This window comes from Eptesicus fuscus, chromosome 8 (assembly GCF_027574615.1).
Source record: "Eptesicus fuscus isolate TK198812 chromosome 8, DD_ASM_mEF_20220401, whole genome shotgun sequence".
Classification (NCBI taxonomy): domain Eukaryota; kingdom Metazoa; phylum Chordata; class Mammalia; order Chiroptera; family Vespertilionidae; genus Eptesicus; species Eptesicus fuscus.
The window spans coordinates 56,875,080-57,163,437 of NC_072480.1; the positions used below are offsets into that span (position 1 = coordinate 56,875,080).

Genomic DNA, 288,358 nt, shown 5'->3' on the forward strand with positions numbered 1-288,358 from the left:
TTCCTTAGACACGTGTTTCATTTTTGTTAATGAAGAATCCTATCTAATAAAGAGGGAATATGCTAATTGACCCTCACACTGTCACAAAGATGGCAGTGCCCACAACCAATAAGGAGGAATATGCTAATTGACTGGCATGCCCTCAAAGATAGCGGTGCCCACAGCCACAAGATGGTGGCGCCCAGTCCCCTTAGCCCCGCCGGGGCAGCAGGCGCATGGCAAGGCCAGAGTCCCCCAGTCCCCTCAGCCCCCCAGCCACCCAGGGCAAGCCCAAGGCACAGGCAAGCCTCAGATGGTGGCTGCCCTGCCGCCCAGGGCCATCCGAGGCTCAGGTAACCAGGGCTGGCCAATGCTTGCGCTGCTGGCAGTGGCAGCAGCAGAGGTGTGATGGGGCATCGCCTTCCCCTGATCGCCAGGTCGCCTCCTGACCCTGAGGGCTCCCGGACTATGAGAAGGGGCAGGCTGGGCTGAGGGACAGCCCTCCAGTGCATGAATTTTCATGCACCGGGCCTCTAGTTCAGACATAAAAGCACATCCATAATGTGAAATATGCTTAAGCGCCTATATAGTAATTTTATATATTTACTAGGGGCCCGGTGCACGAAATTCGTGCATGGGGGGTGGAGGGTCCCTCAGCCCAACCTGCCCCCTCTCACATACTGGGAGCCCTCAGGGAATGTCCTACTGATGGCTTAGGCCCGATCCCCATGTGAAGTGGGCCTAAGCTGCAGTCTGGCCTCCCTTTGTGGGAGACAACTGGGCTGGTCAGGGGAAGGCGCCAGCCCCATCACTCCACTGCTGCAGCCACTGCCAGTCACCACAGCCACCAAGGTGTTTTCATCAACACGACTCCAGTCCCTTCACCAAGAAAAAATGACAACGTTTTTTAGGCATTTTCAAGATGTGTCTTTCATAGGATATGCATTTATTTATTTATTTATTTATTTATTTATTTATTTATTTATTTTTTTTATCCTTGCCTGAGGATATGTTTCCATTGACTTTTAGAGAATGTGGAAGAGAAAGGGAAAGACAGAGAGAAACACTTTGATTGGTTGCCTCCTGCGTGAGCCCTGATCTGGGCCCCGGACAGGGAGGAGCCTGCAACCTAGGTACATGCCCTTGATCAGAATCAACCCAGACCCTGCTGTCTGCAGGCTGAGGCATTATCCACTGAGTCAAACCGGCTAGGGCAGGATATGACATTTCTTAGCCCTCCAGCAGCAGACCTTCGTTTTTTTCTCCAGAAGTGTGGTGGAAAACCCTAGATCACCTCTTTGGATTCTTATTACCCAAGTTACTAAGAATATTACCAGTGGCATACAGGAAGCTTATCCAATGTTCAGTCAGAAAAGGTGTTTCCTCTATAGTTCACACCAATGGAGGGCTGTGCCCTGCCCAGGCCTAAAGCCTCTGGCCAAAGCTTTAGGCCTGAGAAGGGGACCTCCAGCTCCCTGTGATCGCAGACATCGTCCATTGGGCAGGGGACCCCAGCTCCCTGCAATCCACCACAGGAGCAGACCTCCTCGCAGGAACGGACCCCCAGTTGCCTGTGATCCATCGCAGGCTCCCCGCTGGTGCCCAAGGCCGGACCCCAGCCTCCCTGCAACAGATCGCAGGAGCCAACCCCCAGTTGCCTGCGATCCATCGCAGGCTCCCTGCTGGTGCCCAAGGCCAGGAAAGCCTTTGGCGGATGGTTTCCTGGTGGGCGTGGCTGGTGGGCATGGCTGGTGTGCGTAGTGAAGGTATGGTCAATTTGCATATTATTCTTTTATTAGGTAGGATTATAATTATAATGTGGTTCATCCTTTCTTAAATATTGTCAGAGTCTTATCTGCATCTAGAAGGGTTAAGGAATCTGGAGAAAGGGCTGCGATGCAAATTAATAAAGAAGCTAGAGAAGAAATATGAATTTGGAAGGCATTTTGGGGGAGCCAGAGGAGGCTTAGTTCTATTAACTAAATTCTCTGAATCTCCGGGCCTAAGGCTTTTTATTCCCACATTTTTCCCTATAGCAAAGCAGATATACATATCAAAGGTAAGGTTTGGTAAACAGTAAAGTATTATCAGGTTGGGGGAACTGCCCTCAGCTGTCTGGCAGTAGGTAATAATATGTAGATCTTCAGCCATGCTGAAGCCCCAAGGTTCATCAACCTTTTGATGAACTTCTTGCATTTATGACCTGCTGGAATTAGCCTCCAGCAAAATATTTTTTATGTTCTCCTTATAAATTCAACATTTTAGTGTCCAAAGTTGAAAACTCAAGTGAAATTTATTTGTTGAATATTGGCTACCCCAAAATATCATTCAGAGACTTGTTAGCCAGACAAAGCTATGTGTGCCTGATCTTAACAAGGGAATGCACTACTATGCCAGGGCTTAGTAGCCTCTCAGAAAGAGAAAGGTGAAGTCAGAAAATTCATAAGGTTTTGAAATATGACTTAAAGCAGGTCTTTCAATATTTCTGTTAGGCAGAGGTTTAGGTAGGGAATGGGTTTGGAGTAAACTGTTGATGTTATCTTTTTAAGAGTTCAACAGTTTGATGTTCAACAAAAAGATTTTCTCCATAACAATAAGTTTACTTGCAACATTTAGCTCCCTGAAACATAGTTTCATAGAATAATAAAATCATATTGATGTAGTCAGTGAAATGAAGCCAGACTATTTCATCTAATTTGATTTAACAGAGACAGTAATCTATGTGGGTATGTTTGGTTTTGTTTTAAAGGTACTTATATACTCCCACCAACGCCCTTCTTCCCTGAGGTTTGAGGTTCTGATCGACGTTTCTCAGTCTCTGGATCTGTTCTTGTTCATCAGTCTATGCCATTCATTATATTCCACAAATGAGTGAGATCATGTGATATTTATCTTTCTCTTTATTGATAGTTCATCTCATGGTAAAATTGTGTATCATGTAATGAACCTAAAGCAGTCATATTTTAGTGCAAAAATTAAAATTTAAAAGCTATCAAGACTACATTATAAAATTTATAGCCTCCTAATATTTAAATCAAAAAAGGGGGGATAGTAGAAGAATATCATGTAAGGAAAAATATCCTGTAAGTAAATTACATCTAGAAAATTTTTACTTTAGAAAATTAACATATTTTCCAGTGTATAAGATGACTTTTTAACCCAGGAAAATCTTCTATATGCCCAGTCGTCTTATACGCCGGAAAATACGGTAACTTTCATTTGTAATGCTAACAGCAAGACACCCATGAAAAACACACATGGTGTCAAAACAAGCCAAAGGAAAATTGTTTGGGAAAAAATGAAAAAGGATCACAAGTCAAATTTATAGAAAAGATTCCTTTATTAACTTTGGTCGAGAATATGTTTGTATATTTTCAGAAAACAACTCCGAGACCATGTGGATTCCTGCAACAGAGAGGAATTGACAGGACTGCTCCAGCCATGAAGACAGAAGAGAAACAGTCCAGAGATGGAAGATGCTGATGATGCCTTGCCATACTAGCAGTCAGCAGCTGTGCATCGCTGCAGGTTGCCCAGGACCAAACCAGAGAGGGTCAGACCTGCATTACCACCATTTGTCCACCATCCAGAACTGAAATATCATTGCTGACATGTACACATAAGGAACTGTTGGACATTGAAATTGGGACTCAAAAGAACTGTTGGCCCAAAAAGAAACTCACTACAGACTGATTCATTTGCCTCTCAGCATAACCATTATTGCTTGTCTCATTTTCAGTTCTTATAAGTGTATTTCTAGTATCACATGATCTCACTCATCTAGGGAAAATAATGAACAACATAAACTGATGAACAAAAACAGACCCGGAGACAGGGAAGCATCGATCAGACTGTCAAATCTCAGAGGGAAGGTAGAGGAGGGTGGGGGTAAGGAGGAGAGATCAACCAAAGGACTTGTGTGCATGCATATAAGCCTAACCAGTGGTCACGGACAACAGGGGGGGTGGGGGCATGTGTGGGGAGGGGTTTGGGATGGGAATGGGGAGATGTGGACAAATATGTGATACCTTAATCAATAAAGAAATTAAAAAAAAAACGTACTTATATAGTTATTTTTTATTTATTTCATTCATTTTATTTTTATTCTTTATTGTTAAAAGTATTACATATGCCCCCTTGTTTCCCCCATCAACTCCCTTCAGCCCACTCCCACCCCAAGCCTTCATCACTCTATTGTCTGTGTCCATGGTTAATGCATATATGCATACAAGGTCTTTGGTTGATTACCTCCCACCCATCCACCCTCCTCTGCCTTCCCTCTGAGATTTCACACTCTGTTCCATGCTTCCATGTCTTTGATCCACTCCATTCATCAGTTAATTTGTTACTTAGACTCCACATATGAGTGAGATCATGTGATACTTGCTATTTTTAAAAAATCTTTTTTTATTGATTTCAGAGAGGGAGGGAGAGGGAGATACAGAAACATCAATGATGAAAGAGAATCATTGATCAGCTGTCTCCTGCATGCCCCCTACTGGGTATGGAGCCCACAACCTGGACATGTGCCCTGACCAGGAATTGAACTGTGATCTCCTGGTTCATAGGTCAATGCTCAACCACTGAGCTACATCGGCTGGGCTAAAGCTATTGTTTATAGTTCAGCTTCTGCTGGCCTATATTCAAGGTTCTAAATAAACCATTGTAATTAACCTAGTTATTAATAACAGGAAAGGAACAAATGAAAAGCCAAATATAATAGACATGTCATTTGGGCAGCTTTGCCAGGAAGCTGCAGCATTATACTCCCCCGGGAGCCACGGGTCTATTCCCTGCAGAACACTGGGGGAAGGGACTCAACAGGGAGGAGAGAGATGCATGCCCAGTATAGCTGGGGGCCTAGTGAAGCTACTTCTTGTCAGTCATGCTTGGGGATAGGCTGGGGTAGGCATGGCCACCGCAAGGGCTCGAAATTTGCGATATTTAATCCCCTAAGCAAAGGAGTGTGCTCTCTTGTGCACTTGGTGCTCTTGGCTGCCCCTGGGACTCTTGTTGCAGGGGGCAGGCTCTCTTGACTCCCCTGCATTTGCCCACATGGCTGTGTTTGCCCAAATCCCCATGGCCATGTGGACCCCACACACAATGGACTAATGGACTATAACCAGACTAATGCTGAACTGGACCCAGCTGCAACATGGAATGGAAACTCTGGACACTGGCTCAGATTTTAGCTCTATTGAATCCCCACCTGAACTTCTTCCAGGACTGGATTAATGGAAATGGGCCTTTGGGAAACCAGGGATGTAATTCCACACAAATAAAAATCACTCATCTTCCCATGCAAGTCTCAGAAAATTCTTTTTTCAAGATATCATAAGAATTGAACCTCCAGTATGAAAGTGGGGAAAGGGATACCCCAAATCCCCCAATAACACTGAGTTAGTTGCTCTCGGTTTCTCTCAGTCTTTCTCTGACTTATATCCAGGGATTCAAAGAGGACTGCAAAGAAGATGAAGCTCTTGAGAGGTTTTAACACTTATATTGCACATAAAACATGAAATGGAGTAAAGGGAATTCTGGACAAGGTAGCAGCACAAACAAAAGTGCAGACTTTAGGAATTTTAAGACAAGATAAGGGCACAGGAAAGTAGTCCACTGTCCTAAAGGATAGTAATTAAGGTTGGTAGAGCTCTTTTACTTTTCAAAGGAGCATAGCGTAGGCATTAGGAAAGAGCAAGTGTAATAACGAGCAAGGCTTAAATAAATGCTATTATCTACAGATTTTGGCTTAATATACTATTTCATCTACATAAGACAGCAGGTGAATGAGGTCTTGTGAAATTTCTACTTCTTCTTATTATATGGAATTTTGCCTTCCTTTGCCCTTCCTCTATAATTATAACCAACTGAGATGCAAGAAAACATTTTCTTGTTTGATATTTGATTCTCCTCATGAAAGTTAAAAAAATATCTTTTATCTAGCTCTCCATTAAATATCTAATTTCCCCTTAGAAATTTAAATTAACTTCTTTCATTGTATAATATTTCCCATTCTCTGAGTATCCAGCTTTGTGATTAACTGAGGGAATCACTGATAAATGGGAAAGTTAGAGTGTGTTAGGGAATGTCTATCACAGTATATAGTACATGGTAAGCATTCAAATTGTTTTTTTTTTTCCAAAGACTAGTTTCATAGCAGTAAGAGTAGAGCTCCAAAGACACATTGTTCCTGAAAAATAGTAACAATTCCTCCTACATCTTTATTTGTAAGATTCCATCATTTTTTGTTTCCTTCTCTGAACTCACACTGAGAATTTTGAGGAGAAAATTAAATTGCATTATGTAGTCCTCCCTTGTGTAGTTAGTTCAGAATGGAAGTGACAGATTAAAACACATGGCCATAAACAGATCTGGGGACAGGAGTAGATCCAAAGGGATATTAAATGCACTTGTGAGAAGTCATAGCACCGTTGTGAATTATGAATCAAATCTATTTCAAACTTGTTGCAGATAAGAGTGGAACATTACAATAGCGTATATGCTATCAAATCATGAAAATAAGCACCAAACTATCTGTTCTCTCTGACAATGCAGTGTGGTGCAAAGGATTCCAACAGGAACATCTGCAGTCAACTTACTCATTTCTCCACCTAAAATGTGTGAACTGTGAATCTACACTAATAAAAGAGAAAGATGCAAATTGACCGTAACTTTGCGATGTCCACCAGCCAATCAGGAGTGCGTATGCAAATTAACCCAATAAATATGGAGGGTTAATTTGCATACGCAGGCGCCAAGTGGACGGGGGCAGGACACTTGCGTCCTCACCATGGCGACGACGCAGGCGTTCTGCACCACCCCAGCTGCTCAGGGCCTCTGGGCAGCGTGGGAAGGTGGAAAGGTGGCTCCGGCCAGAGCGAAGGTGGTGTTGGCAGCCAGGGGAAGGAAGGCCCATTCTTGCACAATTCTTTGTGCATCGGGCCTCTAGTATTAAATAAGAAGAAAATCAAGAATAAAAATATTTGAATATCAAAAATTTTAAAGAAATTAGATCCACTTTTTCACATTAAAACAGTCATGCAATAAACAAATCAAAGTAGTAATTTAACACTTTGAAGGGAATTTGCTAACAGACAATCCATTGGCAGGAGATATGAGTTAACATAATAAAATTAAAAACAGGGAATGATAAAACAGTGAAAGCAAAGGAAATGGCTGTTATAAAGAGAAAGTAAAAAAACAGAAACTGAATTTAGTGTGCAACAGGATAAAACAAAACCAGGGAGATATTAGCAAAAAAGCAACATTATGCTACAAAAGTCAGAACAACCTAAGTCCAATAAAATAATGCTATGTTTCAAAAAGAAGCAAAACCTGTTAAAAGTAAAATTGTCAGTGGGTAGGATCAGATCATGACAGCAAACTGAGAACATACATCCTTTTTCATCTTTTGTGTAAATTCATTTGAGATGACAGTAATACATATGTTTTTTTTTTTTTAATAGATTTATTTATTTATTTAGTTAGTTAGTTAGTTAGTTAATCCTCACTATTGATTCTTAGAGAGAATTGAAGGAAGGGAGGGAGGTGGGGGAAGAGAGAGAGAGAAAGGAGGAAAGAGAGAGAGGAAGAAACATCCATGTGAGAGAGACACAGATTGGTTGTCTCCTGCACTCACCTGGACCAGACTGCAGAACAAACCTGCAACCCAGGTACGCGCCCTTGACCTGCAGTTGAACACTTGGGTGTGTAGGCCAACGCTCTGCCACTGAGCAACACCAGACACGGCAGTAAAATATTTTTTAAATGTATAAGTTCATAGTAATGCTGGGCAGCAAGAAATAGTGCCAAAAATGTAAGAAAAACATTTCTGAACAATTCTTAAAGAGAGAAAGCAGACAGGACTGGGCTGACAAATAGGCACGACTAGGAGAAATCCTCCAGACACAGTGCCAGGGAGGATTCCCATGGCAGCAGGAGTGTTTGGGAAGCTGCTCCACCATCATAATCAGAAGAGTCCTTTAGGGCCCAAGGAAAATTAATTGAGAAAAGGCCTTTAGGGAAGCTGAGAAAATGAGCATCTTTTCTTGTCCCATTAAAAAAAAAATCAATGCACCAACAAATCATTAAAATGAATGCTAGCTAGATATGTATCAGTAAATGAAATACATGTAATAACTTATAATTGATATTCAAAATATGCACAGTATAAAGGGGGAAGGGGAAGGGCATAGAAAAGGAAGTGAAATAGAAACATGCTGACTTGTTCATTGGGCAACCCATGGTGGGGGTGGGGCCAGCAAGTGGGTGGGAATGGCCGACCTCTTGTTCCCTTCCCCTGGCCATCAGGCTCCAATCACCCAATGGCGAATGGGGAACTGGGGTTGGGTGGTGGTGGGGGGGGGGGGGGAGCCGGTTGCAGGCAGCCAGGGAAAATGGCCCTGATCACAGGCCAGGCCTAGGGACCATACCCACATATGAATTTTGTGTACCGGGCCTCTAGTATTTAATTATCTTGGTGCTTTTAAGAGTATTCTCAAAAATATAAATTAACCTAACTAGTCAGAGTTAAGGGCCCATTAGAGGTTAGTGATTATGAATTTAAAGTGAGGTGACCAAATTGGTTGTGGGTTTTCTTGGGAACTACATTCAGTTACAAAGGGATAGCAATGGAATAGGCAGAGGATTGTACTTCAGTTGTGATTCCACCAAAGGAGATTGGCAATGAGAGTGGCACAATGGAATTGCAAGAAATGGTTGCTATTATGGACCATGAAATGAAAATTGGGTAGGGAAAGGAGGTGAGCATGACTCTGAATATACTTAAAAGCATTGAATTTTGTACTTTAATTGATTAATTGTATGCAATGTGAGTTATACCTCCATAAGTTGTTACCAAAATCATTGAGAGAGAAGGTGGAAAGGAAAGGAAGAGGATGGAAACTGAAGAAATGGAATCATGGTGAAGCAGAACAGGACAGTGAAAGAAGAAATATGCCACCAAGCCCAGCAATGGTTAAAATTAAATTTGAGTAGCATTTCCTCAAATGTGTCCTCATTTTTTTTCCTAATGTGCAAGGTTTGATGACTTCTAAATGTAAAAGGTTGTAAGGTTTTTATTAATTCAGACCCTATGTATAATGGCTATTTCTACACTTGGGGCCAGGGATCACTATTTTTATCATAAAACGACTTTACCAATAAAAATATTTAAGATGCTAAAAAGACTGACCAAAGATTCCAGAGGCTAGGTAAAATATCATTAAGAGCTTGGTAGTTTGCAAAGATGAGTTTAAGAAAAAGTAATTTGTGTATCCCTCATGTTTAATCTGTGTGGAAACCCTATCTCAGTTAGTTCCAGGTTTCCCTGTGCAGGGACATCTAGAATAATGCTGGAGATCTCTTGCCCCATCCCTACAGTTGTGCCTTTCTAAGGCAGAAGTGATTTACCTAACTGTAAAATTTAGAGAAGTAGGCTGGTAGGGTCAGCCCTGCCCTCCACTTCCTTCTATAGGGAAATCTACCTACCCCAGGAAGCAAAAGGCCTATCTTTCTCCATGCCATAATTGTATAGGGTAGGTCCCTGCAGAGTAAGAAGCCTGAAGTAGTTCAGTGGTCTCCATTTCCGGACAGCACAACTCTATTTTGCACAGGTCATAGATAAAAGAACTGGATATTGAACCTGCATTGTGGCTTTACAGCCTGCCATTCCAGGGATTAGACTGCACAGCATCTGTGAGGTTGTTTCAGGAAATTGGAATGAATGCTCCACATTGATAAAGTAAACAAGGAAGAAACCTCTTGTCTGACAATAAAGTAAACAAGGAAGAAAGTCTCCTTGTTTGACAATGTAAGGAGACTAAGAGTTAACTGGGGTGTAATTAGTTGCACTGGTTTTTGTTTCAGTTTTAATCTGGATGTCACCCTGCTTCAACACTTCTTACCACACCAGGAGAGATGCCTGTTTCAATGTATTTTATACTTCAGGTTGCAGGGAAATAGAAACTGAACACATGTAATAGGTCAGTTTCAGAGAGTGGATCAAGAGAGATCAAGGGTCAGAATATAACAGAAGATTCTGAGTCAGACAATCAATGAAACTTTATTGAGTAGTCTAAGGTATTTAATCTATATAGTATTAATAGTCAATATGAAACAAGAGGAAAAGGGGGCTTCATGGGAAAGGAGGCAAGCCATTTGAGACTAGAGCACGGAAGGTCAGTAAAAGAAGAGGAAGGAAGGAAAAGCTTGTATTCAGAATGAGACCTTGGATAACTGAGGGATATAGATTTTATCCTGAGACTCAAAGGAAGACAGCTTTAAAAATTAATCAGAAAACAGACAATCAATGCCCCTGTTTTAACCCACCACAGTTAAATAACATTCTGAAAGTGATTCAGTTATATTCGGAGAAGGAGAAAGCAAACAGAGCTGATCATTAAAAAATGTAGAAAAGTGAAATTATTTTATTAAATGAAAACTATGTCATTTTTTATCTTTTCTAATGAATTTGTCCATCAATATTTCAAACGAGATAAAATAATATTTTTCTGTGTTTTTTTTCTATAATATTTACAAGGTTGAACAAAACTTTAAAACTTTTTAAAATATATTTCTTTATTGATTTCAGAGAGGAAGGGAGAAGGAGAGAGAGATAGAAACATCAATGATGAGAGAGAATCATTGATCAGCTGCCTCTTGCACACCCCCTACTGGGGATCGAGCCCACAACCCAGGCATGTGCCCTGGCCTGGAATCGAACCTGGGACCCTTCAGTCCATAGGCTGACGCTCTATCCACTGAGCCAAGCCAGCTAGGACTGTTGAACAAAACTTTAAAAAGTGAATTAGGTTTATTTTCCTTATGAGAATCTAATATTTTAGAGGTTATATGTATTTGGTTATAAACTATTGAACGGAGTTTTTAGGGGTAAAATGGGCAGGTTTATGAAATTTTAGGAATTAAGGTGTCCGTGGAAAAAACACAGGGCTACAGAGCTGCAGAAGGTACACTTCCATAGAATATGGGAGCTGGGAGCTGCAGAAGGTACATTTCCATAGAATAAGGGAGCTGGGAGCTGCAGAAGGTACACTTCCATAGAATGAGGGAGCTGGGAGCTGCAGAAGGTACATTTCCAAACAATAAGGGAGCTGGGAGCTGCAGAAGGTACACTTCCATAGAATAAGGGAGCTGCAGAAGGTACATTTCCGTGGAATAAGGGAACTGGGAGCTGCAGAAGGCCAAAGAATAAGGGAGCTGGGAGCTGCAGAAGGTACATTTCCAAACAATAAGGGAGCTGGGAGCTGCAGAAGGTACCTTTCCATAGAATAAGGGAGCTGGGAGCTGCAGAAGGTACATTTCCAAACAATAAGGGAGCTGGGAGCTGCAGAAGGTACACTTCCATAGAATAAGGGAGCTGGGAGCCGCAGACGGTACATTTCCAAACAATAAGGGAGCTGGGAGCTGCAGAAGGTACATTTCCATAGAATAAGGAAGCTGGGAGCTGCAGAAGGTACATTTCCATAGAATAAGGGAGCTGGGAGCTGCAGAAGGTACATTTCCAAACAATAAGGGAGCTGGGAGCTGCAGAAGGTACATTTCCATAGAATAAGGGAGCTGGGAGCTGCAGAAGGTACATTTCCAAACAATAAGGGAGCTGGGAGCTGCAGAAGGTACACTTCCATAGAATGAGGGAGCTGGGAGCTGCAGAAGGTACACTTCCATAGAATAAGGGAGCTGGGAGCTGCAGAAGGTACACTTCCATAGAATAAGGGAGCTGGGAGCTGCAGAAGGTACATTTCCAAAGAATGAGGGAGCTGGGAGCTGCAGAAGGTACATTTCCAAACAATAAGGGAGCTGGGAGCTGCAGAAGGTACACTTCCATAGAATGAGGGAGCTGGGAGCTGCAGAAGGTACATTTCCATAGAATAAGGGAGCTGGGAGCTGCAGAAGGTATACATTTACAGAATAAAGGGAAGGAAGCCCCTCATTCAGAGAGGGAAGAGGAAGCCCAAAGGGAATAGGAAAATAATAAGGGAGAAGCAGAGGAGAACCTCACGTACCTCATGTGAGGTTTGAGCTCTGAAGTTGCTATAGTGACCAAATCAAAAGGGATAGTGACCAATCAGAGGGAATATCAAGGCACAAAGATATGCAGCCTTTATAAACCTTAGAGAAAAGGGACTTAGTGGGACTCTCTCCCCCTCCCCATGTGGGAGTCTGTGCTTGTTTCTCAATAAATTTCCATCTTTTACTAAATTTACACTTTCTGTTCATTGTTTCATTTTTCTACTGCACCTGGGCAAGAACCCAGGAACCATCCCGTCCAAAGGAACACCGTGCATTCCAGTCCTATTTTCCTGTTTCACTATGTTTCCCCACCATAGGGGGTGCAATTCAAACTAGCAAATAAACCCATTCACACAGGTCAAAAAAAGAAAAGAAAAGGAAAAGAAATATCTACACCAGCAATAAAAACAAACATCTCTCATTTTATATTTAAGGGGTTTAACACCAATAAAGTTTAGATCACACTCCCCTGAAATATATGAGCATGCTGCATAAGACATGTGGCAAGGAAATAACCAAACAATATGCCTAATTTGTTTCCTTGTACAACTAATCTGGTGGAATGTTCTAGAATTAAAAGAAAATCTCTGCCACTTGCCTTCCAGCAAACACAATATAGATTACTTTTTTTTTTGTGAACTTTCAATGAAAGAATGATTTTAATTATATTAAGTTCCTATGCAAATTGGACTTGAATCAGCCAATTCATTAATATCATATCTGGGGTAGCAAAAGAAATGCACCACCTAAATTTTATTTCTCATGCTTAGAGTTCTGCAATATTACAGAATGCAAATTTTCAATTATGATACAAATTAACAGATTGTCTTATTACTTGATATAATGCTTGTTGTTAGCTGATGTAAATACTTGCAAAAACTGTGCATACACAGAATTTCTTTCTCTTGTTGACATTAACAAGAAAAATCTCTTTATAAAGTTCCTTTCCATTTACAATTGTAAATTAGTCCTGAGAGTTTTTCCTCATTACGTGTGAATTTTTAATCATACAAAATGAATGCAGCATCACTTTTTGTTCTTGGGAGTGATGTGCTTTGTGATGAATACTTATTACCATAAATCTTTCTAAAAGAGCTCCTAATAGCATCCAATAACTCGTAACATCAGTGAGTAAAATTTAAAGTGTACTCTTTTCTACCCGCATTTATATCTGTAGCTAGCATCATCAATTTTCACAAGGACAATTTGAAACAAAAGCATGTAAAAACCAATATCCATACCATCAGGAATGCAAAAAACATTTTCTACTGTTTTTCTCCTGAACACAATTCCACAATGCCCTTTGTTTTGTTTGTTTGTTAGTCCCCACCCCTCCCTAATCTCTTTAGAGCCTGCTGCTCAATAATTATTTCCCTTTGCCTTGGTAAAATAAATGGCACAGGGTGAAATTAGAATGCTGATTTGTCTCTATTCAAACCCAGCTTTTTTCCATAACATGTCTTTTTATGGTTAAGCTTATTTCTCTTAAATGGATAGGAGTGGTTTTGGTTCCTTCTACAAATAGACATGAGAGTCTTTACTCAAATATATAGTACAGATGTCTACAGCTGACCAATTCAGAAGAACCACATCACAGAAGATTTATCATTTCTTTTATAAAAGTAATTTCTACCTTTAAATAGAAACCAAATTTGAGAGATTATCACTTCTGATGTCATCCCTTTTTAATATACTGGAAAATATATATTAATTAAAATTAATATAGATATATTGTCTTATGCTTAATCTGTATTTTCAGGATAATCTTTATTTACATTATTAAATAATTCAATTGCCCCTAAACATTTTATATAGAAAACTGAAATATGATTAAGTATTACTAATAGTATTTTATTATCTATGATAAAGTATAAAATAAGCGGAATATTTAAAAAACACAATATAAATAGAATATATAAAAACTATGCATGTTTATATATGCATATATATACTAATTCAAATTTTAGAAATTATATAACGTGTGGGTTTATTTTATTTTTTTAAATATATTTTTATTGATTTCATAGAGGAAAGGAGAGGGAGGGAGACACAGAAACATCAATGATGTGAGAGAATGTTTGATCGGCTGCCTCCTGCACACCCCACACTGGGAATCGAGCCTGCAACCCTGGCATGTGCCCTGATCGGGAATAGAACCGTGACCTCCTGGTTCATAGTTCGATGCTCAATCACTGAGCAACACCGGCTGGACTACATATGTACTTTTTTAAATAGTTTAATTTATTTATTGTTTTTTGATACATTAATAACAAGGCATAATACTGATTTAGTTCATTGAAGCTATTGTGATCTTATAAAATCACATTTCCCGTTGACATTTTCAGCAATATCAGCAGTGCTAATTATGTAGTGTGATAGGAAAAAAAAAAATAGAAACAGTAAAAAACATAAAAAATTTAGGTTTGAAATATTAGAAATAAGTTATAAAGTACTATACTGGTAATACACTACTGTGGTGATGATAAGTACCAATTTCTAAGCAGGTGATTGTCAATATTATGAAGTTCCTGCTCTTGGACATTTATATACCGAGGGTACATAAACACAGTAAGAATCTCTGTGGGTCAAACTGGAAACTGAGTTGCCATCAGTTCCCTTCATTTAAAATCGCCGAGCCGAGGAATAAGAATAGAGGAATTGTACTGGTACCACTGCTTCTTTATTCTCATGAATAACTGAGAAATGAATAGCCTTGGTTGGATTTGCAATGTACAATTCAACGTAAGCTGCCTGCTAACCCTTCTCAAATTTTTTCATGTAATTATGTATAATGGCAGAGGAGAGTAGGCACTTACCTCTAGGACTTGGGGAAATGGAGACCAAGGAGACCCAAGAAGCACAGTATTTCTGTGAAACCTTTAATTTCTCTAAAATTTCATATAATTCTGTATTTATAACATTTTCCATTTACCTAATGTAATAATGATTTAAAATTTTTAATTAAAGCCTTAATATCCCCAATGTCACTATTGATTCTTCATAAAGATAAACCTATGAAAGTTCCTATGTGAGAGATATGATCTAAATATTTACTTTCAAATATCCTAAAACCTTGAAGTTCAAGGTTCCCAATGCTTATTAATTCATTGTGGTTTCCTTAATATGACATAAAAATGACTTTGTGAAAATGTATATTTGCACAATAGGGAATATACCTGAAGATTTTCTGGGAAAATTTTATAGTTGTGTTGAATAAGTTGTTTAGATTATGTGGATTATTATTCTGAACTACTTGATTAAAATCATTTTTTTTAAATTATCTAAATGTAGGAGAAAATTATTAAAATACCTATATAAATACTAGAAGCCCAGTGCATGAAATCTGTGCATGAGGGGATGGGTGTCCCTCAGCCTGGCCTGCACCCTCTCCAATCCGGGACCCCTCAGGAAATGTTCAACAGCTGGCAGTCAGACATCCCTCTTGCAATCTGGGACCGCTGGCTCCTAACTGCTCACCTGCTTGCCTGCCTGATCACCCTTATACTCTGCCTCAGCCCCCCACACCCGGGACCCAGGCTTCTCTCCTCTAGCCGCTGGAGGCAACCAGGACCCGGGCTTCCCTCCCACTGGCCAGCCACAGGCACCCAGGACCCAGGCCTGCTTCCCCTGGGCCAGCTGCAGGCACCCGGGACCCCTGATTGCCCCTAACTGCTCCCCTGCCAACCTGATCACTCCTAACTGCTCCCCTGACTGCCTGATCGCCCCTAACCACCTCTGCCTCAGCCCCCCGCACCCGGGACCCAGGCTTCCCTCCTCCAGCTGGCCACAGCCAACTGGGACCCGGGCTTCCCTCCCTCTGGCCAGCCGCAGGCATCCAGAACCTGGGAAGGGAGGTCACTCAGCCCGGCCTGCCCCCTCTCAAAGTCTGGGAGCCCTCAGGGCATGTCCTACTGATGTCTTAGGCCCATGCAGTCTGGCCTCCCTCTGCGGGAGGCGACCGGACCAATCAGGTAAAGGCGCTGCCCCTATCACCCTGCCACCATTACTGCCTCTGGCCTCCTTCTACAGGAGGCCACCTGGCTGATCAGGGGAAGGCACCACCCCCATCACTCCATCACTGCTGCTGCCACTGCTGGTCGTGGCAGCCTTCCCTTGGCCCTCGCAGCCACTGAGGCTTTGTCCAGAAGGACATCCGAAAGACATCTGGTCTAATTACCATATTACCCTTTTATTAGTATAGATATTTACAGATGTTACCTATAGGCACATTTGCAATATACATAACTTAAAGTAAAACTAAGCCTTTTTTAATATTATCAGATTTGAGTTAATCTTTATTCTATCTAATAATAGACAAATATGCAAATTGACCATACCTCTGACATACCCACAAGCCATGCCCACCAGCCACGCCCACCATCCAATCAGAGCGAGCATGCAAATTAACCCAAACCAAGATGGCTACAGCCACAGAGAGCAAGGTTTCCTAGGTAACAGAGGAAGCCAAGCTTTCTGCCAGCCTGTTGCAGGCCTAAGCCTCCACTCAAGCTACAAAGTTTCAATTATAGAAGGTAAACAAATTCAAACAAATGGCAGTAGAATGGAGCTTGAGAGAGCAGGCCAGGGTTGCCGCCGGCAACAGGGGAAGCAAAGCTTTCCACACACCCTGGCCGGGCCCACCCGCTTAAGGCAACAAAGTTTCAATTATAACCTCAACACAAATGGCTACCGGCCTCGGAGGGAGCCCCAGGCTTAGCTCTGCTCCAGGCTACAAAGTTTCCATTGTAGAAGGAAAATAAATTCCAGATACCAGGGCCTCCGCTTTCGTTGCCAGGGGGCATGGCCGGCCTGCAAACCACCACAGGCCCCTGGCTCAGGCCGCCCCACGCCCCAAGGGTACCCCACCCTGATCAGGGACACCCTTCAGGGAAAACCAGCTGGCCCCCACCCCTGTTCCAGGCCTCTATCCTATCTAATAAAAGAGTACTATGCAGATTGATCATCACTGCAACACACAATATAGCTGCCCCCATGTGGTCAAAGATCCTGCCCCCATGTGGACACAAGATGGCCACCACAGCAGCAGGAGAGGGCAGTTGGGAGGCACCTGGCCTGCAAGGGAGGGCAGTTGAGAGGGACCAAGCCTGCAAGGGAGGGCAGTTGGAGGTGATCAACCCTGCAGGAGAGGGCAGTTAGGGGTGACCAGGCCGGCAGAGGAGGGAAGTTGGGGGCAAACAGGCTGGCAGCAGAGTAGTTAGGGGGTGATCAGGCTGGCAGGCAGAAGCGGTTAGGGGCCATCAGGAAGGCAGGCAGGCAAGCAGTTGAGAGCCAGCAGTCCTGGATTGTGAGAGGCAGGCAGAAGCGGTTAGGGGCAATCAGGAAGGCAGGCAGGCAACCAGTTGGGAGCCAGCAGTCCTGGATTGTGAGAGGCAGGCAGAAGCGGTTAGGGGCAATCAGGAAGGCAGGCAGGCAATCAGTTGGGAGCCAGCAGTCCTGGATTGTGAAAGGGATGTCCGACTGCCCGTTTAGGCCCGATCCCTGGGATCGGGCCTAAACGGGCAGTCGGACATCCCTTGAGGGGTCCCAGATTGGAGAGGGTACAGGCTGGGCTGAAGGACAATCCCCCTCCGTGCACAAATTTCGTGCACCGGGCCTCTAGTTCTATTATGAAAACACTTGAGGAGGAAGAGCACGTTATAAAATCTAAATTTTTTCTTTTTTGTTATATACTAGAGGCCCGGTGCATGGTGGGGTCCAGCTGGCTCGCCCTGATCGGTGCTGATAGGGCCGGGCTGGCAGGGAGGAGGGGATGCAGAAGGTTGGCTGGTTGGCCCCACCCCCATTGGGGTAGGGGGGCCGATCAGGGGTGGGGCCGGCTGAGGGGAGGGGCCATGGGTGGTTGGTCAGCAGGCCCTGCCCCCTAGTTGAACTCCCAGTTGAACTACTGGTTGAGAGGACAATTTGCAAATTAGCCTTTTGTTATATAGGATTAGTTGCCATTATATTTTCCTTTTTACAGGTCTAATATGTGCTAATAAAATATACTCTTATGTTGTTCTATTATAAGCACTAGTCTGTGGCAGATGATAACATCAAGCTATGCTAGTATTCACATATAAATATGTTTATTCCTTTAAAAACAATAAAATGTAGATTTCTTACATGGTTTTGTCAAATTCTGCATTAAAAATGTTAATAGGGTCCCTAAATTTATCCATAATTTTTAAAATGTTCTGATAATTATTCTGCCTAATAGATTTAAATGAATTATACTGTTTAATCTCCTCTGCATTTAAAATAATAGACTATTTCACCACAACATAATTTTAATTTTTACTATATCTTCTTTCATTGAAATAAATGTGCAATTAGACCACTCACAATGGGCTAAAAACAACCCTTTTTAAAAAGGATATGTCTTTTATCTTGTCAGTTTTACATTTCCTGGAAAATGGGAAAGCCGTACTCATTTATGCAGTCAGTGAATACCTCATGCCTCTTGGGTAGGTCCTGGAGAAAGATTAGGTAGGGGTGGGGTTGTGGGGGGGGGGGGGGGGGGAAGAGATCAAGCAAAGAATTTGTATGCATCTATGCATAAACCATGTACACAGACAATAGTGTGGTAAAGGCCTGGGGCGCAGAGGGGTCAATGGAAAAATAAGGGGACATATGTAATACTTTCAACAATAAAGATTTAAATATATATATATATATATATATATATATATATATATATATATATATAAACATAAATAAATAAATAAAAAGAAAAAAATGTCCTCACGAGAAATTCTGTTTATTAGAGAAAAGAAGCAAATGTCAGACATCAAAGTTACTAACTCATTCTTGTTACTCTAGGTAGGCATCTTACATGAGGTGGCACTAAACTGAGTCTCATGAAAGTAAGAAACAAAAATCAGAGAAAAGCTGTCCTCCTCCCCCGCTCCAGTGCTTGGTTCCTCACCATTGTTGTATACAACAGACAGTGGTCAGATAAGAAGAAGGGAATTTAGACAGAGGAAATACAACCTGTTCTCTGCAAAAGTTCAAGGAAATGCATTGGCATTTGGAGTGATGGGGCAAATGGCTTATTATTTTCATTTTAGAGAAGTTTCTCTAGCAACCCCGCTGGAAGTGGAGATCCATGCAAAGCCTGTTATATTCCAAACAGAAATTATAGGGACCTGAATAAAGTGAGTGGGAATGTAGAGGAGAGAATAATGAGAAGATGTTCTAGACAATGATTAAATGGCCCACTGATGTGGGGTTGGGAGAGAAGGAAGAATCTAGGATAAGCATGTGAATTTGGCTGGGATAATTGGCCAGATAGTGGTTCTCTTCACAGAGCTGGGACAAAAACAGATTGAGGGTCTTGTAAGAAGGTAAAGGATGAGTTTTATTTGGATCATGTTGAAGTTGAAATATTTGTGAAATATCCAAGGGAGAAGTCCAACAAGAGGCTGGATGTACTGTCAATTTGGAAAGAAAAAGGTGGCATGACAGTACACAGCTAGTAGTGATAACAGTGATAATTGTAGTCAGTGACAGACCTTAAATGATACAACAGACAGCAAATGAGAAAAAAAGAGAGCAAATGGCATAACCTTAGATGACACCATATTTAAGGACTTGGTGAGGAAAGAAGCAGCTGTGAAAGAGAATGATATATATAGAAGCTCTTTTTTTGCATCCACCAGACACTGTTTTCCCAAACAAATGAATAATGTCAGCTACACAGAATTTCCTTGGAAAGATGTCCATCTATTTCAGTGATGCTGTCATTGCCCAGAGCACTTTATTAGGTTCTCTTTCATCTTACCTCTGGATTGGCAGCATTTTATTTTCAATATTGTCAATGGTGGCAAAGTTTTATTCTTTTACAATAAATGCATTTCTTTAGAAAGAGCTCAGACATCAACAAGATGTAACTACCTAGTAATAATCCTCATTCTTCAAATGCATTGTGCAGGTGTTCCGGTTAATGATGTGGATTTCTTTTAATAGATAGAGTTACACATATGTTGATATATATGCGATTTGATATGTATGCTATTTTGTTGTATTGATAGCAAGCTTCAAAACTTCATATGTCAAATTTGCTGAATGTGTTAACATCATAGATATTTTTACGCTTAAAAATGTCGAATTTCGTGCCAAAAAAAAAAAAAAGAGTATTTGCGGGAAGTTTTAATTCATTACTTTATTTTGAAGAAAAGTGCTGCTGAAAGTTATCGTATACTTCGGGAAGCTTATGGTGAATATGCTCCATCTCAAGATACTTGTTAACACTGGTTTAAATGCTTTAAAAGTGATGATTTCGATGTGAAAGACAAAGAACGTCCAGGTCAACCGAAAAAGTTTGAAGACCTACAGTTACAAGCATTATTGGATGAAGATGCGTGTCAAACTCAAAAACAACCTGCAGAAAGATTAAATGTTGCTCAGCAAATAATTTCCGATTGTTTACAAGCAATGGGAAAGATTTTAAAGGAAGGAAAATGGGTGCCATATCAACTGAACGAAAGACAAATGGAAAACCGAAAAGTCATCAGTAAAATGTTGCTTCAACCGCATGAAAGAAAGTATTTTTTGCATCGAATTGTGACTGGCAATGAAAAGTGGATTCATTTTGAGAATCCCAAATGCACAAAATCATGGGTTGATCCAGGTCAACCATCAACATCGACTGCAAGGCCAAATCGCTTCAGAAAGAAGACAATGCTTTGCGTTTGATGGGATCGGGAAGGTGTGGTGTATTATGAGCTTCTAAAACCAGATGAAACTGTTAATTCTGATCCCTACTGACAAGAAATAATCAATTTGAACCATGCTTTGATAGTAAAAGAACCAAAATGGGTCAGAAGACACAGCAAAGTAGTTTTGCTTCATGATATCGCACCATCACACACTTCAAAACCAGTTAAAGACACGTTAAAAGATCTTGCCTTGGAAGTATTAACCCACCCGATGTATTCACCAGACCTTGCTCCTTCATATTATCACTTGTTTCAATCGAAGAAGTGGAAAATTGGGTCTCTGAATGGTTTGCCTCAAAACAAGAAAAGTTCTATTGGGACGGTATACACAAATTATCTGAAAGATGGGGGAAATGTGTAGCTAGCGATGGACATTACTTTGAATGAAGCACTTTTGATGTTTCTCTTGAAATTATCGTGTTTTCTTTCATTACAAAATATGCATTATTAAGCAGTGTACAGTTACAGTAAACTGACTGTAAAGGCAATTTCAATGTGATAAATTTAATATTAAAAGCCACATCTCAATCATCTTCAAAAAAGTATATGTTCTACTGAAGTGACTTATTTGAAAGGCAATTTAATATGTACGTTTATTATATTATTTATAGGATTATAGTAAACCCTTTTTCATAACTGTATTAAATAATTTTATCTCTAAATAATATTACTGAATCTACACAATGTAATGTGGCTCCTATCTCTTATACAAACCTGTCAACTGTCTTATTGAGATTAATGACTCAATGTAAATGCAGACCCCATTTTAAAATTTCATTAAAATTCTTACATGCTCTTACATTTTCAGACATCACTTTATTGCTTTTGCACTACTGGCTAATTTTAATTTGCATGAGTTGTCCATCTTATTATAAAGATGTTGAGTGAATATGTCACCTGCTTTAACAGTTAACAGCTCTTGGCAATCTTTTTCTTATTTCTCTCTTAAATTCTGTCCACTGCTGTAACTTAAAGGCATTTCCAATATAATTAGTCATCAATCTAAGACATATTTATTTATTTTAGAAACACTAAGTTGCAAAGATTACCTATTATGTACCAAGATACCAACCAATTGTGAGAGCAAAATAAAGTAGGTATGGTTTCTAACTTTGACCAGCTCATAAGATAATACTTTAGAGGCAGCATTGGACAGCAAATCTTTAAATCTTTGAATAAACTTGTCAGACAATGAAGACTTCATTTTAGCCTTTATCATGTTAAAGAACTTTATAGTTGATAACTAAGATTCCTGGACTTTGAAGTACAAGTTTAGACCAGGCTCACAACTCTGATGCTCTAACTTTATACTTATAGCATGAAGTCTATTACTATTAGGAAAGATCTTTATACCTTATAGTGGTTGTCTTAATTCTGAAAGTTAATTTCTAGGAAAAAATATTACAATTTTGATTTTAGCCCTTATGTTTATTTTTGGTATGCAAACATTAAACATTTATGTAACATTAACAAATATTTCTTTTTAGTATGACTTCAAATAGTATAATTATAATGTATCTAGAACCTTCTCCTTATCAGAAAAATAATTGCTAAATAGACTATTTAAAGTCAATAAACTGCCCAGTGAGCATACTTCAAAGCTTGGATATGATGTATTCCTCAAGTCAGCATTTGAAAATGTTAAAACAAAGGCTGTTTGACCTTGTACAAAAGAGTCTTGATTGGCTAAAATATTAGATGAAGTGATTGCTAAGATTCCTACTAACTCTATGATATTATGGTTTCCCTCCACATAATTTAAACTGGAACTGTTAATACTAAGTTCATCTTTCTTCCTAAAACCGTGTGCTAGGCTATTCTTATACATTAACTTAACTGTCATGCTTAAATTCTGTGAAGTCCTGGATTATGTTTAATTCATCTTTTTGCTCAGGTAGAGCATTCAGTAGACAGATACAGAAATGTTGGCCTTGTCAGAACCTTTCCTCACACACATGAAAGGTGAGGAAATGATGAGACTCTGGTGCCAGTTACTGGTGAATTGTGTTTTATCTTGATCACTGGATACTTGATGCTGACAAATTTTGAGGTCTCAACCCTTTCTACTGCGGGATTACATATGTTTCTGTACCTCTATGCCTTGTGATTCTTTTCTGCTTTTCCATCCCCAAGCACGTGATGTTATTCCACAATCTTTGATTCTGTAGTCTCCTAGATGTTTTCTAACATAACATTATAGATTACATAAAACTGCCACAACCACACATTTTAACTTAATGTACAGCCTCTTCCTTGCTGACTGTATAGTCATCAGAGCCAATTGTTACGGTATCTTAACCTTCTCCTTACCTTAACAAAGTATCTGCCCTCAGATAGTCACCAAATGAAATGCTTTAATTAAAAACATTCTGCAGGTATCCATATGAATGCAACAACAAAGGAATAAAGATTGTCATGTCATGCTTTATTCACTACGGAATAATGAATGGAGGCAAGAGAATAATTCTGGGCTCATTTGTGATTTCATGCGAAGTAATTAGAGAAACACTGAAATGCAGAAGTAAAATCATTATATAGGTAGCATTTTTAGGGCTATTCAGCCATTTGGTAAATAAATAGCAAATACAGGATCTTATAAAAGAAGAAAGAAAGAGACGATGAACAAGGCCAGTAACATTTTTTAAGCTTAAGTTATATGCCAGACACAATGCTGGTCCCATCTTGCATCTTAAAACAAGATTATTACAATCCGTGGCCCCCAGACACATGTATCAGTCGTACTGTGGGGAACACACAGACTGCTAGTGGTTGGCTCAGCTTTCTCCCAGTTTGCTGTTTTAGTGACTTTCTTTTGGAACCAAGACTCCTGGGTTTGAATTAGTCTCTTGAGTTTGGAGGTATTTGAATCTCAAGTTCCCATTCATCCTTCAGTGACCACTCACCCCACTCCATAAGACAGACTCCCTACTCCTACTCCAGTTCCATGAAACCCCATCAACAGCCGACACTCTGTTTGTTCTACATATTAGTTGGGATGGAATAGGTTATGCCTTAGTAACTACTTCCAAATTCTAAGTGGTTTATCTCAACAAGAATTGTTTTCTCTCGAATGATACAGGCCCAGCAAAAGTTGGTGGTTGGGCTGATAATCACTCAGGTCCCAGTAGGATACCAAAGTTCTACCTCATTAGAAATCTCTGTGAATATTACAGCAGAGGGACAGAGTGATGCAGAGTCTTATTCTGGTAGTTAAATGCAGAGTCTTATTCTGCAAGGTCAAACAGCATTTGTTTTAACATTTTCAAATGCTGACTTGAGAATACAAGTTTAAAACTGCACTCATTGCTTCTGCAAATATTTCAATAGGCAAATCTGTCAATGGCCATGTCCTAAGAGAGAGAAACTGTAACTGCCATAATCCATAGGAAGCATGAAAAAGCAAATGTTGTGGACAGCCCTACTAACTGCCAGTCCCCACTATCCCAACAACTACTAAAACCACCAACACTCTATACCCACATAAAGACAGACACACACCCTCTTTCTGCTTCTCCTTTTTTACTCAATTAGGAGAGAAGGAAGCAAACGAATGTTACATATGTTTGTCTCACTGATCACAACAGACAATGAGATAAGTTTAATAACCTGCACTTCTCAAATGAGAGAACTGAGGCTTATAGAGATCTAGGAACTTGCATATAATCACACATTGTAAGGGCTTGACATTCAAACCCAGATCATTTTGGCTTAAAATCCCTAGTGAGTCATTTCCACAAGAAAAAATTCAAACTCTTCAATATGTTAAACATAGTCTTCTAAGATTTGCTCCTTCGTAGCTCTCTAGAGTCACTTCTACTATAGAGCCATAAGAAAAAAAACAAAAACAAAAATAACTTGCTGTGATTTTTGGCTTCTCTTTTGCTATATCTTTACTCATGTGGCAACTCCATTTTAGACCACTCATTTCTCCTGTCCTCCTGACAAATGTTAATCTACTTTTAAGACACAGTTCACAAACATATGCCCTCTATGAAGGCTTTTCTTATTTTTACTCTCACATAAAAGTTAAACTGTTTCTTACATTTAATTGTACCTTGTGTATACTTTTATTGAACTAATTTTGTTGCATTTACTGTTGTTCATAAGTTTTATTATTATAGGCAAGGTGCCTTGTGGATATCTCTTATTATTATAATTGAGTGTGTTTCTGTATCGATGGCTAATACACATGTTGTTATTGAATGTTGAGTGAATACAGAATAAACGTGTAGTGAAGAAGACATGGACTCCGGAAGCCAGACTGTCTCCATTGGAAACCTGCCTCCATCATTACCATTTTCTGACATTGTCCAAATTAACTTTTCTGTGTTTCAGTTTCTTCATCTGTAAAATTAAGGTATAATATCATCTCTCTTTGTTCTGTTAAGGTTATTGTGAGGATTGAATAAAAATATATGTAAAGGTCCTAATAGAGTAATTATTAAAATGAAAAATGGCAGTGGTGATAGCTGCTGTAGTACTGCTACTAATAGAGGTAATCTGTGACATCTCACACCAATACTTTGAAGCTATTATAAATTTACTAGAGGCCCGGTGCACGAAATTCATGCACGGGGGGAAGGGGTCCCCTCAGCCCATCCTGCACCTTCTCCAATCCAGGACCCTTCGGGGGATGTCCGACTGCCGGTTTCAGCCCAATCCTTGGAATCGAGCTGAAACCGGCAGTCAGACATCCCTCTCACAATCCAGGACTGCTGACTCCTAACTGTTCACCTGCCTGCCTGCCTGATTGCCCCTAACTGCACCCCCCTGCCAGCCTGATTGCCCCTCACTGCCTCTGCCAGCCTGGTCACCCCACCGGCCTGGTTGCCCCCAACTTCCCCCCCTGCTGGTCTGGTCACCCCACGCAGCCTGCTGGTCAGTCATTTGGTTGTCCCTTGCTAACCCCCCTGCCGGCCTGGTTGCCCCATGCAGCCTGCTGTTCAGTTGTTACTGTGAGGATATCATGACCAATTTGCATATTACCCTTTTATTAGTATTGATGTCTGTACATAAGACCTATTCCAAATTATAATAGGTCAAAATTACACAGAACTAGATAAATAATTATAATCCTATCATTCAATCTATGCATTTGAAAGAAAATATATATATATATATATATATATATATATATATATATATATATATCATGTGACCAATTTATACTAAAAATATATTTTGGGCCAGAGGTTGGATCATTCAGATATTTTTTTTTTCCTGATTTGCTATCTGTTTATGTAAAATGACTTCCTCTTGTAATAGTACTAATGGGCATGAAAGAGTTAAACAACAGCCCTCAAAAGATAAGTTTAAAAACTTAGAATATTCTTCCCATCCATTATAACTGCAGAAAGGAAGGGAGTAGCCATAAAAGAAAGAAAAAGTGCTTGAGTAACAGAAGAGAGTTACTTAGCCTGGAACATATCACTTTTTCCTAACATTAGGGTGTCCTTAAAAAAAATCTTCAAGGAAATTGTAGAAGATTTCAGAGATATTTGCAGGCATTCTAGAGCATTTGCACAAAGTCATTCTTGAGTGTTTACTGCCTATAGTTTCTGCATGACATGAGTTGAGCTGTTTAATATCAGCAAGAACAAAAATAGAAATAAAAGAAAGGCTGCTCTATAAGGAGCGAATTTTGGATTTTAAAAAACCTTTCTGACAAAGACTCAAGGGTACAGATCATTGGAGGATTACAAAATCAAAGAAAAGGCTTCAAAAATAAGAGAAGAAGCAAATAGGATAAACACAGACATGCCACTCAAATTTCTAGCTAATATTTCTTTGGTCTATAGGCATGATGGCCTTGATCATTAATACTAGAATCACACTCTGGAAATGACTGCTTATTAGCTAGAGCTTACTAGTAAAGAATGTGAATATGAGGACTTAGATATGCCATTGCCAAGCTACCTATAGGGTATTTTATAGGTGGTGATAAGTTTTCATTTAATTTTTTAAAATATTGCACTACAGAACCTTTTCTCATATCACAAAGGGTAGGTTTTAAACTTGGAAAACCAGAGTTATGTATTTTCTTTACTTTTCTAATTTTTATTTATTTTAGAGAGAGAGGAAGAGAAAGGGAAAGAAAGAGAGGAGCATTAATGGGAAAGAGAAACATCAGTTGCCTCCTGTGGGCACCCCAACCAGAGATGGAATCCAAAACTTGGGTAGGTATCCTGACTGGGAATCAAACCCACAATCTTTCAGTATATAGGACAATGCTCCAACCAAGTGAGCCACACTGGCCAGGGTGAGTTATGTATTTTCCATAACTTAAGCTGTACAATTTTGGTTTATTAGTAGGGACCAAAATATATGCTCTACACACCTAATTTTAGACAAGCTGGAACATCATTTGGTACTACAATAACATTGCACAAAATAAATAAAGCTTTATTGAAAAAGTGAGTGAATGAATAAATTATTAAAACAACTTAGGAATAGTAATTAATTCACTTTAACTGTTTTACATTTATTTAATTATAATTGATATATAGTATTATATTAATTTCAGGTGTACAACATAGTGATTTAGCATTTATATACCTTATAAGTAATCACCACAATAAGACTAGTAAGCATCTGACTAAGATGGCCTAATGTATCCATCACTTTAAATATTAAACATGCCACTAATGTGAAATTAGGAAAAAATTGAAATAGTAATCATGACACAAATTGTTCAGTGCTAGAAAAATGACTGTGAGTATTATGAACATGACCATCGTCTACATAACACAATTTTTATTGTTAGCCAAGACCCAATGATAATAAAACAACAATCCATTTATATATGCATGCTTTGTAAGCATCCTGAATATATCTATACTAATAAAAGGGCAATATGCTAATTAGACTGAACGTCTTCCAGATGTCCTTCCAGACAAAGCCATGGCGGCAAGGGCTGAGGCGGAGGCGGGTAGAGCAGTTAGGAGTGATCAGGCTGGTAGGGGAGGGCAGTTAGGGGCAATCAGGCCAGCAGGGGAGGGCAGTTAGGGGCGATCAGGCCAGTAGGGGGGTACTTAGGGGGCAATCAGGTCGGTAGGGGAGCAGTTAGGGGGCCATCAGGCAGGCAGACAGGTGAGAGGTTAGGAGTCAGTGGTCTGGGATTGTGAGAGAGATGTCTGACTGCCTGATCGCCCCCTAACTGCTCCTGCAGGATTGGGCCTAAATCAGCAGTTGGACATCCCCCGAGAGGTCCTGGATTGGAGAGGGTGCAGGCCGGGCTGAGGGACCCCCCCACTCCACATGAATTTTGTGCACCAGGCTTCTAATATATGTGTGTGTGTGTGTGTGTGTGTGTGTGTGTATGTGTGTGTGTGTGTGTGTGTGTGTGTTTACAGATATATACATATATTTTATTTATTTAATTCATATATTGTAGATATAAGTGGATTTTGTAAAAGAAATTTTATTTTTCTGTTTAATGAGTCAGGAAAGCCAGAGTGCACCATTACAGCTAAATATAACAAATATGGTTTGATTCCTTCAAGAAACTTTCTTTGGAATTAAAACAAAATTTGGATTTTATAGCTATATGCTCTTAGATAATGAAAGGAACTATTTTAGAAAGACTTCATCTTCAAATGCATTAAAATGTTTATGGATGCTACTTATAAGAGAATGACTCAAATATTTTTTTAATCAAGAAGTACCTAGCACTTCCATACCATGAATTAAATCTTAAATTTATGAACAGTGTTGCATTGTAAACAAATGCCTACTTACTAATTTTCCTGGAAATTGACAACATTTAAAAATCCCATTTTCAATTGCATATTAAGCCTTTCTTGGTCCTTGAAGTCATAAATGATCTCATGATCTTCTAATTTCCAATAGGGCATTCTACTTCTTTTGCATATCTATCACTTAAGGTTGTACTCAGGTGTGTAACCATCACATCTGCTCTAGTATACTGCACCTCCTTAAAGATGAGCAGTAGCATTCATCTTTTTTTTTTTTTTTATCTTACAGTGTGTGTCAATGCCTTGCCTACAGTGAATGCTCAATACTATTTCTGGCATCAAAGACTGAAGGAGGAAAAAAATGATCAAAATTCAGACTGCTACCCTGGAGAAAACTGAATGTAACTCCCTGGTAATAATCCTCTACATCCAGAGTTGATTTTGAAGCAAAATAGCTTCTTTACTAGGAGGAATTCACACAGATAGAAAAGCACTGCCACTGACCTTCTAAAGAGCTGTTTCTTTGTTTATGTGGGTTTCAGAATCACTTAAAGAGTTTTTCTTTTTTAAAACACATATAATCAAACTGCTCTCTCCATACTAGAGTTGTTTATATGCTGAGAGGATGGGTAAGGCAAGTGGTGAAAAATCAGGATATGAATATTTAAAAAAAAATTCTCTGGTTGATACTAAAGTTGATTTCTTCTTTCCTCTGTGTAATGTTGTCCTAGATTTTGCTTAAATAAAAAAGTCATGCCAGAACCGGTTTGGCTCAGTGGATAGAGCGTCGGTCTGTGGACTGGAAGGTCCCGGGTTCGATTCCGGTCGAGGGCATGTACATTGGTTGCGGGCACATCCCTGGTGGGGGGCGTGCAGGAGGCAGCTGGTCGGTGTTTCTCTCTCATCGATGTTTCTAGCTCTCTATCCCTCTTCCTTCCTCTCTGTGAAAAACCAATAAAATATATTTAAAAAAAAAAAAAAAAAAAAAAAAGTCATATGGAGAATTGCATGCAGATTACCTAGAAGTAACCTATTTTCCCCAAGGATCTTTGTGACCCTGGTCAACAGTGTATATTTCAGTATATACTAGTAGAATTATATCACTGACACACCCATTGATATGTAAACCTACCTTAGTAGACATGTAGCATTAATATTCTATTACTGTCAATGTTACCCATAATTTATACCGGATAAGTCCATTGGAGCAGATATAGACTTCACAGGAGAAGCACCAAATTATTATAACACTAATTATATCCAATTCTAAAAATACATTTTTATTTAAAAATGAAAAGTTTAATAATACTGAGTGAATGCTGTAACTCCAAAGAACATTAAAATAATGATAATTCAAATTTGATTTTTAATACAAATAAGATTTTCACCATATTGTTCCATTAATTTATTTATCTGAAAACTTAACTTATTTGGTGTTTAATTTCAAAACATAATTTTTTCAATTTTTATGGCTGTAAAATTTATGTTCAAGATACTTTTACTAGACAAGTCAGTCAAATAAATAAGAAAACAGAGGGCTATAATATACAGCCTGATGATGATACTTATGATTTTGTATTGTATATTTAAAAGTTTCTAAGAGAGTAAATCTTTTTTTTTAATATATTTTATTGATTTTTTACAGAGAGGAAGAGAGAGGGATAGAGAGTTAGAAACATCGATGAGAGAGAATCATCGATCAGCTGCCTCTTGCACACCCCCTACTGGGGATGTGCCCGCAACCAAGGTACATGCCCTTGACCGGAATCGAACCTGGGACCCTTCAGTCCGCAGGCCGACGCTCCATCCACTGAGCCAAACCGGTTTCGGCTAAGAGAGTAAATCTTAAAAGTTTTCATCACAAGAAAAGAAATTTTCTGTAATTATGTAAGGTGACTGATGTTAGGTAGACTTATTGTGGTGATTATTTCACAATCTATACAAATACCAAATCATTATGTTGTATACCTCAAATAATATTAAAAAGAGGGAAAGGAAATAAAATAGAACAGGATTCAAATACATTGATTTTAGCTACTGCTCTCCATAGACTGATAGGTATATTGACATACCGTGCTTCATGTTATCTTACCAACAACCCTCTGAGATAAGTATTGCAACCCCATTTTATAGAGAAGAACGGTAAGGTTTTGGGGAGGTGGTGAACTGATCTATGAGTTCATTTACTTAATAGTGACAGAATAAAAATTGGAAGTCAAGTCTAATTTCCACTATTATTATAAATCAGGGGTTTGCAAACAATGACTCAGAGGCCAAATTTAGCCTGCCTTTTGTGTGTGTGGTTGTTGTTTTTTTGTATAGCCTGGGAACTAAGAATGAGTTTACATTTTAAATGATTTTTTTTAATACAAAAGAAGAATCTTTCCTGACACATAAAACTTATATGAAAATTAAATTTCACTGTCCACAAGTAAAATTGTATTGGAACAACGCCATCTCCATCTCCATCACTGTTGTCTGTGGCTGTGTTCACACTACAGCATCAGAGTTGAGTAGTTATCACAGAGACTATATGGCCTGCAAAGATGAAAGTATTTTCTATTTGAATCCTCACAGAAAAGGTTAGCAGAGCCCAGAGATAAGTTGTTTCTTTATTAATGCATGTTTGTGCGCATAGATGTGGCCTAAATATAAAGTGGATCCTTAGGAAAAATAAAGTGAAGAAAGCAATATTCCAAAGATACTGGTGAGTAATATTTTTAAAGAGCAATAATGCATCCGTTATTAGCACTCACTCTGCATTTCCTTTCCATGCATTTTAGAGCTCATTGGTTTGAAAGCTTCTTTGAAGGCTTGTGGCACTTAATTCATGCATGCATTAAACCTTTACTTGGCCTGAGTATTGTGAAAGAGCTCTTGGAGGCAATTTATCACATAAGAATCTGTCACTGATTAACTCTTTTTCAGATGTGTCTTGGAGCAGAAAAGTGAAGTAGAAAGTGACAATTCTGACAATATTCCTACCAAAGAGAAGAGAATGTGCCAACTGGTGCTAAAAGGATTTGTAGTCTCTGCTACAGCATGTTCTTTCCTGAGGCTCAACTCCAAACCACACCCCCCGCCCCCCGCCCCCTGCAACCAGGTTTTGTGGAGCCTGACACTTATAAACATGGAGGGGTCCTTTGAAGAAAAATACAAATTACACATACAATTAAACGTAAGGTCTGGGAAGGGACCCAGACAAGTAAGGCACCCTTAAAATTAATATTCTTTAGCTTTAAGAAAACCATCTTTTGCCTCAACAGAAAAGAGACCAGATGGAAGCACCCTAGAGGACAATACGTTTGTGATACAAAAATGTAAATGTAATAGATTCTATTTTAAAGCAAAGTTTCTATACTTTAATAGCATTCTGAATTAGGAAAGTACCTTTTATGTAATTTTTACTTCTTCAGCAAGTAAGGTCCTGCTAGATCTTCCCCATTTTCTCAGAAAAAATGTCCAGCTGAGAATCAAACAGCCACACTAGTACACAAAAGAGATGGCAGCGAAGTTAACTCTTCCAAGTTTCCCTTCAGTTCCCTCCTTCCAGTCCTTTTGAGGAACTCTTCCCAGTTTCACTTCAGCTCCGCTTCCTTCCAGTCCTTTTGAGGAACTCTTCCAAGTTTCACTTCAGCTCCGCTTCCTTCCAGTCCTTTTGAGGAACTAGAGCGGACACAAGCACTCGGAGGGGCCCACTGAGTGCCCAGAGCTTCAGAGAGTCAGCCAGCCCCCCTCGCTGGCAGTGCAGACTCCATTCGCCCACTTCAGAACAACTGCCAGACCTTCAGGTCTCTCGCCCTTTTCTTTGCCTACTTCAATGTTCCTTCACCCGCTCCCCGCTTTGATTCCAGATTTCTTCCAAACTCAAGATTTTTTTTTCTTTTTTGTCAGAAGTCCTTGACTAGAGTGTAAGAACTGGAGCCAGAATAAAACAAGCAAGAAGTGAACCAGATGGTAAAAAGTAAAAGTGAGGACTAGGCCTGGCTGAAGCCAGATCTGAAAAAGCCACGGTTAGAAAGTCTAAAGGCCCCAGTGATGATCCTGCTGACGGAAGTGGTCATGGCTACACCCAGGAAGAAAGATGAAGGGGTTGCTGCCTATTTTCCTTTGAGTGTGACAAACACTTTCAAATGTCAAAGCGATAAGGTCCCAGCTGAAGATAGTTCAGCCAGAATACCAGTTTCTTTGCTTACTAGCTATGAAAAATCTCAAAAACCAGGGCCTCTTGCTGGTTAACTTCTGTTGCTTTCACCACTAGCAGGTGGGGGCAGGATCAGGGAGGGGAGGAGAGAGAAGCAGGGCACTTACTCTCCCAGGTCTCCCTGCAAGGCCCTGTTCTCTGTAACTAAGGCACCCACTGGCTGGACCCGCCTTCCCATCACCATTCCTCCACCCCCACCCCCATCCCTCCACCCACACCCACACCCCCTTGCCCCTTCACACTGAGGGAAGTGATAGCTCACTAAAATTCTTCACCCCCAGGTGCCTCACTCAATGTTCATTTTTGTCCTTTTTGTTTTACAAAAAGCTATAAGTTTACTGACATAATATAGTCTAATATGTATTAAAGTTTCAAAGAGGGCATTTCAAATCTCAAATAAGAAATCACAATATTCACTATTAATTCAAAACTGGAAAAGGGTGGTGGTGGTGATGCACGGGTTTCAGTCCAAAATGAAAATGCAGAAAACATTTACTTTGGTGGATCTGTGTTGATGCCCTATTTCTCTTTGAGAAACTTCAACTGTTCTTCGTTCTTCTTTGTGTCCCTCTTCCAAAATGCCCTGTTGGCGTCAGTGTTCCATCAGAAGGTATCTGTTACAGACCTTGAGTCCTGACGGAATCACACCCTTTTTTTTTTTCATCAAAGACATCTTCTAACACCATAGAACCTGTTCTGGTTTCGGGTGTGTTCTCCACTCTTATTTGATGAATAGGTCTGCATTTCCCAACTATAGATTTCTTCTGCTGTGACTTTGTAGGGAAAATTGTTTATGTACAAAATCCGACTTACTTCAGGTGGAAGTCAAATGTTCACCCTTTTGGGTTCTTGCAATGCCCTCTTGGCAGGCTGATGAGGTACCGCAGCAAATACCGAATCCCTCCTTGCTCTTCCAGAACCCTCTCAGCTCCAAGTTTAACGGGGCATTAGATGCAGGACATAAACATCTGGGCTCCAACAGAAGCTGTTATAACACTCAGGTTCACATGGAGACGCGTTGACACAGTATCCCCTTTGGAAAGGACTTTGGGGCAAAGCCATTTTAGTTTTTTAAGTAGCCCCTTTAGTACTTTCCATGATTCTTTAAAATCCATAGTTCCTTCATTAAATTACCTTCATTTGAATCATCTGAATTAAATTAGAGCTGGGTTCCTGCCTGATATAGATTTTATGTCTAAAAGAACTGTGGTTTTTCTGTTGGTTGGTTGATAGTCTATACTCAACCAAATTGTATTTACAATTTAAAATCTCACTTTGTAAGGTCACTGTATATCAAGAAAAGTTCCCTACTTTCTCCAGACCAAGATTTTCAGAAAAACACATATAACCAGGAAAGAGTAATGAAGAAATGCGACTTTCTTCTAAGGGATCAAACCAGTGCTGCCCATTACTAGGGTCATAGATCTCCCAATCACACCCCAGTGTGTTTGGACATTTTTATGCTGCAGAAGTTAAGTTATGTTTTATACTCAGTGACATAATAACATGTCACCTGTTTAATTATACATGATGTATGAAAAAATAATCTAACCTCCACTGACTGCACTATACACATTACTACATTTTAGACTTGTCAGCAAATTTAATTTATTTACCTTTTAATTTAGTGAAGTTATTTCAAATTTCATAGGTGTGGAAATAATTGAAATATAGACATTAGAAATCTTATTTTAATGTCAAATCTCATTTGAAAACTCATTTACATTGCATGGAAATGAAGACTCTGATGACCATAATTCTTACTGTTTTCATGCATATTAGGAAATAAGAAATATTTAAAAATGAAAAACAAAAGGATGTGCTCATCAAATTATAGCAAAAGGATCAAATATTCAGTTAAGTTCTTTTATCATCTCTATCTCCTGTTATACTAATGCACGTCAGGTAATTTTAAATGAAAAAAGCTCTAATTAATGAGCAGTCTGCTTATAGCTGCTAGAAACATCAAACGCATTATTTCAAAGTCTAGATTTAGAAGAGGAGAGATTATTTTGAACTTGACATGGGTACTGAGTTAGTAGTCAGCTTTTCTATTCAAATTCTTCCTTTGTCAACCTCCTTTAAAGTCTAATGTAAGTACACATTGGCAGGCTTCCCACCTGCTTTTAGGTGCATTGCAGATGTTAGCAGGGAGGAAAGAGTCGATGTGCACACACAGCAACAAGTCTAATGTCAAGTAAAAGAAAAAGTACTTGGGACTTCCAGAGAAGGAGTCACGCTTCAGTTGAGGCCAATACAACTGAGAAGCAGAGCTGCCACCATACACATTGCAGCCTGGGATCTGAGAGCAGATTTATATAGCATTGCCTGGAATACATCCTTGTAGAGATGCAGGCTGTGCACAGCAGTGCTGGCCATTCTGCTGAGAAGATAACAATTACGTTATCAAAGATGTCAACAAATTTTCTTGTACTTAGGGGTATGTCTGATGAAATTAGAATTAGGGAAGATGAAAGAGGTTTTCTTCTTATGCATTAGGTAGAGCAAGCAGTAAAATAACATATAATAAAGCCTAGTCTTGCTTATGTACAAATCTTTTCCTAGTTTTAAGACTATGACTACATCTAATGCTCTCATATATAGAGTAGGCCCTCCAACCAAGAGTTGTCAATTAATTGAACATTTCTGGTTGTAAAACTTCAATAGATTTTCTCTTTTCAGTAGGTTCCTGTTTCTGGTTGTACAACATTTCAATGTCTATTAAATTAAGAATCATGGCCAAATCTTTTTGCTAATTTTCTAGATATCTGATTAAACCAAATAGCTATCACTATGGGTTATAAATCTTGGTATCAGACAACATAAATGGCATCATTTTCAACTCATTGGCAGAATCTGTACAATTTTGCCAGTTAAGTCTTGATGAAAATTGAGGGATTTCACAATCTAGATTTCTGGTTTTTTAAAAAAAATAAAATCAGATCTCACAACACAAGATCTCTATTCCTGTGTGACAATATTCGGCTTGAGAGGGGGCCCGGCCACCACTCCATTTTCTTGAAAGACTCTTTCTTTGCTTTCTGTGACAGTATACTTTCTTTTCTTCCTGATTCACTGAGTTTCTCTACCATAGGGCGATGCTCTACACTGACCCACGCCGGCCTGGCATCCCCCTCCAACTTTAAATATAGGATTTCCTCAACACTGATTTCTAAGTCCTGAAGAGGTTGTTTGTTCTCATTCTAAATGCACTTCCTAGGAAAGTTAGTTCACTCATTTATTATGTATATAACATATATATAACTTATGCATATATATCAGCAAGCCACAAAGCTGTATTCCCAAACCAGTCTGCTAACACCATCCCCCCTGCTCTCTCTCTCTCTCTTTTTTTTTGTACACTTATTTTCCTTGAGTGAATCACACTACTTCCAGTTACCTAGCTTTTGCAAAGCTGATTCCACTAGCTGGAAGATTCTTCCCCTGTTCCTTTGCCTGCTTTCTTTCTATCTTTCAAGTAGTTCTCTTAGCTTAGACTTTATTCTTCTAGAAAATCTGCTCTGAACTACAGATAAAAATATGTTTATTACTTTCTTTCACAATAGCTTACATGTCACCCTTTGTAGCACTTATCAGAACATAACAAATTATTTGTATAATTATTTGCTTAATATTGATCTGAATGTGGTCTATAAAGTACATTCAAATGGGTCCTATTTGTGCTCTTCACTCTGTCTTTGTATTTAGCACAGTGTTTGACATATAATGTGTTCATATTAAATGTTTATTGGCTTTGACATAGGTATTAGTGTAAAAGTTATATGAGATCTTTTAGCATCCCCTGAGAAATAAAAAAAAAAAGCCTCCCTTTCCTAATCAAATGTAAAGATAATCCAGGCAATTTTAAATAGATGAGCTGGTAAAGTTATTATGGACTTTGACTAGTAACTGCATTACACTATTTTAAATATTTTTTAATATTTTTTAATGATTTTACAGAGAGGAAGGGAGAGAGAGTTAGAAACATAAATGAGAGAGAAACATCGATCAGCTGTCTCCTCCATGTCACCTCCTGGGATGGAGCCCACAACCAAGGTACATGCTCTTGATCAGAATCGAACCCGGGACCCTTCAGTTTGCAGGCTAATGCTCTATCCACTGAGCCAAATCAGTTAGGGCTGTATTATACTACTTTATACATGCACATTAGTTTAGTCTGAAAAAAATAAAATTGCATTATCCTAAAGACTACGGTAGCATGGAATTAACAAACATTCCAGTTCTCTCAGCAATAATTGTAAAGCACTAGTCATTAATAGTTTCTATTAAATTAATAGTCATTTTAAATGTTACTGTTTAAAATAAAGAGATTAAGCATATTCTAAATGTACTTAATATTCATCTTTGTATGAAACAGTTTTAGGGTAATTCCCACAATATTGTATTGCTTTTACAACATAAAGTAAATTAAATATGCTAAGAGTTTTGTGACATTATCTTAACAGTGCACATTTTTCATCAAACATGCATGGTCAGGCTAATCAAATGCTCCAAAACATTTATTGCAAGCAATAAGATAAAAATAAATTTATGTTTACATATAGTTATTTGTTGATAATTGAGAACAATGGATCCAAAGGTTTCTTAGAGAAATAAGGAATAGAGCAAAAACAGCTTGGCAGCTTGAGATTATCTGTTGAGCTGAAAGCTGTCATCTCTTTTCTGCTTTTGCCCAAAGACCTGGAACATTAGCATGTTCACATGGCCAAAGACAGATGGCTACCCACACATTCTCCCTAGGCTTAACACTTGTTCTCTTAATACCAACCACCAAGGAATTTGGCCCACCATCTGTGGATCTGTGGTCCCTTCCTCACTGTATGAATTTTATTACAAGAGACTAAGTGACTTTAGACTGCACATTCTGATAGCTTCTTCTTTAGTATATAAGCACTACAAATCATCATCTTTATTAGTCAGGATGGGCTAGGTTAGGCTGCAATAACAGACACCATCTATTCTCAGTGGCTTAATACAACAAATGTTTATATCTCACTTGCCCTCAGTGTCCAAATGGAGCAGTATGAGATTCAGCTCATTGTTCACTCAAAGCCCTAGGCTCATGGAGGCTCCATCTAAGCCCTTGCTACTACAAGCACCACCTGGGTAAAAAAAATTTTAAAGCCAATTGCCTACAATTAAATCCTCCTACCAGAAACTGACACACTTCATATGTGTTCATATTTCATTGGCCACAGCAGGTCAATGGCCATGTCTAACTTAAGTGTGACAGGTAATCTTAAAAGTCTTAAAAAATACTTTTTAACAGTTCTTATAATACTGGTTTGGAGGTGATGAAATCCTCTAGCTTTTTTCTTGTCTGGGAAGCTCTTTATTTATCCCTTGATTCTAAATGACAGCTTTGCTGGGTAGAATGATCTTGGTTGTAGGTCCTTGCTTTTCATCACTGAATATTTTGTGTCAATCCCTTCTTGCCTGCAAAGTTTCTGTTGAGAAATGAGCTGACAGTCTTATGAGAGGTCTCTTGTAGATAACTAACTGCTTTTTTCTTGCTGCTTTTAAGATTCTCTCTTTGTCTTTAACCTTTGGCATTTAGTTATGATGTGTCTTGGTATATGGCTCTTTAGGTTCATCTTGTTTGAAACTCTCTGCATTTCCTGGACTTGTATGTTTATTTCCTTCACCAGGTTAGGGGTATTTTCTGTTATTTTTTTCACATAGGTTTCAATTTCTTGCTCTCTCTCTCTCTCTCTCTCTCTCTCTCCTTCTGGCACCCCCATTATGTCAATGTTGGTAGTCTTGAAGTTGTTCCAGAGGTTCCTTATACTACACTCATTTTTTTAAGATTCTTTTTGCTGTTCTGATTGTTTTCTGTTTTCTTATCTTTAAAATCTCTGATTTAATCTTCTGTTTCATCTATTCCACAGTTGACTCCTTGCAATGTATTCTTTGTTTCAGTTATATTGTGTCTTCATTTCTGATTGGTTCTTTTTTATCTTTTCTAATTCCACTTTTATGTTTTTATGTTTTGTTGATGTTCTCACTAAGTTCATCTCTCCTCCTCTAAATTCACTGAGCATCCTTATAACTAGTGTTTTGAACTTTGCATCTGGTAGATTGCTTGTCTCAATTTTATTAAGTTCTTTTTCCAGAGTTTTTTTTTTTTTCTATATTTTCTCTTGGAGCATGTTTTCTTGCTTCTCATTTTAGCAGACTTCCTATGTTAGTTTCTCTGTATTGGTAGAATGGCCTTATGTAGTAGGTATTCTATAGAGTCCAGTGGCACAATATTCCTGATCACCCAAGCTGGGTACTCCAGGTGCACCCCCTTCCTCCATGTAGGCTGTGTACATCCTTCTGTTGTAGTTGAGCCTTGATTGCTGTTGGCATGGCAGTGTGAGAGATTTGCCCCCAGGCCAATCTGCTACAAGGATTGGCTGGGACCATTGTGGAGGACCAGCTATTCAGGAGCCCACCTCATGGAATAGGAGTTATTTCAGTGGGGCTCTGATGCCCACTGAGTCCACCCCTTGAATGTGTTACTTGTGGAGATGCAACCAAGGTCACCTGCCACTTGTGTTCTGCCCAAGTCTACCCAGTATGAGCTACAACGTGATATTCAGATAGCTGCTACTTGTGCTGGACTTTGAGGTGCCCAGAAGAGGCCAAGCTGGAAAACAAGACTGGTTGTCACTAGTGCTGGGCATGGGGACACGTATTGAGAGGTACTGGGCATGGTGAGTCCAGATGCTGCTTGTTTGAGAGATTTTAGGAAAGTCTGAAGCATAAGCCAAGATAAGTCATTCATATGGAAAAGCCATTACAAAAACAGCTTCTATGAGCCAGCAACTTTGGTGGGGTTTGGTTTCAGGGAATCACCATGGTGGGGCAAATAGTGTTAATCAGGTTGAAGGAGACTCAGATATGACCCCTGCCTGCTGACTCTGTGAGGGAAGGGCCAAGAAAAGGAACAATGGTGGCTTCTAGCACTTCTGTTTAAGGAGAAAGCTGCCCTTCCAGCTCTCACCCAATTGTCTCAGACAATTTAGTTCTTCCCCATGTGTCCCTGGTGTCTTTCTAGCTGCTGCTTCAGTGCTTGAGTTTAGAGAAACTGAGTCTGAATAAGTTCATGTGAGGACATTTAAGAAGAATTCCTGGGACTCCAGCAGCCCTTCATCTCACTCAGCCACAATCCCCACTGATTTTTATAGCCAGAAGTTATGGGGACTTCTTTTACTCACACTGAAACCCTGGCCTGGGGGTGCTGGTGTGGAGCATGGACCTCTTGCTTCTCAGGGAAGAAACTCCACTTGAGATACCCCTCCTGATTTTTATCCTTTTATCCACCACATGTGGGTGTGGACCCAGCTCATTCTGTATCTCTACCCCTCCTACTCCTCATGTGGCTTCTTCTTTATATCCTTATTCGTAGTACTTTTGTTCAGCTAGATTTCAGGTTGTTCTGAATGATTTGTGTAATTTAGTTGTAATTCAAGTACTTCATTTACCTATGCCACCAACTTGACTGTAACTCAATTGACTATTTAACAAATACAACTGCAAATGGTCAGTGCCTATAATAAATCCCTTATTTTATATTACTCACTGTGGTTCTGTTTCTCTATTATTCTTTCTCAGAGACAAGAGCATGCCTGGTGTGTTAGGAATTAGGAGTGTGGAAAAACTGGAAGAGATAATAGGGTGAGTAGATGAAAACAGGGAAGAGAAAATGATGGGTGCTAGATTGTGTAGAGATTTTGACTATTTCTTTGAGTCAGATGGAAATCCATTGGGAGATTTTAGCAGAGAAGTAATATGATTTGAATTCAATTTTTTAGGTTCACTTTAGTTGTGGGGATGGGAATTAAGGAGGCAAAGTAAAGATAGGTAAAATAATACAAATTATGAAACTATTCTAATTATCAGTTTTTGAAAGATGGTAGCAGAGAGGTAAGAAATATTCTTGAAGGTAGATCCGACATTATTTGTTTATGGATAGGATGAAAGGTGTAAAAGAAAATCAGGAATGATTCTAAAGTCTTCAACTTGACCAACTAGAACTAAGTTGTTGACTTTTACTAAGATGGTGAACTTTGAAAGGATGGGAATAACAGGTTTTAGTTTAGGTTATATTTAATTGGAGATACTGGAAATGTTCCTTAGACAGCAATAAAGAGATATTGCCAAGGCCATCAGACTCACAAGTCTTAATTTCATACAAAAGTTTCTGGCTGCATGTAACTTTAGGAGTCATTAATGTAGGATTGGTATAAAAAGTCATAATATTGGGCGGGCTTACCAAAGGGATGAGTGTTAAAAGTGATATAAGAATTGAGCCTTGAAGCACTCCAAAATTAATATATTAGAGGGATAAGGAGGAGGCAGATAATGAAATTGAGAAGGAACTAATAAAGGGGATTATGATGCCCACAAGCCAAAGGAAGAAATTATCTTAAAAACATAGTGTCCAACCCTATAAAATGCCACTGAAAGTAGTTATAGAAGAAATAGAGTCAAGATAGCTGTATGCTATGTTGCTTTTTTAAGATGGGAAAATAACAGCATGTTTTTGCTTGCCAATGGAAATGGTCCAAAGAGAGGTCAAAATTGAATGTAGGAAATATTTCTAGAGCAATGACCTTGGATAGGCAAATGGGAAATAGAAAGATTAATCTTTGATAATAGACAATTCAGTTCATCCATAATAACTGGTATATGAGTTTATGAGCACAAATGCAATTCAATGGATAGATGTGTTCAAGCCAACTTTTAAGGTGACTTTAATGAAACAGAGGTGAGATGTCTTTTCTCTACTCAAAAAATCTTCAATAGTTGACAATTTCATATAGAATCATGTGAAATCACTTACATATTCAGTGATTTAAAAATATTTATTGAGTTCATAGTTTGCACCAAAGATTTTTCTGGACACTGGAGATAGACTAAAAACAAGGTCACTACTTATGTAAAAGTGAGAACAAACATAAAAACATAACAAGGCATAGAAAGAACAACTCAGCTTTAATAGGAAAAACGGGAGTCAAGTTCAGAGAGTACATGCACGCGGCCCATTATTCTTTCATTTTTCAGAGATGTGGGATGCAAAAAAGATTGAGGTCTTCAGGTTATTGATTTGAACCTGACATTCCAGATTCACTCTCACTGAGTCTTTCTCACAAATGCAACATTCATGACAAAAAGCCCAACCACCCCTAGTACAAAACTATACCAATGCTACCATATACAAATATAGGTCTTTTTACATATTCTATGCCCTATTCCCCTATAATAATTTACCAATATTTTAAGACCCTAAAGAAATACCACTTCTTCAATACCTTTGTTCTTCAAATAAAATGTATTAACTTAGGGTTTACAGTATATTGTTTATGGTTCCACTTATTATTATTTCTTACAAATTGAACTTATTGAATCAATCAATTTTTTAGTACCAAATATTGATCATATACTATGCTAGTTTTCTGAGGTTAAACAAAGAAAAGACATGTTATCTCTTTTCAAGAAGGTTTCCCATGTCCATCTTCCCCACATACTTTTTAGTGCCTGATTCATCTTCGTATTCTCTACAGAACATCCCAGGGCATCTACAACATGGGAGGTATTCAATGAAATGTGTTCAAGCAATGGAATCTTATTCAGTCACAAGTAAGAAGGAAATCCTGACATTTATAAAACATGGATGAACTTGAGGGTATTATGCTGAGATAAGTCAGACAGTGAAAGACAAATACTCTATGATTTCATTTATATCTAGAATTTTAAAAAATCCTAAAAACAGAGGTTAGGAGGTGGGAGGAATTGAGGAGATATAGTATAAGGGTACAAACTTACAACTAATAGATAAAAAAGTCCTGGAGTCAATAATATTGTATTATAAACATCAAGAAACTAGATTACTTGTTCCCACCACATAAAAAATTGATAATTATTTTGACATGTTAGAGACATTAGCTAATGCTACAATGGTAACCATATTGTAATATATAAATGTATCAAATAAAAATGTTGTACACCTTAAAATTACACAATATTATATGCCAATTATTTTATTAAAATACTAGAGTCCCGGTGCATGAAATTCGTGCATGGCGGTGTGTGTCCCTCAGCCCAGCCTGCACCCTCTCCAATCTAGGACCCCTCAAGGGATGTCCAACTGCCCATTTAGGCCCGATCCTCCCTTGCAGGCCTGGTCCCTCCCAACTGCCCTCTCATGCTGGCCTGATCACCCACAACTGCCCTCCCTTGCAGACCTTTTCCCTCCCAACTGCCCTCCCCTGCTGGCCATCTTGTGGTGCCCATCTTGTGTCCACATGGGGGCAGCCATCTTGTATGTTGGAGTGATGGTCAATTTGCATATTACTCTTTTATTAGATAGGATAGAGGCCTGGTGCATGGGCCCTGAAGGGTTTTCCTTGGGATTTGGGGTGGCCTGGGCAAGGGGCCTGTGGTGGTTTGCAGGCCAGCCACGCTGCCCAGCAACCCAAGTGGAGGCCCTGGTATCTGGGATTTATTTATCTTCTATAATTGAAACTTTGTAGCCTGGAGTGGAGGCCTGGGCTGGCCAGGGTGTGCAGGAAGCTTGGCTTCCTCTATTGCTGAGGAAACCCAAGCCTCCTGCTTGCTCCGTGGCCACAGCCATCTTGGTTGTGTTAATTTGCATATTCACTCCTGATTGGCTGGTGGGCATGGCTTTGTGGGTGTAGCGGAGGTACGGTCAATTTGCATATTACTCTTTTATTAGATAGAATTTTAAAAATTCAAAATTCTCAATATCTAGAAATGGGGAAAAGGAAATAAAGAGATAAGCTATGAGCTAGGTATTGTGGAGGTAAATGCTTTTATATAATCCTCTTCATTACACAGTGCTCAAATGAATTTCATTTGTACTTTTACTAGTCCACTGTTTGGAAGATGGTATTAAATGTTTAGAAGGAAGGTCAAAATACAAACACAAGTCATTCCTGATGATTGCACTTTAATAAGTAAACATGCTGCAGGCATTATAACCTAAATCATAATCCAATTGAATTAATTATAAAGAATCACTGATAAATGAGCTGTTTTAATAAGCAGTTACTTTTTGCTATCAGAGTTTCTTCCATTAAAGTAAAATAATTAAGATGCTGAATCAGAAGATGACAAAACAACATCTTTTCTTTTAGAAGAAAACACCGGAGTGTTTGGAAGAAAACAAGGCAATGTTTTTAATGAACACAAATTACCTTTCAATTTTTTTTCACTGTTCAAAGAAAGTCCGTTATTTAATTAAAAGGCTTAGCTATAAACATCAGTCACAGTTGCATTCCTTATATTCAAAAAGACTATAAACAGAAGCTATAGTTCTACTCTGGCATTTAGCACTTTTTTTCTGAGTAGAAGCCATAAAGTGGAGAGGGTCATTTTATTATAAGCAGCCAAGTGAAAACTATTATTTGATTACTATTTGTTAATGAGATACATTGGAAGCTGAGCCAGAGACTGGAAAGGGAAATCCATAAAACCACTCCAAGTCCTCAGATCTTTGAGGTCACCAGGACTCTGAGCCTGGAAGCTGTGCTGCAAATGTGCACAGGCATATTTCCCTGTCACGCCCAGGTGCCACGATGACAGACGCTGCAGAGATACACAGATGGCACTTCAATCTCACCATGATCTCTAGTTATCCTTCATCTATTTTCCTGTTTAGCCCATGATCCAGAACACAGGTCAGCATGCTTTCCATCTCATGGATGTTTCCACAACTAGGATAAAAATGTTAATGTTCGAACAGCTTTCTATTGGAAAATAATTATTTTTTTCAAATACTTTTGAATAAGTCAAAAAGTTACCCAGTTTTAAAATATCTATACAGTTAATATTTTATCTACTAAGTGTTCATGATAAAATTGAATCATACCTAAAAGGTTGACATGTCAGTCTCATTAATTCACTATAAAATTATGTATGACATATATAGTCAATATATATAATATATATAAATTCAAACAATATCAATTTAAACTCTCCCCACACTCTGCTTAAAGAAAGAAACGTATTTAAGTTTCAAAGATTTTACATGTAATTATGGCCAAAGGAGTCACAAATCTTTAAATTTCTCATCTCATGACTCATTTCATGTAGTCAACGTATGCTCTAAATTAAATTTCTCTTCTGCAGTAAAAGTGAAAAACCAAATTGCAACTAACAACAGAAAATATGCAGACTTAATCTATTTCATTGGTTTTATGTGAAGATTAAAATAAAAATATCTTTAATTCAGACATTATTTTATCTATAATTTCTACTTGTACCACAAGATCAACTTCTCACATGATGCCATTAAACATGTATGAATCTCAATGTGATTTACTGAATCTGCATTTTTCAAAGTGAACCATAACATTGAAATTGACATATTAAACTTTTTTTTAACATATTTTATTGATTTTTTACAGAGAGGGACAGAGAGTCAGAAACATCAATGAGAGGGAAACATCGATCAGCTGCCTCTTGCACACCCCCTACTGGGGATGTGCCCGCAACCAAGGTACATGCCCTCGACCAGAATCGAACCTGGGACCCCTGAGTCCGCAGGCCAACGCTCTATCCACTGAGCCAAACTGGTTTCAGCGACATATTAAACTTTTGTGATGAATAGGACTGTGTTTTAATAGCAAAATTGAGACTTTTCTAACAACTGGTACAACTAAAAAGTTACAGGAATTTGACTAAATTGTTGCAAAGAAATGGACCAATCAGTGGAAAAGGGAGATTCAACAAAGCACGGGTAGCAGATAGTTACTGAAAAAAAGTTTCCTCTTTATATCGCAATGAGTTGGAATTCCTTAATAAACTGGTTATAGCTATAAAAGCTATAGCTTTACATTGAGACTTTAGATTATCACCAGTTTGCTTAGCTCCATAGCCTATGGGAATCTTAGTTTAAATTATACTAATCAAATTAAGAGGAAGAGAAAGGCCACAAATCCTTAGAAAGAAATAAAAGAAACAAAAATATCTATCCATTTGTGTCACATTTCTAATAATTATCCTATTTTTATGTGTGAGTATGACAAATATGGTGTATAGTTCTTTTTGCTATATCTTGAAAGGTGAATGAGATTTCTTTGCTATGCAGCAAAAACTTTTCTCTTTCGTGTTGAGTCTTAGAATAGCAATCTCTTCAGAGACTGGTTGTCTGAAATCCTCTCTTGCATGACCATTCCGGCTTAACCATAATCCAGTTAAAGCTGAGTCATTGATTGACACCAGGCACTGGGGCAGACAGATGAATTTCTCTGGTTTAAAGTTTAATGGAACATATCTTTTGATCTTTCATTCTGTAAGGAATCTGCAGTTCATTTTCTCCCCCAGGTTTCCTTGGTGCTAGGACTTTGTCACATACAGATCTCATTTTCATGACTAGAACCTAAGGTAGTGAGGTCAATATTGCTAATCTAATATGGCAGTTTATATTCATGGTTGAGGGAGGGTAACTTAATCACTATTATTCCCAAGGGTACTTAATCTATCCTGTAAAAACGTGACATGTGTTCTTCTAAGATCTAAGGACATGATGTCTGATATGAAAACTAGAGGCCCGGTGCATGGAGTCCCTCGGTGTAGCCTGTGGGGATCGGGCTGAAACCAGCAGTCCAATGCCACCTATTGTTCCTGCCTGCCTCTCCTGCTCATCCCGGCCATGCTGCGCCTGCCACCGCCACGTGGTAGGCTCCCTGCCGCTCCACTGCAGTCTCCGGGCTATGGCAGCCAACCGTGAGCCCTGCGTCTGGCTCCAGTCTGTCAGCTGAGCTGTGCTCCTGCTGTGGGAGCACACTGACCACCAGGGGGCAGCTCCTGCATTGAGTGTCTGCCCCCTGGTGGTCAGTGCATATCATAGCGACCAGTTGTTCGGTCTTCATTCATTCAGTCACTTAGGCTTTTATATATACAGACTAGAAGCCTGGTACATGAATTTGTGCACAGGTGAGATCCCTCGGGGTGGCCTGCGGAGATCAGGCCCTAGCTTACGCCCCCAGCCTTCCAGCCCTTCAGCCCCATCTGGCACCCTGCCTTAGCCTAGTACCACCCCCTCACCTGCTCCACCATCCTACCTGCAGGGCAATGGATCGGGGCCTGGCCCCCCACCCGGCTCCCTCAGTGACTGGGAGCCGAGTGGCAGCCCCACCCCCCACCTCCGCCGCTGGTCGCTGTTTGTGGGGTGATTGGCAGGGTGATTGGGCCCCCACTCACACCCACCTTGGCCTGGCACTGCCCACTTAGCTGCTCCCCCATACCACCACGGTCCCCCTCTCATCGGGGCTCATTGGGGCTGGCAGCACCGTCACTGCCACCCACTGCCAGTGCTGCATTGCAACGCCTGCCATGTTCCACGCTGCCCCCTGGTGGTCAGCGCACATCATAGCGAGCAGTCGAACTCCTGGTCTCCTGGTCAAACTCCCGGTCGAACGGCCACACGAGGGGACAATTTGCATATTAGGCTTTTATTATGTAGGATAAGCTAGATAGTAATTCTGTTATTTAGCATTTACTCTCCCATTTCTGAAATGGCCACGATATCATTTTTTAAAATTTTTTAAATTAATTTTTTAGAGAGGGAGAGAGAGAAAGAAACATGGATATGAGAGCAAAGCATCAATCAGCTGGCTCCTGCCCTCTCCCTACCAGGGATGGAACCTGCAATCCCAGCCTGTGCTCTGACAGGAATCAAATGGGCAACCTTTCAGGCACTGAATGATGCCCAGCCACGGAACCACGTCAGCCAGGGCCACAACATCATTTTAATGTGAATATCAAAGTCTCAATTTTAAAAAAGAAATAAAACTATCCTTTATTTTGGTATAGTCCAGTCTTTTACCCTATATCAGCTTCTATATGCTCCAAGCAATATCTGAATCAGTAGAGGAAGGAAAAAATATAGCAACTCACATTTTTCACTAGCTCATTTTTTTTAGTTCTACTCTTGTCTTAAGGAAGCAACTGCAAGATTCATAAATTCCAGTTGAAGTTTCTCTGATTCTGCATTTATATTGAAGTCTTTTCTGGACTAGTCTAGAATTACGTGAGCATGTATATGCACACACACACACACACACACACACACACACACAGACATACACAACTTTTTAGGTTCTTCCTGAGGCAGGCTAGATTGCTTTGCTCTTTAGTTATTCAAGGTCCACTCCAGTTCAGAATAGCTTACTCAAAGAAGAAGTCTTACAGGTGAAAAAATATGAACAGCCAGTTTTCACTCCATTTCCCTCTATATAGGATATGTTTATAAAGATCTATTCTTCCAAGTCTTTGCCAGCAAATTGAGAAAAAAAGGTACATTTGGGTACTTTTCCAAAATTCCAATCATATTCAAATTATACAGTTTTTAATAGGAAAAAAAAGTTTAATAAAATTGGTATAAAATAGACTATAACATTTCAAAATGCCAGTTCCTCTCTAAGTATCATCTATTAGAATTCTTTTCCTAAAACATGTGGTAATTTTTGACCAAAATTGACCATGTATTTGTTCTAAAAGAGCTTCTGGAAGAGTGCAAACTGCTGATAAGGCCAATAAAGCTGAGCTTTTAAACTTTTTGCATTTCAATTGCATAATCAAAGCCTGATGATAGCACATCACACACTCTGAGAATGCCATGGGCATTGCACAGAAAATGAAAATTAGTTCTAAAAGCCTTTTCATTCTCTGCGGCATAGGATGCTCCTCTCCTGGCTGTATATGAAAGAGGATCAGACACAAAATGGAAAAAAACATTGTGACTGTCAGTGAAAGCAAAACCCAGAGAAAACTGAGAGCATTGAGGGTTGAAATAGAAGAGCGAGCAGCTGTAATTATCTCCAGTGCTCTATGAGAATAAAGAAACAAAACCACTTTAAAAAATATAAACAGGCAGAATGTCAGTTGAGATAGTGACTACTGCTATAACAAACCTTAGTAAATAGTGAGCAAAATGAAAGTAAATAAAGCTTGTGGATAAAAGTCTGACATCAATTGCATTGGCTACATATTTCATAAATTATCATCTGTAATAAAAGTCATCCTGGTGCATTAATTTTTAGTTAGGACAACATTTAATACCAAAGGTGGTTTTAAATAAAGGAAGAATGTCATTACATACCTTCCACTAAACAGTATATAAGGCAATTTTAATTACCTTCTGTGTTTACAGATATTTTCATTTTAAGAAAATAGTGCAGCCCTAGCTTGTTTGGCTTAGTGGATAGAGCGTCGGCCTGCGGACTGAAGGGTCCCAGGTTTGATTCCAGTGAAGGGCACATGCCTGGGTTGTGGGCTCAATCCCCAGTAGGGGGCGTGCAGGAGGCAGCCATTAGTGATTCTCATCATTGATGTTTCTATCTCTCTCTCTTCCTCTCCCTTCCTCTTTGAAACCAATCACATATATGAAAGAAAATAGTGCAAAGCTAATCAAGATAGTGAAAGGGCCTTCTCCCCAAAGCCTAGCTTTGACTGTGCTTGAACTGTGATACTTACTCAAATAAACAACCTGAACTTGTGAAAGTATTAAATTAAATCGAAGCCTGCTTAGGAATGTCTTATTTGTGCATGCTGAAGTCTATAGCTCTCCCAACATGGAACCATATATCGTTTCAGAAGGTTTCATAGTTGTTAATTTCATTGAATTTAGTTGAGAATATGCTCAAGCCATGTCAGTAGGAGGCAAGTGCACATTCTGTTAACTGGGCCCTTGATATATTTAAGGCTTCCAGTAATTTAAAATTAAATAACTCGGTCTTCTTCCAGATCTGTTTAAGACAGACACAGGCAGGAAGGTATTTGGGTACTGCCAATCTATTCTGCAATTTTGTTTTGCTATTCACTTCACAACATCTACAAAGCTGTTAAATTTTTGCAGAAAGGCTATTCTCACGTATAAACTAAAGAACAGAGTCCTGTACATCCTGAGGACTGTGCTCTGTAAGAAAGGGCAAGACTAAGGAGTGATCCTCTCCAATGCCATTTTGCAATGTTTTAATTGATGAAACAATCCTGTGGTCATGCTTGTTTCTGACTCCAGGGTGGAGCACTGAGAGATGGCTGAAGAAAAGCATCTCCTTTTAAGTTGGGGACTATAAATCCCATAGCTATCTCCATCCTTTCCTACGTTTATTTCTTATTCAGAACCACTTACTATGTATTTGTTTATTGACAGTGTCCCCACTAGCATGTAAGAAGCATGAGAGAAGGAATTCTTATTCACAATCATATCCCCAATACCTAAAACTCATTGGCAGTTCTTCACAAATATGTTGTGAATGACTGAATGGAGAAAAAGCAAAGTTGATACTTTGTCATGCCTGAATTCTTCAATTTCTGAAAACTGCACTCTTAAAATCCCACCGTTGCCTCACTGCTATACATTAGAATGCTTGACTACCAGTTCTTACTTTTTGTCCATCTCTCTGTTGCACCTCATATAACTACTAACATTTCTTTTAAAAATTGTATTGAATTCAGTTATACTCCTTCTCCCTTCATCTTTTTAATGATCTGAAAACTCATGCCCTGGCCCTATACTGGATTATTCATAGAATTAATTGGGAGAATGCACTAAGCATATAGCCTTTGCTATATGACTCTTTTCATCCTGTATAAACTCTGTAAGAAGCCTGCTCACACATAGCTATACTGATGACTACAACTATTTTCCTTCAGCAATCAGCCCCAAAATTGATTCCCCGATAAGAAACAATGTGGTGGGGATTTCCATTTGTATTGACCTTTCCAGTTGTCTCTCCAGATCTGTGTATTTTATTCATGGAGTTATTACTTTTCTTGGAATTATTTCTAAGATCTACAATAATCACTTTCCAAGTTTTATTCATTTTTTATACAAATAGATCTAAGAACCCCTTGTCCTCGTTTCCCTTATCTTAAGATGTGGTGATTAGGCTCTTACAGCATCTTTATGGTCTTCTTGCTTCACTGCTCCCCTCTGCAATGTTTCTAGAACGACCAGAGCACTGTTTCAATCATACAACTCCCCTGCAGGTTATAAAAGAAGACTCATTGATTGGCTAATAGACACAGTAAATTGTTTCCTGAAATGCTCTCCTGCTCTCGTCTTCTAAAATTGGTGTGTTTTTTGTTTCTATTCAGAGAAATGGAGAACTAGTGTTACTTCTGGATCCACATTGCTGGCTCAATGCCCATTATAAACAAGGTCCCAACTTCCCTTCACAGTTGTCTCACACCTGTCTTTCATGAATTGTCATCAGTAGCCTATGTTCTCCTGTTTGCATGTTTACTAATACACCTCTGTGGAAAAATTCCCAGTAATTTACATTTATTTATATCTTACTCATTCTTCAAGAGACAGTTCAAATACAATTGCCTTCATGACCCCAATTTAAAACAAAACAAAAACTTGACTAACAGAGCTGGAAATACTCTATTTTTTTAGTGTCTTAGCATGATTTTATTACTTAATGATGGTCATTAATTTACTACAGATGCTCTTTGATGTACGATGGGGTTACATCCTGATAAATCAATTGTAAATAGAAAATATAGTAAGTCAAAGATGCATTTAATACACCTAACCTACCGAACATCATAGCTTAGCCTCAGAACACATACATTAGCTTACAGTTGGGCAGTTATCTTGAATTTCATCTCAAGAGTAATTGCTTTCCTCTTCTCACCAGAAGCAGGAGACATAGATTGGCATTTTGTAGATATGATGAGATGCGAAAAGACAAAACACAATATCTAAAAAATGCTGGCAACACAATAACTATGGATTATTCATTGTTTACCCTAAAAATGGTGTGGCTGACTGGGAGCTGCAGCTCACTGCCACTGTCCAGCATCCTGACAGAATATGACCTCATATTGTTTGTCCAGGAAATGATGAAAATTCAAAATTTGAAATATGGCTTCAGCTGAATGCATATTGCTTTCACACCATTGTAAAGTTGAAAAATTGTAAGTTGAACCATTGTAAGAAAGGGGAACATCTGTACTGAGAACATGATCCTTTTTTTCCTGAGTGTCTGTTTTCTGTCTTCTACTAAACCAAAATTCCTTAAAAGCAGATCCTGTGCATTCCTTATCTGTTCATTTCCCTCAGTGCCTCACACATAGTGGGTATGTGCTCAATTCATATAGTAGACTATTATTATTAACTTGAAGGAAAAGGCCTATAATTATCATGTTTAATTCAATGGTGAAGCATAAATTGAGTCATTCATTTACTATTTAGGCATTAAACATGCGTTGTATACGTTTACATAGAAAATCAAGACTCTAACCTCTATGATATCCAATCCAGAGGTGGAAAATTGCATAACCTTATTCTTTTGACATATACAGCAATGTATGATTTCTACTTCAGTTCTCTGCTCTTCAACAATTTCTAAAAGTCAGATTTCTGAGCAGATGCTTAAGAAGTTATATTTAGGGCTTTTAGTTTGTAAGATTCCCAATGAAACTGAACTATTTACTAACTTCTAGGATTTCTAAAATTATTTATATACTTAATTTTTTCCTAAATTTATTTCTTTTTAAATTTCCTGGTATAATTTAGTGACATGTACATTATATACAAGAAATATCATTCCCTATAAATCATCTGTGCTGAGCCAATTTTCCTAGCATCCAGGAGCAATGCAGGTGATCTATGAAGGTGATGACTTCAAGGCTTACCTTAACCCCAAGCAGAAACTTAAATAATGACTCAAGTAGCAAAATTGGATTTCATTTATCTTTTAAAGCTGTTAAGGCTATATTTTCAACATATTTAGTGCAGCAAATTTTCTGCCATTAGCATTAGAAATCTAAAAGCTCTAGTTTCCTTCAGATAAACTTGCTGTACATTTTCATCAAAATCTATACTACTAAAAGGATAATATGCTAATTAGACCAGGTTGACCAGACATGCTCCGGACATCCCACTTCCTCCCTCACAAAGTCACAGTGGCAGGAGCTGAGGCAGAGGTGGTTAGGGGTCATCAGGGAAGCAAGCAGTTAGGGGTGTGATCAGGCTGGCAGGGAGAGCAAGCAGTTAGGGGTGCGATCAGGCAAGATAAGGCCAGCGCAAGGGAGCAAGCAGTTAGGGGGCAACCAGGCCAGCGCGGGGGAGCAGGCAGTTAGGGGTACAATCAGGCCGGCAGGGGAGTGGTTAAGGGGCAATCAAGCAGGCAAGCAGAGGCAGTTAGGGGTGATCAGGCAGGTAGGAAGGCAAGTGGTGAGGAGCCAGCAGTCCCAGATTGTGAGAACGATGTCTGACTGCTGGTTTAGGCCCGGTCCCAGGTTGGAGAGGGTGCAGGCCAGGCTGAGGGACACACCCCCATGCACAAATTTTGTGCACCGGATCTCTAGTATTACCTATAAAGAAGGACAGGTCATAGAATTTTATCTACATGTAAGTCTGAGCAAGTCTCTGCCACAAGATATGAGATTATTGATTTTTGGAAGATGGGTTCAGATACTTTACAAGGTTTTAGTGCATATAATATACTAAAAATTACAAAAATTCTCAATATGGTATTATGCAAACACATTATTCTCCAAAAGTAATATACAAAGTTGTACTAATAATCCAAATTGCATGTGAAAATTACACATTTGGCAAAACCTCAAGTATTTTTGATTCAATAAACATTAATTAGCATTTAATTAGTTCTGTGAATCAGTATAAACTTAGTCATACAAGCTGAAAAATAAATGAAGCAAACAAATGGACAGAAACAGTACTAACAGATACATCGACATACTGATTAGAAATTTTAACATATGTCTCTTAGGCTGATAGGACAAACACAAAAATACTCAGAAAGATATAGACTTGAACAACACAATTAGAAAGCAATAATAAAATGATAATTTTTTAAACTTGAAAATTAAATAGTCTCCTAAATAACCAAAATGGAAATTAGAAATGTGAACTTTAGTACTAATGAAAATACAACTCATTAAAACATTTGGAATATAGATAAGGTATTTTTTAGAACAAAATTTCAACGATACTCAAGCTGGAAATCAATGACATAAGCATTTCAAGAAACTAGAGAAAGAACAGTAAGTTAAAATAAGATAAAGTAAAAGGAATAAAATAATAATAGCAAATATCAATAGAATAGAAAAGAAAATTGCAAAAATTCAAAATTTGTTTTTTTAAATGACTAATACAGTTAATAAATTCCTACAAATATTAATCAAGAAAAATTACAGCATAACCACTATCAACAACAGAAATGAAAAGAGGATACACTACAAATTCTACAGACATTAAAAGGTAATGAAAGTATATTATAAACAAATTCATGCCAATAAATTTGAAAAAATTATATAAAATATGCAAATTTTTTGAAAACGCAAATTTAAATTTAAAAACTGACACTAGAATAAACATAAAAGAGGAGTAGTTAATATATTATAAATGCATTCAATTTCAAATCTTCCCATGAAAATTTCCTTCCAAAGAGAAATCAATTATTTTATAAAAACAACTCAACCCTAAGAACAAAACATGATATGGTTTTTATAAGAAAGGAAAATTACTTGCCAAACTTTCCCATGATTGTAGAAGCAAAAATCCTATCTAACAGTATACTAAACTGAATCCATCAGAATGGAGAGTATTGCTGCTGCAAGACCCAATAGAGTTTATTGGTGGTGGGCACACTGTGCAATACGCAGATCTTGTAACTTAGAAACCCACACCTGAAACCTATATATTAGGTTGACCAATAAATTTAATTTTTTTAAAAAAGAAATGATTTGGTTTAATATTTGAAAATCAATCAATGTCACTCACTATATTACTATGGGGAAAAATAACGCCATCACAAAACATTCAGAAAAATTATTTGCTAACATTCAAAATTGATTCATGAAAATGTTTTGTTTTACTTTGTTTCACAATAAAGTAATAGAATGGAACTTACAACGCTGATAGTGGGTAACCCCTGTTTCTCAAAAAAGCAAAAATAATTACCATAGCCATAGCAGTCATTGCAATCCTTTAACTACTTTGCTAAATAATTTATATTTAAATGCATAAAGCATCTACAAATAGAGCAAGGAGCAAAGGTAAATAACATTTTAAAAAGGAAATTTTCATAATAGTCCTTTTTCAAAACATTTGTATAAAAGTCCAAAAAATCTTTAAGATATTTACTTTAGAAAATGAGATTTTTAACACTTTAAATAACTCTTCAAATAATTTTACTCTTCAAGTAATCTGCTATTTCTCCACATTTCCAAACATTTAGTGATTAAAATTAAACATCGTACTTTTGGGATATTTCCCCCTTTTTTCATCTTATAGTGTTTCAATTATTGGCAAATATTTCTATTTCTTTGAAAGTTCACCTAAGTTAAACTAACAGATCACTTTAAGAATTTATTCATCACTGTAATGTTTAGTACAAAGTGTTTAGATACTTCTAATTTCCCATCCATTAATGTTTTGAGTTTTACTTAAATAAGATATATTGACACAATAAAATAATAGAAATTAAAAAACATATTACATAAGGAAAATAAATCAATATAATTTCAAATTTAATAATTTATAAAATAGGGAATTTGTTATTGTTACATGAGGTAAAACTTTATTTTTAATAAATTTTGAGAATGAAATACTTATTTAGATATAATTTTCTCAAACCCCATAAGGGATAGTAATCAACTAATGCATATCAAATAAAGTTCAATTCGTCTGTAATAAATATCATAAAAATCTCAGGTCAAAGAAGACATCATGGAATTTTATAGTTACAAATGTGAAATCAAGCAATATTTAAACATCAGAAATATATCTTGATTCAGGAGAATCTTTTGTGTTTCACAGGCAGAAAGAAATGGGGTGAATGTGTTAATTTTCATACTTATTGATTCCCAAGATGTAACTGTGAAGAATTGAAAATTCAATGAGGACAAAGAAACATAACAGTGGAACACTAATTAAATTAGACATCATGTAGTTGTAATCCTCCTCATGCCATAAAACTAATACTTTTTCATTTTTGTTTTTGTTTTTAAAAACTTGCATGCTTGGCCGAAACCAGTTTGGCTCAGTGGATAGAGTGTCGGCCTGCGGACTCAAGGGTCCCAGGTTCGATTCCGGTCAAGGGCATGTACCTTGGTTGCGGGCACATCCCCAGTAGGGGGTGTGCAAGAGGCAGCTGATCGATGTTTCTCTCTCATCGATGTTTCTAACTCTCTATCCCTCTCTCTTCCTCTCTGTAAAAAATCAATAAAAATATATTAAAAAAAAAAACTTGCATGCTAAAAGCTTACATGCTATCTTGGAAGATTTCCAAATAAAGTGAGGATTTGCTTTATACAATCTTATCTGTAGTCAAATGTGTTAGAACATAGTTCTAACAGTTCTGTAAAAACTTTAAAATGTTTTTCATCTATCAGGAACCTGTTTTATCCTACATTGTATCACTCAATGTCTTATGATTTTAAGGACCTCCTATAGAAAGTGTATGCATCTTGGCCTCAGTGACATTGGGTCTGGCTTATCCAAATTGTTCCAATATTATTTACTCATTGATTATTCCTTTCAACTGTTTGAAATCATTAAATTTATCTTATAGTCTTCCACTAAACTATTTAATAAGTTAATAATTAACTAATTCTATAATTAATTAAACATTTGTTGAGAAAATAAATGATTAAATGAGTGAATTATATATTAAACTAGAGGCCAGATGCATGAAGATTCATGCAAGAATAGGCCTTCCTTCCCCTAGCTGCTGGCACTGGTTTCTCTCAGGCACCCGGGATCCAGGCCTTCACTCTGGCAACCACCTTCCACCTTTGCTCCGGGGCTGGCTACCACCATCTTTGTCACGTTGATTTGCATATTCCCTCCTTATTGGCTGTGGGTGCTGCCATCTTTGTCATGAAGTGACAGTCAATTTGCATATTCCATCTTTATTAGATAGGCTTCTTGAATATGCTTGTGTTTGCTACTAGATTTTTTTTCCCTTCTATGATATATGTATAGTATATTTAGTATAAAGCTGGTGCATATTAGCATATTAGCCTTTTATTATATATATATATGTATGTATATGTATATACATATATATAATGTATATACATATATATATATATATATATATATATATATATATGTGTGTGTATCCTATATAATAAAAAGCTAATATGCAAATTGTCCCCTCGGGCGTTCAACTGACTGGGAGTTCAACCACTTGCTATGACATGCACTGACCATCAGGGAATAGCACAGAATGAAGGAAAGCCCTGGCCAGCAGCTGACAGCAAAGGGTAGGGTGGGGGGAGGAAGAAAGGCCCTGATCGGCCCTGATCACTGGCCAGGCCTAGGGACCCTACCCATGCACAGATTTTGTGCACCGGGCCTCTAGTATTTATATATATATATATATATATATATATATATATATATATATACTAAATATATACTATATATGAATCAAAAAATGAGTAAATACATCTTCCTGATTTCAAGGAGATAATAATTTAGTTACTCATTATAAATAATACTCAGATAATATTACAAAATTATAAACATTGTTTAGTTTAATCTATGGCCATTTACTTATGAATAAACAAATAAATATAGTTACTGGCTTGTTAATCTGTGTTTGCCTTCTTAGAAAACCTGTACACACCTTGGATATTTACCATTAGCTGTTCTTAAAATAAAACAACAATCCTCCTTTGAATATACTACAACACAAATGTCAATAAAAAGACATAGACTACCTGAGGTGAACGTATAAAGATACAATGTGTGTCTTCACTAAAGAACAAAGTGTGGGGTCAAGTACTGATCTCAGAGTGGAATCCTTACCAGGCAGTCAAGTAAAGTCTGAGCAGAAACTAGAGAGGAAATCAATATTTCACCACTGAGTATTTTTAGAGTTTAAAATTATAGGACACAGAGGCTCTGACAGAGAGCAAGTGAGTGGTGCACAGAGTGTATGTGTCTGAAATGTCTAAAAATGTTTCACTTGACAGAGCCCTAGAAGAGGTTATCCCATGTAGCCAGCCTTGATAACTGTTTTTAACTTGTCTTTCCTTAGATTTAAACACAGAGACAAAATGTTTTGTCCTGTGTAGGTAACGTCTACTAAAAAAATATGAGTTTGCATGGTTCCATTTCTTAAAAATATATTTTTAATCACATACAATGTCTGTTACTTATAAAATAATTAGAAAAATGCAAATTGGTTCAAAGACGAAGTCGTCCATTATTCAAACAACCAGAAATAATCACAGGTAATATAATGGGTTCCTCAATGCATTCAAGTGTGTTACTTCACAAAACAGACTGAGAGTTTCAACTGACTCTGTGATTAATGTAATTATGGTAATTTTTGAAATATATTTTGTCATATTCTTTGCTTCTGATCAAGATGGAATTCTGAGAGTAAAGGTCTCGATATTTAAGGTCAAGTCATCATAAGGGAATTTAAAATAATTTATTTTTCCACCTGCACTAGGAATTACCATTATGTTATTAATTTATATGTTTTTACTACGTTAGCTAAATATGTGTATGTTGCTGGTCATTCTTATTCATGATTTTGTGAACTGTCTTTAACTCTAGTGATAGATTATATTATTGCTCCCAAATATTTGCTCCCTTTCTCTGTATGTGAATTATACAGCTCTACCTAATGCTAAGTGATTTTTCAGGGCCTCCGGCAAAGAAGTATATACATCTCTGCCTCACTGGCATTAAGATTGGTTTATCTACTGTGTATCGTATATATGTTTGACGTTTTACATCTAATTATGTTGGACATCTTAAAAAACTTTTTGGCTAAAGAAAGGCTGCCCTTCTTGAGGCTAATTTTTGTGGGGAGCTGGGGCGGGCGGGAGAGGGTGGAAGGTTTAAAAAGTAAACATTAATTTCTCACAGTTTTAGAGGCTGAAAAGTTGAAGATCAAGGCATCAGCATATCTCATGTTTGGTGAGAGCCTGCTTCCTGGTTAGCAGACCACAGATGTTTTCTCTTTGTAGCCTCACATGGTGGAGAGCAGAAAGAGAGGAAGTTAAGGTCTCTCGTGTTTCTTCTCATACAGGCACTAACCCCATTACTGAGGGCTCCACACTCATGATTACCTCCTGAAGATCCCATCTCCAATTATCATCACACTGATGAATAGGGCATACCTATGAATTAGGGGAGAGGGTACAAACATTCAGTCCCAATGCACTCTCTCAGTTTCACTTTTTTCTTAGTAAATATGTACCGCATTTAACACCTTTTTCCAGCTAGAAACCGAAGACTACTCGATTCTCTCCTTTCACTAGACTCCATCAATAAGATGCAAGTACTGTCAGCTCTATCTTCAAAATACTAGCATCCTGGCCAATTCTGAGACATGACAAAGGGCCCAGCAGGGAGCATGCCTTTGATATACAAACTAACCAATCATACCTACTGGCCTTTGCACACTCTATGCACAAAGAATCTTAGAATTTCAAATATAAAAACTGAAAGGAAAATAATCCTGCTCTCCTCTTTTTTACCATAATACACATTAAATGTAATGAAAATGAGTCTTTTTATTTTAAAAAAGAGGATCATTTAAGAAATAAAAATGTCATAAGAAAAAAATTAAAATTGGAGTCTAAATTTCAATAAATGTCTTATCTGGTTAATTCAATGTCATCCATCGAACAATGTGAGAATATCAAACTCATCCCAATTGCCAAAAGTTTCAAATAATCTTGTCTTATGTCATAGGGTGAAAATGAAAGAACTTAGAAATATGTATTATGCATGAGACTCTAGGCACTACTCCAGGGTGTGACCTCAATACACATTAAAAGATTATGATATGAATATGATAAACATGAAGAAATAGAAACATCCCCAACTCATTCCCATAGGCTTCTCTGTGAATTGTAATAAATTTATTAACTACCATGAGCCACATGGCTACTCATAAAGCACCTTAGTTACGCAATTAAAGATCCAACTACTTAGTTTTACACTGGCTTATCTCTGCCTCCTTTAGAAATGAACATTGTGCTCTGTTGGTCTCATGCCTGACCTCCATAGCTCTGAGCAATAACTTGGCGTTCCAGGAAAATTCTACTCTAGACTTTGCTTGGAAGAAGCAGTGCCCCTGCATGGAGTTGTAAATAAAATAGTAATTGTTTGTCTTAGGTTTTACCGAGTGTGTAAGGAGAGACATGGTGAGAATAAATTTGAAATGGCAGATTCAAATTAATCACAAGAAGACCTCAGACCTCTTTGCATCCCATGTCTATGGATGATGCGAGAATAATGGGCAAGAAACCTGTACTCTCTGAACTTGACTCTTGCTTTCCATGTAAAAGCCCACCTGTGAGGCTTGCCGTGAGTTACCACTTGGTAAAACAAGTCACAATGTGTCTATGTGTATAGAGCTTGGATCCCTGAAAGCTTTGGGAAATGTGACTGTGACCACCCACAAGGCTATGGGAATGTTTAGGTCCATATTTCAAATCACACTCGTTCTGGGTTATGAGAAAGGATGATAAAGAAGTTTATCATCATTTTCTCTCTTTTTGATGCCTGACACCTAGATGTTTATCCCACATTCTAAGTTGATTGAAAATATGATCACTTTATTGCACAGTTATGAATATTATGTAGTGACTAATTCACATGTCTTGGAATTTTCCTGCAGTTCCCTGTTTTGTTTTGGTTTTGTTTGTTTGTTTGTTTTTTTCTGAAAAAAGCAAATAAAATTCATGTAGATCTATATTTTTCTTTCTTAGCTTTGTGAGAGCCAATTTTCCTTGAAATAAATTGAAGGATTACGATCTAGGAACAAAAAATAAATGAAAAGAGGGGAAGGTATATAGCAATTATCATTCCCTATTTTTTCCACTGCTATGGTCACAGATGTTAGCAAACTACTACAAAGGAAGGAAACGCTTGTCATAGGCAAGTATACTTTCTTCCTTTCTTTAGAGAGAAAATGGCAGTTGTATTGACCTCAGCTCACCTGCTAGTACATCTCAGGGTACTGAAGGTCTAAATATCCTGAATCAACACTAACTCTTCATTTCGCTGAATAGAAATAAAAACACACCAATTTTAGATGATGAGAGGAGGAAAGTATTACAGGAAACAATCTACTGTGTCTATTACCTTAAAAAAAAAAAAAAAGCCTGAATCTGTCTCAGAAATAAAGCTACTGAAGTAGATAGCTCTCTCTCTCTCTCTCTCTCTCTCTCTCTCTCTCTCTCTCTCTCTCCTCTCTCTCTCTCTCTCTCTCTCTCTCTCTCTCTCTCTCTCTCTCTCTCTTCATTTTTAAAAGACAGATGTAATGAGAATTTTCTCATTCTTTTATCTCTAGCATCATATTCCAATATAAGATTTGCTTTTCTGACTCATAGTAAGTTAGTGATTTCTTTCTTTTTATGTAGTCCATCTTATTTGCCACATTAATGTTCCTCATATTAATAAAAGGAAGTGAATATAATATATCCTTTCTTGTCAGTAATGAGTTATAACCTCATATATTGAAGTATGAAATACACAAGGTAAATTGTCTTATAATAGTAATTTGGCAGAATTGATTTTGTTATTCTTCCTTTCCTGAGTTAATGACTATAAAGTGCTCTTCTGCAATAATGACTATTTCTCATAAATCTTGGATATAAGAGGTATTCAATAATGTTTTTAAATGAATTCATAGATCTGTATGACAGTCATACCCCAACATGAATAATATTTCCATAAAAGTGTATTTTAGACAATATTATGGGATGACGATAATGAGCAGATATTGTTCGTAGTTCAGGGAATCTTTAATGGATATTGATGAAGAATATTGTGAGCACATTAAAATTTCTTCAGAATATGCAATTTGTAGTAATTCTACTAAAAACATTAATGATCAAAACTTTATGTGTTGGAGGCTGCTGGCTGATTAGAAAACATTTTCTCCTTTTTCTGAGCCAGAGTTGGTGTCATTATTTAGGTTCCATTGAAATGAGATGTGCCCATGTGACTGACTTCTATTCAATAGAATGAGAGTGGAAATGATGTGTGCTACCTCCCTGCCTGGCCATACACACTTCCCATGTGTGGTAATCCATGCTCTTTATCTATTGCTGGTAAGAAGAACAGAATCACAAGATAAAAGGAGCTGAGACATTGAATAATCACATGGATAGGCGTTTATTAAGAATCAATATTTAGGAGTTTATGTGAGCAATAAGTAATCTGCTGTTGTTTAAGAATAATAAAAGTTATAAATCTGATATAACTAAAAAATCCTCACAGATAAAAACTATAAACTTCTGACAAAATACAATAAACAATTATCTAAGCAGCCTGGAGAGTGAACAAAAACAGGCAGAATCTGTTGGGGAGTCAACTATCCAAGAAGCAAACTGAATGAGAAAACATGCACTGAGTTGGCAATGCATTGTGGTTAACACTGCATCGTGACTAAAACTCTCAGAGAAGCCTCATCTTTCTAATTTGAATAAACAGAGTACAGAATTCTGGAAAGTGACAGAGGAACCTTGGAAGAAAGAGAGACCGAGATGGGGTGTCACAAATTCTGCGTAAAAATCTCTGTTTGGCCCTTGAACTATGCATTCGATGGCAGATTAAAAGCAGTACAGTATGCCCAACTGTAGTGGTTCAATTGGTTGAGCATCATCCTGTGCACCAAAAAGTTGCAAGTTCGATTCCAGTCTAGGCACATAACTGGGTTGTGGGTTTGATTCTGGTCTGAGCACATAAGGAGGGCAGCCAATTGATGTTTCTCTCTCTCCCTTCCTCTCTCTCCCTTCTTCTCTCTAAGTGTGTCCTTGGGTGAGGATTTTAAAAATAATAAAAAATAATAATTTTTAAAGAGCAATCCAGGTGTGGATAAAATCACTGAGCTGATATTTGAAGTGCTGCACAAAAGATTGGTATGATTATCCAATTAATTGCCTGCTAAGAAAATTAACATTTTTGGATGATTATAACAGAATCAAGAACCTCCATGACATACATTTATAATGTTCAGGATATAATATAAGCTTATTCTACATAGAAAAATGTGATCCATCTCAAAAGAAAAGAACAATAGAAAAGTAATAATGTTAAAAAATAATAAATGAATGTAAATCATTAAGTTAATACTATCTACTGACCGATATAACCTCAGTAACTAATTCTAGCTTAATGAATACACATTTACCTATATTCATTAAAGTCTAAAAAATTATTTCTTTGTAAACAAATGAGATAGAATCATCAAAAATGATTTCCATAAACTAAAGTAAAAAACAAGAAGCAAAGTAAACAATCAATGAAGTGAAAAGGCAACCTATGGAATGGGAGGAAATATTTGCAAATCATAAGGGCTTGGTAGGGGATTCATCCCCCAAAATTATAAGAAACTCCTACAATTCAATAGCAAAACTAAATAAATAACCCTATTAAAAATAGGCAAATAAATTGAATATCATTTCTAAAACACACACAAATTATCAACAGGTATATAAAAAGATGCTCAACATTATTAATCATCAGGGAAATACACATCAAAACCACAATTAATATCACCTCACACCTGTTATGATGGTTATGAACAACAAAAAAGATCAAGGCTTTGGAGAAATTATACACTTGTACACTGTTAATGGAAATATAAAATGTTTCAGCCTCTATGGAAAACAGAATGAAACTTCCTCAAAATTATTAAAAATAGAATTGCCATATGATTGAGCAACATCACTTTTAAGTATATATCCAAAATAATTTAAAACAGGATCTCGAAGATATATCTGCACTCTCATGTTCATTGTAGCATTGTTCACAATAGCAAAAATACGGAAACAACCTAATGTCCAATGACACACAACTGGATAAATAAGATGTGATATATACATATAATAGCATATTACTCAGCCTTAAAATAAAAGAAAATCTTATCACTTGCAACAACATGAATGAACCTAGAAGATATGCTAAGTGAAATAAGTAAGTCGCGGAAGAATAACTATTGTATGATTTCACTTATATGAGATTCCTAAAATAGTCAACAGGGCTGCTATTAGATTTCAAGTCATGTTACAGCAGCTGCAGGAGATCATAAAATTGCTGCTGTTACCTGGAGGTGAGAAAGCCTCCTGACACAGCTGCCAATTTTACAACAGCCCACAACCCAAAATCTGGGAACCAGGCAGTGTGACACTGAGTTTAGCTACCATGAAATCCAAGTCTGCAGAAGTCTACTAATCAGCTGCCACCACTGAAGGAGGAAAAGTCACCTCTGCATCCTTTCACCTTCCAAATCTTGCATAAGTAAATTTCAATGGCAAAACCCAAACCACACTCAAAGCCTGGCAGTAAGAGTCAGAGTCTGGAGAACATATTTCTAAGACTTCTAGCCCCTGCAATAAAGATGAACATAGACAATGATTGAGAATGGGTTGAGAATTTAGCTAACAGACGAAATCTGGGACTCCAAGCTAATTCAGAGGTCCATTGTAAATATAAAATGAGATGAAATACATAAGAGGCCTTCAAAAATGTTAGCTCTCAGAAAGCCTGGGGTGGGGCAGGGTTGGAGTAGAGGGGCAAAAAGGGAGGAAATGGGAGACATCTGTAAAACTGTCAACAATACAGCTCTTTTTCCCCTTCTCATAACTACCAATATATAGGTTCCCAGATTAATTTTACAGTCCAGCCTGAAGAATCTGGTTTTATCTACCTAATTTAGGGAACAATGTTCCTACCTAATAGCAGAAAAAGTTCTTGTGAAGAACCTAGAAGAGCCAAGTTTTTCCGAAGAACACAGAAGTTAATGAAGTAAAAAGACAATATGATCTATTTTCAGGCAGAAAAATAGATTTGAATTATTTGGAGAGGAGCTAGGAACTGAAATAAAATTTTAAAAAAGCATATTTGAGAAGTGTGCAACATCCAAGGAGCAAGCATTTCACAAAGCTTTGGGGTTTTTGAACAGCTTCAGTCTCCTATTTGGGGGAAGAGATATCCCTACTGAGATTTGATCTGACAGTAAGAAATCAAGGAGTATATAGCTATTTGACAACTCAAAGGTTTTACATCTTGGGTAGCTCAAGAGGCAAGACCCTAGAAGAGAAGCACCAGCCTCATGGAGCATGTTTACAGCAAAAGCTACCACAAGATCCTGGTCTCAACTTACTACTTAGGATACATCAACAAGTTATTTCACAGTGGGAGGAACAGAAGATGCTGACCATCAATAAAACTCCCAATTTTAGGGAGTTTTAAGGAGGAGATGAATTGAGGCCCTATCTTTAATCGGGAGGGAGGAGATGATGAGCCAGCAATATAAAATCATCAATTTTAATGTGACTATTCTTGGTTAGTCACATAAACTCAAGACCTGTGGAGATCTGTGTTACACACATAGAAACTCAGCTCAATTTCTATCTTTCCTGTGATTCAACATTAGGCACACATCCTTCCACCACATATTTGGGACCAAGTTTTTATCCCTGGTGGCATGAGTTTGAGCTACACTACTTAACTTTCCTGAAATTCTTGCTGGATAATTAGACACATCCTTCAACAGACTGAATAGAAAATATCCTTTCCTAGTGGGCTTTGGGAAAGGGCTCACCAGAAGCTGCCATGGGATGATAATTTCTTCTTGAATATGTGAAAGAAGACATGAATGAACATGAAGTTCTGGAGGGGAGTCAAAGGCTACCATCACTAGTAATCAGAATTTCTTCTATATCCCTATTCTTCTAGAAGAGCTTTCTTGTTCTGATTTAAAAGTCAGGCCAATAGTTTCCTTTGACATGACATTTAATGTGAATAGTAATTCTCCCATTCAATTTTACTATCTTTGAGGTAGTTACTTTTATTATCTGCATTTTACAAGTGAAGAAATAGGCTGAGAAAGGTTAAGTAACTTGTCCAAGTACTCTATTTTTGTGGGTTTCAAATTATATTCTTCCCCAGAAGCACTGAACTGCATATATAAATTCTTCTGACTCCTAAATTATTTTTAAAAAAATACTTAATAGCAGATATTTTTCTATAAAGTTTATCTAGATATATTAGAGGATTTTCATCTGCTTTGCTTTTTATTATTACTATGACTAGATGATGATTATCAAGCTCTATCAAGCAGAAATATGTAGAAAGCAAAATTAGTTCATAACTCTAGTCCCAAAACAAAAGCCACTCAATCATTTGAAAATTTTCTTCTAGATATGTATATGTTTTAATTTATAAAATACTGTATGTATATAACTATGCCATTTTCCTCTTGACTAATCTCCTTATGAATTGAATTGTTTCTAATGTTTTGCTATTTGCCATTTCAAACAATGCTGCAATTGATTTTGAAATTTCATCCAAGGAATCAGTTAGTGTCTGAAATACTTATTGCATTTTCTGCTTAATCTTTAAGTATTGTGTATTTTTAAAAGGGCATACATCCCCCCAAATAAGAATAAAATAGTGGTTATTTAGTAACTAGAAGTTTACCTGCATATAACCAATAAGTAAACCCACAGATCACTATTTACCTTAATGACCGATATAAGGCAAAAATCCTATAGAGAAATAAAAAGATGGAGAGTAAAAGTTCTGAAGAAAACACTTGTGTGATTGAGTTCCATGTCTCTAAGTGGACCAAAATTCTTTAATTAAATTTCTTATAAATTGAATTAATTCTTGTCCCTACTGAAATTCAACTTATCTAGTTATGAAGATAATTTTATAATGGTACATATATAAATCTGTAGCCCCATTATGAACAATTATTTCTTATATGACACCTAAAATTAACACATTTCCATGAATTAAATTCCTGTAATAGGAGAACAGATGAAATCCAGTAAAATAGATCTACTAGTTGAAAGCATTTTCTAGAAGAGAGTAAAAATAATAAAATAATATTATATATGCCCAGAGAGTTTTTCTGTATCATTTCCCCATCACTCCTAACAAGTCATTAAAGTTTCTGTCTTCTTGAGAATAATTTTCAGAATCTATGCATACCCACAAGATATACAAATCTCAAAAATTGCATGACCAAAGGAACACTAGGGCTAATATAACTACTCTGTATTGTTAGAATAAAAGGGTCAGAATGACAGAGAGAACACATGGATAAGTAATGCATAGTTGGATGCATAAATGTGATAAATGGAGAGATACATAGAAAGACAGACAGATGGGTTGATAGGAAAGAAGGTAGTTATATTATAGATAGATGATAGATAGATGAAGATAGATAGGTAGATAGATAGATAGATAGATAGATAGATAGATGATAGATAGATATAGATAGATAGATAGATAGATAGATAGATAGATAGATAGATAGATGATAGATAGATATTTTAAATAAGATGATTACATATTCTATGTGTTATAATAAAGGCTTTCCATAAATCATCTTTTTTAAATTTTGCAGCAGCAATTTTCAATCAGTGTGCTGCAAGAATGTTTAAAACATGCAACACCTGACTATTTAGTCAGGGGCAATGATCTTTTTTCCCCTTGGATTGTCAAATTAAAAAATACCAACAGCCAACACAACAATAGCTGTTTGGTGTGAATTAATTACAATTATACTTATTTATTTGTCAGAGCAGCCAAAAATATATATTTTGGTGTGCTGCAGAATTTTAGTAATTAGTTTATGTGTGTCATGAGATGAAAAATGTTGAAAATCACTGCTCTGCAGGCATCTTATGAAATAGGCATCTTAAATGAGATGCGGAAATTGGGGCTTAAAGCTGAATTGCCCATGATCTTACACTTAAATGGCACTTTCAATAGTCAAATATGACATTTGAAAACATAGACACTCATTCATTTAATAAAACTATTATATGCCAGCACCATCCTAGGCATCACAGATCAAGCAGGAAACAAAAGAGACCATGTCTCTGCTTTCATACAGTTTGGAAAGAGACAATAAAAATATAAATGTGTAGTGTATCAAGAATGAATGAACATGCTTTTTTAAAAAGTAAAAACATGGTGAGGGAAGAGATAATGAAGATAGGCAGTCTGAGACTGTTCGTTACAGGAAAGGAAGACATTTGAGCAGAGACCTGAATGATGAGCAGCCCTGCCATCCAGCAATCTGGATGAAGGGCACTTGTGCAAAAAGGAAAAGAGAAAAGATCTCAGGTGGCTGTTTCCAGAATGTGTGAGGAAAAAATTGCAAGCTCAGCACTTGCTAGAGAAGAGTGAGCTGGGGGTGTTGCAGCAGGCAAGGTGGTAGGAGGTGAAGCAGAGAAGTAACCAGGAAAAAATCACCCAGCGCTGCATTTGGTGTTTTATTCTAAGTGACATGGCAAGCCCCTGGGAACTGTGTGAAGAGAGGTGACAGGGTCCTCTCCGGTGTTAATAGGGTAACTCTGGATGTTGTGGGAAGAGCTGATGGTAAGGAGGCAAAGAAGAAGAGATGTGTCAAGAGAGTGATTCTCAACCTTGTCAAACAATTTACTATTCCAAATACATCTAAACTATACATACAGCTGATTATCAAAATAACTCAACATTTAGAATAATTCATAATTTCAAAAGCCCTATTTATAATACCAAAGAGAAATAAAGGGGAAATAATTTACTTTAAAAACCATGTATTTTAATATGTGTCTTTTCCTATAAGAATACATTAGAAAACAATGACTAACGGTCAGGTTTTTAATACCTTATGTATGTCCACTATAAATGTGAAGTCTAAAAGGGCCGACCAATAGAGGTGTTTTATACTGGCAACTCAAAGACAAAGAACAACACAGCCAATGATGATGTCATTTTCTGAAATAATTTTTTTTTTTAATTCTAAAAAGTTTCAAACAACACCAAGCATAACCTTCCTTCAATGTACATGTGTCTAGAAAATTCCATTAGCATTAAAACAAAACAAACCACTTTGTGTTTATAAGTTATATGACATTATATTCTAGGCTCAGAAATGACCATGTGTTTGTAAGTTACATGGTGTTAGATTCTAGGCTCAGAAATGACCATACATGTGGGCATTTAAAAGTAAAACGGGATGCCCTGGCCAGTTGTTTAGTGGTTAGAGCATCAATCCATACACTGAAGTTTCACAGGTTCAATTCTTGGACACTACCTGGGTTGCAGTTTCAATTCCCAGACAGGTTGGGGTAAGTTCGAGAGGCAAACAATAGGCCGCTCTCTCTCTCTCTCTCTCTCTCTCTCTCTCACTCTCTCCCACTTTCTGTGAAAATAAAAAATAAAATCAATGGAAAAAATATCCTCCAGTGAGAATTAACAATCAAAAACAAGTAAAACAGCAAAAAGGATAATTTTTTTTTTTCCTTGCAGGACTACCCTGTGCATTGAAGGGCATTTAGCATCACTGGCCCCTGGCTATTAAAGACCTAATGTCTTCTTCAACACATCATATTAATGAATATGACTCCACAAGGTTTAAAAATGCTTTCAAGGGATGGTATTACCCACATTGGCAATTACAGATTCAGGAGACTAAAGCAAAAGGCCAAGTAAAATAAAAGTGGCACTAGAGATGACTTTAAGTGGCAGATTCAGGATATAAAGTTAGAAATGTCAGCATTTGCCAATAACAGGCTATCTATATATATATATATAAAAAGCTAAGCGACCGGCCAACTTGGCCGGTAAGTATGAAGCGCACTGACCACCAGGGGACAGACGCTCAACATAGGAGATGCTCAGCAATAGCAATTCTTGCACTCTGGGACCCCTTGGGATGTGTCGGAGAGCCAGTTTCAGCCCAATCCCCGCAAGCCAGGCTGAGGGACCTCACCTGCCAGAGGGACCCCGCTCATTCCCCAGACGCCCTTAGAGCCACAGCACTGCCCCAGGTGTGGCTGGCCAGGAAGGGACCACAGGAGGTTGGCTGCAGGGCATGCCCAGCCCGTTCTTGCCAGTCTCGCCAGTCCTGCCCCACCGGCCACCTCTAATTAATTTCCTTTCAATGTGCACAAATCTGTGCACTGGGCCACTAGTATATATATAAAAGGCTAAGTGACCAGCCAACCAGCCTGTAGGTATGATGTGCATTGATCACCAGGGGGCAGACGATCAACGCAGGAGCTGCCAAGCTACAGCAACTTTGCAGAGTGCCCTCTTGCAATCCGGAGATATCAATCTACCGGTTTTGGCCCGATCCCTGCAGGCCAGGCCAAGGGACCCCACCTGCCGAAGGGACCCTGCTCATTCCACAGATGCCCTTCGAGCCCTGGTGCTGCCCCAGGTGCAGCTGGCCGGGGAGGGACCAAGGGAGGTTGGCTCCAGGGTGTGCCTGGCCCATCTCGCCCAGTCCCGCCCCTCTGGCCACCTTCTAATTAATTTACTTTCAATGTGCATGAATCCGTGCACTGGGCCTTTAGTGAGATATAAAGAAAAGACAGGGGTCAAGGATGACTCCAAGTCTCAGTTTACCCCATCGGCCAAAGAAGAGATGAGGCTGCCATCCACCTCTTAGAGCAGCAGGATTAGTCACAAGCTGTTGTAAATCATGATGTAGTTGTCCATGAGTCCACAGTGAGTGTCTTTCCCTTTTAGGTCAAAGGGGTTTGCTAATTCTTTCTTTGACCTGCCCACCTTGCTGTCCCCTGACCAAGCCACATGCATATGAAAGGAGTGAAGACAAGCTCTGGAAAGTCCTTCTGGATTATTACATACTCCATCTTCGGAAGTCATATTTCTCAATGTAAATTTGAATAAGAGACAGAATAAGAGGTCAATGTTTTAATTTCAGTATGTTATCTCAATCCTTCCATATGCAGAATACTCTCAAATAATTCACAGTATTATTTCCCAGAGCAATTGAAAACAAAAATCTGCTTTCCTTTGACTTTCACTGGGTCAATTTGATTTACATAACAATTTTGGCTATAAAAGGGGACAGCAAGGGACTCCTGGTTGGTGAGACAGTTCCAGAGCTTGAAGCAGCTGCAATGAAAAACAGAAACAAAGTATGACATTACCCTCTGTCAAACACAGAAAATGTGTGATTTTGCAAGGGTTTATATCCCGCGCTACTGTTTGACAAGCGTGATGTTGAACTGCATTAAATATTAATTTGTATAATGTAGTAGTCATATAAAACTAGGCATAAAACACAGCAGGGGAAATTGCATTTTCTTACTGTTAAGACTATTGTTACAGTCTTCTGGTACCTCATGCTGTCATCCCGCTCAGTAGATTGATGTTTATTTTTCCAGCGCACATCAACTGCCTGCAATAGCATTACCAACTTGTCTACTGTTCTGTTGCCCTCGAAAGTGGTAAATCTTGTAGAATGTGAAAGGGTCTTTAGTTTCAAGAGAATACCTACTCATAATCTGTTGACATGAATTTAATCAAAATTCAGAAATGACATGCAAATGCTTGTTTCTAGCAAACACAGTTTATGTAAACCTACACACAGCTTTGGGTTTGATCTACAACTTATTTTATGATGCAGGGCCAGGGATAACTTAACTTCAAAGTGTTATTTTCCTTTGTTTCCACTTGTGCAGTCTGTATAAGTAAATGTCTCAGTTTTCTCCTAAGTCTCACATTTGAAGGATATTTGCCAAATGGGCTCATTTACCCTTTTCCCAAGTCTTCCCCTGTTTACTCTTTAATCTTCTTGTTCTTGTCATAAGTCATGAAACTATTACTTTGATTCCATTTTTCCAGAACATCCATAAAATTGTTTTACAAAAACTACAAGGATTGAAAACATATTATTTAAAGACAATGGCTTCCTTTTCTATTTGGTTCCATCCCCTATCTCCTTTGTTCTTGACTCTTAATATATGTTCACATTCATAAAACCAGCTCTGGCCACTCCCACACACTCTCCAAAGAATTGCCTCAGGCATTCTTCTATGGAAGCTTATCTGTTGAATTTCAGCTGATGAATAGCAAGAAAATGTCACTCAGAAGGAAATGGTTACAAAACTGACCATGTATTTATTGTGTGGGGATGTATTTCTCTACATTCCCCAGTCCATACACCTTCGCCAAATGTAGCCTTTCATAATCTTTGCTTCTATTTGGAAGGAATCTCTATGTCTGAGGCTCATTTTTTGCTCAAACCTAAGTAAAGAGGAAGAATAAAGAGCAGGACAGAGTTTCAGAAATTCAGACAAAACAGGTTCTTCTGATATCTTTGCTTAAGAACATATATTTGTGTTGCATGGATAGGAAAGCCAGCATCAGGAACTGAATTCAGAAAGTAGACATTGAAAGTGTTTACTGAATTCTAAACTCCTCATGAATTGCTTAATTCCACCTGGATTTTAAAGGACCAGAGGTATTCTCATATTCTCTCTCTCTCTCTCTCTCAAAACTAAACTTATAGTTTTTAAACAACTACAATTACTCCTATTTTTAATTTTTCTAGAGAGAATAAAAATCTACTTTATTCCACCTAGTTATTTATATTCTCACTTAGATATTTGCATTATTAAAGATGATGTATTTTGCTTCCTCATCCCATCTCTGAAAGTACTTTACTCTCTCACAGAAATGTAATGCAATGCAAAGCACTGGATTTCAATCATTGTGCATCCCAGAGCAACAGGTTCTTGAAAATCTTAAGGATAACATAGCTGTTCATTTCTAAAACCTCCCTAGAGTTATTGATATCCTTTATGTTTCTAGTTGCAAATTATTGACATGAACATTTCTGTGGCATGTAGGTTCAAAAATTTAAAGCTAGATTAAAATATCCCTGCATTTATTATCATTTTATTGTGCTATTTTCATATTTTAAAAAATCTCAAAATACCAAGTAAAGACTCTTCTTATTTATCTTAAATTGTCTTCTATTATTACTTGCTTAAACAAGTAGACCCATCAACATTGCTTATGTCAATATTATTTCAAACAAAATTCCTCCCAGATATAAAAATGGAGTTAGAAATTCAAAAACCATTTTGGAAGTTTTAATCATCTGATCAGAGGGATTTAGAATTGACTGGTAAATCTTCCTATGATAGCCTGTGAAATATACTAATCACAAGCCACTGGTTCAGTGGACACTCAATAAATAACAATAGATGAGGTTGAAAATATGTTGCTCTAAGTTGACTCTCTAGTTTTAAATAATTGCTTTCAAACTTGCACCTTTAAAATGTCATGAATATAAAAATTATTTATGAGTGACAGGTCTCTTCATGCCTTCCAAACAAGTGATTTAGTCCTGGCCAACAATACTGGGTCTCCAATATTCAGGCTTTCATGTCTGAATTCCAACATAAAAACAGGAAAACACCCTATGTATTACTACCATCAATCGGAAGACTAAGTTAAAATTTAAGTAATAAAGACTAATTATATCTATATTGTAAAAGATTAAAAAACAATTTTAAAAAATAAAATTGAGAAGCATGACCTGTTCAAATAATTTAAATAAAGGAATAAAGTTGGAAATACTGAAATTATAGACATAGACAAATGTAAAGTGTTTTGGTAGAGTGGCAAAAAAAGGCATGTAACAGGATGACATGTTCATTTTTGTAACTGAATTAGGGACTGTAACTCATAAACATTAATCAGAAAAGTGGGTTGTGGTTACAGTATAGGAAAAAATACCTAATTTTAGTGAGGAGGCTACCCCTATTTTGTAAAACTACTGTTTGAAATTCTCTGCTGTTTAGATAGTTCCTTATTCTGTAAAGTCAACTATGCTATTTTTTAAGCAGCCCCTTATTCTGAAAAAAATAACTTTGCTTTCTAGCCTGCTTGAATAATAAGGAAGATAAACTTAGCTGTCTGACCTTGTAGGCCAGAGACTAGATATGCCCATACTCTCATGCCATGCCAGATGTATTTTTCAATTGGATAGAACTGTGTTGTTTTCAAGGCCACAAGCTTCCAGCGAGATAACCACTAAGCACACATAGGGCTGGCTCTTTAATAAAAAAGGAAAGTTCTGCTTGTAGCTCTGCTTAGAATTTGAATTCATTTTTCTCTAAGCCCACCAGTGTATATTAAAAAGTGTAATTCAAAACTGTCTAAGCGTTGCTTGGTTTTCTTCTCCAGTCTTCTACAACATTAGCCTTCATAAAACACTTGGAGAGTTTTTAAAAATTAGTTATGGAATCTCTTTATTAAAAACACTTTAAGTTACATTTAAGAAGGATTACAGCCTGGCTGGCATAGCTCAGTGATTGAACATCAACCTATGAACCAGGAGGTCACGGTTTAATTCCAGTCAGGGCATATGCCTAGGTTTCAGGCTCCATCACCAGTGTGGAGTGTGCAGGAGGCAGCCTATTTATGATTCTCTCTCATCATTGATAATTCTATTTCTCTCTCCTTCTATCTTCCTTTCTGAAATCAATAAAATATATTTAAAAAAAAGAAGGGTTATAGTTAAATAGTTCAGCCAGTTTGCTGTAAATCTAAGGAGAGCCTCCTACTTTAAATATCTAATTCCTGGGTCTTCTGCATTGGAATAACTCATCAGCAGGGCTGCTCTAAAATCAAGTAAGGCCTCCATTTTTTTCTACTAATAAAATATATTTGTTTAAATACCAAATAATTTTTAAATGTTTTCCTGAGGAGAGAAACCAAGATGGTGGCATAAACTGCAGCCTCGCACAACTATTTCAAAAATACAACTAAAAGACAAAATGGACATCATCCAGAACCACAGGAAAGCTGGCTGACTAGAAATCCTACAACTAGAAGGAAAGAGAAAACCATAAGGAAAATCAGAGGAGCTGTAAAAGACTGAGGTACAGAGACATGGGTGTGCACGTTCAGAGAGGACAGAGCCAGAGAGGACGGGCGGCTGAGTGCCTGGCTGGCGTTCTCTAGCAGGAAGGACATAAAAGCTCCAGACTGCGCTGAACCCCAGTACCAGGCAAGACCCTGGGGACCCAGGCTCATACGGGGGGAATCTGGGCTGTAAGGTGGAAACTCAGGGGAGCAGCAAAAGGCAGAGCTCCGGAGGTGCGCACATGAATGCACGCAGAGGACGGACTGTTGAGTGTGCCGCAGGATTGCTCTAGCGGGAAGGAGACAAAAGCTCTGGACTGTGCTAAACCCCAGTTCTGACTGCACTGAACCCCAGTTCCGGGCAAGAATCTGGGAATCCAGATTCATTGAGGGAGAGACTAGACTGTTTGGCAGCGGGCGAAACTCGAGGGCACCTTTCTCTCAGAGGTGCTTGCAGCGAGTACTGAGGGACACTGAGACCCAGGAACCTCATAGGGCGGGGCTGACAGGAAGCCAAGGCTGTAGGCTCCACCCTGAAACTCCGCCCCATCCAAGCTGAGCACAGAGGCTTTTACAATTTTGCAAGTCTAGTCGAATAACAACGCTGTCTCCCGGTGTAGACACAGCTGATCCTCACAGCCAATTGGCCTGGAGGTCAACTCCTCCCACTGATACAAACAACAATCAAAACTTAACTACAACAAAGCTGTACACACAGACCACAAAGGGGTGCACCAAGAGTATCCACCTCAGGTAACTGGGGAGGCCGAGCCACTGGCCCATATAGGACACCTAGCACACAAAGCTACCCTACCAACTCAGGGAAGCAGCAAAAATGTGGAAACAAAGAAACAGATCAAAAACCAAAGAAATGGAGGAAAACAAACTACTGGAAATAGAGTTCAAAACCACGGTTATAAGGTTTTTCAAGAATTTCCTAGAAAAGGCCAATAAATTTAGCGAGACCCTCGAGGATATGAGAGAGACCCTCAAGGATATGGAAAAGGACCAATTAGAAATTAAACATACACTGACTGAAATAAAAAAATATTATACAGACACCCAACAGCAAACTAGAGGAATGCAAGAATCAAGTCAAAGATTTTAAATACAAAGAAGCAAAAATCACTCAACTGGAAAAGCTAAAAGAAAAAAGAATCCAAAAATTTGAAGATAGTGTAAGAAGCCTCTGGGACAACTTCAAACATACCAACATCAGAATTATGGGGGTGCCAGAAGAAGAGAGAGAGCAAGATACTGAAAACCTATTTGAAGAAATAATGACTGAAAACTTCCCCCACATGGTGAAAGAAATAGACTTACAAGTCCAGGAAGCGCACAGAACCCCAAACAAGAGGAATCCAAAGAGGACCACACCAAGACACATCATAATTAAAATGCCAAGAGCAAAAGACAGAGAGAGAATATTAAAAGCAGCAAGAGAAAAACAGTTAATTACCTACAAGGGAGCACCCATACACTTGTCAGCTGATTTCTCAACAGAAACTATGCAGGCCAGATGGGAGTGGCAAGAAATAGTCAAAGTGATGAATAGCAAGAACCTACAACCAAGGGTACTCTACCCAGCCAAGCTATCATTCAGAATTGAAGGTCAGATAAAGAGCTTCACAAATAAGAAAAAGCTAAAGGAATTCATCAACACAAAACCAGTATTATATGAAATGCTGAAAGGTATTCTCTAAGAAGAGGAAGAAGAAGAAAAAGGTAAAGATAAAAATTATGAGCAACCAATACATATCTATCAACAAATGAATCTAAAAATTAAGTGAATTAAAAATCTGATGTAAAGAATAAACTGGTGAATATAATAGAATCAGGGGCATAGAAAGGGAGTGGACTGACAATTCTCAGGTGGAAAGGGGTGTGGGAGGTGCGGGAAGAGACTGGACAAAAATCGTACACCTATGGATGAGGACAGTGGGGTGAAGGGAAGGGAAGAGGGTGGGATGGGAACCAGGTGGAGGGGAGCTACGGGGGGGGGGGGGGGAAGAGGAACAACTGTATAATCTGAGCAATAAAGACTTATTAAATTAAAAAAAAAATGTTTTCCTGAAATCTCTAAAAATGTTAAGTGATTTTCTGAGATGTGTTGTATCTATTCACAACTCAAGTCTACAATTATTATAATGATTGCATTAGAAAATAACCAGCTTACTATTATATAAGGGAAAAAAAGAAAACAAACATTAAATGTCTACCAATCAATAATAAAATATTTTAGTTTCTCTTCTACTATACAATGATTTCTAAATTTCTAAATGGTAATTTTGATAATCTCTAATATTCCATATAATGATCCATTTTTGGAGTAAATGTGTGTTTTTTCTCTCACCTAGATGAAATTCAGTACCTAGATTATGTCAATCATTCCCTTTTTGACATTGCAGTACAGACTATGGAAGGAATTGTTACCTTCACATTGACACTGATTATACAAAACAAGCAGTGGCCTTCACTTCAGGTATAAAAAAGAAGCACAAATATGGAAATCTAGCATAACAGTAGCAACAGTACTTAGGTTGAAAGATTTAAGCATCTGAAGGATTTAAGTAACCAGCCATTATTCAGAAGAGTCATGAAACACATATAAAATATTATTAGGAAATATTACAATTATTAATAAACAAACCTAAAACAATTATCAACACAGAGAATGGATGGAGTACATAGGAATTCATTTAAAAACTATAACTCTTCACCTTTAGCCAATAGCATTGCCTAAGGTTAAGAAATAAACTACTAACAAGAATCAAAATTAGAACCTTATAAAACCCTGTGGTCAATGTTATCTTTTGGGTTCAAGATATCAATTTTAATAACTCTTCTAATACAAAAGTTTTGTGCTGTATTCTAAGATTATAATAAAGTAATATAGTGTTATTATTATGACACTATATTGCCAACAATATTTTCTTATTTGAAAACAAAAGTTTGTCTAATTAAATGTCTTTCTAGGGAACTGATAGTTAAAACTTCAGAAAAAAATTCATATTGGTAAATTATACACTATGTTTATATTAAGATACACATACACACACACACACACACATACACACACACACTACAGAAACCATAGTCTGTATTTGTAACTCTGTAATGCCCTTTCTTTTTTTCCCCAATGCTGAGCTGTCTTGTTTGTAACTATGCAAATAACTGAAATAATCTTCTCCTCATTCCTTGTCCACCTGGTAGAGTTATAGGCATCCTCCCAAGTTCATCTGAAATGATTCCTCCTCTATGAAGTAAAACCTTCACCCCCAAGGACAGGAATGTGACTACCTTCAACAACCTTTTCAATTCCCTATACTCTTGTGGTGTTTCCCATAGGATACTGAAATATGTTATAGAAAAAGTCATGTAGAGACAATTGCAAAAATCACTATCAGTTGAAATTCAAGATAGACAATATGTGAATTTATCAGCTGTGTAAATTTAATTAAGTTGTTTAACACCCCTTAACTTCCATTTCTTCATCTTTATTTTTTTTATTATGTTTGTATTGATTTTTTAGAGAGAGAGAAAGGGAGATGGAGAAACATTGATGTGAGAGAGAACGTCAATCAGTTGCCTCCCATCCAGAACCAAATTCAAAACCTGGGCATGTGCCCTGAGCCACACTGGCAAGGGCATTTCTTCATCTTTAAAGTAGAGCTAAATATGTTTACCTTACAGGTTACACTAAATGTTAAGAGAGTTCATACATGGTAAAGCAGGTTGCACGGTATCTGTCCCATGTAAACAAGAAAGGATAGTTATCATCATGATGATGAGGATGAGGATGAGGACAGATGATGATATACCCTCACTAGACTGTGAGGGTTTTTTTAATCTTTAAAGATTTAAAATAAACTTTAGTAATACTAGATACTAGTATTACTAGTAACTTCAGATACTAGAACCTTCTACTTTAAAGATTATCAAGAAATCTATGTTGAATTAAAAAAACATCAACTATAAGTAGCTGCTCAGGAGATGATATGTAGCAATAAGAAAAAGAATAAGAAGAGGACAAATAAAGACTACATATGGAAGATAAACTTAGATTTTTATCTAGCATTCACTAGACAATGATTGACAATTTAAAGCACGGAAATGACATAATAAATTTTACCATTTTAGAATTATAGTCAGCAGCCTGGAAAACAGATTGAACATAATTTTATTCTATGTATATGAAAGAAAACATTTATTCGTTTTGCCATGAATTTTCATTTCTATTATTTAAGATTTTAAAAAAAGAAAAGTTTGAATTATTATTTTAAAGCACTTTTTATTTTGTTTTATTTATTAAATATTGTTCAATCTAGGATTTGCATCTTTGTTCCTTATATAGGTTATACTCTTTGACATATATACATTTTTATGAAAGTGAAAGATGAACAGAATGGATGTGAAGTTGAAAGTTCAGTAAAATGCTTGTAATCAAATATTAAAGACTAAGTAATTACAGCAAAATAATGTAAAATTATAATCACTTTCTAGTTATTTTCTGCAGGAAAAGAAAAATTTACAAGAAGGCAAAGGTCCCTTGGTAGATTAGTAGGGCATTAAACAACATTTCACTCACATTTCTGGATTAGGAGATAAGAGTTATTAACTTCCATGCTTTATTTTTCTTTATTGATTAATTATTACATATGTGTTCTTACCCCCCAAGTGATGCTCTTACCCCCCAAGTGATGCACATAATACTCTGTAGAACTATCTTTGGGCCTCGGGAACGATTTACTTTGTTTTGCAATGTACACAATTGTCAATTTTTAAAGACTTAAAAATTTGAAGAATAAATCCTCTAAACAAATAGCATAGTATCCTTAAGTTTATTAGTTTGCCAACATATATTTAATCTTTTTGTTACCATTATTTCTGCAATTAAAGCAAAACATCAACTGTGGTCTGGGCTTTAAATAATTTTTGAAAAGAGAAACACTAGTGAGTGTTTTATACAAATAAATTACCATTTTTATTTAAAATGATAAGCATGAAATATTGAATTAGTATCTATTACCATTGGATAATATAATTTTGCCCAATTAACAATATTTCAATCTATCATAACATCAAATAAATTTAACCTATAAGCAGGTCTTTTGGTAAAGTACATTTCAATGAATCTCAATTACATAGTGTTCTTCAGAAAATTATTGGCTAAGACCGAGAAAATATGTCCTTACTTAGCTATAATGTGGCCATAATAACTAAGCTCAACAATTTTATTTTAATTTCTTAGGATTTATGAGTTGACTTCACCAAGAATATAGAAATCAAAGAAATAGTTTACTCTCTAGGAGTCAATGGAAAGAGGAAGATGGATCAAGGAAGCAGGAACAGAATCCTACATATGAACCTATATAAACATTGTGTCAGTGACAGACTGCTTGTTAGCCAGGGAAGCAGAGGGAAATAGTCACCCAGGCAAATGTTGTGAATGCCTATGTCCCCTTTGTATACAGAAAGGAAGTTTGAAGTGTTCTAGATCCAGTGATAGAGATAAATGTAGGTAATTGTAGCCAATAGATGTTAATTACTCTGATCCAAAAAAATGAAAAAGAAAATAAAAGTTGTTGAATTGAGGTCATCCAAATTGATAACTTTTGCTCTTCAAAAGTTAATGTCAAGAAAATGAAGACAAGCCACAGACTAGAAGAAAATGTATGCAAAGCATATATCTATATCTGATAAAGGGTGTTATTTGAAATATATGAAGAATTCTTAACAACTCAATAATAAAAAGATAATTTGATTTAGCAAAGGTCAAAAGACCTAAATAAACATTCCACCAAAGAAGATATGTAAACGGGATTATGGACACAAAAAGAAATTTAACATTATTATTAGAAAAATGCAAAATAAAAAGACAAATAACACTACACTCCCATTAGAATGGCTAGAATAAAAAATACAATACCCAATATTGGCAAAGATGTGAAAAAATATTGTAACCTTCATGTGTTGCTCTTAAGAATATAAAATATTATAATCACTTTGTAAAACAGTTTAGTAGCCTCTTAAAAAGTTAAAACACACACATCATATGGTCTATAAGAAATAAAAATGAACGTTTACAAAAAGATAAACACAAATGTTTATAGCATCTTTATTCATAATAAACAAATATACTGGTATAAGCAACAATAATATACATCAACTGCTCAGTGAATAAACAAATGATGACATCCTTACATTGGAATAATTCCCAGAAATGAGAAGGAAAAAAGTCCTGAAACATGCAAAAGTATGGAAGAACCTCAAAAATCTGCTAAATTGAATACCTGAAACACACAAAAAAACTGTATGTGGTGTTATTTATAAGAAATTTCTGGAAAACATAAACCATAGGAACATAAAGCTAATCAGTGGTTGTCAGGGGGAAGGGTGAGAGCAAGGACTGACAATATCCTCCAACTGGTTCATTTTTTCAAACTATGAGACACCACTGAATTAGTTGAGATAATGTATGCTTAATTAAAATTAATCCTAAATTTGAAACCAAGAATTACATTCTGGTGATATTTAGAAAAAGATTTTAGGTGATATGACAAATTTATTTTGAAAATAGTTAAAACTGTGCAATACTATAAAATTAAGTCATTTTTACAAATAAGAGGACCTAGTAAATCTATACCTAATAATTTTTATTTGCTCCATTATTTTGGTATTATCTTAAAATAAAATTTTGCGTAGAAAATATAAGTTAATAAAAATTATACAATTAATATTGAGCATTAAAGATAAACACACAAAGAATATCATTGAGTTACACACTTTCTCCAAATTTCTTCTTACACTACTAGATTAATTTATTAATTGCATAATTTGAAAATCAAACACATCATTTTTCTAAAGATCAAGAAAACACTTTCCAGTCTAATATCTAAGAAAAAGCTAATATTCATCCTCATATTAGTACAAATTTAAAGATATACCAACAATGAGTATTAGGAAAATGTCATAAAATTACCAATTTATCTTTTGCCAATTTAAATAAGTATTATTTTGATAAGCTAAAAGTCTCAAAGAGTAGTCCTAAGACTCAATGCAAGTTGAGGGCTCAATGCAAGTTACAACTCATTTGAAGATTGCTGGTTCAGGGATTTTATTGAGACACATACTTAGAAAAAGTCATTATAAATCTGATTTCTGGGTTGATAAAATGCCTTCAAAAGAACATGTATCATTTTGTGCAATTTTGAAAGTGCTACTTTTAATAATGTAACAGTGTCCTTAACCTTTTTGAAAGAAAAAAAACAAATGCATTATTGTCCTTATAATGACAAGTATGGCAATTATTAAACTATTTCTAAGAGACCAAACCTATTTTTTTCCAGTGACACCTCAATATCAACACAATTACTTTGTTTGGGAGAAAATAAAGGTTGACTTTAGAATGTCAGAACCTAGAATAATCTTGAGAAGCAATGACTTTTTCCTTCAGGACTGAATTTCAAGGACTCTGGATCAGAATATTTTGAAGAATTCTCTCAGGAATATCACACACACACACACACAGATGGATGGGGAGGTACTCATTTATAAAACTAGGTTTACTAACTAAATATACTAATAATCAAAGACACAAATTTTATGGATAAACACAGCTGAAAGATATTAAGCTTCATATTAACAACTGTATGTATAACCAATACCTTTCTTTTTAAGTTCTTTAATAAACACACAGGTGCTATAGGATGGAACAAAAGATTGAATTCTGAAGTTCTGAAGTCTGTAATAATAATACCACATGTTTTCCTTAGTATAGCTATGTTTTGGATATAACTACATATTTCATGTTATATATTTTATTAGTATTTTATTTTTCATCCATGGATTTATATGATAAAATACAGTGATGCAGATATAAAATTTAATTTTTTAACAGTTTAAAATTTTGTAATTTTTTTTTTGACCTGGAAACATTTTTGACAACAGAAAGCATCCAAGGAAATTTAAATTCAGTCAATACATGACTATTTTATGTATAAATATATGAATATATGTGTATGCATGTACATAATTATGAGATTCGATATATAAAATCAACTAGGGAAAGAAAACTAGAAAATGTTAGTCTGAGCTTTATCACAGTAAATTCAAGACCAACATGCTAAAGACCCTCACATGACATTGGTCCTTTCCTTCCTATACTATTTTTGGCACTGAGCATATTTGATGTATATGCACACACCCTTGATCTGACTCCTTTGTAGTTTAGGAAACTTATTGGATTTTCTCTTTAGTTCATTTACCCAAATTCATTAAAAAACAAAATGCAGCTGAATTCAATACCGAGGTGATATAAAAGCAATTGATAAATCAACTATGAAAAACAAAGTTTTTCTCAATCTCAAGGTATTGAATTTGATAATTAGCTAGGCTGGATTTATTTAAGAATTGTAATTTTCTGTCTCCAACTAAGCACTTTCCAACCAGTTCTAGCTAAGAGAGAAAAAGCTAATAGGTTGATTAAATGTAAGCAAGACATTATTTTAAGCAGGCAATATGGTGTAATGATTACATATTTGGTATGGGCTTTGTTGTTAAAGAGACATAAGTGAATCTGAATCCCAGCTCTGGCACTCATTGTCTATGTGAGCTGGAAGTAACTTAACTTCTCTGAGCTTCAGAGGGAAAAAATAAAGTATTTAAAACCTCTACCGCCAATTGGCCCATCTGCCATTCAGATGCTGTCAGGCTGAGAGTGGGAAGGAACATTCATATTAGAGGGCAAATTCATTTCCAAACTGTTCTGTTCAACCCGGTGGCTGTGGCTGAAAGGGAATGGGATAAGAAAAGACTCTCCTTTCCAAATCTTGGTCTGTTCTTTAATGCTTCTGGGTGACAGACACTGAGAGTGGATGGCTGTGCTTTCTACAAGAGCTTAAGTGCATTTTTTAGTATGCAAGTGTTAGTCTGAGTTCTGGTTAGAGACAGAAAGGTAGATTGTTCTGGCTGATAATATCAAGACAATTCCATAAAAAAGCCCCAGTTGTAGGGGGGACTCGACAGAGCGTGGAGTTAAGGGATGAGGCAGCAGGTTGGGAAGAGCAATTTACATACAAAATAAGACACCCCATGAAAAATTCAGGATGGTCAAAAGCCTTTCAGAAATAGGTAATGTCTAATATTTAATTTTAAGTTGATATCCTAATTTTTCTGCAATGTAACTTCTTTCAAAACCAAGACAAGTCCTTTTAGTATAAGGACCCAACTGATACATGCCTGTTGCTTTTGCCATACTCCGTGAGCCCACCTCCAATTTCAAGCACATCTGTGGAGGACAGTTCTGAGCAAGCCTATACTTGCCAACCAGTGACCCCATGCATGCTTGCAGTCCCCGCTTGGAGCAGTCCCTGCTAACTCTAGACCTTCTCACTATGTGCCGCATGAGCCTGTTCATCTTAATACAGCCCTGCCCAGAATGCAGGAAGTGTTTATGTCCATGTCAACCTTCAGCCACTAGGGGCAGGCCATGGTGAATAGCTTCTCATACTCCCATCCTGGGGATGGACCAATTTGGAAGGCATCTGCTTGCCTCAGAAGGCTCCAGTGGGATGGGGCAACTTACTGTTCTCAACAAGAAAAACAGCACACCTCACATGGGCTTTTCTTCTTTCCCTGCCTTATGACTCCCAACACTTCATTCTTGCTGCCTGGGAACATCTTCCCTTCCGGAAGCCAATTCCAGCATGTCAGCAGGGCTGAATCATCTGGAGATGGCTGAGGGCATTTCCCCAAACCTGGAAAGGATGCATAAATGATTACTTGCTTCCAGACAGCTGAGGGCATTTCAATCTACATGTTATTGCCTCCTACTGGCCAAACACCTGAACAGCTGGAGGCAATTCCCCCAATCTGACAATGGATTCTGTGTACTAAACCCTGGCCTTTGGTATGTATATCTACCTTGCTTTAGGACAATTTGTGTTAATACAAAGCAAGGGGTCTGGAGATTCAAGAGAACTTAGTTCCTTTAGCTAAGTCTTCTCTGGCTCCCCATAATGCCTTCCAAAATTATGTTTCGTCTTTGGACTCTTGATTAATTTACACACAGTGCCTTCTCCAGATCCCTGAACCCTTCTAGATGCTGGATTAAGACCACCAGCACTTCCCAACACACTACCAAGACTTTGCCCATCCATGACTCTGCTTTCAACAGACTCCAAACCAAGATGCTTTGTGGAGTCTGTTTTTAAGTGGAAAATAGGGGGAAAGAGCTAAGTTTCCTACTTGTGCATGAGCAGAGCTGAGAGGGCAGCAGGCTGAGGGAGAGAAGGCCCAGCAGAAACAAGGATTGTAAGCCAGGATGTTGAGGAATACTGCCATTCCTGTGGGCAGTGTGATGAGAGGTGTGAGTCAATCTTATTTATATCTCAAATTATAACCAGAATCCAAGTTTGTCTGCCTGTTGCCACAAAAACCAAACTCATGAGACAGATGCTGGTGAAATAGGAAAGAGGTTTTATTCAAGTGCTGGTTGCCTGGGAAGATGGGGAACTCATGTCACAAAGCCCATCTCAACATCTCAGTGTTGGCAGAGGCTTTTACAAGGAGGCAGAGGCAAAGCTGAACAAAAAAAAAAAAAAATCAAGGGGAGAGGGTTGAAAAGTTCTCTACCTGCAGGCCAGCACATCCATTCTGATAAGGACTTTAAGACTGGTCAAGTGATGGTCTGGCATGTGTCATCCTGGTCTTCGTCATCCTGGTTCTACGTTTGAAGGTCAGCAAATTTCCCAGAACTAGGATGACTGGAGGTCAGAGTCTGTATATTCTGAATTTAGTTCCTTGGATTCTTATATAAATATACCGTTTATCTACAAGCTACCTATTAGTCACAGTCAGCATTTACAGAAACAATGTCAAAAGAATGGTGGGGTGGGTTACAATTTCCACTGTTACAAAATGACAATTAAAGGCAACCTTATCTAACTTATGGTTAAAACTAGGCTCAAGATAAATGGCAGAAAAGTCATTTAGTAAAGCTGATTATGAGGGTAAGAATTTGCATTCTGAACCAGATTATTACTGTCAACATCTTCGGTTTCAGATTCAGCTGACGAATCTCCAGCTTCCGTTTGCATTGTTATTAGATATAACTTGTGAGATAGTCACCAATGAGCAGGTGGCACAGTTTGAATCTCGGGGCCGTTCTATGAGTTGGTGACAATCTATATTTCAAAACTTATTTCCTGAAAGTCCCATGTATCATATGTTTGAGCCAAATTATTAACTATATGCATCTTGCATCATACCATCTATATTAGGACTGCCTTTCATTCTCCTATGCTTTTTCCCCCAAGACCTATTCATCTTTCCAAACCTGCCTGTCATAATATGTCATCCCTAAAAACTTCTCAAATCATATCAGAATGTATCTGTAAGTTTCATGGTAGTCATGTTTTCGTATAGTTATTCATATTTAATTACTTTCAAATCACAGGACAATATTTATGCTTCATTCATCTTTCACTTACATACTTAGTATTTCTGCATAGAGTTGGAGGTTAGACTTGCTCTTTTCTTAGTCTCCTTGAATATACTGGATACATTTTTATTGCAGAGGGTATTGCTACCAGCCTTTCTTATTGGCTTTCAAATTACCATGTGCCCCATTCCACAATCCACCATCAGACATCCTATTCTGAAGCCTCATTCTGATTCTTATGCCTTAAACAAATACCTACCTGTCACCAACATTTTGCTTTCGGCCGGATTCTCATATTCCCTCTTATTACAGGGTAAATATCCACACCAGTTTTCCCAGGACACTTCCAGTTTAAGCCTGTTGTAAAGTGTAATTAACAACATCACCTTTTACTCTCAAAAGTTTCCCGGTGTGAGGAGTACAGTCACCTTCTTTATGCAGCTGCATGTTTTCTTGCTTTTCCGTCTACTCTGTGCTTCACCTATTTCCACACTGCATTTTATATTATATATCTTTATTGCAGAATATACACAATTTTTAAAGTGAGGGAAATTGTCATGTAAAATGATGTAATGCAATCAGTTTGCTCCGGGCATGCAGAAAGACTTTCCTGTGACCAACATTATAAATGCCTGAGCACTATTAAGTCTGAAAAGCAGACACAAACCAAAATGGGTGGGAAGAGAAATTGCTTTTGGCACAACTTCAAAAACATCATTTCAGGAAGAAAAATCCAATTCAATTTTCAGAATGACCAGTTAAACCAATCCATGACAGGTCTATATAATCAATATCTACTGCCACTTAACTTGGCAGCATTCCTAGAGAGATCATTTTCCAAAATTGTCCTCTTCTCAGCCACTTTCCATTGTGTTTTATGTAAATTATTTTGGCTTTGTCTACTGTAATCCTCTTTTTTTTTTTTTTTTTGGCTTTGACTACAATAAAGAACTTAACCAACCTATTGCATTACATATGAAAGAATAGATATTTTCAATCCCAGTATGCATTTCATTACTTTGTGCAGTAAGCTATGAGATAGGTCAAAATATTCTCCCATTTTCAGAGTTCTTGTACATAATTCTAGCCCAACAGCAAGTGTTTCTATCTCTGTTGTCTTCTCCACTTACATGTAGCAGCTCTAGACCTTCTCCTTGAAAAAAATTAATGTGTTTCCTAGTCAGCAAAGTCTGTGGCACCAGACATAGCTATTGGTTAAGGAACTGTTTGTTTTTTCTATAATCACATCTGATAAGTGCCTTTTGTCAAAGGATAAGTACCTACTTTCCGGCGTATAAGATTTTCCTGGGTTAAAAAGTCATTTTATACGCCAGAAAATACGGTATATTGGACTATATTGATGGGATTAGATACAATGGATTAGATATTTTGGAGTACCGTATTTTCTGGCATGTAAAACGACTTTTTAACCCAGGAAAATCTTATACGCCGGAAAATACGGTACTCACTTTAATGTGGACCTGCTAAAGAGAAATGAGCTAGGAACTACTTTCACTTCCCCACTTAAATACTCCTCATAACCCTCAGCAGCCCCCCATTGCTATGAAGAACAAAATCTTAACCTGGAGTCCCTGCATGGTCTGGCTGCTGCCTTCCTCCCCAACCCCAGCCCCTCCACTCTTCCTGTCAGTCACCATGCTCTAACCATGCTGGTCTCCTTTCTCTTGCTGGAAAACAAAAAAAAAAAAAAAAAAAAAAAACCAACCACAAATTCCTTTCCCTTCCCTGCCAAGGAGGCACTTCTCTCAGCCCTTTAGGAAATAGACTCATTCTCAACTCCAGTTCTCAGTTCAAGCATCACTTCCTCAGAGAACCCTCCCTTGACTGCACCATATGTGGGTTCCTCCTTGGTTTCTTTAGCTTTCCATAGCTCTTATCACAGTTAATCTTCTTATAAGTTTGCTTATTTAATTTTCTGTCTACACATTAGGAACTGTGTCATTTTTACCCCACCATCCCCTCTGTCTAGCACATAATGGGTGATCAATAAATATCTGCTACATGAATGACAGCCTTAAGCAAGAAGGATACAGGCAATTTTTCTTACTGTATAATTTTATCTGCATCTTTTTTGCTAGTATTTAACATTGCTCCAGCAGGCTATCCATAGATTTCAACCATGGTTGCTGGGACCAAAGAATTAAAGCAGCCAATCTCTGTCTGATCCATGGGGAGGGGGGGGGGGGATCGAGGGATGAAGGAGAAAAGGGGCACCCTGGGGAAAATGAAAACAGGTGACATTCTTTAATCCTCATGTCAATTAGAACTCCAGATGAATAGACTAATGATTTTTAATAGGAGAAACAAAGATTTTTCTCTGAAATGCCCTTAGTAGGATATCCCTACCTACAAATTACCCATACTAAAAAGAAACTAGGACCTATAAACCATGGATAATGTTACAATTGTTCTATAACATATAAAATAGATCTGATTAATAATTTGATTCCTACAAACTCCACATAGAAGTTTTCTCTATTATTCTGGGTAAAAAGTGCATGGACATTGAAGGACGATAGGACCTTAGGATCCACCCTTAAGTCCCCATTCCTGGCTCTGTTCCATCTAAGACTTGTAATGGTCTGTATTATTGAAAGGATCTCTGATTTATGAGAACCTAGCTTGACTATCTCATCTTGTGTTAGCTCAGCTGTAAATTAGAATCTCATGAAAAGCTTAAAAAATAGCAATATCCAAGTATTTAACTGTAGGGGAGAAAGGGAAAGAGTCTGCTGAAGTTTGTTTTTTTATTATTTAATCCTGGTCTGGAAAAGTGAAAATGTAAACAAAGAGCTTCAGATGATACCAATTGCAGTGGATTGACTAGTGGTCCCCAAAATATGTGTCCACATCTTAACTCCCCACAACCTGCTATCTTCGTCAGCTAGGACAAACCATAAAAATTACCATTGCCAGACCAGCATAGCTCAGGGGTTGAGTGTCGACCTATGAACCAGGAGATCCCAGTTAGATTCCCGGTCAAGGCATATGCCCCAGTTGCAGGCCCAATCCCCAGTGTGGAGCATGCAGGAGGCAGCCAATCAATGGTTCTCTCTCATCATTGATGTTTCTATCTCTCTCTCCCTCTCCCTTCCTCTCCAAAATCAATAAAAAATATATATTTTTTAAAAATTACCATAGACAAGGTGGCTTAAACAACATAATTTCCCCCCCACAATCCTAGAGGCTAGAAGTTTTTAATGAAGGTGCAACCAGATTTAGTTCCTGGCAGGAACCTTATTCCTGGCTACCTTCTTGCTGTGTCCTCACATGATGGAGAAAGAGAGAAAGAGGAGCAAGCTCTCTGATGTCTCTACATATAAAAACACTAAACCCATTAGGTATCCCCTATTTCTCATTATCTCATCTTAGCCTAATTACCTCTCAAAGGCTCCATATCCAAATGCCATCACATTGGAGGTTAGAGTTTCAACAATGAATTTGGGGTGAGGAGGTATGATTCAGTCCAGAGTACCTATGAATGTGACCTTATATGGAAAAATAGGTCTTTTAGATATGAAGGATCTAGAGACAAGGTCTTCTTGGATTATTCAGATGGGCTCTAAATCCAATGACAGGTTCCTTTATGAGAGAAAGGCAGAGGGAGATTTAAACACATGGAGAAAAAGGTCATGCAAACACAAGCAGAGGTTGGAGCTATGTAACCACTAGCCAAGGAACACCTGCAGCCAACAGAAGCTAGAAGAGGCAAGGATCAATTCTCCCTTAGAGCCACCAGAGGCAGTACCACCTGCAGACACCTACCTTGACTTTGGACTTCTGGCATATACAACTGTGTGACAATAAATTTCTGTTTTAAGCCAATAAAGAAAATAAAAATACCAATGCTCAAATTCCACCCCTTCATATTCAATTAAATCAATATCCTCTGAAAGTGAAGTCTTGGCACTGAGGTGGTATCTCTGCCATGTGATCAAGGTTGAAAAGCTCACACCTCATCTGTTAACCTGTCCAGAGTTATTTCCATTTTAATGAGGGTTTCTTCATCCTGAAAAAATCAAAACATTCTTGACCTTCTAAAAAATTCTGCACAGTGGCAGATTATTTGTACTAGGGAATGTATTGGAAACAAAGGGTTGTGACAATATATGTTAAAGACTTCTGGATTCTTTAAAATTTGTTGTCACTCCTATTATGACTAGAAAAGAATATTTGAAAATAAATTTTGAAAAGTAGGCTGAGGGGCACTATGAAACAATGAAGCATTTTTATTTCTTTATATTGCACAAGAAATAATAATTCTATATGGGCCTGTAGAGTAACATTAAAAAGCTGGGTGTTTTCTTTCTTTTATGTTATAATTTCCAACTGTTTTCCTTCCCAGTATATCATCCTGATTAATAGTGAATAAATCTAGCTATACCAAGTGAAATAAAGAAGCAAAATAATCATAGTCTTACATAGAAATAGAGACAGTTCATCTAACCCCAATACTTCCATTTTAACCTGCCTTCAGAGAATAGTGCAGAAGGTCACCTCTTCATCTCTGTTTCTTAAGAAAAGAATGTCATACATATTGTTAAATTGACTTCATCTCCCAAAAACAAATGAGAGATGAACTACATTGAACAAAAGGACATTACTACACTCAGAAAGCCATTTGCTTACAATAGGAAATCAATGTAAAGCAGTCTTACAACATCGTATGACATTACATGTCTATAATAACTTTATTCTGCTTAAGTTGTACAGATGTATTCTGCCAGAATTCTTCCTCTATAATCTCTCCCTAGGAAAACTCTTCTCCTTTTAAAACCACAAGGATCACTTATAAACTAATAGCTCTCAAATTCCCATCTCAATCCCTGATACCTCTTCTAAGCCACAGAAGCTGTATGGTGCAGTGACTAAGGATATATACACAGACTTTAGAGCTAAAGGGACTATGTTCAACTCCCAGCCACTACTCATAGGCCAAATTATTGTCTTTAAGAAGGCTCACATTTTTCATGCTTAAATTGAGAAAAATGCATGCATCCTAGTGTCTGGTAACAAATAAGTATTTGATAAATGTTGTATTTATTATCATCAAGCTTATCCACATAGATGTCCCAGGAATATGTTAAGTACAAAATTGTCCAGAGATGAATTCATTATTTTCCCCCAAATAGTTGATTCATCTCTTTGAGTTTGACTATATTCAATAACATCATCATCCTACCAATACAGCCAACCCCACATTTTTTATTTCTCCATCTCCCTAATTTTCCACTGATATTTAGTTGCCATAATCTGTTTCTCTATCTCTGTGGTGACTCATTGCACCATCTTCATCCATCCCCAGTGTCATGACCTGAGTCAGGTCATCATCACTTCAACGTTACAAGCTCCCTATAACTGGTGTCCTAAGCTCCAATCTCTTGCACTCACATTGCTGCCTGATTTCTTCCAGCAACATGGATCTGAACTGGAAATGATTCTTCAGTATACTCAAGTGCTTTACTTAACATATCATTCAAAGAACTTTCAAAATCAGGACCCAACCAATCTATCTAGCTTCATCATCCTCACAATTTTCTCAGGAGGATCTCAATTATACTCTACTCATGATATACGATACTAATAATAGTCACCTGCTCCCAAGGGCATTCTCAGAGATAAATATGATTATCTTATCACTGACTGTAAATCTAATCCTTAAGAAAATAGTCTAAAATGCAAGTGAGAACCATGTTAATATATATATATATATTATATATATATCCTTCTTGTGATTCTAATTTATATCTCTTAAAGCAAATTGTGTGTAAATTTTGGTACTTTATAATTACCAATAGTTTTTAAAGGATTATCAGAAATTTTATCTCTTATTCAATCTTGATAAGCTTTAGATTATTATGTTATGGATAGATAATAATGGCCAACAGCATAAAATTTAAATTAAGTCTAAAAAGCCATTGTCATACCTCCTAGTACACTCTGTCTCTCAGCGCTCTCCTCAAGACACCTGATACCATAACCCACCAGCTCCTATCTCTTGAATAGCTAAGTTCATGGTGTTCCCTCAGCCTCTCATGCTAATTTTCCCTTCTTTATCCTTACTTATTTACACTTACCATCCTTCCACTCTCAACTTGATTAGTATTCGCTCCTTGAACGTTCTCTGATCTCCTATAAAAGTAGGTGAACCTTCCTCTGTATATCTGAACTCCAGACTGTGCTGAAGTTCTAAGTACAGGTCTCAGCTCAAGTTGGACTGACCCCTGAACTGCAAATTGCACAGTCAGGTTAATCCAAGAGAAAAAGTTTAGAAAAGAAACTGATTTTAAAGCCAGAATAATGTAGAACTGAAGTAAATGAAGGGAGACGGTCTAGGAATGAGATAACTGGATAGAAATCACAATTTCAAATCAAAGAAATATTGTGTAGACTATACCTAGGAAGATTGAGCTTGTCCAAATGATCTAAGATGCTGGATTGTAGTCATCAGCTCTTCTCACATGTCATATAGGCCCTTAGCCAAGAATGGAGAAGAAGCTCTTAGAGACCACTAACATGCTAGTGCAATTCATACATTCCCCTTTCATTGCAACCTACAATATTTTTTTTTTTCTGAGACAAACTGATGATGGAGAAAAAAGTATCTAGGTATAGAAATTAAATGTGAATGCCTGAACAGAAAAAATAAAAATAAAATTTTATGTTAATACAAACATATAGGGATATCCTTAATTACTAACATAATTTAGGCATGCTAATCTATACAAAATTGCAAAACAAAATCACAGACCACCTAGTTTTTCTAATTTGAGGCCAGAAAATATTTCTTTTAAAATTTTCTAGCTAGAAATTCTTTACCCTATTATAGAGGTTGTCCAAATTTTTTCTTGGTGATTCAATTAAAAATTTCTAAACCAGGTTATAATGAAACAGTTTTGAATTAAAACACTAAAAAGGTTGCTCTGATTCTCACTAGCAAAAATTTTCTGGCATTTAAAAGTGAACTTTTAAGAAAATTTTAATTGATTTTAAATGCAGTGATCTACATTGAAATTATTCTTTGTATTTTAAGTAAATAAAAAAGTTTACATAAAACATACTGCTGTCAAATAAATATTGTCAACCTCATCAGAACAGATGAAGAAAAAATCAGAATAGATGAAGGAAAAATTTCATATGCATATATTGATTAAATACTTAGGTAGACAATAGATAGATAGATGATGATAGATATTTACTCATCAATTTTTAGTTTTTTAAAACAAATATTTTAATTCATCATATTATTGATCCTCTCAATAAAAAGGAGTTTGCACTTATATCCAGTACAAAGGTGGTAGCCTGAAATCTATGCTCTGCTTCCCAACCAAGTCACGTGCCCTAGCTCAGGGCTGCATCCCAGAGAAAGCAGCATCTCTTTCTCATTCAGCAAGGCTAGCAGCAGGCTTTATAGTTCTATAAAAACTCAAGTGTCTGTGTCATCTTTAATACAAAACCAAAGATATCACATAACATCTGTCATGTGATACCTTCTTACATTGAAATACTCATGCAGGCAGGGAACAAATATTAAGTGCCTTCTCTGTACCAATGCTCTTTTAGGTGTAAAGAACACAGCCCAGAGAAAAACAGAAAGAAATCTCTGTTCTCATGGAGTTTATATTCTAGTAAGGGAGACAGACTCTAAACAGGAATAAGTAGTAAAACATAAAGCATCTAAAAAACACAAAGGAGCAAAAGAAATGTTAGTGAGAAATATAAGGAGATAAATAGAAAAATAAAGGAAAGAAAGGGGATGAAGAGTAAGTGGAGGTTAGGGAAGGCACTACGATTTTAGACAGTTTGGCCAACAAAGGCCTACACTAAAGATAGCATTTAACTATAAACCTAAAGGAAATGAGTAATAGGGCATGCACTCAACTGGGGGAAAGAGTGGTCCAGGTGAAAACTGCAGCACTGCAAAGGCCCTGAGATGAGATTATGCCTGAAGAGCAGGAGAATTCGTATTCTCAGACATAATAACACAATTTGCAAGGTACTGTTCTAATCATTTTACATAGAAAAAGTCACTTAGTCTTCACAAAGACCCTAGAATACAGGGGCTACTATTGTTACTATTATATAGGTGAGGCAAGTGAGGCATAGGTAGTTAGGCAACTTGCTCAAGATCACACAGCCATTCAGTGGAAAATTCAAACCCAAGCCATTTGAGCCGAGAGCAGGTGCTCATAACCACTGTACTGAAGTATGTAACAATTTAGTGATTTTAATCATGGGTTAATGCAGATTATGACTATACCTACATTAAAAAATAAAAAGAAAATAAATTTTAATAATCCAGTAAAGTCAATCAAACCAATGGACCAACTGAGTAAATCCATAGCAAAGCAGATAGATCTATGCACCAATTTCATTGCTTTTTGCATAGCATAAGGTTTTTTCATTGGTTTGTGCCTCATAAATGATATAAAATTTAAAAAGGAGCAACCTTAACAAATCACTAAATTTTGATTATGATTTTTCTAAATGAATTGCCTACTTTAAAAATTAGACAGATAAATACTGGAATAGGTAATAGCAGATTCTCCAATTAGATTTTCTGAGTATGAATCACAGCTCCATTATTTATTAGCTGTGATGGTTAAGCCACTTAACCTCTCTGGGTTTCAGAGACTTCCTCTGAGAAATATGGATAGTGATAATACTTATCCTATAGGGTTTTCATGAGGGCTAATTGTGTTAGCAGTGCCTACAATAGGGGAAGGAATGAGAGTTAGGTTTATTATTACTTTAGTGGCAGTGGAGTATACTATGCAAGTAAGGGACTATAGTGATATGCTGTATAAAATGGAATCCCAGATTAACCTTTGTGACTAAGGTTAAGTTAAGCTTTGTGACTTGGGTAGCTTAACCCCTCATTGCCTCAGTTTCTCATCTGTAAAATGGGGATAATTATACTAAGAACTTGACAGTGTTTTTGGAAGGATTAAATGAGTTAATATATGTAAAATGGTTAGACCAGTACCTGGTCCATAATAAGTATTATATTTTTCTGATATTAATGTTATTATGTGCCAATTAGATTTACCAAGAAAATTCATTCATTTTTCTCTTTCATTTTTTTGTTCAAGAAGACATGAACAAACTATCACTGCTTCTTAAATACCTTTGTTTTTATTGTGATCCAGCATAAAAAAATGTTTAAAATATGCTTCCTCGGTCATTTAATGAGAATTCAGCAAATTAAAAGGTATACCTGGTAGTCTGAGTGTAGGCATTTTACTTAAAATAGAGAAAATGTTGAGTGTTATGCTAAATTATTTAGCCACTTCCCTAAACATGATGTTCCTGCAAAATTTCTTCCCTCCAGTCATCACTAACATAAAAATGTAGGTAGATTTAATTTTACATCCCTATCTGTAATTACCATCATATTACTGAGTGTTTTCAGTATTCACTCATATTTGACAGTAAAAACCTGATAACATATAAAGATCTACGACTTGGGTAATTTTTTCCCTTATTATAGGATAGTTTAGGGCTTTGAGATGACATCTGAGAGAAAAGAAATTAAACCATAGCTGTAGTTAGCCACACTGATGATAATTACTATTTGCAGTGAACCTGTCCTTACCAAGATTTCATCTCCATGCTTCAACATCTAAACTGCCATGACATTGCCTTAATGCTCTTCGGATATATTAAACAGGGTTGTGTGTGTCTTTTTTACAGAGAACATTACCTTTACCCTTAACTCAAATGGCAGAAAAATCTGCCAAAAAACTAAATTGCTATGTAATCAGCTTGGTTGGCACACTCAGCTAAATTGGCATGACAGAAAAATGTTCTAACAAATACCCACTCCTGATGCCGCCCTATAAAGGAAAACACATTGGCTCTATCCCATGCTTACCACAAGCCTAGCGGGGAAAGGACCATGCAGAAAATACCTGATAATGTGCAAAGTACCTTGAAATGTCACCATCAGACTATTGTATCAAAGAACTCTAAATATGAAAATTACCTCTCAGACTTCATAACAGTTTTAGTTGCCATAATGATTTTATTATGAGTGATTTTACCAAATAAAGTAGTCTACTATATGAATCCAAAGCTAATGTGGTTACTACGCCTCATTTTAAAAGGTTCAATAAAGATTGCCATTTCCTATCCCTACAGATACATTTTAAAATCTGAAATTTAACTGTTCTAAGTTAAGCATTAAACAGGAATTACCGATTGATACTACCATTTAAAACAATTTGGAGAACACTTGATAAAAAGATTAAAGTACAAAATCCCTTTCTGGTATTTGAGAGAGAGGATAATTTTTTTTAAACCAAGAGAGCACAATCTTTAATGTTATCATAACTTATTTCTGAACTTTTTCAGACATTTAATAATTTGTGGTGTAGTCCTCTGGGGGACTCTACAAATTTTCTACACAAGTTATTTAGAGCAATGGTACCTAACATGAACCTAACAGTCATGGACTTTTAAATTTCAAGAAACTTAAAACTATATATCCTAGGTATGAAAAAAAAATAAAAATATATATATATATATAGTGGCCCTGGCCAGGTAGTTCAGTTGGTTAGATTAGAGCATTGTCCCAATATGCCAAGGTTGTGAGTTTGATCCCCCATCAGGACACTTACAACAATCAAACAATGAATGCATGAATAAGTGGAACAACAAATCCAACAAATCTCTCTCTCTCTCTCTCTCTCTCTTCTCTCTTTCTCCCCCCCCCCACCTTAGCCCCCTATAACTTGAACTACTCATCTCTCCAATTTGGTTATTCCTGCATTGTTTTCTTTATAACAAATGAGTAAATGTAAATAAAGTGTGTTCCTGAGTTTTGTGAGCCATTCTATCAAATTGTTGAAACTGTGGATAAAAAACAAAAAAAGGCATCCTATGGAAAGTAAACTCACAGGGTAATCTGATCATAAATTCCTAACTTGGTGTGTGATGGTGGGGTAATTACACGCCAGCCTTGTCCATTGTTCTTATGGTAAAATCACTAAATTGATACGTACCTTAGTACAGTGGTTATGAGCACCGCTCTCATCCCAAATGGCTTGGGTTTGAATTTTCCACTGAATGGCTGTGTGATCTTGAGCAAGTTGCCTAACTACCTAGGTTAACACACCTTTGAATACCAGAAGTAATATTCCTCAAAGAAAGCACATTATCTTGTTAACTAGCCTGTAATTCAGTCCCCACCTTTCATTCTCTCACCTCCATGGAATCTTTTTTACATTCTCTCCTTAATTTCAAATGCATAATAGAAACTGTAAAACTGTTATTCTGGGGAGAATTTGAGTTTTGTGCCCGGGCATATATCATCAGCTTGGCTCAAATAAAGTCTTAACAAAAATTCTCTCCAGGTTTGGACTTTTCTTAAGTAGACAAATCTAAAGAGGAGTGTTTAGGAACCCCTAATTTATAGCCATTGTCAGAAGGTGGCCCAGGATTTGTTACAGGCATCTGAAGTCTATGAAGTCTTGTGGAACTGAGCCTATATGGACAACAACAAAAATGTGTTCTACAGAAAATAACCTCATAGTTGATCTGATCTTAAACTCGCAGTTGGGCAGGAGTTTATGAGTCATGCCCCAAGTATATAATTTTTTAGTATAAGGTTTATCTTTGCCTTAAGCAAGCCCTGTCCATTGTTTTAGTGCATCTAGGTTAACATACCTTTGAAATGTGTAACCACCCTCAAGAAAGCATATAATCTTGCCGAAACCGGTTTGGCTCAGTGGATAGAGCGTCGGCCTGTGGACTGAAAGGTCCCAGGTTCGATTCCGGTCAAGGGCATGTACCTTGGTTGCGGGCACATCCCCAGTGGGGAGTGTGCCGGAGGCAGCTGTTCGATGTTTCTAACTCTCTCTCCCTCTCCCTTCCTCTCTGTGGAAAAATCAATAAAATATATATTAAAAAAAAAAGAAAGAAAGCATATAATCTTGTCAACTAGCATGTAATCCAATCCCAATTTTGCTTTCTCCCACCTTCATGTAACCTTCCTTACTTTCCTTCAATTTCAAATCTATAAAAGAAACTGAAAAACTGTCATTTTTCAGAGCTTTTGAGATCTTGCTTCCTGGCAATTGTCATCAGTTTTGGCTCAAATAAACTCAGAAAAATTCTTTACCGGTTTGGACATCCTCACAGGGACACTGTTAACCTGCTAGCTGTGCAGTATTAGAGAGAAAAAAAAAGAAACAACAGGCCAAAAAGGAGTTACTTTTGCTAAGCCACCTCACCCAACCAAAACTTAGTAACTAACCTAATTGCAGTTTCAGCCTCTCCCAGGAGTGGAATTTTAAACCAATCACTCAGGAATTTCCTGAACAACACTAATAAGACCCCCGATTTCCCCAAAGGGAAGGTGGCCTGCCTGACATAATCCACTCTTTTGACTTTTTAGTTCCCACCCTCTTTCTGCCTATAAAAATATTCCATTTGGTGCAACTTGTAGGAATACTCTTCTTGCTACATGGGATGCTGCCAGATTCATGAATCACTTAATAAAGTTAATCAGATCTTCACATTTACTTTGTGGGCAAAAAAGAGGCCACACACTAAAACTGACAAGCTCAGGAGACCTTCAGAGACTGAAAGTATGGTAACCACATAGGATGGGCTGCACATAAAAATGTCTAACTTAAAGCCAGTCATAGCGGGTAGTCGTGTCCTACACCTGTAGCTTCCTTGACAAAGGTCAATCTTTACCTGAAGTAAGCATCTAAGATAACACATAACGTATTGGAATGTCAGAGAAATCCCCTTTTTCCAGACCAGAGCACAAGACCACAGAGCCCCTCATTGTTATCTTATTCCCCACATGCCATTTGTCTAAGGTGACCAGATTTTAACATTGGTAAAGCGGGACACCATTGACCAGGGGGGGTTCTTAATTAAAAATTTGGTCTATATGGAGCAACAAAAATTTTCATAGAACGCAAAAATAGTATTGTAATATATATTTTTTTAAATTTCAACATAAGTACAATTTACAAATATAATAAATAAAAAATTATGTATAGTATTATTTTATTCTTTGGCATATTTCTCATTTGAGTGAATTCTTTTTAGTAGATTGCTGTCGTTGTTTAAAAGGTCATGAATTTGCCATAACGTAAGTCGTAAGTGTCACTTTCAAGGCCGGCGCTAGACTTTTTGCCGCCACTATAAAATATAAATAATATGAGTACTGTCTGCTAAATTCAAGAAAATTTATGTATTTATGAAATAAATAAATAAATTACTTACCTAAATTATCTGAATAGCTGATTTGTAATGACATCACTTGTTTAACTAGCTTACTAGCACACAGTACAATGTATATAGTCTGAGAGACAGTTACAAAATGTTTTCGTCGTTGCCAATCCCCAAAAATGCCATTGTTCATTAAGTCCAAACAATGGTGGTCGAATTCTAACAACTGATCAACAATGCGAACTTTGATATGCAGTTCTCGATAATCAGTTCTCAACAATTATTTGTTATTATTAAAGTTTAGCATTATAAAATTAACAAAAATAATATAAAACTCATATCCTGGCTAAATAGCCACATGGCCGCTGAAAACCGTATATTCCCTTCCCGTTCTCCCGCCGTTCCCTAGCTTGTCGTGCATTCTTTCAAAATATCGGGACTTTTTTAAAACGCCGCGGGACCCGGGACAAATTGTTGAAAACCGGGACTGTCACGCCAAAAGCGGGACATCTGGTCACCTTACATTTGTCTGACCTCTAAATCAGGGGTCCTCAAACTTTTTAAACAGGGGGCCAGTTCACTGTCCCTCAGACCGTTGGAGGGCCGAACTATAGTTAAAAAAAAATAACAAAAAACAAAAAAACGATGAACAAATTCCTATGCACACTGCACATATCTTATTTTGAAGTGAAAAAACAAAACGGCAAAAACACCCGCATGTGGCCTTCGGGCCATAGTTTGAGGACGCCTGCTCTAAATGTTAATTATCTTGTCTCTGTGTTTTACTTTTTATCTGATCCCAGAGATTTCCCCACTTAGCTTTCTCCTGCCCCCTTAATCTCCCACCAATGGATTTCATGTAACCCTCCTTATATCTCCTCCTTTGATTCTAATGTATAAAATGAGCTGCAAAACTGCTATTTTCTGGAGCCTTTTTCAATTCATTTAGATTTTGCTTCCTGCAATTGTCATCAGTTTAGTTCAAATAAGCTTATAAATTTTTTCTACAGGTTTGGATGTTTCTTATGCTGACAACTTGGTTAAATTTTATTCTTTAACAGTAGTTAGTGCCAGAATTGAATTGAACTGAATTGAATTGAATTGAATTGAATTGAATTGTTGGACACCAGTTGGTGTCTGGAGAATCACAGAACGAATTGTTGTTGCCAGAAAACACCTAAGAACATAGTGATTTTAAAAGGCTACCCTAAGCTAAACTAAGCACTGCCTTCATTACTCTTTGCTGTATTACCACTGCACCCCTTCCCATTCCTATCAGCACCCCTTCCCATTCCTATCACACGAATGCATGTTTCAGCATCAATGAATGGAGCACTGTAAAGCAATGAGTATTAGTTAAAGTGGAAAATAAATCTGAGTCGTGAACAGAATTGTATCCCTCTAAATTCCATGTGTTGAAACTCTAACCTTCAATGGGACTATATTTGGGGATGAGGATTTTGGGGTGGCAATTTATGTTAAATGAGGTGGCAAGATTGGGACCCTAATCCAGTAGGGCTGGTGTCCTTATAAGAAGAGGAAAAGCCATGAGAGATCGCTCTGCCTCTCTACACACCCAGAGAGGAAAGGCCATGTGAGTGCACAGTCATAAGGCTGCTATCCAAAAGCCAGGGAGGAGCTCTCACTGGAACCAAATTTGCTACCAACTTGATTTTGGACTTATAGTCTACAGACTGTGGGAAAGTAGATGTCTGTTGTTTAAGCCACCCAGGGCATGGTATTCTGTAATGGCTATCTTAGCTGACTAATACAATCTGATAAAATTTCAAAAATTTCACATTCTAGTCAACATTTAAATCTTTTTTTAGCCTAAAAGTTTTGTTTTTTTTTTCCTACATAAAGCACAATATTTTAATATCAGGGACTGGGGCAGGATATTTAATTATTTGGACTCAAGCACTTCTGTTAGTTGGCAGGTAAAATAACCCCAATTTTAGAAATATTGATATTTGTTTTTACTTTCAGTCATAACACTATAAATTAGAGTTTTCAATTCAAAATTTAATCATCTATTCCCATTTCAATATACATATGTATTACTGTGCAAACAGGAAAATAAACACAGTTTCTGCCTTTGAGTTTACAGATTTGTGAGAAGATAGATATTACCCAAATAACCCCACAACTCCCTGAGGTTCATGTAGGTTTGGTAATCCAAGTACATTATTCCACATTTACCATGTCAGGTTGATGTATGAAGATAAGTAGAAGAGTCCCATGAGAATTCCTTTTTTTTTTTTTTTTCATAAAATGCACAGAAATATAAACTTGTCAGAAACATATATGCTTGAGAAATTCATTGAGGTTATATTAGTACTAGAGGCCTAGTGCATGAAAATTCATGCACAGTCTGGGAGCCCTCAGGGGCGGGGGGTGAACTGGCGATCAGGGGAAGATGATGCCCCATCACACCTCTGCTGCTACCACTGCCAGCAGCACAAGCCTCGGCCAGCCCTGGTTACCTGAGCCTCTGGTGGCCCTGGGCAGCTGGGCAGCCGCCATCCAAGGTTTTCCTGAGCCTCGGGCTGGCTCTGGGCGACTGGGGGGCTGAGGGAACTGGGGGACTCCAGAGGCAGGTGCATGGAGTGGCCAGACCCACCTGGGGGTGGGCCTGGCCGTGCCATACCTCCCGCCCTGGCGGGGCTGAGGGGACTGGATGCCGCCATCTTGTGGCTGTGGGCGCCGCCATCTTTGAGGGCAGGGCAGTCAATTAGCATATTCCCTTCTTATTGGCTGTGGGCACCACCATCTTTGCGATGGCATGAAGATCAATTAGCATATTCCCTCTTTATTAGATAGGATAGTTTTGATTTTGGCATTTTATATGAGAAATCAAGAATGACTAATAAAATGGCCAATAGAACTAGAAAGTTTGATATATGAAAAAAGATTGAAAAGAGTAAATGCCTGTAGCTTGACCAAATAAAAACTGAAAGGGGTCTAGCTGGTTTGGCTCAGTGGATAGAGTGTCAGTCTGAGGACTGAAGGGTTCTGGGTTCGATTCATGTCAGTGGTACATGCCTGGGTTGTGGGCTCAATCCCCAGTGGGGGGCGTGCAGGAGGCAGCCAATTAATGATTCTCTCTCATCATTGATGCTTCTATGTCTCTCTCTCCCATCCCTTCCTCTCTGAAATCAATCAAAATATACAGTATTTTTTTAAAAAGCTGAAAGGAAATATGGTCATGGAATTAAACTCAAAGTATTTAGAAAAAAAAGGAAATTACAATATTGAAATAAAAGAAAAATTTTACATTGTAAAACATGAGCACCAACTTTATTCATTAAATTAGAGATGCAGTTAAAAGTTCTTTAAAATAATGCATGGGCTCAAAATTGAGGGGGGAAATCCTTAGGATAGCCTATGTGGTCACTAAAAGCAAGGTAGCCATGGGAAAATGTATCCATTCAGGATTATCACACTCAAAGCATTTATGGTGATAGGGACATTGGGATAGTTTTCTAACAACTTAGGAAATAATTTACTGGGAGAGAAATCAAGGAAAGTTAGACTGACAATTCTCTAAGCCTAAGAGTGTGTATTCCTGCCATACTTGTTTTTTTTTTTTTAGAAAATTCAGAGAAGAATAAAGCAATTTCTTTCTGCTGTGAGACTAAGCCTCAGGACCTTATTAATGATGATGCCAGAAATGGCACAGGACACCTTTGTGTTGTGTGTTGATAATCGAAAAAGTAAAGAACTATGTTTTTCCATAGAGCTCTAATAAACACTTTACCAAGGAGGCCCCAGGGTACTTACCATTCTCAATAAATAAAGTGGATTTACCTAGAATTAAGAACTGTTGAGATGAATTATAATATATATATATATATATATTTTTTAATTACATGATTTTAAACTGAGCCTGTAGGTCTACTGGATCAGTTAAGAAAACCAAAACCCTTTTAAAATTACACATAAGAAAAAATATAGTATAATAAACATTTTAAGTAGCACTCAAATATTAATAGTACAGTGTAATGTGTGCTTCTCCTTGAAATAAGCTCATTTTAAAAGATGCTTCTAAGAGAAGCGAATCTGGAGGAAGCCAGGCAAGCATACTGCTCTAGCCCAATGCTAACCCAGGGCTTAGTGCCTACAGCACTCTCTGCCTAAATAGCAAAAGTAAGATAGCTGACCTTTTTGCTAGACTTACAAAGGAAGTTCCTGAGAATATGAATTAATGCACTTAAGCAAACTACTATTAATGTCAAAGTTATTTCCTGACATCTTCAAATACCAAGATAAACTGCAAATGTGAGCTGCATTTGTCCAAATGGGATATCCCATAAATTTAAAATTACTCCTACCTCTACCTCTTAAGCAGAAAGACCACCCAAAAGAAGGCTTTGATCTAAAAGTAATGTTGTACTTTAAAAAATTGAAGAGTAGGTAACAGCAATGATCAATATGGAGCCTTTGATCCTTATGAATTAGTCCCTTTGGAATATCCAAAAATAGGGCATGGGGTTCAACTATTCAGTGAGAAAGAAACCTGGAGGAATTTAGATTCATAAGTTCCTCAAACTATAATTTCATGATGTCTTTTTTCCCACTGTGAATTTCTAAATTAATTTGGGAATTCTTTAGTTTAATAAACTATTATGAATTGTCATTCAACTACAGAATATCCTATATAATAAAAGGCTAATATGCAAATAGACAAAACGGCAGAATGACCAGTCACTATGACACGCACTGACCATCAGGGGGCAGACGCTCAATGCAGGAGCTGTCCCCTGGTGGTCAGTGTGCTCCCACAGGGGGAGCACTGCTCAGCCAGAAGCCAGGCTCACAGCAGACAAGGGAAGCGGCAGTGGCGGGCCTAAGCAGTCAGTCAGACATCCCCTGAGGGCTCCCAGACTGCAAGAGGGCACAGGCCGGGCTGAGGGACACCTCTGAGTGCACGAATTTCATGCACCGGGCCTCTAGTATATTATAATTTGGAGAGAAAAATTTCTTCCATCATTGTTAATCATTAACATTGAACTAAAAACAATTAATTTTAATAAAGGACTAGTCAAAATAAACAATACCTCAGAAAATGCTATAGATTATAATTAGAAATATATAACTATCCTATATAATAAAGAGGTAATATGCAAATTGACCCTCATGCCCTTGCACAAGATGGCCACCCCCAAGTGATCAAAGATGGCCCCCACAAGATGGCCAGCAAGGGAGGGCTGTTGGGAGGGATCAGGCCTGCAGGGGAGGGCAGTTAGGGATGACCAGGCCAGCAGGGGAGGGCAGTTAGGGAGTGACCAGGTCAGCAGGGGAGGGCAGTTGGAGACGATTGGGCTAGCAGAGGAGGGCCTTTGGGGGCAATTGGGCCAGTAGGGGAGCATTTAGGTGTCTATCAGGCTGGCAGGGGAGTGGTTAGGGGGTGATCGGACTGGCAGGCAGGCGAGCAGTTGGGAGCCAGCAGTCCCAGATTGTGAGAGGGATGTCCAACTGCCAGTTTAGACCCAATCCCTGTGGGACATCCCTCTCACAATCTGGGACTGCTGACAGTCAGACATCTCCCGAGGGGTCACAGATTGGAGAGCATGCAGGCTGGGGAAAGGGACCCCCCCCTCCTCAGTGCATGAATTTTGTGCACCGGGCCTCTAGTTATTATAGAAGTAAAGACAAAAGTTGTTGATTGATTTTTCTTTAACTGATTTCCTAGAAACACTAACATTGGTCTCGGTTATTGTTCATATATGATAGAGATAGTGGTCAAATTTTGGCCTATACAGTGGTTTTTAAACCATGTTCCATGTTTTTAAACCATTGGATAGAGTTCCACAGAGAATCAGGGATCTCACAAATTTGGAATCTGAATTAGAATTTTTTAAGTATCCATTGCACTATTTTTAAATGAAACACACACATACACACTCTTATTACAACAGAAATTGGATAGAGGCAGCTAGACCTTAGTATGTATTTACTAGCTATATGCAGTTGAGTACTGAAATCTCAGAGTCATTGGCAGGGTTCAAAGAGATGCTGGCAACAGAGCACAGCACCTCAAAGCACAGGTCCTAAATGTGACCTCCAGAACACAGCATCAGATTCAGCTGGGAACCTGTAAGAAAAGCAAATCCTTAGACCCCACTCCAGACTTACTAAGGGTGGGACTAACAATTTGTATTTAACAAGCCCTACAGGTTATTCTGATGTGCATTAGAGTTGAGTACTACCACCCTAGACTCAGTTTCTTTGGGTTTGAATCCCAGCTTGGCCATTTAACAGCTACACGGGCAAGTTACTAAATTTCTATGATCCATGTAAAGTGTTTTAAACATAGCAATAAATGTTAGCTATTATTAAAGTGCTTAATACAGTGCTGGACTATAAGCATCTCAGTAAACATTAGCCCCTAGTATGATAATTATTATTTTAATCATGACTACTTAGTATTATTATTAAACCATTGTGAAACAGAATCAAGCAGTAAATGCTTAAATACATTCAAGTTCAAGGTAAGGAAAAAAGAAATCTGAAAGTTTATGGCTACATATGGGAATTTCTGTGATTCTTCAAAGTAGGACCCAGGGAAAGGTGTTCAATATACTTATTTTAAGTTCTAAAGAACTCCTATAGCCTTTTCTTTATATGATCAAACTTGCACTAAAAATAAAATTGATTCACCATGATTATTCACAGAGGTTTTAAAATTAAAAGATTAGAAAGACCTAACATTCCTTTTAATCTGCTGATTTTATTCCTTTTGTAGTCCAAATGTCCACAACAGAGCCAGGCTTGAATGCTAAGTATGACACATCAGTATGTTTGGGGTTTTTTTTATCCTTGTATCTCATAAAGTTTCAAAGAAAGGCAAACGTGCCAATCTGTGTATGGCCTGACATGTAGTTCTTTAATGCTGTGACAAAGAACGATTGAGGATTAAGATGCAGAGAATGGAGATGTTCATGCTTGGGCGAGATGGTCATGAGAACGACAGTAAGCATCTGCTTCGTTTCAGCCCAAGGCCCTGGAACTTCACAGCAATCTGATCACACCATCTGTAAGTATGGAAAATGCCGTTTAAATGTCTTAATTTGCAGTTTATCAAATGTATTATGTTTTTCTATTATTATGTTGTTCTATGACAATAATAGCATATTAATGTCCGTCCTTAGAGCCTGGAATTTTCTGTGTGGGAAGATTTATGACTAATTCAGGCTCTTTCTTTGATTTGGTAAGCTATATCTTTCCTAAGACCTTGCCCATTTTATATAAGCTATCAAAAGAGTTAGCCTAAAGGTTGTTCATAAATTCTTCACATTATCTTATTAAATCTACATAACATTGGGAATTAGGCCTTCTTTTTCATTCTGGTATTACATATTTGTGCCTTATACTTCATTGATTAATACCATTAAAATTTGTCTATTTTATTGCCTTTTTAAAGAACAACTTTTTTGTTTTATTCAAACTTCTCAGTTTTTATTTCTGTAACATTAATCTCTGCTCTTACCTACATTATTATGTCGCTATTTTATTTGTATTTATTTAGATTTCTTATTATAATTTATGAGATTGAAAGTTAGCTCTTTAATTTTCAACCTTTTCTACATTAAGTATTATTTTAGCTCTTTTCTACCAATTTAAGATATAGTAGTATTTTCTTTATCATTTTCTTCATTTTTATCATTTTGTATACCCGAGATGATTTATTTCTTAACACATAAATTATTTTAGTTAATTTGTTAATTTCCAAAGATATGAAAATATTCTACTTAATATCATTATGATTGCTAATTGAATTCTAGGTTAATCATATAGTTATCATGATAGCAAACCTTTGAAATGTGTGAAAAATTACATTATGGTTAAATTTTGTATGGTCAACTTTTGTAAATGTTCTATGTATGTCTGAAAAGAAGGTGTATTCTATAGTTACGTGATGTGGTATGTACTTGTACCCTCTAAGTAATATTTGTTAATCACAGCCTATAAATATTCTATATTCTTTACTGATTTTGTTCGTTTTCTATCAATTACTGAGAGATACTTGTCAAATTCTACTGCTATGATTGTGGATTTGTCAGTATTCTTTTCATCTCTGTTTTCCTTGTGTATTTTGAGACGTTTTTAGATATCTGCAAATTTAAAATCATTTTATGTTTCTAGGAAATTGAAACTATTGGTACTATAAAATAACCATTTTTATCTCTAGTAATGCTATGAAACTTAAATTCTATTTCATCTGATATTCAAATAGATACATCAGCTTTGTTTCATATTTTATTTTGATGTTGCCCTTTTTCACCCTTTGCTTTTAACTTCTTATATAACCTTACAGTTTTGATGTCTTTCATAATTTTTCCCATTCAGATGATTTTACTTAATTATCTTTTTGGGTCTAAATTGGGTCAGCCAGACAATTTATATAAATGTAAATACTCATCTATTTGTATTTAAGTCCACCATTTTATCTTGAGTTAATTGCCCGACTTCTTAAATGTTTCTTTTTCAATCCTTTTTCTTCCTCTTTTGGATGATCAATAATAATGTCATAGTGAAGTAAAATAAGAATTAAAACATATGACAACTTTAACATACAAATTGGATGAGAATAAGTGTAAAGTCCGTGTATTATCCAAGAAGGGAAAAATTTTGTTGATTGATATTAGGAAAATTAAAGATGCATGTGGTAATTTATAAGTAAACTGGTAAAAGAAATAAAGTACATTACTTTTTAAACCAGTGATGGCGAACCTATGACACGCTTGTCAGCACTGACACACGTAGCCATTTCTGATGACACGCGGCCGCTGAGGCGGCTGCATGCCGAGGATGAAACATTTGCTGCTCCTGAGGAGTTAACTCCAAGACTCTAGTCGCAAATGTTTCATCCTCCCTTATTAGACGCTCTGTGCCGGAGGTCTGTAGGCCAAAACAACAGAAGTCCGGCACAGAGCGTCTAGTTCTGGGACTTCCGGTTAAGCCGGGATCTTTGCCCTCACTTCCGCTGGCAGAGCAGGGAGCAGCGGAACGCAGCGGGGGACGCATCTCTGGGGGCCCTGCCATTAGCAGTAACCAAATAACAGTTAACCACAGCAACCATTACCTACTGTTCTGGGGTGTCATGGATTTCTAATCCATCATTACTGAGATAAGTGAGGGGGAGGCTGGGAGAGGTGAGGGTTTGTGGCGTGCTATGGGTGCCATTTCCCGCCATTAGAAATAGTGGCAGCCATTTTAATTCACATAAGGAACACCATCTTGCTCCATAGTGCAGACTCCATTTCACCACTATTACTGTTGTGCATCCTTATTAACCCCTATTTCTGCTTATTAACCCTGCCCTTTCCTAAAAGACAGTTTTATGCACCATTTTGTGGTTAGTTAGGCTAGTTAACCCCTAATTGCCTGCAGGCCTAACAAGCTATCTATAATTCTATCTTCTGTCACTGCCCCCCTGATGGAGAACCCAAAAAATAAAAAACTAAGGTTAAGTAAAGGAAGTGGTAGTAGCAGTGGCCGAGCCTTTCAAGAGACATGGACCGAGATGTATGGCTTTATAGAAAAAAATGGCAGATCATTTTGCGTTCTATGTACTGAAACGGTAGTAAGCAGAACATGGAATATAAATAGACATTTTGAAACTAATCATTCCCAGCTCTTGGAAAAAAGTGAGGATGAAAGGAAGGAATACATTTTCAGGCAGCTACACCTTTATAAGAGCCAATCTAATTCCATCCTTAAATTTATGAAAGGCTCTACAAATTTAACATCTGCAAGTTTGAGCATTGCTCACTCTATAGCTCAGCATGGAAAAGCGCTCAGTGAGAGAGAATTTATTAAAGAAACTCTCCTAAGATGTGCACCAGTTCTATTTCACGATATGCAGAATAAAGATGCAATTATTAAGAGAATATCTGAGTTACCACTCAGTAGAAATATCATAAAAGACCGAATAATGAGACTGAAAACAAATGTACAACATCAATTAAAGAGAAACATAAGGAAATGTAAATATTTTTCGATCTCTCTTGATGAAACTACTGATGTCACATCACATGCTCAGTTGGCCATTATTGGTCTATATTCTGATGGTCTCACAATGAGAGAAGAGTTGATAAAGTTAGTATCAGTGTCAACAAGTAAATCAGGAAGCGAAATATGTAAGGTTGTTATACAAACATTCCGTGACCTAAGCATTGATATCTCTAAAGTTGTGTCAGTGACGACAGATGGGGCACGAAATAAGGTGGGGGAAAAAGTCAGATTTGTCAAATTGTTTACAGAAGCTATTGGACATCCGATTGTGCCTTCTCATTGTATTATCCATCAGGAGGCTTTATGTGCCAAGGCAGGATTCACCGACTTAAACGACTTAATGTCAGTTGTTACAAAATTAGTTAATTTAATAGCTGCTCGCCCCCTTCACAAGCGAGAATTTTCGGCACTTTTACTGGAGGTTGATTCCACCTACAGTGGACTGCTGATGTACAATAATGTAAGATGGCTGAGCCGAGGCAAAGTTCTTGAGCACTTTGTGGAGTGCTTTGAAGAAATTAATGTATTTCTTGATGATAAGGATCTGGGAAACTTTCCTCAGCTTAATGATGATAAGTAGGTCAACACCCTGATGTTTTTTACAGATCTCTCTGTTCATATTAATGAACTGAACTTAAAGTTACAAGGTTTTGGCAAAAGTATTGACGTTATGTTTGGATACATAAAAGCTTTTGAAAGTAAAGTTAAAATTTTCAAGCGAGATATAGAAACTAAAACTTATAAGTATTTCCCTCGAGTAACAAAGTATTTTCAGAAGGCCAGTACAGCGGTACAAAATGAAATGGAACTCTTGCATATGAAGTACCAACATGTTTTAGACTCATTACTTGACCAGTTTAGTGATAGATTTAGTCAATTTAGAAGTCTAGAACAGACCATGAAAATAATTAAGTATCCTGATGTAGTAGTCTACAGTAGTTTGGAATTAAATGGTTTCCAATGGATGCAAATTGATGATTTGGAGATGCAACTTGCAGAATTTCAAGACAGTATCTAGGCTCAGGTGTTTGTCGACTTGAGGTCAAAGCTTGAGAATCTGGAAAGGTGCCGCTTGGAGAATCAAGAGGAATGCCACTACAAACAGGAAATTTGGAGTGCCTGGAACCGACTACCAGACACTTTTAGCACCCTGTAAAATATAGCAATGGCTTTACTCACAATTTTTCCCTCTACATACTTTTGTGAGGCCTTATTCTCAGCGTTAAATAATATCAAAACCAACAAAAGAAACAGATTGACAGATGAAGTTAGTAGTGCTTGCTTGGGCCTGAAGTGTACAAAATACCAACCTTCAATTGAAGATTTAGCCAATGAAATTCAGCAACAAAAAAGTCACTAATAGGCAGGTTAGTTAAAGAATTCCCCCTCCCCCTCACTTATCTTAGTTCATGGCACCCCACACAAGCTAAATAATATCAAGACCAACAAAAGAAACCGACTGACGGATGAACAAAGAAGTCACTAAGCAGGTAAGTTAAATATTTAGTTTTTGATTTATTAAATACAATTATATATAACAATTATACATTTATATTATTTAAACTATAAATATCGCAAAATAATGTTTTTTCCTCAAAGTGACACACTACCCGAGTTATGCTCAGTTTTTTGGCGAAGTTTGACACACCAAGCTCAAAAGGTTGCCCATCACTGCTTTAAACCATTGGAGAGAAAACGTGGAAGGATCAAACATAGTCATCAGTCTACCTTTATTGTTTTTCATTTCTTTCTGGAACTTGTACCTTCATGATCCATCACAACCTCCCAAACCACCTGTCTCTCTATGAAGTGTGCTCTGGGTAATTTTTTCTCAGTTTTTTTCTACCTAAAAAATTTTTTCTCAGTTTTTTCTACCAGTTTTTTCTTTCAGCTGTGTATAATCAGTTGTTTAACCCAGTCATTGAGTTTTCAATATTTTTTATTATAATTTTTATTTCTAGAAGTTAGAAATAACTTTTTCAAATCTGCTCCATCAATTTTTATACTTTTATGTCCTCTTCAGCTATATACAAGTTTGTCTTCTATTTCTTTAAACATAAAGAAATATTTTTTTTTCTCATTTGTGACTTTTATTTCTAATATACAAAGTGTTTTGGGGGTCTCTTTCAGCTTTCTACTTTTTTTCTGCCAACTCTCTCCCTTTCTTTATGTGTGTATTTTTATTTTTGACTAGTTCTGCGACATGTGCTTTAAAAAAATTATTTGTAGAAAATCTTTGATACCCAGAACAAAAGTGACATTTTCATATAAGATTCCCATTTGCTTCGACAGAAGCTTAGGAAAATTACATGTCTGGGTCTTTTACAAAATAACTCCGTGGCTCCTCCCCTCCAGAGTTTTAGAACTAGCCAGCTAATATAAATTTGCTCTGCAGAACAGCATAAGGACCATCTAATTGTGTTAAAGTCTAAGGGATTTATTTTCACACCTGAACTGTTGAGCACCAAAGCAACATATTTTTTATAGGCTCATAGGTATTGAGTGTGACGTCTTACTGATGTTCAACTCTTCCTGGAAACCTATTAGTCAGGATGGTCAAAGATTAGAAAACACCTCTGACCACAAACCAATTGTCTTCAACAGTAATAATGATGACATTTTGATCTTTTATCCTTCTCACCTGAGGAGTTTCTCAATTTAGATAGAAAAGAAGGTATATACTTTATGTTTTGTTTCATTTTTTTTTTAAATGATCTGTCCTTATTTAAGATAATGACATTTTTAAAGAAAAACAACATAGGCACACATCTTCTTTGTTAGAACATGTTTTAGTCATTATTATTTGACACTAAAATAGGTATAACATGTCATTTCTGACTTATATTAACATCACTCATGTACTCCTCAAAGTAATGCTTATTGAGTGTCTGCTGGTTTCTTGTAGTATGAGTTGTATCACTTAGGAACTTCTTAGAAATACTGAGCAATTAGGTCAATTTCAAATGGATGTTCAGGTATAATTTTAGATCATGGTGAATATGATCTAAAACTCACTAATAAATGTATTACCAAATAATAATAAATACTATGATTCTAAATTTTGTAGGAATCTATATGAATTTCTTAGATTTTTTAAATATTCGAAACTCTTTTGTTTGGAAAAGAAAAAAACACATAAAGGAAGACATTCAAATAAAAGTTAAGCTCCAGCAAGTACATCTAAAAATGTTGTGTGATGACAAATGAAATCTTCACATTAGTATTTAAAAGTGTCACATTTTTGTGCGTTGTGATCTCAGTATTAATATGTCACATAGAAGTAATATTAAGATTACATAAAAAGATTTCCTCAAAACTATTTTTAAAGCATATGAAATCCTTTATAAACTTTTGGATAAATGGAAAACTTAATGAGAAAAAGGTTATCTAAGCATAAACTCTACTGAAAACAACTGTAGGACCTAATTTCAAAGCATTCTGTGACATAATTGAAGCAGTAATTACCTGACTTTAGAATGAACAGTAGGAGGCATTCTTTTTTTTTTTTTTTTTAGCATATCACATAATTTTACCTAAGAAAATATGCCCTTTACATTTCTAACAACAGTTTTGATGGATAGGAACAAGAAGCATTTGCACTATAATTTTTCAGTGCATTATAATGAAGTGAATGTTTTCTAAATGTCATAGTTTAAATTTCATGGGGCGTGAAATCTTTTTTGAAATGAAATTTAAAGCCTTTTTCAAATAAGAAGACTAATCTCACAGTCAAAAACACTTTATATTCCCAGACATTATTAACCTTGGAGTACTGCATGCAAGATGATAATACTTTCTGACATATTAAGATTAAATTTGTCGTTATATAATTATGTTAAAGAATACATTTAAAATATATAAGATTGCAAGAGAAGTGGTGTGTGCAATATAGTAGGATTTCCATTTAATAATAGTAAATTTAACTACTCATCATTTATATGGTAATGTTAACACATATTTGAGCAGATCACTTCTGGACAAATCATGGTGCTTAATGTCAAAAATAGTAACATTGAAGAATAGTCTAAAAGAGAGTTGGCATTAACTTCCTATAATACTTTTAAATATTAAAAAGCACATAATCATTTTTATTAATAAGGTACAAAATTCTTTTCATATAATCAAGTAACATGTTAGTGCATCCAAAAGTGTTTTGCAATGTGACTTAAAAATACATTAGTTATACTTTGAACAGCTTGCTTTCAGTTTGTTTTTAATTACAAGTAGCTGTACATGAAGTGTTTTGCACAAAGACTGTGTGGTAATTGGCCATTTTTTTCAGACACGAGCTGTCAATGCCAAAAACTATTTCAAATATGAAAGGTGATGATGCTATCACATTTTTATCTGCTTCAAGACTTTGAAATTTTAATGACAAGGGAAAGTATTATGTATCTTTTATTATCCTAAAATATAAAAACCTTGGGTCCTTCACATCCACAATGACCAGAGGCTCGACCAACTGAAAGTCAGTCCTGCAGTCAGCACTGGGTTGCTGTGGCAGTTGGGGGGTACCAGGCCTGCAGGGGAGGGCAGTTGGGGGCCATCAGGCCGTCAGGAGAGGGCAGTTGGGGGGGACCAGGCTTGCAGGGGAGGGCAGTTGGGAGCCATCAGGCCAGCAGGGGAGAGTAGCTGGGGGTGAGATCAGGCTGGCAGGGGAAGGCAGTTGGGGGTGAGATCAGGCTGTCAGGCAGGAGCGGTTAGGGGCAATCATGAAGGCAGGCAGGCAGGTGAGCAGTTAGGAGCCAGCAGTCCCGGATAGTGAGGGGGTTGTCCGACTGCCGGTTTAGGCCTGATCCCAAGGGGTCCCATATTGGAGAGGGTGCAGGCTGGACTGAGGTTCACCCCCCCCCTCTCAGTGCACAAATTTCATGCACTGAGCTTCTAGTTCCTTCATAATAGACTAATATCAATTTCCATTTTCATGATCCAAATGTTTTAAAACATGACCAAAGATAAGTTGAACAGATAAAAGGTAATAAAGGCTGGCCCATCAACTTTATCTGTGAGCAAGAAAACTCAACCTCTTTTAGAGTAATAAATATTCTATGCTAATTACTGACTTCTACTCCTCCTCTCAGTGCTTTTTTACCCTAAATGCTCTTCTCTGCATCCTGCCACTTACTAATTCTTCTGGGTCTTTGGTCCCATCTGCTGGTTGGTCATGGAAGGCTGGGGAGTGTTGGGGGAGTGGGGGGTAAGAGATCAATCAAAGGACTTGTATGCATGCATATAAGCATAACCAATGGACACAAGACACTGCGGGGGAGGGGGGGAGGGCATGGGCCAGGTGTGTAGGGGAGGCCGAGGGAAGGTCAATGGGGAAAAAAAGGAGACATATGTACTATTATGTGTAATACTTTAAACAATCAATCAATCAATCAATAAATACAAAAAACAACAAAAGAGAGAGAGAGAGAGAGAGAGAGAGAATTGATGACCAGATACTCCTAACTTCTCTCTCAGAAATTTATTCTCAGGCATAACTTCTTTCATTTTATTTACATGCTTATTTCTGCTCGTCAAATATATGCTGTCCATAATTTAGATAATTTCCACACAGTAAATGTTTGTGTCACTCAGAGATACAGCTCCTTGCAAATCCCCTTTGTTCTTCCTCTGGCGTGCTATGTGTTGCCCGCTGGCCTCATGAATCTCTCTTTTCTTCTTAACCATCAACCTCATCACCAATTTTTTTGTTATCAATCTCTCAATCTCTCCAATTTTTCCATGAGAATCAAGAACAACATGACTGATAAAATAATATTAACATTACTAATAACCCAAATCAAGAAAAAGATAAACCATAGAGAATATTATAAGCCCTTTAAGAAAGCAAATAATTCCCCTATTCCTCAAAAAACTGCTCTACTGTGTCTTCTTAAATAAATAAATAAATATCCTTCAGTATCAGGATGCAAGATGCACAGAAATATTTTCTTTCCTATCTTTGTTTCCCGTTGCATGTGTTCAATAAAACACGCTCCAAGTTGCAGTAAACCAACTTAAATAACCTATTTTTATATTGAATACTCTTTATATTAAAGCCTTTTATGTTTATTCTTAGTTTAATTTCTCCCCAGTAAGAGAGCATTCTGTTTAATACTCCAAGCATGAGGACACAGTAGCAATCGGCAATAAAAATGTTTATGCTAACTTCTCCCAAAGAGCCACTTGCACATTTTTAATGTTTTTATATGTATTAAAACTATTGATTCTTCCCAGAGGAATTAATACCACATCATGGATCACCTTTGTTCAGGTCAAATAAGACTCATGAACAGGAGACATTTGTATCCTTTAAAATAAGTTTATGCAATTGTACTAAAGGCTACTATTGCAATAGCATTCTCATTTTTAATCACTTGAATAAACTGTATGCCTGGAACCAAAGAAGAAATCTTGACCTTAATCATCTAAACTTAAGTGAGCATTTTTAATTTGTTGCTTAGAAATGCTTCATTGAGATTATTTGTGGTAGAATTCCATTAGGGTTCTCAAATGATAGTTAAAAAATTTAAATATTCTGGGCTAGAAGGGAGTCCAGCCAGATACTTGCTCTCCTATTTAAGCTTTCAGGATGCTGGGAAAAGGTTTGACTGGTTGTAAAGCAGAGCACAAAATGCTTTGCATTTCTTGCTCTGTTCCAACAGAAGGATCTCAGAACTATATAGAAGGGAGAAGATTTAACTGTTTATTGTTTAGGATTGTCTAGGGGGTTTGTTCTTACAGCACTCTACAGTTTATGAAGTGCTTTAATTTATTTTATTAAATACTAGAGGCCCGATGCACAAAATTTATGCAAGAGTAGGCCTTTGCAGTCCCAGCTGCCTCGACCCTCACAGTCCTGGCTTTGTCCGGAAGGTCGTCCAGACAGTCATTCTGCTGTTCGGCCATTCGGTCAATTTGCATGTTACACTTTTCTTATTATAGATATTGCTGAGTTCCAGCTCTCTAATGGACATGAATGCATCAATAAAACTTCTTTACTTCATTTTTAATTTCAGTCTTTAAATCTGGAAAATGAAAACATATTTTTTCTAAAAAAAAAATTTAAAGAATACAAGTTTGCAATACGTTGGGACTTATTATTATTATTATTATTATTATTATTATTATTGGTTAGCCATACTCAAATTTCAAATACATTGCTCCATAGTTGATGTAGAAAATATACTTTAATTACATAAAATTAAACTGTTACTATTTTTAAATTGTACATATTATGTGTTATGTAGCTTTAACAAATAATATATTTTATAAGAATAATTGTCACTATAATCAAATAATATATCTTCAAAATTGTTATAATAAGTTTTTGTTTCTTCATTAGCTATAGTTATATAAAACATTGATTAAAAATGCTAATGTAGCACTATTTGAGGACCATGGATTATTTAAATGCTATTTATAAATGTTGAAATATACAGTGCAAAGTTAATATTTGACAGCCATTTCAAAGCATGTCACAGAAACACTGACGTTTGTTTTAAATAAAGGTAAGCTGATTTTAATATTTGCAACATGTTATATGACTCAGATGGAATTATAGAAAAGTTAATATACTCACTTGAATGCTTCAGAAATGTACAAACCTCTATTACATTTACCAGCTCTTGAAAAATGCCATGGAGATATGACTTATAGTGACATGTTCCACCACGTATTTGTCACTCAGATGCTTTATGCTCAGCCAAATTTAAAAGTGAAATATGTCATTGGGGTATAAAGACTCTGAGTCAGACTTTGAAACTATGAACCATTAAAGGTGAACTGCTTTTACTTTTCAAAGCATCTTCCCCACAAAATCAAATAAAAACATTCTTCTTACTGCTATCTACTAAATTGCAATGAACTCTTCTCATAGAATTATCATAATACTCTTTTATTTCTCAGTGTTAGACACTGGAAGTCCAAGATCAAGGTGCTGTGCTAACTGATTCTGTTACTGATGAGGTCTCTTACAGTCATTAATGCATAATCTTAATTTTACTGAGGAAGAACATTTTAAGAAGAACATTTGGAGATGTGTTCTTGACATCCTGTTTAGTTTTTATACTATTCAGAGGCCAGAGAAGCTTAAGTATTAATGTAACTGTCTTCTCTATTCTGATAAGGGAATCAGCCCTTCCCCAATATGCCCAAAATGTGTATATTGTATGTTTAATACAACTGTTTTTTTATTTACATTAAAGCCATTGAAAAAAATAAAATATTAATAGGGCTCTCTTGTAAAGTTACTAAGTGCCTGTAACATGTTCTCTATCTTATCAGAATAGAGAAGACAGTTACATTAATACTTAAGCTTCTCTGGCCTGATGAGGTCTCTCTCTTCCTGGCTTCTTGTGTCATCACATGGTGGAGAAAGGAGAAAGAGACAGAGAAATGGCTTCACCCACATAACTTAGTTACTTCCCAATACCTCACCTTTGCTATTGACTGAATTTTAGGGGGACAAAATTCAGTCAATAGCAAAGCTTGTTCTTAGTTGTGACACATCAGCAAGAAAATTGATTGAATTCATTAATGGCTGTAGTAGTCACTCCACCCCTAATCAGCCCTTCCCCAATATGCCCAAAATGTGTACATTGTATGTTTAATACAACTGTTTTTTATTTACATTAAAGCCATTGAAAAAAATAAAATATTAATAGGGCTCTCTTGTAAAGTTACTAAATGCCTGTACCATGTTCTCTATCTTATCAGAATAGAGAAGACAGTTACATTAATACTTAAGCTTCTCTGGCCTCTGAATAGTATAAAAACTAAACAGGATGTCAAGAACACATCTCCAAATGTTCTTCTTAATATTATATCTATTTTAGGCTCCTGGAAATATGCATACTAATTAATGAAACCAAGTAACAGACCAAGGAGATGTTTAAAAGCCTATGACAGCCAAATGTGATTGGGACCTCATTAAAATTAAGATTATGCATTAATGACTGTAAGAAATGCTCTCATTGGCAATGGCATGCAATTTCAGTTCTACTGGAAGTAACATACACTTCTAAGGAATTACTTGAGTAACATCTCTTTCCACAAAGTAATTACTTTTTTTATGTTTTGACATGATGACACGTTAATGGCAAAGTCTCAAGGTGTTACAAATGCATAAATCACTGTCAAACACTCTCAATTGCATAATGTAGGGTATTTTTATACTAACATTGTCAATAAAAAGTACTTAAGTTACTCTGCTAAGAGGGTTCCATGTAAGGAGGGTTTCCATATTGAAAATAATAACACAATTGTGAATTTGTGAATAGACTGTGAAAGAAGGGACAAAATTAAGAGGATGTTGAAGAGGAAGTCAGAATTAAGTGTATTTTGAAACTGAGAGTGACACATATTTGATGATGAGTTGAAATTTCGGTAAAATTCAATGATATAGAAAAGCTAAAATAGGTAAGAAAAGCTATATCTAGTCTTATAGATATCTGAGGATGATATTTCATGTGATTGCTATTATGGTCAGCCTCGTGTTCATATGTTAACTTGGTCCAACAATGTGTATGACCAGAAAATAGGTTGGCTTATATACACTAATGACTAAAAACATGGTACAAGTACCAAAATGTGTATATTGAATTTAAAATGCACAATTATAATGAGAAGAGGATTACTTTTCTAATTATATTTTAATGAGTTAGCATTCCCAGAACACATACTGCTTATTGAAGAGAAAGATGCTTTATGCCATCCAAATGTGACAAACACAGTGGGATTCGGTCTGTCATTGCACACAGACACACACGACTGAAGAATTTAGATCTTGAATCCACTCCCCTGTCACAGAGGCTTCCTCTCACAGAATGCACCTACACCTACACCTTTCCTTTGACACTACTTGCTCTGAACTCTGTCTGTGGCCACCTGTCAATGTGATTTGTGGAAATAAATAATCAAGTTCAATACACAATGGCTTTTCATATAATCAACCACCATTTTCCTCTCTCATGCCAGAGAAATAAATTGTGGAATTTAAACTTTATTATTATCATTATTTTAATATATTGTTTATTGATTTCAGAGAGTAACGGAGCGGGAGAGAGAGAAACATCAATGATGAGAGAGAATCATTGACTGGCTGGCTCTTGCATGCCCCCAACTGGAGATCGAGCCCACAGCTCAGGCATAAGCCCGGATCAGGAATTGAACCATGACCTCCTGGTTCATAGATTGATGCTCAACCACTAAGCAACACTGGCCAGGTGAAACTTTATTATTATTCATAATCTGGTCACGATATTAGAAGCTTCAGGGGCCCCATATTCTCTCCCACAAGTTCTAAGGGCCATCACAGTCTCTGGATGGGCAAAGATTCAACCCTGGGAAGTCAGAGATGGAAGGTAGATGGAAAAAGAAGAAAGGATGGGAAGAAAAAGGAAACAGAAAGTAGGGACCTAAAGAGAAAAATGATAAGAGCAAAAGAAGTAGAAGACATGTGTAGTTTGCACATTTTCTTTTGTGCTACAAGGTAGAAAAAATAACTTTCACAGGCGGATTGTTCAGATGGAGTATGTATTGATGTAAGAAAATCCAGGAAAACTGCTTCTACTACAAAATTCTGCAGACACAACAAAGAACAATGAAGGCTTCCGTCATCTGAGTGCTTACTGTGTATTAGATACTGAAAACAATATATAGATGTTTTCTAGTTCCCAATTTTGAAATAAAATTGTAATTCAGCTGTTTGTGCTCACTTCACAGATAGAGACACAGAGGATCAGATCACTTAAATGATTTGCCAAAAGGCACAGAGCTCTTAGGTGGAAAAAGCCAAGACTCCCACCATACCATTTTGACAGATTTATTTACAATATTCTATATTTGCATTGTTTCTGATATATGAAGGTAGCATTTGGTAGTTGCTTTTGGAGCACAGATTCCTTTGAAAATGTCACTGATTGATATCCATTGCTTAATCCTCTCTAATAATAGACAAATATGCAAATTGACATACCTCTGATACACCCACAAGCCACACCTACAAGCCACGCCCACCATCCAATCAGAGCGAGTATGCAAATTAACCCAAACCAAGATGGCTATAGCCACAGAGAGCAAGGTTTCCTAGGTAACAGAGGCCCTAGCCAGGCCTAAGCCTCCACTCAAGCTACAAAGTTTCAATTATAGACGGTAAATAAATTCAAACAAATGGCGGCAGAATGGAGTTTGAGAGAGCAGGCCAGGGTTGCCGCCGGCAACAGGGGAAGCAAAGCTTTCTGCACACCCTGGCTGGGCCCACCCGCTTAAGGCAACAAAGTTTCAATTATAACCCCAACACAAATGGCTGCCGGCTTCGGAGGGAGCCCCAGGCTTGGCTCTGTTCCAGGCTACAAAGTTTCAATTGTAGAAGGAAAATAAATTCCAGATACCAGGGCCTCCACTTGGGTCGCCAGGGGGCGTGGCCTGCCTGCAAACCACCATAGGCCCCTCGCTCAGGCCGCCCCACACCCCAAGGGAAACCCCACCTGATCTGGGACGCCCTTCAGGGCAAACCAGCTGGCCCCCACCCCTGTACCAGGTCTCTATCCTATCTAATAAAAGAGTAATATGCAGATTGATCATCACTGCAACACACAATATAGCTGCCCCCATGTGGTCAAAGATCCTGCCCCCATGTGGAAACAAGATGGCCACCACAAGATGGCCAGCAGGAGAGGGAAGTTGGGAGGCACCCAGCCTGCAAGGGAGGGCAGTTGAGAGGGACCAAGCCTGCAAGGGAGGGCAGTTGAAGGTGATCAACCCTGCAGGAGAGGGCAGTTAGGGGTGACCAGGCCGGCAGAGTAGGGAAGTTGGGGGCAAACAGGCTGGCAGCAGAGTGGTTTAGGGGGTGATCAGGCTGGCAGGCAGAAGCGGTTAGGGACAATCAGGAAGGCAGGCAGGCAAGCAGTTGGGAGCCAGCAGTCCTGGATTGTGAGAGGGATGTCCGACTGCCCGTTTAGGCCCGATCCCTAAACGGGCAGTCGGACATCCCTCAAGGGGTCCCATATTGGAGAGGGTACAGGCTGGGCTGAGGGACAACCCCCCTCCGTGCACGAATTTCGTGCACTGGGCCTCTAGTTTACATATAATAGTAGGATCCACTTTGGGGAAACTGCTTTTCTTCCTCTCCAATCATGGAGGAATGGTAAGGGGAGACGAATGTGTTCAATCACAGACTCTATCTAAAGCACAAGGATTGATGCACAGATGGCCATGTGGCCCAGTGGGTTTAACCAATGTTGTTTTTTTCTATTATTTCTGTAATGGAAAGCAGTAGAAGGGGGCTGTTGATTATTAGACTTTGAATTCTAGATTATGAGGCTGTAAAGCCTGGAGTTGCTTGGTTGTCTGATTTAACCAAGGTGATGAAGACCTTCAGGCACTAGATAAGATATAGAAAGAGGCAGATTCCTGGCAGCATTTTAACATCTAATTCCAAGCATCTGTAAAACTAAGAATGCCCTTCTTCGAGTTTTGCCATGTCAGTCAATAATGTATCTAGTCCTACCTGGTCATTCAGTGGTTAGAACATAGGCCCATGGACTGAAGGGTCTCAGGTTCCATTCTGGTCAAGGGCATGCACCTCAGTTACAGGCTCTATCCCTGGCCCCCATCCGGGTGAATGCAGGAGGCAGCCAATTAATGTGTCTCTCTCACATCGATGTTTCTCTCTCTGTGTCTCTCCCTCTCCCTTCCACTCTCTCTAAAAATCAATGGGAAAAATATCCTCAAGTGAGGATTAACAATAATAAGAATAATTTATGTATTTTACCTGTTAGCAAAAGTGAATTTTAGTCAATTAAAATAAGAAGAATAATAACATACATAAATGTATTTATCTAGAAAAAATGCAGAAAAATTAAAAAGTGAAAAAAATAATTTCATTGCATAGGAAATGAATTCATTTGCCTAGAATATTTTTAAAATCTATATATTTATTTTTAAATTACTATCTTGCTTTTTATACAAATATAAATTATATCCATTTCTTATCAAAATAAACAGAGATAAAGTGAAGAGAAAAAGGAGGATGAAAGGAAGATTCAAATCTTGCAAAAAAATTAATTACATGTGAATTTGAGGGGGTTAATGCTATGAGAAAACATCAAATGTCAATTATAAATTTCTAATTGGTGGAAAAAAATTTTGATAGCTACAAGGTCACGTACTCAAATCTGCCATTCTTTTTTACTCCAGATGAAGGTGAGCTTGTTTAAAAGAATAACAGAGTTCTGAAGTGCTCTCAAGATTGAATTCTGCCCACATTCTTCTTTGGCACTTCCGTCAATGAGATCATCTTTGGCTGGGTGTGCAAATTGATATTGATATGTTATATTACCATGAAAAGACCAGAAATCCACATTTCATTTAAATTACTGGACATGGATTCCTGCCTGCTTTTATGTGACCTTCCCACCCTATTGTCTACCCTCTGTCCACATTTGGGGGCAAATCCAAGGACACCAAGGCAATGAGTTGAAAAATCACTGACCAGGAAGACAGATGGTGTGTCCAATGCAGCCCTTACACAGAGGGGTAAATTTCCAGTATTAATACCAAGGAATGATAAATATGGACCAAGTAATAGATCTGTTATATTCAAAGCATAAGTATGCTTCTTTAAAGACTATTTGTACATTAAAGAGATGAGGTCTCAGGGGTAGGTGTGGACTATTGAAATATTGTGCAATGTGATTCCTTCAGTACTATTAATTGTCCATTACTTAAATGTATGAAGATTTGGCACATTTATTTCAAGCATTAGAAGTAAAATTGGTAAGTGTTAAAAAATTTAAATACACCACATTCAAATTATGTTTTAGCACATTTATTTTTAAAAATCCACTTTATTCACCCTGGCCCCTGTTGTTCAGCCCAGGTTAGGTGCATGGGGAAGGCAGCCAACCAACCAATGTATCTCTTTCACCTCTCTCTCCCCTTTCCCCCAATCTCTCTCTTCCACTCTCTCTGAAAATCAATGAGAAAAAATGTCTTTGGGTGAAGATTTTGAAAAAAAATTCTGTGTTGTAATTATTTAGTGTAATATTTCTATTTATACTACTTCAATTTATGTAAAAATAATTATGTTGTCATATGAGAATAAATTACAGCCACGTAAAGTTAAATTCTACCCTAAAAGTTATAAAGACAATGATTTATTCAAGAAAAATACCAAAAATTATAAATTGTTTTAATAGAAGTTGATTCTTCAGAAGACATTTTGATTTCTTAATCAGTTGTAAAGAAATTGAATTGCCATGAGTAAAGATTGGTGGAGGGTGTTGCTGTACCAATTTTATTTGCATTAATTACTTTTGTCATAGTTATACTATTACATTATATTATAATTATATGACAGGTGTACTATTATGATTACTAGGATCTTTCCTTTGTGAGAAAAAGTAAGATCATTTTGAATAGGTTCTTCCCAGAAGAATAAATGCTAATTGTTAATAATCATTTTAAGCTCTATCCATCCTCAAAAATAGCAGAATCCAAATAAAAATGAGATGCTGATTTAAATTTTAATGAAGTTAATGAAATTTAACAAACCTAAGTGAAACAGCCAATAAATTATAAAACACTCACATAATCATTCAATAAATGTATACTGAATACATACATACATCAAACATTCTGTACCCTGGAGAAGTGGGTTAGAAATCATACAAGTCTCTACCTTTATAAAGCCTACATTCTAAAATGGAAAGTGAACAATGAACAAGTAAACAAACATATAAATGATAAAAAATTTTTAAAGTTTTCATGAACAAAATAAAGAATATGGGGGTAGCTCAAGGGCTAGATAGTCAGTGGGGTATTTATTTTAGATAAGAAGGAAGACAACATTGGAGTAAAAGCTTGAATGATGATAATGGCAGCAGCCATAAAAAGACCCACGACAGGTCATTCTAGACAGAGGGAGCAACACAGATGAAGACTTGGAAGAAAGTCTAAGACTGGCATAACCAAGGAGCAAAGATTTAGGCAAGAACCAGATTACTTACAGCCTCCTAGACCAAAGTAAGACTTGATAAAATAGGAGGTCACTGGATCCTTTTTATTGGGAGATTTACATAATCTGATGTACATTTAGGAAAAAAAAAACACTCCAGCATCTGTGTGGGGACTGGAATGTAAGGGGGCATGTGGAAGCTGGGAGCATCAGTGAGGAAGGAATTACTAAATCCTCATGATGAGTGAGGGTGGCTTAGATTGGGTGATAGAAGTAGAAGTTGTAAGATGTGGTCAGATTAGAGATAGAGTTTGAAGTTTGAATTTGTAGGAATTGCAATGGATTAAATGTGAGTGGTAATAAATATGTTATTGTAAGTAGGTGGAGGGCAGGGATTTAAGTAAGATGTAAAACATTGGAAGGAGAGAAGATGAGGGAGTCAAGAGTTCAATTTTTAATTGTTAGGTTGATACACTGGAGAGAAATGTTGGACATTCAGGTGGAAATTTTAAGGAGATAGTAGCATATACAGTCTGATATTCAACTAAGGGATTGCGGTTAGTGCTATAAATTTGGAAGAATACTTAATTATAAATGGTATTTAAAATGATTGGATTGGAAGGAATCAGAAAAAAGAAGTATACTTACAAAAAAAAGAGAGAAGAAGATCTAGGATTGACTCTGTAGGTACTTCAATATTTAAGAGGGCAGAAAAAGGAGATACCTGTAAAAGATGGGATGTGAATAAGTAGCAAAGGGAAAATAAAAACAATAAATATTTTTATAGTCCAGAGTAAGGAAATATTCCTGTGCAGTGTATCATGAGAGAAAACTTCTTTGCAGAAAGACTCCTGAACACTGGGTGAAATTTGGAATTCCTATCACTCTGGCCTCAGATATTCATAAGTGCAGATCTTAACCCACATACCTTTCAATCAACTTTGGTGGGAGCTTTATGATTTCTTGTGAAGAACTCCTTTTCATTTCTTCTTTGGACCTAAAGTGCATCTGAGAAATGACCAAGATATGATACATTTGTTGCGGTAGTCATTTTATAAGCTCAGATTCACTTGAAGTTTCTTTGAATTTTCTAACAAATTCTTCAAAGAAAGCTATCTTGTTTACTCCATGCCTTTCCATCTTATTTTTATCTCTTCGTATGCCAGATGTCCAAAGGAATCTTTTAAAACGTCTTGCAGGAATCAGGTTAAAAGAAGGCTTTTAATCTGATACTAGACTCTAAGCTCAGACTTCCATTTGAGCTCAGAGGGCAGTTGTTCTGAGCCTTGCAGCACCATAGCAAAAGCAAGTAGATTCATCCTCACAGATAGATGAATCAAGGAGGCCCAAACATTCTCTCTCTCTCTCTCTCTCACTCTCTCTCTCTCTCTCTCTCTCTCTCTCTCTCTCTCTCACACACACACACACACACACACACACACACACACACACCTGTTTCAAGATCTGCTCAGCAGCCACAAAAATGAGCTTTTAGAGTACACTCCAACAGTTAAAGCTTTATTTCTAAAACACCAATAGCACCAGAAGAAAATGTGAGAAGTGAAATGAACAGAGGCAAAGCCAAACAGGGAAGACAAAATCCATTAAAGGCAGGGATGCTAGCCCACCACCACCTGTTGCTGCAAATAAAATTTTATTAGCTGTTTATTTACATATCATCTATAACTGCTTCCAGGCAAAAATGACAGAATTGAGCAGTTGCAACAGAGAACATGTGGCCGCAAAGCCTAAAATATTTACCACTTGGCTCTTTAGAAAAATTGGCTGCCAACCCGTCCTAGAACCTCCCTCAGTGCCTATATCCTTCTATGTGACATACTGCTCTGATGAATGGTATTATGTATTATCTCAGACTGAGAAATTGAAAGGGAAATGAACAAACATCCCCACTTCCCTAACAGACACTAAGCATAATAATGACCATAGGATAAGAGTTTAATGGAATCCTAATTACTTCAGACTTTTATTTTTGAAAGGAAAGACGCAGCCATAAGGAGGTATGAAATCACTTTCTAATTCTCAGAAGGCTCAAAAGAGTCCCCAGGGCAATTAAGGAAGAACTAAACACCATCACTCGAGTGAGAAGGTGACTACTGACTGACTGATTCTATGGAAACACTAGTGTCTCGAAAAATTATGAAACAGTTTGAAAACCATTTATTTTTCTCCTCATTATAGATTTAGCCTACTGTCTGTGTTAATGAGTTTTATTCTTGGCACATAAGTGTGAATGTGTCCAACAATTCTGATCTTGACTCTTTGAAGGTGTGAGAACAGAAACAGACTAGCTGAAACTGATGAAGGTGGAGAAGGAGCCATGAAGACAGGCCCTGGGCTAGCCTGCGTGGCTCACGGTGGCAGAGCCCCTCCCCTGCTCAGTTTGGACATAAAAAAATAACATTACCATGGTGTCCTACATTAGTAGTATGTTTGTCATTGTGGTACCTGGTACTCATGATGTGGAACGGCTAGCCACCTTCCCCAGGGGTCTCAGTCAGGTCAGCCTCACCTATACCCGTGGGTACAGCACTTTCACAGCCATGCAGTGGCAGCGACTCTGCTTCTCCACTCCCTGTAGCTTCAACTGCCTGTGATAATCCCTCCTGCAAAGGCTTCCAAACCCCCAATAACTCCACGACAGCATCTGCTGCGGCGGCCACTGCCCTAGTGCTGTCCTCTTGCTTAAGCCTCACTGTGCAAGGGTAACGCTGCACTCAAGCTGTCCCACTGGGTGAAGACACCGCGCTGAGTGCAAAATCCAGCGCTGGTCCCGGCACGGGCATGGTGAGCGGTACTGAGGCCTTCAGAGCCTCTCACGTGGCAGCTGCTGCCGGCACTGCGGACGGCCACCGAAGAAGTGTCGATGGCCTCTGAACGTGCTCCTCCGAAGGAGGGAAAAGTCTTTCACTTGCCTTCAGATCCTAAGCCCGAAATGGCTCCCCTGAGTCTCTCACAGAGAGTTCGAATGGCAATGGTTCATCAGTGTGTCTGTCTAGATTCAGCTTGTCTGTTTTTCATACACAGTCACTTTCTATATAGTTAAAGTTGGGCACGATCCCATGGAAGCTGGGGAACAAAGGAGCTGCGTGGCAGAAATCCTGCCATCCCCAAAAGCACAATCCTCTTGAGTCGTGTGCTATGAAAGAAAATGCCCTTCTGTTGCTCACATCTCCTGAGAGTATAAATTACGGTTCATTGTATTAATATTGGTTCATTTTATCATTCAAAGGCATTAAAAAGGGTATAGTTCTGGCCAGTAGACTGTTTAAAATAATGAGGTAGTGTGTAATTTTTCAAACTTTAACTCAAAAGGTTTTAATAAACTAAAGTCTAGGTGCTTAAAACAATGAGCTTTTTGTTATTGGCAAATCAGTCACATGGAACACCTCTTTCACTGAAGATTCTGGATAATGAGGCATCATTAGAAAATAGGAACAGTAACGTATTTATTTTCATGCTGTTTACCACAACGGAGAAATCCAATACCCAATTGATTCCTGAATTTGGGGAAGGAATATGAGTTCAATCCAAATAATTGAGGGGAAAATAATTAAATATAAAGCAGTCAATACGTGGCTATAACAAATTATCTCTACGCACACAGCAGTGCAGTAGGAAGTATCCCAATGGGCAGACCCCAAATTCTGAGGGATATTGAAATGAAAGAAGCAAGCGCTTCCACAGGAAAAGCAAGTCCTACATCCGGAAGGAGTCGACTGGCACTCTTTTGTGAGGTGATTCACTGGCCATGATACCTCCATGTGAGAAACAAAGAAAAAGTTTAGTTTTTCCTAGGAATGCCTCCCTTTCAGAAGACCTAAAATTGATACTTTCGGCTTGAGAGGAAAGAAAAGAAAAAGACAAGGTTAGTAAAGAATGGCCAGTGAGCCAAATTCTACCTGTGGTCTGAGACTGTTTATGTAAAGAAATTTTAATTAGAACACAGCCACGCTGGGTCATTTCTATGTTTTCCATGGCTGTAATAAGGGTAGAGTTGATTAACTGCAGAAGAGACTATATGATTCTTTACAAAAAATGTGTGCCAACCCTTACCTTGGGATATCAAGTACAAGAGTGAAACCTGCATCATAAAAGACATCTGAAAAGCTCTGAACTAACAAGCCTTGGCAAGGCTTACTATGTACAGATCTTGACCTTAGAACCACATCATTAGACTCTGAGAAACTCAATTCTTGGATGACCTCACTGTGAATCCGAGCTTACCCTGCCAGATACCAGAAAGTCCCCTTGCTTTCTTTTCTACTGTAGATCAGGTATTTCTTGCTATTGCTGCTTTCTACTTAAATCCATTTGAATCAAGGGAAAGGCTATTGTTCTGGAAATTATTTTAGTTGAATATATTAATACCGCTAACTTGATTATTCCTTGCAAAAGAGAAGAGCTGCCAAAGTTAAAATGGATAATATCTTAATCAGCTCGGTCTGGCAGAACAAAATACGATCAACTTGGTGGTTTAAACAGCAGAGATTTATTTCCTGGAGTCCAGAAAGTTCAAGATCAAGGTGCTGGCTAACTCAGGACCAGGAGAAGGCTCTCTTTTTGGCTTGTACGTGGATGGTTGCCTTCTCACTGGATGTTCACATAACCTCTTATTTGTGCCAACACGTGGAAGGAGAGCCAGCAAGCTCTCTGGTGTCCCTTCTTAGGAAATGGCATTTGCAGAACTTTTTCACAAGTACAATCAAGTTGTAGTTCAAGCTTGCTTTGGAAACCAGCTACGACAAAGTTTACCTTCTCCGTTCTTTAAGTTTGTTGATAACCATTGGTTATCATTTTGGTTGACAGATATCCTACATTAACTTAGGTCTTTGTCTTGATTTTTTAAAAATATGCAGATTTCTTCTTAAGTTGAGCATTTGAATTTATTCTAGATGTAGAAATAGAGGTTGCAAATGTCAGAGCACTTTTTGCTCTATAATATTAAAATGTATATTACTTATTTATTTATTTTATCAAGGTTCTACTTTTGAAACAGTTTCCAAATAGCACTTACATACATAATTCTAATTTGTTTCTGAAAGTGGCTTCACCTAATCTAATTTTTTAAGGGGTGGCTCTGACAAAAAAAAAAAATATTACAAATGTGATGCAATCTTTTTAATCAGGTGCAAGTATGGTAGACTTTCTACTGCAGCCTCAACAGAAATGATAACAAATGGATCTGAAATTCCTACCTATTTCCCGAATTTAATCAAAGGGACACTGAGATAGGGAATCAATGAGCTGTGTGGAGCCAAGTGAAAGAGCAAAGCCAAGTTAAAATCAGGGGGAGTAAAACAGGCCAGATGATGAACAAAGGCCTTCAGGATACTATTTTGCCTAAAGGATGCTGAAAGAACAAGCCTGGTTCTTTCAGAAGCTTTGATTCTTGTGACAGTTCCCCTAAGACCTGACTCTATTTATTCAACCTTTAAATAAAACTCCCTTTTTGTTTAAGGAATCTTGAGCAGGTTTCAGTTCCTTGCAACAAATAATCCCTGTCTAGAATAGAAATTGGTGCAAAGGACATAAAAGAAAAATAGAAATTCTCAAAGGTATGAATTTGTCTATAATTTTGAGAAACAGGATATTTTTCAGATAGAAGAGGTGAGAGACTGGAAGGGCGAAGATATTATCCTTAGGGTACATTGGGGACTAATAATAATTAATTTATTAACTGTAACCTGGTGGGATCTAGATCAGGTGACTGAAGAAAAATGTGGGAGGCCTAGGTTTCAGAATATAAGGTAAATGCAGATATTCCTTATGGCAAAAATTGTAGTAAGGAAAAAATTGCTGTAGTCCTAGGTGACCTTGCCAAGTATCGTCAGTGAAAAGCAAAGTGCTCTCACTGGTGCAAAGGCATGTAAGGTTGTCATTAGGAGAAAGAAAAAGGGGCCGAGAGTAAGGGGACTCAATAGTGGGGGGAGTTTGACATTATGTCCTCTGAGAAAATATGTTAGAGATTCCCAGAAGAATCAGGACCATGGAATCAGGCAAAAGGCATTTAAAAAGCAAATCTGTTTCTTATTACCAACCCAGAGGTACAAAGAGGACACACTAAGGCTTCCCATGACTTGATAACATCCTGGTCATTTATGAATTTCCTTAACTCATATAGATGTCTTCTTGTAATTATTAAGAATAAGTTATTTAGAAATGAAAAGAAAGTTAAGTACATTTTTAGAAAGAAATTGACATTACGAATCCTATGTTCTATATGTACTAGAGAAGAAAACAAAATCACAGGGAACATTAAGTGACATACACTGGAAAAGTAGGTCAAAACTTGGGATACACAAGAGGAAAAGAAGAGAAAGATAACGGCTTAGATCTCATAAATTATCCTGAGATATTAACCCGAAAGAAACTCCTTTTTTCTCTACAAGAATTATGTACAGAAAGCAAGGGGGCACAAGAAAAGTATATTAAAGCAACTCAGAAGATAGAAATATTAGGCAAAAACAACATTCATTGGTTTCCAAAGTATGCTTTTAGAAAGCATTGTTCTCTGTTTGGGGACAGTTCTAAATACTTGACATCTGAGGGAAATACCTACATTGTTTGAAACTGCTCTTCTGTCTCTCACTAATGTGCAACTTGAAAGAATTAATGTTTTTCCCCTCTGAAAATTCAAGTAAAATGATACAGACTATTCACATATTTACTTTGTACTAACAAAAAAAAATCTATCTTCAAAAGTTTAGGGTTTTTCTATTCTTTTCATTGTATAAGATAATCTCTCTGTTGATAGTGCTTAAATTGGGGCAGAAGATAAAACTTGCCAAAAAATAAAAAAGAAAGAAAGGACTTTTATTTTGGCTCAGACATAATTCATTATATTTGCAACTATACATAAAAGGAAGAAAGATGAAACTCAAACATATAAATGTACTTTTATATGGTTGTCAAAAAACGCAAACACAGCCGCTATTTATCTGATAACATTGAAGAGAAAAGTAGTTCCCAAATGATGTGAGGTTAAATCTACAAAGATGAGATGAATTGTAAAGGGAAGCATTTAACTGGTGAAACCGATCAGCCCAGATGAGCAATCAAGGCAGCATTGTCACTTTTTCTTCCTCAATAAAAGGTTTATACTGTTGGCTTTGGGGATGAAGTGCCCTATTAATTACATCAAATGTTTACTTCACTTTGCCTGTCTATCGATCACTAAGTCATTATTTGACACTAGAGGCCCAGTGTACGAATTCGTGCACAGGTGGGGTCCACCTGGCCAGGGGGAGGGGCCACGGGAGGTTGGCCGGTCGGCTCCACCCCTGTCCCGGCTGGTTGGCCAGCTGCAGTGCGCATCATAGCGACTAGTTGTTCTGGTTGTTCCGGTCGTTCTGGTCACTTGGCTTTTATATATATAGATTATTGATTGTTGATTATAATAGCTCAAATCTTCACTTCTTTTTATATTTATTACACTGTGTCATCAATATCTATTTATTTACATGTCTCCCCCACCCGTCTATAAACTCATTGAGGACAAGGACATATCTAATCCAGTGGTTCTGGGACCAGAAGCATCAACATTAATATTATGTAGAAAATGGTTTAAAATGCAAATTCTTTGACTCCACCCCAGACCTGGAGCCTGGCACTCTGCTATAAGGAGTCCTCCTGGTCAGATACTCATGCTTTTGAGAACCAATGGTGATGAATCACATTCAGGCACTAAGCACAATACCTGACAGTGTAGAATCTATCAGGGAACATTTCTACCTGTGCTGAAACCTGTCTTGTGATGTTTTCAACACACTCTATGCACAGTGTCCTACTGCCCCAGATCCTACCCATCACATAAAAAAGTGAAGTATGTTCATACTAGGGAACAATATTACTCCTTTCTGGGATATTTTCAATATTAAAAGAAAAATGCTACAGATAGTAACACCTATTGTCTTGTGTGGGATCATTTCAAGTTGACTTCCTTTAGACAAGGGGCATCAGGGAAAGCTTCTGATTAGGTAATCGTTCTTTGTACTCTCATAACACCCTGAACTACAATAGGGCAGGTCCAGACTCTTTTCTTTCTTTCACTGATTGCCCCTTAATGTTAATTTCTGTGCTCCTTTTTCAGACCTCAAGAGCCTAGAACCATAGCAGGTAGTAGATATTCAATAAACAGATGAATGAGTAAACCCTATAGAAAATTAACTTTCCACTCACAATTTCCTAGTACTGAAATTTATAAGTAATTACTTCAGTGGTAAGTTACATCTTCAGGATTTCCCTTACACTGATGTAAATTGGAAAATATTAAATCTGTTCACATTAGATAGTACTTATTACCAAAGTGTTCAGTCACTTTTTGATAAGAAAATACAACATTCTGGGGTCCTGAGGATTAAAATTACTTTATTAATAGGGTCATTATTCATAATTATTCCCATTCTCTTCAAGATAATCAGCTATTTGAAAACAATATTTCAAGAGACAGGAAACAATACCTAGTAACAGAAGTATTTTTTAATATATTTTATTGATTTTTTACAGAGAGGAAGGGAGAGGAATAGAGAGTCAGAAACATCGATGAGAGAGAAACACTGATCAGCTGCCTCCTGCACACTCCCTACTGGGTATGTGCCTGCAACCAAGGTACATGCCCTTGACCGGAATCAAACCTGGGACCCTTGAGTCCGCAGGACGACGGTCTATCCACTGAGCCAAACCAGTCAGGGATAACAGAAGTATTTTATTGGTCATTAAGACATATAACAGGCTAGCTACAGACACCTAGGTAGCCATTCATTTTTCCAGATTTAAGTGAAGACACCTAGCTGGTTAAATGCGACCAAACATAGCAAGCCCCATAGCTGGAGGACACGCTGTTACAACTCTTCTTACTTCCCCACCTACTCACAGTCATAGGGATAGGGAAGGGCTTCAAAGGCCTGGACACACTCTTCTCAAAACCCACTCTGCTCTGTTGCAGAATATAGAAAATGTTTTCTCCCACAAAAAATTCATGGATCTCTAGAGTTTTACTGAGCATAATTTCAGAATTCAGTCTCACAAATTTGTGTAGCGAGTTCTCATTGTTCACCTTTACTCGGAATATAATTTTACGCTGAAACCGGTTTGGCTTAGTGGATAGAGCGTCGGCCTGCGGACTGAAAGGTCCCAGGTTCGATTCCAGTCAAGGGCATGTACCTTGGTTGCAGGCACATCCCCAGTAGGGGGTGTGCAGGAGGCAGCTGGTCGGTGTTTCTCTCTCATCGATGTTTCTAACTCTCTATCCCTCTCCCTTCCTCTCTGTAAAAAAATCAATAAAATATTTTTTAAATAAATAAATAAATAAATATAATTTTACTTTGTTACTATCTAGAGAGCATCTTTCTTATTTTATAATATATAAAACTAAACCTATGTAAAAACAAGGCCTTTCTTTCCAATTAAACACATTATTCTTAAAAAATAATTAATGAATTAATTAATCTTCACTGTTCATTAATTTAGTATTTTCCAGGCTCATATCCATGAATTTTCTCATGTTCTGTAGAAAATGGTCCCTGCAAAGAGATCCTGTACAGTCAAACTATTCTCAAAATTCTATCCATTTTACTTCTAATTATATCTCAGTCCATTCTGTAAAGACATGGCTCCTGCCCTGAAAAGTATAAAATGCAAGAAAAGTCAAATTCCTTTCCCCAAGCCACTCTTCTTTTCTTTTTTCCTGATGAAATATTGCTTTTTCTTTAAATAACCTAATTTGTGAAACTGTTTCCCATTTTGTCAATGCCCAGTCTGGTCTAATCCATGGCTATAAGTACCATCTATATGCTGAAGATTCACAAATTTCTAATTCATTCCTCCTTAGTTTCAGAACCACATAATCAATCTACTTACCCATGCACATCGCAGTATACCTTTCAAAAAACACTTAAAATTCAATATCTCTAAAACTTAACTCATGATCTTCTCCCCCCAAAACCTATTCCTGATACTCAAGTCTTGCAATATATACAGTTTCCAAAGCAAAACACCTGGAAAATATTCTCAAATATGACTGCCTTCTTACCCTTTACAGTCAAACCATTTCCCAAATCTCATCTATGCCAACTAATTATGTCTCAAATCTATCTATTTGACTCTATCTTCATGGCCACCATCCTAGTCCAAGCCACTTTGATGTCTTACCTGGATCACTGTGGTTGTTGTTTAACTGACCCCAATGCCTATACTTGTATCTTGCAGTTTGGCAGCCTGATACCTATAATCACAAATCTGATCATGTCATTCCCAAATTGTAACATGTCCATGGTCACCCATTGCCTTTACAGTGAGGTTTATGTATCTTCAACATGACCTATAAGGCCCTGCTTGTAGTCTGAACTCTTAGCAAGAACTGCAAGGCCTTACCTGACTAGTTTTATCTCCCCCTGTTACCTCTTCACTATCTATGACCCAAACTGACTCTCATTTTTCCAGTTAAGCCACTCAGACTGCTTCCTCTAACTATAATGCCTTTTCAAATTATTCCCTTTCAAACGGAGTCAACTTAAATATCACTCTCTCAAACACACTGTGTCAGGTTTTATTTTTCCAACCATGGCCACAGCATCGCAGTATTGATTGTCTCACGTTATTTCCCAGAACTTTGTCCCTTGTCCCTCAAGAGCTAGAGTGTATTTATCCTTGAACCTAGGCAGGCTTGTGACTTCAACCAATAAAGAATGACAGAAATGATGCTATATGACTTCTGAGACTAGGTTAAAAAAACGGGGGGTGGTGTGCAGCTTCTGCCTGGCTTTTTTGGGACTCTCACCTTTGGAAGTCATCATCCACAAAAATATGCAGAGGCCTTATGTAGGTGTTCTGGCCAGGAATTCTAGCTAAGATCTTAGCCAACAGCCAGCACCAAGCATCAGACATGTGAATGAATGTTCTTCAGATGATTCCAACCTCTATGCTCTGAGTCCTAACCAGTCATCCCCCTGTACCATTGCTTGCCTTACTGAATCTCTAAACATAATAGAGCTTGTTTGATGCACTAAGTTTGAAATTAATTTGTAAATGTTTTTCCCTGGTAATTGGAAGAGATGCCGCCCCTGGTCCTTCTCTGAGACTTGGTCCTGCTCTCACAGACATCCAGAGCTCTCCTGGGATTTTAACTGTCTTTAATGTCTATCTGCTCTTTTACCTTGAAGTTCAATGAGGATATGGATTGTATCAGCTTTGTTCACCGTTATATTCACCATGTATTTGGTAAATATTTGTAAAATATTTGAATAAAATTATGTTAGAGATAATTAACGAAGAAAGAGGAGCTTGACATTCAGAAATTGCCAAGCTAAAATGAGCAGCGGAAAAATAGCATGTGGCTTTTTAATAAATCCTTTAGAAACAAATGAAGGCACAAGACTATAATGCTATTCTTTGGAATTACATGGTAGCATTTGTATTTGTGAGATAGGAGGAAGCTAAGGCATAAGTAAGATGGGTTGACAGCATATATTTTGACATAGAGCAGAGCTAAGACCATAAAACCCTGAAAATGGGGAGGAGATGAAAAATATCCTAGTAAGTTGTTTTTTTTAAGTCACCCAAGGTTTTTTAAAAGTCAAATTTCCAAGTGATGGTGTCACTAGAGAAATGAGAAGAGTGATGAAAAGAAATGGAGGTAGGAATCAGTATCACAGCCCTGTTGTCAGCTTCTCTAAGTAGCAAAATCAAAAAAAGTATTTACAGTTAGATTGAGGCCAAAACACAAACAAGCATCAAAGAGTTTCTCTGCCCAAGTGCTGTCTTCAACAAAGAAAGCATAAATATTTCATTGAAACTGACATGGATAGAGACCCTAACACTTTCCTTCACATCAAATATGGTAAATCAAAATTAATACATCTGTCTTTTCTAATAATGTCAGATGTTAAAACCATATAGGTAAGTTCTCTGATGCCATTTTCTCTACAAGGTCTTACATTCTTTAAACCTGATTTTTCCTCTTGCTGAATTTTTCAAGATTCTAATTCTCAACATATCCTTATTTTAAGCTAATTTGTATTGTGATAACAATTATGCATTTGCAAAGTTGATTTAATACAGCTCCTAAAACGAAGACAAATATGCCTAATGTAAAAAATAAATGGATAGATATGCATACTATATGTTATCAAAGCCTTGAATGAAACTAGTTTCATAGCTACTTAAAAATCTCTATGGGGTTGAAAAATGGATAAACAAACATCATAGATATGTAAAAATCTACTCAGGGAAATCAACATTTCTTCTGGAGAAGGAAAGGGAAACAAACAATAAGGTACTCCAAGGATTAGTGCTAAAATAGATTCAAGTTTTTTAACTAACGAGGAAGCAAAGACACAATAAATTCTCTAAAACTGTACTGCAAAACCGAGCACTTTTAGATAATAAAATGCCCAGTCAAATGGTTGTCTTGAAAGATGCCCACAATGGATAGAAAATGCCAGTAAAGCTTTACCATAAGCATATGTATGATAATGTATTAAGCAAAAAGTAATCCAGATCCCGTTTACAATCTAATTGGGTCTGAGCTATCAGCAAAACTCAGGAAACGGTCAGTGAGGACTTTGTAGATTGATAGTCCCTGAAGGCATCGATGTAATGCACTCCTTTTAGCTAATTCCTTTATACAGAAAGGCTTCCAAAACACCACACTGAGAAGGTAGCCAGGCCTATAGCCTCTATTCAAATACTAATTCCTGAGCTGCCCACACCAATCTCACAGCTCACCCAAATTAGTCTTGCTCTAATTTCCCAGCTATGAATCTCAGTATGCATTTACCTATATGCTACTGCTGCAGCTCTCAGATTTGACAACCTAAGTCAGATCTAGCTAAAATCCTGCTGGTCTTCCCACTGCAAAGCATCACCAGCAAACTCTCAATAGCTATATGACTAGAGGTGGCCTGTCCCAGGAGGGGAGCCCCCAACCTGGTGGTAGGAGCTTCACAGGAAGGACTAGACTTAATGTTCTGCTGAAGCCAAAAAAAACAAGAAAGCAATGGGCATTGTTATCAATACATATTATGAGGATCTCCTTTTTTTTCCTTTCTTTCTTTCTTTGAGAGAACACATCTCATTTTATATAATGAAAACAAAAAGAAAACCAAGATTTACCTTGCTGAATTGTGGTTGGGTATATCCTTTCCATTATAGCATCAATGCCAGAAAAATTACCTGAATTTTTCCTAATTTATGTTTATTTTGCATGAATATAAATTTCACCACTCTTATTCATCAGTGGTTGTAGTTACATCACTGCATAATGTTCTTGGTTTAAATGACACTATTGTCAAATTAGCAAAAATACAAACAGACAAAAATAGCAATGGAATTATTAAACATATATGCTCTCTAAATTACAATATGTGCAATAATGTGTACATCCTTTGAAAAATGCTGGAATCACATAACTGAAAAATAGCAATCGAATATAAATATGTCTTTCTGTGTCTTTTCATTCTCATTGTCAAACACCACTATCTAGAAACTGATCTTCATGGTTTATAATTAAAAAGTGCTATATGCCTTTTTTTAATTAAAATTATTTCTATATTATACCCAGTTTGTTTTATTTTTAAAGGGAAAAGGTGACTGATTGAATTGACAAGATTAACACAAAGGCATGACTTAATTCTGCATGAGATCACTTATTCCTATGAGTTATTTTTTTTAATTCTGTAGAATATCAACAATACCTGTCTGAATCAGAGGTGTCTGTGATAGAATAATACAATTTCCTCTACATTCACAGTGTCCCAAACACAACAAAGGCAGATTTTTAAAACAGGTTGAGACCTTTGTTGATGCCTTCAATAGACAGGTTTTCTAGGTTACTCCAATTTGGTGTGTAGTGTGCTTCTGCCATCTACTGGAATAATGATATACTGCAGTTGCAATAATTTTTGTAGCAATAAGAGTGTAACCCATGGTGATTAAACTCAGTTAACCAGTCACTTTAAAGATAATTTCTCATAGCCCTAACATATATAAGTATATATTAAATAGTCACTTTATACATGGCTAGGGAAGAGATCTTCCAAAACTGGAGACCTCTGTGAGACCTGTAAACCTTTTCTTTGTTGTAAAATTACTTTCTCTTTTAAGATGCAAGTATGTCTGTTTTAAATATGCAACACCATAGGGAGATGAGAGAAAAGAAGTCTGAGTTTCCAAAAGCCAGAGGCTTAAATAATAAGGGGAGACATTCACACACAAACAATTTGACCAATGAATATATTTTTAGCAGACTTTAATTTTGGTTAAAGATCCATTTAGGCTTTCTCCATAAATATGATCAATCTGATAATCTCCTTTATTCGACAGAAAAGGGTTTCCCATGGTCTTTTATATGTTGAGGCCACCTTTAACATTCCATGGAATCTTGAATTTATAAAAGTATTTTCATCTTGCAATCCTCTGAATTTGGTAGCTTCAACATTATTACCATCATCTGAGGGGTTTGAAATGCAAGTAGAGAGAATTGGAACAAGTGGACTCTATAATGGCCCCCCATGATCCCACCTCCTTGTGCATTCTCTTCTTTTGATTGTGGGCTGGACCTGGAGATTTGCCCTTAACAAATAGAATACAGCAAAAGTAATGGAATGTGGCCTCTGAGATTAGGTTCTAAAACTCTCTCTCCTCTCTCTCTCTCTCTCTCTCTCTCTCTCTCTCTCTCTCTCTCTCTCTCTCTCCACACACACAAACACTCTCTCTCTCCCGCACGCTCTCTCTCGGCTCTTCTCACTTGCTCACTCTGATGAAGCAACTGCCATCTTATGAGCTCCCTATGGAGAAGCCACAAAGAATGGAAGAAGGCCTTTGACCAATAACCAATGAGAACACAGGCACTCAGTCCAACCCACAAGAAACTGAATCCTGCAAATCACATGAGTGAGGTTAGAAAGGCATCTTTCCCCAGATGAGCTTGTGAGTGACTACAGTCCTGGCATTATCTTCACTGCAGCACTGTGAGGGACCATGAGCCAAAGAATCTAGCAAAGCCCAACATAGACATCTCATGCACAGAACCCACTAAGTCATAAATTTCCTGTTTCTTACATTTTTATTGATGCCAGAGAGGAAGGCAGAGGGAGAGAGAAAGAAAGAGAAACATCAATGATGAGAGAATCATCGATTGGCTGCCTCCTGCACACCCCCTACTCGGGTTTGAGCCCGCAACCCAGGTGTGTGCCCTGACCAGGAATCTAACCACGACCTCCTGGTTCATGGGGTCCATGCTCAACCACTGAGCCACACCGGCCCAGCATTCTTAAATTTTATTTTAATGTTAAGCTAATAAATTTTGAGGCAATTGGGTATGCAGCAATAGATAACTAATACAAGAATATTAAGCAAATTCCCATAGATACCAGCCTGACTAATGATATAAAGGGAACAAGCACTTTGAAGTTATCTAAGTAAGTTAATAGCAAGCCTGATTCCAGCAAATTAAAAAGAAGAAATGTGATGCAACACAACAAATGCTTATTGAGCAGCTAATCTTCAAAAGGCCTAGATTATGTAAATAAGAACAAAATCTAATATCAAATGGGAAGTGCTATAGGCTGAATGTTTGTGTACTCCTAAAATTCCTATGTTGAAACTTAATCTCCAATGTAATGTTATTTGAAGGTGGGGCCTTTGGGAGGAGATTACGCCATGAGGGTACAGTCCTCATAATGGGACTAGTGTCCTTACAAAAGAGACCACATAAGGGGGTCTTGCCCCTTCCACCATGTGAGATTAAAGTGAAAAGATGGGCTTCTCTGAATCAGAAAACAGGTCCTCACCAGACACTGAATCAGCCCAACGTCTTGACCTTGGACTTCCCAGCCTCCACAACTGTAAGAAATAAATTGTTGTTTTTAAGCCACTCAGTCTATGGCATTTTTGTTATAGCAGCCCAAACAGACTAAGACAGGACGTAATATGTAGGTAAAGAGGAATCACTGGAGGGAAGATTAGTGTGAGGGATATAAATAATGATGCTAATGTTAGGAGGGCTCAAAGAATATCCTCCCTAGATAAAGATTGGAAGGACATCATTGGGCAGACAGCCCTTGAAACAGGCCTTGTAAGAAAGGCTAAGATTGCAAAAGGAGAAGAGAATGTCAAGTAATAGTGAAAATATGAAAATGCGCAGAAGTGAGAAAATGGGGCATACTTAAACAACGGGGCATACTTAAGTGAGTGGTTCATACATGGAGAGATACAAGGGAACAAACCTGCAGCAGTCAAATAACTGAACTGAGAGGCCTGAATGCCAGGTCTGAGTAGTCTGCATTTAATTAATTCTGCAAGGATCCATTGACATTGTTTGAGATGGAGAAGGCTTTGACCAAATTAACATCGTCAAAGAATTATTTTGCAACAAAACAAAAGATGGTCCAGATACTATTAGAAGATTTGTGAAAGACTACGGAATGAACCAAAAAAGTGATTGACACTTTGATCATAAACTACACATATTGAAAATAAGAGTCAGGTACACTAGGGCCCATAGACCAAACCAAGCCAGTGACCTACTTTTATACATTTGAATTTTGAAGGATGGTTATACTTTTAAAAGGTTTTAAGACAAAACAGTGGCTGATCTACGCCCCATTGGGGACCCAGAAACGAGGGCATCTGGTGGTCTGTGGGAAATGACACCAGACTTCAACCACGCACATAAGGGACACATCCAACAGGCAGATTCAGTGAGCGCCAAAGCCTTGCTGCACCAAGACCCGGCCCATAGGAGTGTCTCCTGCACTCTTCCTTTATAGACAAAGAGAGCCCTCCCGGTGACACCAGCAACAATCAAGACTTAACTATACAAGGGAGGACCAGGATGGAGGCATAGGGCGGAGGCCTGGATGTTGCCTGCCACAACAACTTTGAGGCTGCGACGGGAGAACGGAGCAGACACCACCCAAGACCACCATAGGGCTGGCTGAGTGGATGATCTGCAGCTAGAATAAAAGAGGGGTATGCGGGATGATGCTGATGCAGATGACCCAAGGACCACACTTTGGGAACTGCGGCTCGGGCGACGCAGTGGCGACCTGGAGCGTGCTCGGCGCGGTCCCCCCGGCGGTCTCCGGCTGAGGGGGCGGCTCCACTGGCTGCCGAGCATGGACAGACGGGCCCCTGTGAGACGTGGGGTGGGAGACTCCGCGCTTGCTGGCCTCCGAGTCCTTCAGGAATCTCGGTGCCCCGGGGGCGGACGGGTGCGCATGCTCGGCGACTGGCCGCCGCTGCGGACCCAGGGGGCGGCGCGGCGACGCCGGACCAGCCCGCCGCCACACACCGGGCGCACCGGAGCTTCGCCAAGCAGCCGCCCGACGAGTTCTGCGGCGGCCGTCCTGGAGCTCTGGCAGGATGGGCGGGGGGTGTTCCTGGGGGGGGTTGACCGGCGGGAATTGGGATCGGGAGGACGGGGCCCCGCTGGGACCCGGGTGCGGGCGGGGTTGCGCGCCTCTGGGCTCGGGAGTGGTCGCGCGCCTCCGGGTATGGGTGGGGCCTCGCGTCCCTGGGTCTGGGTGGGGCCCCGTGCCCCTGGGTCCAGGTGAGGCCGGATTCCGGGTCCGGGTGAGGCCAAGTGCCCCTGGACCCGGATGACGCTGGGTCCTGTGCCCGGGTGAGGCCAAGCGCCCCTGGGTCTGGGAGAGGCCAAGCGCCCCTGGGTCCGGGTGAGACCATGTGTCCCTAGATCCGGGTGGGGCCTCGTGCACCTAGGCCCGGGTGGGGCCGCGTACCCCTGGGTCTGAGGGAGGCCAGGCGTCCCTGGGTCCGGGCGAGACCGTGTGTCCCTGGATCCGAGTGAGGCCTCGTGCGCCTAGGCCCGGATGAGGCCACGTGCCCCTGGGTCTGGGAGAGGCCAAGCGTCCCTGGGTCCGGGTGAGACCGTGTGTCCCTGGATCCGGGTGAGGCCTCGTGCACCTAGGCCCGGGTGAGGCCACGTGCCCTTGGGGCTGGGAGAGGCCAAGCGTCCCTGGGTCCGGGTGAGACCATGTGTCCCTGGATCCGGGTGAAGCCTCGTGCACCTAGGCCCGGGTGGGGCCACGTGCCCCTGGGTCTGGGAGAGGCCAAGCGTCCCTGGGTCCGGGTGAGACCATGTGTCCCTGGATCCGGGTGAGGCCTCGTGCACCTAGGCCCGGGTGAGGCCACGTGCCCTTGGGGCTGGGAGAGGCCAAGCGTCCCTGGGTCCGGGTGAGACCATGTGTCCCTGGATCTGGGTGAGGCCTTGTGCACCTAGGCCCGGGTGAGGCCACGTGCCCCTGGGTCTGGGAGAGGCCAAGCGTCCCTGGGTCCGGGTGAGACCACGTGTCCCTGGATCCGGGTGAGGCCTCGTGCACCTAGGCCCGGGTGAGGCACGTGCCCCTGGGTCTGGGAGAGGCCAAGCGTCCCTGGGTCCGGGTGAGACCATGTGTCCCTAGATCCGAATGTGCCCCTTAGTCCGGGTGAAGCCGTGCCCCTGGGTCCGGCCGAGACAAACCAGAGGGAGTCGGACCTCCGTTACCACCATTTGTCCACCATCCAGAGCTGAGGGGTCAGTGCTGTCATGTACACATTTAAAACAAAATCAAGATGAATAAGTGACAGAGACCATTACTATCTGATTCTTTACAAAATATGCTAGCCATCCTTTGGTCTAAAGAACATCCTTCAGCTTCTGAATCTAAGGGATCTGCATGTTTCATGGTCTTTTGAGCTATTTTACAACTCTGTAAGTTGTAGATAATTGATAGCACTGAAAATAACTTGTCCATTAGCATGCAAATAAATTCTGTCTGATGGAAAGACATTTTTCTCTTTCCCATACCTATCCCTGTGGAAAAGAGTTGATTTTGCTTCTAACTGTAAAATCATTTCATGGCCTATATGTCTCTCCTTTTTGAATTATCTTTTGAAGTGGTTGTAACACTTAACTGGTTACCTCATAAGTTCATGAGTTAAATAAAATCCTTGACAAGTGTTCATTTTATATTTTTTATCGAGTCAGAATTTTGTCTTTTTACAAATGTATCCTTTAACAATGGGAAAAGAAAAAGATGATAAATCAGAGATGATCAAAGCTACCCATGTCCCAATGTATCATTAAACATCATGGATCTCTGGGTGTCTCTAGTTGATTAAGTTCAGCTACTCCCCAAGTATATAAGGAGGTTAGAGACTAGGCAGGTGACTCAGCCCTCTTCTGATTTTAAGGGTGTTCTGGGTGTTATGAGATGAAGACTAAATGAAATCCTGTGACATAGAGTAGTATCCTTCCTACTAGATAGTCACCCAGGGAGGGACTAGATGAAGCAAGGACACCATCCAGTAAAAATACAGTCATGAGTTGCTTAACAATGGAGATGTGTTCTGAACAATTAGTCATTAGGTGATTTTGTTGTTGTGTGAACATCATAGAGTGCACTTACACAAACCTAGATGGTATAGCCCCGTGGTCGGCAAACTGCGGCTCGTGAGCCACATGCAGCTCTTTGGCTCCTTGAGTGTGGCTCTTCCACAAAATACCACGGCCTGGGCGAGTCTATTTTGAAGAAGTGGCGTTAGAAGAAGTTTAAGTTTAAAAAATTTGGCTCTCAAAAGAAATTTCAATCGTTGTACTGTTGATATTTGGCTCTGTTGACTAATGAGTTTTCCGACTACTGGTATAGCCTAATACACACCTAGGCTATATGGTATAGCCTATTGCTCCTAGGCTACAAGCCTGTGCAGCATATATATATTTTTTAAATATATTTTATTGATTTTTTACAGAGAGGAAGGAAGAGGGACAGAGAGCTAGAAACATCGATGAGAGAGAAACATTGGCCAGCTGCCTCCTGCACACCCCCTACCAGGGATGTGCCCGCAACCAGGGTACATGCCCTTGACCGGAATCGAACCTGGGACCTTTCAGTCTGCAGACCAACGCTCTATCCACTGAGCCAAACCGGTTTTGGCATATGCAGCATATTTCTATACAAAATATCACAAAATTAAATCAAGCTCAAGAGAAAATAACACAATTGAGAAACATAAGATGCATGAAACTTCTGTCCACATTACACAGCAATCTTTCTTTTTTATAAATAAAAAGAGTACTCTCTAAAATAATGATAAAAGATACAGTAAACACATAAACCAGTAACATAGTCGTTTGTTGTCATTATCCAGTATTATGTACTGTACAGAATTGTCTGTGCTATACTTTTGTACAACTATAAGCATAGGTTTGCTTATGGCAGCATCACCTAAGCACATGAGGAATGTGCTGTGCTACAACATTATAATGGCTACAGTATCACTTGGCAATAGGAATTTTCAGCACCATGTTAATCTTATGGGATCACCATCATATACACTGAGTGGCCAGATTATTATGATCTCTGAACGCATAATAATCTGGCCACTCAGTGTATATCCTATATAATAAAAGGCTAATATGCAAATTTTCCCCTCAACCAGGAGTTTGAGCAGCAGGCAGGCCGGCCAACTGCCCATGTCCCCTCCCCCTGGCCAGGCTGGCCGGACCCCACCCATGCACAAATTCATGCACCGAGTGGCCAGATCATTATGCGTTCAGAGACCATAATAATCTGGCCACTCAGTGTATGTGTCTGTCATTGACCAAAACAACATTATGTGGTGTGCTAGTGCTAGCAAAATACTTGAGTGAGGAAAAGAGAGGCAAGGAAGTCAAGTTTTATAATGGGGCATGTCAGCAATGTTCCATATAGTGGTCCTTTGTCAGGTCTATCCATCAAATATTAGCCCCCTTTCCCTTCTTGAAAGGCCCATGTTTTTTTCTCTCTCCTCCTTCAATCTGTTTTTAGAAAAGGACAAGACTTACTTACCAAGACACTTTTTCTTCCTTCTTGCTTCTTCAAGCATTCTTTTTTTATTTTCTAACTGCTATGCAAAAATCCCCTCCACTAGTTATTTCTCAATTGACTCTGATGGTCCATTAGAACAACCAATTTATCAAATAACTACTTTGCTCTACATCACAAAACGTTTAATCTTTAAACTCTGAGTGAGTTGATATTTGGGTGTTTTGTAATGGTGGTGGTGAGGTATTTACATTTTGAAAAGAGGAAGAAGTTTATTTTTCTTATTAGAAAAGTCTGAGTTAACTTATTCTCCTCCACATGGTAATATGGTGATGAAATTAGAAAAAAAACCTTGGTGGATTAAAAAGTCATTATGAAGGTAGAATTTTCATAAATTGGCATCTTATGGAATATAAAGGATGAAACAGATGAACTAGTATAAAAGATATTCCAGTATATCAAGCCTGGTTCACTGGTAGTGATATTAGCAGATAAGAGGAATTCAGGTCAAGGAACTGTTTTGGGAAGTGGTTGAAGAGATTATGATGTGACTTTTCTTAATGTAAGAACCATTATAGCTGTAGTACTCATTATAGAAAAAAATTTAAGACAATGGAGAATAAATAATGTAGAAGTAATTCCCATTTATATAACAGATAAATCATATGGTTTAGGGTACTTATTTTAATATTTTCACATAATTCTAGAGAGAACTTTTTCACAATCTTACAGAAGTTTTCTACTATTTTATCCCTGAATTTGAAGAACAACAAAAATGATATATTCATAAACTTACTATGTTTGAAATACATATATGGGATATATTCTAATTTTAAAAAGCTTCCCAATATAGCAAATTATGATTATAATCTTCTGTTAATCTCTGAATATTATACTATCATTATTAATCTTATTAACTAAATCCATAGATAATACACCCCTGCAAGATCAGTCAGCAACCTATTTTTATTAGTGGAAACCACCATCTGGGGGTATTTGGAATAAGTCAGATTTAATTTACTTTATCAGATTAAGTTTATATTTACTGTTATAATTCAGATATTGAAAAAAGTCAAGATCTTATTATTTTTAACTTATTTTTCTCTGTATACGATGTTGTTTGTTTTCTCTGTGTCCAGAGAGGGGTATTCAGAATCTTAAATTTTCTTATACCATTAAACATAGTTAAAATTTTTAAAACACATTTAAAGCCTGATTCTATCTGCTTTACAAAAAAAAAAAATGTGTTTAAGAGTCAAATATTCCCCATATTCCTTTTGCCTCATTATTTTGTACAAAATCCAACTTCATTTGTAAAAGAGAGGTATTAAGTTTTTGTTTTTTTAATGGATTGAATTCTGACCCTTGGCAAACCTATGGATATCAGCACTCAGTTAAATGAACAATATGAATCCTAGTTTCAGTACTTGCTTTAGGCAAAATATGTCAAATAGACAATCTCTTCTTGCCTCCCTGGAGACCAGGGTGAGAATCTGACAGGGTGGAAACCAGAAAACACATTACCCTCAAGCTAAAATATTGCTTAGGTGTTAGCCATTTCCCTTTAAGAAAACTAAGACCTACACACCGAGTGACAGTTAATCAGATCCAGTAGTGAACAAAAGATTAATCATCAAGTAAAATACTAAGAAATAGCATAAACATTTTTCTACCTGTTCTTATAAATTAAACATTCTTTTCTTTAGGTAAAACAAAGGCTTAGCTGCTTTTGAATGGCCTAAAGCTAATATAGTGACATACATTCACATTTTTTTCATGGAACTGATTTATTATAGTCCTTCAGCATGACCAACAGCCTGCTCCAAACTAAATCATTTCACCACCATCAAAACTAAAATTTGCCAAGCAGTATTTAATATGCAAAATAATATTTCAAATGAATCCTTAATGAGTTATACTTTTCTTTTAGCAGAAGCTTTGTATGCTGAAGCAAAATACTAAGGTTTTCTTAGGGGTGTTGCATGTAATTAATCATAAAGATTTTTTAATGGGAAAATAAATCTATGTGAATTTTCAAATTATAGTATTAAGGAGTATTTCTCTCTCATGTGGTGGTAATTAAAATTTAAATTTGTAAGTAGAACACACAAATCTTTTGAATACTAAATCTACCTACTTCACGTGTAGTGACAGAGGTCAATGCCCTCTAAAATTTATGCTGGCAAATCTTCACTAACCATGCTGAGCTTCTTCTCCTGTGCAAAATAGTTTTTACACTCAAAAGGCAACTGCTGTAGTGTATCAGAGCATGCCTTACCTCCAAATCACACTTATATTAAACATGGGGTGTAAATTATCTGTAATTATGTAATATACTCTAACATTATAAAAAATGGGTCAATGATCATATTTTAACTCTACGTTTTTTCCCTTTTTTTCTTAAACTCTTCCATTTATTCAGACAAATAAAAATGTGGTCCAATTTACTTAAGAATTAATTATCTGTTTAAGATAAGATTTGCTCAAATACAAATATGTTAAGATAAAATTGTAGACATTTGTTTTTTAAAAGAGGGTCATTTGGGAGAGTAGAAAAAGCATAAACTTTGGTTTGAGAACATTTATTTTTGAGTTCTGTCATCTTTGGGAGTTGATCACTCTGAGCCTCAACTTTTTTGTCTATAAAATGGGGCAATAATATAGGTTTCAAAGATTTGACAGGTTTGAAAGATCTGATTTAATAAAGGAACAAGTACATACGGTTAGTTATTTAGTGAATGGCAATTCCTTTTTTGCCTACTGATATCTACACCATGACAGTTTGACAAGAAATGACTTGGATCCACATGCTTTTATTTGAGAGAAATTTTTCTTCTAGTTTTTAACTTAGATTCTTCAGAATAGAATAATTTATCAATGGGGTAGTGAACATTTAAACTTTATTTGCATCATTATTATTGTTTAGATCAGATTCTAAGTACAAAATTCCAATGCATCTTTCATTCCCTGACATCTAGCATGGCCCAGGACAAATCCATTCACTAGATAAATAATTTTAAGCAAATGAACCTGACTGTGAGTTAACTGGTATCAAGTACTATGTGATAACTAAAGCTAGAATTATAAGCTCATCCACAATTCACTACAATTGTTAGTAGAAAAAAAAATCAAATAACCCTATAATTTGACATGTCAGAATTCATATAAATAGCCATGTATCACCAACTTCTTGGACATAAACAGTCAGTTTATATTTATTAGTAGTTGAATTATAATTAAAGAGACATGGTGGTTTAGCAGAAAAATTGTAGAGCTAAGAGGCCCAAGATTGGGTTTCCAGCCCACCTTTCAGCTATTAGATTCTGGTTTAATTATTTAGAATTTTTGATTTTCAGTTTCTTTGTCTATACAATAGCAATGAAGTCATCTAACAATGTCTATTTTGCACAGTTATTAAAAAGATAAAACAGCCCTGCCAGCATGGCTCAGTGGTTGAGCATTGACCTATGAACTAGGAGGTCATAGTTTGATTCCCAGTCAGGGCACATTCCTTGGTTGTGGGCTCAATCTCTAGTAGGTGATGTGCAGGAAGCAGCTGATCAATGACTCTTTTTCAACATCGATGTTTCTATCTTTCTCCCTCTCCTTCCCCCTCTGAAATCAATTATATACATATAGAGGTAGAGGTAGAGGTAGAGGTAGAGGTAGAGGTAGAGGTAGAGGTAGAGGTAGAGGTAGAGGTAGAGGTAGAGGTAGAGGTAGAGGTAGAGGAAGAGGTAGAGATAGAGATAGATATATATATATATATATATATATATATATAGAGAGAGAGAGAGAGATAGAGATAGAGAGAGAGAGAGAGAGAGAGATAGAGATAGAGATAGAGATAGAGATACATAGATATTAAAAAAAACACATGGAAGCACTTTTTAATTCCAAGGTACTAAACAGAAATGTAAAGCAGTGAATTCAGTATGAGAATTCACTATAGAGAATATGGTAATCTGTTTCCATTCTAGAATTGAGAACAATAGAATTCTTGCCCTACATGGCCAAAATATCAGAACAAACTATATTTTGCCCAAAAGAAAAATTTGCATGAGAATAAAATATCTCCTTGTATGCACTGCTTAGTATATTTAGGCTTTAGAATAAATGTGTTTACCTCGCAATGTAAGTAAGAATAAAGCAAAATGAACCTGTTAGAGAGGGAAAGATATGCTGTCAAAAACATAATAATGTGCAAAATGAACCATGAAGAAACAGACACATTTTGCCTTTTTGCTGAGGACTGACTTTGGTTATCAGCACATCATGATCAGGAAGATTTGATTTTTGAAAAGTACTCACCACTGTTTGCCTTGCCAGCAGTGTCCAAATTTATGGTTTAACTACCCAGCTTTAGGTAGGATAATCCAGACCATTTTGCTAGTAGTAAAAACAGAGACTTGATGCTGACAAAAATAGAAAATAAAAACCTTAAATTCCACAATTTGAGAAACTTTATATCCAAGAGAGAATTCATAACAATTCATCCTATAAAATTTCATCCTCTGAAATTTGACAAGTACATTAATTTCTACCAAAATTTACATCCAGAAAATTATTTCTTAGTTCTCATATAGGACAAATATAATATTTTTCATAATTGAGACCTTATATAAAAGAGAACCTACTATGTAATATTAGATAGTAGTATTTAAATAGCTATAAATAAAACCCAGATTTCAGAGTAAATCTAAGTCACTAAGGAAAGAGATGAAGCTAACATCTCTTGAGCATTTGCTATGAACCTAGCTTAGTGCTTTAGATTTTATAAACAGTTCATTTCACCTCACACACACACAAAAAAAAAAAAGATAAAAGATTAAAAAAAAAGAGGAAGAAGGATCTATACAGTATTTAAAATAATTCCCTTCTAAAGATGAGAAAACTGAGGTTTGGAAAGCTTGTCAAATGTTACACAGGTAATTTATGGTGTCAGAATTTACATATTGAAAAGCCTGTCCTGATCTTCATTTACTGAATTATCTTGACTGAGTCTCCATCTCAATGCTTCATTACTAAAATAGGTATAACGGTTTTACATACTCTACTACAAATTCAAAGCTTCTTTTGGAGACTAATTATACTATTAACAAAAATAAGGCAATCCATAATGCAAAACATTTACACAAATATACAACAAATTAACAAAAATTAAATTAGCAAACAATTATTCTGACAGTTGTTAAACAGCCACATGACTAAAAAGGTTTGAAGTATTCAGTAACAGCACTGCCAGGTATCTCAATTGGTTAGAGCATTGTCCTGATATGCCAGGGTACAAGTTTGATCCCCAGTGAGGTCACAGACGGGAATCAACCAATAAATGTAAAGATGTTGTCTTTTCAGATGGCCAAGTCATGACAATGTTAGTGAAATAAGAATGACTTACAAGTTGCTCAAATGCACTTCCTTTTCTTTTTTAAAGTATATTATATTGATTTTTTACAGAGAGGAAGGGAGAGTGATAGAGAGCCAGAAACGTGGATGAGAGAGAAACATCGATCAGCTGCCTCCTGCACACCTCCCACTGGGGATGTGCCCACAACCAAGGTACATGCCCTCGACCGGAATCGAACCTGGGACCCTCCAGTCCGCAGGCCGACGCGCTATCCACTGAGCCAAACTGGTTTCGGCCGATATTTTTTTTTTTTTTAAATTGAAAAGCATTTCAAAATCAGTCTTAATTCCACTGAATCTTCTTTGATTACACATGACATTCAGCAGCAGTTCTCAGCAGTTCAAATGATTTACACCTCCAACTGCCATAGAAATAGCCTCCAGACAATACCAAGCAACACCAGGGATCCTCATTCTGGAACAATAGCTAGAAAAGATCTGATTTCCCTTTTATCTAAAACTAGAGGCCCAGTGCACGAAACTCGTGCACAGGTAGGTAGGGTTTCTAGGCCTGGCTGGCGATCAGGGCGGATCAGGGCCTACCAGCTGCCAGCTGGGGCCTTCCTTCCCTGGCTGCTGGCCGGTGCCTTCCTTCATTCTGCTTCTCCCCCTCGTGGTCAGTGCACATCATATGGAGCAATCAAACTCCCAGTCTCCTGGTTGAACTCCCAAGGGGACAATTTGCATATTAGGCTTTTATAATATATATATATCTCAAAATTGAAGAAGTGAAGGAAGTACCAAATTCCTAAAACCAAAGGATTATCCATTCTTATTCTTCCATTCATCATTTCTAACCCTGTCCTAGGACTTCATGTACTTAAGATACAGATTTCTGTTTATCTCTACATTGAAGCTTAGGTTATTTAAAACCAATATTGACCCCTCCCTTAGAAAACTAGAACTATTTTTCTAGTTTCTTATTTGACCAAATTAAGCCTAAACTATTGCTCTCTTTGGCTCCTCTACTTTCAGCAGAAATATATATCTGGGCTAGCTCGCTGGAGACTGAGGCATGTAAAACAGAGCCGGAGCTGCCCCAGCCATTCCCAGCTGGGACTACTCTAAGGACAGAAGGGACAAGAGATTGAAGTATTTACCAGAAATCAGAGGGGAGAGTCATGTAGAAAAGTCTTTTGAGGATAGAAGTGACTTTTTTTTGCAGGACACATTTAACCTGAAATAATGTTTCAGAGAGGGAAACAGGAACTAACTAAATATTCTAACCTCGGTCTCTTCTCCTTCTATGATCTCCTCCTGGGTGGCAGGTGTCTCCATTGGCTGAAACTGGCTAGACCTGAGGCTGAAACATTCCTCTGATGGAGTGTGCACAGGCCATCCTTCTGGGGCACACCACAGGGTAAAGAATGACCCAGAGGAGCAATTGAGTACGTCCAGCACCCCCTGAAGAATGGGTGTTGAGTTTAATATACTATCTCAACATCCTTGGACAATAATCTTTAGGTTCATATTTCATCTGTTAATGTGATAAAAGCTGCCTAAAATTGAACTACCCTTACATTTCTGGAAAGAAGCTCACTTAGTAATGGTGTAATATTTCTTCATGTGCTGCTAGATCCTACTGGTTAACTTTAAGGATATTTGCATCAATATGCATAGGAAAGATGTCTCTGAATTCTTCTTATTGTTCCTGATTTCTCCCATTTGCATAAAGAAGGATTTATGGAAGTATTCCCCAAACATAAATACCAAGAATACCAAAAAAAAGGTGAAAACCATAGTGTTCACCTTTAGTAATATAAAGAAAGAAATCTTGGGAGTTTTTTTTTAACTCAGGCTTTCCTTCCCCACCAAGCACAGCATTGAGAGATATGGTCATGGTAGAGATTCCACAGGGACCATGGCTATTTTTTTAACCTTCTTCTTACACTTGTATTATAGGAATGTTAGAGCAGGTAGTTCTTCGACTGGCTTATGTTAGGGTCCAGTAAACACTGCCCTTTCTGCGCCCTGGCCACTGTGGTTCAGTTGGTTGGGCAGCAGCGTCCAGTGCACCAAAAGGTTGCAGGTTCGATCCATCAGTTGTGGGCATGCAGGAAGCAGGCAATCCATGTTTCACTTTCACATCAATGTTTCTCTCTCACCCTCTCCCTTCCTGTCTTTCTAAAAATCAATAAAAATTCTTTAAAACACACACACACACACACACACACACACACACACACACACACACCACTGCCCTTTCTTCCACCCTATTGTTTTACAGAGCCTTAGTATTGTAACAATTGATTATGCTGGCATATAGGCAGCTAAACATCACAATTTAGTATTTACGCAGGATTAAATTAATTAATATGTAAAAAGCTACTGTCAATTGCTGGTGCAGTCTAAGAATAATTTCCACCTTTTTTTTTCTTTTTTTTTTTTTTTTTTACAGAACAATTTTCAATCTTTAATTCTAGAAAGAAAATTCATGTAGTTTATAATTTTAGTCATTCTGGTCATTGTGTGTATGTGTATATGATTGACCAGTTCTGATAACTACAAGATCTTAAAGAACAAAAGTGCTGTGAACAGGCACACAAGCCCATCTGCGGATACTATTAGACCATCTCACTTCTTTTTTTCCTCCTTTCTCTTCAAGATCAATGCTTAATAAAAATAAGTAGAAATAATTTTCGGCCTGTTCCTTTCTTTGTGGAAAAAGACTATCTTTAATTTTTAGCTCATTGCTAAAAATATGCAGGTGGCATCTGAGTACTTACTTTCCAAATAATGCTAAGAGGAATTCAAGAAGGGATTTCACTGGCAAGCAGGACTGATTTTATGTTCTGCTCCCTAATCCAAAATTTTAATTGCATGGATATCTTCAATATGAACAGTTTGACATTTTAAAAGTATATTCACACAAATCAGTGAAAAATATTTCTCAGTAGTTCTACTGAGATATTTCAACATAGCAATGCATATTTCAAAGTCTCTCTATACTATTTTTAGGGACATTAAGTCTTTCTGGAAAATAAATTTGGTCAGAAATATTCAAAATCATTCAATAAGTAAATGGACAATGATATGTGTTGATATAAAACCTGTTAAAATAGTGCAGCCTATTTGTCACTTATAACCACTGCTACTTCTTCATCCTCTTTACATGTTTTTGCATACCCTTTACTTTGGGTATTGGCAGGAATGTTAAAAAATACAACTAGCATATAGATCAACATTGACCCTCCTAAATGTTCTGAGAGTCTCTCCCAAAAGACACGCACACATTGCAAAACCCTATGTGCTTACAATTTACTACAGTTCAAATGCCAGGCTATATATTCTTGGCACTAGTCAAACACTCTGGAAATATTTTATGGTAAAGATAAACCAAGCATTTCTAGCCAGCCGATTCCAACCGAGATCAATACACTGTAATGATGATTTAGGATGCTTCTTAGTTTAACGTAAGTAATTTTCCCTTCTCTACTTTGAGCTTGTAAATCTGACTAATTGTTTCACATTTTCTAGAACTGCTTCTTCTTGCTAAGTATAATTGCTATATCTGAATTCTCTTACACCCCAAGTAATTTTATGGAGGGCTTACCTTCTGATCTCATTATGCTTCCAGCTCTGATGCATCAGGCCCCATGCTGCTGTTTACCTACTTCAGTATACTTGATAAATTAAATTCAGGTCTTGTTCAATTTACCCCTTTAAGGCACAGATGTCACAATTTACTGTAATGTGAGTTAAATTTAAATAATAGGCAGTTTCTTCTTCCATGTGTAATATGCATTAGTAAATTTCAATTTGACCATTGAAACACCAATACCAAAGGAAAAGTAATAAGATTATTTGTGAAGCAGATGTGTCTGGGGAGGTGTGGAGTATCCTAAAATAAGTTTTGAAGTGGAGAAGTGAAAATATTCTTGCATGGCTTTATCGACTCTTAATTATAAAAGAGGAATGTTGGAAGATAAGAACTTAAATAAGGATAAGAGTAGGGAAGTGAGGAATAATTGCTACACAAAGCTAGCAATCGATTGTAAAGTCAGTTATTTTGATAGCCACACAGAATTGCCCTTTAACATCAGCTCTAATAGTTTATTTCTTCACTAAGATTAGATTATTTTAGTCCCATTAAGAAAACCAATCCTATTTGATGAACTTTGATGTTGTTTTGCTCCTGGGTTCACAGCTGGAGGGAGGGGCAACCTACAGCTCTCTGTTGATGGCACCACACTTCTTTGAACTTCGTTAGGATGACAGTTCCCTGTGAAGGTTTTCTCTTTGGACAGTTTTCTCCGAGCCAAGCCTTTTGAGAAAATTCATTAGCAGCAGCACTGAGGCTTCACTCACCTGGAACAGTTCAGGAACAAGTGTTCTGTTCTCATCTTTCTTACTTTATCTTCGGAACATTTCTCAGCAGAAAATGTGCTGTTCCATCTGCATACAGTCTTCAGACTATGCAGTGGGAAAAGGTTTAAGGCAGCTCTGAGATTTGAATGTTAAATAAAGCACAGCCTTTTGTGGGCGAAATTATCCCTCTAACCACGCTTTAGGACATAGCACGGACATTTTGTTTTTCCTACAAAGAACTGTTAGATGCTAACAAATGTGGTCATTTCTATCTTGAGTTGGTGTCACTTTAAGGGGGGAAATAAAACAGAAAACCTTTAGAGGATTTTTTTTTTTTTAATATAAAATGCAATCTCTCAGAAACCAAGTTCCTGTAACCTACAGTAGGGAGGTGCCTTGATGGATGTGAAACCAGACAATACAGCACTTTGTGTCTATTTCAGTTATCTATTACGGAGTAACAAAATTCACTGATGTTACAGTTTTGGTGGGTCAGGAATTCGGGAGTGGCTTCGCTGAGTTGTCTAGCTCAGCTTCTCCCAGGAGGTGATATTGGTTGGGGCTGCAGAAATCTAATGGCTTGACTGGGGCCCAAGAACCTTGTTCTAAAATTGCTGACTCATGCGGCTGTTAGCAGAAGGTCAATACTCACACAGTTAGTTGTTGGCAGCAGCCCCTTGCTGGCTTTTGACAGGAGCCCTCGGTGTCTTGACACACATCCTGCTCAACGGGACGGCTTTCATGTCCTCATGACCTGGCAGCTGGTTTCCTCAGAGTGAGTAATCCAAGAAAGAGAAGGTCAGAACGCCAGTTTGTCACACACCATCACCTCACCATATTCTCTTTGTTAGAAATGAATCACTAAATCCAGTCCAGGATCAAGGGAGTGTGTTTGAAGGGAAGAATATAAACAATTTATAGGCATATTTTAAGACAACAACAGTGTCCTCTTTGCCTACTAACATTTTGGCAGTTGAAATAATATGGCACTTTGGTGGACAGCTTTTAGGATGGCCTCCATGATTCCACCTTCTGGTCTTCACGCCTCTGTGTAATCCTCTTCCCTGAGCGTGGACAGAAATTGCTTTGAATCAGTGGAATATGGGAAATGTGATGGGAGGTACACAATTACATAAAAGGGTAGCACCTGTCTTGTTTGGGTTTCTCTTTGTTGCTGGCTTTGAAGATACGTAATTGGTCAAATCAATCCATTAATCAGCAATCATCTGCTAAGATATTTAGAATTATTGACTCATTCAAGTAGCAATAGAGTCAATGGTCCTGTATTACAGTTTGGTTTTATACTGCATCATCAAAAAGCAGCAGATGCATTATTACATTTCCTTTAAATTGGTGAGAAGTCAGTATTCAAACCATTAAATAAGGTGTTAACGCTCTAATTCAAAATTCTTCCGCTTTAGGGCATTGAATTGAAACTTCTAACAGTATAAAAGGTTTTTTTCTAGGTAATTTTCTATTCCATTACTATATATGGTACACAGGAGTATAAGTACACATCAGGTTGGCTTTGGGGCTGATAGGTATTTTAACTGAGTATTTATAGAGCATATTATTCCATGTTGCAAGGCTCAGCACATCATACAGATATTTTCAAATTTATTATTATGACTTGCCTGCAAGAGGCACATCCATTTTAACAATGAGAAAACTTTGACCTTTTGACCCAGAAAATCAAAGTTCTTAACCAGGAAGTTCTATCTGCGATACATGTCCCCCATAAAGCTTAATCAGGTTGTCTTTTCGGCTCCAGTCTGAGAGAACAGTAAGTCTCCTGCAAACTTAGATTGCATGGGCAACTTGCATTAATATAATGTCTGGCAGGAAGAAATGGCAGCTTTGTGGTAACATATATAAGTTTTTATTGGTTTAAAAACAGTCTTACAATTTTCATGTGACATTTCACTATAGACATCATTCAAAGGTTCTTATCATGGTTAAATGTGTAGGCTACAGTCTGGAGTCAGACAACCTGGTTTAAAATCCTGCTTGGTCAATTATTAGGCACTTAAACTTAGGCCTCAGTTTATTCCTCTGTAAAATGAAGCTAGTTTAATACCAACCCTCATATATTTGAGAAATGACTAAATAAGATTATTCACATAAATAATTTAGCAGAATTTTTAGCATTTAGGGCACAAGTGTTAGAAATTATTATTGTTACTAGAGGCCCAGTGCACGAAATTCGTGCGCAGAGGGGGGTTGTCCCTCAGCCCAGCCTGTACCCTCTCCAATATGGGACCCCTTGAGGGCAGTCGCACATCCCTCTCACAATCCAGGACTGCTGGCTCCCAACTGCTTGCCTGCCTGCCTTCCTGATTGCCCCTAACCGCTTCTGCCTGCCAGCCTGATCACCTCCTAACCACTCTGCTGCCAGCCTGTTTGCCCCCAACTTCCCTCCTTTGCCGGCCTGGTCACCCCTAACTGCCCTCTCCTGCAGGGTTGATCACCTCCAACTGCCCTCCCTTGCAGGCTTAGTCCCTCTCAACTGCCCTCCCTTGCAGGCCAGGTGCCTCCCAACTGCCCTCTCCTGCTGGCCATCTTGTGGTGGCCATCTTGTGTTCACATGGGGGCAGGATCTTTGACCACATGGGGGTAGCTATATTGTGTGTTGCAGTGATGATCAATCTGCATATTACTCTTTTATTAGATAGGATAGTGGCCTGGTACAGGGGTGGGGGCCAGCTGGTTTGCCCTGAAGGGCGTCCCAGATCAGGTGGGGGTTCCCTTGGGGCATGGGGCCGCCTGAGCGAGGGGCCTGTGGTGGTTTGCAGGCTGGCTACGTCCCCTGGCAATGCAAGTGGAGGCCCTGGTATCTGGAATTTATTTTCCTTCTACAATTGAAACTTTGTAGCCTGGAGCGGAGCCAAGCCTGGGGCTCCCTCCGAGGCCGAGGCCGGCAGCCATTTGTGTTGGGGTTATAATTGAAACTTTGTTGCCTTAAATGGGTGGGCCCGGCCAGGGTGTGCGGAAAGCTTTGCTTCCCCTGTTGCCGGCAGCAACCCTGGCCTGCTCTCTCAAGCTCCATTCTGCCACCATTTGTTTGGATTTGTTTACCTTCTATAATTGAAACTTTGTAGCTTGAGTGGAGGCTTAGGCCTGGCAAGGGCAGGTGGAAAGCTTGGCTTCCTCTGTTACCTAGGAAACCTTGCTCTCTGTGGCTGTAGCCATCTTGGTTTGGGTTAATTTGCATACTTGCTCTGATTGGATGGTGGGCATGGCTTGTGGGCATGGCTTGTGGGTGTGTCAGAGGTATGGCCAATTTGCATATTTGTCTATTATTAGATAGGATTATCCTTATAAACTGATATACTGTCAGACTTGAATAATTGCACCAGAATATGTGGTCAAAGATTAACTGAGGAATAAGGAAAAGAGAATAATGGAAATTTAAAAATTCCAAATGCTAAAAGTCATGTGAGATCAATTGTTTTATGTGCTTGAGTGTTGGCATTATAAAAATATAATACTCAAAAGCCCACATAATCTATAAAGGAACACAGAATAGGTATTCCATCTTTATAAGTAGACAGGTAATTCTAGGAAGTGAACTTGTACAATAAACACTAAAGGAAGCTTTAGAAACAAACATTTAAATCTTCATTTTCAAGTCAACATTTTCCAAACACTCATCTTTTTATTTTAGTCTTAAAGATAAAGTGCACCTTACTAAATGTGCCTTATTTCTGTCTCTCTAGATTTCATTACATTTGCTTATGAGTCACTTTTTGGACTTAAGAAATAAAACATACACATTGCTTTCCAGAGTTCAAAATCATATTGCCTCTTTAAATTAATACCCATCTCTCCAGCAGAGGGAGCAAATAAATTTTTATGTTTTCATTTCTACCAAAAAGAGCATCTCTGAATTTCAATGTGCTATTGGATAAAACATCGTCACTAGGAGACTATATTAAAGAATAAATTTGTAATAAAAATGTATTCAGGTGAACACAATAGAATATATTAAGTGCTGATAAAATATTCATATATGTGTATGTCCTAAGCTTTTCATTTTAAATCCAAACAAAGAAAAACATACTTTTAAGTTATTGAAATGCTAAAGTATGTATAGTATATTTTCAACAGTAATCTGTTATAGAGGTTTTTGGTTTTGTGGGGTTTTGTATGTGTTTTTTAGAAAACTACTATTAGTAGAAGCACACCAAATTAACAGTGGAAAAAAGGGTTACACATCCTGAAATATGCTGTGTGTGTTAATTAATTGTGTAATATTAAAATCACATTGGATTATCATGAGTTAATTATTTAGGCTTCAAAATCACAATTTTTTGGTTGTGATTTTTCTTAAGTTTAATACCAAATCACTTCAATGATTTTTTAAATGGCTTTAAATTTTGAAATTAATAAAATAAAAATTCTTCAGTACGTTTTTTAAGCCTATTTTATCTAGTTTATCTTTCATAGTGCTAAGAATAATGAATTCATATTATTAAGAATTAATGACTATTTATTCTGAGAGATCCTAGAAAGAGTCATTTTTATGTGTGTGTAATACATTTACAAATTCTCAATATATATCCTGAAACTAGGACTGATAAGTTGAATTTCTTGAGTCAGCTTATCTATATTTTTACATATTTTTTAAATTTTCAAAATGACAAATATTTTTTAAGTACAACTCTCAAATTTAACTTTGATTCTGTCATTGCTACAGAAGCACTTGGAGACCCAAAGAAAGTTGCCTACTGTTGCTAAGATGTATTTAACCATAGCAACTCAGGTACCAGCAGCCTCCAACACAGGTAGTACATCTTACTGTTATTTTAATTACAAAGATGGGGGAGAAGAGCATATGACTCTAGTTAAATACTCCAGTCTGACCCCACTCTCGCATGATAGAGTATACTTACTACAAGAGGAAATTGTCACCTTCAGTGAAAATGTTCAGGGCTTATTCACTAGGACTCTAGTTTCTGATGTTTGTTCTTCAAAGATGATTTACCTTTGCTTGCTCCACTAAATGTGAAAAGTAATGCCTCCCTCCCCAATTACTAACATCTATAGGAATCTGGTGATGTTGTCATTGAGTTTATTGTTTAGCCCTTGCCTTTTAACTGGTGTCTCCTCTTTGCTAGGGGGGAAAAATAATAATAATTATATATATATATATGTATGTATGTATGTATACTCTCCATGGCAAAGAAATGATCCCTTTCTCAGTGAATGCCTCTGTGCCTCCTGTCAAAAGAAAACACTGTCAGCCCTGACCCTCTCTCTCCTTCACCAACATATCAAAACAATCACCAAATATCCTTCTTCTACCTCCAAAAGTCCCCTGAATCTCTCTGCTGCGTTCTCCTTTCCTACTGCATCACCCCAGCCAGGGACACTATCTCTCAACTTAGGGTAAATGGCCTCCAGACCAGCTCATTCCTGGTCACTCTGCACACTGCAGCCAACTTTATTTCATTAGAATTCAAACCCTATCATGCTAACTCCTTCAATCCCGATTTCTAACTGCCCTTGGTATGAAGTCTAAACTCCTTTACATGGCTTCAAAGAACCTTAAGGATTTCGACCTGCCTGATTGTCCAGTTTCCTTTTTGCCTCTGCTCTCTGCTCCGGGCCAACTGATCTTTTATTGCAATCTTTGGATCTCTTTTAAACTTCATCAACACTTTGCCTAAGTCAGAGTTTCTCAAACTTGGCACTGCTGACATTTTGGGTCAGGTGAGTCTTTGATGTGGAGGCTCTCCTGTGCATTGTATGATATTGTACAGTGTTTATCAGCATCATTTGCTTCTATTCACCTCATAACTGTAGCACCTAGCCCCCAGGCAACCAAACATGTCTTCAGATCTTTTCAAATGCCACATGGCAGGTGGGGGAGGGGGGCAGGAGGGGAGAGGGGCATCATCTCACATTGAGAATCATTGCCTTAAGTTAACTAACCCAATCCATGATTTTATATACCAAGTATGACCAGAGTTTTAAAAGATAGATCTCTTTTGTCCTTCCTTCACTCTCCCTCCTTTTCCCTCTCTTCTCCCCCGCTTTCCCTCTTTCCCTCCCCCCACCCCCTTCTTCTCTCATTGCATGCAGTCCAGGAGTAAAGTCATCCAGTGTTGCTATGATGACTCCAAGATTGTTGAGAACCCAATTTCCTTTCGGACTTCATCAAACTAAGAGTGTTTCCCTCAGCCACATGGCCCAAGATGTTTCACCAGCACTGTGTCCACATTCTAGCCGACAGGAAGATAAAAACCAGAAGCGAGGGAGTCCCTTCCTTTTAGAGGTATACTCTAATGCATGAGTCACTTCTAATAGCTTTAAAGGAAGCTAGGACATATAAAAATCAAGTTTCCATTGCAAAAGAGAAACAGAGAACCAAAAGGAAGGAAGGAAGGAAGGAAGGAAGGAAGGAAGGAAGGAAGGAAGGAAGGAAGGAAGGAAGGAAGGAAGGAAGAGGGAGGGAGGGAGGGAGGGAGGGAGGGAGGGAGGGAGGGAGGGAGGAAGGGGAAAATGTAAATCAGGGAACAAATAGAAGGTTTTGCCACAATCTGTCCCTTTGACCACCTAAATACCCAAAGTACACCTTTCTTTTCTTAAGAAAAATATATTTGCCATTTGTCTAAGAAAAATAACTGCAAAATTCCAGCCAGTTACTGCCCCCAGGTTAAAGTCCAGGATCTCTGAGAAATGCTTTTCTCCATAAGCTCCACATGTTGCTTCTCCTGACCAGGAAACCAGGAAGCGAAAGGAAAGTAATACATTCCCGTGGCTATACACACACACATGCTCCCAAATTCAACACCCAATGATGGCATAGGAGCAGGCTATTATTTTTTGAATAATAAATAGGAAGAACTTTCTTTCAAAAGAGGGAAGAATAGAAAATGCACAGTAATCTCTGATCCATGGGATTTATCAGTTCTTGCTGGGCAGATACAGGGCAGCACCCCACCCTAACAGGGGTGTAGTTCCTGCCCTAAAAAGCCCCTGGTTTCTGCACCCCTATTTTTACTACAAGGTGTTCTTTGTTCTTCTCTGTGGCCACATCAAAAGTAGGAAAGAAAGGGAAGTATGCCTTTCCTAGGCGCTATACGTCTGCAGCCTGTTTCCTGCTAGTGGAGATTTTGGACGCTGAGGGTTGATTTATAGCTAAAATAATTCCAGGTTTTGCTAGGTCAGGCTTATTGGTTTTTGCTTGTAGTAAATTAAAAAGATTTCAAAAAGTTTTGAGCCGAAGACTTTTACTTATTATTAAACACTTTTCCTTCCAATTTCCCTCTCCTTCAACTTAATTGTAACTTCCTTTAGAATTTGAAAGAATAGGTTTCAGAACCAGAGTCAATCTATATGATCTCACCCCTACATTGAAGAAAAAAAGTTGAAATTTTCTTTCTGATTGACAGAAATATATAACAGGAGAAAATCTGATGATCACAGCCTGACCTGTGGCCATAAGGTTTTCTAAAACTCTCTCCTCAGAGCCACATCTTTATAACCGTTTCAATTTGGGGTGAGATGTAGTCAGTGTTTTCAGCTCTGCAAAGCCCAAATTCTGGACTCTCATTCAACAGAGATCATTCGAGTCTTGAGAATGTGTTCTCTCTCTTCACCAGCATCTATTACCAAGTCTGACTCTTAGCAAATGTTTAGTAACTGCTTTTCAGTAAACTGAGTTCCAATACAAAGCACATTTGTGACTGACTACACAAAGCGCGTGAAAAAAAGCCAAATGGGAGGCGGGCTTGCTGCAGGATTTCTAAAGGAGTGATCACTATGGCTGTGATTGCTACAAATGTCCCGTGGAGGAGTAGGATGTATGCAGAACTCTCCACACCATGGACCTTTTTTTTAAAAAAAAAAACTTTAGTTATGTCATTTAACCTTCAGATAAATTCCATGAGATAAATGATTCATTGGCAGCTTACGAATGACAAAACTAAATGTCAAAGCTTCCTTCTGTTAAAAAATAAAATTTAACTCTGTAAATGTAAAGATCTCACTGGCCTTATTCACCAATTCATGAATTGGGCAGCATTCAATCTAGCAGATCGAAAAGAGCTCAGAAGAGATGTATATAATGAAAAATTCTTATACACAGGAGAGCAGGAACAATAAAGTTTATACTAGGCAAAAAAAACAGGTTGGTTATTTTCTTTTAGGGGATGGCAGGGACCTATCAGGCAGATTACCTAACTAGAGCTGATCAGTCTTTTCCGGGTGGACTGGTTTACTAGTAGATTCCACTTCTGAGAGAGCTGAAACTAATCAAGTTGTCTTCTTGTGGCGATATGGGGCTTAGCCTAAGTGACTCCATTTGGGGCCAATTGTCTTGTTTTTAATATTTCCCACTGGTGCACAGTTAGTAAGAGGCAGAACTTGGATCAAAACCCACTTCTTCCAAATTTCAGACTCTTTGCTCTTCTCATTCTCTAGAGGTTTTGCTTGTCATTTAGAGTGGCCAAGAAGAAGTGAGGGAGAGCATTCTAACTCAGGACAGGCAGGAGCAAATGGTGCAGAAGGAAGGAAGAAGCATGCCTGGAAGAGAATCATGGCCTGGGTAGGGAGGTTTTGTATCAAAAAGAAAAAATAATGAGAGATTAAATTGCAAAGATCTTGATGTCAAAAAGTATTTCCAGTAGTTTGATGACTCATGCTTCTTGAACGAGCCTCCATTTTGCTGAATTCCAATACAAAGCACATTGTGTTATAACAAGCTTTATTTTATGAAGAGATATTTTAAAGCTTGTTCTATGAGAGAATTATTGTTTGATTATATGGAATAATAATATTTATTATATTTATTACATTGAAGAAAAAAGTTGAAATTTTCTTTCTTTTACAAATATAATCCATATTGCTTAACATTTATTTCCTTCATTCATTTTATTGCTACTGTCACAAATAACAATGAAGTAAATAATGTGGGTGTTTGTTTTTGTTTTGTTTTTCCTGGAAAATTTACTTAAGTAAAACTTTTTTCAGTCTTGGAAGGTGGAATTATGTGGGTTGTTTTTTTTTTTTTCTCTGAATGTTTTTATCTAATATAAAATATGCACAAATAAGTTATCTCCATACTCATTTTAGTAAGCTGGCTTCATTATTAGTACATTCATTATCATAGAGGAGTTTCAAAAGAAAAATTAGGGTATTTGAGGGTCATTTAATGAGATAAATGGATCTTGGCAATTAGATTCTTTTGGAAAGATAACGTATTTGTCAGACATATTTAGGCAAGTTTATTTAATAAATATCCCAGGAGATGTTAGTTCCTCTTGTATTTAATTGTAATGGGTTTCTATACATATCCTGAGGATATTAGGGAATTTCCTGTTCTGTTAATGGGCTACTCCAAATTTTCTCCTGGTTTCAGAAATGACAGAGATCTCATCCCAGCCTTAATGACTATTTAAATAATACTGACTGGAGTAGGTGATTAGCAACAGGAAATAAGGTTTACATAATTGAAATTTATCTTGGGTCAAAGAGACAGAGAAGGAAGAGAGGAAAGGTTACAAGGTCTAACCTTTTCTTACTTGCTCTTGGATGTGAAAGACAAAAAAAGAGATGTTTTTGCTCTTAAATCAGTGCTATTATCTAACTCAGTTGAATCTCCCTTTTAGACTGTAGGTGTGTGTTTTTAATATTAGCTCTTGTAGGCAAAGTGATTTTAGCATGCATTCAAAGTGAACAAGTTACCATAAACCAGTAAAAGTTCTGTAATTTATAACACGGATGGAAGAATGTATTAGTGTTGTCATCAATTCAATTAATCAAGAACACATGATCACAAGTGCTTTTCAAAGGAACACCAATTGTTAACAAAATACTATCTTATATAATCCTTTATAATAAAGAGATAATATGCAAATTGACTATCATTCCAACACACAAGATGGCCACCCCCATGTGGACACAAGATGGCCACCACAAGATGGCTGGCAGGGGAGGGCAGTTGGGGGCGATCAGGCCTGCAGGGGAGGGCAGTTGGGAGGGGGACTCAGGCCTGCAGGGGAGGGCAGTTGGGGGCAACCAGGCCTGCAGGGGAGGGCAGTTGGGAGGGGGACTCAGGCCTGCAGGGGAGGGCAGTTGGGGGCAACCAGGCCTGCAGGGGAGGGCAGCTGGGGAGGGGGGAACCAGGCCTGCAGGGGAGGGCAGTTGGGGCGACCAGACCTGCAGGGGAAGGCAACTGAGGGGGCGACCAGGCCTGCAGGGGAGGGCAGTTGGGTGCTATTAGGCCTGCAGGGGAGAGCAGCTGGGGGAGGGGGACCAGGCCTGAAGGGGAGGGCAGTTGAGGGGGAGCAGGCCTGCAGGGGAGGGCAGTTGGGGGGGACCAGACTGTCAAGGGAGGGCAGTTAGAGGGTGATCAGGCTGGCAGGCAGGTGAGTGGTTGGGAGCCAGCAGTCCTAGATTGTGAGAGAGATGTCCGACTGCCCGTTTAGGCCCAATTGGAGAGGGTGCAAGCTGGGCTGAGGGACACACACACCCCCATGCACAAATTTCATGCACTGAGCCTCTAGTATAAAATAAAAAAATGTGTTTAGGTTTTTATATACACATATTTCATATTTACAAGTCAAATTGCACAGCTAAATTTTGACCAATGCATTGACAATAATTTATATGATCTAAAAATAGAAAAGAAATTTTAAGAAACTAATAAAGTACATTGTAAATGTAGACGATTACATTTTGAGAATAAGTTCAGACTAGAATTAAATTAAATTCAGAAAAGGACATGCATGTCAAATTATTTGATGCACTTTTAAGCCTTAAAAATGTGAATTAAATATTTTAAATCTTGTTGAGGTTCAAGCAGACACTTATAAATAGACAAAGTAATCTATGAGAAATCATCATAACTTTAATTCCTCAAATTTAATCATACTGATCCTTCAATGATCATTCTGGCAAGATGAGACGTAGCATACAAAATTTCTCTGGCAATTGAAGAATAAAAAGAGCAATTTGAAGGTTTTTCTTATGTGCTGCCACTGAGATCATTTTCAGGAAAAGTACAGGCTAAAAGGACTTGGTAAAATTCTCCCAGAAAAATGCAGAAATTGAGGTGACAAATTGCAAGCAGCCCAGAGTATGAAAAAAGTAAAAGCTCAGGTGTGTCAGAGTTTTCTTTTTTTTAACCTTGTTTTTATTGTTGACACTATTACAGATGTCCCTATAACCTCCCTTTGCCCACCTCCACCCAACTCCCACCCCTCCCCTTCCCTCTGGCCATCACCACACTGCTGTCAGTGTCTCAGCAGAGATAAGACAATGACATAAGCAAATGTGTACAAAAGTGCTTAACAGGTCCTGACATATAATAGATTTTTAAAAATAAAAATGATATTCCTTTTCTAACCAAATGAAACATGGGGATCATTTTCCTATAACATTGATGCCGCTATAATATTCTGGTTGTTATTTAACAGGCAAGGAGAAAAGGGAAAGCTAGATAATATAGGCATGCCATTTATACAGCTTTGCTAATTTAGCACTCTCCAAGTCTGTTCCCTGCAGATTGATGGGGGAAGGGGCAGAACAAAGGCTGTTTGGACACCAGCCTGATAAGGTCTGAGTGACCGGGGAAGGTGCTTACCTGTCTGTCAGTCACAGTGGCCACTGCAAGGGCCAAAACCTGAATATTTAAACTTCTGAACAAAGGAGCCACTCTCTTGTTTTATACTCCCTTGACCCTTGCCTCTCCTGCTCGCCTGTGCTCCTAGGAGACCTGTTGCAGCCAGCACACTCCCCTGCATTGGCCCATGTGGCTCCTGGCCATGTGGGACCCATACAATGGTCTAATTGACTAGCCCGATTGCTGATCTGGATCTGGCTGCAACATGGAAAGGAAACTCTGAACACTGGCCTTGCTTTTGGCTCTACTGGAGTTCCAGCTGCATCTTTTCCAGGACTGGGTTAAGGGGCAAGGGACTTTGCAACCAGAGGAATGTAACTCCATGTAAATAAAGCCTTTTACCACATCTCATTCTCCTGTGCGAATTTTAGAAAATTCATCTTCTAAAGATATCGTAATAACCCCACTCCCACGAGTGAGGGAGGAATTTGATTCTCCTGAAACTATACAATTGGACAACAACAAAACCAAAGTGACATTGTGGCAAGCAGAGAACACAAATTAATATTTACTCTCTCTTTTTAATAATGAGAATGAAAACATTTTTAAATTCAAGGTTTATTTCTGTATAATGAGGGCTCACCACTGGTTATAAAGTTAATATTACATATCATAAAATGTGATCAATAAAAATAGCCAAAATGCTTATCTAGTTCTGTCTCTTGTTTTGATTTAAAGGTCATAATATGAGTTGTGTTTTCAATAATGTGTCTCTTAATCCATCTTAACTCACCAGAAATGCAGTGACTAAAAATTCTGCTGTAAATGGCTTATACTTTTTCACCTTTTATTTTTCATATTATGGCATCTTTTTTCATGTTTCTGCAAGACCACATACCCTATCAAAAACTCTGGAGGTTGTATCAGGCACAGGTAATATGTTTCCTTATAGATCATAAATGTTTAATATAGGTATCTACAGCTATAAACTTCCCTCTAAACTTCCCTGCTTTAGCTACATGCCATAAATGCATGTGTGTCTTCATTTCTACTCATTTCCTTATTTTCAGTTTTCCCTTGTGATGTCTTCTTTGATCCACTGGTTATTCAGGAGTATATTACTTAATTCCCACATACAGTATTTGTTGAATCTCCCAAGTTACTTTCTTATTGATATATTTCTAATTTTATTTCATTATAGTCAGAGAATATATTTTGTATAATTCCAATCCTTTTGAATTTATTGAAGTTTGTTTGTGGCCTAGCATGTGGCAAATCATGGACAATGATCCATGTGTACTTGAGAATAATGTATATTCTATGGTTGGGTGGAGTGTTCTTCAGATATCTATTATGTGGAGTTGCTTCATAGTGATGTATAAGCCTTCGATTTCCTTGTTGATCTTCTACCTGGTTGTTCTATCCATTATTGAAGTCTCCAATTACAACTTTTGACTTTTGCCCTCACTGCCCATCCACCCTTGTCTCAGAACTAACTATCATATTCCAACAATTCACATAATTACAGTGATATGGGGTTTCTAGTGGCCATGTGTGTACAATGTTACTGGATCCTACTTACCATCCATGGGTTAAGATAGAATAGGAATGAGCATCCGAACTCAAACTGGCCCAAAGAATTAGCCCCTTTCCTAAGGAAATCAGGAATTGTACCAGGGAATTATCAACATGATTTTTCAATGACATAAATAATGGCTTTTACAAGCAAATAGGAAATTAAAAATTGGTCTTATCAGATTTATTAGATACAGAAAGAAAGGATAAGCAAACACACATAAAAGATTTTCATGGTTTCTTTTAGCCCTCTATTCTCCAACTCAGCCTGTTCTTACGGCCCTACTAGAACTCTGACCTTAGATCACCTCTGTAGCTTCATAATAAATGTCCCATTTTTAGTTATACCCACCTCAAGAAATTTCTCTTTATTTCTATCAGAGAAGATCAATAAACATACATTGGAAATGTTCTTGTTATAGTAATGAACAGTTCAGTAGGTAAAATAATATTCAGGCCAAATTGATAAATATCATCTAGACCTAACATTCCAAAAAGAATGTCAATTGTGGAAATAGAAGAAATTCTTTTAATAAAAAATTCCAGCAAAAAATTTAAAGTTAGCTTTAAAAAATCAAGGATAAAGACATGCAAATATGTATAAGTAAACTATATTCACATTGTTTACAATAGCACAGAACATCAAAAATCAGAAATTACATGTTCAATATTGTAGTATTCATTATATACTAAAAATTACCTGACACTCATATAATAAAATATCTATACTGTGAAAAAATTATTATGCAGATCTATCTACCTAAATATGAAAGAATTTCTGTGCATTATTAAAGGAAAGAATACAAGTAATTTTGTAAATGTCCTACTTTTACAAATAAGTCTATGTGTGTGTGTTTGCACATGTATGTGTGTGAGTATGTGTATAAATTGAAAAGTATTAGCTGGATATACAGTAATTTGTTAACAATTATTATTCCTTGGTTTGTGAGCTGAAGGTAAATTTTTGCTAATTTTTAAAATGGTATTGTTTACATTATTTATAAGCACATATAATAATATATAATTACAGAAAGTAAAGCTTTCAGAGAGAGGAAGGGAGAGGGAGTGTGAGATAGAAACATCAATGATGAGGGAGAATCATTGATGGGCTGCCTCCTGTATCATCTCCAAGGGGGGACCAAGCCCACAACCTGGGCACGTGTCCTGATAGGCAAAGCTATTTTAAATTTAAGGAAAAAGAAAGAAACATATGTGACCAGACAAGACTTTTATGCTAAAATAAAAAAGGGTACAGAAACTCAAGTGTTGAAAAATAAACATGAGATGGAGTTAAATGTGAAAGCTTGAGGTACTGAGAAAAGGCCTCATCTCCAGGTTCTGTAAAAGAAGGCCTGAGGATTAGGTTATTTCTCTTTCAGTAACTCTAGGAAGGTAAATAGGACAGCCAGGTAATGGGGCAAAAAAGGAAGTTCAAGTTGGATGAATAGATTTTTATCTCAAAGATCCTGAAGAAACTTTTTAGATTATCTTCCTGGAGTAAAAAATGATAGGATTGCCTTGCAATGTGGGCCTAGGCAATTGAACTTGCTTTGAATGAATTGAACAATCCATCTTTCACCCTGTGCGAATCTTCTGTTTGCCCCTTTGTGTCCTCTCTGCCCCTGTCTGGACCCTGCAAGGCTCTGTGAATTCCAATAGGAACCAAAGCGAGGGCCTCCGGAGTCCTCTGGCTTCTTCTTAAGCTGATGGAGCACTAGCCAGAAAGGAGGGTGGAGAGTGAGGCCAGAGTTCTGGTTCTGTGGGCAGACCTTCCAGCCACCTAAGGCGGGACACGGCTTCTCTTCCCACAGCATTGCTATGCTTCTCTTCCTCACTCCTTCAAGGGATGGACATACACCCCACCACCTGTATTGCAGTTCCACCCCTCCTCCCCCCCCGCACAGCCCCCTACTCTCTGCCCTCACTTTTGTGAATAGTCCCTTTATTAAACTCCTCTAATTACTCAGTGCAGTGTTTTCTGCGGGACCTTCACTAATACAAACATTTATCTGTAAAGCGGCTTAGCAGGATCTACCCCTCTGTACTTTATAGTAAAGAACTTCATGAAATAATATTTCATCAGTTTATGGTTGCTCCTGGAACAATTACATATGGTCCTGCAACAGACCTTGTCAGCATTCGGCCCCTATGTCCACATTTCTTTACTGGTTTCTTTCATTTTCATCGCCTAAGCCAGCACCTGCTCTCTGTTGGAGGACTACCTTTCAGTGGCTAGAACCCTTTGTCCATACACAGGGGGAAAAAATCAAGTGCCTAGAAATTTGTGTGCCCACCCCTAGCCAGCAGCAACTAACCAATGACTGGTGGTGTGAGTGTGTAACTACTTCAACTGTCATCCTTGATGGAGAGGAGGTGTGACATGCCCGGCTAGATTGAGCCACGGCTACTTTCCATAGGATTAACTTAATATAACAAGCTTGCTTTTTTCAAGAATATATTTTCATTTATTTCAGAGAGGAAGGGCGAGGGAGAGAAAGATAGAAATGTCAGTGGTGAGAGAGCATCATTGATTAGCTGCTTCCTGCATGCCCCACACTGGGGATTGAGCCTGCAACCCAGGCATGTGCCCTTGACCGGAAATCCAACTGTGACCTCCTGGTTCATAGGTCAATGCTCAACCACTGAGCAACCCTGGCCGGGCACAAACTTGCTTTCAATTCCTCCCTCCTTTTTCTCCCCTGTATTCTGTCCTCCCCACTATTCCCTTCCCTACTCATCTATGTCCTTTTTCTGAATACATTTTATAATTAATCACTTTCACCATTTCGTAAGGGTGTGGCACTGTGAAGGGTAAGGAGAAAGTATTCTGCTGGCTTTTCATAGCACACCAGGACTGGGAAGAATGTAGTAGGTGCTCAATGAACTAGTTACACATGGAGGGTCCCATTTTTCCATACTCCAGGGCCTCCAGGCCTGATGTCTCTTTAACCTCTTGAGGGGAGAACAGGCATCTTTGTAAAAGAGTTACGGATGGAGAAGTAACGAATGGAGACAAGACAAAAAAAGACACAATTCATCATTTTCTTATTTTAGTGTTTACTTTGAGTAATGAGGCACCCAAGTCCTAGTAATTTAAGTGGTCTATCAAAACCAGTCAGCTGGTTAGTGGCAGGGCAGGGACTTAGATCCAGGTCTCCAAGGTTCCAGTTGAATGCATTTCCACTGCTGATACCAGCTGTTCCATTTTTTAAATTACTAAATATTTCTCCAGATTTTCTGAGGTGCAAATTTAATCTTTCACCAGCTTTTGATTTTTTTTCAGTTGATGCAATTATCAGAAAGAAGTGATTTGCTTAATTTAATTATCAAAGATGACTGAGGTTAACTATTTATAAAGCCATTAAAAGTTTACCTTCCTCATCATGAACCTGGCTTCCAGGTGGAGTAGGGAGGGGTGTGGGCCACCCTTTCTTTCCTCCCAGAAGGCTGGCTGTGTCAACAGACCCCATCCAGGAAGGGAGCCGCGTGTCACCAACAAACCAATACTTGGAGGAGAATGTTTAACATTTTTAAAAAATCATGTTTTATAACCAAAATGTAAGATCTGAATGCAAGTCAACAAAAGAAACACAACATATTGAAATCGTTATTTTTTTCCCTAATCTTTTCTTTTTATTTATAGAGCCTAAAGATGATTTCCTCCTTTAATGTCTAAGCAATTTGTCAATTTAGAATGAATTAACTGAAAGAACAATTACATTATTTCTATACCTACAGAATATAGTACTGATGTAAATAACTTTTTCAAAAAGGTAGTCTGAGAAATCCATGTACCTAGTTTATTTCCATTGGTACATCATTGCTATATTTTTCAAAACCTAATAGGCAAACATACAATCTATAACTGAGTTCTCCCTGCACACTGGTGTCTATTAAAGTGATTATTGTGTGTGGCTCTGGTTTGGGTTTGGTTTAGACCCAGCTAGATTTGACATCTTTATAAAAGCCACTCTAAAGAGTTTACATGCATTATCAGTGGCTATAAGTTAAAAGTAAGAATATGTAATACCCGCCGAAACCGGTTTGGCTCAGTGGATAGAGCGTCGGCCTGCGGACTCCAGGGTCCCAGGTTCGATTCCGGTCAAGGGCATGTACCTTGGTTGCGGGCACATCCCCAGTGGAGGGTGTGCAAGAGGTAGCTGATCGATGTTTCTCTCTCATCGATGTTTCTAACTCTATCCCTCTCTCTTCCTCTCTGTAAAAAATCAATAAAATATATTTTAAAAAAAAAAGAATATGTAATACCTGATGGTCTCTTTACAAACAAATCTTAATGATAAGGTTAAAAATATTTTACAAATACATTTAAAATCTATAAATTTTGCTTGTGCTTTTTGATCGGTTTAAATAGCATACATATTCTAAATACAAGTTTTAATTATTTTTTAAAGCTCCCTTTTCAAAAGAAAAGAGGCCACTATTAATAGAGATTGTTAATCATTTACAAATTAAAATGCAGAGATGTTATACTGTCCTGTGATAAACCTACATATTCTATTTCTGTAAAATTTGTTTCTACCTACATGCAAAATTAACATTCATTTTCAGAAGACGTTACGGGAGGAATAATTAACTTTGGGGGGGAAATAACTATAAATATGAATGAAATAATACCACTTGAAAAATAATCATCTCATAATTAGATCCATTCTGCAGAAATTTAGTTCATATGTTTGCTGTTTTGCAGACATAAAATTATCTTTGAAATGGAATCTTTATTAGTCTCCCCTGCAGCAGAGACTTCAGCCTACCTAATGTGAGCGTTCCAACCCAATCGACCACTCACCAGCTGTACTACCTTGGGTAGATGACATCATCACTCTGAGCCTGTTTCAACATCTATAGGAAAGGAATGTTAATTATAGGAGTTACCTCATGGCATTGCTGTGAGGATTAAAATGAATCATTGCCCAGAAATACTTAGAATGCCTGGCAAAGAGTTATACTAGATAGGTTTTTATTATGATGATTATCATACCCAGTGCATCCTAGGTGCTAAATAAACATTTGTTGAATTAAATGCCCCTCCAAAATAAACAATGCATAGAGCCCTTCTCAGATAATGTAACACAGAATATACTCCCATTTGATATATATGCAAATTCTAAGAAAATAAGAAGTTCAGAACACTGTTTCCAGTGGCTGGAATTTACCAAGCAGTTGTTGGTGCAGTGTCATCTGAGGGGCTCTGAGAACCCCACATCATCCGCACAAACCCTGCTCTCTCTAGTGCCTGAAGCCCACCCACTATAATTTTGGCAAAACCATTGAAAATCCTTTTTAAAAAACAAATGTTAAAGAGTAGAAAGAGGTGATGCTACTTATTAAATGACAGTCAATCACTTGGAACATGGTGGGGAATTTAAATAATACTTACTGTTGCTTTAGCTATGTCATTTATTAGATTAGTCACCTAGTTACAAACATTCTGTGGGATTATATCAGAGAAAGGACAGGAATGCTAAGAACTCAGGAGAGTGCTAGAAAGGCCCTAAAATAAGATAGAAGGAATAAAATGCCTAGTTCTTCTTCTACCCACGCCCCCATGCCCAGAGGCTAGGACACCTCTGTCTTCTCAGAATGCCGTCAATACTATTTTAAAATGAGAATTTCCAACCTCAGGATGTATGTGGTAGTGTGCCTCGCTTTTGAAGTCACTGACAAAAAAGATCTGATAATGTTCTATGTTTTGACACTTCCATTATCCCACAAAATAAAGACTTTCTTGCTTTAAAAAAAAGTGGTTCCCTGCTTCAAAGAAAAAGCTTGTCTCCACCTAACAGTGGAGGTTTCATTGATACTGTGTGCAGAGTACAAATTGTGGTGCAGGAGTTAGTGTGGATCAGCCGGGGACACAATTAGAGAGCCTGACATTGGGTTACCGGGACAGAGACAGCCTGCTATGCAACGCTGACCTGTCACACTCAAAGGTGGAGGAAGACCTTAGAAACAACGGGTGTGCTGTGAGAAGCAAATGGCACTGGTTTTTAGTGCACACGCATTGAACTAATTACAGAAAGTTCATGGTGTCGTAGTAGTACTCTGAGTTCCAGCATCTGGGTTAATGTGCTCAGGATATGTGTTGTGACAGGAACTGATGGTTGGAAGATTGTGGTAACCCATTGATAATTCTATTAAGATTATACAAATGTGGGGCAGTGGGTGTATATATAACATTCCTCTCCTCCTTTCCAAGCTCTGATAAGACGGACACAGGGGTCAGACTGGTGGGGACTAACACGCTGGATCCCCTACTACTAGAAGCTAGCTTGGAGAACAGGAAGCAGGTGTGCTGGTGGCTTCTAATACTTATGTAAATTTACCTACCACACTTCCCTACCCCAAGGCATGACCAGAAGCAAAGATGAGTCCGCTACTCAGAGGACAGGAGCAGGCTAGAAAGTACTTTATCTATAGGTAAGAAGTCCTCCCCTTAACCTCCAGTTAAAGGGAAGAGTGAGTCAAACACACCAGTTCTTTCTCCTTCACTGATGAATCAGAGAATTCACTCCTCTGAATTTGGAGAGTCCAGGGAAAACATGTCCAGCATGTGGTTTTTAGCTGGGGTGCAGACACGTTCCCTAGGGGACGTTGGGAAATGTATATGGATGCCCCTGGCATTTAGCAGGTGAGTTCCAGAGTTGCCAAACCTCCTGCAAAGCACACTGAACAATGAACAGGGTGTGTGCTAGGATAGCACTCCAGTGAGAAGCACCGCCGGGAGCCCTTCCATAGGGAACAAGGAGGAACAAGGCACCCGAAGTTTTGTGAGTGGACGTGTGTGTGTGTGTGTGTGTGTGTGTGTGTGTGTGTGTGTGTGTGCTTATCTAAGCTAAGTTCGTGTGAACTATTACTTCCTTTTTTTTAAAAATTAAGGTATCATTTACATTCAACAATTGTCACCTTTTCAGTGGGTGGTTCTGACACTGCATCACCACCAAGGTAGGAACAATTCTATTATATCCAAAATTCCCTCGTGCCTTTCAAAGTCAACCTCTCCTCCCCCAAGCCCCTAGCAAGTACTGATGTGTTTTCTGTCCCCATAATTTCGCCTTTTCCAGACTATCATATAAATGGGAGCATAGTTTTGAATCTGGCTTCTTTCACCTAGCATAGCACATTTGAGACGTATCCATGCTGTTGCATGTGTAAGTAGTCTATTCCTTTTTATTGCTCAATAATATTGCATGAAGTGGATGGACTATAGTTTGCTTATCCATTCCCCCCAGCTGAGGGGCATGTCATGTGAAATTCTAACCTTTGATGATTTAGGTCGGAGGTATAATAAATATGTTTTAAAAAGCCAAACCTGAACTTGCTACAGCTCGTTCCATATTCTCTACCAACTCCTCCAGAAAACCATTCTGATCCAGGTGACCCACTAAGTGGACCCAGATTTAATACATGCTGTTGTCACATCATTTCCTACATTGTAATAATTTTTTTCTAATAGACTTCAAACTCATTGGGGTAGGTGTGGTGTCTCACTTAATATTTCTATCCAAGGCACAAGAATTATTGAAACATATGGAGTGTTAATTAACATTTATTGAATAAATGTTTGAATAAATGAATGACAAACAAAAAGGCCCTTATATGTAATATGTCATCAACAATGATTTTAATAATATATCATCTAACCACTCAAATATGTTGTCCTACAATTGCATTAAAAGCAGAAAATTTGAAACCACATGATCTGAAAAGGATTATTGGACAGAAATAAAAAATTAATTTGTGTGTCTAAGAAATATACCAGAAAAGATTTACCAAGAACTAACAAGTGACTATTAATTATGACTGTAGCTCTTTCACTTAGCGGGCACCTTTTTCCCCCTACATGCTGAGTCCTGTGAGTCTTCCTACTTAATCATCAAAACTAGGAGTTTCTTGGAGTCACCTGCTTACTCGGGAAGGTTTGGGAAAGAAAAAATATAGCTCATTTTGATACAATATTGTTGAGAACTTTTTAATCATATCAATTTTTAAAAATGTATATACTCTAAGTATATTTCCATCTAAATTTTTAACTAGCACATTTTGTTTAATCCATTTATGGAAAATGTTCACAATATAGCCTAGTTGGCAAAATCTGACTTGCCTTTTCCTATCTAATAAACAGGGAATATGCTAATTGACCATCACACCCTCACAAAGATGGCTGTGCCCATAGCCAATAAGGAGGGAATATGATAATTGACTGCCATGCCCTCAAAGATGGCAGCACCCACAGCCAAAATGGCAGTGCCCAGTCCCCTCAGCCTCACCAGGGCGGCAGGCGTGCAGGATGTCCAGACCCACCCGCAGACGGGCCCAGCCACTCCGCAAGCCTTCCTCCAGAGTCCCCCAGTCCCCTCAGCCCCCCAGCCGCCCAGGACTGGCCCGAGGGATGACCAAACGACTCAACTGCAGGCTGTGTGGGGCAACCAGGCCGGCAGGGGGGTTATGAGGGATGACCAAACGACTTAGCAGCAGGCTGCATGGGGCAACCAGGCCCACAGGGAGGCAGTTGGGGGCGACCAAGCTGGCGGGGGGGCAGTTGGGAGCAACCATGCTGGCAGGGGGGCGGTTGGTGTGACCAGGCCAGTGGGGGTTAGTTAGGGGGCGGTTGGTGTGACCAGGCCAGTGGGGGTTAGTTAGGAGGCGGTTGGTGTGACCAGGCCAGTGGGGGTTAGTTAGGGGTGATCAGGCAGGCAGGCAGGTGAGCGGTTAGGAGCCAGCGGTCCAGGATTGTGAGAGGGATGTCCGACTGCCAGTCTAGACCTGGTCCCCCTTGCAGACCTGGTCCCTCCCCTGCTTGCCATCTTGTGGTGGCCATCTTGTGTCCACATGGGGGAAGGATCTTTGACCACATAGGGGCAGCCATCTTGTATGTTGGAGTGATGGTAAATTTGCATATTACTCTTTTATTAGATAGGATAGAGGCCTGGTGCACGGGTGGGAGCCTGCTGGTTTGCCCTGAAGGGTGTCCCGGATCAGGGTGGGGGTTCCCTTGGGGCATGGGATGGCATGAGCGAGGGGCCTGTGGTGGTTTGCAGGCCAGCCACGCCCCCCAGTGACCCAAGCAGAGGCCCTGGTATCTGGGACTTATTTATCTTCTATAATTGAAAATTTGTAGCCTTGAGTGGAGGCTAGGGCAGTCCAGGGTGGGTGGAAAGCTTGGCTTCCTCCATCTCTGGGGAAACCCAAGCCTCCTCTCTCCAGCTCTGTGGCCACAGCGATTTTTGTTGGGATTTATTTATCTTCTATAATTGAAACTTTATAGCCTTGAGCAGAGGCCAGGCAGGCCAGAAGGTTTGGCTTCCTCCATTACCGGGGAAACCCAAGCCTTCTGCTCGCTCTGTGGCCACAGTCATCTTGGTTGGGTTTATTTGCATACTCACTCCTGATTGGCTGGTGGGCGTGTGTGTGTAGCGGAGGTACAGTCAATTTGAATATTACTCTTTTATTAGATAGGATATCTGGAAATAAAACCCAAGACAACTTTTAGTTCCATAATTTTTTATACCACCAAGGCACATCTTTGGTAGTTAGTAATTATGTATCCCCTCTCTTATATTGTTTATGATCTTTGAACCATCAGTCTTTCAAATGATTATTTGGAATATTTTAAAAAGTTGACCTTCTCTTTGTTCCTCAGATATGATATTTTCAGCAGGACCAACAATAAAAGAGGAGAAAGAAAGAAAGGAAGGAAGGAAAGAAGGAAGGAAGGAAGGAAGGAAGGAAGGAAGGAAGGAAGGAAGGAAGAAAGAAAGAAAGAAAGAAAGAAAGAAAGAAAAGGAAAGAAAGAAAGAAAGAAAGAAAAGGGAGAAAGGACAGGAGGAAGGAAGAAAGAAAAGGAAGAAAACAAACAAAGAAAGGAAGTAAGTTTTAAAGGTGAGAGGAAAATAAAAAAGGATTATTGTGAAAATCTGGATACAGGTGAATATCATGTTAAATAGATTATTACATATAGACATAACCTGTTCTACCTGATAAAGAAAAGTCGAATTGTTATTTATAACATTCTAATATTAAGTCATAATATTTCTGGTATAGAAGGTTCAATAAACTAATAAAAGTATCCACATAAAACAAAAAAGTTAATGCCAACTAACAGAATAAGAATAAATGAATCTAATTTTTTTCTAAAAAATTTAGAAAAACAACTTTCTGTTTAATTTATATCAGTAATTTGTTAGAGGATCAATTTCACCTATTCTAAACAAAAGAAATATGTCTCTAATTCATATCTATAATTACAATTATGAAGCAGAAGAAACTTCTATAAACTATGCATCCTATTGTCATTTTATTTAATTTATTTTGCTTTATTAAACACATCCTTATCTAGCTCTTTAGAAACCAATTTTTTATCCAGGATGGCAGTTTCAAGAATTAAATGTAAAGTTTCTGCATATTCAGTGCTTAAAATTTCAACTGTACTATTTTACAGTTTCTAAAGGGTAATTCAGACCAATGCTCATACACAATAATAGTGCACTTTTTTCAAAGAACTGGTATTTATGTGCTTTGCCAGTTTCTGAGAAACCACAGCTATCTGAAACTCTGTAAAATGAATAGTAAGAATTTATGAAACCATCGATATTCTATCTAAAAAGTCAAATGAAAATATTAGGGAAAACTTTGGATATAGGGGGAAACTGGGAAATATGTAAGAAGAAAATTTGGTTAATATACTTGAACTTTTCCTTGCAAATATCCAATAGAGTCACACATAATAGTTATGCAGACATTAAATAATCTGAGAAAACGTTCACATATTTGAATTCACATTTTTCCTTAGCCCCTAAGTTCCTCTGAGAATTGCATTTAACTCAGAAATGCTTGGGAACACAGCTCCTAATTCCCCTAAGAAAAGTTTCTTTCCATTTTGATTTTCTCAGCCACAAACTAATCAGTCTTAATTGCTCCCAGCTGTGATCTCTCCTCCCAGGGGTTGATTCCTGCTGGGACCCAAGTAGTACAAAATCATGCAGTTTTGTTAAACTCCAATAAATACATGGGAGCTTTGTAGAACCTAATTTACTATACAAGAGTTCAAGCACTGTAGCAATCAAGTAAACTTTCACTCAATGTTGAAAGCTGACCACACAATTAAAAGAACTCTTTTTTCGAAGAGGTGACAAGAGATTGGACAATTGAAAATTATATTGTCTACCTCCAGGGATTAAAGTAGAACACTACATTTTATTTGTGATGTGTATGTATAGCTGTATATGTATGTTTATATATACACATGTATTAGATTATTTGTGTTATATGCAAAACATTTTTCTTGTGTATTTGAAATTTTTACTTAAATTATTGTAATAATCAAAAGTGATTAAAATTAGCTCAAAATTATGTGATGCTGTCTTAAAGCAGAACACTTTATGATAACACCAAAAAGTGAATTAACATAGGAAATATTGGCACATTAAGGTCTTCATAAAATTAAATAATTGGCTCTCCTTTACATTTTTTACTGTTTAATCTTAAAAAAAAGAAAACAAATCATAATTTTTTTCAAATATTTAATCCTGGTTTTTAAAATATTACCTGAAAAGAATATCAGGATTTTAAGTTTCCTAGCTTAATCATAGTGCAAACTCAACCATTTGGTTATTTAATTTCTATTAATTATTTTTGTACAAAGAAAATGAAACAACAAAAAATTATTAGAAAAAAATTAACTACATCTGAAAGTGATATAAGATGTTACTGTGGGGTTTTTTATTAAAATCAATGAATCTGAAGTTTTAATTAATGAACCACAATTTACAGCTATTAGCTTAACTATAAACTTCGTTACTAGGTAGAAAACTGAGGGTAATGAAAAGTATCAAAGCTTGAGAACAGGCAGAAATTGAACAAGTTCAAAATGCCTAAATAAGAAAGTTTGCAAAACAACATTAAGGAAACTGCAAAAATAATTGTTTTCTCATCTTAATGACCTCACTCCATATTATAACATAACAAGATTTATTTGTGCTCAAAATAGTACAGACATGGCATCAACATGTCATAATACATACAGAGTACTGTATAAGGCACTAGAATTTTATCACAAATAATGAGAAAAGCAAAAAAAAATGTATTCATATATTTATACATTTTCAGGATCATATGGAGAGCTTATTAGTGTTATTTTTATTTCTAAAATTAATTGTATAAATAATAATTCACAGTCATGTGGCTAAACATGCTATAGTATTTATACTAATCTCCATGCTCTGAAAACCCACTGTTTAGACAGAAATCAAATCTAGAAAATCTAAACAAAAAAAAAAGGATTGAGTAATTCATGCCATATTAATGCTCCCACAAAGAAAAACACAGGATGGACAGAGAAGCATCGAACTGACTGTCACACTTCAGAGGAAAGGCCTGGCAGGGGCGGGTGGTAAGAGATCAACCAAAGGACTTTGTGTGCATGCATATAAGCATTACCAATGGACACAGACACTAGCGGGATGAGGACATGTGCTGGGGGTGGGAGTGGCCGGGGAGAGGTCAATGCAGGAAAAAGGAGACATGTAATATTTTAATCATTGAAGAAGTAAAATAATAACAATAATAATAATATTGTAATAGCTATGTACAGGCCAGGGGAGTACTTGAAATATCAGGGGACCACTCTGTAAAGCATATGATTGTCTAACCACTATGTTGTACACCTGAAACTAATACAGAATAATATTGAATATGAACTGTAATTTTAAAAAAAGATGGAAAGTTGTATGTTATGTTTTTCATCACAATAAAAATTAAAAAAGAAAAAAACAACAACCACAAAAGGCCGATAAAATACAGCAAATTTATTTAAAGAGTCAGATTGCTGCAGATGCAACAAAGACTAACAACTAATAAATTGGACATTGGAGGACCATGGAGAAGTGAAATGGTTTTCTCTGATGGAGTTTAGAGCTGTCCTAAAATGACAATTTAACATATTGATTATTTTGTATTAAAATTACTTAAACAGCCCATAAAAGAAGGACACACTGACCCTCTTTGCCCTCCTGAAAGCAGGAAATAAATTTCCCATGTGAAAGATACCCTCCCTGTACTAGGAGAAAGTGACAGCCTTAACACCAGTGATTGGGAATGCAGGGCAGAAAAAAACTGTATAAATAAACTTTGTCATTTCTTCCCTAATTTACTATCCCAAATCCAAACTGCTTTGTCTTGTCAGCTCTTCTCAAATGTATTGTTTCTTTGTCTAAAAGATATCAAAGCTGCCTGCCCTGGTCACTTCTTTGAGTCATATTTCTATGAGTTGCCATACATAGGAGATTAAAATTTTTTCTTCGGCTCTCTGTATTATGTCAATTTAATCATTAGGCCAGCCAAAGAACCTAGGAGGAAAAAACAAAAGGTGTTCCTCTCCTACATCTGCAACCATTCTTTTGGGGAGCATTTGTCAGTTTGGAGCCCCAGGAAGAGGGGAAGAATCTGGCTTAGCCTAGGCAAGGAGCCACTACGGGGAAAGCAACACCAGTGGGTTGTGCAGCGGTAGTTCAGCCCTGGAAGAACAAGATAGCAGAGCTGACTAGCCTCAAACATACAGCCGGTTGCCTCCAAAGACATGTGTTCAAGTCTAAGACTGCACAAGAAAGAGGCAAAATGTCTAAGCCGAAAACCTCTGAAAAGGAAAGCAGACTGCTCCACAGTATTGTGATGCTGAAGCAAAAAAACAAAAAACAAAAAACCGGCGGATGAAGTGGTTCCAGTGAACACAATATTTTCAGTTGAAAGTCTTGGAAGGAGTGGTGCATTGTTGATGCACAGCTGTATTTTCTTCTTTATTTTCTAATGAAGATAGGAAATGAGTATTTACCAGTATTCTTGTTCCCGGCAAAGGACTGAGATTCAGGAAAACCGGCAGAGATCTCTCTCTGATGGCCATGTAGGGTGGGTGAATGAGACAAAATTGAAGACTTGGGGTTTTCTCCTTTAGGACATGTGCTGAATTCTGAGGAGGCCTGAAGAAGGAAGCTAATAACTAATGTAACAGAATTTTCTTCACTTACTTATTGCAAAGGACAAAAAATATCCTCCAAAGACAGGTATCCCAGTTAACAATTAGAAAAATTATTCAATGGAAAAATTGGGAAATCTAAGGTCAAATATAAAGAACAAACCAGAGGTAGCCTGATTTTATCCAAAATCAACTCAGCTTAGAAATGGGAGATTGAGGTGCCAAGTCCCCTTTTTTATCTGCTAAACACAGGCAATTGTGATGCTTCTCTCATGGAAGATAATCTCATTGGTGCATCTGAAATTGTTTGGTTTTTTTTTTCACAATGGTTGTCATTCAAATAGTACCATTGGGCACCAATTAACTGGTTACCAAAGGATGCAACTTCAGAAGGTAATCCATCTGTTAGAGTTAGCAGACATGTACTTTAAAATAACAATGATTACTATGTTGATTAAAATAGAGGAGAGACGGAAGAAATAGGTAAAAAGCTATAACAGAATCACAGAATTGAGATGTCTATAAAATAAACAATCAAAAGTTAATTCTGTAACTGAATAGTAAAATATTGAAAATTAAGAAATCATTGGTTGATTTTACTGGCAGATTGAACACAGGAAAAGGCAGAACAGGTGGAAAGAAAATACACTAACTGAAGTACAGGGAGGAACCAAGACTGGAAGATTAAAGGGAGCATAAGCATGAAAGGTTTAGTGAAAAGGTCTTAAATATGTCAAATTGGAGAAGAAAAAGAATATAGTAGAAGAAACATCAGAAAAAAACAATTGTTTAGAATTGAAAAAAGTTAATAGAAAAGATTAATAAACATTTTGGGGGAGCGCTACAAACCTGAAATAAGATAATTACATAGTAAGTCATAGGTAGGCACATTGTGATAAAACTTTTAAAAAGCAAAGACAAAGGGAAATTTCTAAAAAAAAAAAAAAACTATAGGAAAAAGATTATACCTTCAAAGGAGCAACAAAGAACAGAAATTTGTACAAATGTTCATCAAAACACATATGTTAAAATGCTCACAGTAGCACTATTCCTAGTAGATACAAGCTGGGAAAAAATCCGTCATCAGTAGAATGAATAAAGTGTTCTGTATTTATGCTATGGATTACCATAGGGCAATAAGAAATTAACAAACCACAACAGGAATAAATATCACACATATAATGTTGAGTAAAAGACACCAGATATATATATATACATGAGTCTACTGTATGATTCCATTTATATAAAGCTCAAAATCAGGCAAAACTAAGTCATATCAATATTTTTTAAAATCTTTATTGTTGAGAGTATTACAGATGTCCCCCTTTTCTCCCTATTTTCCCCCTCCACTTAGTTCCTGTCCCACCCCAGGCTTTCACCACCCTACTGTCTGTGTCCATAGGTAATGCATATACGTATATAAGTTATTTGGTTTATCTCTTCCTGCCTCTGAGATTCATCGGTCTGTTCCATGTTTCCATGCCTTGGGTTCTATTTTATTCATCAGTTTATTTTGTTAATTAGATCCCTTGTTCATTTATTTTGATTTTTAGATTCGATTGTTGATAGATATGTATTTATTGCTGACATTTTTATCTTTTTGTCATATTAATCTTGAGGATATATTGACTAGAAGGAGGACTGAGGAGGCTTCTGGGATTCTGGTTATGTTATATATTTTTTTCCATCTGGATTCTGGTATCTCAAATGTTTTCATTTTATGGAAATTCTTTGAGTTTTACATTTATGATTAGTCCTCTTTTATGCTTGTATGTCTGTATATTTTACTAAAATGTTCACATAAAAGTAAAAACAAAAGAAGAAGAATTCTAGTTTGTGCTCAAGACACCTGGTTCTAAATATTTAAATTTCAATAAACCTAAAACTATCTCTGGAGGATGCTTTATTGATGGACTTTGGAAGAGTTCTCATGCTTATCACTCTTTCTGGCCAAGTGGGAGAAAATAAAACCAAGTGAGGAAAGGAGTGGCTTTGAAATGTCAGGCAAAGGGGCATCCTTAGCAAGTTTTCCTTTCTCCCACACCTGACTGAGCTGAGGTTTGATAGGGAGGTATTGCTTTGGAAATTGTCTTTGGAGAACTTGTCTATTCAGCTTTTGTGTTGCATCAGGTTAATCTTGGACTAAAATTTAAAATGTATATTTTACATAAAATGAAGATATACATTTTAAATTTAATTATCTTCCAGAGATAGTTTAATATATCCTACTTACCTAAACCTTACCATTGTTATGGCTTTTAGGTATAGTCTCTTTCCCTTTAGGAGTCCTGCCTGGAGGGATGTGCCTCACATATGATCAGAGTTTCCACCAGGAGCTTTGCAGCCACTTTGTTTTAGAGTTGTCAATTCTTGCTGCCCATAAATTGAGATAGTTCCTTGTTCCATACCTATGCTGTTGCTGAGCTCCATGTTTTTGGTGATTTTTTTTTTTCTATCTTGGGAAATAAGGAAGTGATTCTCACATGATACCTTTCGGTCTCTGGGGGACGGCAGTTCATGTCAGGAGAATTGTGCCCACAGTTAAATAGCCTTTTATTTTTATCTCATTCCTTTTCTTCTCAAAGCCCATGAGTATTGCTGACTTTCTGGGTTTGTGAGTACAAAAGCACAGCTTTGCCCTATACTCAGAACTTCTACCACCCCTGAATCCACCCCTATCTGTTCATTCTGGCCTAACCTGCCAGACTCTTTCCTCATTCAGGGTAACTCTTCATCAAGAACCTTTCAGGTCTATCTTCACCTCCAGGGCCATCAGGTTATCAATCTGTTTCTGTATATCTGGATCCTGATTATATGTAGTACTCAAGTTATTTCTCAAGGAGCTGGTGGGTCCCCTATGAATCAAGGAATGAATGTTCCTGAGCATTCTTAAGAATGTTCCTAAATCTTTTATGAATTAGAACATTTCTCTGCCAGTGCCAGAAAATCATTGTCTGTCATACCCACAAGTATATCAAAGTTACAACTTTATACTTCACAAGATACCAAAATAAGTGTCAAAAATCAATGTTGCGGGGCAGTCAAGGGATAAATCAATGCAGAGAGTTGTAAGAGCTGAATCTTAAATTTCTTTCCAAGATTAACCTGATGTAAAACAAAGGCTGAATAGACTTCTTCAAAGATACCTTCCCAATCAATTCTTCCATATTCAAAGCTCAGCTCAGTCAGGTGTGCATGTCAGCAGAAAGAGAAAATTTGCTAAGGATGCTCCTTTTCCTGACATTGAAAAGACACTTCTCACTTGCTTTGATTTTCTACTACTTGGCCAGGCAGGGTGACCAGCATGAAAGCTCTCCCAAAGGACGTCACTTTGAATTGCAATCAGTGATAAGAAAAAGAACTAAGAAATATTGAAAAACACTCATTTACCTACTGAAGTCTTTCTTTCTTATATCTAGAATACATCTATACTATTCTTGCTCATTTAAGATATTGAGCCGAAACCGGTTTGGCTCAATGGATAGAGTGTCGGTCTGCGGACTGAAAGGTCCCAGGTTCGATTCCGGTCAAGGGCATGTACATTGGCTGCGGGCATATCCCTGGTAGGGGGTGTGCAGGAGGCAGCTGGTCGATGATTCTCTCTCATCGATGTTTCTAGCTCTCTATCCCTCTCCCTTCCTCTCTGTAAAAATCAATAAAATATATATTTTTTAAAAAGATATTGAATTGGCTCTAGGAAATTGCATTCCCTCATACATTTCCTTACCAGTTTTGAGGAAACACAGGAGGTTTTTAGAGGGGAGTGGGGGTTAATCCTCACCTGAGGACATTTATTCCAATGATTTTCAGAGAGAGTGGAAGGGAGGGAGGGAGGGAACAAGAGAAAGAAAAAACATATATTGATGTGAGAGAGGCACATCCGTTGGTTGCTTCCTGCACAAGCCCCAACCAGGGCCGGGAATTGAACCTGCAATCCAAGGTGTCCTTGACCGGAATCAAACTTGAGACCCTTAGTGCTTGGCCGACGCTCTAACCCACTGATCCATATCGTCCAGGGCAAAAACACAGTTTTTCATGATAGGTTAAATTCTGAGGTAACAGAAAAATTCCCAAATCTCAGCAGCTAAAAATGTTTTCTTTCTGACGTAAGCAACTTGGGGTGGGTCTGAGGCTTGAGGGGGATCTGCCTTCTGCATAATGGCTCAGCATCACACCTCCATATCAGTATTTGCTTGCATGACCACATGGCTCAAGAGTCTCAAAATTAAAGGAGTCATCTTGGAAGAGACATGGGTCACTTCTGCTCATATTTTACTAGCAACATAAATCAGTGGACACACATAACATTAAGAAGGCAGGGAAATGTCATACTTCCCTGCAATCTTGTCCTAATAGGAGGCAAAAATGAACTATAAAATATATGTTGAGTAATTAATGTGTTATACTAGTCACCTAATCTAGACCAAGTTTTAATATTTAATTAATATAAAGGAGAAAGAAAGAATTAAACATAAAAAAAGTCAACACTAAACAAGGAAGGGGAAAGATTACTCAATTAGTGAATCAATTTGGCATAGCTTCATGAAACAATACATTGAGAAGAATTCCGAGGCCAAACTTAGCTCAGTAGGAAAGAGTGATTCACCAGATCAATGATATCAGCTATGAGCACAAGAATGAGGAGTACTGCTGTGTCATAAATTAACTTATTAACCTTAATTCCAGCCTTGCTTCTGCATCCATTCTTTTGCATGGCCTCCAATAGGTCAGAGTGGACTTCTCCATCCCTTGACTCAGGGTTGGTTCTGGAACTTTTTTGGCCAATGGCATGTATGTAGAAGTGTGCAATTTCTAAGCCAAGACCTTAATGTGTTTCCACTTGCTCTCTCATGTCTCTGCCATTCCCATGAGAAGAACATACCCCAGGTGGTGCTATTGTCCCAGGAGAAGGATGAGAGATCCATGAAAAGGAACCACCTAGTCCCCACAGCTTGAAGCAAAGCTGCCCCAGGCAGCCCATAAATCTGTGCAGAGCCTTAAAGTGAGCTCGGTCTGCATCAGCTGAACTTCCACCAACTTTCAGAGAGGTAAGAACAGTTACAAATGATTGTTGTCTTAAGTCATGACATTTCTGGGGAATTTGTTAAACAGCAAGAACTAATCAATACATGGACATGTGCCAGGCACTGGTCATTCATAAATTACAGTAGATGAGAAAGAAAGAAAGAAAAAAAAAAAAACAGAATCAAGAAAACAAAAAGAATGGGATGTTATTACACAAAGAAAAACATTCTTAAGGATTAGGAAAGAAATATGAGAATGAATATATTTAATGTGACTATTTTCTGAATAGTCAAAATACATAAACTAAGACCATATGTTTTGGTTTGTGACTATACATAAAAAAATTGCAAAGTTACAAAATTTGACATTTTAATATAAGAATTCATTTTATTTTAAAATCAGGGAAAAAAAGATGAAACTGGAATAGTGCCTAACAATATACATGAATGACCATCAATAATCATTCTATAAAATTATAAATTTGAACATAATATCTACTACAATATCCTGTTGGATTAGAATTTAAGGAATGTCTTAGTTTTGAAGGATGTGACTTTTAGAAAAAACAAAAGAAAGCATTATTTCAAACAGTAAAACCATAGAATTTAGAGACTTAATAAAATATATAACAAAATAGAATTTTCAAGGTAAATTTCAGAATGATAATTTTTCAAATGAGATATATAAGAAAGCCAATTTGAAATACCTTTTGAAATAGAGACTAACATCAAGAAATTATCTAGTCCCTAGCAAGTATGATTTGGCGGAATTATGAGTCCAACTCAAACTTTCTATCCTATATAATAAAAGGGTAATATGCAAATTGACCCTAACGGTGGAATGACCAGAACAACCACTTGACCAGTCACTATGAGGCGCCCTGACCACCGCTCGGTCCCTTTCCCCAGCTGGCAGGCTCCAATAGCCCGATGTTGAACGGGAACCGGGGGTGGGTTGTGGGGGATGCAGGTGGTGCCAGGCCAAGGCCTCTGCCCCACCAGTTGCTCCACACAGAGAGGGCAACCTGCGGCAGGGCCAGGGCCGGCGAGCAGGTGGGAACAGCCGACCTCTCGGTCCCTTCCCCTGGTGGTCAGGTTCCAATCACCCAATGGCAAATGGGGAACCGGGAGTGGGTGGTGGCAGGGGGCAGGGCCAGTTGTGGGCAGCTGGGGAAGATGGCCCTGATCGCAGGCCAGGCCTAGGGTCTGTACCCACGCACGAATTTTGTGCGCCGGGCCTCTAATTATAATCTATAATAATAAAAGAATAATATGCTAATTAGACCGGACAGCCAAACGACCTTCTGAACATCATTCTGGATGTTCTTATGGATGAAGCCACCCTGGAGGGGGCCGAGGCAGAAGTTTTTAGGGGCAATCAGGCAGGCAGGCAGGCAGTTAGGGGCATCAGGCAGGCAGGCAGGCAAGCAGGTGAAGTGGTAAGGAGCCAGCAGTCCCGGATTGCGAGAGGGTGCAGGCCAGGCTGAGGGTTCCCTCCTCCCCCTGTGCATGAATTTCATGCACTGGGCCTCTAGTTCTATATAATAAAAGACTAATATGCAAATCGAACAAACGGTGGAACTCCCAGTCACTATGATGCTCACTGACCACCAGGGGCTAGACGCTCAACGCAGAAGCTGCCCCCTGGTGGTCAGTGCGCTCCCACAAGGTGCACACCGCTCAGCCAGAAGCTGGGCTCACGGCTGGCGAGTGCAGTGGTGGTGGCAGGAGCCTCTCCTGCCACCGCGGCAGCACTAAGGATGTCCAACTGACAGCTTAGGCCTGCTCCCCAAGGGCTCCCGGACTGCTAGAGGGCACAGGCCAGGCTGAGGGACACCCCCGCCAAGTGCACGAATTTCATGCTCTGGGCCTCTAGTATTTTCATAAATAGGCAAGGTTAAAAGGAAATAAAAGAGGATTGAGCAAGTCAGGAGTACATGGGAATCAAGGGTTGATGACTTGGTCAAAGTGCCCCTAGATGTTTTTCTTTCATTGATGCTACTGACAGTATCAGGCCCAAGGATTCTTACCATCATTTGTATCAAAATCACTTAAAATGCTTTGAAAAATACAGGTGGCCAGGCCTCAGATTCCATTGGTGTGATATTGGTATTTTTAAAAGATCTGTATACCATTTTAAAATGTAACCAGTGTTAATAGTTATGACCTATTCCAAGTGTACATAAGTTAAGTAATGATTAATTCGTTACCAACTCTCCAATCCCAGGCAGTTCCTGATCTCATTGCATTCAACCTGATTGGGTCATATGCTCTAATAATTAAAACCTAGAAGAACTGTCACATTATCAAATATTTACAGAGTAGCACAGTGACATTTTTGTAAACTGTGTCTCACAGTACTCAAGGTGGATTACATAAATAATGGCAAAAGATTACCAGATAACCCAAAAAAGAATCTGCTATAGCTACAGAAATGATTAATTTATATGAAAAGTACTGGTTTCCAGTATATGAAGCAGAGTTCAAAAGTTTAATTTCAGCATTATGCTGTGGAAGGAACTGAACAATAGAAAAGAACTCTGATGTCATAGTTTCAGCTTTTGAAAATCAGAATGCATGTTAAATATAGATAGCAATTGGAGCTATATTTCCAGGCAAGTTATAAAACAGTTACAGGAAAAAAAAATTAATTGAATATCAACTAAAGACCAGGTTGATAAAGTCTAGGAGCTAAGTACATGGAATGCAAAAGAGCATAAGACTGGACCCTTTACTGAAAAAGGAAAGGAAAGGGAAGGGGAAGGAAGGGAAGGGGAGGGAAGGGAAGGAAAGGGAAGGGAAAGTGAGAGGTGAGGAGGGGAGGGGAGGAGAGGGGAGAAGGATGGAGGGAAGAGAAAGGGATGGAGGAAAAAAGGAAGAAAGGGAAAATCAATTTTCCTACCTAATCAATTATTTCCCACAGCAAATAATAACAATGAAATAATTTGAAACTTACTACTTGCCACCCTCACTACTTGATTACATTAGAAAACTCCTTTTGGAGTTACTTTCTGTAAATAAGTTGATGTGCTTAAAACTACAGAACATCTCTAATGCTTGTACAGTGAAGTCTACAAAACAAGTATAAAATAGGTAGTTAATTTTGTTCATCATTTTATTTTTACACTAGATCTATATATATAAAAGCCAAGCAACCAGAATGACCAGAATGACCAGAATGACCGGTTGCTATGACGTGCATTGTGGTGGCCAACCTGCCCAATGGGGGCTCTGATCAGCCCCCCCACTGCAATCAGGGGCAGGGCTGGCCGGCCAACTGCCCATGGCCCCTCCCTCCAGCTGGCCCCACCCCCAACCACCCCCCCACCCCAATCAGGGGCGGGGCCACCGGCCAACCTCCCGCACCCCTTCCCTGCTGCTGACCCCACCTGTGCATGAATTTGTGCACCGAGCCTCTAGTTCTACATATAAGTGAGATCATGTGATATTTGTCTTTCTTTGACTGGCTTATTTCACTCAGCATAATATTCTCCAGGTCCCGCCATGCTGTCCCAAATGGTAATAGATCCTTTCTTTTGTATAGCTGCATAGAATTCCATTGTGTAAACGTACAAATGTTGTTATTGTTTTATCCACTCCTCTACTGATGGGCACTTGGGCTGTTTCCAGATCTTAGCTATTGTAAATAGTGCTACTGTGAGCATAGGGGTGCATACATCCTTTCTGATTGTTTCAGGTTTCTTAGGATATATTCCTAGAAGTAGGACCACTGAGTCAAAAGGCAGTTCCATATTTAATTTTTTAAGGAAATTCCATACTGTTTTCCATAGTAGCTGAACCAGTCTGAATTCCCACCAGCAGTATACTAGGGTTCCCTATTCTCCACATCCTTGCCAGCACTTATCATTTGTTGATTTGTTGATGGTAGCCATTCTGGCAAGTGTGAGGTGATAACTCATTGTCATTTTAACTTGCATCTCTCTGATGATTAGTGACTTTGAGCATTTTTTCACATGTATAAACTGAGGAACAAAATAGATCCAGAGACATGGAAGCATGGAACAGACTGATGAATCTCAGAGTGAATGGGGGTGGGGGGAGGTGGGAAGGAATTAACCAAAAAACATGCATAACCCATGGACTCAGACAATAGTGTGGTAGGCTGGCGGGGATGGGGAATGCAGAGCGGAGGGGTTCAATGGGGGAAAAGAAGGAGACATCTATAATACTTCCAACAATATAGATACATTTTTTAAAAATAGGTAAAGATCCTGAACAGCTTTGGTTTAAAAAAAAAAAAAAAGTTTAACAGTAAGGACCTTGCTATCCATGTTTCTCTTCCAAAGAGCAATCTGATTATAACTCTCCTCCAGGTTTGGAAGTTACTCATCCTTAGGACTAAAGGGAGGACATTTGTCGGCCTCCTCCCCCACAGCTGGGCAGATGATGGAACAAAAGGCTGCAGGCCATAAGAGCAGAGGGAGGCAACAAGTTTCCTGCCCAGGCAAACAGAGCGGATAGGGGAGTAGAAGGGTGGGAGGAGAGGAAAGAAAGTAGTAAAAGAAGCTGTTTTCAATGCCAGAAGTGTAAGAATGCCTTTGTTATAAAACACAGGCATGGATCTCCTGTTCCCATCACCTGTGATTGGTGTTATTTTTACATTTATTAATGAGGTTACACCCTGCACTGAGATTTCATATAAGCCATTTTCCTGACTATGAAACAAACAAAATATCCTTCTCTCTGATTCTATTTCTTCACTGACCTTGGGAAAGCTGAACAAGAGAATGGTCTGGGTTGCACATTAACCTACGTGTCTAAGATTGTGTGGGGAGAAGGAGCAGTCAGGCTTTGTTAACTCCAAGGAATTATTTACCTGTGAGACGGGGTTCAGTGTTATTTACTGACTTTTATTTGTACCTTGAGAAGTTACAGAAGACCGGAAAGTGAGTTTTCCTAAGCTGTGGAGAAAAAGTTCTCAAAAAAGTATATAGATTTGGCCTTGAAGGATGCATCTCAAATCATTTCTGACAAAATAATCTTGTTTGGGTGAATAAAAATTAATGGAACATGATTCATTGTGGGCATCAAATATTCAAATTAATGAAGAGCAGAGCCAAGTAGACACAATTATTTTATTACCTGCATGCTGCAGTGGACAGAGGAATTTGGAATGTGTCCTTTATTGCTGCCATGCTGCTTCGGGCACTGGCTTGGGAATTAGGGATTCATGCCTCAACATAATGATATATGATTAGCACTGCGAAAGTAATTGAACTCTTTGTTCTAGACAATCCCTTGCAGTGTCAGCAAGAAGCTGGAGCAAACTGTGTCATTTAACAGAGTTATACTGTAAGTGAGAAAACCCTGTGATCCCTGCACAATTAACTTCCTAATAATTTTTAGGTTCTCAAGATTAAATGCAAGAATTACTATAATAGACCATGTAAGTGTGCATCAGAGAAATAAACTGATGCAAAGGCACTTAAAGGGATGGGACATTTAAGAAAATTAATAATTGTTCTCAAATATAATAAGAGACAGGTGTCAGGCTGTTAAAAGGATGATTGTTGTAACTGGAGCAGCTGAGAATGGTAAAAGCACAGCTGTTGCGAAGATTAGCTGTATAGTAACAGAGAATGTTTGTTTTGCTGTGCACTCTACCAAACTCAATTATATTGCAATGAGCTCATAAAGTATCCAGAGAGTGAGGTAATAATGATACTTATAGCTATTCTACATAATAAAATACTATAACTCAAATCATTTAGCATAACTTTATGCCTTTGAAATCTCAGAAAACTGGCTTTATTATTTTTGAACTTTCTCAAATTTCTTCATTAAATACATGAGATATCTCAATAATCATTGTAAGACAATAATGCAATTGCATTATATTGCATTCTAATTCAAAATGATCAAATTTTTTAAAGTAATGTGTTCTTTTTGAAGTTCACTAGTTCCAAACACTCTTTTATTCTGGGAGTTTAAAGGTTTTATCAAAATGTTGTGGGGGGTTTTAAGATTTTATTGATTTTTTAGAGAGAGGGGAAGAGAGAGAGAGAGAGAGAGAGAGAGAGAGAGAGAGAGAGAGAGAGAGAGAGAATCATTGCTGGATTGCCTCCTGAATGCACCCTGACTGGGGATCAAACTCGCAACCCAGGCACGTGCCCTGACCAAGAATCAAACCTGCCACTCCTTGGTTTATGGGACAACACTCCAACAAACTGAGCCACACCAGCCCAGGGCCAAAATGTTATTGTATTCAGTTGTATTTCAAGTAATTCTGTAAAATTTGATGAGCATTTCTCCTGGATAAAAACTGGACTATATTTGGTTCAGTCTTGGATTCACTGACCTTTAGGGGAAAAAGGAAAGAAGGAATGATTGCTTTGAAATTATCAAACAATTTTAAAATTATTTTAAAATTATCAATACCACCACGTATATCATCTAATTAGTTAATATCCTCATGTACAACATAGAACCTAGAGCAGAAAAAATGAGTATCAAAATAGAAACTGTAATGCCCAGTGTTCAGAATCCCCAAAAACCCCCCAGGAAGGAGCCAAGACCCGCTGTAACTGCAAGAGAACCTTTATTCGTGCTAGCACGAGCTCTCATCTCCAGCGCTCACCGGGGAAAAAGAGGACCTCTCTCGCCAGAACAAAGGCTTTAAAGGGGGTCTCAAGCAGTGGGCAGGGAGAGTGTTTATGACCCCCATGATTGGTCAGGGGTAGGGTGAGGGGTCCAGTTACACAAAGGCTTTAAAGGGGGTCTCAAGCAGTGGGCAGGGAGAGTGTTTATGACCCCCATGATTGGTCAGGGGTAGGGTGAGGGGTCCAGTTACACAGGGGCACACTGGGCAGCTTGCCTAAAGTGGACTGAGTCCATCTCTCTACATTCCTATTGGCAGGTACATGCAACTGATACATTCTTGCAGTCTACAGGGAGGGGCAGCACGGTAATTTGGCTCTATCAGAAACGTGACTTTATTTAAGGCTGCCTGTGGGATTTCTTTTATTAAAGAGTCTATGACTGAAAACGGATACCAGTCACTCATTCACAACTTGCTTTCTGAAAAAGAGTCTAAATTCCTTGGTGGCAGGGAACTGAGTTTATTCTGTAAAGCTTTTGTTCATAATATTTTGTTTTGATAAATTATAAAATTTCTCTTTTATGCCTCTGTAAGCCAATACCATCTCATGTGAGTTCCATTCACATTGGCAAGTGGATGTTGATTCTACCAAATATGTGAATTGAATAACAAAATTGCTTTGAGAGTTAATCTCAAACACCATTCTTATGCAACTTTGGATATTCTTCCATGTATTTAATATATGTCTGATGGCTGGCTAAATAAACATTCCTCTTCCTAACAGTTTTAAATCGACTGGACACAAGATACTAGCCATTAATGTGTTGTTAGTTATCAGAAAAGTCTTGTTTCTACCTGGAAAGGTTTAAATAAAGCATTCATCTTTTTATTATTAAACTAAATTGATACTGCAGAATTCAATTGCTTAGAATTTATTCTTTGTTTTTTTTCCTGCCTTGTTTTTGTTGGTATGTTCTTTTGTTTTTTGCTGGAATAGGGTTGCTATGCAATTAAACTTCCACTAGTCTTAGATAACCACTGACCCAAGGTTTCAATTTGGATCCAAGGTTTCTGGCTTGTTTTCTTGCAGATTCTATTTGAATAATCAAAGAGAATAATGTGAACTGATAATGAATTACAATAATACTGAGCTTTTCTTCTTTTAAAAAAGGAAAAAGAAAAGGTATTAACTGTGTTAAGGAAATAGTTTTGGTTTAACATTCCTACTAGTAACATTTTGGTTTAACTTTTTTTTTTTTTTTGTATTTTCAAGAGCAGTTACTTCACTGGTGGACTCCAAAACCTTAATTAAATTTTACTTGGAAGAGGGTGAGGTGGAATAATTTAATGAAAAATTATATTGTTGCTGCTGATATGGATGACTATCAAGTATATATCTTCAGATGACATCAGCATTGTTGTAGCATATTTAATAATATACAGTAATCAGTTGACTTTTCCATTATCTGTCATTGAAATTATAAAACAAACTTCTCTAGATCTTTTATTTTTCATCAAAGTAACTACCAGTTGAACAAATGAGCTAGAATTCTTAAGAAAGTTTGTGGATATATAAAGATGTATGCAAGTAACAACAACAACAAAAAGACTATTATATTCAGTTCTAGTTTTATGACAAATCCTAGAGCATAGAAAACCATGAAGCTGGGTCCTAGAATCCAGAAAATCTAGGATTTGGACAATATATTCTATGTCAGCAACAATGAATGTGGGGAGGCATTTCAAAATCCCTGTAGTTCTTTATATGCCCTGTGCCCTTATATTATTTGAATGTATTTGTTACTTGTTTGCTTCCCTTTCCTCCCTTGCTCTCTGCCTAATGCCTATTTCCAAAAATGTGCCAGTGGTATAAGAGTACTCTATTGTTTTCTCATAGTTTTGTGCCCTGCAGTGTCCAACAGACTGCCTTTCATTTAAAGGGTTCACAGTAAGTGTAAATGGACTGATCAGATGAACACCATGGATTCAAAACTGGAGAACGCAAGTCCAATGCATGGAAACCAAAAAGGAAGATGTTCAGAAAGCAACAGGGAAAGTAAATGAGAAATAGCAGAAGACCTAAAAAATAAAAAGAGGCCAGCAGACAGGCTTCAGGATAGTTGCAGCCACTGGAAAATCAAGATGATGTGTCATTCATTTTATTCAATACTCAAATATTCGTCAAGTGCCAGACAAGCACGATGAGCACTGTTTGATGGCGATGAATAAGACACAAGTCGGGTTGCATGTGGGAGGCAACAAATCAATGTGTCTCTCACATCGATGTTTCTCTCTCTGTGTCTCCCTCCCTTCCATTCTTTCTAAAAAAAATAAAATAAAATAAATGAAAAATTAATGAGAAAATATCCTCAGATGAGGAGTAAGAAAAAAAAAAAAACATGTCTTCTTTGAATTCCTGTGGTTTTTGCCTAGTGGAAAGCATAGTGAAGGAAATAAATATTATGTTTAGGTAGATGTAATAGGTGGACAAGGATGGGGTGGTCAGCCAGGACTTCTGTGTATAGATAACATATATTCTTGGATTTAAAAGGTGAGGGGAAAAAAGAACAACCATTCAAAAAGTGGGAAGAAATATTTCCCAAGCAAAGTGAGCATGCGCCAAGTTCCCAAAGTGAGAATATACTTAGAATGTCCAAGGAACTGAAAATAAAAGCCAGTGAAGTTGGAATAGTGAGTGAGAGGAGTTTGGCAGAAGATGAAGTTGGAGAAAGAGGCAGTGGCAAGATAATGCAGAGTCTTGAAACCAGATGAGGGTTTTATTCCAAGGGCAATACCTATTCCAGGAACAGCAGGGGTCATTATCTAATTTAGCTTAAAAGAAAAAAACACACAAAAGAGTAGAAGTGGGAAGGTCAGTTGCAAGCCCATAGAAACATCTCTGATGTGGGATTATGACAACCTCAATTTGGGCAATTGCAGTGAAGACAATGAAAAGTAAAGCTCTTTGATCCAACAGCATTTACTAAAAGATTAGATGGTAGAGATGGGACTCAGCTAAGTAATGAACCAGGGCTGACTTTTAGGTTCCTGGCTTGAGAAACTGGGTAAAAGTTAATGCATTTACTAAGATGGGAAACCCCAAAAGGGAAGGAATACCAACTTAGAGTAGAAGTATGAATCTGTGGTCTTCTTTTAGGTGTGTTCATGTGAAGATGCCTATTAGAAGGCCAAATAGACATGTCTGTCCAGTATATGAATTTGGAGATGAGAAGAGATGTCTTGGCTGAGATATTAGTTTGAAAATCATCAGCACAATATAGTGATTAAAGGAATGAAAATCATGATTTCAACCAGGAAGAAAAGAGACAAAGTTAGAAAAAAAAATCCAAGTACTGTAGTAGGTAGTTAGATAGGCATAAGCAGAATAGGAACTGTAGGCCAGGTGCAGAGGGTTACCAGAGTGGAGGGCTCCAGGTACCTAGTAATGGGCAAAACTACAAGACCTTGCATGACCATTCCCTTAAGTATTAACCCCTGGAATGTGACATCTAGACTTCAGTTGTGTTTCAGCTCCAGGCCCAGAGAAGCAGCAAAATCAGATGGAGTGACTTCAGGACCAGGTGCATTGACCTATGACCCCCCACCTCTGGTGCCAACCAATCAATGGAGACCAAAAGGGGGCACACCTATAAATCGGATTAATATTCTATTGAGATCCTCCCCTGAGATCTCAGAACTGAGGACCCAGAGCGTGCTCTCTTTCTTCTTCTGGAGCAGACCAGAGTCTCCCCTCTTTTGTCTCTCAAGGTGTGTATCTCTCCCCCTCTTTCTCCTAAGCTCCAAGGGCCTTTCTACTACCTTTGTAACTTTCTAAATAAACTTCCCCCTATAATTTGAGTTCCTTGGCTCTGAATTCTTTCAAGCCAAACTCAAGTACCAAGGTTGCTGAACCAAGGTTCAGTCTAACTCACTGCTAACAGTACCACAAGAATTAGAAATGCCATGACTAGGTAAGGGGGGTGGGAAGATAGTAAAGGGTAAGTGGGTCAAACATATGGTGACAGAAGATGATTTGACGTTAGGTGGTGGGAACACAATGCAATATACAGATCATGTATCATATAAATGTACTCCTGAAACCTGTATAATCATTAAACAATGTCACCCCAATAAATTTAATTTAAGAAAAGAAAACAACAAGTCAAGAGAGAGAGAGAGAGAGAGAGAGAGAGAGAGAGAGAGAGAGAGAGGTCATGACTAGTACTATAAATTGTTCTGATTCTGCCCTAGGCAGACCTTCTTAGATCTTTCCAATTAGGATCAGCTATATGGAACAGGTATAGTCTTTATAGGATCTTCCAATGGAAATGGAAGATTCATTGCTACCTGACTAGGAGACAAAAGTGACTGAAAAATCATACCAGGTATTAATAATTTGAAGTTTCTGTTTTAGTGCCAACAAGATAGCTTTTAATTAAGAAACATCATGCTACCTTACTCTAAATCTGAAGACTAGTCTGCAATCTGAGCAAGAGGAAACCTTTTTTTCATGTAAACATTCAAGCTATATGCCAATTATGTAGAAAGCCTTAAGATTCCTGGCTGCAATCAATTAAAATTACTAATGAAATAGTGATCTTCTGTATGCTAAGTCATATATCTGTCTTTCCCACTCTCCACTGGGCATGATTTTCCCTCCTTGCTTAGCATCAAATCTCAAGAATGGATCCAAAGTTATTTTTGATAGAAGTAAAAATGACTGATAACATTTAAAATATTACCTCTCCCTGAGGAATTTTCTTCTCAACAAAAATTTGAGGAAGTATGGTGGCATTGAAAACATTAAAGGCAGAATTAAAGTCTCCAATGATAGAATCTCAGGTGATTGCATTCAGGAGAGATTACTGAGAGTGGAGAGGGAAAAGGAGTTTTAGGCTACTATTGCTAGCATGAACACATTCAATGAAAACCAGTTTTGAAAGCAGAGAATACAGATTTACCTAACATGCATATCTTACAGATCATGTCCCCTTCATCAATTATAAAATCATGATGCCTTCACTCAGCTGAATTCTGTATAAAGGTAAAAATGAGGTGTCAAGCTTCCCCCCTCCCAAAAAAAAAAAAAAAAGATTATTTTTTTCTAACTGAAATGTATGTTTCTCGGAAGGTTAAATAATAATGATGATGCTTACGGTTAGTTTTATATTTATGTATTTATTTTTTCCCTCCAAAAAAAAAAAAAGGATATGAGATTACTTTAAAAATTGCTTTGGGCACTCTTTCTTGCAGGAGAAACAAAAGCAGCACATGCTAGATTTAAAAGTAGAGCAGAGGCCCTATTGTTTGAAACACAGTTCAAGGCAACACAGACAATAAAGCCATTGGCTGGGGTAAAATCTAACTGATCCTTTCAAGGTTGAAAGAGATCTTCAATCAAAATGTTTCTTTCTCACTAGAGGAAAAGCTCTGCATTGACCTGATTTAATAGTAAAACCTACTGAAATAGCTCTCACCGGGGAAACATAAGCTAAAACAAAATCAACAACAATAAAAACCCACTGCAATTGTGGTAAGTAGACTTGTTGAGCTGTATTTCTCTACTTCAAAGGATAACACAAATGAGAGGATTTTTTAAAAGTAAAACAAGTCAGATAGACAAAAACATTTATTTGAAATGCTGTTACTCCCATTAACTTGATTCAGTTGTTGTATACTCTTCTCAGCAGACTTCAGACATCTATAATAATAAAAGCGTAATATGCTAATTAGACCGGACAGCCGAATGACCTTCCAGGCATTATTCCAGACAAAGCCATGGTGGAGGGGGCTGAGACAGAGGTGGTTAGGGGTGATCAGACAGGCAGGCAGAGTTGTTAGGGGCAATCAGGCAGGCAGGTGAGTGGTTAGGGGTGATCAGGCAGGCAGGTGAGTGGTTAAGGATGATCAGGCAGGCAGGCAGAGTGGTTAGGGGTGATCAGGCAGGCAGGCAAGCAGTTAGGGGTGATCAGGCAGATAGGCAGAGGCGGTTAGGGGTGATAAGGCAGGCAAGCAGAGTGGTTAGGGGCAATCAGGCAGGCAGGCCAGCCATTAGGAGCCATCGGTCCTGGATTGCAAGAGGTATGTCTGACTGCCAGTTTAGGCCCAATCCCGCAGCAGTCGGACATCCCCTGAGGGGTCCCAGATTGCGAGAGGGTGCAGGCCAGGCTGAGAGACACCCTGCCTCTGGTGCACGAATTTCATGCACCAGGCTTCTAGTTTCTTACATAATATTCAAATAAAAAGGCTCTATTTTTGACACAAAAGGTTATTTATGGTTGCTCTAATGTACATATTTACTATCAATATCACTGACCTGCCTTCAGCGCTGAACCCACCAGTAAGTGTTCTAGTGCAGTTAATGAATCACAGAAAATTGGATGTTAGCTTGTACTTCATGGGAAATGGGGGAAAAAAAATGTCTTTCTTAGGAAGTTGGGGATATGATTTTCATCCTAGTCACTATCTTTTAGTGGCTCTATTTTGTTTCCCAACTGTAGACTTCTTTAGCCACCATCACATCTGATGCACAGGGCTATCAAGTTGGACCTGTTAAAGTCAGTGAGTGTTTTGAAATGATTTGATAGGTGAGATCAATGTGTCTTCTTAATTTCAAAATGAAGAACAACCAAAATTATTACTTCTACTGATCCAGGCTGTGAGCAAATTTGACTGGTGCACAAATCCATGACAAAGACATGTTAACAGAAGTCATAATTCTAACCCCTCCTTGAATTGTGGAAAGCAAATCAGAGGCCACACAGCATACCCAGCTCCATTATTAATCACACACCTGAGTAGAGCTGCACAGTTAAGTCTTCACTGCATAAATTTAAGCCACAACAGACAACTGGACTCAATGATAACCCAAAAGAAAAGTTAAGTTAAAAAAAAAAGTGAAAACAATAAAATATAAGGCTTCCTTTCACCAAAAGTCGCTTTTACTAAAATACAAATATATTGGATTTGATCATAATTTATATGAAAATAATGTAAACTATCAATGAAACCAAAGCCTAAACTAACAGAATGAATTAATTTATAAAAATAATTTTTCAGGTAATTCCACAAATGACTATTCCTTGACTATTCCTTTTGCCTGAAATCTGAATTATGGTAAAAATATTCTCCTCTCTTTCTTTTTCTATCCTTAATTGTCATAGTTATTTTTATATTTTGATCAATGTTTCAGTTTGATAATGCAGATCTCTCCTAATTATCAATTTTTCTCAAATAGTTTTGTGATACTTAAAAAGCCTATATAAAGTGTTGGATACATAGATGATCATTAAGACAGTGGCCTGCATTATGAATAACTATAAATATACCCATTGACTGAACTGTTAAATAAAGGGGCAATGTCAGTTTAGAGTGGTTTTGGCTTAGGACGGGAAGATGAGAAATTACTCAGAAAATATTTTGCTTGCCTATTAATGGAAAGCTGTTTTTTATGGGTAGTGTCGAAGTAATTTTAATGTATTAGTTTCACCTGACTTTTAGCTGTTTTCAACATAAAATATAACAATTTCTACACACATACACCACACACAATTGTGCTTTTATCTTTTGTTTGTGCTTTTTTCTTAAGTCCTGCATCTGTTTCAAGCTGATCAATGAGACCTTTTGGTGGTGTGAATTTTCTAGTCATCAGACATAAATAATGATCTCATGTTCACTTAGCATTTCACTCTCTTTGTACAAGGAAACTTATATTCAGTCTAGATGAACATCCTCTTTCCTAATCTAGTAACTACAGCTGTGACCCATCCATCAGATGAGTAGATGATGTTAACACAGATGTTAACAACAAAGACAACTATAAAGTGAAAAAATACTGGCCCAGCTGGCATTGCTCAGTGGTTGAGCGTCAACCTATGAAACAGGAGGTCACAGTTTGATTCCTGGTCAGGGCACATGCCTGGGGTTGCAGGCTTCCTCCCCTGTGGGGGGCATGCAGGAGGCAGCCAATCAATGATTCTCACTCCTTGATGTTTCTATCTCTCTCTCCCTCTCCCTTTCTCTCTGAAATAAATAAAAACATTTTTTAAGTGAAAATACTGGTTTAAAAAGTCATATGTTCCTCAAAGCTAATTGTTATTGATTTTCATATTTTTGAAGCTTGTTTCAAGCAAAACCATTTAGCAAAGTATAATTTGAATTATGATAACTCAAACCCTTTCCTGAAAGAAAATGTCAAAAGCTTTTGACTTAAATTGTTCAGTTTTGCCCTGACCAGGTGGCTCGGTTGGTTGAAGTATCATCCCATACACCAAAAAGGTTGCAGGTTGGATTTCCAGTCAGAGCATATACCCAGGTTGCAGGTTCCAACCCCTGTCGAGGCACATGTGGGAGGTTGGGGGGCAATCGATGTTTCTCTCTTATATCAATGCTTTTCTCTCTTTCTCTCCTTCTCTCTAAAATAACTTTTTTTAAAAAACACACATATCCTCAGGTGAGGATTTAAAAAATGCTGTTCCATCTTTCATGGTCAAAGGATATAAAAGTTCTCCTCATGACAAAAGCACATTTTAGTTGGAAAATACTTTCAAGAGGTTGAGCAATAAATAGGGCAATTTATGCAGCAGGTAAGAGAATTGTAACTGCTTGAGATCTAGATAAAGCAAAAAATTCAGTAGGCTGATAGAGTTTCTGAAATGACTTTTTTGAACAGATTTACTGGTGAGACCCACCACCACCTTGCCTCATATTATGGCTAGCCTACACCAAATCTCACCTCAGAAGAACGTTTTTAAGATTTATGAGTATATTTTGAGCTATTATGATTGCCATTTGATTTATGATTTGTGTAGTAAATTTTCTAGCAATATGCAGTAAAATGACATATAATTTGCAAATTATTTTCCATCAAAATGCAGAAAGGAGGGATTGAAATAATAATACATTATATAGCATTCCCTGACTTGTCTTTCCTCCCCTTCATTCCCCATGTCCCCTCTGCCCACAGTCTCATGTCATAGCCCATCCTGTAGGCATCTTATGCTTTTACCTCAGCTTGCGGCTGAAACATCTTTGATCTATGTGTTCACTGTGTTAATGTTCCATATATTTTCATAAGAAATCAGTGATGCTAATTTTTTCTAAAGAGATCCAGGGGGCTAGGGGTGAAAGGGAGGTTATTGTTCAATCTGGTGGTTACAGTTAGAGAAATTTAAAATTTAATAAGGCTTTCCATATTCACACTCCATAGGCATAGTATCTAAGTTCATAGAGAAGACATTTTGTTTGATAGAATCTATATATATAAAAGGCTAAGCGACCTTCGCATCTGAAACAACTGAATGGATGACCGAACAGGCTGTGTGGAACAACCAGGCTGGCAGAGGGGTTAGTGAGGAGCTACGAAATGACCAAGCAGCAGGCTGCGTGGGGCGACCAGGCCAGCAGGGGGTTAGTGAGGGGAGACCAAACGACTGAACAGCAGGCTGCGTGGGGTGACCAGGCCTGCGGGGGGGGGGGGGCAGTTGGGGGTGACCAGGCCCGCGGGGGGGGGGGCAGTGAGCAGCAACCAAACAACTGAGCAGCAGGCTGCGTGGGGCGACTAGGCCCACAGGGGGGGTCAGTTCGGGGCAACCAGGCTGGCGGCAGGGGTTGGGGGGGGAGGCAGTGAGGGATGACCAAATGACTGAGCAGCAGGCTGCGTGGGGCAACCAGGCCAGCAGGGGGCGGGCAGTTAGGGGCAATCAGGTAGACAGGCAGGTGAGCAGTTAGGAGCCAGTGGTCCTAGATTGTGGGAGGGATGTCCCAGATTGGAGAAGGTGCAGGCTGTGCTGAGGGAACCCCCCCGCCCCCCATGCACGAATTTCATGCACCGGGCTCTAGTATTTACATAATCAGAAAAAGAGGACTGAACAAATAGCACTGATGAATTCCCTTCAGCATGCATCTACTCTGTTCTTTTGGTGGTAAAATCATAAAATCACCACTCTGATCATGTTTAAACTAACAGAAAGCCTCAAATATTTTTCTGACCATAGAAAGATGTTTGAAGATTGGGCCAAATAGATAAAGCCATGAGATATATTCAATTTTTAATCAGATATCATTATTATATTTATAATAGTTATATGACCCCAAAGAGATAAAAATAATATGAAATGAATGTAGAATCCCCTAGATTTTGAAGATTTTTATAACTTACAAAAGAGGATATTTAAATATGAAGAGCTAAAAAACACAGAGTCCAATCAGATAATATAGCATCATGGGTGAGAATTTCAGATTTCCATGAGTAGCCTTGGAAAATAGACTTCTAGGGCTACTAGGGTTATGCCTTTAAATACAAGACATTATAAATTCAACCTAAGATTTCCCATCATTGACAAGAAAGATTGTATAATGAATATTCTGTCAAATGTCTCTGGTTATTATGCAGTCACAACTGGTTTAGACAATATCCCCCAAATTGCTTGAGATGATACAATTATTTATTTAACAAATAAGTTTCATTAAACCTAAGGAAGATATAAAATTAAGTACAGAAAGGCCTAAGAAAATGAAACATATGGGGTTAATATTTTTTTATTAAGATATCTGGGTTTTTAGTTTCTATGATATGTAATGTTCAAGAGAATTTGTCCTATTAAAACAACCTTGTAACTCCAATTTAATATGTGTCACTGAATAATTGATTTCAGCTCCTGATTTAAAGTTGAAAAGTGTAAATGAAATGCTAATGAAAAGTATTGGACATTTAATGGAACTTACAAATACCATTTTAATAAGTTTAATAAGTAAAAGTATTACTTGATTACTTGAGTACTTGAAAGTTGGTCAGTCATAAAATTAAATTACTTAAAAAGTACATTTGACTACATCAAATAAGAATTTAGTTAAAATATTTACTGTTAATATTTAATGAGCACTAATCATTAATTAAAGATCTCTTTAAAATATTACTAAATCCTAGTTTATAACTATATAAATTCATTTATTAGGCTAAAAAAGAAATATACTTTAAAATGAATAACTAATATATTTAATATTAATTTTAAATAAAAATATCTGCATAATCATTGTGTGTGTGTGTGTGTGTGTGTGTGTGTGTACACACACACAAACACAAAGAAAACTCGAAATCATCTGTAAAATCACATAGTACACACACACACACACAAAGAAAACTCAAAATCATCTGTAAAATCACATTCAAGACAATGACTTTTGGAAGAAAGAGAATTTTGATTTTTTTTTCCTTTGAAGTACATATTATGCCTGGACTACATAACAAAATGTGAACAAGAACTGTTAGAAATCAGCAATTAGCTTCTAAAATAAGTAAATTGTGTAATAATTTCAATAAAAGAGGTGAGCTAACTGTATTCATTGTTTTTTTCTCTTGAAGTCAGTCAAATTTAATTATATGGAGAGACACATCTAAAGCTATTAATGATCTGGTTTGACTTACAACATTCCTACTCCATTTCACTTAAAATTTAGTGAACATAATTTTTGGAAACAATGGAGTGGTAGTTATTTTAGTTAATGGGAAAAAAAGTTCAAACAAATAATCATTAGAAATAATTGAATTTTATTTTAACATTAATACACGCATATTGAGAGAAACCAAGATGGCGGCATAGGTAAACACCTAAACTGCTGCCTCGCACAACAAATTCAAAACCACAACTAAAAGACAAAATGAACATCATCCAGAACCACAGGAAAGCTGGCTGAGTGGAAATTCTACAACTAGAAGGAAAGAGGAAAGCACATGGAGAATCAGAGGAGCTGCAAAAGGCTGAGGTACGGAGACACGCACGAGAACGGCTGAGTGCCTGGCTGGCTTTCTCTAGTGGGAAGGAGACAAAAGCTCCCAACTGCACTGAACCCCAGTTCCAACTGCACTGAACCCCAGTTCCAGGCGAGACCCTGGGGACCCAGGCTTATACAGGGGGATTCTGGACTGTCAGGCGGAAACTCAGGGGAGCCGCGAAAAAGCAGAGGTCTGGAGGCGTGTGCGCAAGTGCACGAAGAGAGGACTGCCAGCACAGAAGTTCTCCTGGAATAGACACAGCTGATCCTCACAGCCAATTGGCCTGGAGGTCAATTCCTCCCAGTGATACCAACAACAATCAAGACGTAACTACAATAAGGCTGTACACACAGTCCTCAAAGGGGTGCACCAAGAGTATCCACCTCAGGTAACTGGGGAGGCTGAGCGACTGGGCCATACAGGACACCTAGCACACAAGCTACCCTACCAACTCAGGGAAGCAGCGAAAATGCAGAGACAAAGAAACAGATCATAAACTAAAGAAATGGAGGAAAACAAATGACTGGATATAGAGTTCAAAACCACAGTTATAAGGCTTTTCAAGAATTTCCTAGAAAAGGCCAAAAAATTTAGCGAGACCCTCAAGGACATGAAAAAGGACCAACTAGAAATTAAACATACACTGACTGAAATAAAAAATATTATACAGAGACCCAACAGCAGACTAGAAGAACGCAAGAATCAAGTCAAAGATTTGAAATACAAAGAAACAATAAACACTCAACTGGAAAAGCAAAAAGAAAAAAGAATCTGGAGGAGATCAAGATGGCAGCATAGGTAAACATCTAAACTACTGCCGTGCACAACAATTTCAAAACTACAACTAAAAGAAAAAACGTCTATCACCCAGAACCACGGGAAAGCTGGCTGAGTGGAAGTTCTACAACTAGACGGAAAGAAGGGGGAGCATTCAGGGCACAGGCGCTGAAAAACTGAGGTACGGGGGCACACACACGATTCGGGCTAGCGGCAGATCCCGGCTGGCAGTGGGCATTGCTTTCTTCAACCCAAAGAGAGACAAGCTCCCAATCTCTCTGAAATCCAGTTTCTGGGAAGAAGCTGGACTGTCTGCCATCAGGTAGGAAAGTGAGGGTGGCTTGCTTGCAGAGCTGTGCGCAAGAATAATTGTTTGCTGTGCTGGGGCGCAGGACACGGGACACGGTCAGAGAGGCAGAGACGGCTTACTGCCAGACCCTAGCCTAGTGACACCCTGAGACTCCGCCCCGCACAATCTACAAACACACCCAAGCTCCAAGCAGCAGCTTTTGCATATGAATGGCCTTCTCTATTGCAGTTTAACATAGTAAACTCGCAACCCATTGCAGACAGCTCCAAAGCCTCCAAGCTTCAAGCAGGAAAAAGAGGACTGTGGTTCTCACAGTAACTCCTGCAGGGTGGCCTCAGACAGTAGCTGAACTGCACCCCATTGGAGATCCAGAAGCCTGTGTACCTAGTGGTCAGTGTGAGACACAAGATTAACTCCTCACATCCATAAGTGACACATTCGGGAGGCAGACTCAGGAGCACCAAAGCCCCTCTGAAACAGACCTGCACCATAAGCGTGTCACCTGTGCAGCAGTTCTTCCATTATAGACACATCGGGTCCTCACAGCCAATTGGCCTAGAGGTCAATTCCTCCCAGTGTACCAACAGCAATTAAGGCTTAACTACTCCAAGACTTTGCACTCAGCCCAAAAAGGCGTGTACCAAGAGCGACCACCTCAGGTGATTGGGGAAGCTGAGCTACTGTCCCCTTTAGGTCACCTACCACACAAAGCCACTCCATCAACACAGGGAGGCAGCCAAAATGCGGAGACACAGAAACATGTCACGAATGGGAGAGATGGAGGAAAGTAAACTCCTGGACGACACAGTGTTCAGAACCACATTTATAAGGTTACTCAAGAATCTTCTAAAAACTGCTGAGAAACTTGAAGAGACCTTCAAGGACCTTAATGAGAATGCCAAAAAAATGGAAAAGGGCCAGTCAGAAATTAAGCATACACTGTCTGAAATAAAGACTATACAGAAACTCAACTGTAGATCAACATACCCCAAGAGTCAAACCAAAGATCTGAAATATGAGGAAACAAAATCACCCAACCAGAGAGGCGGAAAGAAAGAAGAATCCAAAAGTGTGAGGATAGTGTAAGGAGCCTCTGGGACGGCTTTAAGCGTACCAACATCTGGTTTTTTGGGGTGCCAGAAGAAGAGAGAGAGCAGGATATTGAAGGCCTATTGGAAGAAATAATGACAGAAAACATTCCCTACCTGGTGAAAGAAATAGACTTACAAGTTCAGGAAGCACACAGAACCCCAAACAAAAGGAATCCAAAGAGGACCACACCAAGACACATCATAATTAAAATGCCAAGGGCAAAAGACAAAGAGAGAATCTTGAAAGCAGCAAGAGAAAAACAGTTAGTTACCTACAAGGGAGTACCCATACGACTGTCAGCTGATTTCTCAACAGAAACTACGCAGGCCAGAAGGGAGTGGCAAGAAATATTCAAAGTGATGAACAGCAAGAACCTACAACCAAGATTACTCTACCCAGCAAAGCTATCATTCAGAATTGAAGGCCAGATAAAGAGCTTCACAGAGAAGAAAAAGCTAAAGGAGTTCATCACCACCAAATCAGGATTACATGAAATGCTGAAGGGTATTTTTTAAGAAGAGGAAGAAGAAGAAAAAGGTAAAGGTAAAAATTATGAACAACAAAAGGACATCAAATACATGCCTACCAACAAGTGAATCTAAAAATCAAGTGAATGAAAATCTGAAGAACAGAATGGACTGGTGAATATAATAGAATCAGGGACATAGAAAGGGAGTGGACTGACAATTCTCAGGGGGAAGGGGGTCTGAGGGGTGCGAGAAGAGATTGGACAAAAATTTTACACCTATGGATGAAGACAGTGGCGGGGGGTAAGGACATGGGGTGGGATGGGGAATCAGGTGGAAGGGAGCTATGGCGGGGGGGAGAGGAACACCTGTAATAATCTGAACAATAAAGATTTATTATTAAAAAAAAAAAAAGAAAAGAAAAGAAAAAATAATCCAAAAAGTTGAAGATAGTGTAAGAAGCCTCTGGGACAACTTCAAGCGTACCAACATCCAAATTATGGGGGTGCCAGAAGAAGAGAGAGAGCAAGATACTGAAAACCTATTTGAAGAAATTATGACTGAAAACTTCTCCCACCTGGTGAAAGAAATAGACTTACATTCCAGGAAGCGCACAGAACCCCAAACAAAAGGAATCCAAAGAGGACCACACCAAGACACATCATAATTAAAATGCCAAGAGCAAAAGACAAAGAGAGAATATTAAAAGCAGCAAGAGAAAAACAGTTAATTACCTACAAGGGAGCACCCATACGACTGTCAGCTGATTTTGCAACAGAAACTATGCAGGCCAGACGGGAGTGGCAAGAAATATTCAAAGTGATGAATAGCAAGAACCTACAACCAAGATTACTCTACCCAGCAAAGCTATCATTCAGAATTGAAGGTCAGATAAAGAGCTTCTCAGATAAGAAAAAGCTAAAGGAGTTCATCAACACCAAACCAGTTTTATATGAAATGCTGAGAGGTATTCTTTAAGAAGAGGAAGAAGAAGAAAAAGGTAAAGATAAAAATTATGAACAAAAATACATATCTATCAACAAGTGAATCTAAAAATCAAGTGAATTAAAAATCTGATGAACAGAATAAACTGGTGAATATAATAGAATCAGGGGCATAGAAAGGGAGTGGACTGAAAATTCTCAGGTGGAAAGGGGTGTGGGGGGTGCAGGAAGAGACTGGACAAAAATCGTACACCTATGGATGAGGACAGTGGGGGGGAGGTAAGGGCAGAGGGTGGGGTGGGAACCGGGTGGGGGGGAGCTATGGGGGGGAAAAATAGGAACAATTGTAATAATCTGAACAATAAAGATTTATTAAATTTTTAAAAAATACACACATATTTGTTCACCTTTCTTTATATATAGTTATTTGTTTTTATTATAAGTTAACAGGCTATTACTCTCCACATTCAGAAACTCACTATCTAAAATTTCCAGTTTTGTTTTTTTTAAAGGTGTCTGAGAACATAAATGTACTAGCAACAGAATCAGAAACAGAAAACCTCAGCTGGTATTCCTTATCTGAGTCTTTTCACAGTTATTGCTCAGACCTAGAAACCCTTTTTCAGTGACTCACCTTTAGAATCTTTCCAAAGCATTCAACCTGGTTTTCATAGAAACAAAAATAGATCTTCTACTGTATCTAGGTATATAGGTAGATATGTACATATGTCAAAAAATATAATGAAAGTGTTTATTATAAAAACCTTATTTCCATCCCCATGTCAACACCATAAATGAGTAACTTTATTATTTGTCCAAACTGACTTCTGCCCATTCAAGTCCTTGATGTGTGCAGCAAACCACCAAGAACAAAGAGAAGAAAGAGCAGTATGGGACAGAAGAAGGAAGGAAGGAAGGAAGGAAGGAAGGAAGGAAGGAAGGAAGGAAGGAAGGAAGGAAGGAAGGAAGGAAGGAAGGAAGGAAGAAGAAGGGAGGGAGGGACAGAGGGAGGGAGGTAGGGAGGGGGAAGGGAAAGGAAAGGAGAGAGGGAAGGCAGACATCATATGAGTTCAAGCTTCACTATTTTTTACCTATGTTATAACAAACAATATCAGATAGCATATATACAGAGTAACATTCTAGAGACAGCACATATAAGCTCATAAGAGTCCATTCTTAAATTTTAAGGAAGTTTAAAAGTCAGTCACTAAGCACAGCCATTATAAAAAAATGAATTATATAAACTTAAAATTAAATAAATTCCATTAAAATCAAAGGCAGCAAATACTCAAAACTCACCCCTTCCTAGTTATTTTAATGCCTTTTATGTCTTATTATCTATGTCCTTGAGGCTATTTATATTTTTATATGTTGGGTGTCCAAAAAATGTATATACACACTTTGAATAATTATAAAGGCAGTGTTTATTAAAATACACTTCATTTTCAAAATTGAGCTCTCAGCTGGTAAAGTGTGTATACACTTTTGGGGGACACCCTGTATTTATGGTGGAAATACCTATAATGATGTTCTACTAATATCTCTTCCTAACTCTTCTCAGCAGTATTACACTGGGACCTTGAAATTAGCCATGGTAGAAGCATTTATACCATGGAAACCAAAAAATGCAGCAAAACGGGGTTGATGCACTTTGGGGTGAGGAGGGCTGGGGACACAGCTGCTAAACATTTACCAGCATACCATTGTATTTGGACCTAATATGTTACTGAAATATATACTGTAAATATTTTTGTCATCTTCTTAAGGTACTAACATTTATTTCTGGACAATGAACCTTCAAAATATTCCTGTAGGTCATTTCTAAATGTGTTACCCAACTGTACTCAAAAAGAAGAATAGTACTTTGGCAGGCTCAATGAGAAATCAATAAAACACTCTGTCTTCCAGTCCGGACTTGACTCATTGAATTTCATTTCATTAATTGTTAAAAATATCTGTCAGCATATATTTTCAATCATTGGATGAGAGGCCAAATGACTTCATGTTCTATTTTATACCTTTATATAACACTTACAGATTGAATTGAAAACATTCCCACAATGAACATAATAACCTCCCAACCTCAGCTCCCTACCACTTTGTTTCTTAGAAAGATATTTTATTTACCTGCTCCAGACTTTTGCTGGACTCCAGACTTTCATTGGGCTAACTGGAATAATGGGTTTAGAATTCTGCCTGTAAAACCTAAGTTGGTTTATATAAGAAAGAACCGAGCTACACTTGGGAGAAAATTTAAAAATCAGGTGACCTGGAAAAAAAGTGTGGTAATGTAGTAGAGTTTTTAAAGAAACAAGGGAAAGACTTTTGAAAAATAGCTGCCACTGTTAGGAAGAACAGTATACAAGAGCTTTTAGAGCTTTATCACAATAAACATTTTGTTGATTATTAATTACATAACAGGTACTTTTTTAAGTGGCTTACATGTATGAACTCAACTTAATCTTCCTAAAACCCCTATAAGATACTAATTTAATCTTAGAAACATCTATTTTACACATGAGAAAACCCTGAAACATTGAAAATGAGTACATTGCAAAAATCAATTGAAAAGTGGCAGTTGGAATTCATACCCAGGAACTGTGCCTCTTAGCTCATTCACTTAACCTTTAGACTGGAGGTAGTTTATTTAAAAATATGCTTTCTGGCTATGTCAGAAACATTTACAGAAAACATCAAGAAAGACATTTTACTTTCCAATACTTTTGGAATTAAGATTTGTGTTTCTATTAATCATGTTAGCACATTTGAACTGGCCTCAGTGGAGTAGTTTTATTCAGATTATAGAAGCAAAATTAAAAGAATCTGAAAACCAATGTCTTCGTCACTGTGACATTCAAGGGAAATTAAATATAAAATGCAATTGTCCTACTTAATGTGCTGTGGCTAAAAACTAAAAATTTGACAAAATTTTCATTGTAATGTGGGTGGGGTTTTTTGGCAACTTATATCAATTTGCACATTAAAAATCTTTACGTATGGTCTCATACTCTTCTTTTAATAATGGGAATTACAACAAAAAAACCTTCTAGACTAAAAAAGACAAGAAATATAAATTCAAAGTTTATTTTGCATTAGGTAAGAACTCATAAAAACAAAGTATAACCTTTCTAGGCATATGCTATCCTAGGAAAAACATCCACTTAATTTACTTGTGGCCAGAAGTTCAGTCTTTGACCTGTCCTTAGAGGTTTATGTGCTAGAAAATGCTGGAAATTAATGAAGTGGATACTCCATTTAAACATTAGCAGTAGAGCACCAGGAAAAGGCCAGAGGGAAATTAAGAAGTAAACCAGGTTCAGAAAGGAAAAAAAAGTAGTCACACACAAAAAAGGTTTGCACAGTCACCCTCCCCACCCCTAACTCCTTTTAGCTTCTGTCTATGAAGGTGAATGGCATTTTGTCAAGCTTAAGACATTACCAATTGTAAGAGGCACCACTGGTTCCTGTACAGCTTTTTTTTTTTTTTTTAATCAGCCAATTAAACTGATAGTCCTTTCTTAGAACTTAGAATTTTTATTTTATACTTGTTGAAAAAAGTTAGGTTTACATATGCATACAATGCTATTTATATCTCACTCTCTTGTGCTCATAATAAAGAAAATAGAGTAAAATATAAATTGGTAAAGGTATTCCAAAACTTCAAAGGACCTTACTCTTTTGTTTTATTTTCTGTGTATTTTTTTAATATTTTTTTTCTTGATTTCAGAGAGGAAAAGAGAGGGAGAGAGAGATAGAAACATCAATGCTGAGAGAGAATCATTGATTGGCTGCTTCCTGCACATCCCCCACTGGGGATCGAGCCCACCACCTGGACATAGGTCCACGCTCAACCACTGAGTCATGCAGCTGGGTGAGGATCTTACTCATTTGGATCACTTCCAACAGTCATTGATAAGTCCGTCTTCCCATAAAATATCATTCTCTGTGCCATCTAGAGCATTGGTGATGCTGTTAAAAATATGCCCAAATATTGTCTTAGGGGTTTTCTTACAAGCCTCTTACATTCCACAGGTTTTGATGCTGGTGCTTTCTTAAACTTATGCTGACAATGGAGGGTTCCAGATAATAATTAAGACCTTCTGCTATAGACTGAATGGTTGTGCCCCCAAAACTTCATATATTGTAATCTAATTCCAAAAATATTGGTACTTCGAGGTGGGACCTTTGGGAGGTGACTGGGTCAGGAGGGTGGAGCCCCATACAGGTCCCTTCCCCCAGGTGTAGACACAGCAAGAAGAGGGCTGCCTGGGAACCAGAAATCGGGTCTTCACCGGACTTCAAATCTGCCTGTGCCTTGATGTTGGACTTCCCGGCCTCCAAACTGTGAGAAATAAGTTTCTATTGTTTATAAGCCACCCAGACTATGATCTTTTTATTATAGCAGCCCAAATGGACTAAGACCCTATCCTATTAAGGTCCCTATATAGTATAGGCTTGGGATTTTGAGGGTTTTAGTTTTCTTGCCGTGCAGCCAGAACCAACAGCCAGGTTGAGTATATACACACAATAGCACATCATCACTTTCATCTGATCAGTGTCCACTTTGAGATTCCATCAATTGGAAGATATATCACAATTTCAGAAAAGTTAACATGTGGGGGATATGCAGTTTAGAATTAATGACATTAAGTGTTTGAGCCCCTCCTTGTTAACTTGGGCAAATTGAATTGACATCTTGACACAGTTTTTTTAGTCATTAGAATTAAACAATTGCTGATGAATTGAACTTGTCTATGTGACTTTATCTTTCATAAGAATATCAACCTTCCTGCCCTCAAAGTCCATTATGTTGACATTCCCTTCATTGCCCTCTATGCTTGGATCTGAAATGATTATAATATCAGTAAAGTTGGCTTTTTCAACTTCTCCTCCCTTGGGCAGAGTGCACTTTGTAAACCCCTTCTTCTCTAAGAAAAGGATCCAACATTTTTTATACCAAGTAGTGAAACACACAATAAAGTACTGTTCAATTTAAAGTTTAGCTCTAGCCGAAACCGGTTTGGCTCAGTGGATAGAGCGTCGGCCTGCAGACTAAAAGGTCCCAGGTTCGATTCCGGTCAAGGGCATGTACCTTGGTTGCGGGCACATCCCCAGTAGGGGGTGTGCAAGAGGCAGCTGATCGATGTTTCTCTCTCAAGGATGTTTCTAACTCTCTATCCCTCTTCCTTCCTCTCTGTAAAAAATCAATAAAATATATTTAAAAAATAAATAAATAAAGTTTAGTTCTATAATCCTTTCTCTAAGACTTTAGGACAGAGGTGTTTCAAGATTCTTAATTTTATTTTTATTTTGTAAAGATTATATCTTTATACTATGTAATCCCAATAGGGTCTAGAACAGAACATTGTGACCAAACACATAAGTATTTCTGCATAAAAATGCATGAATTATAATACTAAGAGGGATGAAGGTTATAAATGCCCTTACTTAAATTCAAGCTGGACTTTGCCACCAAATGAGATCAGGTGAGATGAGTTTTGTCACCAAATTAGTTACTCAAGTTTTTAATTTTCCAAGCTCATGGAACTAAGAATTGCAGATATGGGTTTGTAGATATAAGTTAAGCATAGCAATTCCAGGTTTTGCATAAAGTATTAGGCATGAGCTAGAAGGTAAATGGTATTTTAGATGGATGAAAGAAGTGGCAGGTTTTCTCAGTTCTCAAGTAATCACATCATATTTAGAGAAATGGACAAAATCCACACTGGAGGTTGGCCATGTGGCTCTGAAAGTTTTCCTCAATGCATAATCTTCTTCTTCCTTAAAGTTCTTCATCTCAGAAATGGTATCACACCTGTCCAATTGCTTAAGCCAAAAACCTTATAGTTGTCCTTGATTCCTTTCTCATCTCTCCTCAAATTAATAAGTCTTATCAACTCTAGTACTTCCAAATATGCCCTTTTGGGGCATATACTAGTATGTTATAGGCCCTGTAACATCCACCCTACATTTCCGTAACTCAATCCAAGCCACATTGTATCTTCTCTGAATTAAAATAGCTTCCCAATGCATCTCCTGTTTCTATCCTTGACTCCCTTCATGGCTGTTCTCCACACTGTAGCCAGAATGATCTTCAAATTGCAAATCAGATGTCTCATTCACCTGCTAAAAACCCTCAAACTTTTACTATGACCAAGGCTTTCCATGACAGGGACCTCCCCTTCTCTCCCTCTCCCTCCTGTGCTTTATTTGCCCTCATCAGCTTTCTTTCTTTTCCAAATAAGCAAACTCCTTCCTTCTTTAGAGCCTTTAGAATTTTCTGCTTAGGGACACTGATTCTCCAGATCCTTTCCTCTTGCCCTTTGTATTCTCAGGTGTCAATTTCTCATCCAGGACCTCTCTGGCTCCCAATAATCCAAAGTAGACCTAACCCCCAATCACTTAAAGTACGACCCTGGTTGATTTTCTTCCAAGTACTTACCATTATTTGAAGTCATCTTGGTGAAGTGTTTCTCTACTTAGTTGGCTCTCTCTACCTTCTAGAATATAAGCTCCATACAGGCAAGAACTGTTTACCATTATATTCCACTGCAGAGACCAATGCCTGGCTTAGAGCAGAGGCTCATTAATATATTTCTAATGAATGAATGAAAGCCAACAATTAATTGTTAAACATGTGTATTCTATAATTGAAGTCATTCAAACTACTAGTGAATGACTACTAAGTCCTGGTTCACTTAGCCTGGGCTCATATAAATTGGAGTAAACTATGAGCATTTCAGAGAATGATGATATACATAGAATACCAGAGCATGGGGACATTTTTACTTAATTTAATACTTTGGCTATCTAAATCACTACTGTGAATCTGTAACTTGGGTTATATTCATGAATACTTTCTGTGAGCCAGGGTTGCTATAGGCCTCTATATATACTATATGACATCATTTTGTCCTTCCATAAACTCTGAGAAGATTAAGTGACTTTCCAACATCTCATATCTAAAATGCTGTGTCACTGGGGTTGAATTCAGATTCCTCGAAGGACAAACCTGAAGAAATGAATATAGTCATTCAATTTATTAACTGATTTTAACCTTCTTTTAATGATTCAAGTGCAATTCTGAAAACATTGCTATTCCATAATGAAACGTGGGGTTCGGGGAGTGGATCTCCCCTTTGCAGGTTTTTGCCTCATGAAGTTTGAAAAGTAAAATTCATGGACTAAAAGAACTTGTTAGTAAAATGGTGGAAATTTATTAGAAGCAAATACAAACTCCCCCGTAGGGAAGGATTCCCAAGGGGGTAACCAACTAAGGCCCTTTTTCTAAAGTTTTAAAGGCTGGAAATTCTTTGTCTCTTCATGCTCCCTTCTAATTGGACCCTTTCCCCATTTTATGACCCTGTGCTTTCCTAATTGGTCACTCTTTTGCAGAATATCAGTTTCAACGTCCAAAACCCATGTGGCGCCCTCTCCCTTTTTCCCCCCCTTATCTTGCAACATTCTTCTATCTCCCATGAAAATATGTTTCCCTCTTTCTGGCATTTATTGACATTTCTCTATCCTCTGTGAAAGTATGTTTCCTTCTTCCTGATATCTTGTGACTTGACTTTATCCTCTGTGAATGTAGGCCTTCCTCCCTCCTTATCCTGTGGCATTTTTCTATTCTCTGTGAATGGATGCCTTCTGGCAGCTCTAAGCCCTCACCTATGCATTCCTCCCCCATGGACTCTCTTTATTCCCTAAACCTGTCTATTTTGCCCCCTTTCCTTTCAATAACATAATTTAAAAAATAGTTATCTGAGTTCTATGGGTTGTAAAGAACATGAAAATAGGAGAGTTTACTGTTTCTATAGGTTATCTTCTCTGTGGAAAACCCCTAAAAGCTGGTGCCTCTAGGTTTATTTTCTGATATGCTTATAGAAGATGTAAAGAAAGAAAATCTTGTCATGAAAATAACCTGGTTTGCAAGGATATGATTTTAGTAAGGAGACCAAATCTGCCCCCTTCTATGTCCATGACCTGAAGGGGAATATACTTTCAATAAGAATTTAAAATTTTCCCGTATAATATTTATAAGAATGTTAATCCTGCCATGGTAGAGAAAATCAAGAATAATTATTAGGACAAAATATTTTTTATGTAATCAATTAAAACTATAAGAAAAGGATGTATTGCAGGCAAAATGGTGTTAGACTAGTCTCTTGAACAAGCCAACAAGGAGACTAAGAGAAAATACACACTGTCTCATGGGCTATTTATGTGCCTATTTAAAGATTGTCCTCCTACTTTGGACCTAATAACATTTTCTTTGGCTTATTTTCTCATTTCTTTTTATGTTGCAATAAAGTGCAAGTTTCCTCAAAAATGACATTCACATACACACACAAAAATAGAATTTTAAATCAAAAAGTTGTCTTGAAGTTTTATTTTCAACTCTTCTTGTCAACACTTCTCCTAATGCTGCTATATTTAGTGGAACTCCCTTTATAAGCATGTAACGACCCCTTCGGCTATAACTATCCCTGTTAATATTAACAGCTAAAGTTTGAGGTGTGATTGTAAATGACTTTTCACATGCCAAAAGTGGTTTATTTTATTTTATTTTTCTGAAGTGTCAAATCTTTCTTTAACTGCTGCCTTTACACAATGGCTACAATAATCCCAAAAGAGCCATTTCAAAAACTATTCGCTAAAGTTATTTTAAAATAAAGTGTTTTTAAATTATAAATACTCCCAATGTGTGCTAAGTATAGAAAATTTAGCACTGCAGAATAATTATTAAAAACATTTGTGTCTCTTTTCAGATTTCTTTAAGGAATCTTTTAATGGCAAAAGTAAAGGTTAGTCTTCTGAATGATACACAAGAAAGAAACCTAAGCAATCCATATGTTAATCCTATGGCCACATAAAAATTATTATAGCCATGATAATAACCATAGAGAAAAATATGGTTTGAAAATTTTTCTAATGGGTGTACTCATCTTATTACACAGTGCTGCCATCACACATGCCCCAGGGTATATTGCTTCAGTGATTTTTCCATAATTCAATTTTACTAGATCTTTGTTGCCCTGTTTCTCAGTCTCCCTCTGAGACTGAGAAAAAACCACCACATACTGGAGGAAAAGCTGTCATTATAAGACTTGCAGCTTGTGATTGACACAGAACAGGCAGATTAGCCTAAGTGGGGCTGATGTTGGGTCCTCGTTTATGGACTCCAAGAGGGAGGGCTGGAATTTAACCAGTACCCCCCATAAACTATGTCTTTTGCCAGCACATGAAGCAATAGACTTGGAGATTCAACTTCTACATTTTCTCCATAGGAAGGGACTACTGACATTCCTCACTGCATTTAATCCTCCTCCTAACCCCGCCAGCTCCTGCTACAGTTCTCATGTTACAGAGAGAAGATACTGAGGAACAAACAGCCAGTCAGTCTTGGGCAAGGGTTTGAATAAGGGCATCTTTGGTGACAGGTTATTCTACTGATCACACTTCCTTTCCAGATATTGAAGAACTGGGAAATTTATAAGTGCATAAAGAGGGCAAGGCAATGATTCTCAGTTGTTTAATGAATAAATAATGGAATATACATATTCCATTAAAGAGAGAGAGAGAGAGAGAGAGAGAGAGAGAGAGAGAGAGAGAGAGAGAGAGAGAATATGCATAACTGTATACTAATGGTTTGGGTAGAAACTACCAAGTTTTAAGAATGAATGTAAGAGAAAGGTAATTATAAAAATTTAAAAACAGAAGGATTGATGCTGTGATTGCTTATTCAGAAAAGAGGACTTTTTTTCCTATAAATTTCCATACATGAAATCACTCTTCTACAAGTATTTAGAACATCCTTCATAACGTTAAGAACAATTAATTGCTTTCTATTTTAATTTATTTTTTCTTAAATGTAGCCAGTTTTTTTTCTCTAATGTTATAAACTCATGCTTCACATATACCATTAACTAAAAAAAAAAAAAAAAAAAAAGAAAGAAAGAAAGAAAAAAAAAAAGGAGGAAATAAAAGAATTAAGAGCTTGAACTTTATCTTCAGATTGCCGGGATTCAAATCAACTTGCTGTTGGTGGGAAACAGGCTTTTCCACAGGATTGCAAGGAAAGAATGCCAAGGATCCATGCACTGGAGATTGTGATGTGGCAAGGTGATACTGCCCCTACCCCTGGGCTTCCAATGTCCCATTCCCCTCAGTCCCACCATGGAAAAAGTCCAACCAAGTCTTCAGCAGGCTCAAAATAAAACCAATGCCCAGAGTTTCTGCTTCATACTTCTTGGGAGCCCACACACAGTCAGCAGCGAGCCAGATGGACACTAGACCTACTTGGTCACAGGCTCCCAGGAAAGAGAGAACACCAACAAACAGAACAGGGCTAGTGAAGAGAGAGAGAGAGAGAGAGAGAGAGAGAGAGAGAGAGAGAGAGAGAGAGCTCTATCTCCTGGGATGATAACCAGAAGCTTTTTTAAAAGCAACCAATTAACTTCCCAAGATTTGGAGGACTTGCATTGGGCTTCATCCCCCAGCCAGTGATCTTTTCCCCAGGTTAAACTGACAGTACCTACCTGCTCCCCTGGACAATTCAGTACCAGAGGAGGGAGGGGAGGGGTATTAATCCCCTCGGATGGAGAATGATTTCTTGGGTGTGAAGCTGTAGCTTCCTGGTGAAGCAAACAGACTCAGTGTCCGAACTCCTCTTTGCTTCCTTCCCTTCATTAATATCTAGCTAACTAATGTAATATCTAATGGTAACAAACTGTACCTCCGTTTTCTCTCCTATAAAATGGAAACTGAGGATTAAATGAGGTGATACAAGTGAAGCACCTGACACCTGAGAAACATTAAATGATAATTCTTACATCAAAATAACATGCAGCAGTGATCATTTGAATTTCTTAGATGACAAAGCTGTTTCAATTGTCAACAATTCATACTAGATCTGCATTGGATTGTTTTGAATAAATTCTCCAGCAAATAACAAACATATTGATTGCCAGTCTGCCTAAATCTTCAATGATAAGGCTTTCTTAAGTGTGAATGATACTCTTATGGCTACAAATACCTCATGCCTCTTGTTCTTTAAACCACATTCTAAACCACTCATGAATCTCTTCATTTAGGCATTTGGAAGTGTGAAACCTGCATAACCCCGTCTAACAATATCCCTCAAGTTACATCACAAAGGATTTACAGGTAAATAGACAACGGAGTCATGACAAGCATTTTCCTTTTTGTGCCTCATGAAGTGTGGCTTTTTTGAAAATCTGCAAAGAATAAGGTTTATAAGTCCAGCATTTTACCTCTGAAATTCCTGGTTTTGTGAAGGTTAGATGAAGGAGATATGGTTAAGCAAATAATGCTCAGGATTTCAAGCGTAAACTTGTATTGCCCCAGAAGCAGCCTCAAAGCAGCAGCTAGCATTTAGCCCTTCAGAGCAAAGAGCTCTTTGACTGACTATTTATAACCCCAGGCTGCTCACTGCCTGAAAGGGCTCCCATGGCTGATCATGAGGCACATCAAAGAATGAAGATGTGGCAGATTCCATCCATTCCTTAGGACCTGTGGAATCTGGGTGGAGGTTTGCATTACCTTGCATTGCCGCCATTGCTCAGCTGCTTTTGCGTTGCGTGCAGCGAGAACTTAGTCATGTGATTAGGTAGACTTTCACTTCCAATTAAAGTATTGTAAAGTGGGTGCTCATTGCCCTGCGTGATTCACTCAAATAGGAGGGAAGCTGGGTTTGTTCTTAGTGAAGCTGTCAGTAATAGAGGAGTCACTTTAGGTGCCTACAGTGAGGAGGCTAAAAGGGCTGATTCCAATGTAGCCCTGATATTTGGGGCTGGTGATCTGAGTCCAGGCCAGTAAGCTCGGTGTACATTCCTGATGACCTATGATTAAGTCCCTATCTCTTTCCCAGATACTGGTCTTGCAGAACCGGTTACAGAGGCCATTGGAATGTGGACAGTGCTCTGGCCAGAGGGAGGGCTGTTGACTCTGATGCCAGGCCAGACCACCAGATATGGCCTGGAGACCCCCCAACACCTGGGGGCCTTCTTGCAAGGCCCAAGAAAAGGACCGGAAGCATAATCCATGCTTGTGGGACAAAGATCACAGAGAGGGAGATATAAAGGAGGGCCCCATGCGTGTTCCTTCACTCAGATTTGGAAGGCTGTTCCCTGAGTCCGCTGGCATTATTAAACAGTGTCCCTCCAACTTCCTCAGTAGCGTCCTTGGTTTTCTTGGTCTTCTGCAACAACAGGAATTTCAGAGATCATAGGTGGGGTGGCATAATATAATATCTCGAGGACAAGGACTTTGACTCATTTATCAATTTCTAAAATAGGGCATAGACAAGTGCTCATAAACACATGAGTGAAGAAATGAGTAAGCCAAAGCCTTGAAGTTAGTGATGTAGTCAGTAAAAAGGAAAAGAAGACTCAGAGTATAGGAGGAAAGGAAGAAAGAACTAGGTACCTATTATGTTAGAATAATAATAGGGTGCCACAGACATAGGGAATTAAATATCCAACTAACTCAACACACATTTATTAGTTACCATTTTTGTTGTTAGTTTTCTATATCCCATATTTCACTCATTTTTTTTTTTTTGAGCTCCTTCACAATTTGCCATATTTAGACAACACCTATGTGTGCTGGGGTTAAAAGACACTCTGTTGGAGTTGAAAACAAAGTGCTTTAAATGCTTTAAAGTACTTTCAGAGAACTCACTGTCAAGAAAGAAGACATTGTGTAAGAACCGAAGATAATGTAGCTATTCTACTAGAAATGCTCTGAGAAAACCCTACAAAGTTTGGGAAAGGCCATGGAAGAAGCTTATCTCTGAGCATGACAAGGTGAAGAGAGACTTCCTCAGAGGAGCCCAGAATGTAGGTTGTCTCCCGCCTGCCACTGTGGCTATAAAGCTGCGCCCCATGCAAAGGAACCCAGCCCAGGGCGGCACGGACACTCCACTTCTTTCTCTGCACAATCTATCACAGGACTGCATCCGCCTAAAGTAGGGACATATTTTTGGAATCTCTTTACCTAGATGGGGGGAAGGATGGCTTTTGGGGAGCTTATCTGCCTGGAAGAGGCCTCCTTTTCTAATCCATCTTCCAGAGGGACATCTTTATTCTCATTTGTACAGGCACCGTTGAGCCACACACCATGAATTATGAACATAATGTCTGGCCAAGTGAGTTTCAATTCCCTCCCCCTTTCTCCACTTTCTCTCCTATTCTTATAAAGTAAGGGGGTGCATAGTCTGAGTGTGGGGGATGAGGAAGCTTTAATCCTGGCTCTCATAAACACGGTAGCCTCTCTTCACTATTCTTCTTACCTACTCTCAGCTATAGAGCTAGAATAATGGCTCTGTTCCTGTTCTAACATATTCACAAATTCTGTGACAAAGGGGAATTACAGCTACAGATGGAATTAGTGTTGCTAATGGGCTGACTTTAAAATAGACCGAGTATCCTGGAATATCCCATGTAATTGGAATTTCCCTGAAAGTGGAAGAGGGAGGCAGGAAAAGAGGCCAGAGTGATGTGAAGTGGAAAGGACTGAATACCGAATGTCCTCTCTGGAAGAAGGAGCCACAAGCCACGGACTGTAGGCAGCCTCTCGAAGTCGGAAAAGGATGGGCAGCAGCTTCTCCCCCAGAGCCTCCAGAAGGAAAACAGCCATGCCGACACCTTGGTTTTAGCTCAGTGAGACCCATGTCAGGCCTACAGAACTCTTAAATAACAAATGTGTTGTCATAAGCCACTACGTTCGTGGTACTTTGTACCAGCAGCAATGGGGAACGAATGCACCCTCTCTAGAGGTCCCAGAGACCTCCCTGTTTAGATTATTTTTGTGAACAGGATGCTACTCTTTCTTGTATCGCTTACCTTTTCACCACAATCTCTTTTGCTGACTTCTCTTTATCATCTCTAAAAATAATTTCTTCCCCAGGTTATTCAGTTAGCTCTTTTTCTCTCATGCTATAGGAATCACAAATATGCTGAACATAGCCCAGATTCAGTTTGCAGATTATTTTTGTCTATGCAGGGTTTTCCACAAGCCAAACTGAAATTCATTTAAGTGGATATTTGTCCTCTAGTTTTCCCCATAATTCATACTATTCCATACTGTATTTCACCTGGCCCCCTTCCCTGGTTTACATAATTTGTTTTGTTGTTAAAGGTTTTGAGTTGACGATCTCCCTCCTAAAACATAAATTTGTGTTAAGATGTTACACTAAAAAGGATTCTTGGCTCAAACAGGTTTAGAAAATGCCAAGTTAGACAAAGTAAAGTAGAATATGTCAGGAATTGACAGCCTTGATGATGCTGATTACCCCATATCTATGTACATATGTCTGCATAGAGTTGGCTATAGCATATAGCTGCATGTAGCATGCAGCATCTCTCAATCTGATGTCCCAGTGGACCATCTTATAGATGAAGTGTTCCAAATATATACATTGAGATATACTTTCAATACACTCTTTTCATTTGGTCCCATTATATACAACCATACAGCTTTGATGACTTCCCAAAGCTATAAACATAATAAATCAGACACTTGTAAAGCATATACCATGTGTCACATACTATTTTAAGCACTTCCACACACCTAAGCTGATTCACAACCCTGATTTAATAGGCTTATCCTTATTTAATGTTCTTATCCTTATTTTACAGGTGAAGAAACTGAGGTACAGGGAACTTGTCATATGCTCAATGTCACACAATTAGAAAATGCCAAAACTGGAATTTGAACTCAACTTGCTCTAGAGTCTGTGGGCTGAGCCCACACCTACATCTAGCATTCACCCTGCTCTAGGGCTGGATCAGTCGGATTAATATGAGAAAATACTTTCTACCAGAGGTAGATGAAATATATAAAAAGGTATCTCAGATCAGGTTGAATTCATTGCTCCTGGAGATGTTCAAGAAGAGGTAGGAGGACTTTCTAATGAGGGAATTTTATGGGAGGCACAAGTATTGAAGACATCTAATCCAACATTAAGATCTTTCCAAATATGAGATCCTAAGAGGATAAAAGAGTCTCCTATGGCTGGATAAGTAACATGAGCAAAGGTGAGGAATGTTGTTTGCGAGTCCAACCTGGCTATTATGACAAATTCAAGGAGAGGAATAGTTGCAAGTCATGCTGCACAGGTAGGCTGGAAGCAGATGGTGGGAGGCCTTGAATATCAGAAAAATAGGCATTTGATCTTAATCCTTTAACTGATGGGAAGCCCTGAAAAGTGTCTCATCAGGAAAGTTATACAATGATTTGAAGGAAATTAACCAGACAATAGTCTTGATCCATTGGGATTGGGCCATGACTCAAATCAGGCCTCTTTTGCATCTTCTCCTCCTTTCCACTAGGTGGCACCAGAACTCAAAATCAGGCATCTTGCAAAGTCTGTTCTGAGCCTTTATTGGAAGATGACTTGTATAAAGATATTCGATGTGATGTGAACATATAAAAAAATATTTTCATTGCCAATTCCTAATCTACCTCTTCATTCACCCTGGGGTATTTTTCTAGTAGTTAACAATTTTCAGCTCAACTGACTGTAACGTTCTGAAGAAAAGCTTATGGGGACCATGCCAGTGTAAAATACTGTTGTAGACCAACGGAATAACACATTCTGCAGAAATTGATAACAGGCAGCTGGAAGTTGATACAGAGAAATTTATTCAACTTCAACTCTTGATTACTTCAATGGGGAGGAGGGAAACTGTTCTAATTCACAATTCAGGGAGGATTTTTAAGGTGGCAGGTTGAATTACCTCCTAGACACTTAACTCTAGTTCGAGGGTGGAAGGGGTGAAAGCCTGAGCTAACTTATTGCCTAATTCTTCAGGAAAGAAATGTGAGAACCAGCTCTTGTCCCCTCCTTCCTTTCTGAATGCCTTTTCTCAGAACAAACTGGTTTACACGGAAGAGGGCTCCTCCTCTATATACTTCTTAATTGAAACTTCTTTTCTTAGTGCCATAGTTCTGTTTTTGCTTTGTCCTTTAAAACAGGTTTTCAGTTTGTTGGAAAGTTAGTATTCTCACCAATGTAAATAAGAAGCAATCATTCTTGATCCCATGTAAATATGTATGTAGTGACAAAAGTACCCGTAAGTCAAGATTCCCATTTTAAACATCTAAGACTAATTCATATGATTCTAAGAATCAAAAGGCCAATGGCATATCGCCCAAATCACAGGTAAGTGAGCACATGGCACTTTTCCCTAAATCTTTCAAACTGAAATTTGAGAAGGTAACACAAAGTTAGTGAGCATGTCACAAAGGAGGTATTGTTTAAAGATAAATAGGCTTTTGTCTAAATACCATAGTATCAATTTTTCTCTGATTCTAAAGAAAAAGAAAAGATGTATGGACTCTACTTAATTTTGTTTACTTGAAATTTTTATGCTTTTCCTAACCTGCCTCTTCTAAAATGGGCAGTAGAAGAGAGAGGTTAAAATAGATGAAAGACTTATGGAGTTGGATAAATAATTAATGGCCCGGAGTAATTAGCCGGAAGATACTTAATCATCAATCTGTCTGAGTCATCACAAGCATTTGAGCCTACTCTACTCACAAAATATTGTACTAATTATGAGTGTATATGTGCATCTATTTTGTCAAAATGGAAATTAATATATGATGAGAATCAGCATCTTGAAAAATTCAAATATGGAACAAGACTGTTTGTCCACTCTTTCTTTGTTAAAGATAAGTGCAATTTTACTTTTCTTTATTTTACCTAATAAAAGGAAGTTGCATACATTCCTCTTTATGTACAACCAAGAAATCGAACTTCTTGGATAGTTTTGTCTTTCTTTAGGGACTTCTCCCAGGAGAGAAAAAAATAAAAAGCAAAAACAATATCACCTCATTATTAAAGTTTCTGGTGAACAATTAGGGACTTAAGGGGGGGAAAAAATGTCCTTTAACATAATGCAAAGTTTGCAATTTATGGCTGTGTTCTTCAATGTGGTGTTTTCCAATACAATTTTATTACAGCCTTTAAATTATACTTTCACAGGAAAGGTCTGTCTTTAAACTTTTAGGTCAGAATTGTTCAGATCTTTTCACACTGAATCAATCAGGTTTAAAGCTGGCAAAATCCTTGGCAGCCTTGTAAATCTTTCAAAAGATGTTATCCAATTACCCTTCATGGGCCGCAGGATTCTACAGAGTGACTATTTCCTTCTCTATGAGGAATTAAGTGCTCATTGCACATGAGAGGTTAGAAACCAATGGAGTTGAAAAGTAAGGTTCTGCATTTTTCTTCCGGTTCACATGGCATAGATATAGCTGCAGCTACTAATATATTGTGGGATCTACCACAGACATTCTGACCTAGACAGTGGCCCTGTTATCACTGAAGTTTTACTTGTTTTAAATTAGCAAAAACACAAAGCAGAACAAAAAGTATAATACCAGATTGTTTCCAGTCACAAAACTTTATTTTGGACATGTATTAAGAATATAGCACAAAGATAGACCCCAAGTGGAAAGCACACGAGATTACTATTGCTCTTATTTTTTCAAGGAAAACAGTTTTCAGGTACACCCAATAAATACACATGGGATGGAAAAAGAAATAACAAAGAAGAAGGTAAATGCACTTCATTGGTTTGGGTTTTGATCTTCTAAAAAAATGTGCTTATTTTCAATTTAAAAAAATGCATATTAATCTTAGTTCTTCCTCCTCTAGGTTGCCAATATAGAATACTAAGAAAAGGCTAAGGAGACATTCAATTTATATAAAAGCCTATTTCATGCCACTTGGCTTCAAGGGGAAAAAATAATCATGGGCAGAATCATTTTGAAATAATTTTTCAAGGAAAAATGTGAGCATGCCTATGGATTCCTTCACAGGAGTTAGCAAAGCACTGCTCTCTTTTGTGATGTAAAAAGCCTAATGGAGGTTATGGGATTCCAGTTGCACTTTTGACCCCAAGGCCTCTGGAGTCATTCACTTGTCATGACCTTTGACCTTTGGCAAATTACAACCCTGACTATCTGTTTGGCTTGATTTTTACTACCTATAACAAAAGGTCTTTCCCTCTCTGGAATACATAAGCAGAAGTCATATAAATGTTTGCAAATAGTTTGTCGGCCAACTATCTGGCCAAGAGAAGACAAGTATCAAAAACAAAAACAAAACAAAAACTCACAAAGAATGCAGGAAAACACTGTACCATTTAAAGTGTCCTTCGGTTGAGTAGATTGATTTCAGGGACTACAGTGTGCACACTTGGCCACATGTTCCCTCTTTTAAAATCTTTGTTTTCTTTGATTTAAAATGTGATGTTCAAGTGGTAGGAAGGTCAGTGCTCCCATAAATTGTGCTTCTGATTCTTTGCAGGCCAGTCATTAAAAATTGCAGACATCTCCTCTGCAACTGTGTGTTCATCAGCACTTCCCTTTAACCACTATCTAGATTGCTTCCATCTCCAAAGAAATGCAATTTCTCTTATCAGGTTTGTGAGTGAAAGGTGATTATGTATAAACATTGGAAGTAACATGTAGCATTGGAGCCAACTCAAGTACCGATGAGGAAGCTAGTCAGTTCACAGTTTTAACATTTTTTGTGAGTCCTCTGGATTAAATATTCAGTTACTTAATATATATAATTCTAAATTCCAAATATTACTTAGTCTTTATAACATCAACTGTTAAGAATCTAATACACACTGCTGATCGGTAGCAATCACTTGAGTCGTCACAGGCTTTCCTTTCTAATGCTCTCAATCAGCGATTTTCAACTTTTTTCATCTCATGGCACACAAACTAATTAGTAAAATCCTGTGGTACACCAAAAAATATTTTTTTTTGCTGATCCGACAAAAAAAGAGGTATAATTTTTAGTAATTCACACCAGACAGCTATTGTTGTGTTGGCTGTTGTCATTTTTTTATTTGTCAATCTAAGGAAAAGAGGTCAGTGCCCCTGACTAAATAGTCAGGTATTGCATGTTGTAAAACATTCTTGCAGCACACCAGTATACCATGGCACAGGGGTTGAAAATCACTGCTCTAGATTGTGTGCTTGCTTGCTTGTTTGTTTTAAGCAGATAATAGAGAAGGAAAACTTGAAGATAGAGTTTCAGAAAAGTGTCTAGAGAGCTTAAGGGAGCAAAAAGTGATGTGTACTTTTTCACCAAGATGAGAACAAATGGAATCTCTTGAATTAAAAAATACTCTAGGATTTGACCACTTAAGGAATACTTTTATGGGTATTTATTTTCCAGCCAGCATGAAGATTCTTATTTTTTCTATTTGCATTAAGATAGAAGTACTTAAATATTTATTTAGTGGACAGTTTTACTTTTAAGGATTTCCAGTGGCTTTTTAGTATTCTTTCAAAATCCACTCTTTTTCCCTGATAGTTTCTCTTTCTCTAAGGATCAAAAGAAGTGCTTGCTTCTTTGAAAATACAATGAAGACTGGCTCATTGATGAAGTTAGTTGTAGGTGGGCCCATCTGCCTAGTTCAATCAAGATTTACAAGGAAATTAAGAATTTGTTAAATACTCAAACAAGTCTGGTTAAAACCTTTCCAACAAAACATTTTTCAAACTTTGTAATTCATTGTAAAGAGAGTTGGAAACAAATCTCAGTACAAATCTTTTTATAGAAGTATATCTGTAACCTACCATTTTATAACCTCTAGACAGAAAGTATTTGATAAAAAAGTGCCCAACTGTTAAAATATTAATCTTTCCTGAGTTAGAGAGGGGAGAGGGGGTTGAATGGGCTGCAAACTGTAGAGTGAATACTATGCTAAATGTCCTGAGACCTACTATGTGGCTTACTGTGCTATATGAATGTTTTTGTTGTTTTTTTCCTAATTTTTACATCTATCACTGCAATACCAAAAAATTCCTACAGCAGTCAGGATCCTTTCCCCTCAGGTCTTAACCTAACTCTCAGAAATTACCTTTCATTACCTTTCTACTCGAATATTTATGACTTCCTGTAGATCTAGGCTTCAATAACACTTAACCATATGGAAATGTGGGGGAATTTGTTGCATTCTCACCTGAAAATGTTTTTAAGTCTGAAAGTTAAGTCAATAAAAAATAAATAAATTGATTCCTTAATTTCACAGAACTCTGTAACATGTCATTTGAATGAGGTAAAACTCAATGATGAACATTGACCATGTTTTAATTTTTTCTCTTATGTTGGAGCCATTTGAATAATGCTGCTTGCTGTTCACTTTATCCTTCCTGAGGGATGGGGTCCAGAATTTTTATAGCAATGATTTCAAAATAACAACACTATGAAAGAGAATTAAGTTAAACAAGTTTAACTTCATGTTTGACAATGCTAATATTTACAGCAGTATTTCTTAAGACCCCCCTTGATTTTAATGTGTATCAACTATAGCCTTCCTCTACAGCAATATGTTTTTGAAAAGCAATAGAACACTCACTGTTTTCTCCTCTCAACATCTCACCTCAACTCTTTGTGCAACCCCTCTACTCCCCCGTCCTGCATAAATTCTTTCCTGGCTATCTGTTCAGATAGAGCACGTTTTCTCAACCTTACTATTATTGAAAATATAAATAGGATCATTCTTCACGTGGAGAACTGTCTTTTTCACTCTAAAAGGTTTAGCCTGCTCTCTGCCCTCTAGATACCGATAGCACCCTCCACAAGTGGTGACAACCAAAAATGTCTCCTGACATTCCCAAATGTCCCCAAATTGCCCCACTGAGATAGAGATTAAATTCTTAAGAAATACCTCAGGATGTTTTCCTACTTACCAAAATCTGTACTAGGTGCTTCAGACAAACAGAGCCAGTAGGACGTGTCATGTACATAGAAAGAGATTATTATAAGGACTGGCTCACAAAAATTAACGAGGCTGGCCAGTCCAAGTCTGCAGTGTGAGCCAGGAGGCTGGAGGCCCAGGGGAGTGTTGGTACAGATGAAGGCCGAGGCAGACAGCCAGAGAATTCACCTCCCTCAGTGATCCCTTCCTCTGATCCCCAGGCCCCAGCACACAGTCCTCTCAGTTCCTTGATGTGTGATGGGTAAGAACTGTACATGCTGTGCCCTGGTCCTGGAACGCGTTTTCCCGCCACCCCCTGTCTTTAGGTAATAACTCCTCAGCTCACCTTCAGTTGCACTTCCTGAAGGGATTCTTCCCAACCTTCCTGAGGAAGTGAAGTCTCCCTATCATTTGCTTTCACAGCATTTACACATCTTCTCACAGCACTTATCACCGTGTAACTATATAATCTTTGGGGCTTTTAAAAATATATTTTTTATTGATTTTTTAGAGAGAGAAGATGGGAGAGGGACAGAGAAAAACATTGATGTGATGGCAAAACAGGCCCCTTACCGGGGGGATGGAAACCAGTACCTGGGAATGGGCCCTGACCAGGAATCAAACCAGCAACCTTTTGGTGCATGGGCTGACGTCCAACCAACTGAGCCAGACTGGCCAGGGCTAATCTTTGGGACTTTTTCATTTTTATCTTGTTCCATATTCCCAGCATCTACCATATAGTAGGTACTCATCAAATATTTGTTGACTAACTGAACAAATGAATTAACTTTTATCCACAATATGGTCTCCTTTTTCAGAGGATTATTGACTTACAGAGTAACATTACCATGGTCTGATTCAGCAATTCTCCACTTGTGTGCCGCCAGAATTTTTAAAACATGCAACACCTGACTATATAATTCTCTTTCATAGTCAGGGGCACTGATCTCTCTTCCCTTAGAGTGTCAAATAAAAATAAAAAAAGACAAGAGTCAACAGAACAATATGCTGGCTGGTGTGAATGAATCAACATTATACCTCTTTCTTGGTCAGATCAGAAAAAAAAAATATTTTTTGGTGTGCCACAGAATTTTAGTAATTAATTAATGTGCACCATAAGATGAAATAGATTGAACACTGCTGGTTTAAATCACAAGCTTGTATGCCATGAATATTAGAAAGTCAGTATAGCAATATGTTGTGCTTAATTTGACAAACTTTCACTGTCAGCTATCTATAGGACTGTTGGAGAAATTACTAATGCTCTAGACCTTGTTGCCATTGCTTCTTGTCCCAACTCTTTGAATACTGTAAAATGCATTACTTTATAAAGTGTAGCATAAAATGTGCAATGAGCACTTTATAAATGCACACTATATGTTTTGGAATGTACTGACATAAGGAAAAGAAGGTATACCAATTACCAATGTATTGCCCCTGAGCTCTAAATTCACACTGCATTGCTCTGCTTCGAGGTGCTGGAGTTGGAATCCTTGATGATTTCTCCTTAAGCTGAAACCATGTTAAGCTTGGTCAGTAAATGGTGTCAGGAGAGGGACAGTGTCCAAATGAGACTTGGCTCGATTTGGTTGCTTCCCCTCTTCTCGTTCCGAGGGCGTGGCTACTAGAGGCATATGTGCCAGAGGTCCAATGACACACGCCCTTCAGCAAGGTTTGCTGGGACCCCAGTGGAAGGTTTTCTGAACCATCATCCTTGCCCACGTTCCTTGCCAGCTGGCTGTGACCAGATTTGGTTTTGTAGTGAACTTATCTGCCATCCAGTGGGCCCAGCCACACCTCTCCAGTGGAAACTCACTCTCAGCTTCAGAGACAACGCCCTGCTCCAAGTGCATTCCTACATCGGGTACTGTCTCTCAGGCCCAGAGTATCCTTTGGGTTCTCTTTTATCCCCTCTCAGTGGCTACTCATCTGCTACCAGTTACTAATTCGTCAATGTAAATGTTCCTTTCTCCAATTCCTGGGTTCTGTTTCCTTCCTGGATTCTGTCTGATCCAGTTGATCAGTGAGTAAAATGTTGGAATACAAACGCACAAACACATGCACCCAGTCTTATTTCAAGAATCCTTTCCCTTTCTATGATGAAAAATGTCAGCAAGAAGAGCTTTTTAAGAACCTACTATCAGGATCAGAATCAGAGAAACAGAATTTACTGCTGGATGGAGCCCAAGAGGTCACCCAGGCTCTTGTTTTTCCAGTGGAAGCATCTTTGTCACCGAGAGGTTAAGTGACTTCATTTACAGAGTGGCAGAGTGGATGGGAGGGGGCCCAGGCGCCGGAGAGGGGGCAGGCCCTCAGGCAATGCCCCAGCCCAAAGTCAGGATGCTCCCAGCTTCACAAGATGACTCACTGCCTTTCTTATGAGGACTCGAGGGAGGGAGAAATTTCTCTTGAGTCTGAGTATCGGGTGCAATGATGCTTCTTCTGACAGAGTACGTCAGCTTTAGCTCAGTCAGCTTTAGCTCATGGATAATGTGAATCATGGGAGTGCTTGTCTCCCCGTTAGGACAGTGACTAAAAGCTGGAGGGCAAAGCATGGCTCTCTCCTGGGCAGGGGGCAGCACCTCAGGACACTCACACCTCTCGCTTCATCTCAATTGCTTTCTCACCTGCTTTCCCTTTTGCCTCACTTACTTTTATTATCCTATGATACATCAGACATTTTAAAACATCCACTTAGGCATAGGTTGGCTATAAACAAAATATTGAAGTACAAGTCTTCAATTTTCCTTATGCGAACGTCAGTGTTCTTTTCACGACACGGTGGCCGACAATGAAAAAGAGTTTAAATATTACATCCACCCAAGAATTGGCACCCCTCAGTTGCCTGTTAGTAATTTGTTCAGACATTTCAAAATGTCCCCGGCCCCTTGCTTACCTAATTAACATATTTAATAAATTACCAATGTCATATCCAAATAATAAAAATCATTAGACTTCTTAGCAATTCTTTCAGTGCAAAGGCATCCAGATGGATAAAGTTTGACTCTAACCAAGCTGCCCATAGGCTCAGAAAGGATCATCTTTTACTTTTTTCTTATCTGTCCATTGAATTATAGTGCCAAAATTCATTTATTTCAAGGATGGTCATTTAGCAGTATTGCACATAGTTTAAGGGGTAAAAAATCTGTTATTTTTTTCTTTACAGTTGTGCTCTTCTTATTTTTTTCTTGCTGAATAAGCATCTTTCTTCTTATGTGTCTCCCTGGTCTCCATGGTGAGAGATGGCTATTCGAAACCATATTTACACCTGGATCCCGTCCTGTTCCTGTGCTTCTGCAGCCCAGATTCTACACTTAACCATTTATCACGGGCAGAGACTCAGACTTTGCAGGGACAGAATTCATATTTGCTGAATACATCCTCAGAGCTGCTACCAAAAATGGGAAATGGTGGAAACAAAGAAGCGATCACAGAAAATAAAGTAACTGCAGCTGTGGAAATAGAGAAACTGCGTGATATTCCTGCTTTTCACCTCATAATTCCTCCAAAGAGAGAGTGGTGTTGTTTTTCTGTGCTGTGGCTGGAAAACGATATACCTTCGGCTTTGTGTGCTCTAAAAGAAATAATTCTAAACAATGTGTGTCTTGTTTTCCTTTACTTCAGAGAAACCAGGGCACTTAATGCCACTGGTAAATATTCATTCTTTCCCTCAAGTATCTGTGTGAGACTTTGCCAAAGCTTTTATACAAATATACCTGGTGTTAAAGAAAAAAAAAATTAGTAAATTTAAAAAATCTAATTGGCTTTATGGGGCAATTCGTGAATTGATAAACATCCCGTCTGTAAACAGAAAGGTGCTCAAAGAACTTGTACAAAATGAAAGGCTTTTACGGGCAGAACCTGGTGGGACAAGGAAGTTATTAGCAAAAGAGAAGATTGTTTCAAGCAAGGGCACCTTTCTTTGGGGGAAGGGCGTCAGGGGTCTTACCAGGAAGACTACCTCACTAGTGTTGGTCAGGAAATTCCAGACGATTGATATAAGGTCGCAATCCTGGGAGGGGCTGAACCTGCTGTTCTGTCAGGTATTAAGTCTAGGCTCGGGTGTCATGGACTTTAGCACAAGTGACTCCATTTTGGGCCTGTGATTTTCTCTTTAACACTGGTAACCTTTGGCTTCAGCAAAACAATATCAGGCAAATTGACCTGCAGACTAACCTGAGGGGGTATAGGAGAATTCTAGAAACTGGACCACAGAAACAAGTAGGCTAAATAAGGAAGAAGAATGAACCAATAAGGAGTCCACGTCTCTGTTCTCCTCTTGATGGAATCAGTCTAAAACAGCAGTCTCTTGTTTAACTCTGAGCGTGGTTCACAGTTGGCGGGTCAGAGACTTTTTAACCATCAGATTTTCCATTTATTTCAGAAAATATAAGATCAATTTTCCATGTGATTCAATTGACATATTGGGTTAATGCCCTTCATGCCTTCACATATATTCTGGTGCCTATTTCTATTACCCGAGCCTTTGATCTTCAAAGCTGAAGTCTGCATTTCTCTTAGGGCTCTTCTGGAATGAATAGCTCAACTGAATCAGTGAGGAATGAATCCTTATCTTTGGGTACCCTAAGTTCTTTATGCAACTGAGCTGACAGAAATCAAAACAGGCAAAGGAAATGGGAAAGACACATTTTAAATATCGTATTCTTTTCCTTGATATTTATTAAAAGAGGCTACTAGATGTGCAGGTATATACGTGTCTTGAAAGTGAGCTGTTTTTGAAATTGTAGGAAAATATGTTTATGTTCTTCAGTGTGATCAATCACATGAAATTTTCTGATAAGCACTTTTAAGACCTTTTAACAAAACAGTCTTTGCCTAAAGTGTGTAGCCCTTTGCTTAAGGAAAGCATCTACATTGTAAGTGTAAGTTCTCCAGGCATAGTGATGTGAGTGAAATCAGGCAGCGGTGGAGCAAAAACAGAGCCCAGGGTCTCTATGCACAGGCAGGGTCTCTGGGAGCCAAGAGAAGCTGTGTTGGAAGATGCTGCAGTTATATCTGCTCTTGCCTTGAGTGGCCTGCTAGCTTCTGATGAGATGCAGAACTAGAGTAACTAAATCAAGACCCCAGTCTTCCCAGGAGAGAGTGTGCCGTTGGCATTAGCAGTGTCACTGACCCTGTAGGATGTACTCCCTGAGCGTCCCCTTGATAACTACACAAGTTCTTCACAGGCCATTTGCAGGATAATGTGAGCGAGTAAATATGAAGCAAGCCATGGCTTTCACAGTACTTAGTAATATAAATATGACAATTCTTGTTGCTGTTTTTTACTCTTGCAGAATTACAATGGCAATAAGACAACACTGAAAAGGCTATGGCTTAAGAGTGCTTAGTTTGTGGTGAAGGTAGAGATAAGAATTGCAGTTAAAAATAAATGATTCTGTTGCCATGGTTTCCTTCTTTATAAATTCTTTTTCAACATGAATTGCTGTTGTTGTGTTTAATTTTAGATTCATGCAGATTTTCCACAAATAAGAATTCCTATGCATCTGAGAAATGGTTTTTATAAATCTGTAGGAAACATTTTTTGACAGCCTGGCTTGAATATTTCTGAGCAAAATAACCAGCGGGGTTATAGCTTTAGACAACTACCAAAGGAAAGTGAATAAAGAGAATGAGAACATAAAAAAACTTGTCAGATTATGTTTAAAATCCTAATTAAAACATGAGTTCATATTATTGCAAAATTTAAGGGCATGTTGAGTATTGGGGACTCTTCTGGAGCCATATGGAGACAGGTGCCACTTCTAGGGAGTCATTTTCTTGACAACCAATCCATAAAGGATATAGTTACCAAATGTTAACTTAGATAAATATGCATTTATTAATATCAAAGGCTCTAATTGTGTTTTCAAAATCTATTATATTATCTCAAATGCAATTCATTTTGCTTGAATAAGGTGTCAGAATTACTTATCATGCATTTCTGCTCTGAAATTGCTGCTTCACTTTTTTAAATTTAATAATGGATATTTCTGATTTGGAAAACATAAATGGAAGGGAAGAGTTGACTTTACCAAAGAAATCATTTTTTTTTAATTTATTACAGGGTTGTTTAAACAGTGAAATCCCTTGCATCAATTAAAATAGGACATGAGTTTTTTAAGAGGAAAGAATCAAATTACTTCAGCAGAATGCATTACATTACAGTTGCTATATAAACAGTGAACACCAAAATATTGATAATACTTGTTTCAAAAGTATAATTAATGGTTAAAAGATTCACAGTGGTTTTTTTTAATTTTCTTTTCACTGTATCTTTCCTTTCTAAAAATTCTAAGGCTAATCTTACAAATCTAGTGAAATAAAAAGTTCAGAAATTAGAATATATTAATTTAACATAGTAAGGGATTAAATCCTAACTGAAAGGAGATGAGTGAACTATATTTGTCTTTATAAACTTATTTTCTAATTCTATTACTCTGACTTTTATGGTAATTAATCAACTATGTTTTTAAGTGTACACGTAGTGTTTTAGTCATACAATTTCATTTTTTCTTTTTCTTTAACAACAACACCAAAAAAAAAACAAAAAAAAAAAACACCTGAAAACTCAGAAAATAAAAAGTGATTCTTGCAGTATTTTAGTCCAATTAAAATTGAGACAGAAGTTTGTGGTATTTCTCTTTATGTACCCTACATTTAAATTTATACATACAAATTTGGAGGATGTGTGTGTGTGTGTGTGTGTGTGTGTGTGTGTGTGTGTGTGAAAGTGTGTGTTTGGAGGGTGGAAAGGGGCTTGATTATTAAGATATTTCAATAGCACAAACATTGCCCAAGTTGATAGAATAATTATACCAATCTTCACTTCTCTCTTTAAGTATGAGAAAATTATCTCATGTTTTTTTCTAATATTTATACAACAATCAGACCAAAAAAGAAAAGTAAAACTTCAGAGGTTTGCAATTCTATGCATAGATCAGAGCTGCTCCTTAGAATAGACTTTATCAAGCATCTGCTCTTCCTGAGGATGTGGGATAGTCAAGACATGCTTCTTTGATTTGCTTTGAGCTTTGCTTGTAGCTGAATTGGAAGAACAGCTGACCAGGTTTTTCTTCATGGCAGCTTGCCTCAGCTCTGAAGGTAAAAGTCACATGGCCTTTGGACAGTTGCACAACCCCAGGGATTCTGTGGCTATTAAGTCATTTGGCTTTGCCATAAAATCTCAAGGTAGATACCTCTTGCTATAATAGACTAGTATATACTGGTCTTCCAAGAACAACTTGACAAGCTTTACAAAATACCTTTTAAGGTTCTGTTTGAAGACTTTGGAGAGCTATCAGGGCAGCCAGACTTAAGAAGCCAAGATCCCAAAGGGAAGAGAAACTCATTGAGATGAGCCTCACATTTTGGGGGGGTCTTTTTTCTCTTGAACTATCTATCTTCCCTAAGCAGCTCAGACATAAGGCTGAGAAGTTTAGAAGAATGTAGATAGGAAGAGGCAGAGAAGCTTGAGTAGAATTTTCTATAGTCTCACAGATCGAGGACCAATAACTGAACACCAGGACCTGACGGGCCAACATTCTGGAGAGAAGATAAGCACAGAGAAATAAACCCAACAGTCTGAGATAGGACCTAGAGAAAAAAATAAATGACAGAGGCAAATACATGACAGATAATGAAATTATGAGGCGCAGACTACAACAACTCAAAAAAAATTTTTATGACAAAATGAAAAATGGTATTAGTAGACTGAATGTTTGTGTCCTTCCAAAATTCATGTGTTAAAACCTAGCTGGTTTGGCTCAGTGGATAGAGCATCAGCCTGCAGACCAAGGGTTCGGAGTTTGATTCCAGTCAAGGGCACATACCTCGGTTGCAGGCTCCACCCCGGCCTGTGCCTTGGTCAGGATGCATGCAGGAGACAACCAATCCATGTGTTTCTCTCACATCAATATCTCTCTCTGTCTTTCCCTCTCTCTTCCACTCTTTCTAAAAAAAATCAAAGGAAAAATATCCTCAGGTGAGGATTGAAAAAAACAACAAAATAAAATAAAATAAATAAAAAAAACCTAACACCCAATATGTTGGTATTAGGAGGTAGAGCCTTTGGGAAGTGATTAGATCATGAGGGCTATAGGGGAGTAGAAATGTTTTATTTCCTAACCTGGAATGTGATTAACAAATGTGTTCATTTTGTGAAAATTCATCAAGCTTTACATTTAGGATTTACACTTAGGACATATATATATGGTCAATTAATGGTCGTTGGTATTAATTCAATGCCAACAGAAATTCCTAATTTAGGGGGCAGTGAAGAAGGAAACTTTATTCAGTGTAAAACAGCTCAATTGTGATGTAGTATGGCTGTGAAAACAGCATGGCTGAGAGGTAACCCTAGAGACCAGGTCTCTCTCTGGCTAAACAGTTCTGCTCAGCTCCTCTATGCTCTGCTCTGCTCTTGCCAATCTGCTTTGCACTATGCTGGTCTGCTCTGCTGGTCAGCTCTGCTGTGCTTTGGTCAGGGCTGCAGCTCAGCCAGGGAAACTCAGTCTTAGGTGGGAAGGGAAAATGCACTCTGAAAGCCAGAGGTTCATTGGCTTATATAGACAGAAATCCCCACCCCTGGTCCCTCATTGGTCTGTCCGCATGCACATGAAGACTCCAAATCCTCACAGTTTGATTGATCCAAAAGGCACTGTCCTGATTGGTCAGAACTGACTTGCTCTGTTAGTTAGAGCTGTGTGGCTCCAATTAGATGTGGCTATTAAGTCATTTGGCTTTGGAAAGCCTTAGTCCTATTGGTTGAAATACAATTCCAGGAACTCCTATATAAGGGCTGGCTCAAGTGGCAGAAGCACTGTACAGGCAGGCATTTCAATGCAGGCTTTTCCCTGAAACACAGTTTGTGAGGGGCCCCTGTGTAGAAATGGCTGCTAGGCTGATTTTTTACTTATTTACTAAAGGCTCAGTGCACGAAATTCATGCACGGGTACGGTCCCTAGGCCTAGCCTGCTATCAGGGCCATCTTCCCCAGCTGCTGGCAGCCAGCCCCACCACCCACCACCACCCACCCCCGGTTCCTCGTTCCCCATGGGGCAATAAGAGCCTGCGGGCGGGGGGCAGCTCCTGTGTTGAGAGTCTGCTCCCGGGTGGTCAGTGTGCATCATAGCAACTGGCATTACGCTGTTAGGTTGATTTGCATATTACCTTTAATTATATAGGATTTGAACCCAGTTAGCCACCAGGAGACCTTTTCAGTAGGTTTCTTCTTTCTTGAAGTTTACTATAAATAAACTAAAAATATGACTTACAAGCATGAGGCAAATTCTTTAAAAAAATCTTTAGTAATGGCAAATCTTCTCTTTTTTGAGGATTTGACTGAACTTTTTGAAAACTTCAAAGGTAATTTTGAAGCCGTCTGATGAATAATGTGGGTGATTAAACCAAGGAACGGTGGTCTGACCAAAAGGAACACTGCTGTAACATTAGGAGAGTCATTCTTTTATGAGGCACAGAAAGTGTTCATCATGATATCATTTCAAAAGAGGATTTCCAAAAATTTTCATGAATGGAAAATTAGGAGGAATAAGTATATGAAAATAAGCTATTTGTTCACATAGGTATGTATGCATGTATTTAACTATGTTTTCATATATAGCCTCTCATTTTGACTATTCCAACAATCTGGTGAAGAAAGTGTTACATTTACTTTGTGAAGGCAGGTATTATTCTGTCACTCTAATTATTATTATTATTATTAATTATTATTATTTTAATTATTTTGGAAGAAAGAGATGGATACCAGGTAGTGGGAAGGTGCTAGAGGCTAAACTTGTCTGAGGTCTTCCAATTCCTGCCCACTTTCTACTTCTGTGCATTCTGGAGAGTAATAATGGTACCTGTATCTCTTTTTATCTTTGAGCTATTTCCTTATCTACACTATTCTTTGTTGGAATACAGCATGTCAAGCTTCTGATCTTATAGCAAACTAATGCATGCTTTTTAGTATTTGCGAGGCAATTATTTTAATGTTTTAAGATCTAGCAATTTTGTATCTAGGTTTGTATCATCCATGCACAACAAAGTCAATAAGAAAATTTTGAAAATCAGTATGTTTTTAGTGCCATTGCCTCTAACACTTTATAAAATCAAGATTTTATTTGTGGGTAGACTTGCCTGGTTCCATTATTTTATCATGAATTGTGTAGCTATTTAAATTCAAGTACAGCATTCCAATTTTAAAGTTTGCTAACACCTTTACTAATGTTTGGATGGTATCCTGAGCTACTTTTGATGAATCACTCTGTCCTCAGAGAATTAACTTGGAGCACAGAAAAGTAACCTTGTATAATGCATTTTACATAGTAGATGATCAACACATATTTTTTGGATGCGTTAGTGAATGAACAATTAATGACCGGTGGCACCTGGGTTAGAGGAGAGGCTCAGAGCATCTCCTGGCTTCAGGATCACACCTGGGACATGAGGGTGTTTCTCTGCCCTTTCTAACAACTTAAGTGGTTGTGCAAGGCAATGCCAGATATGCTCCTGATGCCACATGTCCAAATGTATGTGGATGATTCTTTTTTTTTTTTTTACTGTTAACTTGAGTTTTATAGTTTTTTGATGTTTGTATTTTATTTTTTCATTGTGTAAAATCCACATGACAGATGGAAGAAAATAGCGAGTGGATATAACTACAGCCAAATTAACCTTTGGTTGATATATTTTTTTAAAAAAATAGTGTTAGCTTAGATTTCTTATCAAAAGTGGAAAAGACAGAAACTATCCTTTGTCCATCTTTCTTGTTCTATGTTCACAGTTGCTAAGTTTCTTTAAATGGTGGCATGTATATTTATAGGCAAAGAGCCCCTGGCTAGACAATTTTTACAGAAGCAGAGACTGCTTATATTTCCAGCATTTTGTTTTCTTCCAATTTCAGTGTATCAGTCCCAACAGGAAAGAGATGGCTTACTCAAAGGATTATAAAGAGGATATTTACAGAGCTATGGGCAAGTCTGAAATGGAGCTCTAATACAAAACGAAATATGCCATTCCTATACAACCCAGCAAGTGTACTCTTGGGCATTTTTTCACAGAGAAATAGAGACCTCTGGCCACACAGAAACCTGTATGTGAACATTCATAGTTGCTCTATTCCTACAGGACAGAGAAAGGCAGAGAATTGACCTGAGGATCAGGGAGCAGGTAGTAAATAGAGACACTGCACATCTCTGCCATATGCAGACACTTTCTTCTAGAATTTCCCAGAGCAGGATTTGTTTTGTAAAAGTAGGTATGTGTTGTTGTTGTTGTTGTTGTTGTTTTTAATTTTCACTACATTTTTTTCCAGCTGTCTATCTATGCTTCTGCCTGGTTGGTTCTATAATTAGTATTATTCTATCTGTTGTGAACATAATTTTATAGTTTTTGTCCTGTAAACAAACACCATGTAAAAGGGATACATTTCATTGCTTAAGTTTTAATTTAAAGTATTTATGAAGCCCTCCAAATAAGCAAGGTGACGTGGTAAATCTTATTAGAGATTACAATTAGCAATCAGTGGGGCGGGGAGAGGGTTTCCCTGGCCTCAAAGTTATTCATAATCCCGTGCAGAAGATAGAAAACACCAGTACATCGAAAAACACTGAAAGGGAGAGAGCACTCTGTCTTTCGTCAGATGTAAAATTCTACATTGAAATACTGACATCATTGCACGCATAGCTTTAAAATTCCATCACAGTTCTGAAAAGGTTTGTGGTGGGTTGAAATGAGAGATGTGATACTTCTGAATCTCAGCCCAGGAATGTAGTTAATGGAGTCCTGAGATGGCTTTGCATTTCTGAGGCAAATAAGGTTTTCTTCCACTTCCCCTCGTTTTCCTAGAGATGTAAGATGGCTCTTGCTGCAGTCCCCCTCCCCCGCTTCCTTTCATATGTGGGCAACTCTCTGGACTACATCAATCTTCCAGCCTTAATCCCCGACCAAATCTTCTATTTTCCTGCTACATCACAACATTTGAAAAGAAGCAAACTTACAATTTGATTATTGTTAGTAACAAGGTAGAAAAGTTTATGTATATCATCTATCAATTTTGATATGTATGCCACATAGGACATCAATGTGACATGCAAGTACACTTACATATAAATTACAATTTTTTTTTGTTGCTGTTGAGAGGAACGATTCAACCGGGATTGTTCTGAATGAAATAAACATGCTATAATCAACTTCGCAGTATTTCCATCTGTGGAAATGAAAATAGATCTACATCTCCTCTAAAATATTTATGTAGATTTTTTTTTCCTTTAAAACTATGTTTTCTTGCATTGTCACCAGTGAAAATAAAAAGTGATAACTTTCTAAAGGCTGGAACTGAACAAGAATTCTTACTACGTAGCAAGAATTGTTCTTTGTACTCACTTTCCTTGCACAGTGACTTTTAATTTGCCTGACTGTTACTTTGAAAGTAAAAGAAAGAAATCTGACTTATAATCAACATGACTTGCTCAGTTTTTGAATAATTGTTGGGTTTAAACAATTTATGCAACATAAAGACGTCAAAAACAGTTCAAATTTTACTTTTCTAAAATAGATTTGATTTGCAATCCAATCTAAATAGTACCATACATTTTGAGACTATTAGTCTTTAGTGCATATTTTTATCACAGTATCTCTACAAAATAATGCCACTACTCTGCCTTTTAAAAGTATCTTTGTCTTTTCAAAGTGTGTATATATTTTATCTCCTTTTATCTCCTAATACAGTTCCAGTAGCAATCCGTCTTGCAGATGAAGAATTGAGACAGAGACGAATGATTGCTTGTCCAAAATGATGTCTACACAGGGGCTCACTGTGCAGGAACCAAATTCCCTAACCTCTAGCACAGTTCACTCACGGGAGCCACACCACTGGAGTAGCCAACGTCTCTTGAACAATAGAGATAAGAGTCCCCAACTCGCCCTGCAATCCCGGGAGTGGCGGTCACTGCTGCTCTCCAGACGGCTTTGCAGGCGTGCTTCAGAATTAGACACTCAGGAAGTCCCTACCCAGAGGTCAGGCTTGTTTTCTGGGGGAGGAGGAAGTAAGGAGGATTCTTCCCTGCGGGGTACTAAACTTTTCACTCCACAATGACAACTAAAGGAAATAGATAACCCCTCCCATCCTGCGCTTAACTTTATGTGAAAAGTAGTGCCACCCATGGGGTACATAGTATGCGTGAAGGCGAGGGATGGAAGGAAGAGAGGGGTCAACGAGAAACAAAGGCAGACGGCACATGGTGAGGACCCAGGCGTGGGTAAGAAAAGGGTGCAGTTTAAAGAAAAAGGGGAACTCACACCGATCTGCCACACAGACTGGAAAGCCCTAAATAGTGGTACTCCGTGACTATGAGGTCATCGCAGCCAAAGCCTGCAAATCCTCTAAAATAAAAGGAGGGAGAATCAGGAGGGGTAGGGCTGAGATGAGACCTGTTTGTTAGTAACTCAGAAGTGAAGAAGAACAGGAAAGTGCGTGCCCGCTACCCAACAGCAGATCTGTAAACAGCTCCACTGACATGTTTAATCAGTTCTTTGGTCAATGTCCATTGTGCTCAGTGCTCCCTTTTTGTCACACATCCCGAAGAAGTAGCCCCAACCTGTTATCCTTTGCGGAAACTGCTGAGTGTGGGTGGCCTCTGAAACAAAGCAGCAGCAAGTAGGTTTCAAGGCAGAACAGTAACATCAAGCCCAGTGTTTTGGGAACTGGAGACTTGGGGGGATGGCTTGGTTGCCTGCTCCAGGCTCCTTTATCTCTTTCTTCTCAAATTAGGAAGAAAAACCTGTTCTCCCTGACTGCATTCCTTTTAAAAAATGTTCCTTTCTCATAGCCAGATGGTGCCCTTTGAACTTAAGAGCTAAAGGACTTTGTTCCCCACTGTAAATTGTCCCCGCGGCCATGTTGCTTTTCCATTTAGCTGCCAAGCTGGGGGAGCACTGGCCGTTATAGCGGACAATTAGCACTTTGAAATATTATACCACCACATATGTAACAGGTTAGCACAGTGCCTGGACACGAGAGCACTCCGCCAGTGTTATTGCCTTCCTCCCCTCTGGGCACCAAGCTAGGCCAGGTCTATTTGCCCTTCTAGCACGGAGACGCAGGGGGAAGAACGGGCAAGCTGATGTTGGGTGTCCTCCCAGGATCTAGAGAGACACGGAAGAAAAGAAACGCATGAAAAGGCGTTGCTCGGACCCTTGTTTCAAAACTGGGTTTTAGATTTATAGGTCATTAAGCAAAGCCTGGGAACATCAAAGGGAGAGCAAGGCAACAGAAAATGGAAATATTAATATTGAAACCCCTGAAAGCAATCACCTTTACCTCTGCTTGTAAAACAATCCATGTTTTATCTCATAGCCCAAAGTATTACTAACACTAGCCCAAGACCTTAGTGGGCTGCCTCTATTAATAACTGGAGACTTTTAAGTTCCCCCGCCAGCACTTTGTTTAGTGCAACACAGAATGTTATCACATAGAAGAAATAAGCAATAGCAAGGCTGTTATTTATATAACCTGTGAAAATAGGCACTAACCCACTCCTCTCGTCCCTGAATAAAACCAGACATCTGGTGGTATTAAAAAGGAACTGTAGTCTATCGCAACTTTGTAAATTCTTGTTTGTTTTTGCATGGAAATTCTAACTTAAAAAAAAAAATTCTCTGTTTTAGATGACTTATCTAAAACACTGCCCACTCCTTCAAAAAATCCTTAAATCCAGAGGAAAGTGATTCCTAAAAGTATTCAGATTAACCTGGGAATAATATGGTAATTTGTCCAGCTAAGAAGTAAGTGGGTCTTTCTAGTTTATTCCCCATAAGGTTTCCTGACCAGAAGAGAGAATAACCTAGCTTTTCCCCGAGCTAATAAGTGGAGAGAAATTTGAGCCAATGTTCAAATAGGGTATACATTATCCAGATTGTTATACAGAGAGAGAAAATGCATTGGATTTGATTGAGCTTTCAGAGTTTGATAAAAAGACTAGACCAGGAGTCAGAAGATTGAATTAGTCTTAGATCTTTTAACTTGCAAAGTACCTCTCCAATTCTCACTTTCCTCATCTACAAAAAATGATAAAAGAATCTGTTGCGCCTATCTTTATGTGATAATTTCACAATTACAATCAGATACACATTATTATTCACGGTTATATAGTATTCATTTAAAATATATTTTTGAGAAGTCTTCTTTACAAACGAATTTTATTGCATTTGAATGTTTATTATCATTAGGTGAAGCCAAAAACCTCTGGTGTTTCTGGAAAGACTGAGAAAGGTTAAATTTCAGTTATTACAACGTTCCCTTTATTCCTCTGACCTCAAGCCCTTAGCTTGGAAGTCCTGCCCATTCTCTCCATGCAAACTGCTCCATCTCACTCGGGGTAGGGAAAAAGATGTTTCTAAATTTAGTCTAAATGGATTTAACATATGGCATCATACCTTCCCGGGTCAAGAGGTCCCAGTGTCTCTGGAAAACTAGAAAACAGACTTTGCTGGGCGGTAGAAATTGGAGAAGGCAGACCAGACCATTCGACTATTTAGAGAAAAACAGTGACTTGGGGGATTTGTTTTTTTAAGCTAAATGCCTAAAAGAATGCTATGCCCTCATGCTAAAAGGCATCTTGCTTTAGGCCTTTGAGATATTTCCCTGATGGCATCTAAGATATATTAAATTATTTGGCATCTGGTCCATGGGCAAAATGGATGCTGCTCCAAGAGGCTGGGACCTGGTAAACTATCCTTATTGGATTTGAGGAAAAGAATAAATAGAAGCACAAGGAGGGTTAGAATAGAGCTTTTCTTTTCAACAGCCGAAGGGTCAGCATCAATATAAAAAGCAAAAGAGAAAGGAATAAGGAAAAAGGCAACAGGGATATTGGGTAAGAATTTAAAATTAGGAGCCATTTTTAATAAAGACCGTGATTTAAACCTTATAAGTTTCCGAATAACAAGGACATGCCTTTAGGTTTAGCAGAACATGGGTGGCTTTGTAGTAGCAAATGGCAGCCATGCGCATTTCTGTGAACCTAAAATACCCACAGGTAAGAATCAGGTCTGATCTGCCATATATATATACATATATATATATATATATATATATATATATATATATATATTTTTTTTTTGCTTAGGTAAGGCCTAAGGATTCAAAAGGACATAGAACATGCTTTCATATCTGTCATGGGGTATCCACAATGACTAACATGTTTCTTTCCCCAGATACACCGAAGGCATAAAAGGAGTCCGGGGAAAGAGCAGCTTTGGAGACAGAACTGGCGTGTAAAATCCAAAGCGAAGGTGTGCATGTGGCCTGTACAGGGGAACGGCGCGGGGAGTGCCACTGTAAGCTATGTGAACACTGCCATCTAATGCATCGCTCAAAACCAGCAAGTGCTTTGGGAGGTTATGCTGAGAAGCACAAGAAGCTGAAAATAACCACCAGGGACGTTGTTATCAGAATTTTACTTTAAATTAAATGGAATGTGGTATTTAAATAAATCATGGCTCGTGTGCCTTTTTTTTTCCCCAGCACACCAGCAATATTTATTTTCTGAAAACCTGCCACCCTTATGTTTTCTCATTTTCAAAGAACAGATTTTTTTAATGTCACTGGTACTGTGCAGCAAAGAGTATTTAGATTATGAAATTTTCTATCTGATGACTATTTTGTTGCTTGGAGAAAATAGGTCATCGAAATCTATCAATTCCAAAAATTCAAAAACTTAGAAAAGATCTAACAGTATGTTTATACCAAATGTGGGATGTGATTAAAATGTCAGCTATCAATCCTATGTACAGCATGACCATTTTCATTGCTTCAGGGCTACTTAGAAAAAAAAATTGAAAAACTGTTTATCATAGATAAAGAGTTAAGGTAAAAGAAGCCTCTCTCTCTCTCTCTCTCTCTCTCTCTCTCTCTACACACACACACACACACACACACACACACACACAACTATCATATCCTCTAATCTTTATGTAAGGAATATTTGGGAAATACCTAAAGATGCATGAACCACTTCTTATATTGGCATTTTGTTAAATAGCTTTCCTAAAACTTCAAATGAGTCTGACAAAATCATTTATATAAAATCTATAAGCAAGTAAATTGAAGTAATCCTGTATTCTTTGGTCTTGCTTTCAGGAAGTAGCTGATGGTTATCTTGCTACAACAATTCCCACCCTGGAGAAACTGTAAATCGCCTTGAGGCAGAAAGGATGAGTAGTGGGCCAAAGGGGAAATGGTGCCGTAAACTGGATAAATTTGGGGAAAGGGTGCTGCTATAAACTTCCCAGCTTCAGCTGAAATAGGTCTTTCATATTAGCAGGAGATTTGTGAGGTCAAGGATTTAAAGGCAGTTGTTTACATTAACAATGGTAGAATATTTAGGAAATGATTGCATTTGTGCATTCATTAATTCACTCAGTTTGCTGAGCTGAGACCAGTGAGGGATGGAGAGATCAATGAGATAATATCCCTATGTTTTAAAACTTACACACCAGTAGAAGAAAAAAGATACTTCACAAACACATAATATACTAGTATAACAGGCTTTGAAAAGAGGATAGTATTTAGCAGAGTAGGTACCCAGTAAATTTTTTTTAATCCTCACCTGAGGATGTGTTTTTATTAATTTTTAGAGTGAGGAAAGGAAAGAAAGAGAGAGAGAAACATTGACGTGAGGAAGAAACATTGATCGTTTGCCTCCTGTATACACCCCAACTGGGGAATCAACCCAAGTATGTGCCCTGACCGGAAATTGAACCTGCAACCTTTTGGTGTATGAGCCAATGCTCCAACCACCTGGCCAGGGCGCAGTAATTATTTTTTAATGTCTGATTGTGTGGAAAATTATTTGGATAAATAAATAAGTAAATTATGAATTAGTGCTATAAGAGAAGTTATGGGAGTTCAGAAAAAAAGACATTATTTCTGTTAACTTTGGTAAGCAGGAAAGTGGAGAAAAGATACAGGGGTTTAAGAAAGACTACAAAAGAGTTGGTATTTGAATGATTGGTAATTTAAGCTCAGGTAGGGGTGATAGAAAAGTAATGTAGGCAGAAGAAATAATAAGGCTTCAAAACAGGAATTTATTGTGGATAAGTGCATTTCTGTTTGCCTGAATATTAGATGATATTTTAAAAGGGAGAAACTCCTACCTCACACCATATACAAAAAGTAGCTCAAATATTTTGAGCTAAAACTATAAAACACTTAAAAACAAAAGAAAAATAAAACTATAAAACACTCAGGAGAAAACAGCAGTAAATGTTTATGACATTGGATTTGTCAATGGGTTCTTCGACATGACAACAAAAGCATGACAACAAAATTAAGAATTGATAAATTGGGCTCCAGCAAAATTAAAAACATTTGGGCTTCAAAGGACATTATCAAGAAAGTGCAACAGCAACTTACAGAGAAAATACCTGAAAATCATGTGTCTGGTGAGGTCCTGGAATATAGGAATACAAAGAACTCTTGGAATTCAACAACCCAAGGACAAGCAACACAATTAAAGAATGGGCAAGGGACTTAAATAGACGTCTCTCCAAAGCACATGAAAAGATGCTCAACATATTAGCCATTAGAGGAATGAACGTAAATTAAAACTACAATGAGATACTACTTCACACCCACCTATAATAAAAAAAAAAAAAAATACAAGTGTTGGCAAGGAAGTGGAAAAATTGGCAACCCCATGCATTACTAGTGGAAATGTAAAATGTATTTAGCTACTGCAGAAAATATTTTTGGCAGTTACTCAAAAAGTTAAACATAGAAATTATATATGATCCAAAAATTTACTCCTAGCTATATCCCCAAAAGATATGAAAACAGGTACTCAAACAACTACATATACATGATTGCACATAGAAGTACTTTTCACAATAGCCAAAAAGAATCCAAACGTCCATCAATGGTTGAAAAGATAAATAAAATATAGCATATTTATACATGCAATATTACTTGGCCATGAAAAGGAATGAAATTCTGATACATGCTATACACTGATGAAACTCTAAAACATTATGCTAAGTGAAAGAAGGTAGGTACAAAAGGTCACATATGGTATGATTCCACATATATGAACTATCCAGAAGAGTTAAATCCATGAAGATAGAAAGCAGATGGGTGGTTGCCAGGGACAATGGAGAGTGGGGGATGGGGGAGTGACTGCTTAATTGGTATGGAGTTTCCTTTTGGAGTGATGAAAATATTTTAGAACTAGAGAGAAAAGTGGTGATTGCACAACATTATGACTGTACCAACTGCCATTGTTCACTTTACAATGGTTAATTTCATGTCGTGTGAATTTCACCTCAATAAAATTAATTATTAAGAAAAGAAGAGGAAGGTTAAAAATGTAAAGGTGCCCTAGCCAGTTTGGCTGAGTGGATAAAGTGTTGGCTTGGGGACTGAAGGGTCCCAGATTTGATTCTGGTCAAGGGCACGTACCTCAGTTGCAAGCTTGATCTCTGGGGGAGGAAGTTTGTGGGAGGCAACCAATCGATGTGTCTCTCTCACATCAATGCTTCTCTCTGTCTCTCTCTCCTTTCCACTCTTTCTTAAAAAATCAATGGAAATACTAGTATCCTCCGGTGAGGATTAACCAAAATAAAAATGTGGAAGTAACTTGAATAATTTTATTCACTGTCAATAAGATGAGCATGCAGAGAAGAGTCACTCACTGTAGATTAGAAGAGCAACATGTGCTAAGGGAAGTTTGAAGCAGCTTTGGCGTATGGTAGAAATTGGATGAAGTAACAGGAAGCAAAGTTAACTGCTCATAATTTAAAATATATTTCTGCAGGAGTCCAAATGATGCTGGTGGCTACACTGGGAGTGGAAATGCCATATTGGGTGTCAGATATTGAAAAGTAGTGGGATACTCAAATCAATTGATATAATCCATGTAAGATGGGGTAAAATTTGCAGGGAAACGTTCCAGTTATTTTTCTTTATAATTGAATTATATGGCCTAAATTCACTGAAAAATTCAAGTAGAATGTCTTACCAGAGAGCAGTATAGACAGTTATTCCATTGACTCCTGTGCACAAGGCACATGAAAGAGTGATCACAGCTGTAGTCATGGTTTAGTATACCTCTCGGAAAGTTTCAATCCCTTTACTCAATTTCTTCTCTTGTGGAGAAGAACAAAAGTATCCACTTAGCAAATATTTATTGAACACACACAATGTACCAGTCACAATGATAGACACTGAGTTCACAAAAATGAACAGGTTGAGCTTACATTCTAGGAAAAGATAACTAAACAGGAAATAATACTATAATTAAAGGGTGAGGAGGAGGGTACGTATAGTCAACACCAGATACGGAAAAAGTCAACTAAAACAGTTTTGGATGATGGGCAGTGGGGTTGGGTGGGAGTGGGAATGGGGTTAGAGCCAGTGATGGGCAACCTTTTGAGCTTGGTGTGTCAAACTTCGCCAAAAAACTGAGCATAACTCGGGTAGTGTGTCACTTTGAGGAAAAAACAGTTCTCAAATGTTTCATCCTCAGGAGCAGCAAATGTTTCATCCTCAGCATGCGGCCGCCTCAGTGGCCACGTGTCATCAGAAATGGCTACGCGTGTCAGTGCTGACACGCGTGTCATAGGTTCGCCATCACTGGGTTAGACTTTGGAAATGCTTCTCTGCAACCCAGAGAGAGAAAAGACCTATTAAGACTGAGAAGGGAGGGTTGTAAGCAGAAAAACCACCAAGGTTTCTGTTGAGATCTTTGAGAATTACTGAGAGGAAGTTGTAAGATCAGTGAGCCTACCACTAATGGGGAAGGAAATAACTGTTTTTACCTGAAAACTGACAAGCAGATTTTGTCTTGCAGGTGACAGAAGTTATATGTATGTCAACTACAATGGGGATCTTCCATTACAGCTGCTTCTCCTTGGGCTCTCAGCAGGGATTGTGGACTGGGCACCAAGACTGGGCCCTCACCTGTTACTGTCCCATAAAAAGTCCTTCCTAGGATGGGGTATTATTCAGCCAGAATAAGGGAGCAATCCTGACATTTGCACCAACCTGGGTGAACCTGGAGGATATTGTGCTGTGAAATAAGCCAGACATGGAAAGACAAATACTGTATGATCTCACTTACATGTAGAATCTAAAAAAGTTAAACTCACAGAACTAGAGAGTAGGACAGTGGTTGCCAGAGGCTGGGTAGTGAGGGAAATGAGGAGATGTTGCTCAAAGGATACACACTTTCAGTCATAAAATGGTGAAGTTCTATGGATCTAATGTACAGCACGGTGACTATAGTTAATAAAATTGTATTGTATACTTGGAATTTGCTGAAAGTGTAGATCTTAAGTGCCCTCACCAATCACACACAAAATAGTAACTATTTGAGGTGATGGATATGTTAACTGACTTGATTGTGGTAATGTACATTTCATAAGTATATGTACATTAAATCAGCATACAAATAGATACAATTTTTACCTGCCAGTTATATTTCAGTAAAGCTGGAAAATATTTTTAAAGTCCTTCCTGATCCATTCTCTGATGATCATGCACTTCCCTTATTGTTTGGTGATATCAAGCTTGCACAGGGATTTTTATCTGGTCCCCTTTGGTTATATCCTATTAGATTTCTCTCCTTTCACTATATTGGCTTGCTTTTAATGTTCTAACTAATGTCAACCAATGGTTTTTGCTGCCAATTCAACTCCAATAGGAATACCCAGTTTGGGATGAGGCAGAGAGGGGGTGGAGGGATGCAGTCTTCAGTGGAAAGGGAAAATCTGCCCAAACCAGAGGGGAGCTAGCTTATATGGACAGAAGTCCCTGATTGGTCCATCCTCATGCAAATAAGGACTCCAAGTCCTCCCCTTTGATTGGTCCAAAAGACACTGTTCTGATTGATCAGAATAGAGCCATTCTGATTGGTTGAAGCTGTACAACTCTTATTGGATGGGGGAAAGACTTAGTTGAAATAGTATCCCATGAAGTACAGTTTGGGTGAGAGGTCCATTTGTGGAAATGGCTGCTAGGCTCTGCTTTGCTTTTTTTTTTTTTTTTTTTTTTTTGTCCAGTTAGCCACCAAGAGCACTTCTTAGTAGGTGTCTTTTTCCCTCAGGATTCACACTAAAGAGTAATGTTTTTGATTTTTTTTCATGTTTTACTTTTAAATGAGAAACAGGAAGCAAAATGACATGTTGAATGTGATGAACAGCTCTCAGTTCATACAAGTTAATCATTTTTGCATAAAGGTTTTTTGTTTTCTGTTTTTTGCACCAAGTCCTCAATCAGCACAGCAATCTATATTAGGGGAAAAATATTTTGTTGAAAATATCTAAATACCCTCTTTCAGAGAGCTACTCAAGTAACTCTTTCTGGGGGGATCTTATCCATGCCAGGCACTTAGTGTTCATATGACTATCCATTCCACTGTGAGCTTCAGAACTGGCTATTATAGTATTAACAAATATTTATTTACTTCTTTTTTAAAAAATGTTTTTATTTATTATTTTTAGATAGAGAGGAAGGGAGAGGGAGAGAGAAAGAGAGAGAGAAGAGAGAGAGAGAGAGAGAGAGAGAGAGAGAGAGAGAGAGAGACATCAAACTGCTGCCTCCTGCACAACCCCCATGAGAAAGATTCAGCCTAAAACCTGGGCATGTGCCTGGATCAGGAATCGAACCAGTGACCTTTTAGTGCATGGGAAGATGCTCAACCAACTGAGCCACACTGGTCAAGGCACTATTTACTTCTTTATTGACATACTAGGGGCCCAATGCACGAATTCATGCACACTGGCGAGGCTGAGGTGGGCACAGGGGTGGGTCTCGGCCCATCCTCTGCATGCCCACCCGGCCCCTCCTGCTGCAGCCCTGGTCCCCTGTCTGCCGACAACCATGCTCCCACCGCCGCTGCTCCCACTCACCGACGGTGCCGGTCTCACTCACCCCCGCTGACAGCCTGGAGCAATTGGGGCTAGCGCCAGCAGCGGGTGTGAGTGGGGCCAGCGCAGTCAGTGGGTGTGAGCAGGAGGTGGAGAAGCCCTGAGGGGCAATCAGGACCAGCAGCCGCTGCTCGCACCTACTGACAGCGCCAAGCAATTGGGGCTGGTGCTGGGCTCCAGCGGCGGATGTGAGCTGTGGCTCTGGCGCGGGCAGTGGGTGCAAGCGGGGCCAGCGCCAGCAGCAGGTGCGAGCACCCGGTGGGATTGTGGCTTGCTCCAATGACAGCAATCATCACCCAGCCTTGGTCTGGTGCCCCCGCCCACCTGCTCCACCATCCCACCGTGGCCGATGCCCACCATGTTCCATGCTCTGCTGCCTGCTGCTGACACCCGCCATGTTCCGTGCCCGCCCCCTGGTGGTCAGCGCACGTCATAGCGACCAGTTGTTTGGTTGTTCGGTGTTCCACCATTCAGTCTATTTGCATATTAGGGTTTTAGAGAGAGAGATAATTTAAGTTGGTAGTAACCTCCATCTCCTACATTACATGTGGGTTACAGATGGTTTGTTTGCTCTCATTTTTTATATGTATGGCTTTTTCAGAGAAGGTAGAGGGGGACTCAGATCTAAATAGCCACCATTATCCTACCAGAATCCACATGTTCTTAAAAATATGATAAAATTCTGTATTCTAAGCTTTAACCTGAACTAAGTGAGGCATGCTTTATTCTGAATTGCTTTATAAACTTCCAGCATTCAAGTACAGCAACATTAAACCAAAATATTTATTTCAATATAACTGTAAACTACCTGTTGACTTTCTGTGGTGGTGGCAATATACTATTACTATAGCATAGATTTTTATGATTATTGATCAGCTACTGCATAATGTAATGGGTTAGCTTAGAATAAAATAGCTATTCTTACTTTTCAAGTAGAAATTTTATTTCTGGTACCTCCTGAAGGTGAGAATTCATCCCAACCAAAATGCAAATTGGAAACAATATATTATTTCAAATTATTTAAAAAGTAAGTCTCATCAGCTTTTTTTTTTTTCCAACACCTTTTTCCTTCTCTATTCTACCTTCCTCTTCATTCTCCTTCTATCCTAATTCTCTAAGAGGCTCTTACCTCTTCCCTCCCAACCATTATAGCTTTCTAGTCTAGATATTAGAAATTCCAGTTGGGGGCTTTTTTTCCATGGAATTTAACCATACTTTTTTTTTTAACTTGAAAGTTACTCCCAGTCATAAAAAGGTTAACAGAGCTATTATATTAAGAATTTTTGTCTACTGTTGGATGTTATATATTTGAAATCATAAACATGAATGTAAAGGAGCAGACCACATCCTCTCCATCATCATCTATAGGAAAATAATTTCCATTACATAAACATTCCCATTAAGAAATATACATCCTAAAAATGCTTAGTTACATTTCTGTTAGATGCTTGAATATTCATATACATATTTGCAATTGACTAATGATCTTGGAGAAAAATACCTTGAACATGCTCACCTGATTTTAGACTGTGCTAAACAGAATTAATACCACCTGGCTATTCACTTAAGAGCTATATTTACTGGGGAGTGATAGACATTTCAGCATGTGTCAGCTTTGCAAAAGGCCGGGGAAATAGGAGACGCTCCCATGCTTCTTTCTGCCTTTTCCATTGAACTGTCCCTCTCTTTGCTATAGCTGTTCTAGTGTGTCCTTTTCTGCTTTCCCAGTTGGTCAATTTATTTCCCCAAAATGTTGGCTATGCAGTAACAATTATAACCTCAATACATCCTCCTTCAGAGTGCTCCTTCCTCTGATCCATTTGGAGAAAGAGAAACTGTTTCATGTCTATTACTGAGTTATTTCCTCTCTGCAGCTGATGCCCTTATCCCATTTGAGACCTCTTGGGTGGCAATCACCCCCTACCCATTCATACCCCAGAAAGACATTAAATCAAAGGGATGTGTAATATTATTTATTGAAGATTTGGAATAAACCACTTAAAATTAAATATTGGACATTCCATCCACGAAAGTCCCTCAACCATCTCCATCTCTAGAGAATAGTTATCCTTCTACTTGGGCAACCTCCTATCATATTGTAAAATCTCATCTGGTCCTCTCACTTCTGGGTAGCTCCCACTATTCAAATGCTCTTCATTTTATTTGCAGCCAATTTACCAATCTTCCGCTTTGTTGTCTCCTTAAAAATCACATAAGTATTAGCTTCCAAGGTCAGATAATTCAGTAAGTTCTTAAACAAAAGTCTCTGGAGAAAAATTATGCCACTTCCTTAGAGACAAAGGCAACTATGTTAATTGTGGTTTTAACTAGCATATTTTTTCCTCTTTGCTAGTTTACTTTATGTTCAAAGAGAGCTAATGTAGTTCTTTATGTCAAGGTCAGAATAACCGAAGATAGTCCATGAATACCCTGAAGCTTTAGAAGCGCTGCTACAAGAAAAAAAATAGTATAACAACTCAACTCGAGGTCATAGAAGATACAATAGCGATGAAAAAAATTAAAATACTCATTTTCTGTTTTGATATAAACCAATTAAGAGATTTATTTTAAAAGGCAACACTTCTTTTTTTATTTCCAAATTGGAGTAGTGCAGAACCTTTAAGCTGACTGTGACTAAGTCATTAATTGAACAGTGTGCTAAGTAAATTAAACAGCAAATGCCTTGTAAAAGTGCAAGGCAATCATGGTTATGATTAGGGAAGCTGAGGTGCAGAACACCCAGAGAGAGAAAGCTGACGGAAGTATTAAAGACTCCATATGTGGCCCACCTGGCTGGGAAAGGAATCTGGTGAAGCAGTCAAATGAATAAATCAGAAAAGCAGATCAAAAAGAAGTCTGAGAGTGAGGTAAATTTAAGTGAATTAGAAGAGAAGGGAGGGAAAAAAAAACACCTCTTCTATAATATGATCAAGATTTTTCAAGGAACTCAAATGTAAGATAACAATTAAGGAAAAAATATCTGTATGTATCAAGCATCTGTATGTTTCTGCATATAATTGGCCTGTTCTAAAGTGTAACAGTCAGTATCAGTATGGGTTCCTGGTGGCAAGCAACAGAGATGAACTCACATTTAAACAAACAAAAAAATATTCAGTATCTCAAGACTTGATTTGAGGGACATGGCGGGGGGTGGCAACTGGAGAATGAGTCTCAAAATTAGATGCACACAAGGAAGGGGAGGTAGCCCAAGTCCTACCACTGAACAGCCTGATTAGGGTGGCTCTTATTAACAGCACTCACAGTGGGCACTCAGGACTCAGTTCCTCCAATGCATCCATCACCATTGTGGAACATTTCTCACCAGTCACTTTTTCCCTGCAGATTCAAAGTCCTAGACAAGAACATCTCCTTGGCCGAGCATGAGTCACATGATCACTTCTACGGAGAGGGAGACTACAAATTGCTGTCCCTTACCACAGCTCACAGAAGGGGGATTTCTTCAAAGACAGAAGCCTCTTCTCTGCCCTCCCAACAAAGATAAAAACATCTCCATAAAGACTGAGTGTTTGGCAGTGTTATCAAGCTAACTTAGTTGGATTAATAAATGGAAACAGCTAGAATTTTGTTTTCCTGATTGATCTTCCCCTCATGAAAAAGTGGAGGGGGTAAGGAGACCATGGGGGACAATAATGTGGGGCGGGGGTGGGGGGATGCTGAAAGTGAAGGCTCTAAAGTCCAGGATTAAAATCTCATTTATAACACTTACTATCTTTGAATTTGGATACATTGATTACAGCTTCATGTTGGTGATAGTTAAAATGGAAATTAAAATGCCATTCATCTCATAGAGTTACTAGCGTTCCCGTTACAGGAAAAATCCTGCAATAGGATTTCCTGCTGCACTCTACCCCGCCTCCGCTCCGCCCTTGTCGCCTGCCCCGCCTTCTCCTCCAGCCCGCCTGCTTTTCTGTTCGCCCCCGCCCCGCCTCCGCTCCGCCCTTGTCGCCTGCCCTGCCTTCTCCTCCAGCCCGCCTGCTTTTCTGTTCGCCCCCGCCCCGCCTCCACTCCGCCCTTGTCGCCTGCCCCGCCTTCTCCTCCAGCCCGCCTGCTTTTCTGTTCGCCCCCGGCCCCGCCTCCGCTCCGCCCTTGTCGCCTGCCCCGCCTTCTCCTCCAGCCCGCCTGCTTTTCCCTTCGCCCCCGGCCCTAACTTCGCTCCTCCCTTCTCCTCCCCCCCTAGGCTTGCTTGCTTCTTTGAAGCTTTACTCCCTTCTGCAGCTCTTGGCTTCTTTCCATGCTGTCTTGATATGCAAATTAGCCACCATCTTTGTTGGGGTGATTTGCATACTCGTCCTGATTGGTTGGTGGGCGTGGCTTAGGTGTAGTGAAGGTGCGGTCAATTTGCATATTTGTCTATTATTAGATTAGATTCTGAGGACAAAATGAAAATAAACAAAAATCCTGCCTATCACTTGCTTGCTATGTTGCCTGGAAGATGAGCAAGTGCTCATACAACATCAGCAACTCTTACCGCTCAAACTGTGTAGCTCCACTCCCCGTCGCTGTGGTGCCTGCCACAAATGCCTTGTGAGTTCTTGATCTTTTGATTCCTCTTCCTCCAAAGCTAAGGAAAATCCTGATGTAAGCCTTCTGCATCCCGTCATCTTGGCTGCTTTCCTTTTTCTGGTCATCTTCTATTGAGCCATGATCTCTGGCTGCTACCTTGTGAATAAAAAGAATTCTGTCTTTTCTGTATTCTTGAGTTCCATATTGGGGGGGGAGGGTATGTATTTTCCCATGTATAAGATGCCCCCATATATAAGATGCCCCCCCCCCCCACTTTTTCAACCCAAAATTAAGAAATCAATATTTTAAACATTTTGCTGGTTTTCCTCTTAAGGCCTTCTTCTTTTTTTGGCATCTTAAGGAGTTGCTCTTTCTGTTTTCTCCATTGTATGATCAGTGGGAGGAAGTCCAAATTGTCTCTCTGCAGCTCTATTTCCATGCTCTTTTGCATAGCTGATTACATTCAGTTTGAATTTTGCAGAGTAAGACAATCACTTACCGGTATTTATCTTTTTATTTTTTTGACATCTTTATGGTCTCAGAATGCTCTGGTCCCTGTTGCACCTGCACATTCTCCACCTCCATCTCCAATTACGACATCAGCTGACATCAGTAACAATAAGGCTCGTGATTGGAGGAAGCCTGTTTGACAAGGTATGGGCAGCTACACATCCACCTGGCTTCCTCCTTGACTGACTTCCGTGTATAAGACACCCCTCGGATTTTCAGTCTAATGATCTTAAAAAAAAAATAGCGTCTTATACACAGAAAAATACAGTCTTTTCACAGCTCTTTTTAGGATTAGAGACCTGCCTGTTTTTATATTGCTAGCCACTTAGCAACCAATCTCTTGTTCTCTGGTAGCTGGGTCCAACTATCCTGAACATGAGTTTGGAGGCCAGACCATCTTGGCTTTGAATCAAGCTCTATCACTCAATGAGTGTGTGACCTTCGACAAGTTACTTAACTTCTCTGGGCCTCACTGTCTGTATCTGTAAAATGAAGGTGCTAATGAATCTGGCACATAAAAATGCCTTTTATTATTATCTCAATGACTGTTCTGAACTATGAGTAGGCAGAAGCTTCTGGTAATAGAAAAGGTTCTACAACTGGCTCTGATTTTCTCATGAATGGTTTCAGTAAGGAGTTAATAGTAGAAGATGTGACAATCATAAACTCTGTAAAAAAAAAAAAAAGAAAAAGAAAACAAGGAAGAAGCAAACAAACAAATCCTAAGATTAAGATCATTCCATTCAGGAAAAAAAAATCATTCCATTTGGGAACTTTATAAAATTATCGTAAGACCAATGGACGAGAAGCTTTCCTTCATTCACCTCAGCCAGGAACCTGTGGATCAAAAAGGGAGATGCAGCTGGTGTGGCTCACTTGGTTAGAGCATTGTCCCATATGCTTAAAGATCATGGGTTCAATTCCCAGTCATGGCACACACCCAGGTTGCAGGTTCTAGACCAGGTTGAGATATGATATTTCTCTCTCTTCCTTCATCTCTTTCTAAAATCATAAAAAATAATACTCCAGTGAAGATTAAAATAAAAAATAAAATAGAACAAAATAAGGGAAGATACAACTACAAGGTGGCAGTAAACAGGACAACATTAAGGTAGGTATTGAATCCCATCACAAGATTGCAGACAGTCCCTGCTAGTCTCTGGGACCTGTTTAATCCAAGGAGCTGGTCCCAACCTCATCTACACAATGGAATGGTTTGCAGAATTTTCCAAAATCACCCATCTCCAGGCTCAACACTCCCAAAGTCTTTTTGTGCAGTACCCTTCTGAAAGCAGAGAAGAAATATATGTAATATATGTTAAAATATAATCTTGGTTTAGAAAGAGAGAGAGAGAGAGAGAGAGAGAGAGAGAGAGAAATCAGTGTTCTGGGAGGTTACTGATTGAGGTCTCCAGGTCATTTCTCTGCCACCTGGACGTGCCCTAAAATCTGTGCAAAAAACATAAAACCCCTAGGTAAGTTATTGTTAGTTCTGTTATTTCTATGCTCCAATAGCTCAAAACCTTTACAATCAGGAAACTCTTACTTGAGTTTAATCTAAATCCCTCCTGTTGAAAGCTAAGTCCCATCATTCCATGTTTAGCTCGGAACAAGACCTGCTATAACACTCAGATTTTACCCTTCTCTATCCTTGACGTGTCACTGCAGTTTACATAAGTGAGTTCCTTTTGTGCTTAATGAAATTGATTTGCCATTTCTACTGGACTGTAGTGTGAATCAGCTCACAAGCAGTTCAGGGCAGTACCCTTCTTCTCTCCCAAGCCAGTTTCTGTTGTGCGAGCAAGCATCCCTGGCTCGAGGGCCATTATGGGGATGAGATGGCAAGACCCAGCATTTGGCCTCCACTCAGAGCAACCATTACACTGGCTTTTGGACACAAGTACCTGATAGTAGCCTGACAGGCTTTATTAAACCTTCTGCCAAACCTGGGAAATGAAAAATGAGTCTTTGGCAATCTTTAGTCTGACTCAGTGTGCATTTAAGCCAAGGTATGAAATATAATAGACCTTGTTACTGAGCATCTAGTATATGCCAAAGATGTAAAAATTAAAGAAGAAAGTTTATAGACAGAGCACACTGCCAGGAATATAGCAATCTCAATAAATGTTGACTAGTATAGGCATTATTACTAATCCCAAGAGTGGCCTTGAAAAGGTGACATGATTATTATCATTTTACAAGGATGAAATCCAATAACTTGTTCAAGGTTACACAGTTCGTCAATGGCAGAGCAGTCATTAAATGCAGAGCAGCTTTTTAATAACGGAGCCTTGCCCAGGATCGAGAGGGCAGAACATTTGCAACTGTTTGTGGTGGTTTCTCATGGTTGGTAAGTGGGTTGAGTGGAAATTGCAATGAATTACTTACTATTCTTTTGCATAGAATCACAAACCACCTAAAATTAATCCTCCAATAGACTACTGGTTCTGCGGTGTATGTGATTTATTGGTTAGTGGTAATGATAGAGAGAGGCAGGTGATGAATTGAATTGTAGCAATAGCACACTTGATCACATTCAATGAGATTAATCAGTATAATTTATTTCACTTACCTAAGCATTTATTATGTGTTTTATAGTGTGTGCTAAGTTTCTTAGAGGAAATAAAAGATAATGGCAGGGTCCCAGCACTCAAAACTCTTTGTTGTAGTTAAAACCCACTATGAAATAGGAAATCAAACAACATAAAAAGTTGTTCAGTAAAGTGCTAAATTAAACGTAAACTTCAGTACCAAAGTGTATAATAGGTACCTTCAGTATTAATTAAGGGAAAGGAAAGTGTTGGATCATTATCAAGGAAGGCTTCAAGAGGGAAAAGAGACAGGAGATAAGCACCGAGGATTTAAAGCTAAACAGAGAAAGGGTGTGAATGTCCCTTCCTTTTATCCCAGATCTCTCAGGAGTCAGTCTGAGCAAAGCACTTAGGTCCGGAATCATTTAATTATTCATTCATTAGACAAGTAAACCTAATATATGCCCGATTTCTGGTGGGAGGAGAAATAAGCATGGTGTGTACAGGAAACACAGAAGAAGCTTACTTGATGGAACAGAGAGTTTGATAGGGACTTGTAAGGAAAAGGACACAGAGGTGAGGGGGGTGTTCAAATTCTGGACACCCTGAGAGACAGAAATGGGATGGCCAATGAGAAACTTGAAGAGGAGAAAGAAAGGTACAGTGAAAGTGGTGTTAGAAAAATTCCTCCAGGAGCAGTGCTCAGGCTCCTTGGTGCCAGCCTAATCCAATACACATACATACATATGCACTCCCCCATTCATTCATTCATTCATTCATTCATTCATTATATATATATACTAGGGGCCTGGTGCATGAAATTTGTGCACAGGGGCAGGGGTCCCCTCAGCCCAGCCTGCACCCTCTCTAATCCAGGACCCCCTCAGGGGATGTCTGACTGCTGGTTTAGGCCCGATTAGGTCGGATTTCCCTCTCACAATTTGGGACAACTGGCTCCTAACTGCTCACCTGTCTGCCAGTCTGATCACCCCTAACTGCCCCCTCTGCTGGCCTGGTTGCCCTCAGCTGCCCCCCCTGCTGGCCTGGTTGCCCCCAAATACCCTCCCACCGGCCTGGTTGCCCCTAACTGCCCCCCCCCCCCGCCAGCCTGGTTGCTCCCAACTGCTCCTTTCTGCTGGCCTGGTCACCCCTAACTGCTCCCACTGCTGACCTGGTTGCCCCACACAGCCTGTTGTTTGGTCGTCCCTCACTAACCCCCCTGACAGCCTTGTTGCCCCACGCAGCCTGTGTTTGGTCATCTGTCTGGTTGTTTTGGTTGTGAAAGCCCCTGGCTTTTTATATATTAGGACTAGAGGCCCGGTGCACAAAATTCGTGCATGGGGGTGGTGTGCCTCAGCCCAGCCTGCACCCTCTCAATCTGGGATCCCTCTCACAATCCAAGACTGCTGGCTCCCAACTGCTCACCTGCCTGCCTTCCTGATTGCCCCTAACCGCTTCTGTCAGCCAGCCTGATCACCCCCTAACCACTCCCCTGCCAGCCTGATTGATGCCTAACTGCTCCCCTGCCAGCCTGGTCATCCCCTAACTGCCCTCCCATGCAGGCCTTGTCCCCCACAACTGCTCTCCCCTCCTGGCCTGATCACCCACAACTGCCCTCCCTTGCAGGCCTGGTCCCTCCCAACTGCCCTCCCCTGCTGGCCATCTTGTGGCAGCCATCTTATGTCCACATGGGGGCAGCCATCTTTGACCACATGGGGGCAGCCATCTTGTGTGTTGGACTGATGGTCAATTTGCATATTACTCTTTTATTAGATAGGATAATAACTCATTTGGCCATGCTAAACCTTCAAGAAAAATACTGTTTGTAACGGGTACTCTCAAGGCAAAAACAGAGGCAATGATCCTCAATCAAGTTTTCAGTTAATATCAGATAGCCCTGGTCTAACCTCTTCTGCACAAATGTTCTCTAGCCCTAGCTGTTTTGGCTCAGTGGATAGAGCATGGGCCTGCAGACTGAAGGGTCCCAGGTTCAGTTCCAGTCAGGGGCACATGCCTGGGTTGAGGGCTCTATTCTCAGTCGGGGGGAGGGGTGCAGAAGGCAGCCAATCAGTGATTCTCTTTCATCATTGATGTTTCTGTCTCTCTCTCCCTCTCTCTCTCTGGAATCAATAAAAATTTATAAAAACAAACAAACAAAAAAAGTTCTCTAATACCATCATCCGAAACATAGATATGGTTTTTCATTACCAATAAACAGAGAATATCAGGAAGTTTCCTACCTGCCCCAAAAATCCATGTAGTTACTTAAAAATGATTTTTTTTTTTTTTGCCCTAGAGACACAAGGCAATAGATGAAAAAGCAAAATCTTTTCGATGAAATAATAAACTTCAAACAGCTTCATGAGCTTCACAGCTACTAAAAAGGCACAGAGATCAAATCTTATTTTCCTACTGTCAGACCCAAGGGCTCATTCTTTAAGGAATCCATGACACCAGAGTTAATTAGAATAAATCTGCCCTAAATTGCAATTGGCTTCATTAAATGACAGAAAAACATATTAGAATGTCTCTCCAGTGGGGAGGGCGGGGGGGAGAAGGAGGAAGGGGGAGGTGAAAATTACCAAAGAATGGCTTTAATTTCAGAATACTGGGAAGAATTCCATGCAGCAGCAAACATAATTTCACTAAAGCTGCATGAAAACATTATATACCTAAACAGCTATAAATCTTTGCTTGTAAAAATAACAGTAAGTGCAGGACTCCTAATGAATAAAAATGAAGTTTAAATCTATATCCAGTATGGGCTTGGCTGCTAACAGATTTGGTCTAAATCTTACTTTATGACCCTATTGCTCAGCTCCAGACCATGTGGGTTTGCTTTTCCCCATTATGGGTTTATCAAATATGAAAGCAACCATCCGTTCCAACCACCAGTCACTTAAACAAAAGGAGATGCATTACTCTTAACCTAACTAGCCAATTGGCGTACTAGGAGCTTCAGCAGAGACAGAAGTGGCCTGAGACTTCACAACATGGCTGATGCCCCGAAGATCACTCTGCCCTTTCCTGCTGCTGCCCAGGGGCATACAGGGGAATGGTTGTAGTCAATCCAACCATTTCTCTGTTTGGGTGTTAATAGTTTCTGAAGAAATGGAAACTATCACTCCAATTGACCCCTGGCCTGTGTTTACCATCATCCCAAGTTCTTATAGAAGAAGCTCTTCTAATTGCTCATATATAAAGGGAGCAGCAAAGTCAACTACAGATTGGCAAAGTAAGGAAGTGGCTTTTGTTCTTTGCAACATTGATAGGATTCATGAGAAGCAAGGAATTTGGATGATCAAACAACAAAGTGCTTTAGAGCAATACTACACCCTTGTGCTTCTGAATACACAGTCATGCATCTCCTTTCAAAGACAGAAAGGACATGTAGACCTATGTGCAATGGGGGATGGCCAATTTGTCAGTGTTTATTTACACTGGTGTGTTAACACATTAGACCTAACCTGATTTAATACATTACAATGAAATATACAAATAAAACAATGCACATCCATTGTTCACATCAATGGTATCTAGGTCATACACAGTACCATTTAGTAAGTTTTACATTCCACTGTCTTCAGTAAAGATGGTTGCAGTGTTCCAGAGGAAGGCATGTTCTGGGCCAAAGGTGGACTAGTGGTTTCCCGTACTCAGAAGGCAAGTGGACAAGAATCCTATCTAATAAAAGGGTAATATGCAAATTGACTGTCACTCCAACACACAAGATGGCCACCCCCATGTGGACACAAGATGGCCGCAACAAGATGGCCAGCAGGGGAGGGCAGTTGGGGGTGACCAGACCAGCAGGGGAGGGCAGTTAGGGGTTACCAGGCCTGCAGGGGAGGGCAGTTCGGGGGGGACCAGGCCTGCAGAGGAGGGCAGTTGGGGGTGACCAGGCTGGCAAGAAAGGGCAGTTTGGGGTGACCAGGCCAGCAGGGGAGCAGTTAGGCATTGTTCAGGCTGGCAGGGTAGTGGTTAGGGGCAATTAGGCAGGCAGGCAGGAGAGCGGTTGGGAGCCAGCAGTGGGATCAGGCTTAAATGGGCAGTTGCACATCCCTCAAGGGGTCCCAGATTGGAGAGGATGCAGGCTGGGCTGAGGGACATAACCCCCCCACCCCCCCATGCACGAATTTCGTGCACCGGGCCTCTAGTTAATAACATAAAAGAGCATATAATACACAGTCCAAAATTGGCCTCGTAAGGAATAATAACGAAAACCATACCCCTAAGGTTTTCCCTTTTTTCCTAATTGAGGATAACAGAATACATGTGACCCTTGAACAATGAAGGGGGTGGAGGTTAGAGGCGCCAACAACCCCTTGCCCAGTAAAAAAACTTGGTATAACTTTTGACTCCCCAAAACTCAGTTGTCCCTCAGTTGGTATAAGTATAGCATTGGTTCCAAACCCCCCTGGATACCAAAAATTCACAAATGGCCTTCCACAATGCATGCAGTCAGCTCTCCTCATCTGTGGATTTCCAACTGTGGATGCAAAATCTGGGGATATGGAAAGCCAACTATATTTATTTGTGCTAGAACTAAATGACAACTCTATAAAGAAAGTTTCTTGGATAATCAGGGAAAAAAATGGCTGGAGCAGTAGAGATACAGGGGGGGATGAATATCAGGCCCACGTGAGAACATCATTGTTAATGAGATCACGTCTGCATGAATGTCCTTCCCCCCTCCTTTATCCACTCTCTCGATAATCTGCCTAAAAGACAGACTCTCCTTCTTTTCAGAGTATCTCCCAATATGAGACTGAATCTGTCCCAATTCCCATGTTCTCAGAATAAGCAGATCAATCAAACATCCTCATTAGTGAGGCAATGAGTGTACCTTCTAATTATTGGAAAATGCCTTAAACAAATGACTGTTAGGATGTTATTTGCCAGTACTGTGACATGGGGTTCAGTCCTGGTAGAAGATGAGAATCACTTGAGAATGACACCAAAGTAGATATAAAAACATATCAGAAAGGTCAGGTCTCATGCCAAACCAATTAACTCAAAATATCTGGTGGTGAAGCTGGGGCATATCTTTGCTGTTGTTTTGTTTATGTTTTAAAGCTCCAGAGGTAAGTTTGATGCTAATGATCAATGAGGATCAATGAGAATCAATCCCTAGGACAGTGGTTCTCAAAGTGTGATCCCGAGAGCAGTGTCAAGAGCAAATGCAGACTCTCAGGACCCACCCAATCCTACAGAATCAGGAACCGAAAAGGGGGGACCCACGCCTCCGTGCCAGCAATACCTCCGGGTGATTCTGACATGCACAGGTAAGTCTGAGAACCACTGCATTAGAACAGTCATTCCTGTGTCCAGGTAACTGGCATATAAAGAGGATTTTATTTTTTTAAAAATCCAATTTGGTGTGGGAAATAGCATTAGGAAAGATTAACAACATAGTATAAAAGTTCAGAGGAAGAAACTTTTAAGTCTCATTGTGGGAAGGCTTTTCACACAGCACTTTTAGCAGTCTCTCAAATCATAATGCGGCCCAGCGATTTGACTTTGACCAGGGACAAGGCCATGTCAGATGAGCCACCACAGACCATAAACCCGGAGATTTTAAACCCCAATATCCTGTTTACTTTCCATCTCCTGATGAGAGATCTGCTACTGCAGTTACCGAGTGAGCCCATCATCAAGTGGCATATGGAGAGTTGTGTTCCTTGTGTGTGAAGCCACTGGTCTCATCAACTCCACCCCACTACCCCGCCCACCCCGCCACGCCCAGCATCTTTCCCAGGAGTGGACTGGTGACATTTTGACAATTTAAAGGCTGGGGCTGAGCACTGGGCACTGAGCAAGTGACCAGGGCCCAACCAAAGCCAGATTTCAACAGGACACACACACCACACACACACACACACACACACACACACCCTGGTGCGCGCCTTCCTTTCCAGGCCAGAGGCTTTTTTTCTGCGTAGCCCAGCTTCTCCCACTCGATCCAGAGGAAGGAAGGGAGCAAGTAAAAAGCCAGAAGAAGAAAAAGGGCTCATCTGCTGCTGCTTTACACCAAGAAGCTTCCAGAAGGAGGGCGCCACGCAGCAGCTCTTTGTCTGCACAGGGTGTTTGTGTGTAATAGGTTGGCTTGCCCAAGCTCCTGAAGGACAGAAAATAGAAGCCATACTTATCTTCGATTTATCACCTGGAGTACTGTGATAGGCATACAAGGAGGTCCTTAAGTGTGTATGTACTCAATAAAAGTGTTTTATTTTTTAAATACCTATATATAGTTCTCTACCCTACAGTGCCAACTCTCTGCATATGGGCTAGGTTAGGTATTTGGAGAAACTGTACCAACTGTCAAATAGGGGAGAGGCTGATAAAATAAATGTTCTGGGGCATCCAAAATAGCTATTGGTTCATACATATATATAATTTTAAAGTAAATAATGTCTGCCTTTGACACAACATGTAACCCTGCATAAAATGGGAGCATATCTTTAGCCACTCAGGATAAACATTTCATTGCAGTTATTGTTGGTTACTGTTGTTAGTGTTATTTCTTCATCTAAAAGAGTCACCTTCCTAGTCACCACTCCTCAAAAGGTGAGAAAACTAAATGTGTATGCTTAGATTTCAATTTTAAAAGCCAGAATTATAGCATCCATTTCTACTGAGTGATGCTATTTCTAGGTCCTGGCTGACAGCCATTACTAATTCTACTTGGCTGTAGTGAGGCTAAAAATAATTATATTAAAAGGAAAAAAATTAAATAACAGATATGTTCACAAGTTGCTCTCCATTTAGCATTGAGTCTGTTTTAAAATATGTGACTTTTAATTCAGAATTAATGTAAAATTATTGCATTTCAGCATAGTGTTATATATTTTAATAAGAAGATTTTTTTGCCAAAATGTCATATGGTAATTTTGGGGAAAGATAATTGTTTTGAGATTGGGTAGCCTTTTTCAGAAACAGAAAACAAACAAACAAACATGTAATTGATTCAAAAACAAATGTTTGTTTCCTCAAACTTAATTTCGTTGGAATTAATGGCCATGTTTCAAGGTCATTTCCTGCCATCCAGTCAATTTACTTGGCATTAAAGTTATAACAGGTATAACAACACCCGCATGATCTACTACTTGGTATTTTTAAGATCTAGAAATTTGGCATTACCTAGAATTCCTAGGTAAATCCAGTTGGAGGCAGCTATCACATGAAGTCTCACTTATGCATGTAATTGTTCTGTTTTGTTTTGTTTTTTGGTGTGGTTTTTGTTGTTGTTAACTTTTTAAAAATTCTTTTAAAAAAATCTTTATTGTCAAAAGTATTACAGATGTCCCCATTTTCCCCCATTGTTCCCTTCTAGCCCAAACCCACCCTCCCCACCGCAGGCCTTCACTACATTATGTGTCCATGGGTCATGCATACTAGTTCTTTGGTTAATCTCTTCCCACCCACCCACTCTCCCCCACTTTCCCTCTGAGATTTGACAGTCTGCTCCATGCTTCTATGTCTCTGGATCTATTTTGTTCATCAGTTTATTTTGCTCATTAGAGTCCACAGATGAGTGAAATTTTAAAAACTAGGCATGCAATTGTAAAAACACACTAACTTGTGTCTTTTGCACGGTAATTTTTAAAAATCTACTGAAGGACAATATCACTGTATGAAAATAATATGAATGTATGAAAGTATAGATTGAAGCTGCCTAGGGGGTTGGAGTATGTATAGATGCTGAAATATCATACTTAGAACACTACCAAATAGCAAAAGTCACCATAAAGACAGTGAAGACCATCATTTTGTTAAACACATACAAGTACCATATACAACTCTTGCTTCAAACTTTTATTATCTTTGCCTATAAAAATCAGGTTATTTTTCTGTCTATTTAGCACCACATTTTCCCAAGCAAGATGCACTTGTTTAAAAATATGGCAGGAGAAAAGATATACATAAGAAAAACATATATACAGTGTATGCCCCATGGTCAAGTCCTATGTTTCAAACTCTCTTATCAGTTATTTATATATTTTTGGGCACCCGGACCCACTAACTTCACCCTAATATCCCTATGGTATTAATTTGCTGGATGTTTTCTAGAAGGTCATGGGGGTCATATGGGGTGGGGTGTCGATTACTAAGGTAAGGATCTCTGCAGCAGAAACATATGGCACCTGCTCTCATAATCACATATTCTTAGCAAGTTGGGCCTCTCAGAGCCACCTCTTGTTGGCACTATAAATGTTCATGCAGTTCTCATGTTGAAATGTCTCCCTGTTGTATAGGTCACAAAATTTTGAGGTTGGAATATTAAATTTTGAGGTTGGAATATTACCTAGCTTTGAATCTCCTCCCCAAAAAGCATCCCAAGAGATCATATTAAATCCATCCCCCTTTGGAGGAAGTCAGCTATTAGCACAGATAAGATCAACCAACTGTATGTCTCAATCTTTATTATTGGGAGAGTCTCCAACACCCTTATGATGTATTCTCCTTTCCTGAACTAGCTTAAATCCCATTGTTTTCCCAAACCAAATAATACCAAGGCAATAAAGAATTCAAGACTGAACCATGATCAAAAGACTGGGCTACTTTGGAGGAGGCTAGGAGAAAATTACTTATTGGGAAGATATATGGGTATCTAACTATATCAATTATAGATCATTCAAGCAACAGAACCCATGTCAGATAGTTCCACAGAGTAAAAGGGGCAAGTATGGAGTTAGGGATGCCACCCAGGCAGCAGCAAGAGCATTCCAGGACCTGTGGGACTGGGGAAACAGAAGAAGGAGATAATGTGATTAGAGCATAAGAGCTAGGACTGCCCATCAAAATACAGAACCATCGAGGAGGTCCTGACCGGCAGAACTGGCATCTCCGGGTAGATGCTACAATGGTCAGAAATCTATCCACAGTAAGAATATTAGGGGGAGAGAAATCCCATGGCTCCCTTTCTTTTTCCTGCCTCTGTGTCCCATTGACTAGATGTAACTGGAAGCTGATTGTCAAAGGAGGTATAGAAATGCAGTTGGAAGGAGTCAGCCCTGTACTATACAGAGCAGGGTGTGATAAGGGTGGGGAATGGATCAGAGAGCAAAGAGGTTGACCGGAAATCTATCGTGCATCCACACAGGTTAATAGATATGCATCAGTAAGTATGGCAGACCAAGACTATTAAAGCATGGCCTACTCGGAGAGGATCGATTCAAGTACTGTATAGGCCTGAACCTAAAGTGGAAAAGAACGACTCACATGAACTCAGGAGTAGCCAGTGGAGAGAAAGATTTGATGTTGATTGGACTCACATGCAGAAATAAACTGGTCAGAAACCATCTGAAAATATTATTCCATCCACATAGTAAGAGCGACAAAATGTGGTTCCTACCTGCAGTTAACCTTCTGGCTTTAGGGCAATGATGTAAGTGGTACCATGCTTCAGAGTGGGAAGGGAGGAATAAAAAGCTCCTACTATGTTCCCCAATCTGGACTGAATGCTTTATTTATACACACCTCCTCATTTAATCTTTATAAAACAGTGCGTTCAGATACAATTCTCGGTGGGTCTCTCATGCTTATACATATGTTACGAGCAGAGCGACTCCCAGCTTTTGTTCCAGGGTATCTTTGTATCTTTGTATAGTGAACACCCTTGAAAGACAGAGATGTAATTTCCCTTAGAGAAGAGGACAGGGTTTTGCTTTGTTTTGTTTTACTGTGCAATATCATAAAGAAAGCCTCTTAATGTGGGACAAAATTCAGGCTTAATTATGGTCCACTATATTCTTGAAGTTTGAGATTGCTGAGCAGTATTGTAAACTCACTTAATACACAGCATTCACCTGGGCTGCTCAGCATCACAGAGCAGACTTGGATGAGAAGAGGGGCTAACAACAAACATGAAACTCGGGCTCCTGGATATGCCATTAGTAGTAAAGTCCTTAGTCTCTGACCCAGGAGTCTGTGTTTTCTGCTACCACCCTTGAAAGTGTAGCAGGCTAACTTGTTAGCTTGCAAATAGGATAAAATCTCAGGTCCTTCCCAATCCTTGACACTAGGGAAAGGACCTAGTAAGGCAAGAGAGATGCCTGAGACTAAATTTAAGGAGGCATTGACTCAGGATCCTGCAAGCCCTACTCTTCAGGGACATCTCTCTCTCTTTTTTTTTAAATATATTTTTATTGATTTTTTTACAGAGAGGAAAGGAGAGGGTCAGAGAGCTAGGAACATCGATGAGAGAGAAACATCGACTAGCTGCCTCTTGCACACCCCCTACTGGGGATGTGCCCGCAACCAAGGTATGTGCCCTTGACCGGAATCGAACCTGGGACCTTTCAGTCCGCAGACCGACGCTCTATCCACTGAGCCAAACCAGTTTTGGCTCAGGGACATCTCTTAACTCACTCTAGTCCTAGCCTTGCTTCACATATTATACAGTAAGTTTTTTAATGAGTAAGTGTTCTGCTCATTCTATATAAATCATATAGATAATGCTTTTAGCCCAAGTTCTATCTCCATCCAAATCACATTTCCCAGTATCCTATATAATAAAAGGCTAATATGCAAAGAGACTGAACAGCGGAACAATAAGCAACCAAAACAACTGAACAACCTGGTCGCTATTATGTGCACTGACCACCAGGGGGCGTGCATGGAATATGGTGGGTGTCGGCCATGGCGGGATGGTGGAGCAGGTGAGTGGGGGCACCAGACCAAGGCGGGACACCAGTCGCTATCATGGGAGCGAGCCTCTGGTGGTTACTGAAAATTCTTTGCTCCCACGTGCCATGGTCCCACCTGGCACTTGCACCTGCTGCTGGTGCCGGCCCTGCTCACAGCCGCTGCTCACACCCACTGCTGGCGCCCCACGCCAGCCCCAATTGCTCGACACCACGAGTGGGTGCAAGCGGTGGTTGTCAGCCCCAGTCACCCCTCAGGGCTTCTCCATCTCCCCCTGCTCCTGAGGGGTGATTGGGGCAGCAGCAGCCACGGCTTTGCACCCGCTGACGGCACCAGCCCCACTGGCACCCGCTGCTGGCACCATCCCCAATCGCTCTGCACCTTCAGCGATGCAAGTGGAGCCAGCGCCGTGGTGCGGAGGGGGGCTGCCAGCAGACAGGGGACCAGGGGCCGTGGCAGGAGGGGCCAGGCTGGGGCACGGAGGATGGACCGAGACCCCGCCCCTGTGCCTACTGCAGCCTTGCAGCCGACAGTTCCACTCAAGGTGCACAAATTCATGCACTGGGCCCCTGATATGTATAACTTCATGCAAGAAGTATGAGCAGAAATAGAGGCACCAAGATTTGTTAACAAGAAACATTATCAAATAGAACAAGCTTTCAAACTGTTTAGCAGAAAGCGGACATTGTCATCTGCGATACCACTTTGACATTGGAGTTAAGGATGCACATCTTCGCTTGCACCACAAATAAATCACAGTCTACTGGGATCTGCTGCCCAGCAACACTAATGTATTACTTGGCCTTCACAAGAAGACATCAGAACTCCCTTTGGAGTTTTCTAAGCTGAAGAAATAGCCACACTAAAGAAAATTGGTTGCTATGAAAGAATAGCTCAGTCTGAACTAAAATGCTTTGCAGACCATGAAGGAAAGTGGCAGAGCTGTAAACATCAATGGACCTTGTAAACAGTGGTTTCAGACATTATATCCAAACATCGTGTCAGATGAGTCCCTTTTTTTCTTCTTTAGTGTCAGATACTGGGAAAACCACCACTGGCAGCTTCATTAAATGCTATTGATACATTTTATGGAATGTAAGATAAAAGAGGATGTCAAGGAGACCTAAAATGATACTGTCACTCAGATCACTTAAAATAAAATAAAAACCCCGCCTAAGTGAGGTGTTTAACTCTATTAGAAAGGTTAATTTGGGAATGTTTAAGTGAAAAGCCTGATTTCCACTGGTAGATATTAACATTAGAATCTGATGTTGCTCCTTTTTGATAATATAGATGAATGGAATAATAAAGACAGACAAGGTCAAATTTAAATATTGAAGTGAATGCTATATTTTAGAAAATGAAAAGATATAAAACATTGTCATGTGACTCAGGCTGTTGTGGCTCAGTTGGTTGAGCATTGTCCTGCGTACGGAAAGGTTGCCGGTTTGGTTCCAGGTCAGGGCACATACCCAGGTGTCAGGTTCAGTCCCCGGTTGGGGCGCATACGGGAGGCAACTAATCGATCTTTCTCTCTCTCTCTCTCTCTCTCTCTCTCTCTCTCTCTCTCTCTCTCTCTCTCCTCTCTCCCTTCTCTCTAAAAGCAATAAAAATATATTTAATAAATAAATAAATAAAATATAGCAAAAACATTGTCATGTCTAGAGTTCCTAAAATCCCAACTTGGAATGATGAAAATTATCCATATTTAATTTTATTAGATGCTATAACAGACATAAAGAAGGCAAGAGCCATATGCATAAATGGAGATATTCACATATAACTACAAATATATGTGTGTGTGTGTGTGTGTGTGTGTGCGCGCACGTGTGCATGTGTATGTAATACAGACACACATATATACACATAACACACCCAAACCCCAGTCAGTCCTTTAAGGTAGTATTCTATAAAGAATAATACTTATTTTGTTTATCTACCTTGGGACCCAGTATTTTTACTAAGATCATCAGGTAAAAGCCTTTCAGTCATACTGCATCTGTATCAACCCAAAGATAGCTTTAAAATTACACTTAACAGACAATGACTGAACTGGCATAACACAAGACATATTCAATTTTACTAATCGGTTAACTTATGCACTGCCAGCAAATTACCTTGAGCAAGTTACTGAACATCTCCTTGCTTCAGTTTTCTCCCGAGGAACTAATAGGAAAGAATACCTTTCTATTACTGTGTATTAAATGAAATCATGCAAATAAAGTGGATGGCATGTACCTAGATTTTAAAATATTAGCTTTTTTTTTTTTTAAATCATGCATATCATGAAAAATATACTTTCTCCTCACTGAGAACTGGTGAAAACCATTAGCTGTGTATGATTCTAAGCATCTGATCTGTAGTTCCCTTCTGATCGCTGAGATGCCATCTTCAGAGCCCCTCACAATGTCCTTATTCTGCCCTTCGTGGGGGTCGGATGCCTCCCAGCACCGGCGCTGAGAATTCTCAGATGTTATCTGCAATATCTCAAAAGTTCACATTTCAATATCCAAGTCTTTGTCTACCAGGGTAAATGATCTTCCGACTCTCCTCAAAGTGCCCCTCTGAATGTCTGCCAAGGATTACTCACGTCCCCGCAAAGGGCTTCTCTCTGGGAATGTACATCCTGCAGCTTCCTGCTCCGCTGGAGGGCTGCGTGCCTGACACTCGTGTGTGCTGCCAGGTCTGTGGCCTGTGCTGTGCTCCGCGGCAGGGGTGGGGAACCTGATTCCATGACATTTCCGGCAGGAAGAATCACCTCCCCGTTGGGTCAGTGCTGAAAAGAACCTCCATTGTGTGGCATGTAAACCATGATGCCGCCTGTTTGGCTCCACTGAACGCCAACCTGCCTGGCGACAGCAACCAAGAGAGCTCACTTTTTAAAATGTCATTCCCAATATTTTGTGTGCGGCAAAGCAGTTGAGACAGAAAAGAAAGAAAAAAAAAAAAAAAGCGCAGACTGATTTTATAGAAACACACTCTCAGGACAGTTATGATTACACAACCCAGTGGCATCTCCCACCCCCTCACCAGCAAACATCTATCTATGTAATTCTTTCTATATGCCAGATACCGTTCCAAGCATTTTACATAGAAGAATTCACTTAATCCTCAACAGAAAGATGATGAGACAGAAACTAGTGTTAGAACGATTTTACAGGTGAGGAATTTTAGGCACAGAGGGATTCAATCCGGTTGAGCACAGACACAGCTAATAAGTGGCTGAGCAGGGATTCTAGTTCCAGGTGGCCCTCCACTCCCTTTCAAATGGCACTTTTTAAGTGAGAGTGCACATGACCATTATAAATAACACGATGGGCTATTCTCTAACTTTGAAATTTTAATCATTGACATATATGCAGTTATAGTCACAAGAAGAGAAAAACTAAAATTTGCAAAATAAATATTTTGGACACCTAATTTAGAAATAACCAGCTGAAAATAAAGTCACTTGTCTTTTAGCAAAGTCCCTAAAACTAAAGTCACTATCAAACACAAAATATTACAAAAACAGACCTGCAGTTCATTTTGTATGTTCCCTTTGCAGAAATATAAAATTCAGGATAAATAACTATTTCATGAAACGTTCTTAGGAGAATTATGAGTACCTTTAGAAATAGCTGCAACATAAGTCAGCTCTAAATGTCTTGATTAATACTGCCATCTAATGCCCAATGGAAAACTCCAGATTTAGTTTAGACTGAATATGTCCTAGTGCTGTCCTCCAAAAATTAATAACAGAAACGGCAGCTCAAATTGTATTAACAATGAGGACCCTTTAACTGCATCAATCATGTTGAGATAAATTTTAGAAAGCAAAGGGGCTTAGACTCTCTAACATTATGGTCCAGCTCCAGGCACCTTGGGTTTCAGGGTATGGTGGCTCATTATAAAAACTGATTTATTATAACTTCCTACAATGTATAAGATGAAACATTGCAAAGCAGTGACAGTAAAACTCTCTTGATATAACCAAAATTTATTCAGGTTTCTATTTAAATCTCTAGTTTGTTCAGGTTTTCCCCCTTCTCAAAGAGTGTATCAATAAAACATTTTTCCCCCTTGGATAAAACATTTCTTTAGAAATATATCAAAAGAAAATGCAGAAGCTAAAGAAAGCCAAAAATGTGGAGGTAAAATCAGGTACAGGATGCATAAAAGAGGCACAGTCTGCTTGCACATTCGCACATATGTAGTACTGTAAATGTTACAGATTTTTCCATTTTTAACACTCCTGTGTTATCCCCCAACACTTGATTGAAAATTACTGCAGGGTATACATATAATGGGTGACCTTAGATTAACAAATTTCAGCTAGTATATAAAAAGATAAAAAGGAAAATTTATTTATTGTTATTTATATATTTGTAGGTTAAAGATTCTTGTCTCTTCCTCAAAAGCTCCTATGGTTTTCACATGTTTATTTGATCTTTACTTAAATTTAAAATATTTTATATACTACTAGAGCAGTGGTCAGCAAACTGTGGCTCTCGAGCCACATGCGGCTCTTTGGCCCCTTGAGTTTTTAGCAAAGGCCAGCTTAGGAGTACCCTAATTAAGTTAATAACAATGTACCTACCTAAATAGTTTAAATTTAAAAAATTTGGCTCTCAAAAGAAATTTCAGTCATTGTACTGTTGATATTTGGCTCTGTTGACTAATGAGTTTGCCAACCACTGTACTAGAGGCCCGGTGCATGAAAATTCATGCACTGGAGGAGGGGTCCCTCAACCCAGCCTGCCCCCTCTCACAGTCCAGGAGCCCTCAGGGGTGGGAGGCAACCCAGCGATCAGGGGAAGGCGACTCCCCCATCACATTTTGCTGCTGCCACTGCCGGCAGCACAAGCCTCAGCTGGCCCTGGTTACCTAAGCCTCAGGAGGCGCTGGGCAGCCACAATCCGAGGCTTGCCTGCACCTTGGGCTGGCTCTGAGAGGCTGGGGGGCTGAGGAGACTGGGGGACTCTGGAGGCAGGTGTGCAGAGCAGCCAGACCCGCCTGGGGGCTGGCCCAACCATGCTGCACACCTGCCGCCCCAGCGGGGCTGAGGAGACTGGGCCATCTTGTGGCTATGGGCACCACCATCTTTGAGGGTGTGGCAGTCAATTAGTATATTCCCTCCTTATTGGCTGTGGGCACCACCATCTTTCTGAGGGTGTGATGGTCAATTAGCATATTCCCTCTTTATTAGATAGGATTGCATTTTTATCATCCAAGGTTTTGGCTAATGATAGTCTCTTAATAAGAGTGTCAAAAATTAGATCCTCATTCCTGTAAACATGGTTGAGCAATTCTTAGATAATTATGGCTATAATAGCCACATGTATTTTTATACCTAGAAGAATTCAATTCATAGCTTAAAGCTCATTTGATCGCCCTCCTTCCTAAAAGTAAGGCTACTTTGGTTAGTATGACTAAACCACAGCAGACCATCAGCTAATCAGTTTCACAAGGACAGTTGTCACATTCTGAGTGGGCCTACAACATGGCTTTACCCAGAGCCGTGTGGCATATGGAAGGACAACTTGAGCAGTGCACTGGGCATACTATCAGGGCCAGAACAGAGGATGCCTAGGTGAGCTCACCATAGTTTATCCACATAGCACACTCCCTTCCCTTTGCCTTCAGCTCTGACTTCCCTGCTGCCCTGCTGAGGCTGATAAGAAAAGTATGGTCATAGTTGGCAAAGGGCAGAAGATCATTCCGGGTTAGGCCTGTCTTTGGATATAGACCAATTCCTTCCTACAACATTTACACAGGTATCTAGGGAAAAGAGGCAAAGATGATATCTAAGCAATTTCAAACCAGGTTTTTAAAAAGAGTTGAATTAATTACTGCTAAAAGTGATACAATACTGTCTAAGGTGTAACTAAGTGCCTATTTTCAGAATAGCAAGTGGTTTGAGTCTATTCAAACCTCTACCGTTCAAATCTGTTTGTGGTTGCCACAGCCAAAACCACTTGCTGGGGTACTTGAAATTGAGCACAAAGAAAAGGAAATAGCTTGACCTGACATTAATTAATATAATGGTGCTGGGAGCAATTTAGCTTGCTAGATGCAAGACCAAAATTCTTTGAGATTTAACCTTCTGGTATGAAGCACTTCTAAGCAATTTTCAGCAGCTCCACATGGAATTTTTAAAATGCAGATCTAACATTATTAGAATAATGGCTATGCACCAAGAATGGGAACGAGGCATACATTCATCCTGACAGAGATAAATAACAGGCAAAGTAGATTATTAGCTGGATACTTGTTACACATGAAGTCAAACATCACGCTCATATTTATACACAAAGCGTAATATAAAAGGAAAAACAACTGCACTGGAATCCACTCAAATAAGCACAATAGTAGTTTCTGGGGAAAAATTATTTTGATTGTATCATTAAATTTAAAGCATTCACTTTAGACACTGAACACAGCCCTCCAGTGGGCCTTTAATCACAAGCTTAATGTGAAGAGTGCAAAAAACAACCCCTAAAACTTGCAAGCTAATGTTTTTAGCATCTCGGGCTCTTCTCATTTTGAGGTTGGAATATTGAAAGTACACACTCTGGAAAAAAGCAAGGAAAAGGTCACTTGGAAAAGTCTACTCCCCTGAATCATTTACTACAAACTGAAATTGAACATTGGGTCATTATGTAAGTAACAGTTGTCCATGTTTTGAGAAAATTGCCTTATTTTCTTACCTTTATTTCATCTCCCTAAAACAGAAATATCTATCCAATAATTAAAGTTGATCACTTTGTGTAGTGGTCCCTAATCTTCATAGTTATTTTTGTTACATGTCCCATTGAGAATCTGATATTCTCCCACATACTTGTCCCCTCAGTTCTGCATATTTCAAGGATACACAAGGGCTTTCTTCAGTTTAATGATATGATAATGTATAACATTGACCAAAAGCAACTCTGGAACCAGGTTTGGATGGTTCAGGGTCACTGTGCACAGGTCCACACAGTTATGTGGTGAATGGCATCCTGGCCCTGAGGGTGATCAAATTCTACACCACTCTTCACAGGTTCCATGGTTTTGGACAAGTTCTTCATCTGTGTCCTCACCCTAAATGCCTTTTAAACAAAAGAATCCTAATACATGGTAAACTCATAGCAAATGTAGCTGTTTCATGATGTCCAAGTTGAAACTAGTACAATCTCATAGAATGGCATTCCAAGTGATTTCTCTAATCTTTCATTGCCAACTTCTAGGATGCTTTTTCTACCATGTTGTACCATGCACATATTATTCTCCATTCCCTCTCCTGGAAATGTCTTTTTTTTTTCCCAGAGCTCTTTTCATCTTGATAAGCCCCTTCTTAGTATTTAATACCCAACTCAAATATCCCATCCACTGGGATGGCTTCCCCAGTTTCCTTGTACATAGTCAGCTGTGGCTTTTCTGCATGCATAGCATGTATTATTTCTATTGTTTAATTAATCACATTTCACTGAATAGTTATAGAACATACAACTATTCCCAAGAAAAGACTGGCAAGAAACCAAATGTTTGATAATAGATGGAAGGAAGGAAAGGGTAAGAGAGAGTAAAGGGGGGAGAAAGAAAACAAAGGATGGCGGTATCTGCAGCATCCCACCAAAACTGGATAAAAGTGAATCTCTTTTCTTCCTCCCACACCTGAACTTCCTCTGCAGTTGTCTACATTTTTTTTTTTCACTGCTCGCACTACCTCCTACTCCCAGACTAAACTGAACCCACCTTAAGAAATGGCTAGAAGAGAGTGATTTACTATTCACAAATGCCTTGTCTGAATCTAAAACTGCCAGAAGAGGAAGGGAAACTGAAAGTAGAATTTCTTCAAATAAAATTAAAATTCTGGTAATTGACTCCACTAATACAATTTTCTCAAAATTAAGTGAAGTCAACTAAATGTTTGACATAGATTTATAATGTTGTTGCCCAAATCCTGTCCAATTAAAGATTGTCTCCACATCATGCATCTGTATAACCATAGTCCCAAATCCTGTCTTCTCTGCTGACTTCCCTTTCACTCACAGAGAAGAAAAACAAACTGATTCACCACATCACGGGAAAATTGAAACTATTCATGAATGTATGCACATAAATTGCATTGAGACCACCCAAAGAAGGGTCATTTCTAAAGACATTAAACGGGTCATCATTACTATGCAAACAGCATTATGAGTATTATGAGTTCAAAAAAAGAGGGACGAAATATTGCCATCAGCAGGTTCCCTGCAAACTTGGAATTGAGTAGCTGGCCAAAGAAGAGATCGGAGGGACATCATGCGACAGGGGGTAAAGATATGTGTATAAGAATATTCATCACAGTTAACTTAAAAATCAATTTGTTGAGTAATATGTGTATAAAAAGTATAATCATATAAAATATCTGCCAATATAAAAAAAGTTGTCTACCATATGGCAGACATATATAAAATAAAATAAAAAATAATAAAAAATAAAAAGGAGTAATAAAAAGCAGCAGGGTTACCCTTTTAAGAGAAGAGGAACAAGGAATTGTCAGAGAGTAAATTCTAATAACTAGCAGAGTGAAGTGTGTGGAAAGAATCTCTAAGAGATGTAAGATAGAAACAGAAGACAGAAAACCTAAATCCAGAGGCTGGAGAGGAAAAATATGAGAAAAAGAAGATGCATTTATTGGAGCAAATGAAGCTGATTCATCCATGTTGCTACATCTTCTGGAGATGGAAACACTTAGAAAAAAAAGTGAAAAATAAAATCTGAATACCCTGATAAACAAGTACCGTAATTTATGCGTTACTAGACGCTTCTTAATTTAAAAAGTAATTTTAAATTAATATTTTCATTTTAAAATGCCATTCTTTCAATTGTTTGATTTTTTTTTCCTTAGGCATATTACTAGCCAAACAAAAACAATCCTGCCCTACTTGCTTTCTTAAAGGAAAGAAGAAAGAAGAGAGAGTGTGTCTCAAAATACAGACTTCTTTTTGAAACTCGGATCACTTCATCCAAATGTTCTATATTTCAGTTTTCTCATCTGTAAGTGAGAAAATCGGGTGATGTTTTAAAATTCAATAATTCTTAGGGAAAAGACTGAGATTTAATTACATGAATACTAACTGAAGGAAACACTCTAAATGGCATTTTAAAGTCAAATTGCTGTTTGCAACCTTAGACTACATCTTAGAAAAGCAATAGTTTCTGCATTGCCCAAAATCATAAGCTAAAAGTACTCAAAAAAGCTAATTTGGTACAGCTGGAATGAGATCTAAGGATGTATGTTAATCTAATGACTGTTTAGTATAGGAAATTATAGCTTAAATAATTTATATGAATTGGAATCTTCATTAAGGTTTTACAGCATTTCAAAATGAGTTATTTTAAGACCAGGAGTTAAAAATGGTAGAATTTTCCTTCACGGAAACCAGAGATAAGTTAATGGCAAAGCATAATTAAGCTATACAATACGTTATTTTAATGTTTATGCAAAGCAAGAATACAGAAAATGATAAAGTATTTTGAGTTAAATGTGTCTGGGTATTTATGGGGAATGAAAAAAATATACAAGATTGATAAAAATAATGAACTAGATCCCCTTTAAAAGTAACAGAAAGGTTTATAAAAGAATTTTCATGAATAGAATTGACTTGATCATAATCAAGAGGAAGGAGGTAAAAAGAGTGAGGATAAAGATGGCAAAACAGAAGAGATAATTAGGAAGCAATGTCCCAGAAAGGGTGGGAGGTGGGAGCCATGAGAATATTGTACTCACACAGAGGGGGATCACCCTGAAAATGCAGAGAAACAATTGTTCCTCAGAGGCAGCAGAGATAGCAGAAGAGAAAAGCAAATGGACGTTGCCACTGGTTGCCTTGACATTCGCTTTTTTATGGTCTCTAATTCTGGTTTTCCTGTCTTGTTCTAAACCACTTCTTCCTGGCAACCAGTATGTGGAAGTGCTTCTTAACCATATGCAGTTCAACTCCCTTACTCTGTGCTCCAAGCCCTATTTCCATTTTAATAACCGCCCTCTGAGTACTTCACGGATCAGATTGGGTCCCATGATTGATCTCTGTCTTAAATTTCACATGCTACCATGGATATTCCCATCTAAAATTTCCTCTATTTTTCACTCTCCTGAAATGACACACCTCCATTCCCAAGGCTCTGACTACTTTGCCATTACAAAATGTTTGAATTAGCTAATCAGGATATTTGATATGTGCTACAGTCTAGATTGTTGTTGTATAAAACACAAATGAATTATCCTGAAAGTCTTCAATGTGAAGTATTTTCATTTAAATTGTTTATTACGCTGGCATCAATATATACTACGTAATTAATTATGTATTTTATATTATATACATGTATGTGTATAATTATGTTAATTAAAGTGTTCAAAATTTAAAATAAATTAGCATGTTATTAATATCAAAATAAGTATTTTAAAAATATTTTAGTCCTGGTTGAGTATCTTGCTCATAGCTCTTCAATAAATTTCTACTAAATGTAAGATATTCTCTATTTCCTCTGATTATTTTGTTGCCAAATGTTAACTTTTGTCATTTAAATAAAAATATAAAAAAACAACTTTTCTAATTAACAAAATAGACTTGGGAGTCTTTGTTGGAACTAATATAAAATATTTGGAAGGAAATGAACAGTAAAATGTTACCATCTCACACCTGTCAGAATGGCTATCAACAAACGACAAGTGCTGGCGAGGATGCAGAGAAAAAGGAGCCCTCGTGCACTGCTGGTGGGAATGCAGACTGATGCAGCCACTGTGGAGAACAGTATGGAGTTTCCTCAAAAAACTAAAATGGAACTCTCATTTGACCCAGTGGTCCCACTTCTATGAATATATCCCAAGAAACTAGAAACACCAATCAGAAAGGATATATGCACCCCCAGGTTCATAGCAGCACAATTCACCATAGCTAAGATTTGGGAAACAGCCTAAGTGCCCACCAGCAGATGAATGGATTAAAAAACTGTGGTACATCTGCACAATGGAATACTATGCTGCTATAAAAAAGAAGGGATTCTTACCATTTGCAGCAGCATGGATGGAACTAGAGAGCATTATGCTAAGCAAAATAAGCCAGTACGAGAAAGATAAATACCACATTATCTCACTCATTTGTGGAATATAATGAACAACATAAACTGATGAACAAAAACAGATCCAGAGACAAGGGGCAGGGGAGGGAGGTGTAAGAGATCAACCAAAGGACTTGTATGCATGCATATTAGCATAACCAATGGGCACAGACACTGGGGCAGTGGGGACTTGCCCTCAGGGTTGGGAGTGGCCTGGGGGGTCAACTGGGGAAAAAGGAGACATATGTAATACTTTAAACAATAAAAAAAAAAAGTTACTCTGGTTATATGTGAAGTTTGGACCAATTTAGTTGTAACTAATGTACTTATGAAACTGAAGTTTCACATCTACTTCTTCCTTAGGGGATTTAATAATCACTTAAAAATGGAATAATATGGAATGAAGCTTAACTAATAAATAAAGTTGCACTATTATTCATAACTTTGGGTTTAAATATTGATGAATACTTTTCAAATGAAAAGAACATGGTTTAATTAGATACTATTATCTTTCTAATTTTACTGGCAATTTATTTTATTTTATTTTTTAATCTTCACCCAAGGATATGTTTTTACTGATTTTTAGAAAGAGAAGGGAGAAGGAGAGAGAGGGAGGGGAAAAAAACAAACAAAAAAAAAACATCGATTGGTTGCCTCCCATATGCACTGCTACTGGGGGTCGAATCCAAAACTTGGGTATGTACCCAGACTGGGAATTGAACCCATGACCTTCCAGTGTATGCTACAAAGTTCCAACCAACTGAACTACACTGGCCAAGGCTATTTTACTGGCATTTTAAAACATAAAATGAAACACTTTGATTGAAAAACAAAGGTCACTTAATTTCCTTTGCCTTATTCAGTAATTTTTAATACTTCAATGAGAAAAAAAAAGTATATAGATTTTCTTCATTTTAATCTCTTTACCTTATTAAATATACTCTCCTTGCTGATGTTAAACATAAAAATAAACCACAAATGACCTACATTTCTTTAAAAATAATAGGCAATTATAACTTCAAATGTCATAAATGCAGAAGAAATCTATTGGAATCCTTGATTTTTGTAGCAAAGAATAACATCTCTATGCTCTTTCTACAAAGAAAAAATGCTGACTCCTATATATACACATGTACAGTATAATGTAACATATATGTGAAATACAATAAACGTAATAACATATACCTATACCTAGTAATTTTACTCAACAACAGTGATCATTCATCCATTTAATTATTATAAGTTGAGTGCTGATAATATACCAGGCACTGCGCTGGAGAAAATGATTTGACATCTAACATAACTAAAGATCTGCTTTTATATGAACTTCACTGTTTTTGAACTCTTCTGATAAAGACAACTGTAACCTTCCCATTTTACATATGCACAGTATAGTTGACCCAGCATGGGTTTTGACTCCAGATTAGCCTGATTTCAAATAATAGTTGTGTTACTTACTAGATATGTAATTTATGTAAGTTATTTAAACTTTTCAAGCCACATTTTTCTCATCTGCGAAATAGGAACACTAATATAGTTGGGCTTTTTTTTAAGTGTCGTTATTGCATAAGGATTATACGTACACATATATAGATACACACAGCTAAGCATGATACCCAGTAGATCATAAATACTCCTCAAAAGGTAGTTCTTGATAAATCTTCAATGCAATAATTCAGAAAAGATCATGTACAGTGACCTATATTAGTTTCTTATAGCGGCAGTAACAAATTACCACATATTTAGCAGCTTAAAGGATACAATGCATGGTGTTACAGTTCTATAGATCATCAATACCACACAGGTCTCACCAGGCTAAAAGCAGGAGGCCTGGAGGTTCCAGGAAAGAATCTGTGCTCGCTGATTCTAGTTGCTTGAGGGCCGGCATTCCTTGGCTTGTGATCTCTTTTAGAAAGGCAGTAAGGGGAGGGGGCTGGGGGTAAGTGAAAAAGGGGAAGGGGCATAAGAGGTACAAATTTCCAGCTATAAAATAAATAAGGCATGGAATATAGCGTGCGGCACAGGGGATGTAGTCAATAATGTTGTAATAACTTAGCACGGTGACAGATGGTTACTATTGTGTGATCACATCAGAAGGCCTATAAATGTCGACTTACACCTGAGACGAATATAATATTGTATGTAAACTTTACATTAATAAAAAATAAATAAAGGCAGTAACTGTGAATTGAGTCCTTCTCACATTCACCTCTGTCCACAGCCAAGAAAGATTCTACATTTTTAAGGCATGTGATTAGATTGGACCCACACAGATAATCCAGGATAATCTGCCTTTAATCACATCTGCAAAGCCCCTTTGCCGTGTAAAGTAACACATTCACAGTTTCTGGGGACTAGAGCGTGGACATCTTCAGGAGCCATTATTCTGCCTATTGCATGCACAATGGGAGCAACTGGAAGGTGCCCATATTGTGGCATAAAGGACAGAAACGCAAACGTAACTGCTGCTTGTAATGGACATTCCTGGCAACATGTAAATCGATTCCAAAGAGACTTTCCATATTTCCCCTACCTACACGAAAGCATGCTTAGAGTAAACTCTATTACATTAGAAGCAATCATAACACTCTTTGACTATGTATACGGGAGTAGTGTGCAAGTAGAATCAGAATTAGAAATAAATCCACTTATGCTGAAATCCTTGGGCTCTCTAAAACTACCTGCGTATCATGATCATCATATCCTATGTCTGCAACTACCTGGAGCTCTATTGTTTAACTATGTTATGCTTTCTGGGAAAGGCACGTTGTACGTTCTTCTGAAGTCTTAGCAAGATGACCTCACTGGTTTGGGCAGCTTCATCTGGGGAAAAGGATGATTCTAAGTGAATCTGTAGATTAGTCAGGCCTCTCTCTCATGTTTTTCATCTCATAAACAAAGGTATAGTAAACAATTGAAGTAAATCATTTCATCATTATATTTAATTCCTTTCATATTATAAAAGAAATAATATACTTGTCATTTTAATAAGCATTAAAATCAAGTGGAAAATCCATCTGAATTAGTCTAAAATCAAAGAACTCAATGCAACTTCATTAGAAGTGTAAATATTTTTTGCATATCTATAAAGTTCCAGACATTAACTTAGGCCCCAGAGCCTTCCTAGATGAGATAAATCATTTTTATTGCACTTAAAGAAGCTACACTATAATGAAAGTTGAAAACCTAGAGATTCTACCATCCTAAACCCTCATTTAAGCATTAAGGAACAGAATTCCAAAAAGATTTAAATGCAATCAGTTCCACCTTTGATGCATAATCCACCTTCATATTCAATAAAGTAGAATTCATTAGCAAGATTGGTTTTTTGAGATTAGAGAGGTCAGGCCATTCTGCAGAACACTGACTCCAATTATCCTGGTAAGCCAATAAAGAACGGTGGTGCAAAAGATAGCAAGCACATTAATATTAGAGAGGCAATAATAGTAATAGCTAGGGCTCCCTTGTCAAACACACCAGGTTTTCATTCCAGCTCAGCATGGGAGCTGATGATCTTTACCAAACCGCTTGACCTTTCTAAGCTTCAAACACCTGATTGGCAAAGCATGGAAGCAATGGGGCCTAGAGGGTAAGAACCCAGTTTCCGGACTTCAGAATCACATTCAGGGTTTTTTAATGTGGTTTTGCCATCTTCACACTGAGTGATCTTGAGCCCATCACAACCTGTAATATTAATCCAATTAATATGAGAACAATCATACCTACTTCAAAGGTTTTTTATAAGTAAACTAGAGGCCCGGTGCACAAATTTGTGCATGGGTGGGATCCCTAGGCCTAGCCAGAGATCAGGGCCGATCAGGGCCAGGCTGATCGGGGCCTACCAGCTGGAGGGAGGGATAGGAGGAGGGACTGTGGGCCTATCGGGGCCTGCCGGCCGGGGGGAAGGACAGGGTGTGGGAGGTTGGCCACTGGCCCCCACTAGGAAAGGGTCCGTGTCTGCTGCCACCCACCCCTGGTTCCCCATCCCAGCCCAGGGCCTGAAGGCCCCGGCAGAGTCGGGAGAGGAGGCGATGGTCACCGGGCTGGGCACAGAAGGAATGGACATCCAAAGCTGACACTGCTAGCCGGCTGTGGGAGGTTGGCTGTGGGAGCACACTGACCACCAGGGGGCAGCTTCTGCATTAAGCGTCTGCCCCCTGGCGGTCAGTGCACATCATAGCGACTGGTCGACCGGTTGTTCTGGTTGTTTTGGTCATTCGGTCATTTAGGCTTTAATATATATAGATGGAGAATATAGAGCACTTACAACAGTATATGAATAATAGTAAGCAGTCCATAGACAGTAGCTGGTATTATTACAAATAGTTTGCAAGTGTCTTGTGAATAACTATAATAAATGCAAATCAATTTCCACATAAATAGCATTGCTATAAATTTCTGTCTTTTAATAATAATTCTATACTTTAAGAATTTCTATAACCATGGACCCTGCCCTCATGCCCCAACAACTGTATGGTTAATTTTTCCCCGTTTCAGAAAGTGGGACTTTGACTTTGAAAAGGTCCAACTGGTTCAGGAGCATATATTAAAGGGGGGATGAAGAAAGAATTCAAACTCAGTGACCCCCTGGCTCTCTGTTCACTACTCTACCCATTAAGTTATATCACCTTGGCCATTTAACAGTACAGTGAAAACATTTTCAAGGAAGAATATTTATATACACAACTCTTGGCACCATAAATATTTGTCTGAATTTATCCTGCTCCAGGCCAATCAACACCTTATGAAACCTGTGATTTAGAAGGCTTGGATTTTTATTCATGCAATGTTAATATAATGGAAAACAATTCAGTCTCTCCAGCAGGAATGATTTTATAGGCATTGAGCAGGTGGAAGGCTACGTAAACTTTACCTTTCTTGGCATTTCACAATAACTAATATAGTTTTAAAGCATGTACTTTTTGTATCATTTAAATAGTGGTGCTATTAACGATAAACAAGGTTTGGAAGTAATGTGCATTTGAAGCATTTTGTTTATAGTGAGTTAGGTACATGTAAACTTTGATAAATGCTAATGGGAGTTACCAACATGCATTCCTTTCATAGCAATGGAGGAACACTCTGTACTATTCCAAATAACCCTTTCAACCTTGTGAAAAAATGAATAAGAAACTAGAATGTGTAGAGCACTAAAGCATGATAATAGCAGAAATGAGTAAGTTTACCTCCAGTTCATTCTCAGGCTAACTAATAAGAAATAATGCCAAGGAATTACTTTTCATGAGGGCTTATACTTGCATGGCACTTTCCTCCTAGATTAGTCAATAGAGAATGTCCTTACTTTTTATTACTCATTGTTTCATAACAATTGTCTGGCTTCTTTCCTTGTCTGATGTAATCCCATATTGAATTGGAAATATAATTAGGAAGTAGTTAACTAATCTATTCCACAAGTATGTACTTAACACCAGGTACCATTTATAATAATGAACAGGACAGCTGTCTCTGTTCTCCAGGAACTTATAGTCCAGTGGAGAGAGCAGAAAATTGAATAGGCCATTTCAATACAAACAAGCAATGGTGTACAATGTGATAAGGGCTAAGACATGGGTAAATGGGGTGTTCTGGAAATACATGAAATTAACATGTAAATAACTCCCAGGATTCTAATGTGAGGCAGAGAGCACCTACTGAGCAAGGAACTGAATCAGGACACTATAAAACAGCAATTTAGTGCCCAAGAACTTCACTGTGATTTGAAAGATAGACCTTAAAGCTCTCTCCTTTTCTCTAGAACCAAACTGCCTCCTAGACATCACCATTTCCCAAAGCTAAAACTTACGTGCAAAACTAAATTTGTTTTCGTTTTCTGTCTTCAATCTTGGTCCTTACCTCCTGCATTTTCTCTCGGCAACTGGCCCTAAACCATCCAATTACTAAATTTAAATCAGAGGATGCACACTTAGTGACACTGCCTACCTCTTCTTTCACTCCAAAAGCATAGAACAGTGTTTGGGGAGGTTAGTGATAACTGAGTGAGACTAGTGCATGAAGATTTTGAGTGACAGGCTGAAAAATCAGGGGCATTATCCTGTAAACAATTGTGAGTCATTAAATCATGGCCTATTGCCTTGTCATATGAGTAAATGAAAGAACATATTTATAATGTACTTAGTGAAAATAGGCATTGATTAATTTTAATAACTGGAAAACATTACAAGGGAGAACATTTTTTAAATCATAAAGTGCATTCTATAGCCAAATATTAATGGGAAGATATTATCATTTAAATAAACAAATATAAAAATGTGTGTATACATCCGTAGCATATTCTAAAGTCAAATATTTTTAAAATAAGCATGTCAGACAATATATATTAAGTAGTGTCTCTTAAAAGTAGTTATTTCAGTGGACCATATTGATAAATGTTTAAGAACAAGGAGTAATGCATCAAATAGACCTTCACTGACACACTGCCTGTGCAATTTGCCTACAATGGGACCTTAGGGAATTTAGCCTCTTTGAGTCTCAATTCCTCACCTACAAAATACATATAAACTTAACCTTTCAGGTTTTTTTGTGTGAGAGTTCCATAAATAATGTAGTTGAAGCACTGAGTATATACTAAGAATTCAATGAATTATTACTACATCTGTACCCACTTCCAGATAGAAGCCAAGGAAGAATGGCATTTTGCCTAAGAAAAGGTCATTTTAAAGCTTCATTTGTTGTTTGATGTTGTTGGGTTTTTTTAAAGCATTTAATGGAATAGTCATTAATAACTATATGACATATTATGACAAGACGGTGGAATATGGTAGACTAAAAATAATCCAGATGCAAATATCTAGAAATACTGGATGAAATTCACTTAACTCCATAGTTAAAAGTCCA

At 38.4% G+C, this 288,358-nt stretch overlaps 1 pseudogene; it reads right to left on the reverse strand.

The window, feature by feature from the left end:
- Window positions 1-33,116: 33,116 nt before the first annotated feature.
- On the reverse strand, window positions 33,117-222,204 carry LOC103298620 (splicing factor 3B subunit 6-like; annotated as a pseudogene).
- Window positions 222,205-288,358: the final 66,154 nt, after the last annotated feature.